At 35.2% G+C, this 288358-nt stretch overlaps 2 protein-coding genes, 1 long non-coding RNA gene, 1 other non-coding gene and 2 pseudogenes across 10 annotated transcripts in view; 3 read left to right on the top strand and 3 right to left on the bottom strand.

Annotated features, from left to right (window-relative positions):
• LIN28B (lin-28 homolog B) overlaps positions 1–96668 on the bottom strand; it is a 97420-nt gene extending 752 nt beyond the window's left edge. The window contains exons 1-3 of the mRNA XM_033103182.1: positions 96659–96668; positions 95626–95813; positions 48771–48955 (exon numbers count right to left, since the gene is read on the bottom strand). Of these exons, the coding sequence (XP_032959073.1) occupies positions 48771–48955; positions 95626–95813; positions 96659–96668 (383 nt within the window). The remainder of the gene's footprint in view (positions 1–48770; positions 48956–95625; positions 95814–96658) is intronic.
• Positions 6762–7030, top strand: LOC117020589 (transmembrane protein 230-like; annotated as a pseudogene).
• TRNAS-ACU (transfer RNA serine (anticodon ACU)) lies at positions 59419–59492 on the top strand. Its single transcript has one exon. It is a non-coding gene; the product is annotated as a tRNA-Ser (tRNA).
• A 5683-nt stretch (positions 96669–102351) lies between the features above and the next one.
• Positions 102352–112487, bottom strand: LOC117020759 (uncharacterized). Its single transcript, XR_004422732.1, has 3 exons — positions 112201–112487; positions 103446–103494; positions 102352–102484 (listed from the first exon to the last, which is right to left on the bottom strand). It is a non-coding gene; the product is annotated as an uncharacterized LOC117020759 (long non-coding RNA).
• Positions 112488–157763: 45276 nt separating this feature from the next.
• HACE1 (HECT domain and ankyrin repeat containing E3 ubiquitin protein ligase 1) lies at positions 157764–247196 on the top strand. 7 transcript variants are annotated; one of them, XM_033102860.1, is made up of 24 exons: positions 157764–158053; positions 164261–164315; positions 165138–165227; positions 165806–165910; positions 171210–171285; positions 176518–176649; positions 187452–187534; positions 195872–195968; positions 196813–196914; positions 197524–197630; positions 202503–202749; positions 208387–208721; positions 209848–209916; positions 210168–210255; positions 216337–216448; positions 216547–216644; positions 216834–216921; positions 220444–220593; positions 221109–221305; positions 229773–229904; positions 235329–235427; positions 235701–235771; positions 245750–245863; positions 246407–247194. In XM_033102860.1, the coding sequence occupies exons 1-24, from the start codon at positions 157978–157980 to the stop codon at positions 246507–246509; spliced, it is 2826 nt and encodes a 941-aa protein (XP_032958751.1). In that variant the 5' UTR covers positions 157764–157977; the 3' UTR covers positions 246510–247194. The 7 variants fall into 7 exon arrangements, with proteins under 7 accessions (XP_032958751.1, XP_032958754.1, XP_032958753.1 ...); XM_033102861.1 differs by having other exon boundaries at positions 157794–158053; positions 202503–202653; positions 246407–246545; XM_033102863.1 differs by lacking the exon at positions 229773–229904 and having other exon boundaries at positions 246407–247196.
• Positions 247197–258076: 10880 nt separating this feature from the next.
• Positions 258077–260508, bottom strand: LOC117020674 (piezo-type mechanosensitive ion channel component 1-like; annotated as a pseudogene).
• Positions 260509–288358: the final 27850 nt, after the last annotated feature.

The following is a 288358-nucleotide window of genomic DNA, read 5'->3' as shown; positions in this document are numbered from 1 at the left end:
GAACAGTTGAGTCCACTAGAGGGCAGCCATTGTTCAACAGAAAACAACCGACTAGCTTTAAAAAGGACAGCTAAAAAATACAGCTGTTGGCATAATATGCAATGGCAGTGCGCTCAGTAATTGGGAAAATTATACAGCAAATTAAATTTTATCAGTTTAACATTTCTTTGGGTGTAAATTATTTTGGCTATAGAAACCAGTTGACTTGAAGATTCTTTTTTCCTTTGCACTAATTTAAAAATGTACTGAAATTTGATATATAACAAAATCAGACATCTACACATCTATGGTGAGTGGTATCTAGCAAATGACATAGTAATTTTAGAGCAATACAATAAGTATCTGAATCAGAAAAGAATTTACTTTCTTTTCCTTCTGTAAGAAATTAGTTTTGCTTTAGGGTAAATTCTTCTAAATTGAAATAAACTAAATCCATCCTTAATTAATATTTAAATGCATGTGAGGGGCATGGCTTTGTACTAGATGCTTGAAAATTTGACTTAGCTTCTAAAAGCTGAGCAACTAAATTATTTGGAAGGTATATTTGTTCAATTTCAATCAGATTTTCTTTTGAAATCTTATATTAAAATTGACAAAACAGCATAAATTGGAGAAAAAGATTTACACTTATAAGGGTTTTTAATCTACTTGTTGAGTATAGAATTTGCTTATTGATTTGTCTCCAGATGAAATATTTTAAGGACTTTCTATTTTAAATTTATTTTCAAATACATTTATGATTGCATAATTCTCATTATGAAGCAAACAATAGGTCATAAAGTTTTTTAAAAATAGCAAAATAAATGGTAACTGTTGAGAGTCAGCTTTAAGACTATGACAACAAAATAGATTTGTGTGTGTGTGACAATAGCAAGCTTAATAACTTATATTACCATATATTTCAAAGACAAACTACTAAGCTACTACTAACATACTGAGCAGTATATGTAGGATACTTAGTATTTTCTCTTTTAGGATACATTATAAAGAGTGAATTTTTTTACTTGGCAAAAACTAGGATATTTACGGCCTGCTTCTCCAGTTATCAATATTACCTTACAGATTTTGGAATAATGGATTTATAAGATGGGCTTTTATTCTTTGCAATATTAACAAGTATTTATCTAGAGGGAAAAAGAATGCATCATATTTTCAAAAATTAAAGGGAAAAAACAAGAAATCACTTTTCCTAATTAAATTATTTATTGTACAATTATATCCCTTAACATAATTAATGAAACATTACAATGCAAATTCACTATTGTTTCAGCCTTGTGTTTTAAGATAATGCAAAATTAAAGAAAACTAAAAATCACTGATCAATGCTTGAAATTTGGGTCCTCAAAATAACACTAAAAAAATGGCATCTTTGACAAATATAACCATATTACTTATAATAATGTTTTCCCATATAGTTCTCTTCTATAATAGAGTGAATTCTTCAATTAAATTTACCCATCTATAAAATATCTCCTCTTGAATTAAATTCACTTTTTTCCCCCTTTCTCCCCCCCCCCCCCAACTCTGTTCAAGCCGTTGTTTCTCAGTCCAGTTGTGTAGGACACAGCTCCCTGGCTCCCCGCCAACCTCTGGCTGCTCATGGCAGCCCAGATCCGGGGAGAGCTGTTGTTCACAATCTTAGCTGTAGAGGGCGCAGCTCACTGGCCCATGTGGGAACTGAACCAGCGACCTTAGTGTTAGGAGCACGGTGCTCCAACCACCTGAGTTTAGGCCGGCCACCTGAATTTAGGCCGGCCCCTAAATTCACTTTCTTGTGGATAACATCCACTCAGGAGTTCGTTTTTGAAGAAAGAGAAAAATAGGTTAAAGGCTTCAGTAATAGAGCTGGCTCTCCTGTGGACACATCAATTTTATCAGGCACTGTGGTACGCACTGTTAGCCAACTCAGAGAACCATTTTGCTCACTCATTTACCAAGGGCCTGATGTTAGAATTCCACTTTCACAAATGGGGTCTTCTATTATATTCTATATGTGCATTTACCATTACATTTGGGTTTTAAAAGTTATTTTTAAGGACACGACATAATTTTGGTTTCCTTGTATTTTGATCTGAATAGTTAATTCACCCCCTAACTTACCAGATACATGCTATCATTAGGCCAAACTGCTTTCCATACTGAGATTTGCCTTCAGTGAATATATGCTTAGCCTTTAAAGGGGAGGCGTGGCATTTATTCTCCTCTTCTATGTAATCATTCAATGTCAATCACTCTTAATAAGAGTACAGATCACACCCCATTAGGAAACCCCTTCCTTCCCAAGGGACTGACACCAAAATGGAAATGTTCAGCTACCTTTCAGCTCACAAATGATACCACACCACACACTCCACTCCATACAAGCTCTACATGGCACTACTCTCTTTTGTTCACTCTCCACACCTCTCAAATCAGTTTGCTTTTGTCAGTTTAAATGAATTTTACATTGTGATATGAAGTTAAATGGCATGTATGCACATATATAGCTACACGCTTGAGAAATATAAGGACACAGACTCACAAGCGAAAGACTGTATACAAAGAAACCATACTCTGTAAGTATTCTGATAGCCCAATAATGTTAAGTATTTTACAAAATTATGAACCAGCGGCACAAAGGATATTTCCACACATATTAAACATAAAGATACAATGAATAAAAATATTCAGATTAATCTTAGAACTTTATTAAAATCTTCATAAAATTAATTTAAAATACTTTAAGATATTAAAGTATTAAGATAATACTTTACAATATTAAGATAATCAAATTGGAGTCTTTTTATTTTTTTGTTTTTTTTATTTTTTCTAAATTTCATTGTGATTATTCTTTTTTTTTTTTAGTTAGTTTCAGGTGTACAAAACAACATAGTGATTAGACATTTACACACCTCACAAAGTGATAATTCCAACAAGTCTATTACCCATCTAACACCGTGTATAGCTTTTATAATACCACTGACTATATTCCCTACACTGTACTTTACATATTTTTAAATTATAATTGACATTCAATATTATTTTATATTAGTTTCAAGTATATAGTGTAGCAGTTAGGGATTTACATAATTTATGAAATGGTCCTTTTGATATGTCTAGTACCCATCTGACACTATACATAGTTTTTGTAATATTATTGATTATATTTCCCATACTGTATTTCACATCCCTATGACTGTTTTGTAACTACCAATTTTTACTTCCTAATCCCTTCACCTTTCTCACCCATCCCCTCAACCAAGACTCAAAATTAAGATTAAAATTTTTAAATGAAAGGAGATTACCAACAATAAATACAGAAGAATAAAAACACATAAAATGGCATAATAAGTAAAAAAATCTTTTACATCTTTAGAAATATTTAATAACATTATGAAATAAATAATTATGTGAGTTTTAGTATACTAAGCCCAAATACCTACATTAGTGAATAGGTTAATCAAAATGTATCCAAAGTTTTGGGGATTACATAATAAAAATGGAAACTCTGATTTGGAAATCAGAATTTAGACCTGCTACGATCCTTGAAAAAATTGTAATTTGGGGGGGGGAGTCCAAAGCACTGAATAAGTAAATTATATTTTCAAACATCAACAATAATGGTTAGAACTGAGCTCACTAAAGACTACAAGATTATATCGATGTTATATATAGACATACATTTTTAAGTTATACCTCAATGGCTTAAGTGAAAGGATTCATCACTTGTGTATTTCCCCTGGGTCCCAAAAGTGATTTAAAAAATTAGGCAGAGAGGTGATACTACAGATAGAGAAAGCTACATTTGCCTGTCTAAAAATGTAATGGTTAAAAATGTAACTTAGGGGCTTCTAAGTATTTATAAAGTGCTAGCTTAATAAGAATTTATGTGAAAACTTAAATCCGTATTCTGTGGGGTTTGGTGGGGTCATTAAGAATTAAGGATACAGTGATCTGTAAACTTCTCAAGACGAAGGACATGTTGGAAAAATACTAAATAAAGCAATATAATGGAGAGAGAATAGAGGGGGAAAAATTGCAAGCTATGGGGCAGGAAGGTATATGAATATAGGCAAGGAATACATAAAAGCCCATGAAAAACAAATATGAGAGGAAGGATCAATGAAGTTTCCAAATGGGAGGCCAGAGGGGCTAAAGAAAAGCCACAGGTTAGAAAGAATTTCAGAAACTAACTTGGAGAAAAGATAACTGACTCTTTGAAGAGATTGTTTATCAGTTTTAATCCTGATACAGTCCCACTAAAATTCAGAAATAATACTAATCGCATTCATCAAGTCTATAGTTTTCGATTCTAACATGTCTGAACACGTTATCTACTTCAATTGTGTGTCAATTAACCAAACAAGGGGTGTGCTGGGTCCTAGCCTGGTGGTGGGAGGAAGGTAGATGGGCAGAAATGCCTTCAGAGAACCCAAGAAAGATGAGGAAAGGAAAGGATCCAGAGTGTAGCTTTTGACAGAGACAATTTGCCCAACCTGTATCTCCTGAGGGTAAGAGAGATGGATTCTAAGACCAACCTTCCAGAAGAAGGCCCCGTTTTGTTCTGGTAGCTTCCGAGCAATCTAAATTTACACCTGGGTATAAGTTAGTCACTCTACAGAATCTACTCCAAAATATGAAAAGGAGAATTAGAAAACTGATGAATAACACAGCTGGAAAGGCCTTTCAACAATGTACATGTTTTCTGACCTCTATCAAAGCAACCTATTCTTTGTGTGAATTTCTGTTTTTTTTATTTCCTTTTTTTATATCTGAACTCCTAACACTGTAAGCCAATTAAACAATCAAACATTTTAATGAAGTTAATTTTATATATTCTTCCTAAATACAGTGGTAAAAACACTGAGTTTTCAAAAATATTGGTTAGAGGTGGTTTATATTCTTTTTAAAAGGCTCTTATAGAACAAATACATATTTAACACCAGAAAAAATTTTGTTTGTATCTTCTGAAATACGGAAGCCAGTTATCTCCATCAATTATGTTAATTCATCCTAAAAATAAAATAACCTATACACAGATAGGCAGAATATACTGTTAAAAGAATTAAAATGACAATAGAAATGGTAAGTTTCAATTTATTGAGAGCTTACTATGTTGCAGACACTGTGCAAAAGGTTTTTAATGTGTTATATAATTAGTCCTCCCCCAAACCCTATGAAATATAGGGGTTAGATATACAATATCTACTTGTATTGATGAAAAAATTAAGATTCAGGTTACGTAGAAGGAAATTTTAATTGAAAATAAATTTCACTTATAAAAGTGAAAAACACTATAGCCAACATACTGATGTATATTTTAGTATATGTAAGTCTAAAAATATATAGGATCCTGAATTTAAAATACCAACACACACACACACACACACACACACACACACTTAAAGCAGATTTTCCTTAAGATTTGGGTTACTGCCCTGTCACCATGCTATGACGAAGGGAGCTTCTCTCTTTGAACTATTCCATCTATAAGATGAAAGGTTGGAACCAGTCCAATCCAGACTTTTCACTGTCAATGCCCAGTTTTATTTCTACTCCCTTTACTTTCTATGTTGAAAAATTTTGTCTAAAAAATTAGTAAATAATTTTTCCATTCTTTTACGGTACCACGTTAAAGGCTGTAAATCAGAACTTCAGGTTGACATGCTATAAACAGAGGTATTAAACTGACTCAATGAAATTCCAGTCAAAATAAAGAAGCCTGACATTGTAGTTGGCCCATGAAGTCGCACTGTAATGTGAATGATTTATTTAGGCCTTGAAATAAATACTACAACTAGATTCTATTGGTTGGAGTGAATATCAATTGAAACTGCCTCTCCTGGAGGGCAATTTGACAGAATATTTCAAAATATTAATATGCATATCCTCTGATCCAGCAAATCCACCTCTAGGAATTTGCCGTACAGGAATATTCAGTACTGAATGATTTGAGTACTAAGATATTAACTCGAATGTTGCCCATATTGGTAAAAAATAGAAAGAATAAATGATAATAATAAATGATAATAATAATACTAACAACAAGAATACTTATAATCAAACCCAGGTAGTCTGGCTATAGAGTCCATATTCCTGACCACTGAGCTGTAAATACATGAAAATGAAAGTACATACATACCAAGAAGCACTGCATGTATTAAAAGGAGTGAAGTGAAAAAAAGAACATTTTTTAAAATAAGGTACATCTATTTGTATTGACAAGGAAATATCTCCAAGACAAATTAAGTGGAAAAAAAAAAACCCCACAAAATAATATGTACAGTATAATCTCATTTATGTTTCAAAAACACTATACACTGTTGTAAGTAATGATATTCATTTTTAAATGCATAGAAAACCTACTGGAAGGATAAATAGTAAATTAGCAGTGGTTACATCTGGGAAAGAGAATAGTTAATAGGGTGAAGGAGGAATTTCATTTTTACTACATAAATTTTAATATAGTTTCTTTTTAACTAACAAGAATCTATATATTAGTTGTGCAATTAAAAAAAGAAAAAAGATCAATTATAAAGCTTCTCTTCCATTTTTTAATTTGACCTTCATTATTGTTAGTCATCTGACAATGAACCTGTCTACCAGTAGTTCTAGAATCACCTTAAAAACTTAAAAAAAAATACTAATGCCAGTGAGGTGGGAGGCGTGGGGCGGCAGTTAGGTGAGGCATGCCCTGATGCCCCGAGGGCCAACCGGGATCGAGCTGTCCCTGCGCATGGCCGGCCTGGCGCAGCGCTCTGACTGTAGCTAGTCAGTGTGTTATGATGCCATCTCGTACCAACCTGGCTAGTGGAATCCCCAGTGGTAAAGTGAAATAATCAAGGCTCTTCCTCCCCCAGCACAGATGATGGCTACATTGACCTTCAGTTTAAGAAAAGCCCTCCTACAATCCCACAGAAGGCCATTGCGCTCGCTACAGTGCTATTTTCGATTGGCACCTGCCAGGATTTTACCACCTGTGTATCGCCTACTACGCATCTAAAGGCTACGGGGGTTACTCCTACATCACATTCCAGACTTGGATGACTAGCATCCACCTCAGCCCTGAGAAGAGTCAGATGGGAGTGCGCCCAGCTTTAAGACACTAAAGGCGAAGGAATTCAGCAGTTGGCAGATGTTTTCCAAAACAAGGGCCAGACATAATGGGTCCTTCCGAAAGATGTTAATTGAACTTACAATTAGCTAATTAGAACAGGCTCTAGTTTTCACCTCCTGGCCCTGGCAAAAGCTCCCGACAAGTTTTTCCACAGGAACCTCTATCTTGAAAGCATAGCAATATTAGTTGCAGGGAAAGGAGGGAGGTTATTCTGTCGTGGGAAGGGTTTGCTACCACCGCCCTTTTTAGAGATGAGGGTTTCCTTTATACAGACTTCAATGTCAGTTTGTTCTTGTGGCAAATGGAAGAATGCAGTATGTCAAATTCCTTATTACTAAGTAATCTATTTTGAAAATAAGTATCTTATCCCCTATACTCATCTCTAACTTTGTGTCCTAATGGAACCCCTTGGCAAAATCAAATATCACTGTGGGTGCATCTGTAATAATTTTTACTTGCTTTCTTATTAACAGCAACTGGGAATTTTTCAAACCTCAGAGCAAATTTTCAAAATGTCCTAAGTACTTTCTCTGTTCACCAGTGCTTGGTCAGCTCTGATCTGGTTCACCAGTAGGTTGGCCAGCATATGATTTGGGTCAAGATGTTCTGTATATCTTGCCTTTAAGGATCGGACTTTTGGCTGTTTCCCAAGGAAAAATGTAGTTAAACAGTTGTTATTCAGAATTTATAACCTCGTTGTTAGCACCTTGTATTATGTCATTATGCTGAAGATCTCTGAAGACTTGGCCCGAATTCCTAGAGGACTAGACTGCCTTGATTTGATTCTGTCTCCTAGCTTGCAAAAAGAGGTTTATATTCAAAAGAAATTAACATGTCAAAATCTAAAAACTAATGTCTGGGCCCTACTCCAGACCAATTAAGTCAGAATCTGTGAGGTGGAGCCCCAGGCATCGTCCTTTTTAAATGTTTCCCAGGAGATAGGAGTATGCAGCTTGAGAACCACAGCTGACCCTTAAGCACCGACAACCTTACCAAGAAATTACTCTATAATCTCAACCACAAGCAATGTGATTCAAAACAGAATGAATCTCCCCAAACACTGTTTCAACAGGTCATTCATACTTGAAAGAAAGAAAAGAAGAGGGGACAGAAGGAAGGAAGGAAGAAAATGTATGTTCGTATCTTAGTTCCTTACTGGAAACTAGAAATGACTCCATAAAATTTCTGGTTGTGACAGCACAAAAATCTACAACCTTTTATTGTCACCAATTCCTGCTATTTTTTTTTTTTTTTGGAAGGAAAACATTGCAGAAACCTACTGAGTTTAGCTTCAGAAGTGGTTTTTGTTTTTCTGAGGCCATTATTGAATTCTTATTTTGTTCATCAATCAAGGATGGGTTCATTGTGTAAGTACTCGTGTCATCAGAATAGGTGATAATTTACAGCTCTTGAATCAACTGCTGCTTTCTCTTAAGTTTCAGCCATCATTACCAATCAACATTTATGGAACCCATAACTTGTAATTCTCCATCTTTTGTTGCCTGCATAAAATAATTTGTGAAAGCATATATATATATATATATATATATATATATACTTGTTTAGTATGGATATACTCCTGTAAACATTTCTACTAATTGCCATTCTGTTGGCTCTTAAATAGAAAGTTACTTTCTTATGGATACATATATAAAAACAAGATCTCTGCTTTTCATAAACTCTATTAGCCATGGGATTTTTAAAAACTCTAAAATTTAAACTATGTATCATCTAACAGAGTGCCACATATAAATTAATTACTGCTCAGATTTCAGTACTTAGAGAAATAGAAAATCCATAATAGATGGTCTACAATCCGAAGGATAGGTTTTCAATATTATTTTTGAAAAGCAAAATTAAATCACTGTAACTGCCATTCAGTTCGTTCTGGTGCATGATAAACAGCAAATGTCTAGATGGCTCTATATTGCCTAGTTATGGTCACAGTAAGTAAAGGTCAGTCTGTTCTGGCGTGGAACTAATGTGAATTCAGACTCTAAAACTGCTGGCAGTGGAAATGAATCCTCCACGCTTCCTGCAAACCTGTTTTCAGATCATTTACTAAACTAATATGAGATCTGTACTGGGTTCAAGGGTATTTTTTACTTACCAACTACTGTTCTAACTTCTTTTATTATCTATGATGAGAAATTACTAAATACCTTGCCTGTTAGTGGATTTAACTACTTATAATATCCATGCAATCATTTAATAAATTCAAGCAAAAAAAAACAACAAGAAACACTTAATATCTACTATATGCACAACTTTGTACTGGATCTTAATGAAATGTATGTGAATAGTTAGCTGGATAGTAAGATATATACAGTTATACATTTTTTCTTGTTCGATGTCTTCTGACTGCTTTTCGGACTGTCTTATGTTTACCAGTTTTTGGTCAGTTTCTGATTAATGTCATGGTCCCTCATCTGTATTGTAACTCCAGATCAAAGTGCGCCAAAGGATCTTGAAAACCAGCTAAACTACAGTTAATAGCTTTACTCACAAACCTTTCATCATATTATAAAAACAAGAAGATGGAAAATGTGGGGGACAGATACGTAAATGGCAGGGCAGGTTATCAAGAGAAACACGGATGGAACATGTAGCAGTTTTAAAAAAGAGGACATGGAAAAGGAGAAAAATCATTGGAGAAATGGGGGCAAAGGGAGTGTTTTTCATGTTAAGGACATTTTAATCAGGTATAATTATAAGCCAGACATTTTTGTATTTCATTCAATTATGTTTAAAAGTACTGGGGAGAGGTGGGTGGCCGGTTCGATTCCCACATGGGATGGTGGGCTGCGCCCCCTGCAACTAAAGATTGAAAACGGCTGAGCTGCGCCCTCTAGATTGAAGGACAAAGACTTGGGAGCTGATGGGCTCTGGAGAAACACACTGTTCCCCAATGTTCCCCAATAAAAGTAAAAAAAGAAAAAGTACTTGGGAGATTTTGAGGCAATTCCATGGAACAAAAACCATTTGTTGAGAGTTTGCTAGTTTGTACCATAACTTAAGAAAGAGCATAATAATTAATTACAGGTCATAAGTTAAATCTGTATTTGAAATAGAAATGTTATCTCTCTTTTAGATGACAAACAACATCCCAGACAGGTAATCTGTTCTGCTAATGGAAAAGTTGAAAAAACAAGGACAAAGATGTACTCAAACACAGAGAGCTTAATGCTTCCCAATTTCTTGGGAGTAAAAGAAGTTTGTTATGAAATAGAACCCAATCTCAAGGCAGTGGGCTCTCTGCCAGCACGGCTTTCATGATCCCAAGACTACTAAGAAGAAAGTCCAGGTCAGGGGATACACACACACACACACACACACACACACACACACACACACACAAACACACACAAATAAAAGCCACCCGCATTTTTGCAGTGGCAGTGTTGTAACTAGTAACTATCAAACTGCAGGTTTAAATTCATCCTTGTTGAAGCGAAAGTCAATTTATGTACCATATTTGGTCATACTGACTTTGGGTATAGGGTAGTTTTAGAAGGTTAGGGCTGATATCAAATATGGAAAGACATTTAATATTTAACTTACCATGAAGTGGTCAAAATTAGGTATTTGCTTAGATGGAAGAATCAGATAATAACATGAAATCTGAAAATATTGGTTCATTTATCTATGACAGCAGCCATGCTGAAAACTTAAAACCCCCATGGCTGCTTGCTTTTCACCAGACCATTTCACATTCGCCAGTGTCAGAGGTGTGACATCTGCTGTAAATAAGCATCGGTCTGGCCTGAAGAAATACAATTCCACTACCGCTTTTGTGTCAACTTTTATAAATGTTTTTTTCTTGCTCATCACATGATTTCTTTTAGGCTTTGGCTCTGTAAACCAGCCTTATTTTTATGGTTGGCATTATTTCACAAGTCATTCTAAAGTGATATCTTTTTACTACTAAACATTTGGCTAGAAGCAAAAGATACTTTAAAAGAGCAATTTCATCACGATTATTTGAGAGGCAAAGCACTAATTTGTTATGTAGAGAAATTAATGTAAACATCAAAACAATATATGAATTTAAATACATAATAAAATTATTTTAGGTACACACACACACACACACACACACACAAACATATATATGCAGGTATACAGATAAGGACTGCAAAAAAAAAGTGACTAGCTCATATTTTTGTCACACATACCTCTCTGTTAAAACATAGAAGGAAGAGACAGCATGAGAAATTCTGAAGGAAAGAAAGATGTACACAGTGAAGACTCAAAGTCATTGGAGAGACTGAAGAACTGTACAGAATAAGGTTAGATAACAGTTCCAGAAGTGCACACTGGTTATTTGCAAGCTGAAGGCAAAAGAGGGCTCAATTGAAAGATGCTATCCCAGTTTTAGCCTAGTGGTTGTTGTTATTGTTGCTGTTATTATTATTTAGCAAAATGGATTAGTCAAAGCTTTGAAGTTACCATGACTGAGTTACTTTGGACGCAAATAACAATGTTGGTAGTATTTGAGTTTCTATGAAGATAGTGTTAAAACACTTCCCTATTGTTGTATAGCTAAATTAATATTACTACTGAATTATTACTGTATTACTGAATTAGTAAGAACTATGAATATGCTTTCCATTTTGATAAAGATTATTATGAGTAGCATAAAAAATTTTATAGAGGACCCACTGTCCTAGAGCACACTGTTTGGTGTGATCTATCTAAAATGTACCCTCAGGATTAATTCATGTGCAAGAGGCAAAAGGCAATTGTGTCAAACCATCTCCCATTTCTATAGCTACTCAGGACTCAGAAGCAGTTAAAACTATTCTGCTGAAATCACCAAGGAAAGCCTTCTTATGATCGATAAATTTGATCTCCTATTCCAGCACCAGCTACTGCTGAGGAAAATGATGAAGTACAGATGAGAAGTAAATGACCTCTGTCCACTTTCCCTCTAGCCCAATTGGTCTTCTTGTGACTGACTATATACTTGTACTCGTATATTGCCTTTTGCCAAGAATCAGCAGTTCAATTGTTTGCCATAGGTGGGTAAGTGAAAATTGAACAAGGAAAATTGCTACTGTGTTCGGGTAACCTCCATAAACTGTGATATTATCTTCTCTTTTCTGCATAGGTCTGATTTTGAAAATTAAAGCTTACGGTACAGTAATGTAAGGTAGTCTTGGCTCATGGCTACTTTCCCCCCACGCTTATGGGTTGCAGCTACCCTTCATGTCATCCAGTTTTTTATACGACTAAAGCTTGATGGTCAAACTGCTAAGGGATCCCTGCAGATCTTTTCTCTGATCACTGATCCCTTAAACAATCTTATTTCCCTATTTGAACATCTTAAGGCTGTGATCCTATAAACACATGGCCATTGATATAAAAAGAGACAGCTGTCAAGCCAAGGATAGAAGTAAAACCTGAAAGTGTAGGTATGAGAAGAGCAGATAGGTTCCTGGACAGAGATGGGATTGTTTACACATGACCAAATACTCTTAATAAGTGTTACCCATTAACAAATTTATTCAAGCATATTCTATAAGCCAAAAATTGGCTTATCTTGAAGGTAATTCCTTTAGTATTTGAACGATGGAGTTTTCATTTCCTTTGGTGATCCTTTCAATTTGGCCAGTAGAAATTTACATGAAAAATTTGATTTATTCTCTCAGTGAGGCAAAATAAAGTCACTGAATACTTTGTCTATGTTTTTCTGACCAAAATAGTCTTGAAAAATATCTTGCCACGTGTGGAGAAAGGAGGCAAACTTATTTAGATAATACTTGATTTTTTTACTCTAAAAATGTATGTATTTCGGAAAACTAATAAATATTTGAAATATGATAGCTGCAAATGGCAAAGTGGTATTTATTTATCACACTGACAGTGACGTTGTCTTTATATGCTTTATTTTCATAATTTAATTGAATACAACATATGTATAGGGGAAAAGTTGTGCTTCACTGGAAACTGTGCATTGTCTAGATCTGGCGCTCACACTATGTATGCCCTGATTCTGATTCTATGGGCAGTACTTGACCACTCTTTAAGATGCTGGTAACTGACAGCCATGCCTAGAGAGAGGCCAATTCTGTCCTGTCAGGTGGAGGTTCAACTGACTTCCCTTACCCATCGCCGACAAAGCTACTGTGTTTCCCCGAAAATAAGACCTAGCCAGATCATCAGCTCTAATGCGTCTTTTGGAGCAAAAATTAATATAAGAGCGGGTCTTATTTTACTGTAATGTAAGACCGGGTCTTATATAATAAAATATAAGACCGGGTCTTATATTAATTTTTGCTCCAAAAGACACATTAGAGCTGATGGTCTGCCTATGTCTTATTTTCAGGGAAACACAGTAGCTTTGCCTTCATTTGCATATTAATTTCAATATTCCTGATCTACAAATGTGTTCTTTGGATTCTCCTTTGAACTGGTTATAACATCTGCCTATTTTCCTCATTTAATTGAATTAAATAAAATCTTTAACACTTGCTCATTTTACATCTGTATGACAGTCATGATGTTACCTTTCGTAATAATTATCCTTAATTTCCATACAGTAAATATTCATCATAGAAACCACTAGATGAGATGCAAACATCATTATGACATGGTCCTTGCTTGTCTTTAAGCATAGAGAATCTAGAAAAGAGGAAAGATAAACTGCACAACTAACTTTAACCCTCAGGGTTACTGGACCCAATTTTAGTTTTTGTGTTTGTTCTCAGTGATCTTATTTTTCCTATACCTTGAAACATTTTGTTCTTTAATAATCCTGGGAATTACTTCCAACTGTGCTAAAAAGGAGCTTAAAATAATAAGAAAATGTAAATATTTTCCTAAAAAACATACAAATGCCCAACAGGTACATTAAAAGTTACTCAACATCATTAAAATCAAGGAAATGCAACTCAAAACCATAAATAGATATCATCTCACACCTGTTCGAATGGCTGTCATCAAAAAAGACAAGTGATAACAAGTGTTGGCAAGGATATGGAGAACAGGTTGAAACCCTTGTGTGTTGTTGGTGGGAATTTCAATTGGTGCAGCCACTATGGAAAACAGTATGGAAGTTCCTCAAAAATTAAAACTAGAACTGCCATGTGACCCAGTGTTCCTTCCTTCTAGGTACATATCCAAAGGAAATGAAATCACTATCTTGAAGAGATATCTACACCCCCATGTTCACTGCAGTGTTATTTACAATAGCCAAGACAAACAATATAAGTATATATTGATGGATGAAAGGATAAAGAAAATATGAGATACATATATATAGATAGATGTCATGCGCTACTTAATGACAAGGATACATTCTGAAAAAATGCACCATTAAGCACTTTCGTCATTGTACAAACATCATAGAATGTACTTAACATGAACCTACATGGTATATAGCCTACAATACACCTAGGACCCTGAAGACATTAAGCCTATTGCTCCTAGGCTACAAGCCTGTAGAGCATGTTACTGTTAACATTTTTTTTTTAATCATACCTCGTAGAATTAGAAAGAGTAACGATAAAAAGCATAGTATAGTAAATATATAAACCAGTAATACAGTCATTTATTATCATTATCAAGTACTATGTACTGATGTTACGTGCTATACTTTTACATGACTGACTGAGCAGCAGGTTCGTTTATACCAGCATCACCACCAACACATGAGTAATGAATGTGTTGTGCTACATTATGTCACTAGGCGACAGGAATTTTTCAGCTCCATTATGATCTTATGGGACAACCACAGCATATGATCTATCGTTGACTAAAAAAATCATTGAGGTGCATAACTGTAAACAGTGGAACATTATTCAGCCATACAAAGGAAATCCTGCCATTTATGACAACATGGATGGACCCTGAAGACATTGAGCCAAGTAAAGTAAGTCGGAGAAAGAAAGTACTACATTATCTCCCTTATATGTGGAATTTGAAAACAAAAAAAAAAATCACACTCAAAAAAACAGTAGGTAAGTAGTTGCCAGGCTCGGAGGGGCTGGGGAAAATTAGGGAGAGGTTGGTAAAAGGCTGCAAGATAAACTTTCAGCTATACGATAAATAAAGAAAGAGGATCTAATGTAAAACGTAGTGATAATACAGTTGCTAACACTGTATTGCATTGAAATTTGCTGAGAGAGTAGGACTTAAATGTTCTCACCAAAATATTAAATAAACAAACAAATATGTGAGATATGGATATGTTAATTAACTAGATGGGAGGAATTCTTTCACAACGTACATCAAATTATTATGATGTACAATTTTCACATGTTAAAATTTATGTCAATTATACCTCAAAAATACGGGGGGTCGGGGTGGGGGGAGAATATTTCTTTTATAAGACTTCATGTCACCTTAATGCTTTTTCTCTTCTCTCATATTTCACATAATTTTCCCTTCAGTTTGCCTACTTCTGGACTGGCTGTACTGGAAAACATTGAAACAAGGTCAGGAAACTTTGGGTCTTGTTTTTAGCTCTACTATTAAACTCCCCATCTCATTTTCAAGATGGTGCTAGGACTTGAATTCTCTTGATTCTCTCCCATTTGATCTGTCTATTTTCTTGTTATCTCTCTACCCTCATTATGGGCAACTCAGCCCAGTTTTATGACTTTCTCCAAGAAATATTTGCCAGCCTAGTGATCAATGGGAGGTAGAAGAGACCCAAATGTATCTCGAGTTGGTGTTGGCAAGGTGGATACTGGGTAAGGAGAAGAGGGTGAGGGGGACTACTTTGCTTGTAAAAGCATTATTGAAATGAGTCAGTCCCAGCTGGGAGGAGAGACAAGTGAGATAAGAAGGAACCCAGAGGATGAAAAGGAAGGAGTAGGATTTCAAGTACCTAGACTCAGTAGTCTTCTCTAATTTCGTAACCCTAAATGTCAATATACTACATGATCATCTGGAATCGAGATTATATAAATTACTACTCAACTGCCTCATGCATCTTGGAGTTCAAAACTATTGACAGAGAACTTAAGTTGTTTAATGTTGCTCTGTAGTGTCTCCACAATATTCTATTAATTACACAATTAAATAATTTTCCAATAATTGGGAAATAACCATTTTGAACTTGAGGCTCTCACAAAAAAAAAAAAAAAAAAAAAAAAAACAGAAATAAAATTTAGGAATTATGTGATCACCTAGAACGAAAGATGAAAAAATAATAGAATAAATCACCACTATTTCATTATACTTCAGTTTTCTTATTGTACTACCCAAAGTATTGTTTGATTATTCCAGAAGATACAAAAGATGCCGGGAGGCTTTTTCTTTTTCCTGAGACACATTTTTTTTTGTAGCTTTTTTTCCTTTTCCTTTTTCATTAAACACAGCTGAGAATTCAGAAAATTTCATTTTCTGTCCATAATGGCAAATAGAAGAAAATTGACAGATGTTTCCCAAACATTAGAAAATAAGAACACAAATACAAAAAGACAGATAGCGGCACTCCAGACTCTTAATGATGTAGTGAAATTTATTGTATAAGGTATATCTCTGATTATGAGTCTTTAGTATCCGAGATATATTTTCTCAAACTCAAGAATTGAAGAGTGAACTATATATTTCTAAAGACAAAAAGGAAATGTGTTATGTCCAGTTAGTCACTCTACAGGGAGGATATCATCATACAATATTTTATGACAAGAAATTGTTGCTAAAATGATGTGTAACAGTACTATTTCACCTTTTATCAAGTTTGTGCTAGGAAATTTACTTGATATGACTTAATGAGTGGACAAACTGTCTCAGGTAGAACATACAAAGAAGAAAAAATAATTAAGGAAATAAATTGAACTGCAGTGCCAGTATCAGACTTAACTTCCTCAAAGTCAAACATGCATATTTTAGGAAATAGGTCTACCAAGGTGATTCACTACCTCAGAGATTGCAGGAGACTTTTTCAGAAATGTACACTACATATTTTTTGGAAAATCAGTAGAGTCCAGTAGAAAAACAGACAAAAGCCTTGAACAGGAAATTCACAAAAAGAGAAAGAAAAATGACGTAAATACTTTTAAAATACATTAGCAAAAAAAAACCCTTTAAAAATCAATCATACCAAAAAAAAAATCAATGAATTATATTTTCTTTAAAGTAGCCTGTAAAAATACTGTTACCATACCACTGAAAACAACTACAAATAATGGAGAAAATATTTTAAAAACATCTTTTGAAATGCATTAGTGACCAGGCAAGAAAGTAAGGAATGCTTGGAAGTCAAAAATAAAGCAAAGGCAGATAATTACGTTGGTAAGTGAAGAAGCATTGAAACGTATTCTCATCCTGGAGACATCTACACTTGCTTGTTACATTAAGCTTTGACCTTGTAAGGGGGATGATGGAGCAGAGGATTCAGGGAACAAAACCTAGGACTTGTCTGGAAATTTAGTCTAATAAGACATTCTGCCCCATAGAGCTAGAAGCCCTCTCACAAAACTACTCAAAATATAAAGGTAAATGAAAAAGAAACTCATCTTGAAGAAAGGGACGGCATGAAAACTTTTCTACCCTCAACATGGTGCTAAGAGGAAGAAGAAAACAAGTCTCCCCTGATAACTGATAACAGATAACCACAACCCAGACCGTGTATGGTGCTGCCGCTCAAGTGGGGATATGGCATGAGTTGAGAATTTATTGTAAAATGGTTCTATTTGGAACCTCCAGGCACATGACAAAGTAAACACACACACATAAAAATCCCTGGGAAAAAAGCACCTTTCATGTCAGGAGCCAAAGAATTCCAACAGATAAAATTCCAAAAAATATGAGAGGTTAAAAAAAAAAAATCATAAAACAGATAAGAAAATAGGGCACCATAAACTAAAGCCAGGAGAAAAAGACCCAAAGACTTCAGATATTAGGTAGATCAGATAGACTATAAAATAAATATGTGTTGGTATGTTTAAAGCAATGGTTTTTAACATCAAGCAAATGTCTGCTTTTCATAATAAATATTTTTGTAATGCCCCTATTTCTATTGTGAAATTTTAAATAATCGACACACACACAAACACTACACTACACATACATACACACATATTCTTTAACTATAATACACAGAAGAAAAAGTAATTTACAGTAAAAAAATACATTTTTCAATTAAAAATGCAGTAATGAAACCACACTAGAAGACATAATGAAATTATCACTTGTTTATGATAAATAAATTTGAATTTCAGAGATTCCATTCCATAACAATACAGGAAAACGAAAAAAAAAGAGGTACAGGGGAATACAAGAATAAAAATTGGGGCGGCTGGATGGCTCAGTTGGGTCGAGCATGAGCTCTTAACAACAAGGTTGACGGTTCGATTCCCACATGGGCGACAACTAGATTGAAAACAACAGCTTGAGCTTGGAGCTGAGCTGCGCCCTCCACAACTAGACTGCAAAAACAAAGACTTGACATCCTGGAAAAACACACTGCTCCCCAATATTCCCCAATTAAAAAAAAAAAAAAAAAGAACAAAAATTAGTGTGAATGTACCTATATATAACGAGAAAGGAAAATCGCCTTAACTGAAGCAGCATAACGTATCCAGGCAAATATAAAACACAATCATATAAAAAATAAAAAAATACAACAGTCTTCAACTGAGCTAGACCTACTTTTCAAATGAGCTAGACCTACTTCATAAATGCAGTATCCAATTAATTCCCCATGTTGTAACATGGTAGATGATAGTGATGAAATGTAGCGGAAAACCTGCCATGTATCTTTTAACTCCACCACATGCTGAGACATAAATTCAGTGTCAAGTATATAAATAGACCCTGGAAGCCATATCCTTTAATAGCTGATGGAGAATGGTTGTGGATTGGAAAACAAAAAATTATACAAGAAGTTATAAAGAAATTGTTTCTGGAGACGGTATCACAGTTAGGCTAAAGAATAACTTGTAACCCCCAAATAAATAATTTCTACATGTAATTTTTAAAATATAGATTCTTTATCTTTGTGTTACCAAGAAAATTAAGAATACATAGGTTCAGTGGACTTCTGATGATGACAGACTTACTGTTACTAGACTTATTATTCTTCAGTAAACAACTATAAAACTGGAAAAGATATATGAGGCAACTATTTACAAGCACTGGATGGAACAATAGGCAGTTGAACACTGTAATGCTTTATAGAACGGGACAATTTAAAGTAAGCACCGTGTTTAATCTGGCTTTGTGCCTGAGTAGACTTTTGGGAAATGAGGGTGCAGAAGATGGAACCCAAGCATAGTACAGTGGTGTCAGTGAGCTAAAGAGGTATAGATTGAGCTCAGGGTTCATGAAACAATTCGTGGGACAGACTACAAGAGAAAAGAGATCTGTACAAAAGAGAACCTCCCCACCCCCATACACAGAGACTACAAAACACAGCAGAAAGAGACTGTTGTTGTTTGATGGAGAGATAAGCAGATACCCAAAGGTCACACAGTTCTGGGAAACAGCAGAGTTCTCAGCCAAAGTGGAGAGACCACATTAGACTCTGAGTCCAGCACCTTGGGCATTCAGTTAAGATCCCAGCAAGCTTATACCTTATGAATAAGGAAGGACCATACCTCAGAGGAGGGGCCACACCTTGGTACTAAACACAAAAACAAAATAGAACCACATTAAACTAGAATAAAAACAAGGCTGGCAGAATAAAATCTACCAGTAATTCAACTGCCTGTCAGAACAAGACTCAACACCTTGTGAACAAGATAAAAACCCAGCCTCTCAGACCCTCTACGAGCTATCAGCCACAAAATTATACATACAAAAAAACCCCAAAAAACAAGACTTTTAAAGAAGCAGGGAAAATCAACCCACATTGAGGGAAAAAAATAGTCAATAGAAGAGACATTTAAAAGACCCAAATTTTGGAAACAGAAGAAAAGGACTCAACACAGCCATGATAAGTATGTTCAACAACATAAAGAAGAGCACAATGAATGAACAAATGGGTAATGTTGGCAGAAAAAAAGAAAACCATAAAAAGTAAACCAACTGAAAATTTTAGAACTGAAAATTGGAAAAGTCACTGGTTGGATAAGAACATCTTAGAAATTGCAGGAAAAAAGAGTCAGTGAACTTAAAGAGAGATTACAAAAAAAATACAAACTGAAAAATATGACTGAAAAATATGAACAGTGCCTCTATGACATGTGGGACAATATGAAATAGTGTGATATACCGGGGGTGCCAAAAAGATGTATACAAGTGGACACTTTGGTCAACATTGCTCAAGCAGTAGTTCATCATAATCAGAAGTGTCTGAACGCTGAGGGTAACCACTCTGAGCACCTCTTGTAATTCCAGAAGTCTACCGTGATTTGTATTTATCTTTTGTTATCGGTATATATTGAGTATTACAATTTTAATAGTTTTTTCCTTTCTTGAAATGTGTATACATTTTTTTGGCACCCTTTGTATATGTAATGAGAGTCTCAGAAGAAGAGAAAATAGTGAAGAAAAAATACTATAAAAAATAAAGGCCAAAAATTGTTGAAAGTTTACAAAAAAAATCTTAGTTCAACAGATTGAAAAAGCTTATAGAACCCAAACATGACAAACACAAAGAAAACCCACACTGTGGCACATCATAATTAAACAACTAAAAACCCAAATAAAGGAGAAAGGGGGGGGAAAGGTACACTTTATACTGTGAAACAAATTAATAAATGACATTTAATATCTTCTCAGAAATAATGGAAGTCAGGTGACAATGGAACAACACACCTTCAGAGTAGTAAAATGAAAAATACTTGCTGAGAGAATACATAACCAACAGACTTCTACAAAAAGACATGCTGAAGAAAAAAGGTTCTTCAGGCTCGAGGAAAATGTTACCACATGAAAACTTAGATCTACACAAAGGAAATGAAGAGAACTAGAAATGAGAGATGTATATGTAAACATAAAATGCTACCTATTTTCTACTCTTAGTTCTGACGTAAATATCAATTTAAAGCAAAAGTAGTAACACTTAATTGAAGGTTGTATAAGATAAGATGAAGTAAATACATGACACAATATCACAAAGGATAACATTAGGAGTAAATGAAATTATACTAATTATACTTTTGTATGGTTCTTATAATTTATTGCACATGAAACAATATTAACCAAAAAGACAGAACATGAAGAATAGACAAACAAAAACCAAATGATAAAAATAGAAAACAAATAGCAAAATGATAGATTTGTATCAAACGATATTAATAATTAAATACAAATAGTCTCAGTGTTCCAATTAAAAGGCAGAGATTATCAGGTTTCATAAAAAAATTAAAACCTAATTGTATACTGACTACACGAGACACTTTAAAGTCATAGGCATGTTGAAATTTAAAGGAAACAAAAACATAAACCATACAAACAATAATCATGAAAAGTTGGTATAGTTAATATTAGTACCAGACAAAGGAATACTTCAAAATGAGATATATTACAAAAGAAGTGGGAAATTTCATCAACACAGAGGTTCAATCCATCAGAAAGTATATTATTCCCAAATGTGAATGAAATTAATCTGCTATTAACAGAGTTTCCAAACACAGGAAGCAAATACTGTCAGAACTCAAAGGAAAAATAGAGAAATCCACAACTGTAGTTGGATTTTTAACATCCCTTTCTCAGTAATTAATAAAACAAGCATGCGTGTACACACACACACACACACACACACACACGATATAGAAGATATGAGTCACACTATCAACCATAATTATCTAATAGACATTAGAAAAAAATAAACTCAGTATCCAGATTATGCATTCATTTCAAGAGTACATGGAACACTGTCCAGGACAGAACATATCTGGGGACATAATGTAAGTCGAAATAAATGTCAAAAAGTTGAAATCATATAGAATATGTTTTCTGACCACAATGGAATTAAGTTTAGAGATACATAAGTAAGACATACAGAAAATCTAAAATATTTTAGAAATTACACAATACACTTTAAAAATAACACTTAGGTCAAAGAAGAAATCACAAGAGTAATAAAAATGAAAATAAAATACGTTAAAATTGGTGGGATGCAGCTAAAGAAGTGCTTAGGAGAAACTTAAAGCTTTAAACTCTAAGCCTTAGAAAAGAAAGGCTTAAAATTAATGGGCTAAGTTTTTACCTTAAGAAGCTAGAAAATGAGCAAAATAAACCCAAAGTAAGTAATCTGAATTATATTCAAAAAAGGTTGCGTAATTTCTGGGTTACTGAGGGAAAAAGGTAAAACAAGAAAACAAACAAAACCCTGATGGAGATCCAAGATGGAGGAGTAGATACACACTGTGCTTGCTTCAGCCTATCAAAATTACAACTACATTATAGAAACAAACAACCTGGAGAACCATCTGAAGTCTAGCCAAACAGGAGTTTTATAACTAAGAATATAAAGAAGAAGCTACGCTGAGACTGGTAGGAAGGTTAGAGACGCCAAACAGGTTGGCTCCAAACCTCTGTGTGGCGGCTAAAATCGGGAGAGATATCTCGGCCACAGAGGTTCCCCATGAAGGAGTAAGGGGCCACAGCCCCCCACACCAGGCTCCCCAGCCTGGAGTATTGGCGCAGGGAAGTGGAGCCCCTACACCTTCAGGCTGTGAAAAACAGTGGGGAGTCCAACCCATCTGGGTGGGATGGGAGGCTGCAGGAAACCCAGACATCCTCTTAAAGGGACCCAGCAAGGACTCACCCTCGGCTCCAGCGGAGGGTCGGTGACTCGGGAAGCATCGGAGACATACGGGGAGAGACTAAGTTGTGTAACTTTGGGGTGAGGACTGGAGAGACAATCCCCATTTTCCCTGTGTGGGCAATTCTCCCATGCAGTTGGCAGGCAGGTGCCATCTTTCCTGTGTTAAGCCCGCCCCTACAGGCCAAATCTCAATCTTATTGGTTTGGTGAGCTACGCTACGCTCGCTCCACCCTGCTGACTCACTGAGACCCTGCCTTACCCAACTTTCATACCGCAGGAGGCTTTATCAGCAGCTGAACCTTAGGGGACCCAGCAGATGGCAGCAGGCCTCAGAGTGTCCTGGCTTTTTGCGGAGCTACCCCAGACCCAGTACTGGTGGCAGCTGTCCTCCATTCGCAGTGATTCCAGGTACAGCACAGGCAGCGACCAACTGTGAATTGCTCTGTAGCTCCAACCACTTGGTCACAGGTAGTGGCTGACCTGGGCCTGCACCAGAGCCCTTCCCAAGAGGCCCCAGAACAAACATACTTAGCGGATGGCTTCAGACCACAGCAGAGCACCAACCAATTAGCCCCACAAGTGGCACACCCAAAGGGGTGTCTCAAGAGGCACCAGAGCTTGTTAGGGTGAATCCTGTTCCGTGGGGTAAGCCCACTGCACAGCAGCCCATAAGCTGTGGACGTGGCCAAACACCACAGCCAGTTAGCCTGAGGGTCAATACCACCCACTGAAATGCCAACAGCAATCAAAGCTCAACTATAATAGGAGGGCACACACTACCCACACAAGGGACACTCCTGGGGCACCTGGTTGAGGTGACCAGGGAGACTGTGCCACTGAGCCCCACAGGATCCCTACTACATAAAGCCACCCAGAAAAACTGGGAGACACAGCAGCCCTACCTAATACATATGAGGTCAGACAGTGAAGTTCACGAACTCATCCTAGAAAAAGTGCTACACAACTCATTGCTTAATATCACTATGGTCACCTTTGAAATACTCCCCTTGGGAAGCTATGTACTGATGCCAGCACCTAGTCCATCCTTCAAAGCAAGTTTGGAACTCTTTTTCTGGAATGACCATCAGAGTTATCGCCGTATTACCCTTGATGTCCTGAATGCCATCAAAATGTCTTCCTTTCAATATTTCCTTTATCTTTTGGTAAAGAAAGAAGTCATTGGGGGGCAGATCAGGTCAGTAGGGAGAGTGTTCCAACACAGTTATTTGTTTACTGGCTAAAAACTCCCCCGCAGTGCCGTGTAAGCAGGTGTATTGTTGTTATGCAAGAGCCATGAATTGTTGGAGAAAAGTTCAGGTCATCTAACTTTTTCATGCAGCCTTTTCAGCACTTCCAAATAGTAAACTTGGTTAACTGTTTGTCCAGTTAGTACAAATTCATAATGAATAATCCCTCTGATATCAAAAAAGGTTAGAAACATTGTTGCAACAGGTTCGGGAACTAAATTGTCACAACCTTGTAGAAAGAAACACAGAGAGGCAGCCCAAATAAGGAAACAAAGAAATACATCCCAAATGAAAGAACAGGAGAAAACGCCAGAAAAAGAACTAAACAAAATGGAGGCAAGCAACCTATCAGATACAGAGTTCAAAACAATGGTTTTAAGGATGCTCAAGGAACTTAGTGAGAAATTCAACAAAGAGACAGCAAGCGTAAAAAAGACATAGAAACCATAAAAAAGAACCAGTCAGAAGTGAAGAATACATAACTGAAGAATGCACTAGAAGGAATCACCAGCAGACTAGAGGAAGCAGAGGATTGAATCGGTGATTTAGAAAACAAGATAGCAAAAAACACTTTGTCAGGTGTTAACGACTAAATTGTGTCCCTCCAAATTCATATGTTGAAGCCCTAATTACCAATGTATTCAATGATATGGACTTTAAAGAGGTAATTAAGGTCATAAGGGTGGGGCCCTATTCCAATATGACTGGAGTCACACAAGGGACAAGTGTGCAAGGAGAAACGGCCATGTGAGGACACAGTGAGAAGGCACCGTCTGTAAGTCAAGGAGAGAGGCTGCAGGAGAAACCAAACTTGCTAACACTTTGATCTTAGACTTTAAGCTTCCAGAACTGTGAGAAAATAATTTGTTGTTTAAGCCACCCAGTCTGTGGTATTTGGTTATGGCAGCCCTCGCAGACTAAAACATCAGACAAATATTAACCAAAAGAAAACTGGTTTTAATAATAATATACAGAAAATACACTTTGAGGTAAAAATATATTCTGAAGGATGGAGAAAGATGCTATGTAATGAGAAATGGTTCAATTCATAATTTAAATGTTCATATATATATATATATATATATATATGAAGCAGATCAGGAGAGAGAAATTGACAAATTCACCACTTTTGGATACTGAGTTGAGCAAACCAGCTGTAAAAGACATTTTGGAATTATAGTGACTAAAAAAATAGGTTATAAAGAGCTATATACACTTTAGCAAATACATACATATGTAAATGCACATGTACGCCCCCACACACAGATTGAAAAAAGATCCAGAAAACTATATACTAAAGTTTTCATGTTGGTATTCTGATGAGAGTATAATCCTTTTTTTTTTGGAGGGGGGGGTCTTGTGTGTATTTTTCAGTTTTATATAATATACATTGCCTATATAATAACACAGTTTCATTAAAAAAAAAAAACTGAAAAAGAAGCAAGGGCAAAGGGTATGTTACAATATCCTGTCCTTCACGAAAAAAGAATATACATTTACAATTAATTGTATGGATGTTTTAAAATCTCTACAATAATAAACAAGAAAAGTCATTAACTCTTGGGAAGATGAAAACTTGGAGATGGGAGAAAGGACTTTTAAATAAATAGGAATATATGCTGTCTTAAAGACATGGTTATTGTGAGTATATAAAACAGAGTTACTACGTTTAAATGTTATGTATATTACATATATGATTTCAGAAACTTTAAATATTACACCAAACATCTCAAGGATGGAGGATCTGGAGAAATCATCTAACCCAGTGACCTTTTAAATGATACTACTTTGATTTCAATCTCTCTTTTTCCCCAAATTAAGAACAAAAGACTACCTAACATGTATATAAAAATGATTTCTCTTGCTAGATAAGGAAGTAGTCATCTAATCTAATTCTGTCACCTATAAACACTAGAAACAACCCTTTGTTAAAGTCACCACTGACCTCCATCTTGCCAAACTGAATGGATGCTTCTCATTTTACTTTCTCAGCAGCATTATCAACACAGTCAATAACGCTTTCTTTGAGACGTTAGTCTCTTTGAGACATGGCTAACGAGGAACAACTCTCCTTATTTACCTCCTCTCTGCCCACTCTTAGCAGTAGCTTCTATTAGGTTGGTGCAAAAGTAATTGTGGTTTTCGCAATTATTTTTAACGTTTTAAACTGCAATTACTTTTGAACCAACCTAATTTTTCAAATTCTAAATTTTCTCAATCCTCAAAGTACTCTCAGCCATCCCCATGGCTTTAAATACTATCAGTACACTGATAGCTCCCAAATTTATATTTCCAGCCCCTACCTCTGCCTTGAACTATCTATTTGAGATCTCTGCTCCAGAGGCAGCTCAAACTTAATATATTCAAAACAGTACTTCTGATTCTCCGACTCTGGTTGCCCCCATCCTCATTCTCAGTAAATTGTACCATCCTTCACCCAACCGCTCACACCAGAAATCAGCAGTCAGCCTAATTCCTCTTTTTCCCTCACACTTTGCATCCAGTCTATCAACAATTCTTGCTGCCTCATTCAAGTCATGTCCAGAATCTCATAGCAACCTCTTTCCACGTTCACGTCCATGCCCCTGTCCAGGCCATCATCACCCTCCTCTAGCAGCATTATGGTAACAGCCTCCAAACTGGTCTTTCTGCTTCTATTCTTCCTCATCAAGATCCCTTTTCCACACAGCAGCCAGAGCAACTTTTGCAAAACAAAAACTAGGTCACGTCACTCCTTTCCTCAAAACCCTTCAAGGGCTATCCATGTCACCAAGAATAAAATTAAACTTCCTAAGAACTACGGCCTACATGGTGCTATATAATCAGGCCCTCGCCAATTTCTCGGCCCTCATCTTGCACCTCTTCTATCAGTCACATCACTTTTGTCATGCTGACCAGTCTAGAGACCCTTAAACAGTCCCAATTGATGACTGCCACAATCTTTGCGTAAGTTTTGCCTCTTGAATAGAAATCACTCTCCTCCAGAGCTTCACGAGGCTTGTTCCATCTCTTCATTCAGGTCTCTCTCTACTCAGATGTCATCTCCCCAGGTGTTTCTTGACCACTTGACCTAAAACAATCCTACTGTCACCCTGTCTCCTTACCCTGTATATTTTTCTTCACAGCACTTACTACCACCTGACTTTACATTATGCATTTATTTGTTATTTATTTATTTGCCTCACATTAAAATGTTTGCTCCGGAATGGCAAAACCCTTACATGTCGCATTCTCAGCTACATGCTCACTTCCTAGAAGATGCCTGGCACACAGGAGGTACATAGCAAAGGTTGGTGGGATGAATGATTTTATAGATGAGATAACTGAGGTGCATACAAAGTCAACTATCCAAGGTCACAGGTAGTTTATTCAAGAAATATTTACTGAGGACTTATTATCTACTACACTTGTTGCTTGGAGCTAGATATACAATGACGAATAAGGAAGATCAGATCCTATCCTCAAGGACTGCTCACATCGAAAGAATTCAGATTCTAGGTCTCATGGCCTACTGCTCTTTCTATTACACACCTCTTTGAAACTTTAAAAGTTTTTTGAAATGGGCAGAGGACCTGAACAGACACTTCTCCCAAGAAGACATACAAATGGCCAACAGATGCATGAAAAGATGCTCAACTTCACTAGCTATTAGGGAAATGCAATTCAAAACCTCAAAGAGATACCACCTCACACCTGACAGAATGGCTATTATAAAAAAGACGAGAAATAACAAGTGTTAGAGAGGTTGTAGAAAAAAGAAATCCTCACACACTGCTGCTGGGAATGTAAACTGGTACCACCACTATGGAGAACAGTATGGAGTTTCCCCAAAAAATTAAGAATAGAGCTACCACATGACCTAGCAATCCCTCTTCTGGGTATCTACCCAAAAAAATCTGAAAACATTTATCTGTAAAGATATATGTACCCCTATGTTCATTGTAGCACTATTCAGTGGCCAAGATATGGAAACAACTTAGGTGTCCTTCGATGGATGATTGGATAAAGATGTGGTACATATCTACAATGGAATACTGTATGGTGGTCACCAGAGGGGAAGGGGGTTAGGAGGAGAATGAAGAGGGTGAAGGGGATCAAATATATAATGATGGAAGGAGACTAGGTATTTTTAAAATTGAGGTGTAATCTATTACTTTCAGGTGTACAAGATATCGTTTTCAGTGTACACGATAATGATTTAATATTTGTATATACTGTGAAATGTTCACCACAGTAAGTCTAGTTAACATGTCACCATACATAGTTACAGTTTTTTTCCCTTATAATGAGAACTTTTGAGACCTATTCTCTTACCACATCCCTATATGACCGCATTTAAAATTTTTTAGATACATTTAGTTAGCCTAGGTGAGCCCTATATACTTTTTACAACATCATTTATAAGTCTTACATTTTATACCATGTCTTGAACTTCCAAATAAAACAAAGTAAAAGTACTACATTTCTCAGATATTTTGGAGATCTCTGACTCACACAAGAAAAAAATTTTAAGAAAGTTAATGAGGTATATAATTGACCTAATAATATAAAAACAAAGTGATTTAAAAAAAATTTTAAATCATTTAGTATTAATTAAAATTACTAACTATAAGAAAAGGGCATTTCAGAAAATTTAATAAAAATAATACATGGATGAAAGAATATCTAATGTTTAAATATTTTTTTTAAAACACAGTATTAGATAGTACATCATATATTGATCATTTGGAGAAAGATACAGTCAAGTTTACAATTCTAAATTACGATTTTCCTTATAATCTCGTCAACTGGACTTTGAAGTAATTTTATTAGCATTGTCCAAGTATATGCAGACATTATAGCTTTTTAAAATTTTAAGAAAGTTTAATTTAAAACGTGTGGATTTAGGGTCACCCAGAATGTAATTAACAGGCCTACCTATATAAATATACATAAAAATAGAATAGACATACAGTGCCTTCAAGTACTCCTATAATTTTTCTCAGCCTATCATGGGATTATGTATCTGCTTTTTCTATTACTACTCTTAACAGCTTAAGTGTTAGATTATTCATAAATACATATGTCTGTAGCATTACTTTCCCCTTCTACTCATATCTTTGACAATATCTTTCTTATACATCATAAATCTAAATTTTGCTTATTACACAGTTGTAGATATTAAATGTCAGAAGTAAATTTTAAAATAAATATGAACAGAAATTAAACTGTTACTTTTAAAATAACTTCCAATGGAAAGTTCCAAAATAACTTTCATTCTTAGAGCATGAAAAAAATTAAATCAAGCTATATGAATAGTTTATAGCTATTATTAGATTTATAGAATCCTTATGGAAATTAAAGTTTCTATTAATAGTATTGTACCTCAGAATAATCAACTGCAAAACTAAGATTCTGTACCACAGGAACTTAATGAATACAATAACTTATGTTCCTAGCAAAATATCAATGGGAGTCTCCTGGTAGTGATGGGAAGACTTGACAAAGTGATTTTAAAATTCATCCAGAAAAATAAATGAAAATAGCTACAAGAGTATTTTAGAACAATGATAAAGGGAGATTTGCTTTCTAGGTATAAGGTATTACAAACATGTGCAAAATAAAACAATTGCTAGAAGAAATGGCAGAACAAACAATGCAAAATTAGAACACCCTGAAACATAAATACTAGAAGTGATATAAAAAACTAATCATTATATAACAAGAGGCTTCACAAATCAATGGAAAAAATTCAAACAAGAGATGCTGTGTATAGGGAAATTCAGAATAAAACTTCATTATTATATAAAGTTATAATTAAATTTTAGATAGATTTAAGAGTTTAAAGAAACCAGAAAAAAATGATTACTATTTATCTGATCATCAGATGGGTAAGAAGCATAGGAGGAAACAAAATGGAACTCACCATAAATAAAAGAGCAATAAAATTGGATATGCCAAAAATTATCATAGATGAGGCAAAATTATTATTTGTAGGTGAAAATATTTTATACCTTGAAAACCATAAATGCACTGAAAATTTATTAAAATCAATAAAAGAAGTTAATAAGGTGGCTGATTACAAAATTATACAAAATCAACGCTCTTGAGAAAATAAAAGAAGAAATCCCATTTTCAGTCTCACACACACACACACACACACACACACACACACACACCAAGACAGACTTTATACATGTGTTTAGATTTACTCAACTTTTATGTTAACAATGGATAGTTTTCATTTTTACCATTTAGGTTCGGCATATCTCTTATTAAGCTTTATTCTAAAGTGTTTTCTCTTTTTTTCCTTTTAGTAAATGAAATATACTCTTCAGTGAGCAAAGAAAGATACAGAGAGGTTCTTTCCTTCGCCATCCATCCTCTTCCTATCTCCCTTAGCAGAAGGTCATGGTTTGATAGTTTGTTTACCGCCAGCTCAGAAGAACAGAAATTATACCTTCCACACCTCAGAGATTTGTCTCTGCTCAAGAAATTCTAAAAGCCAGCTCTGTTCTCTTGTTCAGGGAAGAAAAATCACAATTGGAGATTAAAAAAACAAAAAACAAAAACCCAGTATAACTCATAGGGACAATGTAACCTGAGTAAGAAAGATGCACTTTTAGAAAATGTGGCTTCCATTGAAATTTTCTGAAGAGAATTTTAACATAAACTAATTAGTTTAGAAAAGGAAAAAAGGCTCTCTGGAACCAAAAACATGAGTTCAAATTTAAAAATTGAATAGCCACACCTGAAAACTCTATAGTGTAGAAGTTCAAGAAAAACAATCTTATAACTAAAAGCAAGACAGGAGATGGAAACACTGAGGGAAAAGATATGAAACTTTAAGAACCAATTTAAGGAGCACTAATAGTTGACTAACAGGAGCTCCAGAAGAAGAAAAGGAAACAAGCTAAAGCAAACCAAAAAAAAGTAAACAAATAATATTTCTAAACACACGAAGAAATGAATATTTAGAACAGGTGACATTTTTTTATAGCAAGACTTTCTCAATGGAGGAAGTAGCATGTTGATTTACATTATTGGAACAAGCTCCTTGTGTTGGAAAATGAAAACAGTTTGCAGACTGGCTACTTTGAATAGTACTGTTTTATGAACATCAGTTGTTTTTGCCTAACTTCATCCAGTATCTATATTCATAACAGCACCTTTATTTTCTTTTGGAGAGTCCTCTTTCCCCTACTTTTAAATCCTGTGGTTTGGATGGGACTCACTTCACTCCTCAGCTTAAGGGATGGGCAAATTTTTCTAGAAAATCAGAATGTCACATTACAGGTTCGATCAGTAAAATCAATCCTAAGCTTTTGTTAGAATCGCTGGTAATTCTATCCATCTTGGTACTTGAATTGAGCACTCAAATCTAGATGTATCTGAAAACTATTCTAATTCCTGGAATTATAAATTACGTGAGTCAATAAATTTCCTTTTTCCTCCTTTAGCAGGTGGTTCTCAAACGCCAGAGTGCATCAAAATTACCTGCAGGGTTTGTTTAAAAAAAAAAAAGAAAACACAACAAAAACAGTTGCTGGGATCCATACTCTGGGATAAGTCTGTATGAGACCTGACAATTTTTATTTCTAACAAGATCCTATGTGACATTAATGTTAGTCTAGGGACCACACTTGAGAAGAACTACCCTGAGCCATTATGAACTGGATCATTATTATTTACACCTGAAACAGCAGTGACCACTATGTCTCCCTTCAGATGAAAAACAAATAACCCTTGAAGCAAAGTGAAAATTAAAATTAAAATTTTAAATTATCTAGAAAATGATTAGAAAGCTGTGCAATACAATTGAACTTTCCTTAAAGGAATATCTATGGCCTGAAATCCTTATTATTTACAAAAATAAAGACTGAAAATAACCTAGGTATTCATTTAAGAAAATAGAAAAATATAATAAAATTAACAAAAGATAGAAAACTTTATACAGGAAAGATATGAAAGTAAAAAAAATACAAAATCAACAAAACCACCAGAAAATGTGGTTAACAATTAATTATTTGAAAAGATAAACCCATGAAAAGCCTAAACAGGAAGAGAGAAAATAAAAATGTAAAATGCTAGGGATTATTATAATCCAACTGCATATATGAGACTAAAAGAATAAAAAAATCTTATTACTACAAATTAAAAAATCTAAAGGAAATAAATAATTTCCCAGCAAGATATACCAAATTTGACCTAATGGGAAGCAAAAAAACCTAATATATGAGAGAAGGATCTCGAAATATAATTTTTTAAACTACAACAAAAGGCAAAGAAAGGGTTTAGGATTTATTTCAGCTTAGTTTTATCACCTATTAAAGATGTGGGTGTATTTTGACCATGCACACTTATCAGTAAAATATTTTGAACACCCATCACAATATATATTTATTTGTTTGTATTTATAAATTAGATACATACTAATATATTCATACATTATAAAACTGAAAGTATAAAGTATATAAAATATAAATGCAAACTATGATATATTTTTCCATGTATGCAGAAAATAAATCTATTGTCTATCTCCTGGAGTGTAGACTTTCTACTTGGGAAACCACTACTTTAATTCTCATTCTATATTAAATTATTCTACAACATAGTAAGAGACAGAAAATTCCCTAATACATGAAGCTAGACCAACCTTGATAATAAATGATGAGTAAAACACCTAAAAAAGTCAGTTTGTGTATGACCAATAAATATAAAACTGAACACATCAGCATATCACGACTACGGTTTTCCCCCCCAAAAAACATAAGAATGGTTCAACCTCAGAAAATCTATACCTGTAATCCATCTTATTAATAAACTGAAGTAGAAAATTACATAATTATTTTAACAGATGCTGAAAAGACATCTGATATAATCCAGCAGTCATCCACAATAAAAACAGCAAAAGAAAAGAAAAAGGAAGCAATTAAACATGATAGTTTATAGAAAAACAATAGCAAACAGATTAAATTTGAAATATTAAAGCCATTTTAATTAAATCAGAAGACAAGATGCTTGCTGTACCAGCATTATTCAACACTTTTTAGGAAATTTGAGTCCATTCCATAAGAAAAGAGAATTAAATAAGAAGTGTAACTATTTAAGAGACAAAACTGTCTCCCAAACCCACAGCTTTTCTTTATAATAGCAATAACCAGGTAAAACAAACAGAAAAGAATCATTCACAAAAGCATCAAAAATTAGACCACCTAGGAATAAACATTATCAGACAGGTATGGAGCTATATAAATATCTTATTGAAGTACACAAAGTAACTTTAAAAAAATGGGTCAGCGTAGCTCATATGCTTCTCCAATCCCCTTCTCTGACTCTCCAAAGTAAGCACTATAACGAACTCAGGGTTTATCATGTTTTTGTAATTTCACCGTACATGTAAGTCTCCATAGATAATACACAATATCACTTGATGGATTTTAAAAATTAATAAAGATGGAATAATATCGCATGGATTATTCTGCAACTTGCTTTTTCAACACTACAGTGGGCTTTTAAAAAGTTATCCAAATTGATTTAAGTAGCTATAATTTGTTAATTTTAACTCTATATCATCTTGAGAATACACTCTAATTTAACCATTGTCTTGTTAATAGACATTTAGGTTGTTTCCAGTATTTTGCTATTAAAAAATGGTGCAATAAATGTTTTTTGCACAGATGCCTTTGTGTACATGTGCCCATGACCCATGCTGAGAAGACATTTTGAATCATAATTCAGTACTCACACATGCAAACACACACACACAGCACAACCCAAAAGTTTATGAAACAATAGTCACTCTTACTACATACAGTGCACTGATGACTTCTATTCTAGTTAATTAAAAAAAAAAAAAAAAACACCAAAAACAATAATACTTGACATAACTCACCACTTAATATTAAAAGCCATTAGTGGGTCCCAACCCACAATTTGAAAAACAGTGCTCTGGGAAATACACCTAGAAGTAGAATCAGAGGTTTATGAAAAATTTTGATTCTACCAGACATTGCCAGATTGCTCTCTAAAGTGGTCATATCAGTTTAGAATCACATTAGAACTGTGTGACATTCTTAACAATTCTTGGTTACGGTAAAGCTTTGAAATTTCTGCTACTTTGATGGGAGTGAAATAACATCTCATTTAAATAAGTAATGCTGAACATCTTTGCATTTGTTTATTGCATATTTTTCTCTTTTATAAATTACTGCTTATTTGCTCATTTTTCTATTGGGGTTTTATATTTTGGATATTAATTCCTTATCAACTATATGCACTGCAAATATCTTTTCCCACTCTGCATCTTATTTTCTAACTTGGTTTATATATTATTAGTACTGGACTGTTTTATGTCAATTTGGTTATGGCTGGTAACTATGTTTTCCGGAATCCCTTTCTCTGGATGGTTTTGGGTTACCGTCAGCCAAAAGAGAAACCTGTACATGATCTGGAAGGCAAAAATGAAGCAGAAGCCATTATTCTTGGAGGGTCATGGTGGTCAGACACAGTAACAGACACAGATCTGCCCAGAAGGTTCCAGCTTGTCTCTCTGGTGCTCTGAGCACAGCTTGTCTTCATGATGTTGACCTTGCTGACCAGCAGCAACCTGCCACCGGCCCTTGTGTGCAAACCCAGAGAGGCTGTAGTTACACCGAGGTAGTAGTTTCCATTGACCTCCCCTTCCCACTTTCCCTGCAAGAGCCACATGCACTTGGCTTTTTAGAATTCCCAAAAAGCTCTGATTTGTCTACGTAGCCCAGGGATTCTGAAGACTGGCTAGTGACTATTTCTCTAATCCACTGTCTCTTCCCTTCCCCAACAAAGTTGTATAATAAATATTGATATCTGGCCACACTTTAGTTTTCAGCTACAAAATTGTGGGATTATTATTGGCCCTATGAACTTCCAAATCAATTTTAGAATCAACCCTGAGAATTCTGAATGGAATTACATTGAAATAGCATACTAATTTATGGGGAATTATCTTTTTAAAAATATTGAGTCTTGCCATTCATTAACAGAATACCTTTCTCCACGTATTGTTTGGTCTGTTTTTATATCTCTCAGTATAAGTTTATCATTTTCCCCATAAAAGGTTTTCATAGTTTGTCAGCTATATTCCTGGGTATAATGTATGATGTTTTTTTATGTTCCAATTGTAAAATAAAACCTCTTTTAAAATTATAGTTTCTAATTGTGAGTTCCTGGGGTATAGGATTGCCTTTACATTCCTGGTATTCAGTTGTTCTCAGTTCGATTTCTGTGTATTGAACTTACACCTAGCAATCTTGCTATTTTCTTCTATTTATTCAAATTATTTCAATAATTTATTTGTAGATAACCATGGATATAAAAATCATCTTGCTGCAAATACCAAAGCATTTGGTTTTTTCTTTTCCAGTCCTTCGATGTTTTATTTTGTTTTCTTCTTTTATTGCATTGGTAGTACCTCCAGTACTATCAGTAATAAACCCAAGAGGGGACTCTAAATGGACTACTAAAACTGAGGGGACTAAAAGCAAATGCCTATATCACAAAACAGAATCTGGAGTCAGCAGAGTAGTAAAAATCAGAAACTGACTTAATAGCAGTTCCATACAATGGTCCTGTAAAAACATTGCTACCCCTTAGAGGCTTTTATTTGTGAATGTTCCCAAAATAGTGTAGAATGTAGAATAACTAGTGAGGAGGCAGACTAGGTATAAAGAGTCTTTGGTTTAAATTTAGCACAAGCAATTAAGTTCTTCTAACTGTGTTCATATCCTGCTTTCCCAATTAATGAGGAGAGCTATGAAATTCAGTTGTCCTTAGTACAAGATTTGTGAAAAATTGAGTTTTAAAAATGATCACAAAAAGTATAGATAATATTTTTAGCCTTCATGGAAGGGCATAAGTACATTTTTAGCATGTATAGAGATTCTGAACATTTTTCTATAGCCACTAAGAGTCAACCAATAATTCTCCCTCCCAAAAGGAAGGGAAACACTTGATTTTGTTCCTTATTAATCTCTGTACTTAAAATAATTTGCAACAAGCAAGACTAAACTTAAAGCAAATTTTTAGAGGCCAAAATTCTTGAATTCTTGATTGACTTGTTTAGATTTTCTTTACAGAAAAGATAATCACAAGAGCAGTTTTCCCTTTCCAAAACATTTTCTAAATTTAAAATCTGTTCTCAGCTTATATCCAAAGGTCCTACACTTTAAAAACAACTCTTCATTATGTGAAAATGCATGTTGACACTAATACTTTATAGGGAAACTTATCATGAATCTGATTTTACAAAAATGAAACCAGCTTTACCAAATTACTACTTCTTATTGATAAGTGCAAGCAGATCATAATTTATATATTATATATTATAATATAAACAAGGCAATCCTATTTACACCAACAAGAAGAAAAATCTCTTTATAATCTGAGACTAGTTCAAGTTGTCACTCTTAATTTATTTTCACCAAATTTCAAAAAATTAAAACTTCCAGTGTAAACTTACAAGAATCTCTACACAGGCTCTTCAACTTCATGAAAACAGAATTGACTTGCACTTCTTCATTAATGGAGAATAAAGAAAGGTGGCTAGTGGCTGCTAATAACTTTGTAATTCCCTGGATTATTACTTGGGCTTAGGGCATAGGATGCTTATTTCAGTGGAGGGATTTAGCAGTATAAATATGGAAAATTTCTGTTGATTAGTCTTTATTTTGACCAGCCCTTATTCTATTCACACAGGAACAGATTGGACTTTGCATCAGATATAAACATGAGAATTTACATTTCTAGAGTTTAAAAGTGACACTCTATGTCACATGTTCATTAAAAAAACACATTCTTATATCAAAGGCTAAATTAATGTCCTTTTTTGAAATAATCTCAAAGTTTAGAAACATTACCCAATTCTCATAAACCCTTGTATGCAAATCATACAAGAAATATTTGATCTCATTTTCACCAAGACCGCAGGCTAAAGGACGAAAGCTATATAAAATTACTTTGTAAACCCACAATTTCTACTTGAAATATTGTTAGAGTTTCTTTTGGAACATTTTTTTTCTACAGGCATTATTTTACTATTTATTAGGCTTAGACTAAAACAGCAATCAGAAAATCAACCTAAAATTGTGATTATTTGCCACTTGGCTTTTGACCGTTCCCATCAGGCATCTTGGGAGACCTATGCAGCGCCAAATGAAGCACAGCCCCACACAATGTCTAGTGGAGGGTGATGAGAATGGCACATTGTTTGCTGGGTCTGCACAGAGGTCACAGCAGGGAGAGCATCTGCTAAGATAATGTGAATGAAGGAAACAACTATAATTGCCTCATTAAGAGATCTCTGGCCAAATAATCACAAGAAGAAAAGTCTTGGAAAACCACCCTAAAATTAAGTCTATCATAAGGTAAATTTGAGAATAAAAAAAAATGCAGAAGAATTAAGGAGACTTGGGTATTCTATATTGGTTTTACTTATTTAAGTCACTGGATGGATGAATGGAAACTTGGATGCAACAGTTCAGTTATTCAACTCCAGCCCTTGCCAGTCATTAGTAGGAAGCAGAAGATGCAAATCCACAGCTGTCCAAGATACAAACAAATGTATAATAAAGGATGCTGGGGAATTGCTTACAAGGGACCAAAAACAGGAACTAAGAAGGGATGTCTACTGGTCTACATTGTGGAATCACAATGAGAAGCATATACTTAAAGGCATAAAAAAACATTTTAAGAGTAAAAGAGGTAAAATTTTAAAGAGCAAAGTCTCAAAGGAAAAGGAGAAAAAAAAAGAACAAATTGTTCTTGTCTGATCAATTTACTTTCTTCTGTTTTCTACCTTTACCTTTCACAAACAGATTTTTCTTAAAAGTACAGAATGACAACTAAATCCTCAGTCACTTCAAATATAAGTCAATCTAGGTGTTATGTATTTTATTGAGGTCCATGTTTTCCCAATTTCAATTTAAATTAAGTATCCAAACTGGACACAAGACTAAAAACGTATTGACACTGTGACAAATTATTTTTGCATATCCTGATGTTTTGAACTTAAGCTTTATGAACTTAACTCATATTATACAGTTAAAATTTATTATTGCATAAATACAACCTTGAAGTAAATTATAGTTACTAAATTTTTCTGATTCTAACAAACAGTAAAATTAGCTTGTTACACCCATAGCCAGGTTTAAAATAAGCAAACTATTTGATGACTTTGATGTTTTGCACCCAAAATGTGCTGGCTAATTTTTCCATTCCATTTACCATTCCGGTCTTTAAACTGCCTTAATCTCCTGCCCTCAGATGTTGACCTTGTAAGAATAGGGGTCATAGGTCAGAACAGACAGACCTCAAAGGATCTGGACTATCAATTCATGCCTGAGAGATTTCTCTTCCACAATAGGAACCTACTAAACAGCAAATTCCTAAATCTAATCACACAAGTATCAGGGTGAAACAATTATTTATTGGAATTTGTTGATTTACATTTTCAAACATCTCTAGCACTGAAAGAGCATTTTCCTTTTTCTTTAGGGGGCACGTTCTGACATATAATAAATACGAAAATAAAATAATTGAAAGAAGTTTTCATGTAAAACAGATATCCTTAATACAGTGACATCATAAACCTAAGTATAAATTTATTATTTTAAGGAACGCTATGTAGGTTTAAAAATAGATAGATAGATAGATAGATAGATAGATAGATAGATAGATAGATAGAGCTCACTAGAATTCCTAACTATAAAGTACCTGGAAAACTTCAAAATTATACCACAGAGATAATGAGTGGAAGAGGTTATACCGCTGTAGAGGTTGTGTGGGGGAGGGGTAGAGGAGGATTACCACAAGTTAGTTTTGAGCTCACTTACTCTAAAGGTAAATGAGGGCAATAAATAATTATTTTAAAATAAATAAATGAAAATATACAGTCCTTCAATAAGGAAATCATAAACAAATTAAAAACAGTATCTCATGGCTTCCAAAACCTTTTTGCAAATTTAAAGAAATTGAAACCACAATATTATTGTCCTGTAAAAATAGTTTTACTATCACACATCTTCACTTTTATTTTTTAAAAAGTCAATTTAAAATTAGTTTTCCTAAGCTGAAAATAAATTAGACATATATAGGGAGTAGATATGTTCACCTTGGTCTTTCTGACTATAAACAGTAAACATATCATAATGTACCATTATGATACCATTGTTAATACTAGACTATAGGAATGTTCAATTTCATAATTAGTTTTTAATTAATCTAAAAGAAGAGCATCTGAAAAATGATAAATTAATAAGTCTTTCTCATACGATCAAGTGAAAGGAATTTCCTACACTTCCACACCGAAAGCACTAATACTGAACCACATAACAATTACCTTTCTTTCTAAACAAATACTTAAAACTTCAACTCATGTAGAAAATCAAAAAGCTTACTCATGTGCTAATGCAGTGATGCAAATAAAGTAGTGCCTGAAACAGAATGAAAGCCGCAGAACGGTGGCATTATTTTCTAAGTTATTTTAAAAATCTCAAGTCAACATTGTTGAAAGGGAACTTGCATTATTATGAATAGCACTACTTGGACTGTGGTTGGGTCAAAAGATGTGGAAGGTTAAGGAGAACAATGAAGACAGTCACTACCCAAGAAAAAAATTAGAATGAAAAAGGAGGTAAAAAAAGAAACCATAAACAATAAAAAATGAAGCTATATGTATACATTCAATATATACATCTCCCATGTATACATGTACTTCAAATGTTTTTAAAAATTATATGTATTTCTATTCCTTAATTAGTATGATTAAAGTAATTTAACCTACACAAAAACATTTCCAAACCTGTTGTTCCAGTCCACATTCTTTTTATAAATATAACGTACTTGTTAATCAAAATTAAATTTTTATATAAAATATTAAATTCTACATTATTAGCTGACATGATTATTTCATAAAAATACTAAAAAATCAACAGTGGCAAACAAATAATCATTCTACTATCTTCCCCCACAATTTCCTTATGTAAAAAGTTACTTGTTTTTCCTCATAGTAAATTGTGGTTTATTAAAGAATGAAAATGTAACAAGTGTAGGCCAGTTTTTGACATGAAATATAAAGTTTTAAAATTTTGAATTAACAAAAAACTTCATTTTACCATAAAGAGAGCTTTATAGGAGTCATTTCAATCTCTTTACTCTTTGATAACGAACACAAGAAAACTAAACAGCAAAAATAAGTCTAAAATTATTTCATTTGAAATTTTAAGAAAACATTTTGAATGTGAACAATTTAAAATAAAACAAGATAACACTGCTACTGGGTAATTGGACACTAGTGCTGGAACGCTAAATGCAGTACAATTTTAAGACAGAATGAAACAATTATCCCACTTTCTTTTGTAAATAGTTTACTCAAAATTAAGGTAGAATCTTTAAAATTATTTTATATTTCTTGCCACAAAGACATAAATCTTCACAAAATGTGTTTCTATAACATATATGAAAATTAGAATTGAACAAACAAGTTCTCTTGGGTGATGGAACCACATTTTGAATGTTAAATATTTTAATTGCATGTAATAAAAACTTTAAAGTTCTAATTTTTTAACGGCAAACTACAAATTAGATTAAACTTTTTAATTTAAAAATATTTCAAGAGAAAAGATTTTCTTTTCAAGAGATGATATTTGAACAATTCACATTATTCATATGCAAAAAAAAATAAACCTCAACTAAAACCTCAAACCTTCCATACAAAAGAAAACTCTAAACAGGTTGTAGATATAAATGTAAAATGTAAAACTATAAGAAGAAAACATGGGAGGAAAAATCTTTGTGATCTTGTATTAAGCAAAGATTTCTTTAAAAAGACATCACATAAACGTAACACAAAATAAAAGATAAATGCCTTTATCAAAATTTAAAACTTTTTCCCTGTGAGAGATATTTATGAGATTGGAAATACAAGCCACAAATTCAGAAAAAAACATTTGCAAATCATTTATCCACAATTTATATTAAGAGCTCTCAAAATGCAACAATAACAAAACAAAAAAAAATCCAGAAAAAAAGAGGCAAAAGGTATGAACGGACATGTTACCAAAGAGGATAAAAGGATGGCACAAAAACATAAAAAGCAGCTTAATAGCAGTAGCCTCTAGGGAAATGAAAATTAAAACCATGATGAACTATCACTATACACCTATTAAAATGGTTAAAATAAAAAATACTGTCAATACCAAATGCTGGCAAAGATGCAGAACAATTGGAACTCTCATATGTTGTTGGTAAGAATTCAAAATAGTACAATTACTCTGGAAAATTCTGGCAGCTTCTTATAAAGTTAAACATATACCTATGGCCACATTATCAATCCCATTCTGAGATAAATGACATGTTCACATGAAAACTAGTACACAAATGTTTGTAGCTGCTCTACTCATAACTCTCAAACTGGAAATACCCAAATGCCCTTCAACGAATAAATGGATAAACACCGTTATATCCATATAATGGAATATTACTAAGCAATCAAAAGGAATAAACTACTGATACACTCAAAAGGTTACATGAATTTCAAAGCCATTATGCTGAGTGAAAAAAAGCAATTTTCAAAAAGTTACAAACAAACAGCCCAAAGTTAGGAGGGAAATACCAAAGATCAGTGAGGAAAGAAATGAAATAGAGACTAAAAAGACAATAGAAAAGATCACAGAAACTAAAAACTGGTATTGTGAAAAGGGAAACAAAATAGACAAAACTTTAATTAGACTTACCAAGAAAAAAAGAGATAGGGTTGAAATTAATAATATTAGAAATAAAAGAAGAGACATTACAACTGATACCGCAGAAATACTAAGAATCATAACAACTACTATGAACATTTACACACCAAATTGGATAACCTACAACAAATGGATAAATTCATAAAACATACAATCTACCAATCTATCATGAAAAATGAAAATCTGAACACATCAATTACTAATAAGGAGACTGAATCGGTAATCAAAAACCTCTCGACAAAGAAAAGTTCAGCACCAATGACTTCATTGGTGAATTCTACCAAAAACTTAAAGAATTAATATCAATCCTTCTCAAACTTATTTTAGGAGGCCAGATTTGGTATTTTGATACCAAAACCAGCAAGGATATGACAAGAAAAGAAAATTACAGGTTAATATCCCTAATGAACATAGGTGTAAAATCCTCAACAAAATATTAGCAAACCAAATACAACAATACAGTAAAAGGATCACACACCGTGATTAAGTGGGATTTACTTCAGGGATATAAGATGGTTCAAGAGCCACAAACAATCAATATGATATATCACAATAACAAAATGAAGGATAAAATCATTTGATGATCTTAACAGATGCAGAAAAAGCTTTTGACAAAAATTAACATCCATTTATGATAAGAACTCTCAATAAAGTGGGTATAGAGGGAACATACCTCAACATTATAAGGACCATGTATGACTAGCCCACAGCTATCATCATACAAAAGCTTTCAGCTTTTTCTCTAAGATCAGGAACAAGACAAAGATGCCCACTCTCCCCACTTTTATTCAACATAGTCCTAGCCAGAACAGTTATGCAAGAAAAAGAAATAAAAGGCATCCAAATTGGAAAGGAAGAAGTAAAACTGTCCCTATTTGCAAATGACATAATATTATATATAGAAACCTCCAAAGACTCAACCAAAACATTGTTAGAATAAATAAATTCAGTCATGTTGCAGGATACAAAATCAATACACAAAAACAATTTGGTTTCTACATACTAACAACAAACTATCAGAAAGAAATTAAGAAAATGATCCCATTTACAACTGAATCAAAAAGAGTAAAATATCTAGGAATAAATTTAACAAAGAGGTAAAAGATCCATACATTGAAAACTATAAGACATTGATGAGCGAAATGGAAGAAAACACAAAAAAAGGGAAAGATATTCCATGCTCATGGACTGGGAGAATATTGTTAAACGCCCAGGCCACCAAAAGTGATTTACAGATTCAATGCAATTCCTAACAAAATTCCAATGACATTTTTCACAGAAATAGTACAAATGATCCTAAAGTTTTTATGGAACCACAAAAGACCACAAATATCCAAAGCAATCTTGAGAAAGAACAAAGCTGGAGGCATCACACACACTCCTTTATTTCAAACTGTATTACAAAACAAGAGTAATCAAAACAGAGGGTACTGGCATAAAAACAGACACATAGATCAGTAGACCAGACTACAGAGCTCAGAAATAAACCCACACATATACAGTCAATTAACTTAGGACAAAGGAGCCAAAAATATACAATGGGGAAAGGACAGTCTCTTCAATAAATGGTGTTGGAAAATTGTACAGCCACATGCAAAAGAATTAAACTGTACCATTATCTTACACCATATACAAAAACCAACTCAAAATGGATTAAAGACTTGAATGTCAGACCTGAAACCATAAAACTCCTATAAGAAAGCATAAGGAGCAAGCTCCTTGACATTGGTTTGGCAATGGTTTTTTTGGATTTGACATCAAAAGCAAAGACAACACAAGCGAAAATAAACAAATGAAACTGTATCAAATTGAAAAGCTTCTGCATAGCAAAGTAAACCATTAACAAAATGAAAAGGCAACCTACAGAATGTGAGAAAATATTTACAAATCATATATCTGATGAGTTAGTATTCAGTATATATAAGGAATTCATACAACTCACTAACAACAAAAATCTGATTAGGAAAGGAGAAGACATTTTTCCAAAGACATACAAATGGCCAACGTGGACATGAAAAGGTGGTCAACAGCACGAATTGTCAGGGAAATGCAAATCAAAACCACAGTGAGGTATCACCTCACACCTGTCAGAATGGCCATTAGCAAAAAGACAAGAGATAGCAAGTGTTGCTGAGGATGTGGAGAAAAGGGAACACTTGCATGCATGCTATTGGCAGAAGGCAAGGGAGGCCACATCTACAAAACAGCCTCTCTTGTCACTGCTGCTTCTTATTTTCACTTGTCTTGAGTTTCCTGTATTTATCACAGTTTTTGTTGAACAGCTTTCTAAGTATATGTGGAGTTTATCTTGTCATCCTCCCCCTCCTGTTTCTCTGCATCCACCTGTCCCAACTGTTGGTGGGAACGTACATTGGTGCAGCCTCTATGGAAAACAATATGGAGGTTCCTCAAAAAATTAAAAATAGAACTACCACATGATCCATCAATTCTACTTCTGGGTACATATCCAAAGGAAAGGAAATCATTATCTCAAAGAGATATCTGCACCACTCTGTTCACTGTAGCATTATTTACAAAAGCCAAGATGGAAACAACCTAAGTGTCCATTGATGAATGACTTGATTTGAAAAACACAGCCACAGAGATAAGTTTTGGACAGCTGGGGAAATTTAATATGGATTGGGTATTAGATGCTATTAAGGAAGTATTGTTTATTTTGAGAGGAATTATAAGGCATGATATTACAGTGCTATGCCATCTGTAATATATTTTAAAACTTTAAAGTTTCCATAAAAATGTTCATAATTATTGAAATATATGAAGTGGGTATATACGAGTGTTGACTATCATTTTCTCTACTTTTTGTATTCTGAAAATTTTCATAATAAAAAGTAAAAATAAAATGAAATGGAGATAAAATTAATCACAAAATATTAGGGCAAAATAGTATAACTGAAATTAATTCAAGACTTGGTTCTTTGAAATGCAATAAAATACCTAATCAAGGGGGAAAAGGCACTGGGAAATAACTAGAAAATCCATATTTTAAGATATTTTGAGGGTACTTTATCTAATTATGTTAATAAACATGAAAATTTAGATCAAAGCACAATTTTATTCTCATTGTTAGAACTCTTAGAAAGTAGACATGGTTAATTACCATGGAAGAAATCAAGAAGTTATCAAAAGATCTTTCTGAAGCATTTAGGAAGCAAATCATTGTCTTGGCAACTGTTCCAGACATCAGTTGTCATTGTCACATCTTGTTTTCTCATTGTTTCAGTTTCTATACAGGAGTCTCTATGCTTATTTGAATATTTTATTGGTTTGTCTGTCATTTTATAAAAGTAAGTGGAACATGGAAAACTGGAATAGCTAATCCTATTGACAAAATTTATGGGCATCCCGAACTTAATAGAAAGTTGTAATTCATTAGATACCAAATGTGTCGAAGCTTTAATCACAGTAAGACACATAACAAATGTAAGCAGAGGGAGCAGTTATTCACCCTCTAACCACCACCACCTTCTACTTTCTCAGATCATTCCTTCTAGTACCCACAGCTATAAGAATTATTATCATGAACCTGTCACTTTTTCAGTGTTTTTAGTCCTTACCCAGTTTATACTCTACGATCCATCATTACAATGGTTCCCTTGTACATACCCTCAGTGCCTTTGCTTCTCTCTCCTTGTTGTTCTCAACTAAAAGAGTCCTGACCCCACTTAAATTCATCTTTCTGCCTATTTCACAGCTATAGCCATGAAGTCAACAATGCCTGGAATACAACACAATCATCTGACTTGACCTGACTTTAAATTCATGTCCACTAACCTTACATTGGTTGTGGAATTCTACCTTTTCTCCACAATGTGTTTGTCCACTCTTTTATTTTCCTATTTTATACTTTCTGCTTCCTTCTTAACTCCAAACCTCCTCTTCTACCATCATTCTCAGTTGATGACTTTGCTTCAAATTTCACTACGAAAACTGCATAAAAAGATGAGAAGTCTCACTTTATCCCCTCTGCATGTGTACCTGTGTGCTGTGCCTTATCTCCAGTTTTTAGGACTGTACTATCTGTACCCACATGGCTAGCGCTCCTAGTTGTGCTTTAAATCCCACTCCTCTTTCCGACTCAAGGAAATCACTCCATCAATTGTCCTCCTCTCTCCTGCATGTTCAATCTTTCCTCTTCTCCTACACCACTCCCATTGACACAAAAACATGCTATATTTCTTCTTCTTAGCTCCTGCTTCATTTTTCTACTCCCATTTATAGGAAAACTTCTCAAAACATTGTCTATACTTGCTGTCTCTACTTCTTTCCTTCTCTGTTGAACACAACCCGCTCAGGCATTCATCCCCTCCAGTCCTCCATCTGATCTTGTCAACTTCACTAACGACTTCCGGTGTTGCTGAAATTGTCAAGTCTGGGTGCACATCTTATTTAATCATCTCACCATCATCACCAGAGTATCATCATCATACCCGATACTCTCTCATTCTTGACATACTTCTTTTCTTGACTTCTGAGTCAAAACTCTTCCTTGATTCTCCTCCTGACTTAGTGACCTTTGCTATTCCTCCTACTCTTACTGATCCCTCCACGCTGGAATGCCTCAGGGCTCAGGCTTCTTCCCTTTACTGCGTATACTCACTCTGACGATAATCTCACTCAGTCTCATGGCTGTTAAGTATCATCTTTTTGCTGAAAACTGCCAACTTTTTTTTTTAAATCTGTAGCTCTGGAACTCCGTACTCACACATCTATCTGCCTAATCTACATCTCCACTTGGATGTCTATTAAGTGTCTCCAGTTGAATATGTCTGAAACCATACTTCTGATTTCCTGCTCCTTCCCTACTCTTCTCCATCTCAGTAAATGGTCCCTCCTTTTTTCTGGTTGCTCAGGCCAAACAAACCTCACAGTCATCCTGAGCACTTCACTTTCCTCACGATCCACATCTGTATCCATCTGGAAATCCTGCTGTCTCTATGCTCAAAACATCTCAGGACTTTTACTCACCACCTCTACTGGTACCATCCCTCCCAATTTGAACCACCGTTATATTTTCCTGTATTACTAGAACTGCCTCCTTAGTGGTCTTTTAACTTCAGTCCTCACCTCTCCACTTTGTGTTGTCATCACATCTGCCAGAACGATACTTTAAAGAGGAAATCAGATCACGATACATTTCAAAGTCAAATCTTCCAGTGACTTCCCATTTTCCCCCAAATCAAAATCTTACAATGGCTGACAAATTCCTACATAAAAGAATGCCCTGCTGTCTTATTTCTCTACTCTTGATATCCATGACTCTCCCTCTCTTAATGCTTCCAATCCAGCACATAGTTTTTGAGCCAGAACTATATTGTTAGATATTTTATGTAAAAGACATGGAAAATAATTTTTTAATTTTTACTTATTTTGTTTTATTTTACTTTGCTTTACTTATATGTATACATGTACACACTATCTCTCTTTCTGGGAGCAGACAAATCACTTCAACAGATAAGTGTAACATTTCACTTTCACACAGTTCCATGGTCTTCATTTTATATAAAATGAGCTCCACAAATGTAGATGTAAACATTTATTCTCTTACTGATGGCTTTTCAAACCAGTGTGAACATGGACTAGGCAATAAATGCTGCAGGGATAACTGCTAACAATTTGGATAAAAAAGAAAAGCTTGATCCTTATAGCCCTCTCTTCAAAAAACAAATTACATACAAAGAGATAGTTAAAGGTGAAAAGTAAGTTAATGAAAATTATATAAGAAAATATAGGTGGATATAGTATATTTTTAATTTGGTAGTTTAGAAAACCAGATATCTATCAAGTCAGATAGCATTAAGGAAACAGTGATAGCCTTGTCTGAATAAAAATTCAAAACTTCAACATTATTTTTAAAGTCACTGTAACTAAAGCTAAAATATAGTTTACAAATTGAAAAAACGATTTCTTATCTATTTCAGCCAAGGCTAACATTGTAAACATATAATAAAAAACTTGCAAATCAATAACAGTAAATGGACATCTCAATAGAAAACTGAGCAAAGGATAAGAAATATACAATTCATAGGAGAAAAAATAAAGATATATTTAACTTCTAATCAAAGGATGCAGAGAAAAAAATTAGCTGCATCTCTAAACCTATGTAATTAGAAAGCTTAAAAACATGACATCATTCAATGAACAGTCTCTCTTCTGGAGGGATAGCATATGTTGGCCTTAATCATTTCTGGAAAGCAGTTTGGAAATAGGTATCAAAATCTTTAAATTGCATAGCTTTTGATCCAGATTTTTCATTATTAGGTATTGATTGTAAGGTTATAATCAGACAATTTTTCAAAATTGTACACATAAGGATTCCACTGTGCTATTATTGATAGATTTAAAATACTGGAAATAGCCTAAATATCCATCAACATAGCAATGTTGAATTAAATTTTGGTAGTCACACTGTGGGAACTTATGCAGGTGTTAATGACTGACATGAAATATTACATGATGTACTACTGTTCAGTGAAAGAGAAATGCAAGTTTCAAAAAAAATTACACAGATATTATGATTCCTACTTCTTGTTAGGATTTTAAGTGATATTTTTCCATGACTTCTTTATATTTTTTATATTATTTAAATTTTTTCTATGTGAGTTATCTTTTAAAAACAGGAAAAACAGTAAGTTTTATTTGAAAAAACAGGTGCAGTGTTTGGATGCACAGACAGGCAGTTTTGTCTGTTAGAAACTCCAACCACATTTGTGGTGTCAGAAAAGTCTGGTGAAAATGGTGGTCAGGGCACTGTTGAGTGCTCACTGCTGAGTGCTCAGTTCAGTGTATTCTGCAGATAGCTCAAATTGCAAGAGAACCGATATTCCTGATAAATTTTATTCAATGACACAGTAGCAGCATTTTATTTTATTTTGGCTAGACTATATAAAGTCTGGTAACATAATAAAAATGTAAATAAATTTAAGTCTTCCAAATACAATAAACTCATCAACTAACAAAGCAAAATGATAACCTACCTATCTCCCTTTGGTTTTCTTTTTTGTAGTGTCTTCCCTTTGGGTCTTCTTTCACTTCCTAAACAGGGGCTCCCACCAGGTCCTGTTACCCGTATTGATTCAAGGCCTTTGGAAGATTTTTTAAATGTGAATTCCACTGGTTCTCCTTCTTTTAGGCTTCTAAATCCTTCCATGAATAATTTGCTCTGTAAAGAGCATGGGAGGGAGGGGGAGAGAGAGAGAGATCATGATTATCAATGCTTTATAAATTATCTCTATAATTTTAAGATTAACACAGCAAGATATTCTGTTATCCATTACAAAGTATAAAGTTTTTTTTAAGTAGAATTTATACCATTTTAAAGTTTCCTGTTACAATGTTGGAAGTGATAGAATAAACTAATACCATTTTAAAAGGCAATTTGGCAGTAGTTACAAAAATTTAAATGTGCATATTCTTAGACCCAGCGATTCTACTTCAAAGATTCTTCTACAGACATACTCACACAAAGGTTAAAAAGAAAAAAAGAAAAAAGACTATATCAAAATTTACCACTAGTAAAAAATTACAACTACCCTAATGTCCAATGGGAAACTGATTAAATTATAGTACAGCTATTGAATGTAACATTATTGAGCCATTCAAAGGAGATCTGTATGTATTAACATGGGAAGATAAACATGTAATATTGTTGATTTAAAAAATTAAGGTTAAAGAAGAGTGTGTTTACCGTAATGCCATCTATGTAAAGAAGTTTTTAAAAGATACATGTTTATCTATGTAGAGATGGGGTCTGGAACAACAGACAAGTTGTAAACAGTTATTTTCTCTAGTCCTTTTCTGGGAAAGTGAGGAAACTTTTTGATATACACATAATTGTACTGTGTTGACATTCTATAATTTGAAAGCAAATAGATTTTTATAATTTGAAAGATAGTTGATTTTTGCAACCAAAAAAAAATAGTTTCCTGACTATATAAGTGTAAAAGTGTAACCTTGGTTACAAATATGAATTGGCTCTTTCGATCTTACTTTTGTCAAAGTCAATGTGCCAATTCAAAATCTACTAAAAATAACTGCCATTAATTTTATTTTTCTTCAAACCCCCTTGTGTATATTTTACAGATCTAATTTGGAATACCATGTAGTTTTTAAAGACCTTTCTGAATTTAAAAAGGGCAAAAGGAAGCAAAACTAAGTAAATATGGCCGAAGACCTTGGTTCAAGTCCAGTTCTTTAAGCAAATAGCTACGCAGCTTTGAGTGAGCCATTTTATCTCTTTTCTGTTTATCTGTAAATTCAAGGGATTTGAGCTTCCCTACATACATTCTGAGGAACAGTGGTTCCAAAAATAGGCTCCACAAAGAATGATTTTGTGGTCAAATAAGTTTGTGAAACACTGTTCAGTATATTGTTTCTTCTTAGTGCTCCTATTAACATATTAAAGTTTCTGAGATGTCCTACCCACCACCATTCGCCACTGAAATAAAAATCTTGTTTAACTGTGTTTAATCTAGCAATTTCCCAACATAATTGATGCCAGAGCCCTTTCTTTATAAGCACAGGTGATTAGTATACTTAGGAAAATACTAAACCAGAAAAATCTTCATCCCTCCCAATTCCATTATTCAAAAGGCAGTTAAATAATTACATATAACCAAATAATTACATGGAACAAATAAAAACAACACTTCAGAATTCAATGCAAAAGTAGACTATTCATTGTGAGAGTAATATGATACGTGAAAACAGGGTTTTTAACCTGTTTCTAGTGCAGGTCATCTGACACTGCTAAACCCTTCATGTGGAAGTCTGCAACTGGCTCGCATTGTCTGCTGTCTGATGCTATGGAGAAATCAGAAGGAAAAACAAAACCAAACCAAAAAAACACAGCTGCCTACTCTGTTAAAAAAAAAAATATATATATATGTATGTGTATATATATATATATGTATATATATATATACACTCTTTATAAAGCTTTTTTTTTTATTCCAAATCTTCCACTTTTTTCCTCCTGAGCTTTCTCCTCATTAATTATAATAGTTCTTTTGCTTTCATTTTTCTCACTTCCCACTCAAGAAAGTGCAGATTATCAAATGAGATGAAGTGGAGCGTAAGTCAACTACTGCAATTAATTAGAACTGTCATATGTTCCTGTTTTGTTACTGTAGTAAAAACTCCAAAAAAAAAAAAAAAAAACTCCATCACTTATTTATTTCCTCTTAGTTCTTAGTGTCTTCCTGCATTTTCACCAACTTAATTTGATTTCATTTTCCATTGTTACAATTTACGATAGGTATCATTTATAAGTTAACTTATGATTGATAATTTGGATTTGGACATTTCAAACCTAAAGTAAATTTCCAGATATTATGGACCACTAAGTTCTGTATATTCTTCATGATATTTTGAAAGAATATTTTTTAAAAATTCTGTCATATACTCATCCTTCTCCAAATTAGTATATAAGGCAATGTAGGTTCATAATACTTCATAAAAATAATAATATTCCTAAGAAACTACAGTGGCATTGCAATAAAAAGACAATTCACATAGAATATTTTATCTTTGCTATTATATCAAAAACTGCTACTATACAGGTGGGAAAGATTTGTTGAAAGATGGGGAATTAGCTCATTATGTTTCTTCACAAAAATCCCCTTCTCTTCTTGACTTGACAATATTTATTAAAGGTGCCTCCATTTTTCTAGTCAAGCTGGTTCTAATCCTTAGTTTTACCCAAACCCACTTGTTGAATCTGCGCATTTTATCTCCCTAATTTCTTTCATCTGCCCCAACCATTCCACTGGATAACTACTGCCCTACTTCAGGTCCTAACTATCTCCTACTTGGATAAGTATAATAGTTTCTTCATTGATATTTTGGCATCAAGTCTCCTCCCTACGCCATAGTGTCTTCCACACCTGCATATTCTCACTTACTTAACCTCAGCCTGTTAGTCTCCTGCCTCAAAGATCTACAATACCTCTCTTAGGTTGTAGGTGAAAACATTCATATTTTAAGGCAAATGATGTGAGGCCCTTCTGTAAAGAGACTGAAGAGAATATCTGGGCAACTGGTAAAATATTGGATCAGACACACAAACCCCTCTTCATTCTAACAATTAGGGGTCCCTGGTACAAGAGCTGGCTTCCTACCCACTCAACCTTAAATCATTCCATCTCTCATTCTTACTCCTCATTCATACATCTGAAAGGTCAACCAAGAATCACAAAATATGCAGCATAATGAAGAAAGGCCAAAATAAATGAAGGAACAAAAGAAATTTTATATATCATCCAATTAGTATCTCCAGAGATATTTGAGACGGTATGACATCAATAAAACAAGAACAAAAACAACCGGAGAATTTAAAAAACACTCTAGGAAAGTTAAAAATGATTGTTGAAATTAAATGGGTTGGAAGTAAAAGGTTAGAAAATATCTCAGGACATAGAAAAAAACAGACCCCCCAAAATGAAATATATGAGAGAAAATATGAGTACAGAGGATGAATCCAAAAGAACAAATATTCAACTAGAACTAGTGTTCCTGCGAGAGAGACTACAGAAGATAGAGGAAGAGAAATTATGAAATGAATACTATAAGAATATTTCCCAGAGCTAAAAGGGAATACCAAGGAGAGGCCTATATTTGGAAGCAGTATTGAAGCTTTTAGACATGAGGTAGGCAAGCTTTTTTTGAGTGCATGAAAAGAGAGTGTGAGATTTTAATGGAGACTGAAGGTAGTCATCCAAACTGAGCTAATGGTATGACCATATGCTGATGTAACAGGATAGTTAATGCATGTCTAGGGATGGCAAGTAGCTTAGTTAAACATATTATCGTGAAGGGGATAACCAAAAATGAGGCTGGAAAATACAAGTGACAGCTAGACCATGGAAATTGTTAACACCGTAATTTTACTGTCTAAAATAAAGATCTAATGATACTTTTTTTGCTTTTAGAAGTAGCAAGATCAAATTTGTGTTTTGAAAGATACAGCTTCTTTGGCAGTGTGTATGTATGGAGACAGGAGAACTGTATGTAGGAATACCTTTTACAAGGTAAATGCCATTGTCTTAGCAAGAGATTGTTAAACTACACTAAAAAAAAGAAAGGAGAAATTGGAAAACACATTCTCCTTTGCAAAATACATCAGGAGTTATAGTAGGTTGGTACAAAAATAACTGCGGTTTTTGCAATTATTTTTAACCTTTTAAATAGCAATTAGTTTTGCACCAACCTAATACATATCACCTGCTATAAATCATTACTTGCCCCATGTAACAATGTATTGTTAAAATGGATGGTGATGTTATAAGAGTAACACAAACATCTTTGTAAGAGTCATCCAAGTGCTTCATCACAGAAAGGGTCACTTATTAGTCATCTGGGAGACAACAACTCTAAAAATCAAAATCTGGCTTTTTTTCGTTTACCACCACTTCTTGAACAAGTCAATCTTGAGTTGATTTCCTCTAACTATAACAATAAATGTAAGTGATTCTCTCAATTACTAGGCAGTATAATGAAAATCAAAAATTAAATTGTAGAAAAATTTCAGGCCAATAAAGCTTGGTATTACATGTATGTTACAAATAAACATATTTCCGGAATAATGTAATACTAATAGGCTGAAAAAATTTAATGCAAATCCAAATACATTCCATTTCTTTTTAATGTTTTTATAAGGCAAAGCCTAATTTTTCCTAAGGTATCAGTGAAAACTCCACAATTAACGAAGGGCGATTCATTATTACACAATATGCAGTGGTAGCGATATCACACAATATGCATGAGAAATGGCCAAGATTCTTAAGGACTATATGCTTTTGCCCTACGTGCCAAGATCCTACAGAAATCATTAAGCCTCAGGCACACGAAACACAATACAAAAATCACTGGAGTAAGTGCCAGGAGATCTGGTATTTACCTTGATTCCACAACTAATGTGTTATACAACCATGAACAAATTGTTTACCATTGAGCGGGTCACTTTCTTTTCTTTTTGCTATAGAACACAGACTCTATCTTTTGTTATAAAACTTTTTTTTTTAAATTCTATGACTTTACTCTGTTTACGTGGACATAGATGGAAATAAATGGGTACCTATTTTTTTTGTCAATGCTGAAGTGTGAAGGTATTTCCCTTTACACATTCTTAATATTACCCCATTTACTGAAGAGAAGTAAGATTTTAGTTCCTAATTCAAATCCCCTAAGAAAACAGAAGCTAAAAGAAATATGGCGGCATTACAGAAGTCAATGTTTACTGAGTTTTATTTAAATAGATAAGATTCAGTGAAGCCCAGTCAAATCATTAAATTTCACATAATTAGGATCAAAAACTGAGGTTTTTCTATGTTTCTTGAAATTTCTTCCTTGAAGTTGAAGAAAGGCTTAGGTAAGCCCCTTCATCTGGGCTGTACTTCAAAACTGGGACGGACACACTAAAATGGACAACATGACTGGAATGGCATTTAAAAATGCACAATGGAAAGCATGCAGGGATTAAAACTGGATTTGAATCCTGATCCCACTACTTAAAATTTCAAGTTGCATGCATGACTACAGACATGTTAAAAAAAACCTCAAGCCCCAGTTTCTTTATCTATCAACTGAGGACAATAATATCTTCTAGGAGTAAAAAATATCAAGGTCCAGTAACTGTTAGATTCCAAATAATTAGTGTAAAATGCCAAGAACCATGTAGCACACTGAATAGCAGCTCAGTAGTTTATATTATTTTTACAAGTATCCAGTGTGCTCCTCTATCTGCTGACACAAGCCCAGCAGAGGTAGTAGAAAAGAAACAGATATCAAGAACCTACTCATCAGTAGACACTGTGTGGAAGGAATGCTTTCACTGTTGTCTCATTTGATCCAACCTATCCTTATTCACTACTTGCATTTGGCAAATGTCCACACATTACTGAGTTTCAGTTTAAACATTATTGCATCTTTAAAGTCTTTCATGATAAGCAAATACAGGTACTCCTTTTCCAGTGTTCCAATTATACCTGACATATATCACAATTATAACACTTATACTGCATTATAATGTATCTGCTTTCTTATAAGGCTACAAACTTCCTGAAAGGAAATACCACAATTTTTCGTATACATCCTTATATCTGAAACCATCCTTGAAAGATAGCAGGATGTTCAATATAAATTTGAGGCAGAAGGGGAGAATCAGGATGGCGGGGATCAAGGGATAGTAGTTGTGACTTACTCTCTTTTAGATGAGAACATTGAAAGACCCAAAGTCATATCTGATCACTGGTGGAGTCAGGACTCAAAGCCTGAACTCTAATTCCAAAAGCTCTTATATGCCATGATGCCTAGTGTAATATTCTAGATTATTTCAATTGTCCCAACACCATAATCACAGTATTAAGCTTTAGAATCTTCAAGCAATAGGCCTCTGACAGGCCTTCCTACTCACCTCACACTCATCTTTTATCCCTTAACTATTAAAACTTTTTAAAATTTTCTGTAAAATTTTTGGTTGATACATTGCATTGTAAGAAATTAATCCTTTTATGGTACGACATTATTTTATTGCCTATTTTAAAAATTAGCACTTAATAGATAAGGGCTAAGTAAAAAAATTAAACCCTACCAAATCTAAACTATGATATTCAAGTTTCATCAAACTGAAAGATACTTCAAGTAGATTGTACTTATAAAATACATCTCTACAAATGTATTGTAATAACTGGATATCATATGCCAAAACAAAACAAAACAGTAAAACATCAAAATTACAACTAAACTACAAAACAACCATCATTGAGAACCAGCTGCAGTCTAGCTGAACAGAAGTCCTATAACTAAGGATATACAGAAGAAGTCACATTGAATTGATAGGAAGGGCGGAGATATGGAAAGGGTTGGTCCCACACCAACTGTGGAGGATAAAATTTGGGAGGGATATCTCCGCTGTGGAGGTCCCCCAGAGGAGTGAGGAGTCCCAGTACCACTCCCCAGAAAAGGATTCAAGTGCTGGGGAGAGAAGTCCCCATAACTTCTGGCTGTGAAAACCAGCAGAGATTGTAGCTGAGTGAGGCAGAGGGAGTCCCAGGCACTCCTCTTAAAGGGCACACACACAGCTTTATTCACTGATGGACTCACTCGCTCTGAGCTCCAACTCTGGGTCAGCAACTCAAAAGGCTCCAAGGACATATGAGGAGGAATTGAATTGTATGGTTTCAGAGTGAGGGCTGGAGGGGCAGCCTTCTCCTCTAAAGAACAGCTTTGTTAAGCCCTTCCTGATCCAGGTGTGCAGATGCAGGCAGTTGCCATATCTGAGTCTCCACCAGCCTAGCCAACACTGTTCACCCTGTCCTGATGATTCCCTGAGACCCTGCCCCACCCAACTTGTAGGCCCACCAGAACCACTTTCAGTGGCTTTTCCATACAAATGGCCTGTCGTGGCGCAAGCTGCAGACTTCCCTAAAATCTCTCATATGTTCACAAAATACAGACAAGCTGCATCTGGCCTTGGCATGCCCTGTATGCCTTGCTAAGCAGACCCAAGCCCAGCACTAAATGCAGCTGGACTCAGTTTGCTGAGCTTCTTCCATGCACCTCCAAGCCCAGCACAAGTGGCAACCATTTGCAGATCACTTTGTAGCTCATACAAAGTGGCCCTGGACAAGGCTGCCTTTGTCCTGCACCAGAGCCCCTCCCAAGAAGCCCCAGAACTAACACACACAGTGGCCAGTTTCAGACAACACCAGAGCACCCCATCCAACCACCTCCACAAATCATACACAGGAAGGGCAAACATGGCAGGCACCAGAATCCCGCTAAAGCAAATCCTACTCTGTAGGGTCAACCCACACACAACGGTTCCTTCACTGTAGTCCAAACCAGTCCTCACAACCAATCAGACTGAGGGTCAATCCCCTGTTGATGAGTCAATAGCTATCAAGGCTCAACTACAAGAGGAGGGCACACACATCCCACACAAGGGACACATCTGAAGCACCTGGATCAGATGGCCAGAGAGACTGTCCAACTTGGCCCCACAAAACACTTACCATATAAGGCCACTCTACCAAGATTGGGAGATATAGCAGCCCTACCTAATACACAGAAACAAACAGAGAGAGACAGCCAAAATGAGGAGACAAAGGAAAATGTCCCAAATGAAAGAAAAGAACAAGGTTCCAGAAAAAGAACAAAAAAAATGGAGACAAGCAACCTCCCAGATGCAGAGTTAGAAACACTGGTTATAAGGATGCTCAGTGATCTCAGGGAAAACTTCAACAAAGATAGGAAACATAAAAATGGAGACAGAAAACATAAAAAAGAACAAGTCAGAAATAAAAAATACAATAACTGAAATGAAGAATACATTAGAAACAATCAATAATAGATTAGACGAAGCAGAGAACTGAATCAGTGATCTGGAAGATAAGGTAGCAGAAAACACCTACTAATCAGAACAGTGAAAGGAAAAAAGAATCCAAAAAAACTAATGACAATTTAAGGGGCTTCTGGGACAACATCAAGCGTAACAACATGAATATCATAGGCGTATCTGAAGGAGAAGAGAGACAGCAAGGAATTAAAAACCTATTTGAAGAAATAATGACAGAAAAATTGCCTAACCCGGCAAAGGAAAGAGACACACAAATCCAGGAAGTGCAGAGTACCAAACAAGATGCAACCAAAGAGGCCCACACCAAGGCACATCATAATTAAAATTGCAAAGTTTAAAGACAAAAAGAGAACCTTAAAAGCAGCACAAGAAAAGCAGTTAGTTATATACAAGGGAGCTCCCATAAGACTGTCAGCTGATTTCTCAGCAAAAGCTTTGCCCACCAGAAGGGACTGGCATGAAATATTCAAAGTTATGAAAAGCAAAGACCTACAACAAACATTACTCTACCCAACAAAGCTATTACTTAGAATCAAAGGATAAAGCGCTGCCCAGACAAGAAACAGCTAAAGGAGTTCATCATCACCAAAACAGTATGATAAGAAATGTTAAAGGGAATTCTTTAAGATGAAGAAGAAAAAAAGTCTAAAAAAAATATGAATGATAAAACAACAATAACTATATCAATATCAAAATTACTTAAGTGTAAAAAATATAGGGTTGCTGGGCGGCTGGATGGCTCAGTTGGTTACAGCACGAGCTCTGAGCAACAGGGTTGCTGGTTCCATTCCCACATGGGCCAGTGAGCTGCGCCCTTCACAACTGGAGTGAAGACAATGAGCTGCTGCTGAGCTCCTGGGCAGCTGGATGGCTCAGTTGGTTAAGAGCAGCATGCTCTTAACAACATGGTTGCCGTTGACTCCCACATGGGATGCTGCACCTCCCGCAACTAGATTGAAAACGGCAACTGGACTTGGAGCTCAGCTGCGCCCTCCACAACAAAGATTGAAAGGACAACAACTTGACATGGAGCTGACAGGTCCTGGGAAAAAACAGGACCCAATAAAGTCCTGGAAAAACTGTTTCTCAACAAAGTCCTGTTCCCTTTCCCCAATAAAATCTTAAAAAAAAAAAAAAAAAAAAAAAAATATAGGGTTGCTGAATGGTTAACAAAACAAGACCCTGAAATATGGTGCCTACAAGAGACTCACTTCAGATACAAAGACACACACAGACTGACGGCAAGGTGATGGAAAAAGATATTTCATGAAAATGAAAACAAACAAAAAAGCTGGGCTAGTAATATTCACACCAGACAAAAATAGACTTTAAAACAAAGGCTATAACAAGAGACAAAGAAGGACCCAGTAATCCCACTTCTGGTATTTATCCCAAGAAACCCAAAACACCAATTCAAAAAGATATATGCAACTATATGTTCATTGCAGCATTATTTACAATAGCCAAGATATGAAAGCAACCGATGTATCCATCAATGGATGAATGGATAAAGAAGTGGTACAGATATACAATGGAATATTACTTGGCCACAAAAAGAGAATAAAATCTTGCTATCTGCAAAAACACTGATGGAACTAGACAGTATTATGCCAAGTGAAGTAAATCAGACAGAGAAAGATAAATAACATATGATTTCACTTATAAACAAAATAAATAAACACACAAAACAGAAACAAACTCATAGATACAGAGAACATTTTGATGTTTGCCAGATGGGAAAGGGGTTAGGGGGTGAGGGAAAAAGGGGAAGAGATTAAGAAGTACAAATTGGTAGTTACAAAATTATCATGGGGATGTAAAGTACAGCATAGGGAATATAGTCAGTAACATTGTAATAACTATGTATGGTTTCAGATGGTTAGTATATTTATCAGGGTGATCACTTTGTAAGTTATATAAATGTCTAATCTGTGCTAATCACCTGAAACTAATGTAACATTGTATGTCAACTATAATTGAAAAATAAAAATTTTAAAAAGTGAATGTAGACATAGTCCTTACACCTTTCACAAAATCTACCTTAAAATGAATCATAGAGCTAATTTTACTATAAAACTCCTAGAAGATAACAATGGAGAAAATCTAGATGACCTTGGGTGTGGCAAAAATTCAAAAAAATCAAAAAGCCAGTGGATGAATTAAAATAGAATTTAAAAAATATTAACACAGAAGAAGACAGAAATGGAAGAAAAGAGGTCCAAAAAAAAAAGAAATACTAGGTTGGATAAACAAAATAACAAAGTGGGGGTGACCGGTTAGCTCAGTTGGTTAGAGCGTGGTGCTACTAATACCAAGGTTGCCGGTTCGATCCCTGCATGGGCCACTTTGAGCTGTGCCCTCCTTAAAAAATAAGGGAGAGGGGAAGGAAAATTTTCAGGGTGGCCGGTTTGCTCGGTTGGTTAGAGCGTGATGCTAATAACACCAAGGCTGCTGGTTCAATCCTCGTATGTGCCACTGTGAGCTGCACCCTCCTTTAAAAAAAAATGGCATGTAACTAAATACATTAAGTGTAATGGACTTAATATTCCAAGTAAAATGCAAAGATTGATAGAATGGATAAAAAAAGCAAGATATGACTATGTGCTGTTTATAAGACAGCCACTTTATGAAGATACAGAAAGACTGAAAATAAGATGATGGAAAAGACATACCATTAAAACAATAAGCAATAAGAAGGCTACAGCTATGCTAATAACAGTAAAACTAGACTTCAAGACAAAGAGTATTGCTAGAAATAAAAGACATTTAATTATAAAATAAAACTCATTCAGACATAATAATCGTAAGTGTGTATGTGCCTAATACCATAGCCTTGAGATGAATAAATCAAGAATTGACAGAATTGTAACGATAAGGAGACAAATCCCAATCATAGTTTTAATAGTTGGGAGTTTTTAAATACACCACTCTCACCAGTTTATAATACTAGAACAAAAAAGTCACAAAGGACACAAATCTTAAAAAACACTATCAACCACTGTGTTCTAAATGCCACGCATATATGAAATGCCCAACAACTACAAACTACAATTTTTCACAATTCCACACGATCCATTCACCAAAATAAACCATATTTTGGGCTATAGTAAAAGTCTAATAGATTTCAGAAGGTCTTCTTACAGAATATGGTATCTTATCAAAATAATTAAAATACAAACCAATACCAATAGGATAAATAGAAAGGTAAATTATTACAAATGTTTTTTATTTAAATAATGTAGTTTTGATTAACATGATAAATCAAAGAAGAAATTTAAAAATTTTTGAATTGAATGATAGTGAAAAATACAGCGTATCAAAATTTGTGGTATGCAGCTGAAACCACAGGTGAAAATTTGCGATGTAAATGTTTATATTTTTTTAAAAGAGGGCTTAAATAAATACGTTAGAGTTTCACCTTAAGAAGCTAGAATGAAAAGAAGAGCAAAGCAAGCCTAAAGTTAGTAAATGGCAGAAAATAATAAGAATAAGAGCATAAATCAATAAATGGCAAAAAAATACAGAAAACTAGAAAGCAAAAAGTCAGTGTTTTCAACAAAATTGATAAACCCCTAGGTAGCCAAAGAAGAAGAAAAAAAGAACACAAATTACCAAAATCAGGAATCAAATAGGACCTATTACTATAAATCCTACAGACATTAGAAGAACAATAAAAAAATATTATAAATAGATGGTTACCAATAAAAGTGACAACTTAGAAGAAATGGACAATTCTTTGAAAAATAAGACTTATCAAAATTGACACAAGATGAAACAAAATAATAACTGAAAATACAATAAAATAAAATTCACCTAAAACTCTTAGCAAACTAGGAACAGAAAGAAACATTCTCAGTCCACTAAATGGCATCTGTGAAAAACCTAAAGCTAAATAATACTTGATGAAATATTGAACATTTTCCTCCTCAGATTGGAAATAATGCAAGGATGCTCACTCTCATCACCGCTGGAGCTCGTAGACACAGCAATAAGATGAGGGGAGCAGAAATATTGGAAAAGAAGTAAGCCTGTCTCTATTTATAGATAACATGAATAGTTTTGTAGAATACCTTAAAGAAACTTCAAAGCAACCATTAGAACTTTAAGTGATTTCACAAAGTTTCATGATACAAGCTTGAAATACAAAAATCTAAAATGTATTTTTATGTACTAACAGAAAACAATGGGAAAATGAACATTTAAAAACATACCACTTCCAAAATATGAAAAGTTATTAAAGATGTTTAAGAGCTCTACAGTGAAAACTACAAAACACCGCTGAGAGAAATTTCAAGTTAAGTAATAGGATAATATACCATGTTAATGGATTGGTTGATGTAATATTATGGATTCTCTCCAGTTTGATTTATAATTTTAACAAAATCCCAACCATAATTCCATTAGGCTTTTGTACAAAATGAGAAGCTCATTCTAGAATTTATATAGAAATTAAAAGGATATATAGTATACAAAGCAACACTGTAAAGGAAGAACTGAGCTGTAGGCCTTACACTATCTCACAAGATTAAGTATATAGCTATTGTAATAAAGAAAAGTTCTATATGGATCAACAAATATATCAAAGTAACAGAAAAGAGCCCAGAAGTTCACTCATGCATGTATAGTCATCTAACCTCTGAAAAAGGTTCCAAAGCAAGCCAATGAAAAAAAATGCCTTTTCAATAAAATGGTGATGAAATAATTTGATATCCTTATGCAAAAAGTGAATATTAATCCCTATCCCACCATGAAAATATAAATTAATTTTACATGGATCACAGACCTAGTAAAAAAACTAAAACCATAAAGCTTTCAGAGGAAAATGTAGGAGAATATTTTTGAGACTTGGGGATAAGGCAAAGGTTTGAGGACACAGAAATCAATAATCATAATCAAACTTCATCAAAATTAAAAACTTCACATCAAAAGACACGGTTATGAAAATAAGTAGGAAAGACAGACAGATTAAAAGTAAGCATGCTTGCCTTTTATCCTTAAAGGAAAGACAATCTCTACAGTGTGCAACAATGGAGTTAGTACCTTGCTCTCAGGACGTGTAGCAACCTGAGTGAGAGACCCAACAATTGTCTCTCAACAATATCAAGTGATAGCAGCTTTACACAAAAAGAGTACATACTGTGTGATTCCATTTGTTTGAATTTTTAAAGTAATAGTTGATATTGAAAGTATTATCAGTGTATTTATGAAGTATTTGGTAAGACCAGCAGACACGTATATGGCACTATATTGGACATTACCAGCCAATTTTAGAAAATTATATATTCTGTGGCTTACAATCTGACATTTACATTACCTGTACAATTGGAAAAAGGGAGAAGGTGGATGGGGGATGGGAGGGTGGAGAGGTGTATGTGAACAAGAAGTAATACAATGGAATATTGCTCAGACATTAAAAAGGATGAAATATTGCCATTTGCGACAACATGGATGGACTTAGAGGGTTTTATGATAAGGGAAATAAGTCAGACAGAGAAAGACAAATATCATATGATTTCTGGAATCTAAAGAACAAAATAAACAAACAAAAGAGAAACAGACTCATAGATATACAGAACAAACTGATGGCTGCCAGGTGGGAGGGCGGTTAGGGGGGATGGGTGAAAAAGGTGAAAGGAATTAAGAAATACAAACTACCAGTTGTACAAATAATGTATGGTGTCAGATGGGTACTAGGAACTCTATAGATAATATCTGAGGAGAAAAAGAAATAGTTGTATGAAACACAGCAGTAAAGACCAGAAGAAACAGTTGAACAATTTTAATTTGGTTTTCTATATTAAAAAAAGGAAGGAGGGAGGGGCATAAGATTGCTTTTCCTTTTTTTTTCCTTCTAAGTCAACTATTTGATTTTTTAACTATTACTTTGATACAACTAAATTAAAAAAAAAAATTAGAAAGAGATCTATACTCACAATTTCCACTGCCTCCTCATTCATTTACTCCTGTTCTTGGTGAACTGACCTCTGTCCACTAAGGTCTCACTAAGGTCATCCTGTGATCTCTTTGTTGCAGATGCAGTGGACTACTCAGTTTTTATCATATTTGTCAGCTTTACAGCATTTAAAATTAACCATTCCCTCACTGCCCTTGGTATCTGGGACCCTCAGGTTAATTTTCTTCCCTGTATCTCTGGTTACTCCCTCTCAGTTACACCCATAAACTCATGTTCCTTGACTTTTTTTTTTTTAAAGTTTATTGTTAGTAAAGACAATTGTTAGTAAAGTTACATAGGTTTCAGGTGCACAATTCTGTAATACATCATCTATATAACACATTGTGTGTTCACCACCCAGAGTCAGTTCTCCTTCCATCACCATATATTTGATCCCCTTTATGTTCCTTGACTTTTAATTATCGTTCTTCCCTAAGGGTTCCAGCTTGGACTTCTCACTATAGCTTCTTTCTCTGGGATACTTTATGTACTCCCTTAGTTTCAACTACTACTTATATAATAACTCCCATCATAGTATCTCCAGCTCAGACTTCTCTACTACGTACCAGGCTCATCTAACTCCTTGCTACATATATCCACCTGTCTCTCCCTAAAACTTAACTTACATACCTTGTTTCCCCGAAAACAAGACCTCGCCGGACAATCAGCTCTAATGCATCTTTCGGAGCAAAAATTAATATAAGACCTGGTATAATATTATATTATACCTGGTATTATATATTATCTTATCTAAGACCCAGTCTTATATTATATTAAAATAAGACCGGGTCTTATATTAATTTTTGCTCCAAAAGACGCATTAGAGCTGATTGTCCAGCTAGGTTTTATTTTCGGGGAAACATGGTACTCTACTAATAGTAATTAACACATATGGGGCTTACTTGTCAGGAACCATTCTAAGCATTTTACACACATTAACTCATGTGTAAATGAAGGTAATGAAAGAAATTGAGGCACGAAGAGACTATGTAACATGCCCAGGGTCACAAAGCCAATAAATGGATGGCAAAGCCAGGATTTTAAACCAGATGGTCTGGCTTCAAAGGATAGCCTCTTACACATGCACTCTGTAACCTACCTCACTAGTCACTTAACGTATTCCTTACCCAATGAAAAGTCACCATCATCCACTCTGTTGCTTCAGACAAAAACTTCCATACCTCTCAACTTCACGTCAGTTATCAAGTTCAAATAATATTGATTTTACTTCCTTAACACATGTAGAATCTACTTCCTTCCTTCCATTTTCCTAAAACAAGTCTTCATCATTTCTCACTTAAACTGAAACCATAGCTTCCTACTGGTCTCTTTGCTTTCCACCCATTCTCCATACTGCTGCGACAGTGAACACACTGAAGTACGGATTTGCTCCTTTTCCCATAGTGTCACGTTCCCCTGCTCACATATACAGGCTTAAAAGTTTTCAGTGTGTCCACAGAGTGCAGCATGAAGGTTAAACTTCTTAGCCCTTTACTTCCTAATCTCTGTTTATACGCCCAGACTTACCTCTTACCATACCCGTCTACTCCTTCTCTGTGCTTTAGCTAGATGCCTCCCCTGTCAATGTGTGCACATGCTACTCCCTCTGCATGGAATACCACTACTCTCTTCTCCTCTACCTTGACTGGTCTCAGTTTTTATAATACCTAGTGCACCTCTATAACAGACCATCCTACCTATTATTTTATAATGTGTCTTTCTGAAGTGACTGCAAGCTCCAGGAAATGATCAGATCACTTCACTTCATTTTTTCAACAGGAAACTGAGGCAAGAAAGGTCATGTAACTTGCTCAAGGTTACACAACTAGTGATCACAGGAAATGCTATCTCATTTAAATCTGCATGACTCCAAAACTAATAAAGGTTTTTATGTAGAAGCAATAAACATAATGAAAGCAATATTTATGATAAGCTGCTATAACTTAAGACTGACAGTAGTTTAGTGGCTTCTACAGCTAATTGCTCTGTCTTATAATATTTGTGAATAAGGGCAAGGTTCTCTTAGCTGCTTCATCAACACCTCTTTCTCTTTGGATTACCTCTTCCATTCAAAACCATATAGCTCTTTTATAAAAGTTGTATCTAAGGGAACAAGAGTACCCAGAATTAACTATTAGAACCAAAGAGACTTCTAAAAAATATATTATTAAACCTAAAATTTAGAGATGAAGAAATTAAGCCCCAAATTAACTTTGGAAAATTAAATGCCTACGTCTTTGGCCATTAGCTAATGGCAAAGCCAGGACAAGACCACGTTTCCTGTCTTCGAAGTTTGTGTTCTTTTTCAGTACCTACACAATGCTGTTTCCCACAAGTCCGATTTTCTAGTATGTTACAGCCTAACACAGTAAACCTCTATTACTGGTTAACTTGAATGAAACTTTCCTCAAAAAATAGTAAAGTTAGCTAACCGGCAAATCTACTGTCATCGTAATATACTCTCAAAATACAAGAATAGCACCTGTTCAATTTGAAAAAAAATGATTTCTCTTCAATAAACTTACACTTTAAAAGCCATGGATTAGGCAACATCAGTGACCTCCTCAAAAGATACGTCCTTTACAGGAGTGTTTACCAATAGAATGTGATTCAATGACAAAAATATTCTGCATTTGCACTGTCCAAGAGGGTAGCTACTAACTAGCCATATGTGCTTACTGAGAACTTGAAATACTGTTTCAACCGAAGAATCAAATATTTTATTAATTCAAATTTAAATAACCACAAGGGTTAAGGACTGCCATTTTGGACAGCAGTCTTAGTTATGTCATAGAGATCTGAGAGGTACTTTGCAAAGGAGGTTTGAAAACAGATCACATTTCTATACTGTTCAGTCCTATTAATGTTAAGAGGATTAACATAGGTAATGACTATGAGATAAATTATTTTGAAATGCTTTTTTTATTAACTACATGACTACCTGGTACCGTCACCTTCCAATCTATGTATCAGAGAGCAGGATATTATATGCCATGAGGAGAAATCTTTATGGCTGGTGCAAGGCTGGGCAAAGAATGAACAAACCCTCCTCCTAAAAAATCAGAGGATCTCTTCAAGTGCCCAGCCTGCTCCAATGATCACAGAAGGGTCACAAAGCCCCAGGGGATCTTTCCAGGCATGAAACGAGTTCCACAACTCTGCTCTAACTCTTTCACTGGATAAGTCACTGGATACATGTAAGGCAATGTCCCAGCTATGCCACATCAAAATTTTTATATTACTACAAAGTGTTCCAAATAACCAGACAGAAGAAAGAAATACGTAATACTAAGCAAGGGCTTCATTAACTTATGACTGTGCTATGTATTTTATCCTTCCTCTCCTTTCTCAAATATTTAAATACTTGCTAAAAAAAATAACTTCCAGCTAAGGATATGTATTTTTTTTAAATATCAAGAAACACTTGGAGAAGGGTTCATTTTGTTCATCGGAATATCATAATATTTCCTTATGAGCTCATCATCTTTCAGTAATACTGTGTCAAATTCTGTATTTTCATTAATACAATTCCCCTACCCTTATTTTCTCTGGTCTTCTGTATCCATTAGCTCAACACACTTCATTACCCTTGTTAATAATTCTTCCTTTTTCTTACACATGTGCCTTTTCCCTTAGAATCCTGACAATGTTTTGTTTTTGATACTCATCAACCATAAAGAGTATTTTGAAAATGAAGTATCTTCTGTTGAAAAAAGCACATACATAGTGATTATTGATCTCTAAATGCACTAAGACCTCTCCTAGCTTTTTCATTTAGCTCAGTGGAGGCTCAGAGTCACAGACAAGAGAACACGAGAATGTCTCAACACAATTTCTTACTACTATAAGTAAGCATAAATCGTGTTGACAGTAGGAAGTCTGGATCAGGAAACAATATCAAAAGAAATGCCATCGTAACATATAAAAAAAACTGTGATTCGTGTATGTTTCGAGGCAAACTATTTACATGTGTTCCAGAGGCATAGAGTGTAGACACTGTACATATCCAGGTAAGTGTGGTGCTCAGCTTGCTTAAAAACTAACATAGCAACTCAGGGCCAGCGCTACCACAGGCAGGCTTCTAAAATATTTTAATAAGAATGGGCATCCGATTTGACCTAGAAGATCCTCTTATTTCCTATCAGCATATGACAGCGACAATGAGTAAAGCAACAGCAGCAGTTTCTATCTAACAGGATGAGACAATGTATCGAAAATACAAACAAATTATATAAAAACATGTCAACAACTTATATATGTTTTCACATCTACCATCTGTAAACTATTTCTGAAATTTAAGAGAATTAATAATATGAGTTGGGGTTCAAGGAGATGGAATTCTTTGGAAAGAAGAAGCAATGTATCAAGGTAGTTTCGATCAACAGTATGACCTTGGTCATATTAAGCCCTTTGAATATAATACAGGTGACCCTTGAACAACTTGGGGATTAGAGACACTAATCCCCTGCACAGTCAAACCTCCACATAAAACTTTTGACTCCCCCAAAACTTAACTACTAATAGCTTACTGTTGACCAGAAGCCTTACTGAAATCATAAACATTTGACTAACACATATTTTGTATATGTATTTTATACTGTATTTTTACAATAAAGTAATCTAGAGGAAAGAAAATTAAAAAAAGAGAAAATACATGTTTAGTACTTATTGAAAAAAATCCACATATAAGTAGATCCACACAGTTCGAACCTCTTGTTCAAGGGTCAACTGTAATACTAACTATTTAGGGTTGTTATAAAAATTAGGTGAGTTACTATATGTCAACCAACTACTTAGAACAGTACCTGACGTGCAGTAAAATCTGTACTTAGATCACACAAACATTACAAGGGCACTTTGCATGTAAACATGACAACATTTTTAAAGTATCTATAAGTGATTGCTGTTGCTTTTTTCCCTCATCACAAATACCTGCTAATGTTATAAAATATAGGTTAAAAAAGGGGGATGAGGGAATCACGTGAAATCCCATCATACCACTGTTACCTTTTTTTTTTTACCATAAACATTCATCATTCATTATTACCATAAACATTCATTTTTCATATGCATATAGATGGAGATAGAATGTTTTCTAAATATCTATTTAAACAGAGATCCACCAATGTTTTATACTCCACTATTTTTCATTTTGCAAGGTAACATGAGTATAAGGTGTGATCAAACAATATGGTGAATGTTTAAATTAAAAAAAAATTATTACAGTAAAAGACACATTGCCATTAATCCTCCTCAAAACACTCCCCCTCACTTCGAACACACTTATCACATCGTTCTTGCCACTTTCTGAAGCAGTTCTGGAAGTCCTGTTTTGTGAGTGTCTTTCGATTTGTGCTGTCGTGGCTGCCTCAATGTCCTGAATCATTTTGACTTTGGGGAAGAGCCAGAAGTCACACGGTGCCAGATCCAGTGAACAAGGTGGATGAGGACACACTGTAATGTTTTTATTTGACAGAAATTGCCATATATCAGAAGCAATGTGTGAATCAGAGCGCTGCCATGATGGAGGATGATTTATGGCACACTTTAAAACACACCTTCTCTCAACCGTAACTCACACCCGACTGACTGCACCAAACAAGTTGAAATTTGTCAAACACTGTTACTAAGGTTCCACGTGAGGCTTCCCGTATTGAAGATCCCCGCCTTTCCACTGGGTGGCACTTGGCAGCAGCATTCACTGTATTTGGTGATCATAACCTAAAGGCTCCGTGTCACACATTGTTTCTGGTACTGTAATTTCTGTCAAATAAAAACATTACGGTGTGTCCTCATCCACCTTATTCACTGGATCTGACACCGCGCAACTTCTGGCTCTTCCCCAAAGTCAAAATTACCATGAAAGGGAAACATTTTTAATCGATTTGGGACATTGAGACAGCCATGACAGCGCAACTAAGGGCATCCACAAAAGAGCACTTCCAGAACTGCTTCAGAAAGTGGCAAGAATGATGGTATGTGTGTTTGAAGTAAGGGAAAGTATTCTGCGGGGGATTAATGGCAATATGTCTTTTACTGTAATAAATTTTTTTGAATTTAAACATTCAATCATATTTTTATCTCACCTCATATCTTTCCATTGTATTGAAGACTCTAGGGCCATGTTTTCAGCTTCCAAATGTATCCCCTCTCCCATCCTTTTCCCAGGCAAATTCATATTTGAAACTTCTGTATAAAAGATAAATACAGCAGGTCCTTGAATGACACTGTTTCCTTATAACGTCGATGAGAGGGAAAAAAATCTATTTCTGACTGGGGCCACTGTCTGCGTGTAGTTTGCAAGTTTCCCCATGTGTGCATGGGTATTCTCCCAGGACTCCGGTTTCATACCACATCCCAAAGATATGGACATTAGATGAACTGGTGTGTGTACACTGTCCCAGTCTGAGTGAGTGTGGGTGTGTGTGTGTGAGTGGCCCTGTGATGGAAGGGCGTCCTGTTCAGGGTTGGGTCTCACCTTGCACCCTGAGCTTCCAGGATAGGCTCTGGCCACCCACAACCCTATTACTGATAATTATACCAGTTAAGGAATAAGCAGGTTGCAAAATAATCATCTTACTTGTTTTTATTAGTCTTTCTTCAATGTACATGTAGCTCTCACATTTATTTCAATGTTTAACATTAAAAGTGTTTTGGGTCTTTATTTAGAAGTTTGGTGATGTTTTTGTGACCAGAAAATGCCATAGGAACGTAACACTTATTTATATCAATTGGCCTGTGGTAAAACTGGTGTCATTATACACTGTTTCACCTAAAGTCACAGTTTCCAAGAACCTGTCCACGACAAGGTTAAGTTAGGACCTACTGTAGAGATAAAGCTTCTTTGATTGAAGTAGAATGAAGTTGTGCCCAGCTGCCTCCTCTCCCAGTGGTTCTCAAAGTACTTATAAGGAAATCAAGGTCACTTCTGAATACAGTTTATCAATCTAAGTTTGAAAATACTGTTTAAAAAACTTGGCTTCACAGTATTACATTATATGGATGTTCATAATTTAACTAACATAATGATGAACGTTTACTTTTTTCAATACATCATTATTATAAAAGGTGCTATGACAAAAATCTTTGTGTACATCCATCTCATTTACAGGCTTTTCACATATACTGCCAAATTATACTCTAGAAAGTTGTACCAGTATATATCTCTGCCAGAGATTTATAAGATTGTCCATTTCTCTGCAACTTCACCAACATCAGGTTTTATTAAAATAATAACTTCACCAAACTTTCATCTGTTAAATGCTGTTTTAAACTTACATTTAATTTCTATATTTATACTTTTGTGAATTTCTATGTTCCTGCCCTTTGTACGTTTTCTACAAGGATGCTTGTGTTTTTCTTACCAATTCACAAGATTTCTTTTACACTGCAAAGATATTAACGTTTATGTATGTGTTGTAAATAATTTTCTTTGCATTTTGCCTTTCAATTCCTAACAAGTTTGTACAAGTTATTTAAGTCTAATAATAAAAATACAATTAATATGAAAAAGATCCATGGTCATGCACTAACTACAAAAAAGAAATCTGTTTTACTTTGTTCTTCAGATACATACATATTTAATTTATACATAATTAACTCACTTTACTTAAATGTGTAAGTCACCAGTGTATAAAGTAAATTGTACTCTATGAAATTAAAATACATCTGGAATAAAAGATTTCGCTCATTAAACAACATCCATCTTTACTTTTATAAATAGGTTATCTAAATATAAACTTGACTTTAAGTGTCAATATCGGTGAATGATTAATGACATTGGATTCTAAGAGGAAATGCATGGGCAAGAAGAAATTAATTTTTTATACATGCAGTTGTAACATGACACAGCTAGTAAATTTGGAGAGAATACAAGCACTTGAATATAAATAGTGAAGGTCAAAAAATTTTGAATCACAAATAATAACCTGATTATTATTGTCTTTATCTGAGCCAATAAATTAAACTACTATACTAAGAGTAAATTCACATGAAGTAAATCATGTAATCCTGAACTATTTTGGGGTATGTTAATTGTTAAACATGTTTCCTGTTAATGTTTAACACTGAAAAATCTAAATAAAATGGTAATAATATATTAATAAATTTTATATCTCTTTTAGTTGAACTTTATGCTTTATGAATGAATTCTAGTCTCAGGACTTCAATTATATGGCAGGTTAAATTCTACTGCAATGAACTTCAACCATTTCTAGCTCTTCCTTATGGAGTTTAACAACATTCAGCACTTAAAATTATGGGCCAGAAATCAGATATGTTAATTTTAAAATTCTGCTATAGTATGATTTGATTTGTATAACATATTGTATCTACAACTATTCTATATAAAAAAAAACGAATTATATAGCTAACAAATGTACTTACATTTTATAGTATAAAAAGGTTTAAAACCATCTTTCAACAATCATTCTTCTCCAATAATGAAACCTTTCTCTTCTCAGTTTATTACCGTGTATAAATACGACAGTTTTTTTCAAAGGCATCTAAAGACAACCTTAACAAAAAGGCAATAAATTAAGGATGAAAGGCTAGTGCTTCTTCCAATGAGTACCACCAACACAGCCTTCACTAATGTTCTCAGATTAATTTTTATGGGTTGTGAACCCAGCCACATGCAGATTACAAATTCTGATTTCAATATGAGTATGGACTTCTTATCACTAGCAAATTCTACCCTCATCATTATTTTCTATTATTGTCACCAAATGTCAAAGCTTTCAACCTAAAAACACTTCATCATTTTAACAAAGTTTTAACAAACTTTATCATTTTAACAAGTTTGCAACTTTCAGAATATCTTGTAAAAGTCTTGGTGAGTGTTACATACTTCTGTTGATACTGTATTATAACACTGTCCAACTGAGAAATTAGGTATATAGATATAATTCAATTTTCAATCACTGTCAAGGTTTCAGAATTTTTAATTCTTCTCTTCCTTTACACCATCTTATCAGAAATCGAGACTTGTTAATTTTTTCTACCCCAATTTCCCATTTCCTTTATGTTACTGCTTTTATTGCCTTTCCCTTTTTGATAAAACTGATAGCGTCATAGACAACTATTAGGATGATCGTCTTCATACAGGTAAAAACAGAACCAAGTGTACGAAGGCACAGTAAGCAAATTTTTTTAAAAGTTCAGAATATAAAAAAAAATGTAAAAAAATGTATGGATAAATACTTTAAGAAAAATAATAAGTTATTCTGAGTTACAGGCAAGGTAATTTTCATTAAATTTTTAGATTTCAATAATTTTAAAAGTCAGTTGCATTGTCCATAAACACTAATTTCATCATACCATAACCTTGTCCAGGAATCTACCTGAACTATATTCAAAGTTGATCATTTAAAAACATTCACCATCTGGTCTCTACAGCTTTCCACCTCTCCAAACCTCCCTTAAATATTACCTCTATTGTATTGTAACTATTGACTTACTAGAGCACTTCCTAACGACACCGAACATTTGTCTCTCCCACCAAGCCTTTGCCGAACCCTTTTTCTTACCACTGTTTTAGACTGAGGCAACAAAAGTAGCCTGTACGGCCTGTCGCTATCTGTCAGGCCTTGTGTTATTAGGAGTTGGTTTGACACTTACAGCCATGTCAGGGTGGTATTCATAACAAAACATTTTATTTTGAGCATAAACAATTTTAGAGAATACCACAATCAGACAAAGCCACTCTGTGACTTTATCTGAACAGCAACAAAAACAAGAACATTGTCCAAACAAAAAAATGGCCAAACACTCCCCTTTTTTGGCTCACAGGTCTGCTTCCTTACCAATCCCAGTTTTGGCACCACAATGTTCTTCCTGCCTTCTTGATCAGAATTCCAGTCACAGAATTACTTCTACTTTTTGACAGCATCCAACCAGGGCAAACCCCTTGATTTCCCTCCAAATCACCTAACATAAACCGGAATCCTGTGTGTCCTTCCTACCCCTTTTTACTGAGACGCTCCAAGGTTCCAAGGTTCTACATGATGTGCCATGTCCCTCACTGCCACAGGTAAATCCAATTTTGTTTGATTCAGGTGTGTTCCTGATGGCATTTATATATGTATTCTATATATGTATGTGTATATATGTGCATATATATATATATGCACACATACATACATGTTTTTAATATTTATTTCAATCTTTTTCAAAACATATCTAAAAAGTCTTATCTAAAACTAAGCTATTTTTAGTTTCAGTATACACATTTGCAGTTCATATTACATTTCATGCATTTACTTATATGTTAAGCAGTTTCTTCCACTATAAGTACATATAATTTGCTCCTTAATTCCATAAAAAGAGATAAGCTCCTTTTGAATTCAAATATGTACATCTTTAAATCACTACAAAGAAAGCCACAGATATGTCATTGATCCCTTTTACTTATTGGTACTTTCCAAAATTCTGTTCCTGGATCCTTTCCTTCCCACTCTTCATTTTCTTCTTCCTCTCCCTCCCTCTTCTTCTTCTTCTTCTTTTTAGAGATTTTTTACAGGAGCTTAGTTGAGCCATACTAATGACAAACGCCAGGGAGCAAGATCTCAAATGCTCCCTACATTTTCTTCTTTTACGATGCTCTCCATCTTACTTTCTCTACCACCTAAATTTACAATTACAATCCATGAAATAGTTGTCAAATACAGCTATTATTAAAAGTTAAATTATAAACATAATGAAATAAATTATATGAAAAATGGTAAAAATACTCAAAACTCATTACTTCACATTTTACTATTATCTATGTTCTTGAGGTTAATTACAAGTTGTGATCAAACAACACAGTGAATGTTCAAATAAATAAAAAATTTATTACAGTGAAAGACACATTGTCATTAATCCCCCTCAAAATATTCCCCCTCACTTCGAACACATTTATCCCATCGTTCTTGCCAGTTTCTGAAGCAGTTCTATAAGTTATCTTTGTGAGTGTCTTCAGTTTTACTGTCATGGCTGCCTCAACCATTTTGACTTTGAGGAAAAGCCAGAAGTTGCATGGTGCCAGATCCAGTGAATAAGGTGGATGAGTGAATATGGTGAATATTATCCACACCATAATATTTTTAGTTGAAAGAAATTGCCATATATCAGAAGCAACGTGTGAATCAGAGCGCTGCCATGATGGAGGATGATTTACGGCACACTTTAAAACACACCTTCTCTCAACCGTAGCTCACACCCGACTGATTGCACCGAACAAGTTGAAACTTGTCACACAGTGTTACTAAGGTTCAATGCACCACTTCCCGTATTGAAGATCCCTGCCTGTCCGTTGAATGGCAGTCAGCAGCAGCATTCACCATATTTTGTGATCACAATGGAAAGGCTCTGTGTCACACATTGCTTCTGGTACGGCAATTTCTACCAAATATAAACATTATGGTGTGTCCTCATCCACCTTATTCACTGGTTTTGGCACCGTGAGACTTCTGGCTCTTCCCCAAAGTCAAAATGACCATGAAAGGTAAATGTTTTGAATCGATTCAGGATTCAAAGCAAACTCTACTGCTACTCAAAAAAAAGCCAGGCAGGTGCTACAGGCCAGAGGCCATTCCCAGAAGCTGCTAGTGAACGACAAATGTGTATCACTTATTGTTTTTCCTTTTTTTCCACCTGACACAGAACTTACCCTGGCCAAATTTCAGCTTCCCTATACCACCACCGCCACCATTTACCAATCTTCAGTTATCTTCACTCTCCTTTTAAGATAGCTCACCTGTTCGGCTATTTTTATATGATGAACCCACCCACCACACCCCACCCACCCCCAGCTTTCCTGGATGTCTTGAATATTATTTATGACTCTGGTTTTGTAAAATAAAATTCTATCACTAAAAAATGTTTAGAAGATGTTTAAAAGACTTAATTTCCTAACAATGATAAATTATGAGCTAAGGAGTAAAGATGTTAATATTAATTAGTACACGGATTACTGGCCATCAGCCAAAAATTTCTCAGTGCCTGCCCACATGGAACCCTGTCCCATGAGACCATTCTTTAAAAAAAAAAAAAAATGAGGTGCCAGTGTTCAAGTATGAAAAATGCTACATACTATATCCTTATCTTGGAGACTGAAAGCATACAATAGTATAATAAGGCATTGAGCAGTCATATACTAAATGAAGAAACAGACTGAATTTTACATAACCAAGAATTTCCCAAACTTACTGAAAAGGGACTTTTTCCCTTTCAGGAAACACTTACTAACACACCATAGAACTACTTGTCTGCAAAACATACTTTGAAGCGTTAGCCATCATTCCATCTCACCACTAAGCCTAAGGCCATTCAAATTAACTCCTTCCTATGAAAATCCTGCCTGTATCTAATATCACTATGTGCAAACACCTTTATGTAACGCCTAAGGGATATTCCAAATACACTTTGGCCATTTTGTAAATTTTCTCATCAGATCTTACAACCTTATTTTGAGGCTAAGTTGGCTGCTCAAACTTGTCCAAGACCTAAAGACAAATTCTTTTATCTTTGTATCTAAATATAACAGTACTTGACATGTTAAAAGAAATATCCCTATGAAAAGAGCAATATAGTAATTCTCCCTGGTTTTTCTGGATCTCATTGCATTAGTTTCTATGACAGCATGATTTGCTTCTAAGTGCTTTGGAATTGCTTTGCCTTGGTTTTTGTAGAAAAGTCAACAAGAATGAGGAAAAGAAAGAAATACACTCATTTTGATTTGCAGTCCTTGCCCTCTGTGTAGGAAACAGCTTTATAAATTAAATTATGCAAGTACTAGAATTAGCTGGAATCACTGAGGAGATATAAATTCTTGAAATTGGCTTTTCACTCTCTAGTCAGTACAAATGAAGTAACTGAAAATCAAGAATTAAAAGTTTATAATAAAAAGATAAAGCGAGAGAAAAACAAGAACAGATATGAGCTATGCAGCAATGAGTGAAATTTCAAGCGAGTTTTCTTTTGTTAAAAGCAGCTTCTCCAGTAAAGAAAAATTGATTAATCAGAGAAACTGACAAGGATCACAGGAACCTGGTCAATTTCTCTTAGCAGCCAGCTCCATGTGTTAAAGACTTTGAAGCAGAAAGACACCGATTATCAATTTCCTACAGAAGCTCTTTACACCAGGAAGAGGGAGTGGGGGTGGAAGTTGAGAAAGAGGAGAAAAACACACATACACACACAAAGTGGTGAGAGGAGCAAAATGAGTGAAAGATTTAAAAATAGCAGTGTTTTAGAAAAGATGGGAAATAATAGCACAAAGGAAACAAAGGCTAAGATGACTTTATAGTGTGGAAGGATATGTCCTGCATCCTTTGTGATGCTAGATTTCTGCCAGCTAAAATAAGATGTTCCAGAATCTATTGTGGTGTCCATCCTCAGTTTTGATTAGCATTACATTAAGAATGGACCAAGCACCCAGGAGACATGCGAAAATTTATAACATGAAACATATAGCAGAAAATGATAGCAATAGGCATACCTTTTAATATGTGCTAGGAATAAAATTAATAGTAGTAGGTTAGGGATGGACTGTTCCTAGTGGCTGTATTGAGAAAATGAGTAGGATGGCCAACAATGTAAGCAGACAAGAAATAAAAAGGTTAATTTAGTTTTTATGTGGAGGGGGAATCTCACTAAATAGCGAAGATACATGGCGACAACTAATACATATGTGGATGAGCAGATAATGAATCAATCACTGTTGAGAAAGGGACATTTGAAGAGGGTATATAGGCTGTTTCCTTTCATAGTTAATGAAAATTGTTCCATTAACATAGGTTTTTAATTTCTATAATTCAAGACAGAACCTGAAGTATATTTGCCACTTAAATTTAGGTCAGCATATACCTTCTGGGCATGAAAAGGAACATATATACACTTTGCAACTCTGAAACCAATTTGGGAATTTAGTTGAGAGGGGCTCCTGGAAACACCCGATGTCACATAAAATTTTCAAATACAAAGGACTATTTTTACCTTTTAACACCTGCATCATTTTCCCTGCCCAGAATGCTTTTCCTCCTTGCTCTACGGCCAAACATCTTCTTTTCTCAAAGAAATAAAAATTCACCATCTCTCAACTGGAAATGACAATGACAAAGTACTTAACATGCTTTGGTTATATATATAAATTTTATCAAACTTCTGTAAACCTATAAATTTTAATATTTCATGGCATTTTATTAAATTTAAGACAACTACAATGCAGAATTTTAAATAACATATTTTAGAAGTAAAGGTCATCTCTAATATAGTAAGAATTGAATTCTGTGTCAGCTAAGGGAAAGAAAAATTAACTTGCCCATAAAACTGAAAAACTAGATGAATACTTAATGATGACCTTCAAATTTTTATGTAAAATAATATATATATACCAATCCTTTCTATGTTTTGCATGTGAAAATAAAGACTTATACATATATTTGTTTTTTTCCCAAGTTTTCCCAGATGACAAAATTTCCCAAAGGATTTAAATTAAAAGAAAATAAATGTTTCACATATTCAGACTTGTGAAATTATTAAATGATAAACATAAGATATAATATAGGATGTAAGTTTACTCTTATTTCAAAAAATTGTACACTTCATCAACAAATATTGGATTCTATCATCAAATGGATAGTATATGTTTCTCTATATTTTCTTTGCTCAACTTCCAAAATAATTTATAAATCTCTTATTTTTCCTATTATAATTTGATTAATTTTAAACTCCTCTAATTTATAATTGGCAATGATTTGACAAAGGGAATTGAAAGTTATTTTCCCCACTTGTAAAAAACTTTTAGGCAAATATCATAAAAAAAAAGATTCAAAGAATAGCATTTGTATTTAAACTATAAAGAGAAAAAGTAAAAGAAAATATACTGAAAGGTAAGCAGTAATTATCTCTGGATGGTTGGATAAATGGGTGATTTTTATTATCACCTTTATATTCTTCTTCATCTCAATTTCCTATAATCTACACAAACCACATCTATAATCAGAACAATACATATCATTCTATAAATAAAAATGTTAAAATGTTTCATATTTAGCTTTCAGTCCATATAGTTACTTAAATATGAACCTATTGGTAATTTCTTATAGCAAATGTTCAGGCTTTCTAAAATCATTTTAGACTATATTTCTGTCTACACACGATTATAGATGTTAATTATGAAGCATTATAGGTTTGGTAATGCACTTACCAGAGTCATTATATCAGAGGTTCTCAAATGGGGGCATTTTGCTCTCCAGGAGACATTTAGCAATGTTGGGAGACAGTTCTAATGATCACAAATGGGGAGGGTGCTGCTGGTATCTAACAGGTACAGGGTCAGGGGTATCGCTACACATTCTATGAAGCACAGGATAACCCTTAACAACAAAGAGTTATCTGGCCCCAAAGTCCACCCTGACCAAATGTTGAGGTTTAGAAATTCTGTTGTGGATCACTAACTTCTACTTCTCTTTATTAACAATACTACTATACGTACCTAAAAGTATAATTTTCAGAATGCTCTAGAATGCAGACTTTGAGTCATCATCTCATAAATGTTATTTTTTACACCTTCTCAACACCTTAAAGGTTTTACACCTTCTTCTTTTATGCTCCTTATGTTCAAATTTTCCTGCGATTGATTTCCAGAGTTCAAATATTACTATGAGATTTTTTTTTTTTAATTAAAGATGATGTATTTTGCAGTGAATATTGTTAGTCATTGTTCCTATTTTTTTATAGTGGAGATAGAAGAGAATACAAAAAAGATGAGAGGAGTGGGAGTTGGTGCAGGAATTTTCATTTATTTTGTTTTGTTCATTGTTGTATCTTACATATTAGGTGTTCGATAATTATTTATTGAATAAACGGATAGAGTTAAGTCTTGACGGAGATTGCCTGCCACCAGATTCCATTTAGAAAGTGATCCACCTGCAGAAGCTCAGCCCTGGAATATCCTAACATCAAATCATAGCATATGCCTGCCTTTCATTCCAAAGCTTCTTTATCTAATTGCCTAAAATCAGGTCCTTGTTCTTCTAGGTGTGGACCCTAGGGCAGCCAATCAAGATTCTGCTCTGATCATTAAGATCTCAAGTACAGATGATAAGAAGTTATGTGGCATTTTGATACATGTATATATTTTATTTATTGATTGGACATAAGGGATAAAGAAAAGTCGTGAATCAGAAATCACACTAAATTTTCATATCCAAGTAATCCAATTTGATGGACCGCCTGAGATGGGAAAGGTAAGAGGCATGTCCTCCAGACTGGAATTCAGTACATCCAAAAGGAATTGTTACTGGTACAAGTTCTACCCAAGGAAATAGAATAAGGGCGGAGAGAAGCTAAGGACCACAGAAGTAAAAGAACAGTGAGTCTGTTAAGAGTAAAACATAGGTAACTGTTCCCTCAAGACTGAATAAGCCAATTTACAATAGTTGCCAGGAGAATGCCATGTGATTAGACTGATAGGAACTACCCCTTATGTTAGAGATGGAGTTACCTCTTCCAGGGATATAGGGGACAGCTGGATACACAAACAAAAGAACTGGCATTTTGATCAAAAGGAAGAAATGGGGCCGGCCCGGTGGCTCAGGTGGTTAGAGCTCCATGTTCCTAACTCCGAAGGCTGCCGGTTCAATTCCCACGTGGGCCAGTGGGCTCTCAACCACAAGGCTGCCGGTTCAACTCCTTGAGTCCCGTAAGGGACGGTGGGCTCCGCTCCCTGCAACTAAGATCGAACATGGCACCTTGAGCTGAGCTGCTGCTGAGCTCCCGGATGGCTCAGTTGGTTGGTTGGAGAGCGTCCTCCAACCACAAGGTTGCCGGTTCAATTCCCACAAGGGATGGTGGGCTGCGCCCCTGCAACTAGAAACGGTAACTGGACCTGAAGCTGAGCTGTGCCCTCCACAACTAAGACTGAAAGGACAACAACTTGACTTGGAAAAAAGGCCTGGAAATACACAGTGTTCCCCAATAAAGTCCTGTTCCTCTTCCCCAATAAAATCTTAAAAAAAAAAAAAAGGAAGAAGGGAAGAAATGAATGCTGGGTATGCAAGCAACAGTATCCACTATCAAAACCTTAGACCTTTTTCACAAAAGTAGATATCAAGACACACTAGTCCCATCTTATACCTGTAGAACTGATTTGCATCTATTATGCTCTTTATTTTTGTTATTAACTAAGATGCCGATATCTACACTTTTCTCCATTAAGTTTCATATTGTGTAGTTAGTTCCATTTATCTGCTAAGTCTTGGCCGTGTCATCCATGATACCAGATATCCGTCTCTGAATTATACTAATTGTAGGACACCCACATTTTAAAAAAATTTAAAAAACAAAGGAAAAAAAAGAGGACAGCCAGGGAACCCTTTATTCTTCTTTCATGCACTAGGCTAGACACTTAAAATACTTTAACTCAAATCTTCACAACCCTACACAATTAGTATTGCTACCTAATTTCTATAGATAGGAAATCTGAGGTAAGGCGATGTGGCAAAATTCAAACACCTAGTAAGCAGTGGATCTGGGATTCAAACCCAGGACTATTTCATTCCAAGATCTCCACTATTTACATTTAATACAATCTCATCTCCCTAATGACATTGCTACTTAAAACATTTATTGAACATCCATGTCAGTGTTCTCTGGATTTATAAAGAAAATTAGAAAGATAAGACCTTCCCCTCCAATAAACTGCAGACACTTTAGACTTAGCAGTAACCCGTGGTAATATACACAGCACAAAAACCCCCTCTTTGTGGGGGAGGTGGTGGAGAGGAAGCGGGAGGTAGAAGCCAAAAAGTGTGCTGGACCCACAAATGCAGAGTTTATTATATATAACTCAATGAACATATAAGATTGATAGTAAAGGGAATTGAATGTAAGTTGAACACTAGGTTTTTTTAAACAAGAGTTCGTGTAAAATCTCTTGAACAATATGAATCCAGCTAGTTCCCTACAATCTGTATTTTTAATCTAATGAAAAATAGGGAGTAAATGTTCCTGTGTTATACTTTATTTCATTGAGGTTTTGTTTTAGTAGAAATTATACGAAAAGCATACACCTATATAGTGTAGGGAATACAAACTTTGGTAAAACAATTCCATTTAGAGTTTACAATTTAGTAGAAGAAACAAGAAAACAACATAACAGAAGACAATCTATGACAAGTAACCCACTATATAAAGAGTTTTGGCATATGTAAGAATGAAGTAAGCAATTCTAGCTAGAATGATGAGGAAAGGCTTTATGGAAAGAAGGGTCTGAATTGGGGGCTGGATTCTGAAAGATAACAAAGATTTCCAAAAGCGAATTTAGGGGAAAGACACATTACTGTCTGTGCAGAGCAGAAGCGTTGGTAGAGGAAAGTTACACCAGAGTCTTTTGGATGATAGGGAGATAGGATCAAATGCTGACAAACTGGGGTCTATCCCCAAGGAACGGTAGTAGTGGCAACTTCATATTAGCAAACAGCTAATTGATCTGGTGAAGAGATGGACCAATAGAAAGGAATATAGGATTACAGTCTAACTATATTTTTAAAACTATTCTACCGAAAGATTACTTGGCAATTACTATTTTTATTTACCTTAAATATACTTGCTGTTACATTTTTATACTGGCCCTTTGAGTGAACATTAAAAAACTTCAAATATCTTTCGTTCATTCCACAAAATATAAGTATTATGTAGTATTCACTTTTATTATCTTTCAGATATAAATTATGACTTCTAAAATCCCCTTTAAGCTAACTGTGAGACTGTATGACCATTCTGTTTAACTTTTTCAAACTAGAGTCAGCAAGTATAAGAGATTTGAACAAATGCACATGGAGCTAAGTAACAGGATTGCCCTTTAAGTTGAAGAAATGCTATAGAAATATCTATAACACAATGGAAGAAACTTAAGCTCTTCAATAATCCTACACTAGATTTATATATTGTTTACCCCCACTGAATCTGTATTTTCTTACTCATCCTGAAACAACAAAAATGAGATTTCATGACAATCTCTCTAAGAAAGTAAATAATTAAAACATTTTTAGATTTATCAATATCAATTTATTTTCATTGTTAGCCTATTTTATGAGTTAGTTTGTAGTTTAAAAAGCCTCCTAGGCAAACATATGCTAAACACAAAAGCATTATCTTTAGATGACAAATGATGTAGAGTAAAATATTTCCTATATACTTTCTTTGGAAATTTAGGTAAATACTGCAATATCACTAAGTGTTTACAAATGTTAAAATTACTTAACTGTATTGCTTTTGTTCAGAACTCACTCTGCTCTTCAATGTTAGAAAAATTCACTGGCAACAGCCTTTAGAAAAAGTATTAAAAAATTAACTAAAGCTAAGTAAAGAGAGAAAAGAGGTGAAGGACTAGATTTGATTTTGCTAATGTCTAACAAAGTACACATTTTTTCATAATAACAGCCATATCCAACTATTTCAAAAATAAATTCTAAATTAATTAAGAATAAATTTGAAAAACTCTAATATGTTATTAACCTCTTCTCAACTACACTCTTCTGCAAGCGATGATACTTCTGCTAAAGACAGACACTTTCTGCTGAGTGATGGCCTTTTCCTGGTATCTCTAGAGCTCAGGCCTCAGGCTTCCTTCCCGAATGGGAGTGGGGGAGGGGGAAAAAAGGGAGGAGGAGATTAAAAGAGAGAGAGACTACTTAAGGCTGTAATAATTCCTGGTAGCAGATGAAATGATAATATTAGGTCAGCGGATAACTTGGGGACAGCATAATGCTTTAATAATTTGGGTAACTTATTTTTTCAAGTTAAAAATTTAAAAATATAAATCGAAATAATGAACTCTATTTAAATCTCTCTGACAGTATTATCCCATGTCTTAGGAGATTCTCCAAAAATTGTTTGGATCTTGTAAATTTGGGTAATTGAATATATGTTGAACATTGCATCTCATAGGAAATTCTGGATTACCTTCTGGAACATTAATGATTTATTAGAGACCAGATATTTTTAAAAGTAAAAGCAGAGAAGATGGCATAGTGGTGAATACCTAGTAAGACAATTTCCCAAACATTATTGGTTAAGATTTTTTTTATATCAAGATATCTTTAAAAAAATAAATACCCAACCCTAAACTAAAGAGTATGTACTGAAACAAATGTCCTTATTTACTAGTCCCTTCATATATTTCAACAATTTCAAAAATTATTTCCCATTTATTATAAAGTTTATTTTAGAAGAAAATCCAGAAAACAAATCCTTCAACAACCGTATATTTACAAAAACTACACAAAAACAAGTAGCAATATCCCAAATGGTGTTACGCCCGCAACTAAGCCTTGTACTTTTAATTAAACATGAAGACATTTAAAGCCATATAAATTCATTTTAAAAACTACTTTTGTCCACACAAGTTAACTTTTGCCGGAAGAAAAGAATTACAAAGGAAAAAACATTCCTTTTCACTTTTTAATATCAAATTTTATTAGGAAAAATAAATCACGTGGTACACAAAAAACCTGGCAGCAATTTTTAAAAATTGGGCTTTTTTTTGTTTCTTAATCTTTTTATTTTAAACTTACAGTAACACTAAGTAAGATACTAAATGAATTATTTCAACAGTAAATGTCAGTACTAGATTCAAATACAATACTTAGTAATAGATTGTTGGTGTTTTACGAATGCTTTGCTATCCAAATGGAGTATCACAGATTTCAAAGATTTAGCATCCTAAACCTTTCCCCAAAGCAAAATTTTAGTGACAAGTTAAACATTAAATAAAATATCAGTAAATATTTAAGTTAATTAATTAATTAAACTGAAGCTGAAATGTTCGATTGTAAAGCACATGCAAAATAAATCACTATACATTTTAATGTCAATGAAAGCATGGACCAGTACATTACAGACTTCATTACCAGATCTTTGTTATTGCAAAGCTGATCACCCAATTGAAACTTAAGTAGCTTTTCTATGTATCTCAACAAATTAATTGAAACTTAAGTAGCTTTTCTATATATCTCAACAAATTTTTCATAATTATAAATCTATTAACCAAATCATCTTGGATTGATAGCAAAATCATAGGAATAAATATCACTGCCCTTTAAGATCTATAAGACTATGAAAATGTATGAAACAATGCTGTTTCATGTAACAATAGTCTGGAACATTATATTGAAACACAGTATTGTAAATAAAAATGAATAGTAGATTTAAAAACAGTATTCTTCTTAAAAGTCTTTTAAAAGTACTTACTTGCATGGAAACATTCCAAAGAACGTTGTACTTTAAAAATAATTGATTGACAGATACTTCTTTTAATACTACTGTTGTTTCAAATATTTTACTTATTATATGAGAACAGTTATACTATTTACTAAAATAGAATTTAAATGTTTGGAAAAATAGCTTAAGAACAAATTAAGATAATTTTAAAGGTTAAATATTTAATAGTAAATTATAACACATCTACGTGACCAACTTAGGACTAAACATTATTTATCTTTATGTTATCTAACTTCATAATGAAATATTAGCCTGATATAAATATTCCAAGAGTTGGATACCATTTACTCCCTAACATCTAACTACATTGCTTACTGTAAAGAGATGACACAGAACAGGAGCGAAAAAGAAATATATTTAACTAATTCCTTCCTTATTTGCATGCAGTCCCATAAAATATTTCTCTTTTTTGCCAACCAGCAATTTGTCCTTGCTAAAACCATCCCAACCACCACCACTAGTTTCTTTACACTGTGAGTTCTAAGAAATAAGCTACAGTTCCGAAACCTCAAGTAATGCTAAAAGATAATTGATTAAAAAATAATTACACTAAGAAACTACCATGATGTACATAAAAAGATCACAATTATTTAAAAAATCTATTTGGTAACCTTTTTCAGCTTCTTTAAAAAAACAGCATGGATGTAAAATAAGGTATAGTGACTCAAAACACTTTAATGCATAAAACACATGAATTAAGAGGCAGATTTCAGTAAATACTCCATATAGTAAACATAAAACTTTGATAGCTTATTTATTTTGAGATTCACTTCAGCACTATCTGTAACTAAAAGGGAAGTCACATGACTTACACAATGAAAGAGAAAGAAGTTTTCTTTCCTTTCCTTTCCTTTCTACAGGAAGAAACAAAAGCTCAGTATTAGCTATCCAAGGCCAATGGGTGGGGCCTGCAAGCCAAAAAGCTGTAATGGATTGAGCTTAATCTTAATGGGGGCCCACTTTAACCTTCTAAAAGCATTAAAAACGTGAAAACTGCAACCAGCGCTTACATAAAATAACAAGCATTCAAGTTAGGTTTTAGAACTAGAAAATTCTAATTCAGTTTATAAACAATGTTGCTGCTTTTGTTGGGGTAAAATCACCTATGATTTCCTACACAGATACACCATCCCCCACTGGCACACAGATACTTCACAAGCTTCTTGAATAAATAGGAGTATCCAATGTCCAGAGTGATGGGTGGTCCTGAGGTCCTGAACCAGAGCTGTATACTTTTAAGGGATGCTGAGATAAGAACAAAGTGTTTTGTGTTTGTTTAAACCTAGGTTTATATTTAAACTCCTTACACCATTATTGATACAGTTCATAAACTTGTGCTATAATTGATTCAGGCAAGTTTTAAGTGTCAGCAGTTGGAAATTAACCACATCAAAACAAAAAGTTTGGGGCTTTTTATAGATCTGATTGAAATTAACTAATTCAATTTACGTAAAAGTAATCATTACATCTCAAAGGTGTAAATCTCAAACTGAGAAAGAATATCGTATCACCACACTTTCACTACCAAGAGGATGCTTTTATATTATCTTATGAAATTATATGTATTTAAATAAAATTATATACATCAAATAAGCTGCAATGCAATAAAAACTTCTAAAAATAGTGAAATTAACCCATGCGGAGTCACAATCAATCATCAACCATTTTTTATACTCTAGCCTTTACCATAAATCTAATATAAAGAGGGTTTTTTTTGTTGTTGTTGTTGTGTTTTTTTGTAGAGCAGAAAGGCAGGATTTACAAGTGGCCCAAGGAAAAGATAAGCGATGAATAGTTCTGACCCCAGCTTCTCTCTGGCTTGATCAAGTGGGTCTGCAACCTGAGCCAAAGGGCGCAAATTCCTCACCATTCAAAATTCTTCAATGGCATGGGGGAGGAAACAGTGAAAGGGGCAAACATGCAAATCCAACTGTCCTTAGATTCAGTATTCAACTAAAAATTTTAATTAGAGAGCTAAAGAAATGAGGTCAATAATGTGATTAAATATCTGGCTCACAGTTTAACCATTACTAAAAAGAGAAGCCTTTTCTTGCTAAAATTAAAAAAGATTCATTCATTTATCTTTTTAAATATAATGCACTGAACTGCATTAGTTAGGTTTCTCTAGTATCATTTAATCTATTTAAAGGAGTTGCTAAAAAGTGGAATTAGTTTCCAAGTACCAGTTTTTCCATTATTATAAGCAAAATGATGCATTATTAAAATCATACTTTGGGGAAAAAAGTTGATAGAATTCATTGCAAGCTTTAAAATACAGAGGGTGCCAAAACCAAAAAAACATATACACATTTTAAGAAAGGACAAAACTGTATTAAAATTGTAATAATATATACTGATAACAAAAGATGACTACAAGTCACGTTTGACTTCTGCAATTACAAGAGGTGCTCAAAGTGGTTACCTCTTTGGTGTAATTTTAATATAATTTTTTCCTTTCTTAAAATGTGTGTATATTTTTTGGCACCCTTTGTATATCAATAATCTACCAAGCATTTAAGGTGATAAATATAATCAGTGTTGTCAGCCTTCAACTAAGGATAAAGATAATTCATATGAATGAACAAATGTTAAGATAAAAGAATTTTGGCATTATAGTATCTGGGAACATATCAGCAATGGCCTAAGGAATTGCTTAAGGAAAAAAAAAGGTCATAAATGAACCACGGCCAAAGTAAAATTAATTTTAAATTTACAGTCTTTACATAATATAGTACAATAAAACTGAACAAAAATCTTAGTTATTATCAAATTAAGCTTACAAGATTTTGAAAAAGAGGGCAACTTTAAGATTAACAAAAAGTAATAAATTTAAGTGGAGTTTGATTTTAAAAAGTGGACTGTTACAACAAAAGGTTAAAGTAGCTGGTAAAAATTAAGTATGTTATTAATAGCACAATAAAATAATATGGTTCCAAGCATTGGTAAAGACACTTTGCATGAAATCTGAAAACTGTATTTTAAGACTGATGAGAAATGATTGCATTTAGCTCAATATTTAAAGACAAACTTTTTTTATTATAGTTATCCCCAAATTGAATGGGTAGAGGCTATATAATTAGACTTTGTAAAAAGAAAGTGAATAGTACATGGGAAAAACGATTCTTTGCTTTTATACACCTTGTACAAAAAGAATGAGAATTGGAAAAGTTGTATGTAAAAGTTTGCTAAGAGGAAGAAAACAGGAAATACATAGCAAGCTTCAGAGCAGAACTCTTAAATCATAGAACTGTTTACACTTAGTATGTGATCAATAAAAAATAGATGAGTAGATAAATTATTGAAAAGAAAACTTTTTCTAGAGTAACCATTTTCTTGAAAGGTAATACTTTTATACAACAATAAACCACCTTGTCCATTTACATCTCTAAAAATGTTTATACAAAAACTCAGTTGAGACAAAAATTCACTAAATTTCCCACAAGAAATATAAATATCAATAAACCTAAATCCCCCCATTAGGTAAGCAGAGTTTATATTGTATGAAAAGTACCATAAGGATAAATGAAATTAATGCTAAAGATTAGTGAAATGCATATTAACTAATCTCACTTTTATAAGCACAGAAACTACTGGCTGGTGTAAAGATAATTTCCAAGCAGAAGTAACTAAAGAGAAACAAAAAAAACATGAAAATAAATGTGAATTGTATTTGATAAAGAATACTGGATTGTAGCTGATGTCTAACAAGACAAAGTTAAAAGGAACCAGGTCAGTTAACCAGTAATATAACATATCAATTATCATAGAGGACAATTGAGCTTTCTCTTCAAGGGTGACTACAAATGGACACAAAGAAACTTTTTGAGGTGATTTAATGTTCTAAATCATGGTTGTGGTGGTAGTAGTTATGTAACTTGTCAAAACTCATCTAATCATATACTTAAATTTGGTGAATTTTATTGTATATAAATTGTACCTCAATAAAATTGACAAGGCCAAAAAATAAAATAAATGATATGGGCTTACTATCTTTTAAAAATTCTGATGCTTTATATGGTGGGAATATTAACAAAAATATAGTGCTCAAATAAGGATTAAAACTAAAACCTGGGATTGTTACAGGTTTTAAATTATTTTCACGTATATTACGTCAATTGACCCTTACACTATTCCTCAAAAATAGAGAGGAAAAATATTCTTGACCACATTTTAGCCATAAGAATACTGCAATTCCATAGATGTGGCTAGCTAATAGTAAGGAAACCAAGTGTCAGAGCCAAACCCAATCCTTCATTTCCAATGTTTTCTTCCTCACTCTACCACACCACTTCTCTCCTTTGTAATAACTATATACAATATTGTTGTGTCTTACTACTTCCCAAGCTCTGTGTTAAAGCTTTACATGTATAATAACATTTAATCCCCACGATAACCTGCTAGGAGGTAGATACATTTTTGTCCCTTCATTTATAGGACCCTGAGACACTGACAACGTAACTTACTTCCCCTCTAGACATAATATAAACTAGAATTTGAGTAATGATCTATTTGAGCAGATTCTATACCATTATGTAGTATCTCAAAAGGATTAAATAATTATCAATAAAGCAACAGATATTAAATTATCACAGCAAGTCTATTTAAAACAATATTTTTTCCTTATCTTATGCGAAAGAATACACAAACTGGATATGTACATCTGAATGTGTAGGTCAAATTTCATGGTACAATAAACTATTAAAAATATCTAGAGACGGCCGGTTAGCTCAGTTGGTTAGAGGATGATGCTTGCAACACCAGGGTTGCCAGTTCGATCCCGGCATGGGCCAGTGTGAACTGTGCCCTCCACAACTAGACTGAAAGAACTACTTGACTTGGAGCTAATGGGTCCTGAAAATACACACTTAAAATAAATTTTAAAAGTTAAAAAAAATTAAAAAAATATGTATCTATATAACAAAATTGCTTCCAAGCCTCAGTTTATATCCTGATACTTTAAATATAATAAAATTATAATAAAAAGCCTTGTAGTTCATTGCAATGGAAATTAAGCTATTAATGTTATATAACACATTTTGTCCAATTTTAAAGAGAGCACACAAAAGAAAACACCAATTTAACTTTCCACCATGAATATACGCCACTGAAAATAACGGTGTTTTTACTGTGGCAAGACTAGTTTACATTTTAGTTTATTTATTCAATCCATACTTGCTAGTCAGTTTATGTAACATTTCTGCTCTTCACAACAAACTGAAAAATTAGGTATTATTACTCCAATTTACAGCTGATTATAGAAAGATATATAACACTAAATCTATCAATTATCTATAAATCTTATTTTAGATGGCATGTTCAAATTGGCAATTACTTGGGTACTGAGGGAAAAGGGAGTAATCATCAGATTATCTTCCAAGTTGTTACTAGATAGGAGATAAAATTAATCCTGATGTTATCAAAATGCAACAACACTAGTTACTCATTTGATAGAATACTCACTAAAAGATCATTTTTAAATGTACTCCACTGATCTGTAATGTGTTTTCTTGAATATGTTACTGTTATCAATTTTTCTGATATTAGAAGGTGTTACAATCAAATTACTTGAGAGAAATATGAATAATTTAAGTTTCTTATGAACTGTACATGTTACAATGCCATAACCTACAGCAACTATATACTGAACAAGCTGAACTTCCTGTTACTTAAAATTCAGTAAGCATTATCTCAAAGTAGGAAGAACTGGTAATAATAAAATAAGTATTGTATTTATTTCATATTTAACTCCAAATCAAGTTTACAGCATATCACATTTAAAGTAATAAATTTCCAGTTTAATTATAATAATTAGAAATATCACTTTAAGTTTTTAGGTTATATTTGGTTTAGGAATAAAAATACAATGCACCGTAGTTTTAACTAGTAATTTTTAAGTTAGTTAGTCACAATACTAAAAGAACTACTCAGTAAAGATATACAAAACTATCCTCAATATTTACGTAATTTCTGAACAGGAAGAATCCAACCAAATTCAAATAAGAATGGTTCCCTGCCGTCTTAAAGTAATGTAAGTTACAATGAAAGACACACTTTTTAATCTACCATTTTGAGTGCAGGTAACAAACTTTTTAACTTATGAAACCTAGAAACTCTGAGATGAGTCAAAGATAAGTTAAAGATGCTATGCTGAATATTTACTTGTAAGTGGTTTGTCACTTAAACATTTGCATAAAAAATAATTCTTTAATATGCTGCCCTCATTTATTGTGAATTTTTAAAAATAGAATCAAAATTAAGAAAGAGGAAAATACTTGAGTTACATCAATAATCTTTGAAATGAAGAAAGATGATGTCTTAAATATGTACCCAATTCATAGTTCATGTTTAAATTGAACGAGAATAAGAACATTGTTTTAGAAGTATACAAAAAAAGTCTTGAAAATAGACCAACATTTGAAAATCAGAAGGAAAGTATCCAATATCTTTTATAAGACAATTAAAGTCTTATAAAACTTTGATTTAAATGCCTTTAAATGTAATTAAGCAGCTTTAAAGCATTTTGTTTGGGATTCTTCCAAATTAGTCAACTGGGCAAATAGCCATGAAAATTTGGTAGGTTTAGGAACTATTTTTAAAATACTAAAATGCATCACTCACTAACAGACTGTTATATGATCACGTTTAAAAATTTCCAAGATTTCTCTAGCTTTTTTGAAATTGCAATTTTCAACAGCCCTTAGAATAATAATCACATCTGTTCTGCATATGAAAAATGTTTTCATGCTAAACTATGAAGAAAGTAGCATGGCTAATAAATTGGTGATGACATACTATGAATAGCCCTTAAACATGAACATATTGGAATCAATTTGTTTACATAAATTGTATAATTAATACTGAAAACATTGAGATATGAACTCTATGCTACATCAATTGAATTGTATATAATACTTAAATTTTTCATATATGTTAGTCATTCCCAAAGGTTTTTATATCTTGTATTACTAACCAAATACTTTAAATTTACCAGTTACAATAATTATTCTTATTTCCTCTATTCCCATTACTCTGAGATGTTTTCTAAGCAAAGTAATAAAAAGAACATAAAATACATGAATTCTTTGTAATATGGACATCATATTCTCCATAAAAATCATTAAAAAAAAATAAAAAATAAATCAACTATTAGTCAGAAATAAAGAGCATAGAAAACATCAGTACTTGAAAGGTAAATGAAGAATTCAAAACCAAATTATTAAAACAATACTTAAGCCTACTGAGAAAAGGTCGCTAAATTGCAGTCATTTTGAATTACTTTCTCTTTGAAAAAAATTCTTACATAAATTGTAAAATAGATGAAATAGATTCATGTTAAAAATTCTTTGCATCATATTTGATAGCCAAGAATTCCAAATATAAGCCCAAAGTAAAGAAATATTATGCAAATGAGCTGGAGAAAGGGCAATAAGGAGGATGGATTCTATCCTTCCTCTAAACAAAACAAATTTCAAATGATCATTTTATCTTATTAGGTGAGATAATGTCTTTGAAAATAAATGTCAAAATCTATGTTTAAAAAATCTTACAGGATAACAAATTTCAACAGGTAGTTATTGGAGGACATTGCCTTTCTCCAGAAAAGAACATTTAATTACTGTGTAATTCATCTGAAGTACCATCAAATATTTAGGTCCTATTAAAAGCTTATAGAATTTGAAAAAGTTCCCAGAGACCTTTCCAGGCAATTTAAACATGTTAGCCCACAATCTAACTGTGGATGCAAATTTTTAAAATTTATCAACACTAAACTGATAGGAGTATTAATTATTAGCACTTACAAAATGATTGTATCCTAATTGATGAAATCACCTTAGTAGAAACCTAGACTTACAAATTGGCATAACCATGTAACTCTTCCTTCAATTGAGAGACAAATCTGTGTTTTGCATTGGATTCTTAAGTAAGAAATTCTTACAAATTTATCCTATTTACAAACTCAATCATCATCAAAGTTTCCAAATTTTAAATATTAATATTTTAAGAAACACTTTAAAAATAGTGCCATGACAAAATTCAAATACAATAAATAAAAGTCATTACTGAATGCTATCAATGTTTTAGTATTAATATGTGTCAGAATACATATACATATATTCATTACCAGTCCACAAAAATAAGATCATTTAAATCAGAGGCTCACATCAGCAAGTCAAATGAAGACTGTCATTTTAAACCACCAATGGTCACACACCATCCTCAAACAGCAGAATCTCACTACATTTATCAACAAGTCTAAAGATAGGGAAAGTACAGCACCTAATTTAATGTGTTTCTTTTTGAGGAGTTGGTGACATTATAGAAACCAAACGTTTAATTGAATATTGCCAACAAATTTTAAATAGAATTATTTAAATAGATCTGTAACAATATACAGATCTATTTAAAAACTACACATATATGTGTATATATATATATTCTGTTCATTTTGTGGCACAGTTCTTTGCAGTCAATATTTTCAAAAGAGAAAAATAAATACTGGGTTACTTGGCATAAATTTTTAAATATTATTTTAAATAAACTAAAATTATTTTTTTATTTTGCCAGGTATATACTATTAAAAACATGCTTACAAATTATTTTTAAAAATCCAATGACACAGATGAACACTGAACACTCATGTCATATGTTTAAAATACTAAGTATATATTGGTCCAGAAGAACATTTAAATTTCCTAATTATCCACAGTGCCCATTCTTTCATAAAAAAAGAGTATAGAGATATAATGGGGAAAAATCTAATTTATAATTATACATAAAATCTAGTATGCTTTCAAAAATGATGCCAAAATTGGCAGCAAAAATAACTGAAAACATTTTAGAAAACTTTTACAAAATGGTCCTGAATTGCAACCCGATTGTATAAGCAATGCTCACATGATACCCACACATATCATTTATGACCATCTAATTGTTACTTGTAGTTGCTTGGCTAAAATCAGTAGAATTTCTGTTGTCGTCAAAGCAATTATTCATATGATTTATATGCAATTTATGTTAAGTCCCAGTATAAGACAGAAACCTAGGTATCAAAATGAAGCAAAAAAAAAAAAAAAAAAGCAAATGATACCCAAATTTTTCCCTAGGAAAAAACTGAGATGTATTTTTGAAAAAACAAATGCTGTAACCATAAAAAGAATCCCCTAAAATGTCACTTTCTAATTTTAAATTGAAAGATTATCATGCCTGGTTTTTTACATCACAAAAACGCTAATACTTAAGTTGTATTGACTTTTTACATACTTGTTCCTAAGAGTGTATCTAGATATATTCTTTTGAAGAACACGAAAATACATAAAGAGCATATTTATTACGTCATTTTAATATTGTTCTTTTAGCAAACACATGATGTGTAACAAGATTAAAGCAAGTCTTAAATAATCAATTATTGTACTCTAGAAACTGTTTGCTATCTATAAAACTTTTCCAGCAATATAGCATTTCTTAATTCAGTGAATATAGGAATGTTTAGCAACATAAAACCATTAAACAGCTTAAATTTGGATGTCTCATGATTCTAAACATCAATATTGATTAATAAAATATCTAATATTTGAATATATTAGAAGGTAAACATAGAAAACAAAATTATAACAAGGTGTGATCAGACAAAGAAGAAAAGGGCTATTTTTTTCATTTATCTATAAAACAAATTTATGAGATCGTAAAGAACAATTTAACAACCTAAAGAAGGTTCAAAGGGGGGAAAGCCAGAGCCTGACAGAAATGGATCTGTCAATGATTTCAGTCATTCAGTCTAGGGAGAAAAAAAAGCAGAAAATGTGGCTTCATTTTGCAATATAAAGTAGGAGGCATAAAATTCAGTAGCCTGTCTGTAGACTTCTATTTATGTATTTAAACCCTGTTTCAATTCACAGATTATGCTGATCCTTCCACATGTAAACAGCCAATAATGATGACCAGGCCTTTAGGAAAGGAAAACACACACCACACAGCAAGGTCAGGAAGCTACCAAGCACCACAGGACAACAGATCAAAACAGAATGGTTTCATGTGTTTCTACTGTTTATATACTTAATTTGAAGATGATATTCCTTAGGGGGAAAGGACGTTGTAAATATTACCAGGGACATGCAACACAGTATCAAATAAAATACATACTTTTCACGTAAATAGATTATTTCCTGCATGTCAGTCAACCTGTAGTATTGATAGCCATTCAATTTTTAACATAAATGTCAAGCCAAACTAAACCTCGTTAGTCTTAACTCTTTGCTCCTAAGAATTATTAAAGAGAATTTATAGTTCTTTAACTTCTTCCGATGAAATATTCAAGCTTGCAAACTGTAGACATTTTTTTTTTTTTTACTACAAAGAGATTAAGCAGAGGAATGGAGTGAAAGGAGATGAGGTATTAATTTGCTTGATTCTGGGTAAAATTTTGATAATGAGAAGCAATGACATTCTGTTTGGTATTAAGCATCTTTAAAAATTACAACACACTATAAGCAATGGTAGAAATTTATCCAAGTAGCAGACTAGCACATTTTAAACACAGAAGCTAGAGCCGCCTCTGGCCACATGTTTTTTTGAGTTCAGACTCTTAAAGAGACAGTATCCTTGGACCTATGCCCTATACTGAGCACATTTCTAAAATGTTTAATTACCAAGCATCCTCTTACATTACTTCAAATCCATAAGGGGCCAACCGTGTTCTACTTTATTTTACTGTGAAATCCAATTATTTTGACTTAAATCTACAAATGATTACAGGGCAGGCAGAGATTAAATAACACGCAAAGATACTAACTAGAGATGTCTAACATACGTGGACCTATAGATTTCTTGTAACAGTAAATTGTTGTTGGTTTGTGTGTGTGTGTGTTTTGTTTTGTTTTACTTAAAACAATCACTGTTTCTTCATTCATTTACCCACTCATTCAGCAGGCATAGGCGACAGAGTAACATTGTAACCCGTAACACCGGAAGCTACATCACCGCAATTTCGCTGTAGAATGAAGACGGGGAACTTGCTAATAAAGTCAACCAGCTCCCAAGCAGTAAAATTTCAAAGATTTCATTTTCTGTTGAGGAAAAAATACCCAGGAAGGAGCCCACCCACACATCCTAAAAACTGTATTAACTCATGACTGTAAGGAAGATTTATTTTTGTCTTTCAATATACCTAAGGGCACATTATTACATAGCCATTGACAAAACTACTGATCAACTCTTCCACATGGAAAAAGGTGAAGAGGGGGGAAAAACTTTGGCTTACTTGGTGTACGAATACATCGACTGGAATATCCAAGGGACTTCCCTCTCGGTTTATCATGGAGATGAATCCAAATCCCATTCGCACGTTGAACCACTTACAGTGGCCAGTTCCGTGCAAAACCTGGGATTCCTCCTCTGCCTGCTCCGGCAGCTTCCCGGGCTCTTCTCCACCACCTTTGCTTGCCCCGCCTGAGTAGAACAGGACAAAAAGTCAGTTAGTCTGTACTGCCATACAGTTCATTGAAAGAGGGGGGAAAAAAACAACAACAAAAAAACTGCTTGGGAGCTGGGGGTGGGGGGGAGAGGAAATAGGAAAAAAAACTCGATGAAGTGGTTGATTCCTTCTTTTCTTCTACAAAAAATATTTAAAATGAAAAGGGTTAAAAGGGGAAGCGGGGGGTGGGGGAGAGGCACACTGTGCTATCGATCACATCCACTTCCACGTTTCTGTACATACATGTACTTTTTCATTTAACTCCGTTTTTCAGCCACATATTACAGTACAGCAAGAGATACTTTACTTGCATATTGCTGATTTAACACTGATCCCATTTACAAAGAGAAATTTTCAGCGAAACTCCTCTCCGGCGGGCACGAGGAAAGAGAAATCGCGAAGAAGGTTAGAACTATTTTAACGCACATGCGGCGGCAGCGAATCCGGGGTTATCTGCAATGTGCATTCCCCTCCCCCAGATAACTTTCAATTAAAGTTGGGGTGGAATGGGGGAGGGGGCAGGTGTATAAAAGTTTTCTTGGCTCACTAACTGAAACTGCGCTTAATCACACTCAAACAATTCAAACAATAGCCCCCTGAAAGCTTTTCAAGTTGTGAATCAGTGTGGGCGGTACAAAACATTTTTGGAGATCTGTAACAATAGGTTGCAGAAAGCCCCATTGCGCGATGGGGGGTGGGAGTAATGCCCAGTATTGGGGTAAAATGGGGAAGGGGGGGACGGGCAAAGAAGGGTGGGAGAGGGGGAGGGGGGAGAGAAAGGAGGAGAGAAAAATCACAGTAAAACAATAGAAAAATTAACCTTCGGCCATGTTGCCCCACGGGCCCTCTGCTCCAAACTCGAGAGATGAAAACTTTCCCTTTGGAACGGAGTGATCTTCTGCCTCAATCTAACATCTTGATTTTGTGCGATCACAAATTTAGCTCGCATGGTCTAATGTGCTTTCCCTCTTTTGATTTTTTTCTCTTCTCTCTCCAGTTTCTGGCCCCCTGAGCACACGTGACTTTGTCAATTACATGCTTTCTTGCTACTAATTTCACCTCGGATCCTTAAGGGGCAGGCAAGAGGAAGAGATAACCAATCGCCATTTCATCTATGCTGACATCAAAATAATTTATGAATGAACACGAAAAACTCAAACATGTTATCTTAAAGACAATTTGGAACGCTTCTTTACGATAAATTAGAATGCTGATTTCGTGCTTTTACTTAAAACACAATGGAAGGTTCTTGTGAATCGTCGATTTAGAAAAACAGCAGTCATAATATGTGGACACACGTGCCTTACACACAAGCCTGTCCAAATAATCTCATTTAGGAGGAAAAAAGCCAATTAAATAACGCAACCAATGCTATGCTTTTTCTCGCCTTAGAATTTCAGCTGCTCGATAGCAGTAAACCTGCCTGGGACGCAGATTTCATATTTAATTCAATTCTTACAGGAAAATACATAATTTACAAAAGATCTAATTAAACCTAATTACATCCTCATGAAAGTTTGGATGATAGCACACACCTACCATAAGACAAAAGCACACAATTACCTGACTGTGCCCCGAAATTTTTTCAAATTTAAAATAAAATCCTACCGGAAAAATCACTATCACCTTCATGTAGTCAAATTGTGTTTAAGTTTCACCAATTCGGACATTTGAGGGGGTTGGTAAGAAATTGTACTTCACAGGTTTGTCCGCCATTTCTTTCCGGGGGAGGGGATGTGATTAATGACTTCCTAAATAACAGCCCAGTTTTCCAGCCTAACATAGAGTGAACCTCAATCAGTGGCGATTGTTCCCCAAGAGCAAGACGACGTACGGCAGGGAGGGGGATGGGTGCGCCTGGCAGGGGAGGTGAAGAGGAGCCGCCAGCAAAGGCGGCTACAGAGCCAGAGAAAGAGGTGGGGGAGAAAAAAAGCGGGCGCCGGTGGGGGGAGGGGTGAAGAAAGAGACGCAAATGGGAGAAAAAAGGTAAATTCATGTAATATTATCTGGGCCCTGACATTTTAGAAGTCAACTACCAGTGGACAGAAGAGTCGAATAAACGAAAATTTAATAACGGATTAGGCTCCTACCGTCTCGTCCCCGGCCCGCCCCGTTTCAAAATGCTTTCCCCATACCTTTCAAATTGGTTCAAATGATTGTAGATTACTAGATGTTGACACCAATATTACCGCCCTCATCGAATACTACAATGAATATCATTGATCAACGAGAAATGCTTTATTTCCTTTAAAAATAGAAAACATCACCCGTTTTTGAAACATTAAAACGCACCACCACTCTTTTCCCCCACCCCACCCCCATTTTCTTAAACAAGCAGTTTACGGAGAAACTGTACAGATACCACTTCCCTTAGGCAAAGCTACTGAGTTGACCCTCCCCCACCAAACCCGCAATCCCCTCCTGGTCTCTTCAAACGTCCACACTGCTAACTCCTAACACACCTAACTCTAATACTTCGACGTATACTAAAATGTAGGTATTTTGAATCTAAAAGCTTTTGAAAATCCACATACAGCACCTATGTTACACCTCCTCATATTAAACAACAAAATATAAATTTATGCTAATTGGTTCAGATCTAAAATAAATGTATATAAATATATGCTATTTTCAGCTGTGATTAAAGGCGTCAATCAAGACTGATGGATTTGTAAAAATTTTTCATCTTATTATTTCTTTTGTTGTTTCTCAGGAAATGAGGGAAAGTTTTTTCATTTTATTTACTTTGGGGGGAATAACCATGTGCCAGCTGGTAGGGAGGGGAAAGAGAAGTGTGAAAATTCAAATGATTTTGAAATAGTAACAAAAGCTGGAAGCTCTCAAAAAATTATTTGCTAACACAATATTTTACTAGGCATTATTTTAATAATGCCTGATTACGTTGACCTATAATGATGTAACTTTAACGATGGCATTCCAGGTTAAACATTTCACATAATACAAAACAGAAAAGACTAAAATAAGTTATGTGGGGTTTTTTATACTTTAAATGAAAGAATTACTTTTAAAAATCAATATGTGGTTAAGAGAAAAATAATCTGGAGAAGTATTCATGTAAACTGAGGTGAAAAGCTATTATTTATGTAAAAGTTAATGGTCATAAAATTCACAGGCCAGTATAATTTAGTCACTGACACACATTTATAGTAAACGATATTTTATCTGTATGTATGCTTTACTTACAAAATCGTTTAATCATCATAAAATCAGAAATAAGTGGATTCTGAATCCTTGTTTATTGCTAAATTTGATGAAATTCAAACTTATCAATACATACATGAAAAGTGTGAAATAGCATAACTGAACCACATAGGATGGTAAGGTTATGAGATTCACAGTCTTGCCTGATTGGGGGCCTCCAGTATTAGTGGAATTAAGGTAGGGTTCACTGGACTGGTCACTGGTGTCAGAGGTTATCGACTCATTCATTTCCTGAGAGGGACATCAGCCTTTCAAGTTGTGTAGAAGGCTTTTTCGAACTGGGAACTCTGAGAAATCCTCTAACATTCATTCACAAAGAATTTAAGGCAAATGCATTTACATACCTGGGCAGGGGGGCAGTAAGAGAAAGGGGGAGAGAAGGGAAGAGCAAAGGGTAGAGGGAAGAGGAGGGAAGGAAATTGGGAAGGGAGCAGGGAAGGAAATTGGGAAGGGAGAAGTGAAGGAGTCACAGTGAGAAACATTGAATGTTACCACTTCAGGGATACGGCACTGTCTTTTACATAGATTCGTCTTTTGTGCCCCCTTCTCACTTTTGAGCCTAAGATCCTTTTATAAAACTGAACATAATCTCTTTAAGCTCATAGAATACTTCTTTCGTATAAAAAGGTCCTATGAATCTCCTAGAGTGCCTTCCAATTTGTCACCTTCCTGAAGTCTTCTGGTTTTAATTTTTTTCTCATTTCCTACTTGTTTTTAGTGCCAGAAAGACCTGTGCTTGACTCAAAACGCATGTTTTATACTTGTGAAAGCCAAATGTTTTAGTAGGTTGATTTATCATAGTTCTTTCAAAATGTGTTTAAAATGAATTCAAGTAGCTACAAAGAATCGTCAATACACTGGGGGTAAAAATCAAGGAAGCAACCTATCACATGCCCATAGGTTATCACAATCTAAGGTTTCTCCGTTTAAAAAGCGAAGTACACATGTTCTTGGCCGTTGAGGTTTTTTTTTGTTTTTGTTTTTGTTTTATTCCAACAGTACAATGCAAGGAACCGAAAGAGATGCCAGAGCCCACCGTCGTCGTGGTTTTCCTATAAGCAAGGAGTGACTTCTATCAAAGCAGAAACAAAGCTTCGGTTCTTCTTAAAACTAGGAGGAGGGGCTGTGGCACCGCGGCGAACGACTCCACCGGTGCTCTCCTCCCGGCAAATAAGGCCGGGGTGTGCAGCCCCCGCGCTGCCTTCGCAGCCGAGTACCTTCCCGCGCAGCTTGCGCCCCAGGGTCGCCTAGACCCCCAGGCCAACGGATCTGCCTTCCCCACCACCACCACCCCCCCACACTTCCTCTCCCCTTTCTCCCTCCAGTCACCTTTCCCTTATTCAGCACATCACCACCTCCTCTCTACAAGTGTAGACTTTCCGAGGAAGGCTAATGATTTCTCACTAATTAAGGGATTTATACATTTGTCATTTTGTCTCCAAGAATACAAAACAAAGGAAAACCTTGCCTTCACCACTGTGGAAGACAACAATTGGCAGAATCAACTACTTTTACTGCATTTCCAGAGATATATCATTTATAAGTTGATCCCTTTATTTGTGAGATGTCAGAGTCTCGGAAATCTAAGATAAGTGAAGTCAAGGCGGAAGGGGATCAGGAGAAACCGAGAAAAGGACCACTACCACCACTCCCCACCAGGCCGTGCCTAAAATGGAGCGTTCTCCAGACAGACTCAAGGCGCCCTTCTTTAGGGCAGCCACGAAAACGTCGCGGTACGCCTCTGGCTGCTCGGGAGAAGCCGCCGGCGGGGAAGGGGTGGGGGTCGGTCGGGGGTGATTTTAGGGAACCCGCTGTCTGGCCGCGGGTGAGGTTTCTAGCCCAAAAGCTTCAACCCGCACGTCGGGCAAACTGTTCACGATCCCTCCCACTTCGTTTCAGCAAACTACTTGGCAAATAACTTTCTTGAAATTCTCACAATACGGAGTCAAATGAAAGGTGTACTAGGCTGAGTGCCTTGGTCTTATAGTAAAGGCACTTCAGAATATGGGGGCTTTTTGTTTTTGTTTTCAAAAAGCAAAATTCCGTTCTCATTTAATTTTCTTTTCTGGAAGCAAAATGCTCTGGCTTAAAACAACTGTTCCAATTTGAGACGTTTTACATAGTTGTAAAAAAATCTCTTCAAATTTTTTTCTTTAAATATCTTCTTAACACATTTCCCCAGGTATAAATAAAATTATGGAAATAGAGAAACCAATTAATATACATTTAAAATTTGCCAAATTGCTCTCATATTTCAAAATACAATCATTTGCAAATATTTCCTTCTTTTTGGTCAGTTATGTTTCAGTAACGTATTTAGAGCAATAAAATTAATTCAGAAGAGGGGTATTATTTTAAGACCACCATTTTGTAGAAAGTTCCCTTTTAAAAAACCGAAATAGCAAAAAAATCCTGTTCTATTAACATACTCCCCCAATGAAAAAGGAAAAATAAGAATGTTATTAACTCCTCCCAAATACCTTTTGAACTGTGCTTAACAAATACTTTTTAAAATAATCTTAATATGGACAGAAATAGGTTAAAATCATTTTGTAAAAAGCATTACATTATTTTGCCCAGAAAAGCACAAAAGCTTCATGTTTTGTAAAGGAACTTTCATGCAAAATGAGTATTTTTCACCTATACTACTTGAACATGTATGCTTCATAAATTAAAGATCTTTTGCAGTAAATATTTAGTCTATAGAAATGACACTAAATAATGCAAACATGTAATTCTTTCCCCTCCCCCAAGGCAATGAATTAAAGTTGATTCTGTATATCTAATCAACTGAAATAAGAGCATGGACTGTTTCCCAGATATTTACCTTAGTATTTTCACTTTGGGTTTATTTTGGAGAAGGGGACAGGTGGATGGGAAAAAGGAAGGAAAAGAGCAGTGGGGGAGTAAAAGATGAGGCAAGTGAGAAGAAATCTTCAGGCTTTAAAGATGCCTGTGTGGAGAAGCAAATCTGTGGAGAAAAAGCATTCAGCTAGAAAATGGACTGGCCCCATTTACTGACCTTGTGACCTTACTAATCACTAAGCTTCTCTAGGCCTCAGTTTACTCATCTGCAAAGTGAAGAGCCTGAACCAGTTGATGTTCAAGTCTTTCAGCTTAAATGTAATCTCTGGAAATAACCTTTCTTTTGGTGGAAAAAACCTTTCCCGGACAACCCCTTTTTAATCACAAGGAAACACAGACATGAAACTTTATTGCAGTCACTTAACACATTGGTGTTAACATTATTTCCCAACAGAAAAGAAAAAAGGTCTCTGGACTGCCTCCAGTTTGCCCCCACAGAAAAAACACAATCTATAGTAATCAGAAACTAGTTGGTAAATTAAAATATTGTAGCAACTTTTCAGAATCTTCTTTTTCATGATACTTATTAGAGCATCATCTCCATGTCAAAGGATTCACTCTAGAAAAAAGGAAAGTGTTTGTCAAATGGCAATGCCTACCAGTGGTTCCCTCATTAAACCTTTTGATCCCTACGATTTTCCTCTTGCTATCTACAGTCTTAAATTTGATAAGCTTAATAACAGAATAACATCTTCTTACTTGTACTTATTAACGCTGTCATATCACAGCTCTTAAGTGTGTTTTCTAAGTAGTATCAGTCAATAGTAGAGCTAAGATATTAAATTCGTCAGAATATAAACCGGAGTATATTACATTATTATTAAAATTGTTACTGAAAAAATAGTGTTAAGTTTTAAGTTAATTTCAATATAAGAAAATATTTATGTATCAAAAATCTAGGTTTTACAGTACACCTACATAAATGAAAGGATAAAAACAAAAAAAGTCATTTAAAATGTTAAAAGTTCACATGACTCATTTTTGTAGTATGAGGAACAAATATGATACGAGTTCATGAAAATCAAAATAAATGGAGCTTCCCTAGATTAGGAAAATTCCCTAATTCCCTGAAAAATGTCTAATATGTTGTGCTATTTATGTTACGGTAAATTATTTGAAAACAGCACTAAATCTGTATATTTAAATTAATTCAACATGTATTTGAGAATGTCTATTTTGCTATGGGCGTTTCAAAAATGAACAAGTTATACTTTTCATTCAGTTCCATAGGCATGTAAATAATCTATTACCTATCTTGTCTGAGTTATGGAAAAGGGAATCACAAAATCCAATACTGCTAAAACCAGGAGGAAAAGGAGTTAGAGGATTTCATCCATGCATTCTGGTCAGAGTATCAGTTTATAGATGGAATGACCTGGAGTACAGTAGGATATAGTACCCATCTTGCCAAAGTGAATTCCTGAAGGTTGTCAAGTTTTCTCAGATGCCTCTAGCGATCTTTTTAAACAAAAAACCAAACGTAAAATATTTAGTTAAAAAAAAAAAAAAAAAAGACTAACCTGGGGCTGATGAAACCTGGTTGAATGACCTCATCATCTTCTGAAGAACCTAAAATCAGAAAGCTCAAGTCAGTACTAATTTAATTGCCTATTTAGTTGCCTCTTCTTCAGCTTAATGACTCATTAGAAAGCAATAAAATGCCTAGGTTTTGACTCTGTGAAGTTAAATTTAAGACTCACCTAGCAAAATTAGATAACCAATTGGCATAAACTTTCCTTTCATTCCTATTAAAGGATACTGGTTTAAAAAAAAAAAACATTTTAAACAAGATCATTAAGATGACCCCAATTTCATGAATTATACAGTTAAAATTTACAAAAATATTTATTCCACTGTAATTGAAGAATCCCACTGTTTTTTTCTTTACCAGTTAAAAATCAACCCAACCCACAATATTGTGTTTCTTGATAAACTTATTTGACTATTCTCTTCAAATAAGGTATTTTAGAAGAAAATCATGAGAATCTAATTGTGGTGCTATACACTGATATTAGGTTTTTCTGTTACATTTAAATACTCTTTGAGAAAAAATTATTTTAATGTTAATACATTTAATCATTAAATATATTTAAGGTATCTCACATGCATTATCCCAGACTTTAAAAAGCAATGTTATTTTTTTAATAAAGAGTAAGTACTGATGTTTCTAATATATCCGCTGGCAGGTGTCATAACACAATAAAACTTGCAATAAGGAGGTCCTCCAGTAATGAAGTATAGCAACTGGAAGAGAAATTCCTGAAGGCCACTGAATATTCATTTTTATCCTTAGGTTAGAGTTAAGATTTGGAAAATAGATTGGTCTGAACATGCATCTACTCACCTGCTACCACCCAGGGTTTTCTTTGTTCCCCTAACTAAGTTTTATATGCTATATCTACTATGTGAACCCACAAAAAGCCATTACGTGTAAATTCTTTAAGTTGCAATCTAATTTTCTCCTCAAAACTAAATGGAGACTTTTCCAAGTGCAGAGTTCTACTGAATGTTGACCCAAGATTCTTCTTACAAAGGATAACAATCCCACTAAGATTTGAAAAGAATAGAGGAAGAATGTGAACAAAAGGAACGTGAAACTCTGTACATAAAATCCTTCAGTTATCCTGTGTTTACAAGCTAAAGACATAAGATAATGACAGATCCATCCTAATGTTAACAAAATTCATTATTAAAACTTACTGAGATAGAGCTTTCCTTTACATTGTTTTATTTTACACATTTGGTTTATGTGGGAGTGTATTTAAATATATACATTTCAGGAAAACCCTAGCTCATCTTTTTTTTTCCTATTCTAATAGCCCACAGCCCATGCTTAATCTTCTCTACCTACCTATAGTTAAAGTTCAAACCAACATATTCTAAAGAAGTATAAAAACAATCGATAGGGTTTGTTAAAAAACAAAAATTTTCAAATAATTCAGATGACAAATTATTATAAATGTTAGATTTAATAGAAGAAACCAAAGGGGATAATGTTATTTAAGAGCTCCAACTACTAGGAGCTTTCTGGGTTTAAAGAGTATCAGTGAAGTTGAATGACAAAGATGTCCAGATTTCTCAATATCCAAACTTACATGATAGTTTTTTGTTATTGATAGGTTTAATATTCTCATCCCTTTTAAATTATTTCACAGACATTGATATATTTCACTGATGTTAAGTAATGATACAAAATTTACAAAAACAATAGTAAAGAGAATTAAGCTTAAGCATGAATATTACAATCCATTGTTTACTGAACAACTATGATAGGAGACAGATAAATGTTACGTAAAATATTTACAATATTAAATGTTCATAGTTTGTTTTTGAAATAAACAATTAAAGTAATTCTTTGAATGCATGAATACTCAAAAAAACAGCTATATGCAATTTTATACACAGGTCTACTTATTTAATACTATAATTTTGGGTAAATATTAAAAAACAAAAATTTAATTGAAATTGTGATATGCCAGAATACATTTCTCTGACCCTTCAATAGAAAATCTCTGTTCATCATTTAAATCTCCACATAGATCTCTTTTATTGTTACATACTGACAGTGCTTCAACCATGTAATACTGTACTATAATAGCCCATGTAGATATTCTCTCTTCCAACTTGACTCTACGCTTTATGGTGACAAGATTGTCTATATTTAGCTCGTCACTGTAATCCTGGCATATTTCAGTGTTCAATATATATTTTTTAAATGAATCAATGACTTAATGAATTTTTGAACCTGGGTTGACTATCTCTAGGATGGCTTTTACGAAATAAATTTGTACACAAAATTTTTTTTAAAACCATCTTTTCTTAAAGAGAATGATACACAATTAATAATTTGACTATTGTAAATATAAACTCTGTACATATAATTTCATATATTTTATTTAAAATATACTTACTGCTATAAAATTGCCTAACTCATAAACACTACCATTACACTCTTAAATTTCATACTTCCTATTAAAATATATTAACAATATTTTTCGCAAGTACTTTACATATTGTTGTTAATTCACTATTGTAACTACTCAATGTAAAGGAAAATGAGTACTACTATACATTATGTACTAGTTTATTAAAAAATTCCCAATTAAGCCATTAAGCCCAGAGAACTGAGTTAATAAATAAAAATACTGCTATATTACTCAGAATTTTATTTCAACTCAATTTACATCATGTTAGCTTTTCCTTTGACTGTTAATAAAATGCAAAAGTTACTTTAAGTTGGCAAAAAATGATTTGGCAATCAAGAATATTTACCATAATATTGTGAGGGGTGAAATGTCTAACTACTACACTGTTTTGTACACCTGAAACTAATAAAATAGTAAAAAAAAAAAAAAAAATTACCATAATAAAAGGAAAATTATTTCATTATTCTCATCACTACAATTTCTCAACATTTTAAAAAATATTCAAGAAAACAAATTTTTTCTATTATTGGTATTTTCTATAATAATGTAAGTGTAAAGTACATTACAGTTTACACTATGACTTATAACAACAAATATAATCTATTTACAGTATGACTCAACTGTCATTGAAGTAAATACAGTCTTTGAAAGTCAAAGTAGTCAACAATGTGACTTCTTTCTTAGAAAAATAGTTGGGGGAAATATTTTCAAATGACTATTTAAAATCATATAGCAAACATACTACATAAACACCAGACTAAAACTTAAAGCACAATACCTATTTATATCTACTATAACAAATATAACATATAAACATATCAAAATATTAAATGCTGAAGTTCAACACTGAAGTTTGTTTTCTTAGTGTCCTCTAAAGGAATATTTTTTGCAAATGAGTCAATAGACTAAATTCAAATGCTGTATATGCAAAATCAAGATGAATTATTTTGTAATTTAACTGAACATCCTACTTTAACTTTAGATATAACTGAAAATATTGTACCCTCAATTATATATAAGTACAGACAAGTTTTTAATAACGATGTACTTTAATGTAAGAAAAATATTTACATGTGACTATACAGTTGAAAAATCACAGGTATTGGGGTGTTAAAACAGGAAACTTCACATTTGGTGAAACATTTTGAACATTACCTTGGGAGAATGAAATAATTTTTCTTACTTAAGAAAAATATTTCAAAATTGTAATTTTTATATTTATGAAGTAAATTATAATACATTATTTGTTTTCATTATTTATATCAAAACTTAACCTTAAATTAGTGGCTAATATTTGTAATACTGCTAAATCAGAGATAAATTTAACTTATTCAACCATTTTGAAGTTGAAATGTTATTCATTTCACATAAGATATGGGCAGCTCTAGTATTTTCAAATAATGTAGTGAAAAACACTTTATTCTACAAAATAAAAAAACTTCAATGAATAATAGTTAAGTCAATTGACATACTGTCAAGATTGTTTAAAGGTGCTTACTATGGCATAACTGTTAAGTGGTAAACACAAGCCTTTAACTTAAATTGTGAAAGTTATAACACAATTCAGCCACAGCACAGTTGGATTTGCTAATGCAAATAGTTTGTATTTTCCACAGTATTAAACAATAGTTTTATATAATAAACCTCATAGCTGAATCATTGTTGAGGTCACATTGAATTAAAGAAAAAAACATTTAAAAATAGTGGTTTTATATTAAAGAGTGAAAATGGCAAAATTCCTGTTTAAAAAAGCTAATCACATGTATTTTGAAAACCCACCATAACATTAAGATAAAAACTTTAAAATACCTTCTTGATATGTTAAAAAAACAAGATTGTAAGTAAACTTGAACACCTCTATTTAATTACAATGTTAACAAGTAAATTTTACTTGACATACATTTTAAGTTTTAACATACAATGTTAATAGTTAAGAACTTAGATCAAAAACTAAGTAAGAACTTTTAGTGCATTTGAAATAGTTTCAATAAACATTTTAATATAATAAAGATCAAGAGATGTTTTAGAAGCTGCTCATCTTCATGTCACACTACCAGTGATCTACTAGTGTAATAAACATAAAATTAAATGTAACCAATAGGATTTTAACTAGCAGAGAAGATTATACCAAGAGACTAATGCAAAAAGATAAAACAGAATTTACACTTTTTCTAAAATGTTTAACGTACAAAATAAGGTAAAGTCTGTTTTTAACCTATACAACATAGAGTATTTTAGTTGAAATGTTTTTGTAGGGTCTGAAAAATATGTTACTTAAAAGAAATGTTTGAAAAAAATAAAAGTAGCATTTTGGCTCTTGAATTTCCAAATAAGTCTAAAAGAAATACTAATTTGAAAGCATCTAGAAAATTTAAAACATGTTTTTCCACCATTACAACTGGTCATACAACACTATGTCCTTTTTTCTATATAATTAAGCTTTTGTTCATCCATGAAAAAACTAGAAACTGATTGCTTGAAAATGAGCTGCATGCCCTTTGTCCTGGTTGGTCACCTTTGACCCTTAATTTGATGATCCTGCATATCAACCCATTCTATTTTTAGGAAAATAATGTCAAAGTTCTATGCCTAACATAGTGCTTTTACTGAAATATTAAATATATTAAAGCATTCCTTTTCAGGTAATTTCTGCAATGATTTCATATATCAGTGTCATTTCACACAGTGTAGAACACAATATTGCAAGCAGTGACTGCCTGGTGGTGTCCTGCTTCAAACAATAGAAAATTTCCCCAAAGTACTAAGTCAAGATCATTATAATTTCAAAATTTATTATCTTTTTATTTAGAAAATTGCTCGTTTTTAAGTATTTCATTAGTGAATTCTAATTTGATTAATTTTGATAATCACATGTTTTGATGGTTTGGATGGTGCCAGACTGTAAAATTCAATCAAAAATTGCAAAGATCAAATTAATACTCAAACTTACATTGCTGTCAACTAAAATTGTAGTTTTTGAGAGAACTCATTAGTTGCTTAAATTGATTTTAAAATCTTGTCTTCATCTGCAAGTGGCAGCTTTCAAAAAGAAAATCTCTCGCATTGATCTCATTGATTATACTGACATTATTAAAAATCAATGTTATACAGTAAATTAATATACTTCAGGGATAAAATATCTCTATCACAATTTGATTGATTCCAATGCAGGTTGGTAAAAAATACATTAAAAAGTATATGTGAAATATATGTATATATTACCTACAGTGATGATGCTACTTGAACCTTTACACAATTTCTGTGTAGTTTTCAGTCAGATTTAGCAGTGACCAATATGGCTGTCTGGGTTCAGCACTATGGTCAGCGACTTCATAGAGAGTCACTGCGTCTGAGAAATCCAACTCAGTACATATGTATATTAGGGGCAAGTTTCTTAAAACAATGTGATTCTATATTTCATATATTCCTAGATATATTCATATAAATCAATCTTAACTTTTTAATGTAAAGAATTTTCATTGTTCTGCTTGACAAGCTAGAAATTCTTCTTTACCTTGTGGTTCATCAAAAACAGTACTTATTTGTAAAGAAAATATTGTCCCTTTAAAAGGCAAGAAAATCAGGTACAAGTTTTAATGCATTTAAATCTAAAAACTTTCGGTATTTATGGGCTATAGAATTTTAAGAGAAAATAAGATTCTACTAAAAATTGCCAAATAAGAAAATTCTTTAACTGACCAAATAATTTGTAATGTCCCTTTTATGATCTACAGTTTTAATTTATTCTAAATTGATTCATCTATGAATCTCCACTTTCCTTTTTTTTAATCAACTCATCTATGGATTAAGATAAATTTTTATAGATCATTTACTGACCTGAGCTTTCTAATAATCTATAAATTTGGTAGTTATGAGCAACATTTCAATTATTTCAGAGACATCAGTCCTATACCTTAAGACTTTTATGCACGTTTTATTTAATAACTTGTTTTTCCCTTGATTATGGTTTGTAAATTATGATAGCAGTGTTACAAATACCCAAAAAAGTGACATAATCAGATACCAAACATTATCAAACTATCAGACAGGTAAGATGCTTAATCTTCTCTTTCTTCAGAGTAAACAGGAAAAAAAAACAAACCCTAAATCCACTACATTTACTAAAATTCTGGTATTTTATTTTTGGAATATATATGCAACACGCTTTAAAATAAATCATTCTGAAGACTAACTTTGAGCACTACCATATTAAAACTCAATCTGCTTCCCTTACAAAGTACACTTGACTGTATTTTCCCCCATAACCCCGATTTATTTAAATCATGATTAATTGCAAAATAAATTTTTCATTGTTTCTGAAAGAAGTTTGGCACAGACATATAATAAGACTCTACAATTTGACAAGGATTAACGAGAATTGATCTTTGAATCATTTGGTTCCAGATCTATTCATTGAAAAGCATATATAAACAGTTCTAATAAGTATACATTACAAATTGATTCAGATCCATAAATTCTTATGACATTTTATTATCAAGCAATGATTAATTTATCCTATTTGTAAAATTGAAAAATCAAATAAAGCATTTTATTCTTTGTAGTATGGTCACCTCCCTACCAAGTACTAGAAAGAGGCCTGTGTCAGTTTAATTTGTAAGTCTGGAAATTTAGGCACACTGGATTGTCCTATTTCTACAGAGATGAAGATGTGGGAAGAATTTTCCCCAAATGGACAAGGGTCGAAATTATTAATCTAAATGGAATGCTGATTATTACATGTTCTGTTATTAATTTATAGTGTGACTCCTCTATCAAATCTGTGCACATCCACAGCAGAAAAAAACATGGCGTAAACTTCATAACAATCAAATTTATATTTTCAAAATCACATAAACTGGCATAAATTTTTAAGAATTCAATTTTAAATTTTAAGGTTTTCCTGACGTATTTTTTTATAAAATTGTGATGCTTTATAACTTATTCTTGAACTTAAAGTTTTGCAACAAATGCATTTTTAAGTGTTTTTTGCATTACCACAGAGCTAAATATGTAATAGTCTGCACACAAACATGACATGAGGATTTTTAAAAATCAGCGTAAAAATTACTTTAAGTCATTCTTTGCCAACAATGTTGCAAAGTATTTTAAATTCATTGCAATACTAGTTGTTATGAGTAATTTTAACCTGCATAGTATTTGTGACCAAGAAATAAAAACAATAAACACGAGCATAATTTATTTTTCCCTTGCATTGACAATTGTAGGTATAAAAATCCTCAATGGAGAATTTAGTTCCATGAACAGCAATAATAGCTGTTAACCTTAAAAACCTATGGATAAAAACAAATTCACAGAAAGAACAGAAAGGAACTCAAGGAAACACAAGAACCTAAGATTTCAGTCTGGGTTACACGAAACAATTCAAAATGGCGGACTTACTATTACTTACATTTAAGAAATTTCCGCAATGAGGACACAAAATACATACTGTAAGATGTTACTCAAAAACATTCAATATTTACCAAAGTGCAATTTAAAAAAAAGTTTTTGGAATACAAATCCTCGTAATGCACCCGCATCCAGTGTTCCCAGTCAGTAGTTAATGCTCCTGAAAATGTACCGTTTCTTCTTTGGTTTTGTTTCCAAAAGCAGCCTAAATCCAAGTGCGTTTCTTTTCTCCGTTCTCCTCAAATCCTTAATTTTAATTCATGAATTTACATCACCGACACCGAAGCAAAAAGGATCCCCGACGCCTGCCGGCTACAAAGCAGCTCGGTTTGCGGAATACTTGAAGGGCAGATGCGGACGCCCCCTGGCGACGCGGCCCCGCGTGTGCGAAGCGCCCGCACCGGCCGGGCGGACCCGCCGCGGGGACCCCAGCCCGCGCCGCACCAGAGCGCCGCACCAGAGCGCCCCGCGTCGCCTGCGCCCCCTCAAACCCCCCAGAGCAGCCTACTGCTCACAGCCCGCTACGGCCGCTCAGCAGCGACCGCGGCGGCGACACTGGGCAACCGCGCTAGCGACGCCTCGCCCGCAACTAGCGCCGACCCGGCGGCGCGGAGCGGGTTGAAAAAAAAGGTGTGAACCCGGAAGTACATCGACCGCCCGCATCTCAGTGGCAACACGGGGGCAATAAATCAGGGCCGGCGAAGGAAGGACGCAGCTCCGGCTCCCGAACGGCAACTTGCGGCGAAACATGTCACTTCCCCACCTTTCCCTGTCCTTCCCCCTCCCTGGCGCTCGCGCCTCCTCTTTTCTTCCTGCTCCGCGGCACCGAGCTCCCCTCGACGTTGCTCACGTGCCAGATTCCGGGCCGCGAGCGGCGTCCGCACAGGCGCGCACACCCGGCCACACTCGCACTCGCACGGCCGTAGGGCGCGCTGCTTACCTCCGGGGCTTCATGGTCGCGTTGCTAGCCCTGGTGTGAGAGGGGGAGAGGGTGTGAATACGCGTGTGGCGTTCAGTCCGGGGGGACGGGGCGGAGGAAGGGGCCTGGAGTCTGTCACTTCCTGAGGGAGCGCGGCGGGGCCGGGAGGGTCAACACATTGTGAGCCGGCAAGGGAACGCGGAGCTGAGGGGCTGGGGAGCGAGAGCGGCGCTCGGGTGCCGAACGCGGAATCTGCTGTCGCCGCCGCAGCCCGGCGGGTGGCGGGCGTGGGGAGGAGGGTCCGGGCTGGGGGCGGGGGGCCGCGCGGTGCGGCGGCGGCACCAGGCTGCTCGACTCAAGCCCTGCGTCAGGCGGCGGCACGCGCACACCTGCCCGCCGCCGCTCCCGGGTGCGTCATTGGCTGCCCGCGCTGAGCGCGCGAGATTGAACTTTCCATTCATTCTTGGGCCGGGCGGGCGCGCACGGTGGTGGCGGAGCTTTCCCTGCGGGCTCTCGGGAACGCGCGCGGGCTCTCGGGAACGCGTGCTGCCTCCCTCCTACCCGAAGGCGCGTTCTGGCGCGGGATGTGGGCGCGCACGGTTGTCGCCGCCGCTGGCTGTTTTTGTGGAGGCTGTGAGTGTCGGGGCCTGTCATTTCGGTCCTGCTGCGCGTAGCGCGGGATCCTAGAGGAATATCAGCTGGCGGTCCCCGGGGTGCTCCTTGAGGGAAGCGGGAGCGAAACTGTGAGAAGGTACCGGGTCGTTTTTTCCTTAACTAACAAACGCTGTGGAAGTACTAAGAGTTATTAAATTCCTAATTGTGTAATTCAAAGTTTTAATTAGCAATTTATGTCAGAATCCAGTGAGCATCGTAGATAGTGTCAGAAGTTTGGGGAACCTACTATCAGCTGTATTCTGCGTTGTACTTTTCCTAAACAATAAAATACTCAACCTCAAATTGAATACAAACATTATTATCACACAAAGTGGCAAAAGATCTGTGGCCAAAAACGCCGTGATATGTGTATGCCTAACCCTGGTATTTTGATATATTTTCCCCAAATATCACTGCCTTCTATTATTTTCTACCTAATGACTTCCAGTTCTTTCTTGTCACTCAGACAAGAAAGTTCTTTATACTCAGAACCAAATAGTCCCGGTCAACTATTGTCTGACCAGCTACAGAACCAAAGATAGCTTTTTGATCTGTGATCTGCTCTGATCAAATATAGACTGGTGGAACTGTTTAAAAGGATTAAATATTTCAGCAAACTAAAGACCAGATATGTTCAAAAATAATATGTCTTTATATATTTATATACACTATGGTATAAAAACAAAAGTGGAAAACTTTGAACATGACTAATAAAGGCCAGTTAGCTGGATAATTTATGACTAAAAGGTAAGTCTCTAAACCATTGCTGTGTAATGACCACATTCTCCCTTAAATTCCTGGATTAGATTAGGAAACCAGTTCATCTTTCAAGGATAACCACGGTCTAGAAAAAACACTTCTGGCCTGAGGGTAAAATGAATGCAGACAAAGTGATTAAAAGCAAAATCCCATTGTGATCCCCCTAAGAATTTTCCAGATTGGCTACCTTCAACAAATTCCCTAGATGGCTGCCCAGCTTTCCACTGAGCCTGTGTAGAATGTGTCTGACTTTAAAGATGTCTTTTCATTGGCACACACATAAAGTATTTCTTATATTACTCATTGAGTAGTACAGAGAATTATTTTAGATGCACTGCTTAGTTATAACCATTGTATCAGTAAATTGCAATTGATTTGTTATAATGCTAGATACTTTAAAGTATGATTGCACATATAATTTAGTGGAAAAGGATGCAGGCATTGATCACTAGAAACGAAAAACAGCAATTAATTATATATCACCATCTGAAATATGATACGCTTTGACTTAAAAGCATTATAGTAATTTTTTATTTATGAGTGGAGCTTATAAATGATGCACATACAGAATGGTTTTTTCAGTAACTATGTCTTTCAGGTGCTTTATAAGACTTTAGATATATTGATATAATACCTCTTTAAAGACCTGAGAATTGTAAACAGAAAATAAACATTAAAACATGAAAACATAACCTAGAGTTGGTATCCCAAATAATCAAGAGGTCATCTTTCTTTTTGATTCCAAAGTAATTATCGTCATGGCATCACACTGCTGTCACAAAAAATGAAAAACGTGGTACTATAATACTGGTGCTGGGAAGGGGGAGATAATGAACTATGATAGACTAAGCACTTACTAAGGAATATCTTAGCATGATTAGAAGTGTATGAAAAGCAACAAGAGAAAGTTAAAGGCAAATGTATTTATCATTTGTGTATGGCTCTTGGCAATTTCTTTCTAAAAATATGTACTTCTACCGGGGGCCATGGAGCTAATTTGCTTTACTCTTAAAATCGTGTCTGATAATTACTTCCTGAAAGAACAGGCCCCATCTAATTCCTGTTGGGAACTCCGATGCCTACAACAGTGCTGACACATAGTGGGTGTGAAAGAGATTTTGTTTTTTAATTGGTGTATGAGAATGCATCCTGATTACATTTTCAAGCAAATAATAAGACATTTGGAAAATATACAGTGCAGTGTGTTGTATCTCACTCCCCCCTTTTTACGACTAGATCATATGAAAGTAAATCCAGACATGTTATTTTACTTATGAATGACAAGTGTTCAGTGTTATAATACTGAAAAATTAGGCTCTTTACATATTATATTTATCCTCATTCTCAAACCATTTTAAAAATAGAGTTTAAGAATAAGGAAATAATAGTACTTGTTTTTTAGAGCCTACCCTTAATGACCTCATCTTAACTTGATCATCTGTAAAGACCCTATTTCCAAATAAAGGTCACATTCTCAGGTACTGGGGGTTAGGATTTCAACATCTTTTGGAGGGGGCACAATTCAACCCATAATGTATCAATTAGAGAACTAGGTGATTTTTCTTCACTGAAAAATAAACATCTTTCTGCAGAGAACTTACTAGATCCACATAAGTGGGGTTTTCCTCCCATTTATTATAGTAAAAGAATTAACTCCAGTCCCAAATGCTTGTTTTAGATTTCTGTATGCCTATCACAAATATAATTTATCTCATTTTCAAAATTTAAAGTTTATGAAGCAAGCACTATCACCCAAATTATAAGGTATCTACTGAACTCTCCCTTACATGTAGAGAAGAATGTAAAATAGGCAGAAAGTTTAACATTCGTAAAAATTATCATAAAGTTGTGCTCTTCTGTTGAACTTGCAACAGTCCTAGAGTTTGACAGCACAGTCGGTTGGCAAGGCTGTGAGTAAACCACTCCTTTCATACACTGCTGTGGGGGAGCAAAATGGGCACAAAGTTTAGGGAGGGCAATTTGGTGAAATCTATTAAAATTATAAATATACTATGACCTTTTGATCCCTCTTCTGTGATAGTATGCTACAGGTATAAGTGCACACATAGCAAATGATGTGTGTACCTGGACTGACCATGCTTATTATAGCAAAAGAATAGAAATAGCCTGTGTCCATCAATGGGCTGGATAAATAATGTAAAATCTCTCTGTGTACTTATATGGAAAGAACTCCACAATACATTTTTAAATGTAGGAAGCTGCATGCCAAACACCACATATGCAGCCTTTTGTGGGAGAAAGGGAAGATATAATAAGAGTATGTACATATATTTGTTGTTATTTGCATATGAAAACATTAAAAGGATGCACAAATGAAACAGTTACCTATTAGGGACAGATAGGGAGATCAGAGTGAGTGAAAATAGGGGTGGGAGCAAGACTTAATATATGCTTGTTAAAGAGTATATTTGAATCGTGAGCATTACTTATTAAAAAATATTTTAATAAAAACATTGAAATATGGCAAATCACTAGTCCTACTTCTATGGAAAGCACTCATAAAAGCCTTTCCATATTTGGAAAACTCAATTGTTAAAAAGGATGATCTCAAAAAATTGAAAGAGAACAATCAGTGAAGCACATGAGGCAAAATCTTAACGTTGAATCGCAGTAATAGTTACTGCACTTCATTGTACTGGTCTCTAATTTTATCTATTTGAACGTATGTTTTTAATGTTCTCTGAATCATAAGAAATTATAAAATCTCTAAAGAGTTATCTAAAAATTAGATAAATTTCTTAAAAAATTAGGAAGATTAGATGTCACTTAAAAATTGTTAATGTTTAAAGTGTATGGTTTGGGGGGAGTCCACCTAATTCAGGGCTTTAAGATAGCTGGAAATAACCAGTAAAGCATCTTTTGAATGGGTTGTCTGGCCACAGAAGCAGACCAGGAGAAAAGGAATCATTGTCAGAAAGGCTGTGTATTATTACATTCAAAGTAATACATATAGGCCCCAACTTTTAAAAATTAAACTTTCTCCTCTAGCAACAACTTCTGAAAGAATTGTTCATTTTTAATTTTTTTAAATTTTAATTGTATTTTAAATTACTGGAGCCATGTTGTAAAAATTTTTGCACCCCATCAATAAAAAACATTTGGAGCATACACCTCTAATATTTATTTATAGATTGTATGCACTTGCATACCAGCACATAATGTACTTTGTAAAACAGGTACAAAGTAGAAATTTAAAATAATTAGATAAGCAATCAAACTAATTATGTATTCCCATTGGAATACAATCCCATTCCTCACTGGATTATCTTCTGTGTTTACCCCACTTGGAGAACAATGGATTTGAGTATCCAGGCTGGATGCCGGGGACAGTGCAATCCTAATTCTGCCTCACTGTTGTTTAAGGGCACAGTGAAAACAGAAAAAGTACAGATTAATAGGAAATGTATCCCTACTTCCTTACTTCTGGAAAACTAAGATCCAAGACTTAATGATGGTTTTATTTTCTTATGTTACAATGTAATAATAATTTAGTTCTGTGAGGACAGATGTTTTTGCTTCCTTTTATTCTTTGCAATAGATACATAATAAATAGTTGTAGAATAGATTGAATAAACACATAGTTATACTCCTTTTATCCAATTCTCCCAAGTATTTGAGGTAGAAAAGGATTTATTAGCAGTAGACACAAGAGGGTCAGAAATCCAGAATCTTGTAATATTTAAAAAGGCAACTACATTTTCACTTCATACAGTAAAACATAAGAATTTGAAACACTTTGGCTAATTAAAAATTGGTCTTGAAGCAGAAGCCAAATTTTTAAAAAGCTTCTAAAGAGATTAGGATATATCAGGGCAAAGATCAAATCAAGGATGTGGCACCCATAAATCTTTTTATTACCATGAGATGTCTCAAGAAAAAGAGGCTTAGGTGTGGCTCTTTCAAACCTCCATTAGGGAAAGAGGTAGGGGAACTAATTCAAATCACAATAAAATATGGATATTGTTAATGGCACATGGAGCCAATAACTGGCTTGTTATCATATAGAAAAGAAACCTACATTTTGGGAGGGTAACACTGCCAGGTTATTACCAACCTAGTGGGTCTAAAATTGTATGAAACTGTTGTAGGCTTTCAGCTGGTACTCTTAAGTTCATAAGAATCTGTGGCAGGGAAAGGGTTGAGAAACATGCGCAGCCCCCAAGGAAGGCATGTTCTCCAACAACCACTTCAGATGTGGCCAAAGAGGTAACAGAAAAGGAAGACTTTTCCATGGGGGAGGCGGGGTGTAGAGGTGGGGAGAGGGGAGCAGAGGCCACAGAAAGCAACAAACAAGTGAGCTCCTGTTAAGGAGCAAAATCAGGACCTAATCAAGGAAGATTTCCCCACATCTTGGGTGGGTGGGGGTGCTCACAACATCCACCCGCAGGATTCCCAGTTTGCTTTAGACCAGTGTCTACTATGTGCCTTTCATTCTTCTCCCATTCAGAATGAGGGTGTTGATTGCAGTGCCAGTTCTGCAGTTATATATTGGGTGTTTTCAGGGAGTGGGAGGCGTGTTGAACCAACCATTTTTTGGTTCATGCATACATTAGAATCAAGGGGATTCACATACACATATGGGCCCAATGAGGAGGACCTGTGAATTACTCAAAGATCCAGAATTTTTGAGTTCCATGCTGTAACTGGATCAGATTTTTGGATTGTCCTCCTTGGGAAGGAGGTTACTGATTCTTTGTCACACATGGGTATGTGGTGACAAGAAGGGTGGACAAGAAGATGCTTATGGTGCTTCCCCACATCCACAAAGCCTCTTCTGGCTACTCAGAAATCTCACCTGGAGTTGGGCAGAGCCATATGACTAGATCTAGCCATGAGTTAGAGATGGAAGTGACATGTGTCTCTTCTGGGCCTGACATTGAATTGCCAGTGTTAAGAACCCTCATTGCTCCCTGCTGCTGTGACCTGTGACTTTCCAGATGGTGGAGCCTGAGTCCTGAACTGAGGACTACACGGAGTTCCCTATCAACATAAAATTGACATGTAGCAAGAATAAGATTTAAAACTTGTTTACGCTTCTTATATATAGGAGTTCTCGTTATTACCACAGCCTAACCTGGTTTACAGTGACTGATACAATATTCAATATGGTAATTGATAGTGTATGTTCATTAGTGACTTCTACCTGAAATATTTGTAGCCGATATTAATAAATCTTAGATTTACAAAAAATGGTAAGATTTCTGTTTCTGACATTCACGGAAATATCAAAAATTGAAATATTTTCTTCCTAGAGAAGACCAGCTTTTTAGTAATCTTAGGTGGAACTTTAATAGAAGTTGAAGTTTGAAGAAATAGAGTACAAGAAATGGCAAACCTGATGAGTAGGGCCTAAATAAAAGTGTAAAGAAGGCAAATATATCTTTGAATTCTGCAGTGGATTCTATGCAAAATTGGCTGCAATAATTCACCCACCCCTACCGCCATTTCTAGCCTCAAGACCAACTAGCCTCAAGTCAAGCCAGTCAATACGATTCTCGAGACAAACCAAAGATATGTGAGAGAAGTGTTTGAGGTTTTAAGCCACTATATTTTGAGGTGGTTTTTTACACAGCAAAAGTTAATTGATATAAATCTAACTCCCAGACTCTGCCAGCTTCTATCATATGATTCCTCCAGGTTGTGGGAACCAGCTTAATGTTCTAGACAATGCGTCAAAGGCATTTTTCCATGGCCTCTTTGATACCCTTCCATTTTCATCTCTCTGATGAAAACTAACCTGGTAAATCATATGCTAGTATTTTTTTTTTATGTGGCTTCTCACACTTTTTCCTATCTTTGCTTTCTAACCAGGAGTCTTGGGGGGAAATTTCCAGGACAGGCAAATTTGTTCTGAGTCACTTGCAGGGTTGGGGTGTAGGAAATGGTATTTTGGGGAGCATAGGTGGAGAACACTGCTAATCTTAAAATCATGCCAAACTTCTTCACCTAAAATTATTACAGACTCACTGGTCACTGAATAAAAAGGTTAAAGATTGGCATACAAATAAAAATAAAGTCAGGAATTTCTATCTTTAACAATTTTCAATAATGTTACTCAACTCTTTCTAAATACAAATTATAAGAGGTACAGAGGCATTATAGATCAAGGTTCTGTTGTATGATCATTGTTTTATTTGGAAAAGGAATGCCTGGAGTCCATCCACTTTTAGTATTGTCAGAAATACAACATGTGAGACAATATATTTTAAATAATTTTTTAAACTAGAAAAACACTTTAGGGTTGTAAGTGGTGGTAGGCATGAAGAAAATGTCTCTGATAACTTTTAGAGCCCATTTTCAAATTTTTAGATATTAGAATCTCTCCCAACGAAAATTCTCAGACGGTTCAAGCATTGTCCATAAAATACATCTTTTGCGAAGACATTGGATTTATTTAATTGAAACGTATTTTGAAATGTTAGAGAAGGAATAGGGAGGGTGCCTCGTAATTTTGCAGATTCACACACAGTTTTTCTTGTTATATAGCTTTGAAATAGATTTTATTTAACACTTGATTTTTTTTGTTTGTTTTTAAATCATTATAGGGTTGATCGGTGAAGAATTCGCAACTGATGACCTACCCATGGTCATTTCCTCCATTAGTCTTACCTTAGTAACTAAAATGACTTTGCTTTCAGCCCTACAGATCAAGTGTTAAAATAGAAGTGGTATTTGATATTTAAGATAATATGAACAAGTTAGCTCAAATTATGGGACAGAATTAAAATATTGTGATACCATATTGATTTCCATTTATTAGACACAATACAACGGATGTTAGCCTGGGGCAAATGGTAGACAAGACTTAAGTAGTCGATAAAGCTATTCACAAGTAAATCTAGCTGAATACCATAATGTATTTATTGTGATATGATTGATTTTGGAGAAATTATATTGTAATTCAGCACTTTTCTATTTTGAATGGTGGAAGTCACTTCTAAAATTAAAGGAAGAATTAACATGTATTGCATCCTTACTGAATGCCAGAATCTGTTCTAAGCATTTATGTATATTGTCTCATTTTTATCTTGTAATAAACCTATGAAGTGAGAACATTTTCATTTACAGATGAGGATTCTAAGGCTTCATGTTTCTCAAAGTGTGTTACATAGATTACCTACCCCAAAATCACTTAGCTTAGTAGAAATTTAAATTTCAGAACCTCAATTCAGATTCTCCTGAGTTATTATTTCTGGGATACTTTCAAGAGAACCAATGAACTAAATTATACAAAAGTTACAAAATACATGAAAGTTTTCTTTTGGTGGATGGGTGTTAAAGTCATTAGTTAATTCACCTCTGTTCATGACAAAGTTCCTTAGTGATCAGTATCTATCTATAATTACATTTTCGTGTTATAAATAGTCAATTACCAGTTTTTTAATCTGCAACTAAAGGCAACATAATAAAGAGGAAAGAGATCAATATTCCAGACTTTAGTATCTACCTAATTTTTTCCTCAATTAACTGTTAGGAATAGAACCAAAAGCAATTGTTAAAACTATTCTTATTACTTGTAGTTATTTTAAAAATATATCCTTTTTTAAAATTTTGCTTTCCTTATTACAGTCTTTACTTTCTTTTTATACACTATCTTTCTTTGCTATGCCTTGGGGTTGTCACTCATTTCTGGTGACTTGATGAGGCATTACATAATATTCCCTTTCCTTTTTCCAGGTCTGAACCAATTAAGATATATACAGAGATGCAAAACAGATGGAAATGAAAACAAAAAAGCTAAACTGAAAACTAGGGATTAGATTAAAAAACAGTCAAATTTCCTAATACTTCTCACCAAGTCTAGACCTGGAATGACCCATTTACCTGGAATCACTGTGAGTTTTAGGGAAGGAGTCACATTTTGTGATTTGCATCCATGTGCTTCTCTGTTATTCTCCTGGTCTGAAGGGAGACAGGAACAAGAGGCTTTAGCAGTCAAGCTTCAAGCCAGAGGGAAGCCAAATCTGACAAGTGAGAGAAGTGCCAAGAATTCAGGTCCTAGAGATTATGGTGGATTCAGACATATGTAGATAGCTAGAGCAATTAGAATATGCAAGTAATTAGCCAAAGCTAATTAGTTAACAACAGACATCCAGTCTACGCTCTGAAAACATAAATTTTCGAAGCAGCTGAAAGAGCTAAAAGTAAGGCTTTAGACCTGAAAACTGTTCCCAAAGTAGAACATACAAATTAAAGCAGCAAACATAATTTTGAACAGGTTTAGAATACCAGAAGTGGAAGATTTCTATTTTTAAAAGTAGCAAAAAAAACCAAAGATTAAGGAGTTATTGATAAAATTTAAGATTTACTCTGAAAGGAATGTGACTTATACCTAAAAATATGTTATATATATATTTTTTTCACTATGTGTGATGAATAGCTAAGTAATTTACATAATAGTATTATCTTACTAAAGGGTTATATATTCAGACTTAAATATTTCTCAAATTTACAGAACTAACTTCTGGAACTCAAAGGATTCTTATAGATTCCAGCAGGAGACACGTTTTTGAGTCCTGATGGGGCTGCCCAACACTATTTTATATGATGAACCATAAAAAAATAATCTGATGGATGGGAGATGAAAGGATGCAGACAGTGACATAGATGAGTAATCTACCCAACATGAAGCTCAAAGCAGGTTACTCAATTTCCTTTTTGCTTAGAGTCCCAGAGCCCTTGAAGAAAGCTTTGGGGACTGACAGCTATGACCCTGTGATACTGATATTAGGACAAAAAGGGGAGATGGAATCCAGCCAACCTCTGTGGAAGATAGGGGTGGGGATTAATGCCTTAGGAAGGGAAACAGCTCACTGCATAGCAAAAGAGCAGTTCTTATTGATCACCAGGGAAAAGGATATTTTCTTTTTTTTTCTGTTGTTCACATTTAATAAATTTTATTTATCTGTTCTCAAGTTCACTTCTATCCTGTCATCTCCACTCTATGATTGAGCATATTCAGTGTTTTGTGTTTTTTTTTTTGGTTGTTTGATTTTTCAGTTTTCTATTTTCCATTTGGTTCTTTTTTTAACTTCTATTTACCATATTTACTCGAAAATAAGACCTAACTGGAAAATAAGTCCTAGCATGATTTTTCAGGATGCTTGTAATATAAGCCCTACCCCAAAAATAAGCCCCAGTTAAGATCATCAGCCAGTTGGACGCATTTAGTACATCCATTGCAACACACAACGAATGTATTGAATTATAAAATAATAATATTGATATATAATTAAATACAAATAAATAATACTATTTACATTAATACTTAAAATAAATTATAATATAAATTATAATTAAATATTTGTAAATACCCAAGCGGACGCCTTTGGACAAGAGGTAAACACCTATGTAAACAGATGAACTCGAGACTTATTGCCGAATGACCAATCGGAGTACAGACACAACACATGAATAACGTGCGCACTTGATAACAAACGGACATGGTTGTGTCTAATATGAATGTTCATAATTCAATATGTCGTGTGTTGTAACGGATGTACTTAATGCACTCCTGTGAAATAAAGAAACGTTTTCTGAATTTTGGTGCCTGCAATTTTTCATCGCTTTTGTGTGGGCCATCATTCTTAACTGTCATCATTTTTGTTGCCACTCCTGTCTCCTAAAGTCTTCAGTTAACACTTGATTTAATGGTAGATTTAAAGAAAATAATATTTTGACCCCCAGACAAGATGAGTGCAAAAAGAAAGAGCTATTCCATCGAGTACAAGAAAGGAATCATGGAGGACTCCCGGGGCAAGAATCTTACGGCTTTCTGCAAAGAGAAGAAGTTGGATCTCCGAATGGTCCGAAAATGGTGAGCAGAGTATGATAACCTCAGTCAACAGGTGGAGGAGGGAAATGCTCAGAAGCGCAAGTGTGGACCAGGTTGGCAACCATTATTTTCTGATCTGGAAGACATCACCTGTGAATGGATTGCTGACAGGAGAGCAAAGGCTTTGGTTGTGCGCAAGGCTGACATTCAGGCATTTGCCCTTGCAATGGCACCAAAGTTAGAAATATCCCCAGAAGAATTCAAAGCATCACAACACTGGCTGGATGGCTTCCTTCAGCCATATGAACTGTCTCTAAGATCGACAACACTGTTCAAGTTGGAAGATGCTGAAGTTAAGCGTGCACTTGCATTCAATCCTTTGTTGATGGCATCAACTTTTCTACATACCAACTCCAACATGATTGCTATGGATGAAACTGCAGTGTTTATGGGCCAAGGATCTCAAATGACAATTCATCAGAGGGGTGCCTCGTCAATCTACATTCCCTCCACTGGTTATGAAAGTGCACGTGTTACCTGCATTTTGGCAATTCGTCTGGATGGAAAGAAAGCCCCACTGCTAATCATCACTAAGGGCAAGAAAGATAAGGTTGAACGTATTTCAGGCATTTATGTTCTTGAAACCAAAAAAGCCTGGTGCACACAAGCAGTTACAAGGAAGTGGGTCAATTTAATGCTGCCACTTGTTTTGCGAGGTGGCCAAAGAGGTCTGCTAGTCTGGGGTTCAGCCAGCACTCACCACACTAAAGACAAGAAGAACTTCCTTGCAGAGAGAAGAATAGATCAAATAATGATTCCTGCAGGAATGACTGCCTGCCTCCAGACTCTTGATATTGCAATAAACTAGCCATTCAAGGACCATTTGTGCATGGAAATCAATGACTACACTGAAAATAGAATGGAGAGAAATCAGCCTGGATACTTTGTGAAGCCCAGCCTGCAAGGGGTCCTGACTTGGGTGAAGAATTCATGGATAAAATCACTGACAGCTGTGTTGCCAATGCACTATGAGCAGGCTACATGGACAAGAAGTGCTCATTTAAGGAGAGCTCTATTGCTGGACATGAGAGATTGGGGCCAATGGTTTTACAGGAAATGGAGTCACAAGAAATTCAAGCCAGAATTTGGGGTTTGGAGAGTTATGAAGATGTTCCAGAAGAAGATGACATGCCAGTATTTGAATAAATGTGGATTTTTGTACATGAATAAGTGAATACATGTAGATTATTGTACATGAATAAATGTAGATTGTTGTACATGAAAAAATAAGACATCCCCAGAAAATAAGCCCTAATGCATCTTTTGGAGCAAAAATTAATATAAGACTGGTCTTCTTTTCAGGGAAATATGGTATTTGCTGAGTTTTTCTGTATTTTCTTTTGTTTCAAGAGAATTTATAATGGCTTGTTGAAGCATTTTTATGGTAGCTGCTCTACAATCCATGTCAAATAATTCCAACATCTAATTCATCTCAATGTTGGTGTCATTTCATTGTCTTTTCTTGTTCAAATTGTAAATTTCTTGGCTCTTAGTATGATTCTCAGAGCATGCAAACAAAAATTTGAATTTGGGGAAAATGGAAAGCATTGTTAGTGTCTTATTTTACTTCTCTGTTATAAGGCACACTCAATAGAAATGTTAATTCTGTGATGTGATTTTGCCGTATTTTTATTTTAAAATGAGAATAAACACCGTTTTTGTTTTCTTAAAACGAAGTTCAAGTGGTGTAAAGAAAAAGCGCTGTTTAATTAGCCTCCTGGTATTATGGAACCTCAGATATAGAAGTGATCTCTGAGGCTACCTATGAAACTACCTATCTAATGGACTAACAAATTCTATTGTTTTATTTCGGACTCTGATCAAAATGATGTCAGTCAGCTGAGTCAAATATATACATTCTTCCCAAAACCCCAAACAGCTTAATAATGGTTCATTAGCAGCCAATTAGATTTGCATTACTCTCAGCTACAGGCTTACAGGGCACACCTTTGGTGCGCTCCTTGTTTTTGGTGCATCTTACTTTGTTTTGTTAATTCAGAAGCAGCCCAAGAGGGATTTTTGTGTTCTAGAAAGAAAAAGAATAACTTTTGTATTTTAAGCAGCCTGTCAGTGCACTGATTTTGATTTGTTGAATATACTTCAAAAGAGGAGCACTAGGGAATTTAGTGACTCCATGGCTTAAATCTAAGGAGAAATTGAATAAAGTTGTTGGCAGGTGGCAAGAAGCTATGTTGGAAGGCACATGTGCAGGACAACAGCATGTAAAGAACATCTTTTGTAAAGAACATCTTGCTCACATTGACCTGAAGAAAATCCCATGCACATAGATTCAAAGTTCATTTATTCGGTTCTTGAGATGGTAGGGTATTGCCTATGGAGAATCCTTGCATGTAGACTTTTGTCCTGGTCCTGATTTGGCAAAGTGCCAGGTCAAAGACCGCCAAGACTTGCAAAATGGTCACTTAAAATGAGATTTTTACTGTTGTTATAAAATTTGTCACCATGATTGCGTTTATTATTTTCTAAATATATTGTTTTACATATTTCAAGGAAACATTTCATATGTTTTCCAGTTACCTTTTATCCTAAGTTATAACCTTAAAAATAAAACCAACATCAGAGCTATTGGCAGGACTACAGTTCATAAGTGCTGACATCTGGTGGTTGTTGCTGTTCTTTGGTGAAGTCTTATACAGGTAGTCTGTGGGCTCTATCACAAGTGGATTAAAAAGTACCGACTTTATAATTGAAAACAAAGAAGGGAGGAGATGATACCATTCTTAAGAAAAGATGTAGTTACCAGACCAGCCAGAATTCGATTTTGGTGGCCAATAGCTGACAGGATGTCATCTTGCCCCCTCAGGTGAACTTTAATTAATTGTAATGAATTATAACATTATTAACATTACAGGGATGTGTTGCCATGACAGTCCCAACGGGAAGGAATGGTCAGCAAAGACCTGCCTGGGAACGCCTATAATACTACCTCTAAGTCTTGATTATTTCACACCCTCATTTTGAAAATAATAAATTCCCAAGACCAACCCTCTAGCTCATTGGCTATTCTTCCAGCCTGCCCACTCCCACCTCTCTGGGAGTGCACCGTCCTATCCTCTTTCTTGCAGTAAATTCACCACTTATTCAGCTTATTCAGTGGGGGAAGAAAAAAAAAATACTGACTTCAAAACTTAAGCTAATTTTATTTCTCCTCATAAAACTCTGCATTTCAAATACTTTGGTTAAAAAAAATCATTCTGAAACCTTGAAATTAAACACAGGAATTTCAAACTTCTTTTCCCTTGCAAATTTGCCTTTCATGAGTATAGCGCTTTCCCATCATAAATCCTGCGATATGCAATGATTTCAAGAGATGCATGGAAAAGAGGTTGGGAAGTCATGGGGTACAGAGGTAAGGAGTTTCTCAAACCCCTTGAAATTTACTAGTTTAAAGTTTTTCTTCAGTGTCTGTGTATGAATGTAGATAGAATCACTGGATGGGATGATGCTTGAAGTTCCTGGGAGTTCCTGGAAGCTTAGGTCTGGTACAATTTTGGTGATCACAAAGAATGCTTAGAATGAAAACATACACTTTTGTGTCCCCTAGGGACACAAAATAAATTATTGTGAACCTTAACATTGAGAAATTTTAAGATAAGAAAAACAAATGTTTAATGAAATAATTGTAATTTAGTATGAAAGGTACAGTGTTTGAACTATGGTAAAGATTGAAAAGCACAAAGCAGGAAATTATTGGAAAGATGGAGAAAAACTTCACATAGGAGTGATCTCTAAACCAGGTTTTGAAGATTATTTATGAATTATCCAGGTGACAAAAGAGAGGCATTCTAGACAGTCATTTGTTCATTAACCATTCAATAAATATTTATTGGATGTCTACCATATGCCTAGTGCAGTATAGCATGTGCAAAGACTAGAGATATAAATGGTATTTTAGAGTATTATGTTATTGCTAAAGCAAAAACTAGAAGAAATTGGGGGAGCAGTAGGAAATGCAGGTGTATAGTGGGGAAAGACAAATCTGAATTCAAATCCTATACACACCATACTTACTAGTATGTAAACTTAAGCATCTTACATAAGCTCACTAAATATCATTTCCCCCATCCATACAATGCAAATAAGACTGTTTGATAGGTTATTGTAAAAGTTAAATGAGCTAAGAGATGTGAAAGTTCCTGGCATGGAATAAGGACTAAAAGGTTAGTTATTGTATTCATCAGCTTTTGCTGCATAATAAACAACCATAAAAATATCTGTGGCCTATAGTTAGCTTTTATTTTCATGCTCATCAGTCGGCAAGTCAATTGTCGATGGGCTGATCTAGGCTGGACTTGGCTGAGGAGCTCTGCTTCAGGCCGTGGGTCCCGCCCACATAGCTCATTCTGAGCTCAGGCTGTAGGTACAAAGGCTACCAGGATATGTTCTTACAGTGATGGCAGAAGCACAAGCCCAACCATGCAAGCTACTTTCAAGCCTCCATTCATGTCACATTCCTAACATCCCATTGGTCAGAACAACCACATAACCCAGTCGAAAGTCAAAGGGCAGGAAAACATCTTGTGCCTCCATGAGCCATGACATGGGTGTGGACGTATCATACCACCGAGGAAATTAGATGTGGTAGTAATTTGTTTTGTTATATTTCTTTTATTGCAAGGCCTTATACATTATCCTAAGGAGCTTGGACCTCATCCTGGTGGTAATGGAAAAAAACCCGTGGTTTTAGAAAGATGTTTTTCCTGATGCACGGAGGGTAGAATTGAAGAAGAACCAAACGAAAAGCAGAAATACCAGTTGCAGTAATGTATTAGTCTAGAGATGACAAAGGCCTGAACTTTAAATGTGCCTTAACTTGCATAGAGGCAGGAAACTATTCCATACAGAGGAGAGAGTAGTACAGCAGGTTAAATTCTGAGTCTGAGCCTGAATCCTGATGGATTATTTCACGTTATTTGCTTCATTTAAAAAATTTATTGAATACATCTGACCAGAGCAGTTCTTTCTAAAGCCATGGAATTTAGACTTGCTAAACTAGAAGAAATGTTAAATTGCATTAAACAGTCTCTTTGTCTGATGGATGTTGAAAGAGAAGCTCATGTAGAGGTGTGTTACAGGCAGCTTGTACTGGTTGTGTGAGCCAATTGTTAAATTTTCAGGAATTTAGTGAGCCAGTTGATTTACACAGCTAGCTCAAAAATGAAATTGTGTAAACTTATGATTAAATAAATTATACTAAAAATGAAGTTAATCACTTCTACTTCTAGTCAAGATAAAGTAACGGACTAGATTTACTTGTCCACCTGAAAACAATTTTAAAAATTAGACAAAATATACTAAATAACAGTTTTCCAGATGCTGGCATTTGGTAACAAAAGAGTGATCCCTGAGAGATGAGGAATAAATGAGGGGAATTCTACCCCCACTTTACTGCATAATAAAGCTTCGTGGCCATGGAACAGAGTGGGAGAACACAGGCAGAGCTCAGAACTCCCTGAGATGTGGAGACAGAGCTGAGAGTCCAGGGGAAACCAAAGCATCTAGCATCCTTGGGACAAAGTACCACAGAGGAGAGAACTGTGCAGAGAAAGCATCTCAGAGCTCTGTATAGGATGTCTCTAGAGTATTCTGCAGATTGCTGATAAGCACATGCATATAAGGAAGTCACTTGACACCTGCAAAATAACTATCTGAAAGGATTAGAGGAAATTGTACTCTGTAGTCACACATGATCTGAAATAGTGCCTGTCCCCACCAGCTAGAAAAGCTTATAACTTGGGTAAAATACCCAATAAATTATACTAAAAATAAAGGTAATCACTCCTGCTTGCCTCAATAGTGGGAAATAATTAACCCAGATGAAATATTGCTCTGGCCCCTCCTTAAAGATCTTAAAATTGAGAGCCAAAAAGAACAAACTGTTTTCAAGTAACTTAACTATATCTCAGAAAAGGCTGAAGAAAATTTATAGGAGTACAAAAATATGCAGTATCAACAAAATAAAATTCACAATATCCAATTCAAGATAAGAAGAATGCAAAGAAGCAGGAAAATAGGAAATATAAGAAGAAAAATCAATAAATTAAAACCAAAGTCAAAACAGATACAGAGGATAGAATTAGCAGAAAAAGATAGTGAAAAACGGGTATGTTAACTATATTCCATATGTTCAACATTTAAGTAGAAACATGGAAGACATAAAAAAAATCCATATAGAATTTCTAGAGATGAGACCTGCAATGTCTGAAATGAAAAATACCTACATACTTGATAGGATTAACAGCTGATTAGACATTGCAGAAGAAAAGATTGGTGAACTTGAATACGTAGCAATAGAAACTATCCACAATGACACCTAAAGAGCACAAATAATTTTTTTTTAAATAAAGAGCATCGTTAAACTTTGAGAAACTACCGAAATATACATCCATAGGTGAGTAGGTAAACAAATTATGGTATACGAGGGTCCAACAATTAAGTTCGGGAACTTGCTACCATGCACTTCCATTGTCAGCACTGGACAAACAGCTTGGTGGGGTTTCATAACCTTGGTATATCAGTGTCTCACAGCTGTGTTCCTGTCAACGTGTGGCCGTGTCTTGCTGAATGGCATTCATTATTGTTGCATGTTTTTGTGTGCCGTTGAAAGAATGTCTGAGCTTGAATTCGAGCAATGAACAAACATTAAGTTTCTTGCTAAACTTGGCAAGTGTGGAAGTGAAATCCAGGACATGTTAGTCCCAGTTTATGGGGATAATGTCATGAAGAAAACTGCAATGTGCAAATGGATTAAATGTTTTTCTGAGGGGAGAGAACGCGTCACTAAAGAGAGGTCAGGGCGGCCAGTAACAAGCAGAACTGACGAAAACATTGCAAAAATTCGTCGAATTGTGCGTCAAAATCATCAGCTGACTGAGAAGCATAGCAGACCAAGTAAACATCCATAGAGAAACAATTAGGAAAATCTTAACTGAAAATCTTGACGTGAGAAAAGTGTGTGCAAAAATGGTCCTGAAGGAGCTTTTGCATCACGACAATGCACCAGCTCACACAGCACTGTCTGTGAGGGAGTTTTTAGCCAGTAAACCAATAACTGTATTGGAACACCCTCCCTACTCACCTGATCTGGCCTCCCATGACTTCTTTCTTTACCCGAAGATAAAGGAAATATTGAAAGAAAGACATTTTGATGACATTCAGGACATCAAGGGTAATATGACAGCTCTGATGGCCATTCCAGACAAAGAGTTTCAAAATTGCTTTGAAGGGTGGACTAGGCGCTGGCATTAGTGCATAGCTTCCCAAGGGGAGTACTTCGAAGGTGACCATAGTGGTATTTAGCAATGAGGTATCTTTTTCTAGGATGAGTTCACAAACTTCATTGACAGTAGAATTTATACAATGGTATTTATAAATACTGAGTAGTATTTATATACTACTCAGCAATAAAAAGGAATAAACTACTGATATATACAACAACATGGATGGATCTAAAAAGTAACAGGCTTTTGAAGAAGTGAGATAACAAAAGGGTACATATTGTATGATTTTACTTATACAAAGTTCTAGAATATCCAAATTAATCTATAGTGACAGAAAGCAGATCAATGATTGCCTGGAAGATAAAAATGAGATTGGGGATGGTCAAGAGGGGGAATTACAAAAGGGTACAAGGAAACTTTTTGGGGTGATGGATATGCTCAGCTTTGTGATTTTTATTGATGGTTTGATGGGTGTATACATATGTCAAAGATTATCAAGTTGTACACTGTAAATATATGCTGTTTATTTTGTCAATTATACCTCAATTAGAAAAAACAAACTGATCCTCAATGGTATAATAATTCAATAAAATTTAGCTATTAAGAACACACACGGAGGTAAAAAGTACTCAGAACTCGTGTCCTAATTGTTTGACTACATTTTATTATAACCTACATATAGATTAGAACTCCTTGAGGTTGTTTGTATCTATTGTATCTGTATGGTGCCAATATTATATATGATAGTGTGCCACTTCGAATCTCTTCACAACTCCACATTCACTGATGTCATGCTGGTGGCTTGAAATAAGTCATGGTGGGAATATTTACATCACAGAAATTGGCAAATACAATGAATCATGGCCACTCCCCTCTCGCCCTTCTCTGCTCCCCCAGCCTTCATTACCTAGTTGGACAGGTCTAAAACCAGGTGTCCATTCCTAAGTGTAGTGATCCTCTCATCAAATCCTGCTATCCATCCACCAGCATAACTAGAAACCGCTCAGAGACACACTGGGGAGGGGGCACTGAAAGGACCCTTTCCTCCTGCCTTCTAGCCAGAGGAACAACATTAGCTCAGATTGTGAGGCATGAGACATTTTCCTCATTGTTTCCTTCTTCACTACCCTCTCAACTTCCTTTCCAGTTCTTTTTCACCTGATAAAAGAACAGCTCTGCTCTCAAAAAGCAGTGCTTAACAAAAAGGAATACATTATGGTGCAATTTCAACAATCAATAGAAATGATTTTTTCTTTTTAGTGACACGTTTCTCATTATAACATATAATAATTGTAACTATATTTCCGTTCCAATTTAGGCATGTAGTGTGAAGATCAAATTTAGGCATTTCAGTGGTTTATGAACACCATGCAAAAAATATTTGAAATCTGGATTTTTCCCAGAAAATCCACGTGAGCTGAATTTGTCGGTCTTCACCAGTCTGTGGGTACAAATGGAGTTAAATAAGTGATCGATCAAATTTGAACATCGTTGCCCATATCTACTATCACAGGACCTCCAAGCTACCTCTAAATTCCCGAGGTATGTCTTGCATCAGCTTTGGAAGCCCTCTCATGCTCTGAAATTCTGGTCACCTGGTTAACATGCCCACTGACAAGAGAAGTGAACTGATTTGTCTAATATTAGAACTGAAAAGAAGTCCCTGTAAGTGGTGCCTGCCTTTGCTGCCTTCATCAGATATAATATTGAATCTGTTGAAGATGTCATGTTTCGTTGCTTTCAGAGCTGCCAAATCTGGAGGTGCTGAAGCAGCACTGCATTTTCTGAAGCTATTGTTGGTGATGCCAAATCATGCTGTGCTGTGAAAAGACATGTAGAGAATGTCCCCATCTTTCACTTATATCAAGCTGTGTCACCTTGCTTCCCAGAATGCCATATAAAGTTTTCCTTGGAATTCATTTTGTAACTTCTCTTACTAGAGGGTTCCAATGGGAATTAATGGAGCTGAGCTAGGAGACAAGTATCCAAGACAGAAGAGTATGTTTATTCTTCTCCATCTTTGGCTTCAGGTGAGTGGTTGGGGGCAGAGTGTAGATCTGGGAGATGGCAGGGGAGAAAAGAAAAGAAGAAAGTTAAAAGTCAGCCTAGACATGTCTAAATGCTGATGTTGACTCAATAGGGGCCCATTACATCCAGTCATATGAGTAACCTTCAATTTTTCCTATGATGGTAAAAACTGGTGTTATTTAAACTCTCTGACCTAATTCTCACCACAGAGATGAGATGTCTGGGCAGAACATATACAGATCTTTTTTTTTTTTTTTTTTTTTTTTGGTGCCTAAGGAAATTTTAAAAAGTGTTAAATCAGATCACATTGCCCAATAGCTTAGCTTAGCTTTCTTTCCTTTCTTTTTTTCTTTCTTTATTTCTTTCTTTCTTTCTTTCTTTCTTTCTTTCTTTCTTTCTTTCTTTCTTTCTTTCTTTCTTTCTTTCTTTCACCAATGATCCTTCTCATTATGTAACTGAATCTAATATTTTTATTTTTGTGGGACAAGAACTGAGAAGTGTGCATTTAAAAGGTAGAGAGAAGTTCCTTCTTTTAGATAACTTTAGCGTTAATTCTGGTATAAATGCTAGTATGTGAAATCAATTTTATAAAAAGAGAAAAATGAGGCAGTGAGAGGTTAAATGTCTTCACAAAGCCCCTAAAGGCAGACATGAACTGAGGGTCTCTGTACCTTTACTCCTAGATCAGCAAATCCTCTGTGTTGGCTTCTTATCACCTTACATTATCTACCAAAATCATAAGGTCCGATCTGCTGGTAAATGTTATGGAGGAATATCTTTCTGTTACATTTTGGTATTTGTTCATAAGTGCAGTGGCTGAGGACCTTCACATTCAGAGCCTTAATGTGACAGGTATGAGAGAAATTATGAAAGCATTGCAGGATGGTAGAGATTCTTAACAAATCATTAACCCCTAGGAATGTGGTTTTGTTAGTGCTTTTATATCTCATAATTTTCCAGAGACAGAAAACTGGCAAATGCATGAAAATTTAAAACTGTAAAGGTTTAAAACCATACTTTAAATTCTAAAGCTACAGAAGCAGTTAAATGATTTAGTTCATGCAGGGGTTTGTAGGGCTTAGTTCTAATATTAGACAAATCAGTTCACTCATCTCTAGCTGACCTATTTGTTCATCCATCCAAGTCATTACCCTAATCTCTCTATAGCTTCTGTGTTCTGTAAGGTAATTTGCACATATGGGATCCATTTGTAGCAGACAGTATCACATCCTTGATGATAAGCTTAATCAAAATACATATATTTATAAAAAGCTTCTTCCCCTAAGAGGAGAAACTGATTGATTAAATGAAAATGGGTAAGGAGTATCTTGGCAATGGTTGTCATGCAAGCAGAGAACCCTCTTCACTTCAGACATGAGTACTGCTCTATAAAGTGACACTGGAGACCTCTTTGCTACATAAATGGGTAAATCCATTACCTTATGGGGGTGGCAGCAATGATTGAACAAAACTAGTTAACGGGATGGCTGTACAATGACCATTCCTACTCATCCAATCATACTCTATTTGCTCCCTTATATAAAAATATGTATTTTTATATATTCATTGTCACATATGTAAACACATGTATTTTATCATTTCCTATGTATAAATACACACATACATGTACACATACAGATTTTCTCCACATAATATAGAAGGAAAGTTTTCTCTCAAATTGTTGCTTAAATAGCTCTGATATCAGGAAGAAAATCAAGGAGGGTAGTGAATACTTCACTTGAGTTTGTCAGCCATCTTTCTCATCAATTTTACTTGTGTAAACATCACTGTTCATATGGAATAGACAAATCGTATCCTTTACCAAGGGACAAATTAATTATAGTTATCAAAACAAAACACAGATTGCATGTCCATACTATTCCTTTGGGGGGGGAGGAGTTATTTATATTTCCCTGATTTCACTGACATGCCCTCATCTCATCACTTTCTTTAGGCCAAGCAAATCTAATCTTCTTCCAATCTTTTGCCTTGTAGGAGTTGGCACACTATGTCTTATGGGTCAAATCTGGCTTGTGGCCTGGTTAAGAATGATTTTTTATGTTTTTAAATTGTCGTTTAAAAAATTGCAAAAACAATATGTGATGGAGAAGACTATGTGGCCCACAAGGCCTAAAATTATTTATCTGGCCCTTTACAGAAAAAAACTTACCAACCCCTATTCTAGGAATTGGCTCACAGCACCTAATCATAGCATCTGCAGAAGAAAAATCTTTATGGTCCAGGGTTGGCTCTTGATATTCCTAGATATTAGGCAAGACCTGAATATGGTTTTAGAAGAAGTGTAGTTTCCAGTATATCTTTGAACAGAGAATGAGTCTATTGTTTAGGAAGGTATCCTATAATCAACAAAACAGAAATCAGGAAAAAGTACACATGCAGCATTGAAGAAGTTTGAGGACATCCATGTAGTCAGCCACATAATACCAAGTCCATTGTAAAGGTCAATGAAGAGACTTATGTGAGTGCCAGACATTTGCATCCAATAATTATGCTAGTGATGCAGCAAAATGAGGTGGGTATATGGGCTTCTGCTTGCTCATTTGCCAAACTCTTGAACTTCTATTCACAATTTCTTCCCGCTATGTTGGCAACATTGTCAATCTCTGAGAAAGGAGTTTCTGATGTTAAGACTCTTACCCACTGTATTCGTGGGTTGTTTCTAATCAGACTGTCCTTTATTTAAAATATTTAAAAGGAAAGTGTAAGGATTCTCTTCTTACCCTTAAGCAAGAGGCAATTTTCTTCTTGAATCAAAAAAACTTTTCTCTATATACTATGCCTACTTGTCTATTTCTCCTAATTGTGTTAGCACACCTTTATCTATTTTGGATAAAATCAAGACAAAAGTTCTTTTCAACTTATGTGCAAATGTACACACACATACACACGTGCACACGCAGTTTTCTTCCTAAAGGAGGTCTCTATAAAGTAGTTTTTGTTTTTTTTTGTCTTGGGAGATTTTTTAAAAATGTTAAAATGAAATACCTAAAATGAGGTTGGGAATTATCATGCCATTACTCATCAGTTTTCCCTTCCCCAACCTCACTTCTCTTTTCATTCTGTTTTCTCTGAGTGAGTGCAAAATAATTGATAGTGAATTAAGGTATCTGCTTCCAAATGTCACGACCATGAGGGCTCCAGCGGCCCTAGGTCACAGGTATAATCAATGGCGTCTGTTCATCTTGTTCAGAGCTGTGAGGAGGGCAAATCTGTTAGCTCTCATCTGTCCACACCAGGATTACTGCTTAAAACATTATCTCACTATTGGCATGCTTTGAGTTCTTGTGGATTTGAATAGAATAGAATTGAATTCAAATCAAAGGGCAGGAAGACCTTACACTAGTTGTACTGTTGTGTGGACCTGCTTACCTGCTTCTGTACTTGAAAGTGATGTTCCTAGTCCTCAAGTTTGAATGTCTTCCCTTGTCTATTTTGTCTTAGTTTGTACCCCAATCCTTCCCTTTGTCCTCAGATTTTCCCTGAGAGAACTGTCAATCTCTGAGAAAGGAGTTTCTGATGTTAAGACTCTTACCCACTGTATTCTTGGTTTGTTTCTAATCAGACTGTCTTTTATTTAAAATATTTAAAAGCAGATTGTAAGGATTCTCTTCTTACCCTTTAAGCAAGAGGCAATTTTCTTCTTGAATCGGTCTTTAGATTTGTCTTTAGATTTTTTTGTCTTTAGATTTGAAGACATTTACCTGGATATTTGTCTTTAGATTTGAAGACATTTACCATGCCTCTGCCTGGGCTGCATGGATGCTAGATTGGCTTCTGCACTTGGCTTCTGAATCACATCTGTGCCTTTGCTGTAGCCATTCCTGATATGCAGTAGCAGATGCCTTTCCGTCGCGTATCGCTGTCCATGGTCCTGAACCACCAATGTGCTGAAATACCAAGTGGTTCCATTCCATTCACCTTGCTCTACAGACTAATTCATGGTCTTGGTCACTCTGCCATGCGTTGGACAAGAACACTATTTTAAGTTTCAAGCGCGTCCAGGAGGATGCTATATGGAAGAACTGAAATAGTGAACTGGTCTTGCATATGCCACCTGAGTTTATTTTCATTTGACCAAAAAGTGCTTAAAACCAAAGACCATGGCTTGAAAGAAAATGGTAAGTGTGAATACAACCTTTAGATCTTTCTTCCAAATATTTTTCCTTTCTGATTCCCTCTGTTTTATTCAACTCCTTAACTTTCCATCAATGCTCACTGATAGCTTTGTATACATAATTATTGTAGTTCTTCACACAAGATTTTTATATTTTTGAATTGTCACAAGGGCAGAGAAAATCTTAGGGGATTTAGATTTTAAATAAATTTGCCCCAGATAGCTGTGAAACTCTGACAAATAATCCTGTAGTTAATGGAAGATGATTTTAAAGGTTAATTAAAGTCGTTGAGAATGGCGAATAGATTGGAATCCGGATATTCATAAAATCTCTTCATCTTTAGATAAAGATGATTACAAAGATAAGTAAGTTATATGAGTAGTTTTCATTTTAGGCAAACAGATTTGGCCTAAGTTGATAATCATTGAAGCTGGGTTATTAATGAGTACTTGGAGTTTCATACGTATATTCCCTCTACTTTTGTTTGTGTTTGGAAAACTCCATAACAAAAAGTTTTAAAAGCTGTTTTAAATAGTTGGAAACAAAACAAAACATTTATGAATAAAATTTCACTACATCTATGTAACAAAATACCAGATACTTATTAAAATTACTTCTAGATTGTTTCATGTAAGTGTGTTTATAAAATAATTGTGTCATAGTAACGGAGCTGTTAAGGACATGGGAAATTCTATCTAGCTTGAGTCAAATCCTGCTCTACCAATTCATGAGTTTTTTGTTTGTGTGTTTGTTTACTAGCAAGATTAATTTTTAATTCAACTTTGCTTTTTTTTTTTGCTAAAACCTTTTAAAAATACAGAGACATATAAAGTATAAATTGCTGCATGTAACTTTAACTTTTCTTTTCTAATGTCTTTCATCAGAGGTGACACCATTATCAGGTTCTTCATGGGTATTATCCCTGTAGATGCTTAAAAACCGAATTAATATTGATGTGTAAATTTATAAAGATATAGTTTTATTATACATATATAATGTTTTTCTGCCAATTTTAAATTTAATTGTATTTGAGAGGTAAGAATAGTCATTCAATATAAATTTACTCCTTTATTTAAAATACCCATTTCATCTTAGGACTAAGTTTGTTGTCTCATTATTCTAATGAGAAGCTTCTGAGCCTTCCTGGTGTAGAAAAGAAAACAAAGGATGAAATTTCAAAGATAAATTCTATTTCAAAGATAAGACAAAAAACCAAAACCATGACCTACTATTACCAAAGTCCAGGTAGGTATGATAATTTGTTAACTTGAGGCTATAAAACATCTAGCAGCAATGATTTGGAGGTACTTCTCTAATTTTCCTGGACTCCTGGTATGGAGCCACAATTAGACAGACTTTCAGTCATGGTGTATTCTGCTCTGGTCCCATAATTACAGCCTCATATGCAGAGTATGACAACTTTGTTCTAGGTCATCTGTGTGCTCATGGCTGCCTATTAGTTGTTCTCTGTTAACATTAATTGAGCAGACAATTACTCCAATTACAGCATCTAACCACTGGCAGGAATATAAACAATCATCCGATTTGCTTAATAAGGGTGATAGCACAAAGCCACCCCCATATTATTGACATGTCAATGTTTTAAAACATTACCTGCTTCCTTAAAACCCAGATTCGCCCCCTTGAATTAGCTGTTTTCTTTATTTTTCCCAGTTTTATTGAGATGTAATTGATACATAACATTACCTAAGTTTAAGGTGTACAATGTGTTGATTTGATGTATTTATAAATTGCAAAATGATTACCACCGTAGTATCAGCTACCACCTCCCTCCCATTACATAGTTACCATTTCTTTTTGTGGTGAGAACATGTAACATTTATTCTCTTAGCAACATATAAGTATGTGATACAGTATTATTAGCTATAATTACCATGCTGTACATGAGATCCCCAAACTTGTTAATCATATAACTGATCAATATCTCCCCATTTACCCCATCCTGTAACCCCTGGTAACCAGCATTCTACTCTCTACTTCTCTGTGTTTGTCTTTTTTTGGATTCCACATATAAGTGATGTCACAGTATTTGTCTTTTTAAAAACCCATATTTTTGCCTTCATGTAAGTACCATCACCTCAACCATCACTGAGGCAGATCAGCTGACTATAAGACACTGATTTTTAAATACTTTATGATACAAAGAATTTCTATGTATATGAACTGATAAAATCTGGATAACTTTTCCTAAGGTACTACTGGGTTGCTACGGAGGCAATATCTTTGAAAATTTTCTACTTAAAACATATGTGGCCCTTCCATATGTAAGAGCAAATTTCCAGAATTGAATTTGCAGTGAGATTTTCATAAGAGGCAACATGCTTTGTAGAAGAGGAGTTATATTAGAGGGAAGAGAGTAGTGAGGTAGGTAATAAGAATTCTAGCTTTAGTGCTATAATTAGCTGTATAACTTGGGACAACTCATCCAATCTGCTTAGGTCTCAATTTCTTCTGTCCAATGGAAATTCTTTTCTAATTCCAGTGCTTTTTATTCCATCACCAAATGTGTATTGAATACTCAAGGCATTGAAGAGATAGACAGAGCAAGACTCTACCTCAAAGAAATCACTCAGTGAGGGAGACAGACAATAAAGTAACCTAACATATGGTGATTAACCTGTAATATATGTGTGTAGAGTAAGCTATGAGATCACAGAGGGTGAGCCCCTATCTCATCTAGGGTGGCATGAGCTGAAGAAAAAGTAGGAGTTAAGCAAGTAAACGAGGGTGGAAGGACATTCCAGGGAGAAGCAACAGCATATGCATAGTTGTGGTGTGTGAGAAAGCACTATATATTTGGAAAACAAGTATTTTGTCTCAATTGGAGTAAAAGGCTCATATAAAAGAATATTAAAAAGTTGGTTAGAGCACAAGCTCTGAACAAGAGGGTGGCCAGTTTGATTCCCACATGGGATGGTGGCCTGCGCCCCCTGCAGTGAAAGATTGAAAATGGTGACTGGACTTGGAGCTGAGCTGCGCCCTCTACAACTAGATTGAAGGATAGTGACTTGGAGATAATGGGCCTTGGAGAAACATACTGTTCCCCAATATTCCCAATTAAAAAAAAAAAAGTTGAAAGAAAATGAGGCTGAAAATGGAGCCTTAGAAGGGCCTTGTGTGCCATTTCAATAGTCTGAACTTAATTCTGAGTGTGATAAGGACCACTTGACAGACTTTAAGTAGGAGAATGATATGGTCAAATGTTAGAAAGACATTGGTATAAAGCAGTGTGGAAGATTGATTGCAGGGGACGAGGCCTGGCTCAGGGGAACCAAGGAGGATACGATAGCAAATATCCAAGAGGAAATGATGAAAGCCCAATTGTGGCTATGGTACTGGGGATAGAGATAAAAGGATAGATACAAGAAATGCTAAAGAGGCGTAGAGTGGGTGAAGATGGTCAAAAGGTACAGACTTCCAGGTATAAGATAAATAAGCTTTGGGGATGTAATGTACAGCATGGTGACTAGACCATACTGTACATGGTTAACGATACCATACCGTATACTTGAAAGTTGCTAAGAGAGTAGATCTTACAAATTCTCATCACAAGAAAAAAAAATTTTTTATAACTATATGAGGTGATGGATGCTAACTAAATTTGTTGTGCGAATCATTTTGCTATATATACACATATTAAATCATTATGTTATACACCTTAAACTAATACAATGTTATATATCAATTATATCTCAATAAACCTGGAGAGAAGAAATGCTTAAGGGGGAACAACAAAACTGTGAGACCTATTGGGTGTAGGGTGAACAATTCAAAGATGAGGCTATGATTTCTGGCTTATGCATTTGGATGGAAGCAGATAAAGACTGCGATAAAGAATACAGATAGAGTAGCAAGACAGGGGACATTCGTTGTTTTTGTGGCTGCCCAGGATCAGAATTCCTTTTTTTGGGGGGAAGGGAAACTCTCCATAATTTAAGTCTTAGCAATAGTCAGAACCCACCTCCCACCATAGAAGGTAGAAAGGCAGACTCACTTTCCTATCTTCCTTTGCAGCTATGGCAGAAGTACATGCCCTAGGCTCATCCAATCAGGTACTCCAGCCCCAGGGTTTAAACTGGAGATCAATGATATAAAGAATGGATTCTCTAATCCATTTTTGTGGTGGCAGTAGCAATAGAAGTTCTGCTGAGGCATCCAGTGTTTGCTGTCTGCAGCTAACAGCTGATAGCAGCTGTGTGGCTGTGGTGCCTGGCATTCATCAGCAGTCACATCAGACTTTCTGTGGAGTGATCCTGGTTATAATCCTGGCTGCTGTCCAGATCCCTTTGGACTTGCCTGGTTTCCAAGCCTGGCTGTATGCTTCCAAGTGACTCCTCTTCGGCTTAAATCAGAGTAAGTTTCTGATAATTTGTGATTAAGGTTTTTGATGAATGCTAGCAAACTTGGAGGGTAAGATGGTGTGGGGCTGTAGAGAAAATATGTTTTTGTTTCTGCACATCTCGGGCTTTCTGAACAAATGCTACTGAAATTTGGTTCCAACAAGCCCTGAAAGGTAACTTATGACTAATTAGATAATGAGAGACTTCTAGAATGATTTACTTCAGACATGTGTTTACAGTTGGGGAATGGAGGCAGCAAAAGTCAAGACCTTGGAGGCAACCCTGGGTGTAAAACTGAAAACATTGGTCTTATCTTTCCCCTGACAGATTTAGTTACAGGAGAATCCAGGATCCTCTCCATCTGATCCCCAAGGAGACTTTCAGTAGGGAAGGAGAGAGCTGCCTCTCTCTTTTGCATAAAGGCCCAGATTCTTTCTGGGGAGGGCATTTCTCTCTTATAATACAAGCCCTGTATTTGTAGACTAGTATCTGGTTTTTGTTATATCACCCCACGGGAAAGAATTGGGGCATGGGGAATCATAGGGTGGTTATTTGCTTTTAAGTGAATAATGATCTCTCTCTACTCCAGAAACTTTGTGTGTGTGTTTGGGATAATATTAATAAACATGGAGAGAGGAGAAGAAATAGTCGATATGTTCATGTGTTTCAGGGACGTCAGTGGACTGGAGGTAGCAATTCTCAGGAGGTCAGAGAGGAAGGACAAGGGGACTAAAAATTTGAAGTAGAGGCAAAGATAAGAAATTGGATCAAAATTCCATTAAGAAAAAAGTTGTGTTGATAAAGAACTGATAGTTGGGGAGAAACAGCAGTAAAGAACTAAGGCTCAACACTTGGAGAATGCACATCCTCAGGGACACGATCTAATCCAATCAGGAAATTACAACAGGAGTACTTTTCCACCTGAGCCTCATTCATGCCAACAAATATTTGTGCTCCTACACTTGTCAAGTACTATGCTAAGTTCTAAGGCTAAAGCAGTGAACAAAAATAAAGTCCCTTCCATCGGGGTGGAGAGACAGATAACTGTGTCAGGTGGAAATAAATATAAGAAGAAAAAATAAAACTGGATGAAGGATCTAGAAAATGATAGGAGGAGTTGGATCAGTATTGTTTAAAGATAAACTGAGGCATATTAAATTTCCTTTTTTTTTTAGTTAAAGTTTATTGGGGTGACAATTGTTAATAAAGTTACATAGATTTCAGGTGTGCAATTCTGTAATACATCATCTATAAATCCCATTGTGTGTTCACCACCCAGAGTCAGTTCTCCTTCCATCACCATATATTTGATCCCCTTTACCCTCATCTCCCAGCCCCCACCCCTGTTACCCTCTGGTAACCACTAAACTATTGTCTGTGTCTATGAGTTTTTGTTTCTCATTTGTTTGTCTTGTTCTTTTGTTGTTTTTGGTTTATATACCACATATCAGTGAAATCATATGGTTCTCTGCTTTTTCTGTCTGACTTATTTTGCTTAGCAAATTTCTTAAGAGTTTATTTGGCAAAAATCTATTTGAATTGGGCAGCATCCAATCGGAAGTGGTTAGAAGTCTGGCACTAACAGGAGCTACGGTCAAGCCTTATAGAGAAGACATGGAAGCAAAGCAAGGAAATGATTGGATTGGCTGGAGCTTAAGTGGTTGCCTTATTTGGGAAAGCCTAGTTAGTAGCTGTTTGTGATTGGTTGTCCTTAGTTTTTGATTCCTTAACTTTAAAGCATTTACAGGCTTACTATTTGGTTTGTTTATGTGGGCTGCTAAGGCATTAGAACCACCTCAGTCTAGTAGCCTTCTTGTTTAATTAATTTAACAGTGTTAATTTATATAAGACAGTGGCTAAGAAAAACAACACTTGTCTGTCATAAAGACAGAAAGTAGAACAGCATTTGCCAGGGGTTGGAAGGAGGGGAGAATGGGGAATTACTGTTTAACAGGTACAGAATTTCAGTTTTGTAAGATGGAAAATGTTCTGGAGGTGGATGATGGTGATGGTTGCACAACAATGTGAATGTGCTTAATTCCACTGAACTGCACACTTCAACATTGTCAAGGTGGTAAAATTTTATGTTAGGCAAATTTTACCACAATTTTTAAAAATTACCTTTACACATGTTATTTTGCACATATTCAAGGATACCTACAGGATAAATTCCAAGTTGAATCGCTATGTCAAAGATTGTCTGTGTCTATGAGTTTGAATTTGAATTTGAATTTTACATTTTGAATTTCTACATTTGAATTTTGACAGATATTGTGAAACTGTCCTCTAAGTGAGTTATACCAGTTAACGCTATCTTCCGCAATGTAAGAAAGCTGTTCCATTTCCCATTAAACCTATTTCAATCAGGTTTTATCCTCATCATTCCACTGAAACTGCACTTATCAAGGCCTCCGTACTGCCAAATTCAAGAGTCAGTTTCAGTCTTCCTAACTCTAATTCTCAGGAACACTTTAAACACTATTTTCTCTTGGCTTCTGATCTACCAATTCTCACTGCTTTGCTAGATCCATCTATACTTGCCTATCTGTAAATCTTGGATGGTTTATGACCTCAAATTTCTTTATTTACAGTTATTCCCTAAGGGGCTGTCATCCAGTTCTATGGTTTTAATACTATCCAGTGCTAATGAGCTATGTAACGTAATATGCTGAGAAATGTAATACATATCTAGCCCTGACCTCTTTCCTCAATGCTAGACTTAAAGATCCAGCATTCTTACTGGACACTTCCTCTTAGATGTCTAATAATTATCTCAAACTTAAAGGACTCTTGATTCCTCCCTGCCCCAACCAGCTCTTCCTCCTGTGACCTCAGTATCAGTAAATGGCAACTCTAGCCACCCAGTAAATCAGGCCAAAATCCTGAGGCTCCAAATCCTAGACTCTTGTATTCTCTCTTTCTTTTAAATTCCTCATCCTACCCACCAGCAAATTCTCAAAAACCATTATATCTCACCATCTTTACTAAAACTATCCTAGTTCAAGCCATCCCTCTGTTGCTATAACCTCCTAACTGACCTCTTATCTTGCACGTTTTCATCTCCTATAGTTTGCTCTCTATTCAGTAGCTAGGGAAATATTTTTCTAAAATACACACATCACTCCACTGATTCAAACCTTTTGGTAGCTCATCATACTACAGTCTACGTACCCCAATACTTCTTTGACTTTATTTCTTAACACTTCCCCCAAGCTCACTGTACTCTAAATCCACTGGGCTTTGTGCTATTCCTCAAATACTCCAGACTCTTTTCCACTTTATGACTTTTGTACTTGTGAATCCTTCTGCCCTCCACCCCCAGCACTTTTAAATAGCTAATACTATATTATTTATTTTCACTTTCATATTTTAAGTTTTCTCTACTTGCACATAAAGCCATAAGGGCAAGGATATTGTCTGCTTTGTTTAGTGTTACATCCCCAGTACCTAGAACAGCTCCTGGAACGGAGTAGATGACACAATAAATATATGTTCAGTGAATTAAAATGTGCATGTCTTAATCTATTTTCCACCATGTATTTTGCTCCTCCCCCATCTCCACCACCAGCTCTCACTTGTTTTTTTCTTCTAGACAAGGACAGCACCTTATATTTATCAGTATCTCTTTCAGTGTGAAACGTAAGTTTCTGTACTTGTTCCATCTGTTGAACACATGATGAAATAGGGATTTGGAGAAATAAAGAGGTGTCAGAAGGATGAAAGGCTATTTCTTTTAGCCTTGCAGTCTGATAATGTCTTGCAAAGATGTTTAAAGTCATATTCAACTCAATGATAAAAAGCTGTTCAGAATAGAATAGCTGTGCTGCTGCCCTCAGCCCAAGTGCCAGCCTAGTGGCACTTTTCTGAGCCTCATTGTAAGCAGTGCATGGCCATGTGTGTCTCAGTGAGAACCAAGCCCCTTCCCACCCTCAATGCTCCCGGGAACAATTTCTTCCAGAAATGAGGTTGTCAGGGCCATATAATCCTCTAACAGGAAGCTCTTCCCGGCATCACTGGGTGTGAACACACGCGTGCAGATGATCTCCCCCAACCCCCACTATTTCTCAGTCATCCAGCCTAGAGCACCCGCTTCCCCTTCCATCTGCCTTCTGCTCCCATCTCCACCAAACCTTTCTCCACAATGACTCAGGAAGTATAACTGGATCTATTGTGTTGAGATTCAGAAAGGGAGAAAAACTAAATATTCTGTATAGATTTTTTAGGAACATGAAAAGAAATCACCCTTCTCCAATCAAGTTAGTGTTCAGCTAAGAAAGTACTGTTATGCATCAAAGATTTGCTACATTCAGCTTCTAAACCTAAATGTATCCACATTTTAAGCAATTGTGAAGAAAAGAGAGATCCAACCATCTTTATTGTTTTTCTGCCTGAATTTCCATATGAAGTCAAGCCTGCCTTTGTGACTGCTGTAGATATACTCAGTCATAGATTTAATTTGAAGAAACAGTGCCCAAAGTGTTGAAATGGAGGGGTTAAACTGAAACTGGGGGGTTAGGTAGAAAATAGGTTAGGGCACAGAAGTCAACGGTTAATTAGATAAAGCTGAAGTTAAATAAGGACTTTGAAACTGTGATATATATCCAGGTACAATAAAGCTGTAAGGAAACTGCTCCTCCCATGATAGCATGAAATCTACTACCTCCAAGGTGGAGAGTGGGAAGGCTGACCAAGTATTCTTGACCCTGTCTTAAATGCCAGTTTGCATCAAGGGAATGGTGAGGAGGCACAGTCTTCAATGGGAGGGTAGAGGGGACAGCAACTTCTGTTAGATCAGCTCAGTTTGCCTTTTTCCGAAAAGTAACAAGTGCTAACATACTGAATTCATCGAGAATTCCTAGGCGTGTGGTAGTGCTAACCATGAAGAGTGATTCAGGAGATAAATGCAAATCTGGAAGTACAAACAAAAGTAGCAAAACGTTTCACAGACCATTTTGGAAGTAAGATGTGAAGGATGTGCCAAATAAAGATGTTATTCCCCAGACACAGACTTTTAATGGTGAATAAATAAGTCCACATCCTCTGTATTGGCCAAATTATTTTGCCTCTCTTTGCTCCTACATTTTGGGGGACTGCATCTCACATGCATATGGTTCCTAAGAAAGCAGCCTATTTAGGTCGATCGACCGTACACACTGGTCCAAGAATGGGCCATCAAGAAAAGCTGCGGATGTGAGACCATGTTTCCCACCATGAAATACAGAATGAAATAATACTTATTTGTTGATACTGCAATTTCCCCTTTTTTGCAAATGATGTAAATGGAGGCTTCCAGAGGTTAAGGAAGTTTTTTCAAGGTACACGTTTAGTAGGGGTAGACCCAGGAATTCTAATGCTGGTTTGTTTCCCTGTAAGACAAATCCTTGTTTCAGTAAAAGCTCAATAAATGCAGATAGTTATTAAAATAAGACTGAAAAGGTTGTTTGAGGACAGACTGTGTCAAGCTTTAAAATAGGATGCTTAAGAGTTTAGACTTTTAATTATGGAGAATGGAGACAGCTGCATAGATTCTGAGGTGAGAAGTGAAATATCTCAAGTTCTTTAGGAAGATAACTCTGACAGAAACCAGTGAGTATTCTCGGGGTGGCTCCTCCTCTTGGGGGTCCAGGAACCATCCTATTGTATTCATAAATTCTTTATTTAACATAAGCTAGCTGAAGTCCTATTTCTGTCACTTGGCAACTGAAAAAGTCCTGATTAATAAATCTCAGTTTGCAGATGAGGAAACTTGAAACCCGACAGGTTGAGTGACTCAAACTTATGGTATCGGTTTTGACACTAGAATGCCCACGTCTTCAATTCCTACTCCTAAACCACTCTACCCTGGGAAATCAGACCTTTTACTTTTTCACTGCACTATTTGTCTTGAAGAAAAGGTGAACAAATCAAGTCTTTATGGGTGATTGAAAGTTATTTTATGTAAATTAAGCCCACACTGATATAGATGTGGAAAACCATTACTCAGATGACAGATGCGTTTATTAAATGTATTTAGCATAAGATCAACCCATACTCCAGACTCAGCCTTCATAAGGCTCTGCAAACTCTGTAATCTGATGATTGGGGGTAGAAACACAGCAGGTGCACATAAATAGTGAAAAACTTGATAACGTGTTCATCAGAAGTCCACTGCACCAAAGTGGAGGAAAGCCTGATTTAAACATACACAATACTAAATTCGGGTGCCTCAGACTTAGCTTCATGAGAAATGGATGACTTGGATTTAAAATAATTTTCTTCCTCCACGAAAATCTGTTAAAAAGTTTTAAGAACTGTTGAACAAGCTGTTCTCCCTCAAAAGAACTTACTCCTGACACCACTCGCTTTAGAGTCATTTTTAACTCTTACCCATCTAGAACCCAGGTTTTGCATCCTGTCAATCCACAGCGCTCACATCCATTTTTTCCCTTCACTTCCACCTTAATACAGTGTTTTGTTTCCACTCCCCTGTATAACTGTAGTGGCCTAGTAACTCATCTAGCTATTGTTACTCTCTTGTACTGCCATCTAATTATGTTGCTTCTCACTGCTTGCAGGATTGGCTTCAAGCTCTTAAGCATGGCATTCAAGGCTAGCTGAAATGTGACTAACACATGTTAGCTTTAATTATCCAATTGCTTATAAGACTCAGATAAATCAGCATTTAATGCTCAATAAGTATGAACTGTTATTATTTGTCGTTAATCAGATTGTCCTGCTGTTTCTATTCCTCGTGTGTTAACTTGACCTCGTTTCGGACATGAAATCTTCCTTGATGTTACTCCCTCCCTACAATGAAGTGATGTTTCTCTCCCCCACATCCCCAGGGTTTTGGGCACAACTTGCAGGACTCTCCACAGTTTGCTATATATTATTGTCATTTTTATACATGTCTTAACATTCTTTCCAAAAGTTGAACACCTTGCAAGTAAAACAAAAAGGTCTTATTCTTTATTGTACTTCTACCTTGCACCTTACAGATACGTATTTGTTTGCATTGAATTTGGGACTAAGTTACTGAGGATGGAATGAACTCACCAACATCTTTTATCTAAACCGAACTGAATATTTAAAAAAGGCAGAATTTTATTGAAATGGGGGGGGGGGAAACAAAAAACCTCAATACAAATAAAGATTTGTTTAAACCTTTATATTTGTTATACAGTTTTCAAATATACACAAGTTCAACGATACTAGTTTTCTTGACACTTATTTTTTGGTAGGAAACATGATCTTTCATGCTATCTCATGATCACTAAGGCCATTAAACTGAATTTTACTACAAAATTCAGAAAACTCTTTCATAGGACTAATCACTGATTTCATTTAATGGTTTTAAAATTCTCCATATGAGTCTCGTTTTGGATATTGTCTATCTCTGTCTTCTCATTGCTCATTTCAGAAGACGTAGCACTATTTTTAATGTTAGCATAAACTATGAAATTTTTGCAACGGGTATAGGAAAGTTTGAAACATCAAAATTATTTTAGTCATGGCCAAAAGCTCCCACTTTACACAATCACAATTTGTATGATTTATGGAAATCTTGTAATTTACATATCTCCCAAGAGCTAATTCATTTTTAATCCTGAACTTTATGTAGGCTTGAGAAAGTTCTGGTGGCTTGCAATTTATGTCCACAAGGAACAGCTGCAGCTGGCTTGTACTTCCCATGGTTAATATACAAGAGAGAATTGATATCTATAGTGCTTTGAACTCATAGAGTTACCTATGGATTTTTAATGTATATGTCTTCAATGTTGGTAGGGTGTTATCGCAGACTCAAGGAAATAGAAAAAAATATTTTACTGCAGTTAGATTTTTCCAGGACTAATTCTGTCCCATATATTAAACTTAAAATGTTGTCAGGAAAGGAGAACATCTTCCACCCTATCCCCATATTATTTCATCTTAGTCTTAGAGAAGAAACCTCTTGCTTTGATGGAATAAACACTTATTAACTTTGTGTCATAAGAGATGTTAGAATGTCTTTCTATTCCAGGGCCATATCATGTTTCCTGAGAGTACTGTAGCACAAACATCTTCCGTTTACTGAGTTGTTTGTCTTTTTACGTGACAGGAGTTTGTCATATACAAATTCTTTATGAGACATGTGCATTGTGAATATTTTTTCCCATGGAGAATTTGCCTATTCATGTTCATAATGGTATCTTTTGATGAGCATAAGTTTTCATTTGGAAAGCTAACGTCAATTTTTGTTTTTGTTTTTATGCTTTTTTTTTGCTTTCTGTGTCCTGTATAAGAAGTCTTTGCCTTCTCCTAGGTCACAAAAATAGTCTCCTATATTTTCTTCTAGAAGCTTTGTAGTTTTAGCTCTTATGTTCAGATTTATGATTTTTCCCAAATTAATTTGTGTGTGATGTAATGTAGGGGTTGTGGTTCTTTTTTTCTCCAAGTGAATATTAATGATACCAGTACTATTTTCACTGATTAAGACATACTATAATGTTGAAGAGAAGTGATGCAAACAAACATTCCTGCCTTATTTCTGATCTTAGCAGGAAAATAATAGATATTTTGCCATAAATATAATATTAGAAAGAGAGGGAGACAGAGAGTGCTTGAGTTCTGGAGGCTTCCTCAGAAGAGTGAGGAAGCTTCTTTCCTGCAGATTCTCAGTAACTTCTCGTTTTTCATTGGTCTAAATTCTGAACTATCAACTATAAATAGTGGCCTGGGATGAGATTACACCTGAGCTACGTGCCCTTAGGGTCAGGGGTAGAGTCAGTACATGGGCTGTGCAGAAGTATGGACACTGGAATGAAATTAGGAGTTATAATGATAAGTGTTAAGGAAAGAGAAAAAGATGATAGGGATCCTGTAGAATAAGAGAGGCTTTAGAAACATATCAACAAAATATGATATGTGAGCGTTTTTGGATTCTGATTCAGATAAACTAATTGTTATAATTTTCTAAGACAATTGAGAAAAATTTGAACATTCTCTGGATCTTTGACAATATCAGTGTATTTTTGCAAATACTTTATGTATAATAATACTATCATAATGATTTTTTGGAGTCCTTATCTTATAGAGATACATAAGTAATGTTTACAAGTAAAATGCTATGATGTCTGAGTTTACATTAGAGTAATCCAGTGTGAGGGTAGGGGAGTAACTGGGAATATTGACAAAACAAGATTGGTTGGATGATGAATATTTCGGGCTTTCATTTGCTATTTTCCATACACTTATGTAGAAAATTTCCTTCATAAAATTAAAAAAAAAATCCTCCACCTGAAAAAAAAGGAATAGGGATTGTTATCAAAAATAGGAATACTGTTTAGGATCAATCACAAGCCCACTCTACTAATACTTTTCATATATATCATTGTTTCTGATTGTTTAAAATTATTTATTTTGTTTATTTTCACAGTTTTCAATAAGGAGTGAATTCATAGAGGTGAAAATTAGAAAGATCTAAAATGGTGTACGGTGCTAAGTCTCCATCTCATGGCTGGTGCTTGTCACGTAGTTTTCCATCCTCAAAGATCCCCTCCCACCTTACACAGGAATCAATGGTTTCCTTTTCTCATATGTATCATTTGTAGTGGCTGCAAAATATTGCTCTATGTAAACATAGCACAATTTATGGAACAATTTTCTTATTTTTGGACATTTAAGCAGTTCTCATTTATTTATTTGCAAAGCTTCCTGTGCGTCAAATCTTACATAATCGATTATTTCTTAATATGGACCAAATGTTTGTGTCCCTCCCAAATGCGTATGTTGAAATCCTAACTCCCAATGTGATGGTATTAGGAGGTGGGGGTATTTTGGGGGCAATTAAGTCATAAGGGTAGAGCCCTCATAAATGGGATTAGTGTCCTTATAAAAGAGACCCCAGAGAACTCTCTAGCTCTCTTTCTGTCATGTGAGGATACAGCAAGAAGACAGCTGTCTACAACCTGAAAGAGAGTCCTCACCAGAACCCGACCATACTGGTACCCTGATATTGGACTTCCAGTCTCCAGAACTGTGAGAAATAAGTGTTTGTTATTTAAATCATCCAGTCTATGGTATTTTGGTTATAGCAACCCAAATGGACTAAGCTATTCCTCTTTCTCTAGAATATTAGTTTCAACCAGGGCCTTTAAAACATCCTCCATTATCTGATTACTTAAAAAAACAAAACAAAAAACCTTCTTTGGACCCCACATTCCACTTACCAGTTACCTCTCTATTAGTGTTCTCTCCTGCACAGCCTGATCCAACACGTAAATATTCTACTGGGACAGACTACCTTTATCACTCAGATTTATCCAGTTTCCATTGAGCTTTCTAGTTCCCTCTCTGGGAGGTTAACCTGCAGGGACCAATCTTGGGCAAGTTAACTCTCCTTTTCCACTTTATAATCTCAACTTAGACTTTAAACACCGTCTATACACTGATATCTCCAAGAATATATCTTTAGCCCAGAATAGCCAAATATGTCAAATTATCTACCTGATATCTCCACTTCAGTAACTCAAAGGTACTCCAAACTCTCCATGACATCATCTTCTTCAACCTTGTTCTATTCCAGTGTTTTCTATTCCTGGGAATGAGACCATCATACATGAGACACCTTTCTCTTTCTCATTTCCCACACTAATCCATCATCAGGTATTACTGATTTTATCACTAAAACATTTCTCAATCCATCCAATTCTCACTACTTAAAGAGTCACCATGCTCATACAAAAGAAAATCACCTCTCACCTTGAATAACTAGTAGCCCACTAATTGAAGTAGGAATATTTTTCTGTGAGTCCCCAAATGATGTAAATGATGTTGGATCTGCTGGCAGTTTCTGGGTGTGGGCTGGGATCGTATCTCGTGAGACCGAAGAATGGACATACGGACCAGGGAGAGGCAAAAAGTTTTAAAAAGAGGATAGTTTATTAGAGACAGGAGAAGAGGTTGCAGCTCCCAAGGGGGAGGGGTTCCCGAGTAAGGGTGCCCAGTGACTGAGGCAAAAGCTCTCAGTTCATACCTTCCCTTGCCTGCTTGGGGAAGGGGGCTGGAGCCTTCTAATGGAATTCATCTATTAGGTTTGTCCTGTTTGCTCATCCTGAAGGGATTAACAACCAACCCATTCCTACCTATCAGATCCGCTCCTTTGTCCGGCCAGAAGGGATTTGAGATTATCTATTAACCTCGAGACATATTCTCATGTCCCTGTCCTGGAGTGAAGAGAAGTTCCAGGACCTGGAGTTTCAGGATTTGGCTGTTTTTTTGTTTATTCCACCAGAGACCTTCCTGTCTGCCTAGCAACATGCTAACTATCCTGTCTCATAATTAGTCTCTCCTTATCGACTCTACCATCAATCTAATTCATTCTTCATACTTTAGGTGGAGAGAATTTTTTCCCTTCCGAAGACATAGCTGATTACATCACTCCCACCAGTTCAACATTCGTTAGGGCCTCTCCACTCTTACGCTGAAGGCACTGCCATGGTCTTCAGAGCTCTGCATGGCTGCTTCCTCTCGTCTCATCTTACAGTGTACTCCGGTTCACTCCTTGGCTTTCAGTGACAAAGCCGAAAGACCACTTTCTTTAGATTCCTTTAGCATTCTGTGCACCACAGGATCTTTGCAAATTCCATTTTCTCCATTCAGAACATTCCTCACCACTCCCTCTCCTTTACCTAGAGAGCCCTGTTCACCTTTCAATTCTTAAACTAAATGTCTGTTTCTTGGGAAAGCCTTTCTAGATGTCCTTAGTCTTTCACACAATGTTTTGTTTTTCCTCTTTCTTTCAGAGCACTCATCTCTTTTTGTTATTATATTATTCATGAATAATTATTTGAAAACTATTATTTAAGAAATATCTCTGTCCTCCCACAGACAGTATGCTGGTAGTTTTTTTTTTTTTTTTTTAAGATTTTATTGGGGAAGGGGAATAGGACTTTATTGGGGAACCATGTGTACTTCCTGGTCTTTTTCCAAGTCAAGTTGTTGTCCTTTCAGTCTTAGTTGTGGAGGTGCAGCTCAGCTCCAGGTCCAGTTGCCAGTTGTTAGTTGCAGGGGGGAGCAGCCCACCATCCCTTGTGGGAGTTGAGGAATCGAATTGGCAACCTTGTGGTTGAGAGCCCACTGGCCCATGTGGGAATTGAACCAGCAGACTTTGGAGTTAGGAACATAGAGCTCCAACTACCTGAGCCACCGGATTGGCCCTGGTACTTTTGTTTATTGCTATAATGTCTGGATCATGGAAGGTATTTAATACACACATCTGAAAGACTAAATTAATATATATTATTTATCAGTCTTTGTCTTTATTTCAGATTATTTCTTTGGGCTATATTCCCAGTGATGAAATGAATGGATCAAAAGGTGCTAAACTAGTTTTAAATGGCTTTCAATACATAGGCAATTAGATGTATTAATACGTGATGAAACATTCTCCCCAAAAGAGTTCATTAACCAATCAAAAATAATCTGGGAAAAGTTTTAAGTGGTAATTTTAATGACTTTTTTCTTTGGCCCTCTCTTGTTTCAGCACTTTTATATGTGACTTAAATCTCTAAAGAGGGGGAGTTCATCAAATCTGCACATGATATACATTACAGAAGGAGACCAAGAACCTAATTAGTAGATGCAGGATCCAAAAAAGATCTTTGCAGGTTTATAACAACGTCTTCAGTATTAGAAGATGAAATCCAACGGGGTAAATACAGAATCCCACACTGTAATTTTAAAAATTCTGTAGTTTGGGTACTGAATGAGAGAGTGTGGTTTGGTGAGATCCGTGGCTGTCTCCCTTAGCTCAGCTCCAGAATTCCTTTCACTGCCCCCCTGTGTCCCCTGCCTTTCTTGACCCACAGCCTTCTTTGTTTTTCTTTGGTAGCTGCCTCTGTCTGCTGCCTTCCTTGAGATTCTCACCCAACTCCAGCCTGGCTTCAGTCATGGTATCCTTAGTTGCCTTCTGACTGACACTGTTCTGAAGGCTAGCACTACAGCCATTTATGTTTTGGTGAATGTAACCTATGTGCTTTTAAAAGAATGTGTATTCCCTCTTTGTTAGGTGGAGTGAAATGTTGCGTGTACAACATTGCACATGCCCTTGCTGAGGCTTATAGTTGAAATTTTTGAATTTTCTACCTCCTTAACTATCTTTTTCTGCTAGCTCTGTCAGTGTCAGAGAGAAGGGTATTAAAAATCTACCACTGTTGGTGGTGGAATTTATTCCTGTAATTCTGTCAAGTGTAGATCTATTTTAGTCTATGTTGTTAGGTATAGACTCAGGATTATTATAAACTTCTTGTTGATTGGCTTTGATTCGAGTAATATTTTTTGCTTTAAAGTTTACTTTGCTGATATTAATGTTGTTTGTGATGGTTAATTTTGTGTGTCCACTTGGGGGATGTTTTTGGATAAGATTAACATTTAGATCAGTGAAATCTGAATAAAGCAGGTTGCCCTCCATAAGTGGGTCGGCTTCATTCAATCATTTGAAGGCCTGGATAGAACAGAAAGACCGGCAAGATGGATTTCTTCGGCAGATTGCCTACAGACTTCATCTGCACCATCTGGTCTCCTGAGTGTCCAGCCTGCCAGCCCACACTGGACAGCCTCCATAATCGCATGAGTCAATTGTTTGTAATAAATCTGTTTCTATATAGGTATACATCCTATTGGCCGTTTCTCTGGAGAACCCTGAATAATACACAATAATACCAGATTTTTTTGGTTAATATTTATTAGGTAGATCTTTTTTCCCATTTCCTCTTGGAAATGGTGGTCTCCTGGAAATGGTGGTCTCTTGGAAATAGAAAATAGCTCTTTTGTTTTACATTTTCATACAACCTAAGACCTCTGTCTTTTAATCATTGCATTTACTCTGTTTATACTTTCTGTGACTATGACCTGGGATATATTTAGACTTATTACTGCCATCTTATATTTGTGTTTTGTTTTTACAATGATTGGTCTTTGTTCTTGGCTTTTTATTTTTCCTGCTCTTTTCCTGCCTTTTGTTGAAGTGATTGTTTTCTTCTTTTAAATGGAGAAGCTTAAGCTTGGGTATTTCCAACAAAACCAATTTCCGGGGAAGAAAAAAAATTCCAGAATTAGAAAAAAGAAAATTGAAACTACAGAAAAATCTGGAATCTTGTAAGTGAAAAACTTAGTGCTTTTGATAGTAGAACTTATGATACGAAATGACCTTTCAAAACTTTCGTTTGATATTCTTGGTGATGGCTTCCACAAGACAAGTGAGAAAAATCTTCAATTCTTTCAGAATTATTTAAGAAATATTTCAAAATTCTTTAGCTAATAACCTATGAGGAACTGTGGCTTTTTTGTTGTCGTCCTGGGCAGCTTCCCTCTTGGTATGATAAGCTGCCCTATCCAATATGGTAGCCACTAGGTACATGTGGCTATTTGATTTAATTACATTTAAATACGTATTTAAAACCCATTTTCATTGGCCACATTTCAAGTACCCAGTGGCTCCATTTGGTTAGTGACTATTATTTTGGGCCGTGCAGATTACAGAACATTTATACCATTGCAAAAAGTCCCATTCGGCACTGCACTGTACACCTGAAGCTGAACAATAATGAATGCCAACTATAATTTTATATAAATACATATGTATATATATGTATGTATATACTTCCAAGAAGTGGAGTACAGCATTAGGAATAGAGACAGTGGAAATGTAATGGCTCTGTGCGATGTCGGAGGGATAGTGGATGGGGGGAGGGGGACTCACACAGTGTGAGGGATATAAATGATAAACGTCTAAGTATTACTTTGTCTTGTGCTCCTGAAACTAATAAAAAAAAAAAAAGTCCTATTCGGCAGTCCTTGATAAACCTATAGTAATACTGCAGCTTTGTGCACCTTGAAACAGAGCTATTTGAGAGACTGCATCATACTACAGAATTTATCATTGACAATCTACAGCAGCATTCTGTATCATTCTTCCAGCATCTCCTGCTTCTGTGGCAAACAGTGGCAAGCACGGGGAGCAATGCCCACCATGGAGGCTATCGGGGGCTCTTGCCCCTACACGCTCACTCCAGGCCTGGAGCCCAAAGGACATTAGAAGTGATTTATATAGAGCAACAGCTTAAGGAGTGGTGGTGATAACAGGGAATGATGTGCTAACTTTTGTACAGCAGTGAAGATCTTGACTTTGTGAATGGAATGGGGAGGCCAAGAAAGGCTGGAGCATTTCCACTTGAAGCCAGGTTGCAAAGGGTTGGGCATGGCCCAGATCGTCTCATAGCATTTGGCATTCCTTTGAAGCTTTGACCTCTCCACCTTGTTGCCAGACTGGTTAGGTCTCATCTGAACCAACTGGTTAGGAGGTCTACCCTGAGCCTGTTGCACCACTGGCACAAGTGACTGATAACTGCAGGTTGGAACTAATTTAGGACGGTACTGGCAAGGCACACCCATGCCTGCCACTGTCTGCCCCTGCACAGACTGGGTTGGCAGGTGAGACTTGCTTTCTTCCTCTGGGCTAGCCAACGTTATCAACAAACCTATGCCCATTCATTCCTGGAGCAACTTTGCCTCTGAGGAAGGAGAAGCTGGGAAAGTCCAAGCTCTTTGCTTCTCTCTTACTCTGGCATCATCTTGGTACTGGTTATAGCCAAGAAGAGAAAATTCCCGCCTTAACTTTTCATTGTCAGTGGTGTTAGCCAAGCTCATATTCACCTGCGTGGATTAATTCTTTCATGTCTCAGCTGCATGTCAGCTGCTCAAATTTCTGTTTTTACTTTGCCTTGTGTTCAGCTTCTGTGTAGCTGGTAAGTATGATTCTGACCCCCCCCTCCAACTGATTTTTTTATAATTCATTTCTTCTATACTTTGTTGGCATCCTCAAGTTTTTTTGCAACTTACAAGTCAGAGTTTTTGGATTTCCCACTGGGATCTGTCATCACCTTGACACTTCAGCATTGTACCAAATAAACTAAAATATTCATCATCCATAGCTTCCCCAACGTTTAACTTTGTGTCAGGTGCTGTGATAAGTGCACAAGATAGAGTGGTGTTCTTGCCCTTATGAAGTCACCCAGCAGGGGAGACAAATGATTAAGCTATGGTTAAATTACTGGCACCGAAGAAAAATGTGTGTTCTGCTTTTGCTTGACTTTATTATTCCTTAAATTTTACACATGAAAATAGTATATTTCAACAGTTTATGTATGTGAAAAACAAATATATCAAAACTGGGATGGTGGATTTCTTTTAAGAACACTTGTGCAAATCCCCAATCTGCTATACAGGGCAGTGAATTAATGGCAGCTGAAGGAAGCGGCTCCCGTACAACTTTGGAGGACAAGAGGACGGGGCGTGGAGACACCCAGGAAGTTTCTCCAGAACTTCGGAGTATGCCCAGGCTTGGCATTGCTTCCCGCACGCACGGTCCTTCCCAGGCTTAAGCGTGGCGGGAGCGCCGAGTCCCCGGCGCACCCAGCGTGGCTCCGCCCCGATTGCCCCCATCCGCAGGCTCAGAACTACTGTTCCCAGAAGGCCGTGCGAGTCCAGCAGGGAAGCGGCGGCGGCGGCGGCAGGAAGGGCTCGAGCGGCGGTGGCGGCGGTGGCGGCGGGTGTCCCCCTCGGTGGTCGGTCCGGCAGCCCCCGAGACCCGGACGGAAGACGCGGCCCCGAGCTGTCCCTGCAACCCTGGGCGGTGGCCCGGGCGAGCCGGCGCCTCCGCCCGCAAGACGGGCCGGGGCGGGATGTAGGGCGCTGGGCTCAGAGGCCGCCGGCGCGGCTGGGGGAGAACGGAGGGCGCGCCAAGGATGGAGAGAGCGATGGAGCAGCTCAACCGCCTGACGCGCTCGCTGCGCCGCGCTCGTACCGTGGAGCTGCCCGACGGTGAGCAGGATAGCGGGGCTGGGGACCCGGGGCGGGGCTCGGGCCGTGGCGAGGTCGGGTTGGAAAACTGACTGAAAGCTGAGAAAACGCCCCGCATTTACTTTCCTGGGATGGAAGGTGTCGGACTGGGACCCCCCCACCACCACTTTTCGCCTGCTGCTCCGGCCCAGGCAGGTGGGAATTTGCGGGAGGGGCCCGGACAGTGCGGGTGCTGTTGGTGGAAGAAGCAGAACACACAGAAGTTTTTCCCGACTGTCAATTAGGGGTTTTGGCGAAGGGGCAGAAATACCAGCCGAATGACGGAGACCCGGATTCAGGAAACATTACAGTTGTGGGCCATTTTACAGTCGCTGCTTGCTTGGGGATAGAGATGCGCCCAGAATAGTACTATTTACTTTAAATTGCAGAGGGGAGTGGGCATTAAGCAGTCTTTTTTTTTTTAAAAAAAGGTAGCACACTATTGTATTGACAATAAACATAAATAAGAGAGTGTCAGATATCAAACTTGTACTCTTAAAATTGTGTGTACCTATTTACACTTTTTAAAAATATGCAAGCGTGCCTTCATTATTTATTCGTCAGACATCGGGGGGGGCTCGGTAGCTTCTACAAAGAGGAAAAAGGCGCGATCCCTGTAGTTCCGGAATTTTTAGTTCAGTGTGCTAGGTAGGGTTCTTTCAGGACAGGTAAAACACTAGTAATAAAAGAGGTGAAGGAAGAAAGCCGTTTTGTTTGCACCCTCATGAATTCAGACGTTTTAGTGGCAGTGGGAGATGGCAGTCTGTCTCTAAGAGGCTTTTGTTTATGTATGCCCAAATGAGAGAAAGGTTAAGGGGTTATAGCTGGTAATTTTTTAAAATGAATTTATTAGTCTGTCTAATTTTATTTTTTTCAGAACTTTCCTTGAATTGCTGCTGGAGAGGTGATTTGTAGGTTAGGGAAGGAGACCTTGGAAGAGAGTCATCAAAGAAATGTGGGATTGGGGACTTTAGGGATAACTTTCGTGAAAAATTTTCCCTGGTCTCTACTTATGATTCAGAACAAGGATGATTTGTGGTGACAGTTTATCAAAAATAATTTTATATTTGATACTTTGCTAGTTTGAAGTAGTTGACTGAAAAATAACCTAAGTATATATATATATATATATATATATGTATATATAAATTTTAGCGATTATGTATCCAGCTTCAACTTTTTCTTTCTGTTTTCACCTTCCACCTTTGAGTCCATTTCTTTATTTTTTTATTTTTTATTTTTTTGGGGGGGAATATTGGGGAACAGTGTGTTTTTCCAGGGTGTCAAGTTGTTGTTTTTTCAATCTAATTGTGGGCGGGGGGAGCAGCTCAGCTCCAAGTCACCTTGTTGTTTTCACTCTAGTTGTGGAGGGTGCAGCTCACTGGCACATCTGGTACTTGAACTGGTGACCTTGGTGTTAGGAGCACTGCGCTCTAACCAACTGAGCCAACTGGCCGCCCAACCAGCAGCTGAGCTCCAATCTCAAGCCGTTGTGGGAATCAAACTGGCAACCTTGGTGTTATGAACACCGCACTCTAACCACTGTCACCCACTGGTGGCTCAGCTCCACGCTCAAGCCATTGTTTTCAGTCTAGTTGTGGAGGGTGCAGTTCACTGGCCCATGTGGGAATCGAACCAGCAACCTTGTTAAGAGCTCTCACGCTAACCAACTGAGCCATCCAGCCACCCCGAGTCCATTTCTTAAATACTGCGCTCACTCATCTTCCATTGTCAAATTATTTGTATAGGTTGATGGAGAAGACTGCATATGTAGGTTCATTGACAGCAATTTGTATCGCTTAGTTTAATTCCTAATAGTTTTTACATAAATGTGATTTTAGAAGACTGATAATGCTTCCTGGTTTTAAAAGTAGTAATATATTTTCACTGTAGAAAATTTTGAAAAGAAAGTAAAAAAAAAATCTGTTATTCTACCACCCAGTAATAAACAATGTTAATATTTTCTTTATTTCCTTCCATTATTTCTTTGTTTACCAAAGTAAGATCATATTGCATATAGTATTTTATTTTGCTTTTAGAAAACATCACTTTTTTTGTATCTTTAAATATGCTTTATGACTTTGTAGGTTTTTATAGGATATATGTAACATATATTGAATCTTTAATTTTTGTTTTTATAATAGATTTTATGAGGAGCAGCTTAGTAGTTTTTAAAGTCTTAGTCTGCCTCTATAAATATTTCCTTAGAATTTAATATGTAAAAGAACAAAAAAGGTCTAATTATATCAACTTTTTTAAGGTTTTGAGTATCCACCTCTCAACTTACTCTTTGGAAGTTTCTACCACTAGTCTGAGATTCCCTGGAAAGTAGAGAAACTGAAATAAAACATTTTCCCATGTTGCTAGGCAAAAGTGACATCTTGCTTACATTTTTTTCTTTGATTATAATGAGTTTGCTCATCTTGTTCCTTTATCTTTGTCCCTAAGTTCTGATGAATCTTTTTGAATTCTTTGAGGTTGGCTTTTTCAAGTGTTGTGTGTGTGTGTGTGTGTGTGTGTGTGTGTGTGTATGTATGTATGTATATAACATTCTAATTATAAAAATCCAGATTGTTGTGCTTGCATTTTAAAGGCTGATCAGAAGTTAGCAGATCTCTCTAAATTTAGGAAATAATCAGATACTTATTTTGCTTTGTTAGAATTCAGTGATTAAGCATCTAATTGGAACAAATTATTAAGGTTGGAAAATTTTAATCAGCCTTTATTCTAAAATTAACTTTGTTGTGTAGAATTAAACTGCGAATACTTGATTTACTGAGTTGAATACTGGGGAGGACATGTTTATATTTCCTTGGGATGATGAAGGAACATTGCCTGAGCATTGCTATTAACTTCCAGGGGCCAGGTTGTTGAGTCATCCTAGGCAGGGCTGACATAGGAATCTTCCTTATGAGAGAGGAAGTGAGGGGAAATTACTTTAGGATGTGGATTCTCAGTGGACTTTAAAAAGTTGGCTTACAAGTATACTGTTCACTTATGTGGAAAAAGTCTTAACCTGCATTACAGTGAACGTAGTTTGTTTAATAAAATAGAACTTGAGCTTATTTTAGTACATATTTGAATAGTGATTAGGATAATTATAATTTTTTTTAAAAAATTACTCCCATTTGATGGTTTGAGGAGAAATTGTATAAAATATAATAAATGTGAGCTTACTGTTTTTTTAAGGTTTTCCTTTTAGTTGTTGAGTTCTGAAACTTCATCAATAAAAATTGGCAATATATCTGATAAAGTGAAAGATTAAACTTTTCTTATCACTCTGAAAACTTTAATTATATACCTAATTCTCTAGGTGTCTTCATGAGAGTAGAGAAGGAAGCACCTGAAAACAAATTTTATTCTGTTCTTAGTATAGTATTTCCTGGACAGTCTCCTTCTAGCACCACAGTTGTGGTGACATTTGTTTCTTCATATGTTTTAGTGTATGTGAGCTCTATTTTCATAAGGTTAGATGTGACTTAAAAAATAAGATCTACATCTAAATTTTATCTAAGTAAACACCCTGTAAATCAAACCCACGTGAACTTTATGATGCTCACGCATGCTCACTTAAAATTATGTGCCATCTTGATATGTAAGTTTTAACTCACAAATAAAGGTATTTCTTGTTCATGACTTTATTTATTATGGAGTGACTTAATTGAAATTGTCATGGTTTAGAGGTTCAGATTTTTATTGGGACCTGTATTATATGAGACATAAAGAATGTCGCCATGCCCAGGAGCCTTAGTGTTGTTCAACTCCTGATGGTGATTCACTGGTAGTGAATGAGAACAATTTAGTAGTTGCAGTTACCACTTTTAGAAAATTAAATAGAATAAAAAAATTAGAATGTATTGCATATTTGAAGAATGAGTGTTTGTATTTTAGACCTTTGGTTAAAACTATATACAGTGTATACTGGGTGCACTGTAAGATTTTTATTGTGAGGCCTTTGAAATCATCCAGGTTTGGATTCCAGCCACTTAATGCCACCATCACCCAGCTTGTTACTTAATGCTTCAGTTTTCTCATTTGTAAAATGGAGATGGATAATAATAGTGCCTACATCATAAGGTAGTTCTAGGGTAAAAGAAGTGATGCATGTATAGTGTTTAGAATAGTGCCTTTAAGATAATAGCTTAAAACATGGTGGCTGTTAATTAATAGGATTCTTTGGTATTTTATTTTTATACTGAAAGAGTTATTGGGTCTGCACACTGACCTTGTGAATGTGGATTAGGGCTATATTGCTCTTCATGTATATACTCCCAAATAGTAAAATAACAGCGACAACAAAAATGTGAAGAAATGGCAATAACTTTTTTCCTTCTCTCCTCTAAATACTTCAGTATATATATCTAAATATATGTTTTTTCAAACATAATTGCAATACCATTATTAGAACTAACACAATTAACAATAATGTTTTTATTATCAAATACCCACTCCATATTCAGTTTCCCTTCTCAAAAATACTTCTTAACCATTGGTTTGTTTGAGTCAGTATCCAAAGTACATACATTGTATTTGGTTGATTCATTTCTTAAGACTCTTTTAATGATAACAATTCCCCCTCCTTTTTCTTTTTCTTTTTTTTTAGCTTTTTATTTTTAAGTAATTTTAGACTTAACATACAAACTACATAAATAGTGCAGAGTTCCCATACACCCTTCACCTGTCTTCCCCTAATGTTCACATCTTGTACAACCATAGTACAGTTATCAAAACTAAGGAATTAACATTGGTATAATACTATTAACTACATTACAGACTTTATTAGAATTTCACAAGTTTTCCCATTAATATCATTTTTCTTTTTTAGGATCCAAACCAGGGTACCGCATTGCATTTAGTTGGCAGGTTTCATATCCATAGCCTCCCCCCAAACTGGTAATTCTTCAGTTATTCCTTGTCTTTAATGGCCTTGAGACTTTTTAAGAGTACTAATCAGATGTTGTGTGGGATTCCCCTTAATTTGAGTTTGTCTGATGTTTTCTCATGGTTAGATTCAAGTTACGCATTTTTGGCAAGAAGATTACAAAAGTGATGTGCCCTTCTCACTGCGTCATATCAGGAGCTACATGATACCAATACGTATACTGTGTTTTCCCGAAAAGAAGACCTAACCAGAAAATAAGCCCTAGCATGATTTTTCAGGATGACGTCCCCTGAACATAAGCCCCAATGTGTCTTTTGGAGCAAAAATTAATATAAGACCTAGTCTTATTTTCAGGGAACAGTGTTAGTTTTGGTGAAGTTACCACTTATCACTTAATTAAGGTGGTATCTGTTAGGTTCTCCACTATAAATTTACTGTTTTTCCTTTGTAATTAATATTTTGGGGAGGTACTTGGATATTATACAACTAGTATCTTTCTCTTCAAACTTTAATTTTAGCTTCAGTAATAACTTTTTAAGGAATAAATGGGACTTATCAGGGTTACTTCTCTGTAAATAACTTATTAAAAAACATGAACATCTAAAATGCATTGAATTGAGAAATGACCATTACTAATGAATAAAAATAAATTCAAACACTAGCTGAAATTTATGTAAGTATAATATGGCATCATGGATGTTGTTGACTTTTAACCTTTTCTTTGGGATCATATTTCTGTGACTTTATAAAAGATATAAATGAAAATGTAAATAGTTTAAACCAATAAGTAAAAGTAAGACTTTATTGTTGTCAGTAAGACTAAAAGCTTCAAAAATAATTTCTTTTGTTATAATATTGGCAAAAAGCAAGTACTATGTATGTTTAATGTTTTAAAAATTATTTAGCATATATATCTTTAATATCCACATATATTTAAAATTCCCGCAAAGTACGTGTAAGTGATAGAATATGAAGTCAATGAACACCTCATTGGAAGTAAAAGAAATTTTATTTGTTAAAGCTGCAGAAAATATTAGGTTTCTAATATTTTTCCCTTAAATCCAGAAGCTAAGCACTTTTGCGGTGATGGAGAGGGGACAAGAATTACAGGGGATCAGAAATTCTGCATTATTGCAAGTTTTGCAATATCTCTGGTATTCTGCACTATCCTTAACCTTTTTTCACCTCTTCTTCTCATTTTTTATGTGGAGTTATGATAACTCTAAAATAGTCTTAAGTTTTATCCTTTGGAAAAAGTACGAGATAAATTCTTTTTCTGTTTTTTTTTTCTTTGTTTTTTTACTCAGATAATGAAACTGCTGTTTATACATTAATGCCAATGGTTATGGCTGATCAACACAGGTAAGTGGCTATTTCACGAATTTGAACTTTTTTGAGAAGTATAAATTTACCAAAAATTTTAGGTAAACACACACACGCACACATACAGGCTTTGGACACACATGTTGTCCTGAGGCAAGTTATTGAACCTCCATTATAATTTTCTGCCTGTGAATTAAGAAACAAGATTTTCCAAGATCTTGTAAAATCTATGTAAAATTCTATGGTAAGAGGTTTCCTAAATGAATAGGCAGATATTAAGTCAAGTACTTGTTTGGTCATGTAAGATACCGTTATTTGACGGTGAGATGAGGTGTTTACACTAATAGCAGACGGTTCTGCTGTGGTTAGCATTGGGTAGTTTAGTGTAATGAGAAGAAAGGGAAGACAAACTATATTTTGAAACAAGTTTAAAGTATAAATGATTTTTTTGCTTTAAACTTCCTATCTGATATAATTAAAATATGTTTTTGTCTCTGATTTTTTCTTATTTTGCCAAAATTAATATAGATGGGCCAAGCTTTCTGCAAGTGGAGAGGCCAGCCGTATTCTCGTTGTTTCTCAAGAATCTAGGGGAAGCTGAAGGCAACTTAGGTGTCCTCAGAGCAGGTGACATAGAGCACAGACAAGGAAACCTTCAGCACTAATTATAGGACAGGGCAGTTGGTTTCTGGATGATACTATGCTGGCTGGCATGCTACACTTAGAGAATAGTGCCTGTTTGTTTGGTTTATGTGGGACAGAATCTTTTGAATAATTAGTAAGAGTAATTAAAGAATAACTGTAGCTATTATGTTTTAAAAATTTTTTTTAAATGCCAACTTTTAATTTTCTTTGATATAGGTCTGTTTCTGAACTACTATCAAATTCAAAGTTTGATGTTAATTATGCGTTTGGACGTGTGAAAAGAAGCTTGCTTCACATTGCGGCAAAGTAAGACTAAAGATATTTTGGATTAAACTCTGGTCCAGGGTAATAATGATCAGTAAGCTTTGAATCAGTGTTGGTCCACAGTAGTTATGAAGAGCGATGAGGACACAGAGCTGAGTGGTTCTTTATTCTCTTTAAGGTGTAGTGTGCTATACTTGCGTTCTTTCTCTAAAGAAATTGTTAACCTTGGGATTAGACTCAAGTCTCGTATCTACTGTCTTGTTCTAGATCTAGCTTGTTCCAGATCCAGCTTGTTCTAGATCAGATCAGAGTAGGTTAGGCAAGAGAATTGTCTTTCCTGGATGTACTTAAGAGGGTACATTCACTGAAATTTTTCTTTTATCCAACCAATATGAGAATTTATATGCTAACTGCACATGAAGTCATTAGCTTTATATTTTAAAATAGAGGATATATATTATTTGTGACAGGATATGTATTTGTGACGGAGTTAAGTCAAATTTTAGGTTAATGTGGACCTCAAAAATAATGTGTTTAATAGAGCTTTTTGTTTTTTAATTAAGCTGTATCACCTTAGGCTTTTGTTGAATGTGTCTGAACTGTTTTTAATATTATTTTAGTTGTGGATCAGTGGAATGCTTGGTTCTGCTATTAAAGAAAGGAGCAAATCCTAACTATCAAGATATTTCAGGCTGTACGCCCCTTCATTTGGCAGCTAGAAATGGGTAAGTATTATGTTTTCTTAAGTAGATTAAGTTGTATTATCAGTATTCAAGGTACTCTATGTAGATGTGGTGATATTTTTTTTTTGCCCAGTATTGACCTTGAGAAGAGTGTCTTGGGTCATTATATTCAATTTTTATAATTATATTTAATAATTTATTAAATTGTTAACTGATATTTTTCTTTCTAAAAATGTATTTGTCAAAGTTCATTTTTACTTGTAATATTTTATTTTCTGAAAAGTATAATTTTCACCTTTTTGTTTTAGTGCCCTTTTTCCTGCTAGTCTTTTGCCACATCTAACTCCATGTCTTATTTTCCAAATTGCTTGTTTAGTTAATTTTATTAATGGAATTAAAGACAGAAAAAATATATTATACCCAGTTTATTTGTAGTGATTATTTGAGGATGAGCTATATTAGAGTAAGCTTTCTAGGTAAGGGTAGCTTACTATTTTCAGTGCCAAAACTAGTTTTCGTTTTAATTATGACAGTTTTCTCAATAAATAATGTGCTTACTAGCCCTCCTTTTATTTTTTTATTAAATAAAGTTTTTCCCATATGAAAGTATTTCTAATATGTGAATATATTTTTGCCTTTCCCTGGTAACCCTGGTCGTCATCATGAACATCCTAATGTTATTGTATGCTGTTTTAAATCCTACTAGATTTTTTTTATAGGGTTTTTTTTTTTATCCTTTTTTAAAAGAATTTCAGGGGTGACCGGTTATTGCAGTTGCTTAGAGCATGGTGCTGATAACACCAAGGTTGTCGGTTCGATCCCCGCATGGGCCACTGTGAGCTGCGCTCTGCTTAAAAAAAAAAAGGGGAACTTCAGATGTCACATTTCTGTCTGCGTCTACCACTGTTTTTCGCTTAACATTCTGTTGGATTGACAGACAAAAATGGTTGGAATATGTTTAAAATGAAAATAAATAGTTTTTGATTCAGGACTTGAGGAACTTATAAACATTTTAGAATGCTATAAAACTTCCTTATGAAGGTATATCTCTGTGTCTCTTCTTTTGATTACTCTTAAAAAGATTTTAGTTTCCTATTTTCAACAGGGATTCTAAGTAGTTGACATGGCTACCTAAGTGAGATGGGTATGGGACTAAAATTGTCTAAAATTGTCAATCTCAGGCCACATTTTTGCATACAAGGATTACAGTGAAATCAAAAAGACAAGAACCATAGTGATGTATGTGTTGGACAAGGAAAGGCATAGTGTTGACCCTATCTGCTCTGTCCCATTTCCTGATTTAGCACAGGAAACAGTTTAATTGTCCATTGTTCTAATAGGTAATAGTGTGCTGATTAAATAATTGTTTTTAATATTAATAATAATTGGCCACATCAGCTACGTTGTAGGGTATCACACCCAAGGTCATAGAGTAAATCACTCATTAACTTGGTGAATTAATCTCAGACCTAGATATATCATCCCAGGTGTTGGTAGGATAGTGACAAAGGTCTGAAAAAGTTACATATCGAAAAATATCTCAGTACTCTTCCTTAACAACTGGAAATGACAGGACAGATTGGTACACAGCAGGAATAAAATGTCTACTGCCTTTGTAGTAGGAAGACTTAGTCATTTAGGAGACTATTCTTTTTCCTCAGTTTTGTTGAGGTTTAATTGACAAAATAGTAAGATTTTAAAGTGTACATTGTAATGATTTGATATACCTATATATTGTGAAAGGATTCCTCCCATTTAGTTAATGAGCACATCCATCACCATCACCTCACATGTTTTTCTTTTTTTTTCTGGTGATAACATTTAAGTTGGAGACTTAACATTTTAAAGATGAAGAAATATGAGAGGTTTTGCATGATTCACATGGCAAGTCAGTGAAGAGAAAAGGAATAAGAGGAGTTCATAATACTAACATAACATCAGTTTGGATGCCTTTCAATACTTAACTGCTTTAGTTTTGATTATTTATTGAACGGGTGCCTTGTATAGCTTAGAGGTACTCAATAAATGTTTGCTTCTCATGTTTTCCGAAATAGCTGTTTACTTTAATTTCTTCATGAGTTCATATTTGTGTAGACTAAAGTATAAGTCATAGGGGAATTTTGCCACGTTTGCTGGTCCGTCTGTTTTTTGGGGGTTAGTTTTTTGTTTTGTTCCCTCAGCTATCATTGTCAGATGGCCTGTTTTAACATCTCTCTTTTTACCCATTAGTGCTGGGTGCATTAGTACTAAATTGCCGTCCTTTCCAGTAGAAGATCCATTAAGCTGCCACAGAGCACTTGGCTGACTGGTCCCTGTGTCATTTGGGTTACCATAAGCTTCCTAAAATTGTTGCAGAATCAGGGCAGGAAAATAGTTGCTTTCTGTCTAGGAAGATTCTGCATTGTTCACGATTGTATGAGAATGTTAAAGGGAAGATTTCAAAATTATTGTGTATCCTTAGGTTTCATATTGGTCAGATTTGAAACATGATTTTTTCTTAATTTTTTGGACTAGATAGTGAGCTCATAAAGGGCAGAGCCCGTTTGTTAGTTAATATTTTAACTCCAATTTTTAGCAAAATAGGTGCTCACTTAGTGGGTTGTTTTGACTTACTCAGGTTCCGGAAAAATAGCAATCATAATTGTTAAGAAAAAGAGGATATAGTTCTCTCTTATTGCCTTGTACCTTTTGCTGTTCATTTTTGGGAGGGGGAACATTATGGATTGTTGCTTTTCTTCACCAACCCTTACCCTTAACATTTCTTTGGGACTATGTTACTGACCCATTTCCACCTATGTGCTTATTTTGGCATCAGGCTAATGGTCCACAACAGGCTTCTGAGGAGGTTTTAGAAATCCAGCAATATGGATACAGGCACACATAGGCACACTTTAAACCGTATATTTATTTTAATAGGACTAGTCTGTTGTCTCATGATTATTGAAGACTTATTTTCTAAGATTTTCATAACAGTGTGTTAGATGAAAGAACTTCGTAAATGTTCGAACTTGCATGTTTACTCAGAGCTTTATTTTCTTTCATTACTTTGATTATAATGCTGATTTTAAATGACGTTTAACTTCATTTCAGATACAAAAGTCAAAGCAAGAAAAGTAGTTTGTTTTCTTATAAAAGATTTATTCAGTCAATAAAAATTTTAGCTATTGACTTATAGATAATTAATAATTAATAAAGTTTTATTGAAAGTACCTATGCTTAATATTGAGTTTATTAAAGAAATATATAATCCATGACATGAAAAACTTATGGTCTAATTGAGTAAATAGTAATATATAAGTATACACATACGTATTAATACTATATGTACTAAATATTCTCTATATACCATGTAGTATATATGTAGATACTGTCCTTGTATATTTTATATAAATGCTATATATACATAATACATATATATGTACAGTACTATATTATGTTAATAAACATACCGTGTTTCCCTGAAAATAAGACCTAGCCAGACAGTCAGCTCTAATGCATCTTTTGGAGCAAAAATTAATATAAGACCCGGTATTATATTATATTATACTATATTATATTATACCTGGTCTTATAGTAAAATGAGACCGTGTCTTACGTTAATTTTTGCTCCAAAAGACACATTAGAGCTGATTGTCCTGCTAGGTCTTATTTTTGGGGAAAACATGGTAGTATACATAATATACTATTACATATACACTCTATGTTATATATATATAACTATTTACTCAACTAGAGCACCAACTTTCATGCCATGGATGATATCATAGTTTCTTAATCAAAGCATATATGTGTAAAATGGATATTACGTACATGTATGTATACATACACACATATGTATTGTGCATGTCACTTTGTTTCCACATGAATTTTCATTTCATTATTTAATGAAGGGGAAATTGAGATGAATACTGAATAGTGACTAGTAATGGATCAGGCAAAGAGGATACATTTGAGCAGAATGAAATGGGTAGGCAATTCAAAAGGGGGTAAAGGACTTGAATAGACATTTCTCCAAAGAAAATATACAAATGGCCACTAAGAACATGAGAAGGTGCTCAATATTACTAATCATTAGGAAAATGCAAATCAAAACTATAATGAGATACCCACTCACTAAAAAAATAGAAAATAACAAGTGTTGGCAAGGATGTAGAGAAATTAGAACCCTGTGCACTGTTGGTGGGAATGTAAAATGGTACAGATGCTCTGCAAAGCGGTTTGGTGGTTCCTCAAAAAATTAAAAATAGAATTACCATATACTCCAACTATCCCACTTCTGGGAATGTGCTCAGTAAAATTGAGAGCAGGGTTTCGAAGAAATGTTTGTATATCTATATTCATAGCAGCATTATTCACAGTAACTAAAATGAAAGCAATCTAAGTATCCATTGATGGATGGACGGATAAGAAAAATGTGGTGTACACACACACACAGACACACACACACACACACACACACACACACACACACACAGTGGAATATTGCTCAGTTTTAAAAAGGAAGAAAATTCTGACATATGCTACAACCATGGATAAACCTTGAGGACATCATGCTAAGTGAAATAAGCCAGTCACAAAACGACAAACAACTGTTTGATTCTACCTTTATGAAGTACTTAGATAAGCCCAAATTATAGAAACAGAAAGTAGCATGGTATTTCCAAGGGTTGTGGGGGGCAGAGAGAAGGGGGAATTACTGATCAATGGGCTTCAGTTTTGCAAGATGAAGAGATCTCGAGGTGGATGGTGGTGATGGTTGCATAAGAATATGAATATACTTAATGCCACTGAACTGTATACTTAAAAATAGTTAAGATGATAAATTTTATATTATGTGTATTTTACCACAGTAAAGATAATTTAAAAAAAGTGAAGTGGGTAGAGGGATGCATATATATGCATTTTATTAATTTTGTGGTTATGTTTTTATAATTTAGTATTAACTTTTAAATATTTCACAATCAAGAATGTATAACATTCAGACATTCTTTTGCTATATCTATTCCCCTTTTGTTAGACTTATATTTTTTGTCTTGAGGATTTGTAATGAGGATTACTATTCCAAATATTCAGTCAATACTAGAAATTTCAGCATTTTGAGTGACGAATTTGTCCCATTGACATGAAAATCTCATTGTGCTTTTTCATTATCTTATCTTTGAGTCATAGAAACAATTTGTATTTTATTTCAAATGTTATAGGGTTTATTTAAATATTGCAGGAATGGATTGATACTTAACCATCAACTAATGTTGAATGTAGTTAATACTTCATTAAAATAATTGTCATTTGTTTATTTTTCTAGCATCAGTTATTTGTGACTGTCTCTTTCTCTTTTCAGGCAGAAGAAATGCATGAGTAAATTATTAGAATACAGTGCTGATGTCAACATTTGTAATAATGAAGGCCTTACAGCAGTAAGTGCTAAGTATTTTATGTGAGATTTTTAAAATACTTTTTAGAAAATAATATTGAAGGTGATAGTAATGCAAAATGTAGTACAAGTGTTTTTACAGGTTAGTTCTTTGTGGTAATTAAGAAGATGTGGAATGATTTGAGATACAGTCCTTAGGTATATTTATTAAGAGAAGTTTTGGTTTACCATGTTTCTCCTTTTCCCCTTTTTAAGTTTCTGACCTTTCTTTGTTTTGAAGTCTAATTCCCCTAGCTTTTGTCACTGACTTTCAAGGGATTTCTTAGGAACATCTCTGCTAATGTGTCATTATAGGAGAGCTGTTTTTCATTCTGTCCTTTTGAATTCTTTTAATATGTACATTGTGGGAAAATTGGATGGGTAGGCATAAAGGAAAAAAAAAGGTAACAAGGGAATGATCAGTCACCTGTATTCCTTGCACTCAGAGTTAATTACTGTTAATATTTTGGCTTATAACCTTTCAGACTTGTTAGGTCTTACTTAACTTAGTATTTTTATTCATTTTGCCATGTCACTTACTTTTAAAAGACAAGTTACTATATTTTTGATCCACATAGATATTATAGAGAGGTATGTGATATTTCTGAAGAGATTGAAGTCCAAAAATTTTAATCAAGTTGTTATTATTCAATGGTGCATTATTTGTTTTAGAAGTAGGGATAAAATAGAATTATGTGATTATTAGAAATTGTTTTGAAGTCGTGACAGAAGATACTAAGTTTTATTTATTAAAGTTTACTTATCTATATATGAGGTGATGGATGTATTATTAATACTTAACTGGATGGTGGGAATCCTTTCACAGTGTATAATCACATCATCATGTTATATACTTCAAATATTTTATAATTTTATTTGTCAGTTATACTCAGTAAAAAAAATTTTTTTTACCTCCCTTTGGTAGTATTTGTAGGTTTTAAATCTTTTAATTTATGAATGAAGAAGAACATTGAGTATTTTCATACCATGACAGTTTTTAGGACCTTTCTGATTAAAAATTTTTGTTTGGGGGGCTGGAGGGTGGAGCATAAAAAAAAAAGTTTCCCTAAGATTTGAATTATTCTGAGAATGACTTAATAAAGAAGAAGCTCAATCATGATTATATGGAATCCAAAATTCCTGTGATATTCCAGATGTTGTTACAGATTAACAATATAACACCATCTCTGTAAAGAAAAACTGTATTTTGAATATCTACAGGATGCTTAGTGATATGATAGGTACCACAGAGGTTTATAAAACGATGGAATTGACATGGATCTATCCTTAGGGCACTATCTAGTATAAGCAAGGTAAGATATCCAAAATTCACATAATCTGTTTAATCACATAAGTTTTTATCTGCTAATTTCTTCTCAATTCTGAACTTTAATGGAAGTGGAGAGAAATTTTTTTAAAATCAAATTTTTATTTAAAAAATTACTCAGGCATATATTTAAAGAATCATTTGATTCCATAAGGCTTTTTATAGCAAAACAGCGTCTGCTCTGTTTCTGCCTGGAATAGACCTCGGTGTTCTCTCGTGTGGCCCTTATTGGTGTGGTGTACCTCCTCTTGGAAACCATCCTGGCCGCCACGCGTGTTCCTGCCTAGTCCCAGACCACCACGGTGGAATGAACTCTAAAGTACAGCTCATTGACCCCCTCAGCTGAAGGAAGCTGGGATGGCAAAAATATGCTGCTGCAGAATTGAATAGTTGCCACAAACATGGGGGAGGAAAGGCCAAGGGCTCCTGAGAAGGAATAAACCTTCAGCTGGGAGCCAAGAGCCCCAGGATTTTTTGTACATAAGGAGAGAATTGTTGACGGCATGCTTTCTGGGCTTGTCTCCCTCACAAGGGACCCCTCATGTTTCTTCATTTGTTCTTTCAACAGGAATTTCTTAAATACCTACTATGTGCTTGATCCTGAAGATTTTCTCCTTGTTTCAGAAAGTTTCATAATTTGATGCTTGGAACAAATGACACATCTATGATCTATTTTGAGCTAATATTTGTATAAGATGTGACACTTAAATCGAGGTTCATTTTTTTTTTTTTTGCCTGTGAAGTCCAGTTGCTCTAGCATTGTTTGTTGAAAAGGCTATTCATCCTGCGTGAAATTGGGTTTGCATCTTTCTCAAAAAATCTGTTGGGCATATTTGTATGGGTTTATTTCAGGGTCCTCAGTTCTGTTCTATTGATCTATGTGTCTGTCCCTTTGCCAGTACCACATTGTCTTGATTATTGTAGCTGTATATCAGGCAGAATAATTTCTCCCACTTTATTTTTCTTTGTAAAGATTGTGTTAGCTATTGTGGTTCCTTTGCCTTTCCATATAAATTTTAGAATAAACTTGTCTATGGCAAAAAACCTTGCTGGGGTTTTTATTGGAACTGCATTAAACCTATAGGTCAATTTGGGGAGAATTGACATCTTTACTGTGTTTATTAGTCTTCCAATCTATTAGCACAGTATGTTTCTCCATTTATTTAGGTCTTAGATTTCTTTCATTAGCATTCTGTACTGTTCAGCATACATACTTTGTGCATATGTTAAATGTATAAGCTAAGTATTTCATTTTCTTTGGAGCAGTTGTAAATGGTTGTGTTTTTAATTTTGATTTCTGCATGGTCACTGATGGTATGTAGAAATGCAGTTGCTTTTTATGCATTGATTATGTATCTTGTGACTTTGCTGAACTCACTTATTGGTTCTAGGAGTTTTTTGTAGATTCCTTGGGATTTTTTGTAATCTGCAAATAGAAGATAGTTTTATCTTTTCCTTTCTAATCTGTATGTCTTTTATTTCTGTTTCTTGCCTTATTGCAGCTTAAATTTTTTTTCAAGTTTTCTAAGTACTTAATTATTAATCCATACCAAACTTTCCCTGAGCTTGTAAATATCCTCATAATACATATTCAGTACCTTTCATCTTGATTCATTTTAAAGGAGTCTCTCATGAAGACCTATGTCTTTCTAAGCCAGATTGGTTGATTTTTAGGCCGCTTCACAGTTGTTTGGGATGTCTTTTCACCATCATTCTGGAGGTTCCTTTGGCCTTTCTCTTGTTTTGGGTTCTTTGTTATATAGGTTCTGTTTTTCACAGCTATTCTGTCTGTTTGGGGGAGCACATTTTCAAGTAGTTAATTGGGAAAGGATGCATGGGAGGTAAATTTGACGCTTTGCATGATTGAATATTACTTGAGTCTTTCAGTCTGTCTGATTATGTAATTGATAATTTAGCTGACAGTAAATTCTAGGCTAGATGTTGTTTTCCCTTAGGATTTTAAAAGCATTGCTTCTGGCTTTCAGTTTTGAAGTTTGGTGCCATTTTGATTCTGATTCTTTTTAGGAAACTTGTTTTGTTTTTTTCTCTCTAGAAACGTATAGAATTTATTTTGTCCTTAGAGTTCTAAATTTCATGATTATATGTCTTGTTTTGGATTAATTTTATCCCTTTGGCTGGGTAATACTGAGGTTCTGTCAACCTGGAAACTCATGCAATGGGAGCTCATGAGAAATTTTCATAAATTACTTCTTTAGTGATTTCCATTCCTCTGTTTTGGATTCTGTTATTTGAATGTTGGACCTCTTTGGGCTAGCCTTTTGATTTTCTTACCTTTTCTCTTGTTTCTCCATTTCTTTGTCTTTTCTGTGCTTTCTGGGAGACCTCAATATTCTAAATCTTCTTCTGAGTTTACATGTCTCTAAACACAGTATTAATTTCTGAGAGTTTTTTTTTTCTTGTTTCTTTTTTTGGAACTATTTTGTTATTGTTGTTTCAATAGTATCCTGTTCTTGTTTCAAGGATGCAGTCAGTATGTTTTCTCTCTCAGAGTATTAAATACAGTTTTTTTGGAAATTTTCTTCTTGAATATTCATGGTTCCTTTTTTGCTCTACTTTTTGCTTTTTTTATTTTTTACTTATTTTTTTTATTTTGTCTCAAATTAGATGCATTTGTCAAATGTTTGGTAGAACAACAGGAAAAAGCTCTTAGAAAGAGTGAGGTTTGTTCACTGTTGGCTTCAGTATAGGGGGATCTTCTTGGGTATTTGCCTTTAGGATCCTTCCAGATGTCAGTTTCTTTGGCATTTACTCTTGAGCTGGTGAGATTCCTCAGAGAAAGCTCTTCTATCAGGAGGATGCTGGTGTTCTTGATGCTGGGTAGAGGAGAATGCTTTGGAATTTCAATATTCAGTGTGTAAACTTGCACTTTATCTGTTTTTTCAGTGTGATACTCTTGCATCAGTGTGCCTGGTGTCTCTTATCTAGACATCTCTATTTTCAAGCCTCTTTTGTGTTCTGTCAGACTGGGGAGGGGCATTTATTGGCCATGCAGAGTTGGGAAGGGATGGGGATCTATGGGTCTAAATCTTATGAAATAAACTTTCAACTGATGTAGTTTTAGTCCCGCATTTGCCCCTGCTTCAAGAGATGCAGGGTGCTTACTACTGATTTTTTAGCTTTTTGGGAGTTCTGTGATCTGAATCACCTTCCTACTTGGCTTTTTCTGCTTCTGGTTTAGGATTTAGCTTTTGTTTCTGACAAGTCAAAAGCTTCCAGCTTCCAAAATTCGTTGTTATTGTATTCTTTTCTTTATCTTAGTGGGTCTGTCCTTTAAGAAAAAGTGCTCTTTACTCTTATTTCAGTGGTGTTTGGGGAAGTTCCATGACATATTTTTTAATGGAAAAAAGTAAAATGAAAATGCATGGATAGCATAGTCCAAAGTTTTAACATTGACTGTCTTTGAGCAGTAGATTTATATGTGCTTTATATTTTTATCCTTCCTATATATTTTATTGTTTAGATATGATGCATATGTTACTTGTAAAATACAGGATACATGCATCATTTGTAAAGATTAAGACATCTACTATGTTACTTACTTTTTAACTGATGTTTACTTCTGGGGAAGGGAAAATATCCATTGCCTTTTCTCTAGAGAGAAGCTATGCATAGAGTCCAGAGTCATCTAAAAAGCAGAATATTTGATGATTCTAAGTCTATACTTTAACTACTTTTAACCATGAAGTGCTTGATTTTGGTGTAATCTACATCTTGATGCGTACTTTTCCCCATATAAAAATATAGGGAAAAAGTATAAAGGTTTAAATATTAATTTTAGTCTTTACTGTGCGTATCATACCCACAGTTGAGAAATAATCACATTATTTATCTGCTGTTTTTATATGAAACACTCTTGCATAAATGCTAAGTAACTGAATGGCTGCACAGATACACTGGCTGGCTGTGAATGGGCGGACGGAATTGCTCCACGATCTTGTGCAGCACGTCAGTGACGTCGACGTGGAGGACGCCATGGGGCAGACGGCGCTTCACGTGGCCTGCCAGAACGGTCACAAGACGGTAAGCTTCACGTGGAGAGCTCCCAGTTGCATGTCTTTATTGAAAACTTTGAATCCATGAAACGTTTTTCACTGTGAATAACTGGGAACTTGAAGTGTCATAGCAAATTCTTACATTTTCTATATCATACAGACTTCTGATTACTGTATTTTATGTGGATAAAAGGAATAGATAAACAGTGCTTTTAAATCTGTTCAAAATATTTATAATTTGGATTTCAATTTTATTTCTGATTCATAGATTGTAATAGCTGAATGTACTAAAATTTTAAATGTACGTTCTCAGTTTTATCAAATAAATTTTTCATATTTTATTGTTTACTGTTAAGCTTCTATTGGGATTAGATAGTAAAAAAAATGAGCACTGACATGGCTAAAATAGTTCAACTTGGGTTATCGTATTTGTCTACTGTCTTGGAATATGATACAAGGACTAAAGTGACAGTTGTTTTCTTTCTGATGTTTGATTTCTAAAATCATGCATCTGTTTTATAGCAATACTTTCCTGTTATTCCTGTGTAGAAACGTTTGGCTTTTCAAATTGTTAGTAGTTTTCTTTTTCATTAGGAGACTTTGCTGCCTTATATGGTTATTAGCTTAAGATTTTAGATGAATTTGTGCTTTGCTATAATTTGCTATCCTGGTTACTTTCAGGGTGTATTTTTCCCCCCACATTTAATGTTATTGATAATAGAATGTTACTTATTTACTTTCTAATAGTAACAAAATACAACCAAAAACAAAAAATCACCACCAACAACTACAAAGATACAAGTCTGTTTATTTTTTATTTTTTTAAAAATTTTATTGGGGAACAATGTGTTTTTCCAGGGCCCATCAACTCCAAGTAGTTATCCTTCAATCTAGTTGTGGAGGGCGCAGCTCACTGGCCTATGTGGGAATCGAACCACCAACCCTGTTAAGAGCTCATGCTCTAACCAACTGAGCCATCTGGCCGCCCCATATATTTTTTTGTACACTGTTTTACCTTTTTTGTTGGGAGAGTTCCCAGTGGAATTCTGAATTTCCATCTCTGCAAACACATTTCTCCCAACTTGGGTTCAGGATGTGGGATCCTGCATGTGTAGACACTTTATTATGACCTCAGTTCACAGAATATTTCACTTCTTTAAGATAGTGAAGCCATGGTTGACAGTCTTATATGTGTATTAAGAGTTCGATAAAAGGAGGATATAGGACTCTTTTTTTCTCCTGGAATTTCTTCTGAACATCAGTATTCATTTTTATTTTTTTGTCTTTTACCATCTGAAAACTAACGTAGTATTTTGAAGGAGTGTTCTTTCCCATTAGTTTTCGCTTTCTCAGAATTAACATTATTAAATTTAAAAAATGTTCTATGTGGAAAAAAATTATGTGAAATGTGCTACTCTTGAATGGCCCAGGTTTTTAAGCAACTCTTACATATTACAGAATGAATTGTGCTTGAAGCTCTCATAGGACCAGAAAAGCATCTACTTTAATATAAACATTGTCTGCTATTAGCAGATAAGTGGAGTGTCATTTACTAAGATTGCAAATCCTACTTGTTGCCCAGGAGCTTGTGCAGGAAAAAACTGGAGTTCAGATTAGAAATGAGGTACAAAAGCTAATTTTAGCTGCCTTGAATCAATGAAGAAGCAAGAATTACTAAGAAGACCTTCGCTGAAAACATGAGCATTGCAGGCTGCACTAGAAATTTAGAATTGCCTTCTGAAATTATTGAAGAGTAGTTCGTGGTAAGTATAATATATTCCATATGGTGTGCAACCTAAAGCAGGTGTGGTAAAGTAAGGGAGAATTCCTCATAGTTAAATGCCTTTGAAGAATTGTATTCTCAGAAGATTTAAAGGGAGCCTGACTTCACTGTGATGATGAATTTCACAGGGTGAGGTTTTGCAGATATAGTAAAAGAGGAAGTGTACAAAAAGCCATGTTAACTTGTGGTTTATGGTATTGGTGAGTGAATTCCATTTTGTCATAGTTGATCAGTTATAGTTATCTGCAAGGATCATATACAGATAATGTTGAAAACTATTTTATGAATAACTGTTTTCATCTTTAATCCTCTTTCAATTAGGGCAAGAAGGAATCTTGAAAAATTAGTCTATCTCCTAACCTCCAAGATGCATTATACCTCTAAAAAATCTGTGGATAGTTATGCTGATATTACCTATATCTCATAATTACTCGTATATTTTTGGGATGTGCTCAAATCTCAGTAGGCGAATATATCTTTTTGTCTTGAGTTTGATGTGATTTACTGGGCTATGGGATACGGAAAGTTATTACACGATAGGGATTATTGATTTTTTTTAACACTTTGTGTATCTTTCCATAAGTTGAATACTGAGTCTAAAATGTGTTGTCAGGTTTCATAGTGACTTATTTTAGTGGCAAGTGAAAATAGCCTTTTCATTAATGTCTCAAAGTAGTCAGTTCTTGCATAAATTTATTAAAAGGTATTCAATACTTGTATCCATGAAGACATAGGTTTTGAGATTGTTTTATTTTTAAGCTTAAAAGTTTGCATGTTATGTCTTATAAAATGAAATACAAAACTTTAAAGGGGAAAGAAACTTCATTTAAAAACACTTTTAAAGCATATCATTTCTTTGCAAATTGAAGGGGCAGATGTGATTAAAAAAATCTTCTGAAATTTACCTTCTAATCTCATTTTAGGGTAAATCTCAGGAGTACATGAAAAGATTTTGAGTAATTGGCAGAGTTCTAAAGCTTTATAGAATTTATAATTGAATACTATATTCTTGCTTTAATGACAAGAAATGCTTTTCAGATTTACATTACTTTTTTAAAGATAAAAAAATTTAGAAGATTCATTCATTTTTGTCATACCCAAGAAATCAAGTAATCTTTGCCATGACTTCATATAGGTGCATCTGTTTCATTAGAGGTAAACCGAGATAAAGGTCTCATCATCCTCTTGTTGGAAGGAAGCAGTGTGGGCAATTGAAGAGTGCATTCTGACCTTTTTTTGTCCTTGCAACTTAATAGCATTATGATTTTAAACAACTTGTATTACTATTTATAAATGATCAGATGAAAGAAACAATCGTAACAACTCCTTAATAATGTAATTCTTCATAATTTTCCTTAGGTTAGCTGTTATTAGCTATACAATACCAGAATTATGGTTAGTCTTTGGATATTGATTTTAACAAATCACTTCAGAGTTTGACTATTCAGCTAGCTTATTATATAGTTTCTGGCAACTTTTCTTTCCCTGCTCTTATTGACCTCCTAAGGTATATTGTGTCTATTGATGACATAATTAAGGAAAGTATTGTGGACTCTTTGGAAAACACTTAAGAGCAACAATAGTATTGGTACTATTACTACCATTATTAACGTGATGATGCGATTCTGCAAGAAAAGCATAGAGAGCAGTATTTGGATCCTTAATTCATTTACTCTTGTGCGGTAAGCTAGGTCTCGTGTGTTGTTTGAGTTTTAATCTTGTTTTTAGAAAGAGTAGTAAAACTTAATATTATTCTACGTAGGTATATGTTTTTGGCCATAAATTGAACTTACTTTATGGTTAACTTTTTTCTTTGTCATCAGTTAGGATTTATTAATGTGTTGAATTACCACAAACAGTTGCTTACTGTTTTTCTGGAATAACTTGAATTTAGAAACCCTAGAGAGCTGTCAAATGGTTCAATCTCAATTATATAGAGTACATAGCAGGATTAGTTTATGGACGAATTTCAATTCATTTATAAAAGAAATTCTATTTTTATCAGAATAAACTTTATATTGCTAAATTTACATAGCTGAATATGAAGCTTCACAACCACATAAAATGATAGTTGAGCCCTGTTTAGAACAAATTTAAGCTCCTGAATCTTAAAAGCAGTTGTTTGATAGAACCAAACTGCATTTTTTACTGAAATTGTAAACTTATTAAGGAACAGTGCTCCCCTATGTTCAGCTTCCAAGTATTGATTGTTGGTACCTTTAGCCATTTTCCAACTTTGATCCAGAGATTATAGGACAACCATGGTTAATGGAAAGCTTTTGCAAAAACATTATTTGGATTCAGCTCTGAGACACACAGGTAGATAGACTAACATTTCATAATGTATTTTCAGGTTCAGAGTAATTTTATGTATTCTAATGTTCAAATCTCTTTTATCACTCCTGGGAAATATAAGCAAATAGTAGAAAGTTGTCTTGTTCTCTGATTTTTGTAGCACACCTGGACAATATTGACTTTTTGCTAGATACTACCTAAGAGTTTAAAGTTTCTATATCTTTAGGTGGACAAATTTCTAGAGAAGAGCTATGAAAACCAGTCACTGAGTAGTGACTTGGCCATTTTTTTTTTAGTGCATAAGTTACTTACGCATTTCTGTTAAGTCATGTCATCAGAATTTTTTTTTAATGTTCAGGTTTTTTTATTTAATTAAATTTATTGGGATAACATTGGTTAATAACCAGAATTATTTTTAAATAAAAGATAAAACAAATATGCTTGCTTTTTTTGTTGTTTGGTCTTTTAGCAAATAATACCACAGTCAAATTTTTACTTGTAGTTTTAATATTGAATATCTATTCCTTTTTACTTTGCTCAGTGTTGTTTAGAGACTTGACATTGATAAAATAGAGCTGCCTTGGATTTCTTACCTTGTAATTTATCAGTGTATTGGACACAGGTGGTCTTTGTTAGTCATTGCCTTCAATTAAATGACTTTTGTGATTCACCCGAACATTAGTTTTGCACATTAGTGTTCTACTCAGGATATTGTTTTATCACTTGAAAGGTTAAGAAGTCTGTTGAAAATGTGTTGTTTCTTCTTAAGTATTTTTTGAAGGCCATATGAAAATCCCCTTTCAATGCTTTTCCTTCAAGGTTCCTTCCCAGCAGTTTCTTAGTGTGTATGGTGAAAGACACCCATTGTTGATTATCTAGGAATAGGAGAATAGTTTTCTATTTTTTTTTTTTAAAGGGGAGAGGATTGGACAGGGAATTTGAAGTTCTGAATTATTTTAAAAGCATATTTTGGTGATCTAAATTAGGCATATAAAATGATTTCAGTTCAGTGTAGTTGTTAAAATTGTATGTTAAACCATAACTTGAAAAATATAGTAGTCAGCTATCAGTCACAAGTATATATGTTGGTATATTTTTACATGTTTACATTAAATTGTAAACTGCTGAGCTTAATATTTGCAAATGAGACATCATAACAGTTTGAAAACAGAAGAGCTTAGGACCACTGTAAATCACAATTGTGTTTTTTTAGACTTTGTGGCTTATAGTCTGTTAAGCAGACACGGTGCAGTTTTCACAGAAGTATTTGTATGTAGGGATTTAGGGGTGAGAAATTTGCTAAAACAAATTGAATTCAAATCTGTCTTAGAGAATGCTATCAGTTTTTCTGGATAGGTTTAATTACCATTTACATAATTTAATTCTTTTGTCTCTTGGTCTTCCTTTTCCACTAGAATGTAAGCTTCATGAAGGCTGATATTTTTTGTCTATTTTGTTTATTGATGTAACTCCAGCATTTAGAGTAGTCCCTAGCACATAACAGACGTTGAAATTTTTGTTGAAAGGTGGAATGGACTAGTCAAATGCAGTATCATTTCGGCCAGTTTTTTCCTGCTATTTTGTTTCCATTTCTGAGTGTCACTTTTTTCTTTTGTACCTTTAATTTTAGTGTATATTGATAGTGCTGATTCTTATAAAAGGTCATAGCTGATTTGTTTGTATCTATTGTCGGAAATCTTTGCTTTGGGGATTCCTTAGGGACTTTAGTAGTTGCATCCAGAATTTATTCTCTTAAGTTATGTTGTTGCCTTATGCTTCTATATAGTTTAAAATCTTCAAGCAGTATTGTTTCTTCAAGAGCGTTTACGTATTTATTTCAATTTAATAAATACTCAATTTCATCCACCTGAGTTTTACTGGTTTCAAAGTTATTTTGTATATATATATATAAGTAATTACACATAGACTAGAAAATTTTTTTAAATAACTGTGATTAAGGTTCTCTGTGACTTTCTTGTTCTTTCTCCCATTATGCCATTTCATTGATAATTGAATTCTGTATTTCTCGTCCTGTTTCAGAGCTTTTACAAAAAGAAATCTGCAAAAATTTTTTTAATCATCAAGATTGATGATGACTTTTCACTCATTTCAGTGTTGCAAGGCAATTTTTTATTCTTCACAGTCAAATCCCTTTATGTATTTTTTATCTTTCCTCTGAGGGAAATGGGTTTTTCCTCCCTGTTTGTCTTCAGGCAACATTGAAAACTTTTTTTTTTTTTCAGTAGCGTATTTTGAGGGCCTTACTTGGGATAATTCTGTTAAAACAGGAAAGCAGAAAGATTTATAATGGAAAAGAAGATGCTGGAATGAGCTATATCCACTTTCTTAAGTGTTTTTCTCTCTTAAGAACAGAAACTATTTCTACTGTCTTTGTAGAATATTTCCTATAGACAAGGATATGATGACAGTTCATATTGTAAATCATGCTTTCTTGCTGTTATTTGTTCCAAGTTTGTCTCACAACTTTGTTGAAGAGAACAGTAGAGGAATATGTTAGTCTAAGGGCTAAATTGTTTATATACTGTAAGCTCTACAGTATAAATAAAAATGGAGAAGTACTGTAAAAAGTATAGAAATGACATTATTTAAAAACTAAACACAAATAGATGTCGAAGCGCTTGAGCTTGACTCTCAAATAATTATTTAATAGGAATTATTAAATCATTTATGATTAATGCAGCTTATGAAGACTATATGCCAAATTAGCCATAATACATTTAGTAAACTAAATTCAGAAAAATTAGAATTCCTACTTTTTGGTAAATATCATAGTGCTTATAAACATGGGCTTAGGTTTTAGTCTCTGCTTCTCTGTTTATTTGTGTTGGAGTGCACATTACTCTTTGAGACTGGGTTTCCTGCTTGTAAAAAATGGAGAGAATATCGACTTCCTCATAGGATGTATTAAATAAAATGATAAATGCTTATTAGTACAGTGTCCAGGCATATGTTAAGGTTATTCATATTATTATGTCATTATATAGTTTTAACAATTTTTTGCGTATAGTTTTATATAGTATTTACATAGTATTTATATAGTATTACAGTTTTAATAACTTTAATGAATGCATAGTATGTTAATAATTATTTTGTTTCAGCTTCTGTCTCTAGATTGCTGGGTTTTAATTGCATATTAATATATGTTTTTGATAATTTGCTTTCATCTCTCCTGAGCCTTTTGAAAGATAGTTTATTGACTATAATTTCTATAAGTTAGTGAACATTATTGCTGCTGTCCATCTATTTGGTGCCATACAGACATAGTTTCTAAATCAAAAATCAAAAAGGGGAAAGTCATGATTAAAAGGCTCAAATAGGCCTTATGTTATAGTGACCTAAATGCTTATTTTTCTTATATTTGAAAGCTGTACTTGACCACTTGTGCTCAGTTTAAATGAATTATATAGCTGATAATAAACTTTTATGTAACAATATATACTTTGTTATAAATTATATAGCGTTACTTATGTAGATTTTAGAATTTCTCTTGAGATAGAAGTAAATTCAAATACAAAACATTAATACTATATCTTAAAATTTTCGTTTTTATGAAAATGTTTGTAATAAAAAATGATAGTCCCTTAAACTCTCATTTTTCTTTGTCAAGTGATGATCACCAGGCAGCAGTTTTCAACATTTTTAGCTTTCCTTTTGGTATGTATTTCCAAATAATATGTTTCTACTGCTCTTTCTCAATTCATGACTTTTAGATATCACCAAATCATTTTTCATTATGGTGAGTGAGGATTTAAGTTAAGTCCTCTTCCCGGGCCCTCTCCTTCAATTTCTAAAATTATATCACAAACTTTGGTTAGACAATATCAGTTACATATATATGTATTATGTATATTATGTGTATATGTGTGTGTATATATATATATATATATATTTAGGTAAATATTGTTTACTGCTGAGTCAAGTAGTGAACTATAATAACATTTCCTATCTAGGGTGACTTTTTCTTAAAATTAATAATTGGCTTTGCTCAGTTTTCTTTTTATGAATCAATAATTCTTATATGTTCTTACAAAATAAGATCTGAGAAATATCTCAGTATTGTTTTCTACAAGGACAAATTCATTAGATAATGTCAGTTTCATTCTTTTTCTCTAAACCTGGGAATTTTTTAGTCTTTCCTATGTTCGAGCTCCAACATTCTGCATTCCACATCTTCTATTTTATTGTATTCCCTTGTTTTAGAGGAGGATATCCTCCACTAGCTTCTTGAGAAAAGGTACATTGGAGGTAATTATTTTTTGAAATCTCACATAGCTAAGCACGTTTTTTTGTTTAAAACCATGTTTAAATGATAATATGGCTAGGTATAGAATTCTACATTGGAAGCCATATACCTTACAATTCTAAAGGCATTTTATCTTTTAGATTCCAGTGTTGCTGTTGAGAAGTTTAATACCAGTCCTATTTCTATTTATCTCTGCAATCTTATATCCCCAGTATTGTAAAATTTCACTTTGATGTCCCTTGTTGAAGATCTTTTAATTTATTAGACTGGGTAGGTGTTAAGCCTTTTCAATCTGGCAACTCATGTCCTTCAGTACTGGGGAATTTTTTGGTATTATTTCTTGATTATTTCCCTTGGGTCTCCCAGCTTTTTTTCCTTGATTCTCAATTTCTACAGTATGTCTTCATGGATTGATCTATTAATTTTCACATTTTTTTTCTATTTTATTTTTGTTTTACTTCTTTTGTAGTTCTTCAACATTGCCTTTCTAAACTTCAATTGAATTTTTATTTCTTTCACATTTAAAATTTTTTCTTTTTTCTCTGAGAGTATCTTACTTTTCTAATTTTTGTTACTGTATTTTTTGGTTCCCTTTTTTGTCTTTATTATTCTGACTTCCTTTTTCTATTATTTTATTTTTTTATTTTTGCTTTTCATGTTAGAGGCCTGCTTCAAGTTGTCTCTTAAATATTGTCTGTCCATTCGTGCATAGTGGTGAGGCACTACAATGTTAGCTGAAAGCATTGTGTGCATGGACAGAGTTTTTTGACTGGCCTTACAGTATACCAGTGTTTCTCAATCTTGGCACTATTGATATTTTGGGCCTGAAAATTCTTTGTTGTGCAGGCTGTCTGTAGATTGTAGGATGTTTAGACTTATCCCTGACATCTACCCACTAGCTGCCAATTGCACTCCACCTTCCCCTGTCATGAAAATCAAAAAAATCTCTTAGTATTACCAAATGCCTCTTAGGGGACAATTGTGCAATTTCACTGGTGACTCTGTAACACCAGTATCTGTAGAATTCTTTGGTGCCAGTCTTGGGAGGAAACTTAGTCTCCTTCTGCTTGAGGTTTTAAGCCTGGCTACTGTATTTCTGTGAGTCCAGTGGAATATGGAGGCTGGAGGTTTTCACTTAATTAGTTATTTCCAGCATGGCTCCTTATCCCTGCTCTTACCTGTATTTCTTGTTGCCAGTCCAAAGCCTCCCTATTCATTTTGTCCAAAGAATAAACCTCTCTACTTCGGAGACACTATAGGGAGGAATAGTAGCTAACAGTATGGGATGGGAAGGGAGGGTCCTGGGGGACTGTCTAATTGTTTCTTTTATAGGCTTTCGACTACTACTCCTGTTTTTAACTTTATGTAACTATTCCCATCTTCCATGGTAGTTGGTACTTCCAGCTCCTGTATTTTGTGTACGTGTCCTATAGTGAGAATTGATGGTTTATTGTTGGAATCCCCATTTGCAGGAACTTAACTTTAGGTTTCTTTGATCTGCTAAGTCAGTTACTGTTCCTCTGCTTGCTTGCCATTTTCCCAAAACTTGACTTATTTAGTATGCTGTTGTATTCCTTTTTGTTCTTCCTTGTGGGTTTTTATACTCTTATTATTTTATTTACATTGCATTAGGTTTTTAGAGCAGCAACAAGGATGAACACGTGTCCAATCCAGAAGTAATATTAAACTGTCTAATTCCAAAAGCTTTTAAGTTTTTATGCATCTTCTTCCTTTTTGCAGAAGAAACTCAAATGAGGATTGTAGGAATAAAAACAGAGAAGATTCTCTTTTTTAAGGTTTTCAGGCGAGTCTTGCCCAATCCCTAATCATCAGATATGTATTTTTAAGATATTATGATTTACATTAGATTACTTTTCATTAGTATTAGTCAGATGATTGCAGAACTAAAGCTTAGAGGACAGAATATATATGAATGACTATCAGAAAAACAGAGTCAGGATTGGCTACTGTTAATAGCAAAATGACTCTTAGCTTGTTAACATTTTTGTACTTTAAATATTGTGCTCTTTGACTTTGCGAGAGTTACAGCTTTGGTAGCTATTTTTTCTTTTAAGAGGCAAAAATTTCTTGTTTATAAATTCAGGCATTTAGAGCAGCACTGTCCAATTTACTAGCCACATGAGGCTGTTTAACTTAAGTTAATTATAAAATAAAGTTAAAAATTCACTGTCTCAGTTTTACTAGACAAATTTGAAGTCCTTGGTAGCATGTGTCACCTTTCTGGAGCCTTCCCAGGTTAATACAATTTATATTCCATTGATAATACCGCATATATCGTGTAGTGTCTGTGAGGCTCAGAGAGCTTACCAAAAGTTGGATTTGTTCAGCCCTCATAATTGTCATGTTCCTACTTGTTCTTCTTTAAAGCTTCAAGGTGTGGCAAGAACTTTCCTTACATGAATTAAAATGATGATAATTGTGTCTTTGACTTTTCTGGCTTTACGTTTAATTGTTCTCTCCCCCCCAGACAGTGCAGTGCTTGCTGGACAGTGGTGCTGATATTAACAGGCCAAACGTATCAGGAGCCACTCCATTGTACTTTGCTTGCAGGTATGACACTTTGTATTTCCAGATGCTTTCATTAAAGAATGCTGTATCGTCTGCTGTATTTCCAAACACAAACACTTCTGTGTATTTTCCCACAAATACTATGCTCTCTTTTAAGATGAAGTATAACACTATGGTTCTGTTACTTAACTGCATGAGGAAAGTATTTTCTTGTCAGTGTTTTTATATGGTATACGTGGGAGTTTTTTATTTATTCCATTACTGAATTTTAGACTAATTATTTAGTAATAAGAGAAGACATAATCGTTACTTCCTGTATTCTTTATTAAGTACCAGGTCAGTTCCAGTGGGATAAGCTGTTAAAGTATGTGTTAGTCCAGAGGCATGTCTTTGCTTTCTCTGGATGTAACTTTAAAAAAAAAATTCTTGAATCATTCTTGTTAAATATTAAGTTATGCATTAAGTTATTTTTGTACTCTGTCTTGGTTCATTTTCTTGAAGCATACATTTTGTTCATTGATTCATTTATGTAGTAAGCAAACGTTTAGTTAGTACTCACTGTGTGCCATGCATTGTTATAGACATTAGTGATACTGGAATGTATATACCCTAGTCCTTAAGGAGGTAGCAATATTATAATTATACACATATACCCCCTCCTCCCATATACACACTATATGTATATAAAAAATAAAGTGTATATGTATATATATATATACGTATATATGTGTGTGTGTGTGTGCGTGCGCGCGTGCGCGCGCGTGTGTGTATATGTATATAATGTAAATGTAGTTTGCAGTTAGGAGTAGTTCATAATACACTAGCAGTTATTTTCTTTGGTTTAGAATATATGAATTGAAATGAATTGTTATGTTTATAATGAAATTTATTAGGTGACAATGGTTAGTAAAATTACATAGGTTTCAAGTGTACATTTCTGTACTACATCATCTATATATCACATTGTGTACTCAACACCCAGAGTCCGTTCTCCTTTAATTATATGTTTGACCCCCTTTATCCTCTTGTACAATCCCCTCTCCCCCCTTCCCCTCTGGTAACCATTAAACTGTTGTCTGTGTCTATGAGTTTTTGTTTATTTGTTTGTCTTGTTCCTTTGTTGCTTTCAGCTTAATATCCCACATATTAGTGAGGTCATATGGTTCTCCACTTTTTCTGTCTGACTTATTTCACATAGCACAATAATCTCAAGATCCGTCCATGTTGTCACAAATGGCACTATTTCTTCTTTTCTTATGGCAGAGTAGTATTCCATTGTGTATATATACCACATCTTCTGTATCCAGTCATCAAATGAAGGACACTTTGGTTGTTTCCATGTCTTCGCCACTATAAATAAAGCTGCAGTGAACATCGGAGCACATATATCTTTACTGATAAATGTTTTCAGATTCTTTGGGTAGATACCCAGGAGAGGGATTGTTGGGTCATATGGTAATTCTATTCGTAATTTTTTGAGGAACCACTACACTGCCTTCCATAGAGGCTGCACTAGTCTACATTTTCACCAACAGTGTATGGGGCTTCCTTTTTCTCCACTGCTTCTCCAATACTTGTTATTATTTGTGTTGTTGATGATAGCCATTCTAACAGGTGTGAGGTGATATCTCGTGATTTTGATTTGCATTTCCCTAATAGCTAGTGAAGTTAAGCATTTTTTTCATACATCTGTTGACCGTTTGTATGTCTCCTTGGGAGAAGTTTCTGTTCATGTCCTCTGCCCATTTTTAAATTGAATTGTTTGTCTTTTTGTTGTTGAGTTGTATTTTGTAATATTTATTTAGGCCCTTAAATTCAAATATAGAGCTCTCCAGTAAGCTGTTCTTTTCTTATCCTTTTTCCTGTTTTATAACATTTTATTAGAGATTTGTTTTAGACTGAAAGACCTGCTTTTCTTCTTGTTTAGATTCTCTTTAGGGTCTGTGATGTTACTTTGATAAGACTGATTCAAATCATTATTGAACAACTTTGAGTTAGAATATAAGGACTTTGGATCTCTGGACTTTAGATCTTATCTGAATCCAGACATTTTCTAAACTTATGATTCTGTTGCTTGGTAGAAAACCAATTCCTTCCATAGTATTCTGAATTTATGAATAAGATTACTGTTTGATTCTCTGATATCATATCCTATCTTGCGGGGTTATCTCTAGATCAGAGCTTTCTTTGAAGCTTCAAATTTGAATGTCCACCTGACTGATTTACATCATCACTTGCAAGTCTCAGAATCTCAGATGTTATCATGTCCAGAATAGAGCTGAGTTTCCTTTTGAAACTTCCTCTAGTTTTTCTCATTTCAGTCGTTGGAATCCTTATATTTCCAGTTGATTAAAGCAGGAACTACCGTATTGTGCTGTGTATAATGAGCTCCTGTGTGTAGTGTGCACCTACGTTTTTGGCCCAGACTTTCAGGGGAAAAAAAATCTTTTAATTTTTAATTCAAATTTTTATTTGTTTACATTTAGGTACTTGTTTTTTGTGTTATAGGGGATTTTAGCTTTTTTTTTTTTTAACATATTGTGATACAAGAAATTTTATGTAACAAATAATTACAGAAGACAAGAACAGATACAAGGTACAAGAAATTTTATGTTCCGGTAATAAATTTACAATATTTATGCATCATAGAAGGCCAAGAACTCATCGTAAGTTCAACAAAACTGATTATCGTATTTAAGGGTACTATTTTGCATACGGATATTGTTATTGATTTCTAGAGGTATACTTTTAACTCATAAGCGTAAATAAAAAAATTAAAAACATTTATATAGATACAGAATTAGTACTACCCCATGCATAATGCACATCCTTATTTTTCCCTCACAGATTTGGGCAAAAAAGTGCACATTATGTACAGCAAAATATGGTAGATTATTGATTTTTATTTCTTTCTCTATTTCTTTCTCTCTCTTTCTCTGACCCTCAATTTGGAATTTAGTAGTAAGTTCTATAAATTCCACCTTTAGAATATATTCTGAATCTCTTCTCTGCAGGTCACTGAAACCACCTTGGTTAGTTAAAGTTGTTACCCCTTGTCTAGAATACTGCAGTAGTCTCTTAACTAGTCTTCTGATTCCTCTGTTTTCCTCCCATCTGTTTTTTTCCTCAGCAGCCAGAGTGATCTTTTAACTTCTGTTACTTTGTGTTTAAACCCCATATTTAAAACTTTTCAGTGCCTCTTTGCTGCATTTCAAATAATATATAAACTCTACCATGATGTGTGAGACCAGCGTGGTCTGACCCCTGCTTGGTTCACTGTGCTTCACCCACGTTGGTTCTCTTTGAGTTCCTAAATGCAGCGACTCTTTCCAGCAGGCTTTCCCTATGTGCTGTTCTTTTTGCCTGAAATGTTCTTCCCTAGGCTTTTTATGTGACTGACTCCTTCTTCACATCACTGCTTAACTGTTCCTTTTTAGAAGGCAGTTCCTGACTAGCCTAGGTAGGCCGCTCCCCAAATTTTCCATCACAGCATTTATGATCATTTCCTTCATAGTACTTTGTATTTTGTAATTGTTTATTTACTTGTTTACAGCGTGTCTCCAGTACTAGACCGAAAGCTCACTGAAAGCAAGAATTTTTGTTTATTTTATTCACCACTTTATATTCAATGTGTAGTACAGTGCTTTGTGCTTACTTACTAAATGTTTTTTTATTGAATCACTGTAATTACATCTTTGAAAAGTATGTAAAACAATGCCATATATAATAGTAAAATATAAGTATATTAGTATTGTACGGAACTGGGATATTTATATAATTAGTCTGACCATAGGGATATGGTACAATAATTTTTTTAGAAGTACTTACTGCTAGTATTGTATTGCCATCATTAAGTTTTAATCTAACAAACATTGGATCTCTTTGAACAAAGATGGTTAAGCAAATCTGGTTAAAATACAAACTGGAAAATAAATTGCATTATTGTGGCAGGATGATAGATATGAAACATGGTTAATTTGTAGGCAAACTTTTAATTGCACTTGTGTTATCTAGATATAGGTATATATTAAAAATATAAATTATTCCCTATGTAAGGTCTGTGACAAGCGAAAGGGAAAGGAATATGGGAAATAGGACAGATTGAACCTGCAGACAAATTATAGGGCTCTGAGATTAAAAAGCTAAGCTTAATGTAAGTTTTTATTTGTTGAGAGATATTGCTAGATATATTATCATATATCTTAAGTAAAGATCAACTATCAGAACTATTTTTTTAAATTTTGAATTAAACTCAAAAGGTATTGAGATATATAGGAGAAAGAGCCTAGCAAGATTTTGGAGGCAGAGTTCAAATCCCAGCCCCAAAGCCATACAACTTTAGTCAAGTTTCTTGAATTCTGAAGCATTGTTTCCTTCTTTGTGAAATGGAAGTGCTGATATCTGCCTTGTAGGACTATAGTGAGAATTAAATGAGATGGCTTGTATAAAACATCCTGCAGAGTATTTTGCCTCTAGTACTTGGTAAGTGCTCACTAGCACACTTTTCCACTGCCCAGTGAGCACAAAGTTGTCCTCATTCAGTTTCATTTCATGCTATACAGAGTTGTCTTTCTAAGAAATACGAATTTTCTCCCACTATGCATACCTTTTTTTGTTTTTCTTTGTATTACTTCTATTCTAATTCTGAGCACTATTTAATAATGTAGTATTTCTGTGAGTGAGTCATTTTTAGACTGATTTTGACCTAAAATTACAGGAATTTGTTCTGAGCCACTTTTTTTCTCTAAGTATTTTGCATAAAATACTATAACTAACTTTCTTTCGTGTGTACTATAGGCGCACATTGATTTCCCCCTATCTTTAGGCACTTTGTTTTCAGGACTTTTATATGGTATCTACAGATGTTTGAAGTCCTTAAATTATTAGATTGGTTTTCTATTCAGTCATAATGCTTTCCATTCCCTTAACTGGGTTCTTCAAATAAAGTTTTGGATGTAATGATTTTCAAGTATTTTCTGTATCTGTAGATTCTATTAGGAAAAGCAAAGTTTAGCTGGGATTATGTAGATAGAGTAAATTAATAAGATGTTTATGGAATTTTAGAGATTTGTGATAAAGCGAGAAATAGATAAGATTCTACACATAGACTTGTAGCTACCATCAAGCAACTCCTTTCAATTAGTGAACTAAAAAAGTAGCCACGTAAAGCAGTCCATAGACTCAAAATTGTAAACTTTTAGAACAGGAAAGAACCATTAGAAAATACGGTCTCTGTTTCATAATCAGTTCCAAGAAATATGGCAATATATGTATTACATGCACTTTGGCCAAGTTTTCAAATCATATTGCTGAAAGAGCCTAAAAAGTTAAGAGACTGAAAGAAAGTGCTTAAGAAATCAGTACTATTAAGCGCTTTAGAAGGTTTCTTACTAGTTAAATCTTTGCCAATTTCTTAGTTTCCAGAAAATACATTGGCACTTCATTGAAGGGAGTATTATCTTAATTAATATTTAAAAATAAGTTGAATTGTAAAGAAAAATTATTCATTGAGCAAATTTTTGCAATTATCTGAACTGAAAAATCTTTTATGCAACACTGAGCAGTCTGTTGTGGAGTAGTCTAATCTCTTGCCGTGTTACAATGTGGTACTTGAGGCTTTAATTGGGTTATGCAGATTCTGTATATTTATTAGCTATTGTTTCGTGCTTTTAATGTATTTTTGAAATGAAGTGTCACCTGATCATAGATGATATTTTAATGTAGTTTTAGAAATTACCCCGTCTTTCTAAAAATGTCATAGTGGTATTTTTTTTCTTCATGCTAATTATCTTCTTTGCTATATATGGTACAAAATTATTTTGAGACTTTTAAAAACCGTATTTATTGAACAACATCCCATTTCTACATGGTGATCTTGTCTGTTCATACTTTGTGATCCCCATCATATTGTTCTCATAGTATATATACATCCCCTTGTATATTATATCATACTTTCTTGAGTAATAAATTGTTTACTGTTTGAGGGTAAACTCTGTAAATTCATCTTGGTTGGAATAGAATGATACGGATAAAGGATTTTGGAATCAGACTGATCTAGATTTAGATTCAGCTCCACCTTGTAACTGTTGACCTCGAGCTACTCCATTATATGCTTGAGATACTGTTTTCTCAACTGAAAAATGGAGTGAATGCTTTTTTTAAATAGCAATGTCAGGATTAAATCAGACTTTATACAAAGACCTGAACATTATGCTTATTATCTAATAGATTCTAAATAAATTACGATTCAGATCTCCGTTATTTTTTCTGTGGTGCAGCACTTTCTTAAATGCTTGTCAAGTGAATGGTATCTAATGCTAAAACCTGTAATATAATTCAATAATTGTATTGAATACATATTATAAGCCATTACCAGTGCTATGAAATAAGTTCTGTTGTCAAGAAGTTTACGATTTGGGCTGGCCAGATGGCTTAGACGGTAAGAGCTCCATGCTCCTAACTCCAAAGGCTACCGGTTCGATTCCCACATGGGCCAGTGGGCTCTCAACCACAAGGTTGCCAGTTCATTTCCTTGAGTCCCGCAAGGGATGGTGGGCTCCGCCCCCTGCAACTAAGATTGAACACGGCACCTTGAGCTGAGCTGCCGCTGAGCTCCCGGATGGCTCAGTTGGTGGAAGCGTGTCCTCTCAACCACAAGGTTGCCAGTTCAATTCCTTGAGTCCCGCAAGGGATGGTGGGCTGCGTCTCCTGCAACTAGCAACGGCAACTGGACCTGGAGCTGAACTGCGCCCTCCACAACTAAGACTGAAAGGACAACAACTTGAAGCTGAACGGCACCCTCCACAACTAAGATTGAAAGGACAACAACTTGACTTGGAAAAAAAAGTCCTGGAAGTACACACTGTTCCCCAATAAAGTCCTGTCCCTTCCCCAATAAAATCTTTAAAAAAAAAAAAAAAGATGTTTACGTTTTAATTGGAAAAATTGGATACATAGATATTAAATACCTTGTTTCTTGATTTTTCTCCTTTTTCTGGAGTAAATTAGATATTTTTCTTAAGTTAGTTTCGGCCTATTGATATTTGTATTAAGGAAGATAATCAGTATTACAATAAAGTATCAAGAGAGTGATGTAACATTATATGCCATTAGATGTATAGTAGGATCCTTTTTTTTTTTTTGATTTTTTTTTTTTAACTTTTGTTTATTTTAAGTGTGTTTTCCAGGACCCATCAGCTCCAAGTCAAGTAGTTGTTTCAATCTAGTTGTGGAGGGCACAGCTGGCAGTGGCCCATGTGGGGATCGAACTGGCAACTTTGTTGTTAAGAGCACCACGCTCTAACCAACTGAGCTAACCAGCTGCCCCAGGATCCTATATTTTAAGTTTAATTCCAATTGGTTATAAGTTCCATATGCTTCATTTTATGGAAAATAATAGGTTTTTTTTTTTAAGTTTCAGGGAAATCTGTGTAGTCTTTCTCTTTGTGAAATGACATACCTTTTTAGGTAATGGTATTATGGAAAGAGTATTGGTCTACAAGACCAGAGTTCTGAGTTCGAGTTTCACGTGTGCTTGAGGTAGTAGCTTTTCTCATATACAAAATAAAATTTTTGATCAGATAGTCTTCCAAACTATATGACTTCTTTACCTGTTTTGTAAAATTAGCTTTAAACTTTAATGCCCTGGATTGTAAATTTATTTTTTATTGCCTGTATCTAGGATCAGATTAGTTCATTGAGTAACAAGACCCAGGGTCTAGTGATCGCTACCCCCAAAGTAACTTCCTTTAGCTGAAAGAATGGTAGTTAACTAATTTTACTTATACTAGACAGAGTAATTGAAGAGAACGGGGCATGTGGATAAAAGAGTTGTCCATTCTAGCTCAGATTGAATAGTTATCAGCAGAAGCCAAACTGAGTTGACAAAACAAAGAGTGGAAACTAGAGAGTATTTTTGGCTAGTTAACTCTTTCCTTCCCCCCATTCTCTCAACTTTTGATGTTTCTTTTCTCCTTCCTTTTTATTTTTTCACCAAGTATAAAAATGCCATAAAATGTACCCTTGTGTATTGAGATTCTTTTAGATGTGTGTGATAGGAAGGTCAGGTTAGAGTTGAGAAGAAGTGATTGGAAGAAAAAAATAAAGCATAAACTTGAGTAGCAGCTACTTATCCCCAAATATTATGATTTATTGTAGATAATGTGTCCTATGTTAAATTCTAATAATTAATAGGACATAGTGAAAGTATGACTTAACATTGGGAGAAGTTTTCCTGATTGTTGAGGATATAGTTCAGATCTTCCTCTCAATTTTTTGAAATTGTTAATTCTCTGTTTATTCATATTAACTGTCCCTAATTCATAGAGAAAGACTAATTTAAAAGGAATATATTTTTAACTTGGTTCTATTTCTATACAGTCATGGTCAGAGAGACACAGCACAGATTCTTCTATTACGAGGAGCCAAATATCTGCCAGATAAAAATGGAGTAACCCCTCTGGATTTATGTGTACAGGTATGTTGTTAATATATATTCTTAGCTCCTTGCTTTATAATAGAAACTGAGGCTGGTAAACTCACTTTTTTTCTCAAATTAGAGGGTGGTACAAAATTTTTTTTTGTGAAGAATATGATCTTTATAAAGAACTGTGATATAAAAAATGTATGTTGGTCTTCATCCCAGTTTCTGACACAAGACCTTCTCAGACTCTTGGAATCTCCAGAGTGATAATATCTTTTTGTGTATTAATGAGATGACTAGTGGCTGAACGGCTCTAGATAGCTGCAGCATGGTGGCTGGTTGCCGGAGGAGTCAACCATGTGATTAGAGGGCAGCCTCTTCGACTTCACTTCCAGGTAGCTGGCACTGGAGCATCAGTACAATCACCAGTGACCAATAATTTACTCAATCATGGCTATATTATGGAACTTCCCTAAAAACACTGAACAGGGGTTCTTGGAGAAATTCTGGGTTGGTGAACACATCAAAGTGCTGGGAAGGCGGCATGCCCAGAAAGAGTATGGAAGCTCAGTGCCCCTTCCCACATACCTTGCCCTATGAATCTGCCATTTGGCTGTTCCCAAGTTGTCTCCTGTATAATGAACAGATAATAGTAAAGTGTTTCTCTGAGTTCTGTGAGCTCTTCTAGCAAATTATTAAACTCGAGGAGGTGTGGGAACTCCTGAATTACAGCTGGTTCGTCAGAAGTTTGGGTGGCGTGAACTTTGTAATTGGCTTCTGAAGTGGGGGCACTCTCGCGGGAGTAACCTAACCTGTGGGGTCTACAAGTTTTCCTTTAGAAACTTTGTTTTTAAATCTAGATAATTTTAAATATATATATGTATATGTGTATTTTTAGGGTGGATATGGAGAGACCTGTGAAGTATTAATTCAGTATCATCCTAGGCTTTTCCAGACGATTATTCAAATGACACAGAATGAAGATCTCCGAGAAAACATGGTAATGTAATTGTGTAAATGTAATCTTGTAAATGAACAAGCTTTATTCATGCTTAGTGTGTATATGGCAGTTTACAAATGTGCTTTGTAATTTTATTATAAATATTTTAATATGTGAATTTGCTTGTCTGCATTGTAGGATAAGTATGAATTATATAACATTTCATAAACCTTGTGCTAATATTTGTGCCCTATGAATCTTCTGTCCTCTGAGTCTTTGCTATCTCCTTAAGATAATTAGAATATTCCCCATAGGTAGAGGAAAAGAATCTAAGGAGGAATATTATATTATTGTTGGTAATTACTAGTTTACTGAGCTTTGTATTTAGGTTTACTCTTTGAAAAATTGCAGAATTTAATTTTCTCTTAAACTGTAGAATTAAATTTCTGTAAATTTGGTGATTTCTGTTCTATTTTTTTATTGCTTTTTTACTGGGTGATTTGAACAAAGATTTTATGTCATCTCTACGTATATGCAAGGCAAAATGTAAAGGACTTGATTGCAGCTAATTGGCTGTGGGATACTTGTTAAACTAATAGGTACTTAATTTCTTGATAAAGTTTAATGGATTATTATATAATCACATTTTTTTATTTGTGAAAATTTTAGTTACGGCAAGTTCTGGAACATTTGTCTCAGCAAAGTGAAAGCCAGTACCTAAAGATTTTAACAAGCCTTGCTGAAGTTGCCACAACAAATGGTCATAAACTGCTTAGGTAAGTGTTTCAAAATATAAACAGATCAATAGGTAGCAGTGTCTGTCAGCTTTGTCTCCTTTTAAGCTTTTCTGGGAACAGTTTATTTTGTTGGATGCCTTTTGTCAGTGGTAAGATGTTCTCAGAATTTGCTGACACATCGTTTGTTTTTTAAAGGACCAGGCAGTCAACTTTTACTGAGGAGACTTTAGTTTCTAAAGAGACTGAAACTAGAGACTTATTTAAATGGATTTGGGCATGTGTGTCTAGAATTTTATAAAATGATTATAAGTCATGTAAGTAAAATGTGCATAAAGAAGAATCACGAAAGTAGTTTAGGAATCTTGATCACTAATTATAAAACTGGGTGTAAGCTACTTTTCAACCCCTCAGTATACCTCATGATTCCTTACAAAGTTTTCTCCCTGAACTGTCCCCCTAATTGCAGTTCTTTATTCTTTCCAAAAGATTCTGTGGTTTTAATGGCTCATCACTAAGCCCATGGAGTTAATGCCTTTATAATACTTGCGTTTATATATATGTATTACATTTTCCTGCAACTACACTTCTTTGTATATGATAAGCTACCTCAATTAGGAGTAAAGAGCCATTTAGAAGTGGTTAATGTGTATTTCGTCGCTGACACATTTGGCCCAGTTCTAATTTTGATGCTTTCCCCTTTGTAGTTTTTCTTTTCACCTATATTCTTAATACACTGGCAGTCTTAAGAATAGGTCATGTTCTCTTATCTCTGTTAGTTCCAACTGGACTTTCTTCCTCCCATCTCCATGCTGCTTCTATAAATCAACTACATTATCAAATCCATCATGTTAGCCCTTTATTTCTGTCTTCCTTCAGACTTGTCATATACTTTAGACCAGAATCACGTTTTATACTATTTACTTAGAAGAATCTTTGCTAGACCCCTTATATATCATGGTACTGAGGTCACCTTCTCGTGTTCTTTTAGCCATTAAGTCTTTCTTCAGCAGTTTCACTCAATACCATTTGCTAATTTTTTAAATTATTCTCTTTCTGCCTTTGAAATACTTTAGACTCTGTCTCTAAGAGTCATTGAATTCCAGCTTTATGTAATGCCCCTTTTTTATTTAGTCATTTCCATTAATCCATTTATTTAATGAAGACTTTCTAAGATTTAGACACACTACTAAGTAAAAGCATGGTCTCTGGAGTCAGCCAGACTCAGGTGTAAATCCAGACATCACCATTTACTGGGTGACCTCAGCAAGTAACTTTGTAGAGTTTCCCTTCATCATCCACCCATCCATCTAATTCTTATTTCTGAGTGCTTACTATCCACCAGGCCACCTGCTAGGTGATCATGATTAATACAGACAAAATCTCTCCCTGTGTTTAATTTACAGTCTAGTCAGGATTTTATTTCCTTGTTGGAAATTAGCAGTAAATATCTTAATAAATTGGTGTAAGAATGAAATAAAGCTTGGTGCTTTAAAGTGCCAAGCATAGTGTCTGGCACGTAGCAAAGGAGATGATGATAATGATACAAATGAAAAATGCTACAGATAATGATGATTATTATTTTAAATATCGCCTAATACCTTTAACCTGTTTTTCTACTTTGGAAGACTTACTTGCTTTTTCTACTTAAACTTTGTAATCTTTTAATTTTTCACAGTTACCAGAAAGCATTTATGTTTTTATGCATGTGCGTTTTAATTTTAAGTTCACCTTTAACACTTATTAAGCAGGCACTAGCTAAGGAACATTCAAATACATTATTTCATTTAAGCCTCATATAAGTTTGTGATTTAGATATTATCTCCATTTTATGAATAAGAAAATTGAAGTTCAATGATTTGCCAAGCTAATACATAGAAGAACCAGGATTCATTTCCTCACTTAAAAAAAAAAAATTGTATGTCCTGGGTTCCAGATTACCTCTTAAAAATTACAGGGAGATTAGTGGAACAGGTGAAACAGTAAGAAAAAGGGATCCATGGCCAGCACAAGTTTTAAAGCTACTTTGCTAAACTATACTGCCTCACCACTTACAATGCTGCTTTTCAGATGCTTTATAGAAGCTTTTATTTTGGTCATTTTGGGCCTGTAAATACCTCTGTGTTGGGATCAGTAGTGAGTATTGGTTATTGTGTTAGAATTTATTGTATTGCTGTTAGGGGAAAACCCGGTCCTCCTCCTGTGTTTCTCCTTTACTTACACTACTACCACACTCACAACACTTCTGACACCAGATGTGTGTGCTTTTATTCCCTACACCAAGCAATTCTGCGACACCAACTAGGTGTCCTACAATTTTAACCAATTCTTACACTATCGTATCTAGTACCTAGAGATAGCGTCAGATCCTATAGGTTAAGGGTTCAGTCCCACAGGACTGTACCTCCACTTCAGATCGCAAGTAGTAGGTTCCCAGGTTACCCACAACTTCTGTGTGACTTGACTGCAGATTGGAAGTTCTGATGACCTCCACCCCCTTGAATTCGATTATTTACTAGAACAGCTCACAGAACTCAGAGCTACCAAGGTAGATTTTTAAGAGGATCTCAAATACAAATCATTCTCCTCGCCAATATATGTTCAATAGTATTTTTGCAGATTGTTTTTCTTTTGTTCATTTATTTGTGAATCATTTTATGTTTCTTAAACCACAATATGATCTAATTTGGGCCATTTTAATAGAAATTTTAATTAAGAAAATGATTCAAATATGTATTAATTAGTGACAATTGAGATGTTATTTAGCATACTTTTGGAAAAATGAATGCCTTTTGTCTGATTCTGGAAATATTTGTTAAATAATATATTTACTTTTGAGGGCCCTTTTGCACATAATATGTTTCATTAAGTGAGTTATCTTGCTTTTTATATATTTATGATTGAAGGTAAAGTTAGCTATCAGTGTACAAATGAGCATACAGATCACAGCTATTTGCTAAGTAAGAAACTGAATGAAAGTATACTGTCATATAAAACCACAAGTGGTAGGTACATTGTTAGGGCTTTGAATTAGGAACCTCGTTTTTAAACTTTTATATTGAGAACCTGGTGGCTTGGGTGAAATTATTTTATGATCAACTGGGAAAGTACATGATCAAGTTTGGATTTCATAATTTTTTTGTTTAATACAAAAGAGATATTTCACTGGTTGGAAAGTGAAAAATGACATTTTTAGACCAACCAGTGAACTTGGAAGAAGTTTAAATTGCATAAAGTTATAAAATTATTAGACTATATTAATAGAGAGATTATTATTAGACAGATTACATTGTGTAAGACAATACTTCTTAAGATATCACTTGATCAGGTACTTAAATACATATGGTACTTTTGCAGAGGAAAATCAAATCACACCTTTCTCATGGGGAAGAATTTGAGCCTCATTGTAGTTAACTTTTCCAAGAGCTGCAACATAATAAAAGAAGGAAATAGAAACCAGACTACCTTTCTATTTTGTCAATTTCAACAATCTTATAATACAAAATTAGAAACACTTCGTAAATACAAGTATGTAAAACTCAGTGCAAGCCAAACTAATGATTCTGTAAAATTTGACTCAAAGTTACTAAGAGTTTTGTTATTATGTGGTAGCTGTCCCAGTCAATGGCTATTATGTTTTGCTAATACCTGTAACTGATATATCGATAGTTCATTTTTATTGACTATTTTTAACAATTTAATCATTCTTAGAATGAGGAAACAACATGAATATTGAAGTGAAAATGTCATGAAATTTTGGTTCACGTGTCATCAGGCACTTATCAAACTGAAATGCTTAGAAGTAGGCATTTTCTATTTCCACATTACTAATCCTTATTTTTTCAATGTTAGAAAAGATACTTAAAAATATCATAGTGGAAGATTTTAATGAACTTGGTTTTAATACACTTAAGGGAAGATAGGGTAAGTTTTGATAATTAAATTTATGCAAAGACAATCATATCATTCTGCCCAAAAGTTTATTCAGCTCTTTACTCTGCTTTTATGCCGCTGTTGTCATACAGTCTAACTGATGTTAGAGTTTTTGAAATAAAGTTACCCCTTAAACAGCAATTTTTTTAAAAAAAGATGTAACATTAGAGTCAATATAAATTTAGGCTGTCTCCTACAGTTTCTCTACAGTTTTTCTACAGTTACAGTCGAAGAGTAATGATTGATATTCATGATGATGAACAATCCCCAGGCACTATGGGATTCTGTAGGGTGTTGTGATTTGTCAAAGAAAGTTTATATTGTATTTAGTATGGTTTAGTGTTAACTGGATTTGAGTCTTCTTTTTTTGTAATGGGGTATTTCCTATATTTATGTAGAGGCATAAGGCAACCCGTTCTATAGAGAACCACCCTGATACAGATAGTAACTTTAAGGTTACTCAGTTTTTGAATGTTCTATATGAGACAATTGGTGGTTATTCTGGGGTGGGGTGGGGAAGTGGGGTTATGGATAGAACAGTACAGAGTTCAACCTCTGCAGTTGAGTTGAGGGTTGACCTAAAAACATAAGGCCAACATTTCCACCATTGCTTCGCTGTGAAGTGTTCCCAGAGTTCTAAAGACTCAACTTAATTTAGTACTGTACTTTTGGAAGTGAAAATTTGAGATTGCTTTGAAGTTGGTATCTCAAGAAACCAACTGTTCTACAGTGGTGCTTTTCTTCATGTTTTATGCTTTGATCATTGATTATAGTCTGGTGACTTAAAAATTAATCATTTATTCATATGCAATCAAGTAATATATATATTTGGTAACTTCCTATTAAAATATTCCATCCTCTATCATAATAGGAAAGGAATTTTACTCATGAAACTGGTGGTCAGTTGATGAAAATGTTTTAAAGTATTTTAAGATGTAATTTGTTTTATTTCATCTAATCTGTTCATATTTTTATTTTTAGCCTATCTAGTAATTATGATGCTCAAATGAAGAGCCTTTTAAGGATTGTGAGGATATTTTGTCATGTCTTTCGAATTGGTCCATCCTCTCCCAGTAATGGAATCGATATGGGCTACAACGGGAATAAAACTCCAAGAAGCCAGGTGTTCAAGGTCAGAAAAGTAATTGACGTTGTTAGGAAGATAGACGTAAAAGAGATGAATTTGACAAAGCATGCATTCATTAATCAGAAACCTCATACACAGAACGTAAGTTTGGTTCATACCTGTAACACTTTTTAAGTTAGGCACACCTTTCTCCTTTCATCTCTGTCTAATCAACAGCAAGTTTTAATTGGTGAGCCTTTATATTTTTATTACAAGTAAAGTTTTAATTCCATTAGTCTTTTTCTAAGGATAAAGATATTCAGTGTTTAAATCTAATTAAATTTACTTTTTCATTGGATTCTAGATTTTTTAATGTGGCATATACAGCCATGATGCTTTTCTAGAAAAAAAAATATTTCTTGATTCGAAGGAAAGAATTCAGTTGTTTTAAATTTAGATTTTGTTATCATGTATTTATTATGTGTGTGTCCACATATATGTTTTTAAAAATATGATTACTTTCAGTTACTGGTTTTACCATCAGTTAATTTCTGGGATCATTTCAAAGAAAATCATTGAGATACATATTTTCTTAAAATATTTTATATTGCTTCAGTTGCATCTCCTATACAAGCATGTTTGTGGATAGAGCCCTTGGAAGAATGATTCCATACAAAACCCAAGGCAGTGTTGCTACCCATGGTAAATTATAATTTAATGAAGTCAACAAAGTGAACATGGCTGTAATTGCTATTGTTAATGCTTTTTCATGGCATTATATTTTCAGATAACTCAGTTTTTGGACAAATGTGTAATTTAATAACTTTTTCCATGCTATTTTTTTAAAAAGTAATTTATCTTAGGAGATTTTCCTAGCATAAAATTTGCTTTGGGGTTCATGAAGACGCATAGTTCTTTAAACAGTTTTTTTAGTATAAATATGGATTATCTGTCCAAAAAGTGACAAAACCCCTTTTATGTGCCACTTCCTATAAAACTCGTTAGGTTTGATAACTTTACTGTCTGTAAAAATTTGAAGTTAAATTAATGAACTATGCTAAATGGTTCTTACATGGAAAATTTTTGGCAGACACAAATAAATGGTTTGCAAGCATTTTGACACTAGTAGATTCTTTAATACCTAGAGTAGTTATGATAGCTTTTTAGGAAGGTATGTATAAGTATCTGTGTATCTGTTCTGCTTCACTCTCTTCTTTTTTTAATCAGTGTAGGAAAGAAAGAGTTTTCAGCTGTGTCTTTTTTCTTTTTTTCTTTTTTCTTCCCCTATTGTGCCACCTCCTGGAAGAAGGAAGTTATGCATCTTCTTGTAATTCAGATGGTGGCTTTTCACATACTTCTTCCTTGAACACTAGTTAGGAATGATAACTATCTTTGTAAAATTCTAATCTAAATTATTGATCCAGTGTTTTGTCAGTGCTGTTTTAAGTGAGTTTTACTGCTCAAGCATTCACATTACATGAAGTTGTTCTTAATGTGTTCTGCTGTAGCTCACGCTATTACGTAGTTACTGAATCTACCCGATTTGATTTTCTACTCATTCTTTCTATTCATCTGTAATGATGAATAGAAAAATATAATCAGGTAGACATATGGTCACCATTATCTATATTCACTATTGTCTGATTTTTTTTTTTTTAATTAAAATTTGAATCGGCCACTTTTTGCTGATAGCAGAAAATAAGTATGTGCTAAATAGCCTCTATAGGCATTTAATGCTTGATTAAATGTTAGTTTTCTTCCTACCCAGTCAATACAGATATAACTGAGTAAAAAAAAAAAAATCACTCTTTTTTTTTTTAGCTATGTTATGGAATCCAGATTCTGTGTTTTGATTGTCATGTATCAACTATAAATGTACAAAATTATTTCTACTTTATTTCATTTATTAATGTCTTTATTTCTTTTTTTAAGGTATTAGTTTTTGCATCAGTGACAACTGGTTTTGCCTCTGACCATTTACTTTCTCTTAAATTTTGATTTGTCATATTGTTAAAACATTTTATAAAATTCAGCTAAAATTTTTTTTAAGTGACAGTGTTACTCTTTAGGAATTTATTAGTCTCTTTCCATCTAATTTTATGAATTAGGTGTGGATTCTTTGGAGGATGACAAAATTTTCTACCTTTCTACTTTTAAGGATAAAAATAGAAATTACATTGTCATGTATGTATATAAGGTTTTCAGTTCATTGTGGGGTGATTCAAGTTGTAAAAACCTTAAGCATTTGCTGAGTTGCTATAATGTTAGACTGGAAATACCATTTTAATTTTTACCACATTTTTTTCCAAGGTAGCAATTGATCCCCACTTTCCATTTCATTAACAAGATACTCTAACATGTCACTTTATTAAGATTAACTAATGAGTTTTCCATTAATATGAGTGGGTTTATAGGTCATGTGTTTTAGTCGGTGAAATTATTTAACATCCTGTTAATAGTTTTCTGATTTATCTTAGAAGTCCTTTAAATTAATCTTAACACTTAGTCATTTTTTTCCATGTTAAGAGATTTTTATCTAGTGCCTTTGGAGCATTTGAAAGAGGAGGTAGTTCTGGTTATTGAAGCAGGGTGAGCCTGGCGAAGACAGTTTCAGCTTCCTGAACCTGGATATGCTCTTTTTTGTGAATAATAAGGTGTGACTGTTAAGAGTTTTATAGAGGTATCAATGGGAAAATTTGAAAGCCAAGGAAGATTGAGAAACTTTTAACTTTAATATTTTATCTTTTTGGTTGTGGCATTTGACATTATCAAGTTGAGAATAGACTAACAGGATTTCAAGATACTACTAATGAATTTAAGTTAGTAACGCTTTCCTGTTAAACTTGTATCTCACTTTGGCCCATGGATGTTGAAAAACTTAACTGTTCGATAAATTTTGGATTATGTATTATAGCTTTGAAATACAGCTTGAAATATTTTGAAAATTATATATGAAGGAGAATGTAATTCTGTGGTGAAGATCACTCAGTAATATGTGTGTAAATTTTCACAGCCGGCAAAGAAGCCAGCTAATATTTTCCATAGTCATTGACTCATTTTTCAGCAACAATTGATGTATACAGTGTTTTGTATCTTATCTATTGTTGTTATCATTATTTAAATGTAGGAAGCATGATTTATTTTTAATTTTAAAAGTGTATTATAATCCTTTTTGTTTGTGGCTGCTACCACAGTTAGAAATTAAAGGTATGTTCATAGTATTCTTTTTGCTGTTGAGGAATGAATGTTTTGAACAAATCTTCCAAGGGACAACTTCCTAGGTAAAAAAATACCTCCAGGATGGGATTTAGTTTTAGTACATGTGTGAATGAAGAAAAGGTGGGAAAAAGAGAAGGGTCTAAGATGACTTAACCATTTCTCTTTTTTTCTTCTAATTCTTTGCTGTGTTCCTTTATTGAAAACTCTTTGTAGGTTTTCAGTATTTTTATTATCACTATAATTTTTACACAGATCTGTTTTTTAATATTGTTTCTGGATTATTAAAAATTCGCCTTTAATTTTTGCACATTGTCAGTATTTGAAAATAGTATTGCTGTAGGTTCAGGCTCAGCGCTGTCATCTGTAGGAGTAGCAGGTGTCATTTTGTACCTTAAGCTCATCTCCATCCAGTGTGTTGATTTTCTAGGTGTTAGCCCTACTATATTAGTAGGTCCTCTAAATTTAGAGGCCATTTACTCTTTGTTTCAAGCACTTTTACATCACCACCACCCATTCTTTCTATCTTGGAAGTTCATTTTCTATGTAAAACTAAATAGTTTTGCTGACATAAAAAGTTATTTTTCATCTCTGACAGTAGGTTTAATGTATTGCTCATAAAGAGAAACTATAGACTCAGACTTGGATCATGATTAGAATTAACACATTTTCAGTGAAGATACCATGTCAGTGTTTATGGCAGCCAGTTCTGTTACCCTTCCTTTGAGCAGCTCATGGACCCTGCATCTTCCAGCTGCTATCTTTGTCTAATCATGAAAAAGCCCTCTTGTGGGAGAGAGGGGTGCTAAATTTAACCTGAGAAAGGGTATAATTAGTTTTTCCCTTTGCTTACCTGTTTACCTAATACTTACTAACTAAATATTTGTTGAATGAGTGAATTAGGTTTTGTTGATGATAGTAGGGTTTTTTCTTTCTTTCCACTTTTCTGCTTTTTGGTTTAATGTTTAAATGAAGACTTAGGGGTGATTTAATTGTTTTCAAATTCAGTTAAGTCAAATATTCTCAAAAAGAATGTTCTGGAAACCTGAAGAAGGCTGAAGATATAGCAGAGGGATTTGTTAGATAACAATTGGAAACAATTTTCTGGCAGAACAAGTTATTTAAACATTTTCTAAGGTTCCAAATATGGTTGTGGAATCTACATAGTGGTCTTTGAAAGTAAGTGTATTTCTTTTATTTGAAGTATTTTAAGGGTGGGTCTCTCCAAAGAACACGTCCTCGGTTGTAGCATTTTGTGATCATATAAGAATCAAAAAGTAAGATTAACTTTTACATTCATATATAGGAAATTTTATCATTCTCAATATTGGAATATTTAAAGTAGCGTAGGAAAGAAGGACCATTTAACCTTAGTTCCCATTATTAACCTTTATGTGGGATTAAAAATGTTCTAACGGGTTCTTTTCCCCCCAGCTTTATTGAGATGTAATTGACATATAACATTGTGTAAATTTAAGGTACACAATGTTTGTTGAATACACATATATATTGCTAAATGTTTACCACGATAAGGTTAGTTAATGCATCCTTCACCTCACATAATTACCATTTTGTTATTGTTATGGTGAGAATGTTAAAGCTTTACACTCCTAGCAACTTTCAATTATGATATAGTATTGAGAACTATAGTAACTATAGTCACGTTGCTGTACATTAGATTCCAGGTAGCAGGTCTTTTAATAGTAGTTATTTTCTACTTGTATTAAAAACCACTAATTATTAGAGACAATGTATATTTTTCATCTTCTCTCGTACTTAGTCCTGTTGTAGCATTTGTGATCACATAATATTTAAAAAATAAAATTTTATTTGCTGTTAATTTACAAAAGATATTTTACTATTCTCCAAGGGAATATTTTAAATAGTGTAGAAATAAGAAATAATTTACTTTGTCCCCACATTTTTTTTCTTAAGCTATTACTCTTATTTGGATTCAAGAACTTGCTAGTCAGTATTTGGTAGTTACTGTTTATTAGAGATGGATTGGTGTGTGTGTGTGTGTGTGTGTGTGTGTGTGTGTAAGTATATGTATGTGTATGTATGTGTGTATATAAATACGTCATTTTAAAATTTGTCATACATTTTTGAAATTCTAGGAATTAGATGTAAAGAAAAGAGCACAGTAAACTAAACTGTTTATTAGGCTGTTAAGGGATTCTCATTTTTTTTTAATTGAAAAAAATTTATAATTGAAACTTGTTGACACATGAATACAGTAAAGGTTAAGGTACGTATATATAAAAGTAATGTGTGCTCTTAAAACTAAGTATTTGAAAATGTTTAAAGAAGAAAGATTGTTTATACCTTTTTTGTTAGGTTTTAGTTTTCCCTTTTTAGTCCAAGAAATAAATAAATGCAAATTAAATTTTTTCTATAAATGAAGAAATTGTCATTTATAGGACATTCATGTTTTTATTACTTAACCTATAGGCATTGCTGTCACATAAACTTGGGAAAATAGAAGTATCCATAGTAAATTTTCTTTTATAATATTTGGCTGTGTGGATTTTTATCCTGGAGTTTCAGAATGATACTTAAAAAACACTTTTCTTTTTCTCTTAGCCTCTTGAATTGCTTTGGCACTCATTAGATGAATGGCTAGTTTTAATAGCTACAGAACTGATGAAAAACAAAAAGGACTCAACGGATATCACTTCTATTTTACTAAAACAAAAAGGCCAAGATCAAGATGGTACTTCCATTCCTCCATTTGAACCTCCAGGACCTGGGAGCTATGAAAATCTATCCACTGGCACCAGGGAATCTAAACCAGATGCTCTAGGAGGGAAACAGGAAGCCAGTGCAGACTGTCAGGATGTTATTTCTATGACAGCTAATCGGCTAAGTGCTGTCATTCAAGCTTTTTACATGTGCTGTTCTTGTCAGATGCCTCCAGGGTAAGAGGGTTTCTGCTTTGTTTTGTGTGCAGGTCTCAGCCTATCAATAACCAATCTTGCGGCTGGACTAGCCCTTGTGGTTCTTATTATAATTCCAAGGCGCCCTTCAGCAATAACCATCAGGAAACTTTGAAAAAAAAAAAAAAGGTTTATTACTTACAAGGTCTGGAAATTACATGGCACACCTGGGGCCACACAGCGAGGTCGCAGGGAGAGAGCAAGAGAGAGAGAAAGAGCGCGGGCCCACTAGAGAGCTAGCGCACAACGGGTGTGCGTATGGGCCTGGAGTTATGCTTTTTGGGGGGTTGAGAATGTGGGGGGCCTAGGGTTTCTGGGGCTCACTCTTTGATGGTGAATTTAAAACATAAGAGCGGGAATTTAAAGCATGGGAAGAGAAAAATCAAGTGGGCCAAGTTGTCAGTTATTGAAATCAACCAAGATCTCTCAAACAAAGGAGCCTCAGTGGGGAGAGGTGGCCTGGCTCTTTATCTAGTTGTGTGGCTGGCAATGTGTTTATTAAAAATAGCCATCTTTGAAGTGTATGCCTCTTTGAAGTGGAACCCTTGGCAACCAAAACTTAAGTCAGGCGCTTGCATTACAAAAAAGAGAAAACCTAACTGTCAAGGCTTACACTATATGCTTATTATTTCCCTGATAGATGAAGAAATGCTGTGATTGTTTTGTAATTTCTGTAACAACAAATAGTGATTTGTTTATTTTAGGTTCTTTTCTGATCTTTTTATGGATACTCATTGGACTGATCTAGAATTAGTCCAAAATATTTAAGTTTTAAGCATTATGTAAGTTATTAACATGTAGAATGGTGAATGCCGTGTCATATAGGGTCCCTTCATTATGTATTCAGAATGTATAGAGTAGCGATGCTTAACATTTCAAGGTTTTTAAAGTCACTTGTTTATATGTCATCTGTTAATGAAAACATACATATTTTTTCATCTTACAGATTGGCTAGGCAAGCCTCAATTTCTCGAGTTTATAAAGACGCTCCAAACCCTCCCCTTTTTTTTGTCTAGAAGCCAGTCCAGTTCAATATGTAGTTATCAAAGTTGCTGTGTCACCAACTTTTGTTTATGTGTTCTGATTGTTTTTTTACCTCCCCCCGTAGAATGACTTCACCGCGTTTCATTGAATTTGTCTGCAAACATGATGAAGTTTTAAAATGCTTTGTTAACAGGTAAGGCTCTTTCAGATTCATGGACTGCCCTTACAGCCTTTTCTCTCTTATAGTTTTCATCTCAAGACAAAAAAAAAAATGTTACTTCCATTAAACTCTGAAAAAAATGTGCAGTGACAAGTGAAAGTATAGTAGGTGTAGATTACTATATGTTACTCTTCTGTTTCAGTATTCATGTATGTGAATCTGCATTTCACTTAATTCTACTCATCCTTCCTGTCCATGTAAACAAAATATATATTTTTTTTTAGAAATCCCAAAATTATATTTGACCACTTTCACTTCCTCCTTGAATGTCCGGAGTTGATGTCAAGATTCATGCATATCATAAAAGCACAGGTAGAAATTTCTCTTAATCTTGTTTTTAGTTTGTCTCATGAAAATTAATTTTTTAAAATTTGAGTACTGTGTAATGAAGTAATTATTGTACTTGAGACCTCCTGCTATAAGAGGAGTGAAAGTACCTTATTCTTTAGTATGTGGGGTTACATTAGTATGTTATTTTAGTGTGAGGAGTAATTTTTTTCTTCAAGAAATGTGTATTGAGGGCCTACCATGTGCAAAGATTTGTTCAAAGACAATAGAAGATGTTGCCACATTTCCTGAAATGAGTTTCATGGAACACTAGTCCTATAAGGCTCATAGTCCTTGAGAAAAGGATTTTATCCCCAAATACATTTGGGAAATATAACATATGCCCTTTTGGAGATTTATAAAGTTTATCAGCAGCTTGTTAAAGGCTTTGAGAAGCCCTTTGGTAAAAATAGTGATTTAACTTTGTTAATCCTCAAAACTTATTTGACCTGAGAACCTCTCCCCTGCCAGGTTTCATTCTACATACCGTGTTTTGTGAAACATGTTAGGCAAAGCTTGTTTTGGTACTTAACAACTATGTGACTTTGGGCACATTTCCAACATCCTTGAGCCTTGGTTTCTTCATCTGTAAAATAGATAATGACACCAACTTCATAAAATTATTTTGAAGCGTAAGTTTTAAATACTGACATATACATACATACATATACCAATAAATGGTATTTGTTTTGGAGATAGAAGACATATATCCTTTCTCAAAGAGAATCTTACTTAATCTGACTTATCTGTCTAGCAAGGGGGATAATGCATGCACCAATAAAGTAGTAATTACAGTATTACCTGGTTCTTCAGGAGTTTAAGGGATTAAGAGCTTGTTTCTGGCTGCTATAATCAAGGGAAATTTCAAAGAGAAAGTGGATTTTAAACTGGACCTTGGAAAACATGCAAAATTTTGATGGGAGTAAATGGGGAAGATGACCATTCTAACCCAAGATATGGACCAGGGCATGTAGGTGGAAAAGTGTATAAAACTACAGTGGTTGAAGCAGAAATTTTGTATAAGTGAAGAATGAGATATAATTCTGGAAAGGTAGATTGAGGTCATACTGTGTTGAGCGTTGATTGCCAGATTAAAGGATCTTTGTTTGCTAGGCTGTCAAGAGTCACTCAGAACTGCTTCAGGAGAATGACATGATCCTGGCAAATTTTTAGGAAATAATTTGTCCGAAAAATAGGATAGACCAGAGGCTATGGTTTGGTTAGTAGTCATAAGATAAATACTATAGGTGTTTTTAAATGTCTTTAGGGACATTGACCTTTCAGAAGTTAAAGAACGCTAAGAACTAATTCTTATAAAACTATACACATATATATAGGTATCCTTAGACATCTGTTTAATGATGATAACGTAAAGGAGAAGGTAGTAATAACTTACATTTATTCAGTGCTAACTTTAGGTGAGGTACTATTCATTTGCTTTACATGGATTATTTTCATAACAATCATGTGAGATGGGTACTCTTAACTGAAGCTGAAGAGGTCAAGTAAGTTGTTGAAGTCGTACAGCGACTAAGTGGAAGAACCAGAATTTAAAAGTCTATCTGGTTCTTAGGTTCATTTTCTTACTCTATACTAAGTGACTCCATTCTAGGGAAATGAGATTATAGGTGAAAGAGACTTAATTTTTGAAAGAGGTAGTTTGCTATTTTGTAATACTATCTTTGCTTTTTACTTCCTTCTCCCCCTTCTCTTCCTGAACAATTCAGTCTGCATTAGCTATCTACCTTTTTGACCCACAGAGGGGATTTTGTTGCCTGACCAGGGTGAGGAAGGTGTCCACATGTATCGTGGTGTTGCAGTGTGGAGTTTTGGAGCTTGAGTGTCATAAGGAGGTATCTGTGTAGAAGGGCTCAGCATGGACTATGTGGGTTGGAGTGACATATGGAGGATGTCCAATGGAGGGGGTGGTGCAGTCGCTCAGAGTAGTTTGACAGAGCCCAAGTGTGATGGAGGGTATCTATGCAGAGTAGGCTTCATGTTCGTGATAGGATGTTGGTTATATACAGGTTGCTCAAATAAGGAAGTATAGTAAAGATTATGGGAGCTTAGTTTCTCGCTGTTGGAGAAAGGAGTTACAAAATGGAGGAAAATAGAATGAACCATGTGCCACTGGATTGGAATTGGAGATAGCAGTGTTTGCTAACTATATAGCAAACTTACAGTTTTTAATGTGGCAAGATAGATGTAACAAACCTGGCACCCAGTTCTTGGCCTCTAAATACCATTATCAATGAAGCATGACTCATTGGAGAAATGGCTAATTCCAGGGTTGGGTCAGGGAAAGTACAGATGAGCCTCGAACTTCTTATTGTGCAAGAAAGTTGTTTAAAGAATGATGGGTTGTGTTAAAGATGACTCAGTACCAGCTTTAATGGATTCCATGGGCTAAATCTGGAACAATTTGAGCATCAAAATAAATGATGGCAAAATATTATAAATAAAGTCAGAACCCATGCGTCTGTATTGAAAAAAGTTAATGAATAAATGGAAAGTTTGATGATGTGTGGGATATTTTTACTATCTCAAAGTATCTCCCCATGGAATACTTACTAATTACAAAGATTAAAAAGGAACATTACTGTGGACAAGTTTGGTAGTGATCAAAGCAGACATGTAAGTGTGCCAGCTGATAGGATGCCCTGAGAAGAACATGGTATAACTTCTTTGACATTCTTGCCTAAGATGCACACCTGAATTTAATCATAAGAAACTGTCAGGCTAATTCCGATTGGGACATTCTACAAAATAACTGACCTGCATTCTTGAAAAGTATTGAGGTAATGCAAATTAAGAAAACACTGAAGAACTCTACCAGAATGAAAGAGACAGGACAACTAAATGCAATTCATGAGTTACTGCTCTATAAAGGACATTATTAGGAAACTGGCAAAAGTTAAAATCAGATTTAAGGATTAGATATATAGTAATGTGTCTGTTAATTTTCTGATTTTGATGGTTGTTACTTGGTTGTGTAGGAGAATTCTCTTGTTTGTGGGAAATAAACACTGAAGTATTTAGGGGTGACTGACCATGATACTGGCAATGTACATCAGGAAAAAAATTACTTTGTATTCTGTTTTACTTAGAAATTTTCTGTAACTTGGAGGCTGTTCCAAAAAAGTGAAAATAAAAACTGTTTCTGCTAAGGGGTTGAATTCTTGTTCTGTTGGTAGTTTTTAGGTGCCTGTAGTTAGAGGGAGAAACATTTTGTATTTATAGCATCTATACAGATGCTATTAAGAGGAGCTTCTGTAAATCAATTCTGGTTTGTGAATTATTTTATGGAAATGCAGGTACTCAAAGTTTATATACAAAAATGTGCCCTTTGTCTTTGTACTTTTGTGTATTTATGTGTGGATGTTTTGATCTTACAAATATACCTTATTAGCTTTTGAAGGTAGCATTTTGTACCTTCTAATGTTTCATTTGAATTACTTTAAAAAAATTGCAATTTGCTTTTATTTTTTGGTTCCCATTTTGTAGATAGAGTTTAATATTTAATCTTATAATGGCAAGTAAGTTTACTGTCATTTTAAATACGTACAATAATTTTAACATTGTTACGAGTGATAATAAGAACAGCACCTCTTCATTGAGTATTGGGTGCTGAGTATTTACACTAGTTAACCTCTTGGTGTTGCATTTTTCTCTTCTGTGAAATGGTAGTAAGAGTCCCTTTTCCTCATAGTATTGTGGGGATTACATGTCAAAATGCATCTAAAGTGCTTAAAACAGTAGCTGGCTTAGAGGTGCTTTAATAAGTGTTAGCTAATTTATGATTATCATTATTATGTTCTATATTTGCATGTTTCATTTAATCCTCACAATTAGCCCTTGAAGGGAGGTATCATTTTCCCAAACCTAGCAGTGACAAAGCCAGGATTTTAAACTATGTTTATCGAACTTCAAAGCCCATACTTAAATAATTACTTCTGTATAATATTTTTTCCTCCTCTTTTACCAAAGTTTCAGAAATAATAAGCATTAATATTTCAAGCATTTTACATTCTAGTCTGTTTACTTAAAATGAAATACTCAATTTATATGCCCAGTAGTGAATATAATAATGGCAGTGCTTTATTGAAAATATGGAAGACTGTTAGAAGTATGGACAAAATTATACATTTAACTTTTTAAAAGGGAACATTTACTGAAAGCATATATTAAAAGGCAGAAGTTAATCTCTCACCAGTTATCTTTATAATAATAATGTTTTTATTGAGAATTAATAAAAAGTAATGTTTATGTCTGTTGAAGTAAAACTAATATTTAGTTTAGTTCAGATGAAGGAGTTTACTAGTGTCCTAAAAATTGCCTGAAAGATCACCTCTTTGTGGTGTTGGATATTGATCATATTTATCTCCTGAAACTTGGCTTTTGTGATAATTGCACCACCCTGGTTCTCCTTTGACTTTTCTAGCTGTGTGTATCATTTGCTAAGCAAATGCTCAGTCCTGACCTGTGATTATAAACTGCTCCATTCTTCGTGTTTGTTACCTATATCTTTAATCTCTTCAACAAGGGACCTTACCTTGTCTTCAGCTTCATCTTTGTTCATGACTCTATTTCCAGTGTCTCAGCTGCAGCACAATCCAGTATTTATTTCTAAGTCCTTAGTAGTTACATCCCAAATAACGTCTAATTCGGAATATATAAAACCTCATTCATTGTCTTCCCACCAGTATCTCCTAGGAGTGTGGGATAGATTGTGAGGGGAGGGTTTTCCCCTGCTAAGCTATGTCTTTTATTAAGGTCTATCCCTAGAAATCTTATATTTCATCTTTATTCAAAGGAGTAATGTTTTTCAGATTTACTTTGTTATTCCTCTTTCCTACCATGACCAGGACCTTATCACTCAATACTTAGTATTTCAACTGCTGCCTAGATGGGCTCCCTTTATACTGTGCTACTTCATTTTAATGATTGCATTTACCAGGTTATTCCTCTGACCAAATATCCCCAATGGCCCCTTTATCTCTTACTTGATTTTCAGGGTCCATAATTATGTCCTCGATTTACTTGCGCAAACTTACTTCCTTCAGCATGTGAAAGGGAAAACTCTGGTTATGCCAGAGCCTTCACTACATTTTCCAGGGAGACACAGTTTCTCCTTCTGTGCCTTTTTCTTTGTCTCCCTTAGCCTGCTGTGCTCTTATTCCTCCTTGAGCAAGTCCTTCCCAGCTTTGGGTCCTAGTTCAAACCATGACCTCATGAAGCCTTCGTACTCCATTAATCTGCATAATCTCTAAATTCTTAATGCACTTCACTGTTTGTACCTGTTTAGAACTTAATATTATATACATATTGTGTTGTTCTAACGTTAGTATCATCTCTTTAAGTGTATGAAATGGTTTTTAGCAATGAAATTGAGATTTTTACAGCTCTTATGTTACCTTCAGTGTTGGCACAAATGAGGTACTTAATAATACTTCTTGATTAGTCATAAAAAATTGCAACTTGTAGTTGCATGTCTGGCAAATGAACAAAAGGTAGAGAGACCTTCTCTACTGTTTAAGAGATCTTACTCTTTTTACTTTTAGGGTAGAGGAAGGGAAAGAGGAAGGAAGGAAAAAAGGATGACAAATTCTTTTCTAGTTGCTGCATATAGTCAAAAGATAGATAGAAAAATAAAGTTAGGTATAAAAGATTTTCATGAAAAATTAAATGAAATATGCAACATAATTTTTCTGGGTTTGGAAATTCATTTTTATAAGCCTTATTGGGTTTAAAAGAAATCAAAAGTAAATGTGTTCAGTTACATATCTGATATCTGATGGTAAGTTCTTAGGTATAACCTAATTTATCAAGTCTGTTGAAAATATAGGGAATTTTTAAAAATACACTTTAGATAATCAAACTATTTCAGCTAAACTCTGCCTTTTTGTGAAGTTGTTGAAATGTCAGGACGTTATCTAGAACTACTTAAAAATAAAGGTCTAAGAATGATTATTTGTAGAAAGGGCATTTAGCATGCTAGTTAAGTAAATTTAATTGGTAGGTGACTGACATAGTGTTAACATATTTTACTGTTATTTGTTGGGGTAGCCGTTTAAAGATCGCTGTGAATGGTTCTATGAACATTTGCATTCAGGACAACCAGATTCAGACATGGTGCACAGGCCAGTGAATGAAAATGATATCCTGCTGGTTCACAGAGGTATGTTTAATGGAGAAACGGATGTGTATGTGAGGCACAAAAAAATACCAATTATTGTAAATTTTAATATGCAAAATTAACCAATGCTACATATTTAGATTCTATTTTTAGGAGTAGCTGTGAAGTTGTGTCAAAAGCAAATTGTGCAAAACTAAAGCAAGGAATTGCTGTACGGTTCCATGGAGAAGAAGGCATGGTGGGTGTAAAAATAAGTGCTGTGACGATCACTGTATATAACATAACAGATTGAAATGCACTTGAATAAAATAGAATACTTAATTGATAATGGAAGAAAGTTAATATGATTTTAATTTTATTATTTAGAAAAAAATTTTCCCGTATTATATATTTCTGTTGATACTTAATTTTATTTTCTTGAACTCAGGGTCAAGGTGTTGTGCGTGAGTGGTTTGATATTCTGTCTAATGAGATAGTCAATCCTGATTATGCGTTGTTTACCCAGTCAGCCGATGGTAAGTTGTACAGTCTAGACGACTTTTTCTGTGACTTGTCACATTTTCAGACTATTTCAGTGCATTTTATTCTTTGATTCCCATAGTAGCCTGTGAGATAGGTAGGGATATTCTTATTCCATAGAAGAGAAAATCGAAATTCCGAGTTTTTGTCTGTGTTGACATAGTTAATGAGTGGTGGGCTCATGCATGCAACCTGACTCAGTCTAGCATTCTTTCCTCTAAACAGTTGGTTCTCAGATGCTTGTCCCAGGTACTAGTGCTGACCTCAAGGACGTTTTCATCAGTCCTTTGTAAACTAAAACTAAATTTATTCCCTTTAAGGATTGTCCTATAGTTGACTTTTTTGAGTTAAAATTTCCTGTTGTGAAATAGTGATCATAGATGGACTTAAAAAAAAAAAAAATTCAAGTCCTCATTTGGAAAAATTAAAATTTGGTAACACTTTTTTGAGTTTCCAAGTCTTAAAATGTATTGGTCATAAAAAACAAAATCTAGAAATCGTGGTGTTAAATCTTATCATCTATGTATAGTAACTTAGTTTTCAGTCCTTTTAAGAGATCAAGACCTGACAACTAGAAAGCTCTTATTTAACCATATAATACAGATTTAAAAATCTCTCTTTGTTGAAATGGTGTTTCTGACCTAAAGAATTATAGTTTGATACTGTAGGCTAAATGGAAATGGCTTAATACTGCCTTAATGGCATAATACAAGGCTTAATACTGCCTTGTTTGTGTGAGGTATACGTGAGAGTTCTGTAACTTAATAAAGACATACCCAAGTGAAGGTGGGATTTCAATTTTCATATGCTTTGCACAGTTGTTTTATTTCCTGAAAAATTTTTTTCGAAGTATTTCAATTCTGTTGTAAGCATATAGTGCCTCATTAATTGTAGTTCCTGATTGCATCCAACTAAAGGAGCAGCAAATCTCCATTGAATAAGAAGGATGACTCTAAGAGAGGCAAGGGAGGTGGGCTGGGCTCCTCAGGTATACCTGGTGTATTCAAAATTATTTAGAGATATGGTTTAACTCTGTAACCTTTGATTGTTTGCTCTGAGGTGAATTTGTTGAATTTGAAAAGATTGATGAGGCACTAAGTTTAGTTATTTAGTCCTAATCTTTGATGTAAGATTTGATGTAAGCATTAAAACATTGCATTTTAGATTTATTTATTTTCTTTATGGCCCCTTCTTCTGAGTCTATTTAGTTGCATACCTGAAAAACAGACTTGGTGTGGAATCATTAGTTGAGGTACTTCCTCATACTACAAATTTATAGCAGAACATATATTGAAGAACATAGTCTATAACGATTATGATTTGTCCTTTTCTTTAGCCATATGAGTGTTCTCTTTGGGATCATAGTATTTATTGATAAATTAAAATCTAGATGAAATTCTTTTTTTATTTAGTTGATATGAAGAGAATTACATTTAAGAATTAAAAAATTCCTAAATGTGGGAAATGTTTGAATAGATCTAATGTCTATAATAATTTCTTTAAAACTTCTAATTAAATTAAAAGGCGCTTACTCTAGAGAAGTAATGTAGTATATAGTGGGTGAGTTTGGCCTTTGGTGTTACACTGGATGTGAATCCTGCCTCTGCCCCTGTTTTTGCTCTGATCTTGGGCCAGTAAATGTAACTTTCTGCACCTCAGTTTCCTTATTTGAAATGGTGATCACCTATTTTTTTGTAATATAGTGAGAAATCATTTAGTCGTATAAAAATGGTTAGTCCAGTACCTGGCACATAGAAAGCAGAAATAACTATTGGATGGTATTATTCTGTGAAAATGACATTTTCTTGTGCAATAGGATTTTTCTGAAGTGTTGAAAATACCCGTGACTGTCATGGTTACATTTATTTTGGACTTGAAACATAAACTTTATATTTTGTTTTAACTAGTCTTCAAATTAAAAACTATTATTTGTTTCCTGAAGATTTTCCCCCATTTGTTTCCCATTTTTTTTCTTTTGATTTCTCTTTATCTATTCTTTTAATAACCCAGACTGCCCAGAAAGTACTTAGAGAAGGAATTATACACACACCTAGGGGAGGAAAGTTGAGTCATCAAAAATCTTTGCTGGTTCATCAATAACCCTAAATATCGCTAATTTAATAGGTAAAAAATATTTGTGATTATTCTCAGAACATTATATTTTTTTGAAATTATGGTTATATTTGTCTTTGAAGTCTTTCTTTATCTCACAGAACTTTGCTTTGACTCTTACATTATGACTGGGAATGATTCTCAAAGGTGTACTTAGCAGTGAATGACTAGCTGGCTTCATTTGTGTCTTCTAAGTCATTCAGCCACAAGCTTCCAAATTTATATCTTATATCTAAGTAAACTGGCCACAACAATTTAGTCTAGTGTCAACTCTGATAAATCAAAGACAAATGAAGCATAAAGTGAATTATTGTGAAAATATGTATACTAAATGACCAAACATTTCACTTTTCAATACTTTTCCATTTTTTTCTTTATTTTTCTTTCATGCTCTTTCATTAGGTGTATCAGTTCTTCTTTCTTTTAGCCCAAGTGTGTAGTAGAGTAGTAAATAGCATGAGCTCAGTAAATATTTGTTGAATTATGAGAGAATTTATAATCTGAGTTAGGGATCATCACAGAAAAACAAGGAAGGAGAGTTATTTAAAGTTGAGCTCTTGGTATTAGGATTTTCCATTGCACTAGATTTTTTCTTTTGCGACTTTTTCTTTTTACCATTTCAAGCATTGTAGAGTATATAATTCAGTGGCACTAAGTACATTCACAGTCTTGTGTAACCATCACCGCTATCTATTTCCAGACCTTTTTCATATAAGTGGAATCATAATCCATTGCTGTACATTTTGACAGTGATCGGTAACTATTTCCCTTGCCATTTTTACTTTTATACCTCAGTGGTACTTATTTAACCTTCATTATTTGTCATGAGGATGAAATGGCTGACTTGTGGTCTTTGGTAATTTTCTGATAATTGTTAAAAGGCAGCAAATTCACTGATTAAGTCTATCACTTAAAAACAGTTTAAAAAGTTTAGTTATTCTCTTGTAGTACTCTATTCATTACAGAGCAAAAAGTAGTGACTATCTACTGCTTTGGGCCTATATACGTGAATGAGACAATGTCTGCCCTAATTCACAGCCTAGTGGTTATTCCCCTAGGAAAACTGTGTGTGTGTGTGTGTGTGTGTGTGTGTGTGTGTTGTGTGAGTGATCTTTTAATACATTATTTTCAGGATCTCTGTGACACATCTTCCAACTACTTTTAGTTAAAAGTATTCTAAAATCTCTCTGCTTAGAGACTTACTGTGATATGTGTGTGAATTAATGATTATTTTGTATTTCCAATTCCACTGTCTATTATATATTCAACAAAGAGCATTCCTGTGGAAGTTTATATATAATGTAAACTTAGCTAAAGTTTTATTGAACTGATTTATCTGCTTTGAAATGATATTTCTTCTGCATATAGATTCTTAAAAATAAATTATTTTGTATTTATTTTAATAGGAACAACTTTTCAGCCTAATAGCAACTCCTATGTAAATCCTGATCACTTGAACTATTTCCGATTTGCTGGACAGATCTTGGGATTGGCTTTGAACCATAGGCAACTGGTCAACATTTATTTCACAAGATCATTCTACAAGCACATTCTTGGTATGGTTCTGTTGTTCTTTCCATATGCATTTATTTAAAGTGTTTTTCCTATAGTCTTTAGGGAAAACTAAGTAGATAGGTAAGGGGGGGCAGTGTGGATGAGAGAGTTTTTATTTCTGTTGGGGACTGTCTGTGTATGTAAGGCATTTGGAGACCTGAGGGAAAGGAAAAACAACCTACTTTTTCCTTAAAAAAAAAAAATTTGTTTTTTCATCTTAGTGTGTATATGTTTATGTTAAGAATGCATTTTAATATGAATATACTTAAGAGAATTGGAATTTTTGAAGTTTATAATTATTCCCTGAATAGCTACTTCAAAGAAAAATGTGGAAGAAACATAAGCTTCAGTTAACAGACCTTTAAATTCAGGAATTAGCATCCATTTAAATTATGCTGTGGATTGGGCTATATTTTGCAGTTTTGCAGAATATCTGCAGAGGGCAGTATTTTACCATTAAACAGAGAAGGAAAGCAGAAATATTTAGAATATAACTGCTATATGTTTGCATTTTTAGGTATTCCTGTAAATTACCAAGATGTGGCATCCATTGATCCCGAATATGCCAAAAATTTGCAGTGGATTTTAGATAATGATATTAGTGATCTGGGTCTAGAACTAACTTTTTCTGTTGAGACTGATGTGTTTGGAGCAATGGAAGAGGTGCCTCTGAAACCTGGGGGCGGAAGTATTCTTGTGACACAAAATAACAAAGTGAGTATCTGAATTTTTACCTTAGCCATTGTTTGTAACTTGGCCCTGCTAGTTTGCTAATTACTCTGAAGTCTCCTGGCACTAGCTAAAAAAATCTTTTACTGTTAGAGTTTGATAACATTTTGTAAAAGAAAATATTTAAGTTAACTAAACCATCAAACATCAAACTTTGAAATTAGAATGGATCATTTCAATATTGTGTTAGATATGCTGAGGCAGTTCCTGAAGCAAACAATTCAGTTGATTGTATAAATTGGGCATCTGCTTATTAAACAGTTTGATTAGAAATAAAGCTTACATCAAGATGATGTTTGCACTGATCACTGTTTCATGTTTTAAAAGTAAGATATTAAAGAGTTTCAATAGAGAAAAGAAGAAGTCCCGGTGTTTATAAACTTTGCACATGCTTTTAGGATACAATAAATCTGTCACTGAACTTGGTATTTTTTTAACTTTATAACTTATTTTTATATATCATTATAGCTTCTGTTTGTGCATATTATTTTTAAATCTTGGCGTATGTTTTAAATTACACTGTTGAAAATCATGTTAGTCTAACATGTAATACAGTTTTATTTTATATTTTGATATGTAGGAAGTTGGGAGTCAGAATATCTGGATTCCAGTTCTGTCTCTTACCAGTAGCAGCATATGGTTAAACAAGACTAAAACCTTTTTCTTTCCTGTAGTTATTTATACTTCCAAGATAGCTTCAGAATCAACTATAAAAAATAAAGTTCATTGAACCATTTTGTATACTAGAGACTTAGTAAAATGTAGATTTTTTTTTTTTTTAAGGCCAAAAGACTTGGCCAAGTTTTAACTATAGTCTTTGAGTCTCAGTTTTCTTTTCTGTAAAATTGGGATAATGTCTCCCATACAGAATTGTTACTGGCATTTTGTAAACTGAAGAGCACAATACAAGTTAGTTAATTGGATGGTTTTCTATAAAAATAGGCTTTTAGTTTCAGATACACAGAGGATGCCAAAAAAATGTATACACATTTTAAGATAACATTTCTTAAAATGTGTATACATTTTTTTGTGGCACCCCTGGTATACAAGGAATTGGAGACCTATATTAAGCTACAGAATTTTACTTTTTGAAACTTAGCTACTACATATAAAAAAACATGAAGTTTAATTTTTGAAAATAAAATCAGGAGCTAGTAATTTTGCACATTTATGCTTAGAAATTTTTTAGTCTACTCACTCATTTTACACATGAAGACACTGAAGCCTAAAGCTGGGGCCAAAACCCAGGTCTCCTACTTTCATGTCTAATGTTCTTCATACTGCTTGCAAAATTAATCATGTTGAGGAAGCACTTACTTGACTTGTAATACAATGAGTCAGGTGAAGCTCTAGAAAATTAAAATAGTAAAATGCTTAAATTTTTAAAATCTATATGAGTTTGCTAGTGAATGAAAATATTTTTTTAAATCTTCTAATTATTACATTGTCCACCTTGTAGTGCATTTGTTACTTTATTTTACACTGGAGACCCACTCTCAAGGATAATGAAGTCATAGATAGAATCTTTATTATAAATAAGTGATTGCTTCTCATGAGAGAACTTCAAACATGATTCCTGTCTGTGAATACTGTATCTGATGAGTGAATTTGTCACTCTTCTCATATACATTTTATATGAGAAAGTGGTCTTTTCCCATTAACAGTGGGTCTTTACTGATTAACAATTACATGATATATAGCTGTGTTTATACTTCTTTCACCTAAACCTCCCCTCCCTCTATGACATATTTGTTTAGATTTTTTTAATTCATATTTTATTACTTCTTTTGCATTTGTGTCCTTTATTGAAATCCAGAAAGAAGGAAGATAATTGAAAAAATAATAACAAATAATATATTCACATTGAGGGTATACCCCTCATCTTGAGTCTAGTCTGAGGCTGGAATACTATTGCAGTATTAAAGAACTTGAAACTTTTGTTTGTAAGTTTAATACATTTTTATTTAACTATATTAATTCCCTGGTTGATTGATTACAGGCGTCTTTTTTAATGATTATTTTTGGTAATAGAGGTAAAAGCAGGATGTCAATCATTAATATGTTAATTCTTCTCAGCCTTCATTTTTCCCGTATAAACATTTCTCACAATGATTGAGCCTCTTCATTTTCTAATATTACCAGTAAGAGTCAAGTATAATTTTATGTCTAATTGTTGATGCTTAAATGTTTAATACTTATTCAATAAGCTACCTGATTTTTAAATATTAAAAGTCTTAAGAAAACATACCTACATCTCACTTTAAAATTATTAAAAAGTATTCAATTTACAAATAAAATTTTCAAACCATGTTCTTTAGAGGTATTGTTTTTTAACATACATTTCTGTCATGAACTTTTCTGTTACTTTAGGGTCTTTATAGGTATAAAGTTATAATTGTCACGTTTGGAGTTCAACTTCAAAATTTATAAGCACATTGAAGCTTAAATGCCTTTCCAAGCTTGTTAGTGAGAGAAGGTCTATGTAAGCTGATCTCCACATGGGGGAGTCATTTATTCCCAAATTTTGTTGAAAGGCTTTGATAATTATAGAGTGAAACCAAATAGGTGAAAATAACTTTGTTTAAAAAGCAGTACATTAAAAAATACAAATAATGTATGGCAGAAGACTATCAGTTCCACATTTAAACTATAATGCTGTTTTAATTTTGTATCTGTCAATGATTTATTTTAAAATCTAAAGGGGGAAAAAACCCCTTTTTTCACTTTTGAAAATGGCTGAATTACCAGGAGCTGACGATTTACATTTAAATGTATTTTCATCTTTTGTTTTTTAAGTTTTGCTTTCACATTTTTACTTTCAGTTTTAAATTCTTAATCAAAAGCTGAAATCATAGAACAATAAAATCTTGAGTTAAAAGTGACACCTGTTCTAACTGTTAGAACTAGTTCTACCTGTTAGAATTAAAGAGTAAGCTACATGGATTTTAAATGTTAACAACACTTTTACAATACTAGTCATAAAGTTCATTCAGGCTGGGAGGGGGAAAAAGTAGGGTATGGTAGGACAGGATATCAGAATGGAGGAGCTGGCATGGAAGTTGAATTATTGAATTACAGAGGAGAAACTTTCAGACAGGAGTAAGGAAGGGGAGAAGGAAGTGTCCTGGGCTTACAGGAACGTGCCGAGTTGACCAAGCATGTTTGGGGAACCACAGATAGGTGAGAGTTGTAGATCTTAGCTTTGCAAAGTGAGTGGAAAAAGAAGTCAGGGCGATAGACGGGGGCCAAATTCTGAAAGGCTTTGCCTTCACAGTTAGGAATTTGAAAATTATTCTGAAGGCTATGGGGATGATTGTAGATGCTATAGAGGAGAGTGACATGATCAAACTTCTGTTTTTTAAGAAAAACAAACTAACTTGGAGTGTGAAGAATGGATTGAAATGGGGCAGTACTGGAGTCAGGGTAACGGACAGGTGGTTGTGGCATTGGTCTGTGGAGTGTGCATGAGAGATTTTATAAGACAGTGGCAGTGTGGATAGAGAAAGTGAGATAGCTTTCAAGGATATAGAATTTATAGAACTCGGTAATTAATTGTTTGGGAAGGTGAAAAATAACTATTCAAGGATGACTGCCACTTACATGGATTGGCCCCAAGAATGACTAGTGGTGTTGCCATCCTCCTTTTTATCAACCTCATGACTATCAGTTCTAGTTTCTAGTGATAATAAAAGCTATTGCCTATTGAGTAATTTGTATATATTTCATGTATTTGAGATGTGTTCTTTGTGCATTTCTCATTTACTATAACAGCCTTTTGAGATAGTTATTTCCATTTATTGAATGTGGAAACAGCTTTAATATTAAAAGCATCTGACATTTATTAGGTGCTTATAATGTGTTAGGCACTGCTCAAAGTGCTTTATATATATTAACTTATATTTAAACAATCCTATGAAGTGTAGATACCCTTTTCTATGGGTCAGAAAACTGAAGCATAAAGGGTTTAAGTACCTTTCTTCCAGATCACATGGTTAATATGTATTGAAGCTAGCATTTGAACCCAGGCAGACTATAAATTCTAAGCCTGAGCTTGTAACTATGACACTGTATTTCTTTAGAAGTTAACTGTCTAAGGGTTCAGAATTAGTAAGTGGTATACTCTCAGTTTAAATCAAGGTCTTTATGATTGTATAACTGATAGGCCTCTCATTTACTAAGTCAGTGAATATGAACAAGGTAGCGAATACAAATTTATCATGTTTTCTTCTACTTAGTTTTTATATGGTTAATACCTTTATATTTTATTGCTAGTTTCACTTGATTTATTTCATACACAAACACATTTGATGCACATATAAGCACAAAATAGAGGCTTGTGTGTGTATATATTATTGACTTAAAGTGAATTCATTATTTCTGTCTTCATAAAAGTATATTGTGAGAGATTTTTTTTATTACTCTGAAAACTTTTAAAACAGTTCAGGTCTGAGATTCTCCATGTTGAATATATGTGTGTATTGTTAAATTGGGTTTTAAATGATCTTTAATAGCTTCCTGTCAACAAGGAGAACATACTTTGCCTTGCATTTTAGTTAGTATTTAGTTAGTATCTAAAAATTCACACAATCTATGAAATGGTAACCTGAAGCATCTCCGTTTTCAATGACTAAATTTTTTTTCAAGATAGCTGAAGTAATAGGATTTTTACCAGACTATCAGTCTTTGTATTAGGTTAGTACAAAAGTAATTGTGGTTTAAAAGGTTAAAAATAATTGCAAAAACTGCAATTACTTTTGCACCAACCTAATAACTAATTAATTTGTGACCTTAAAAATAAGAATATACTGGTAAAGAAAAAATGATTGAAAAACATTACATTGTAAGAATATGCCTCTCCTTTTTCTTATATCTACTTATTCCTACAAAAGAAACCAGATATTCTTTTGAGTTCTAGGTGGAGAAATTTTCAGTGTGAACTCTTATATACCAGAGCAACAATAATCAAGTAGATAAACCCAGGAAAGAGCTTATATTACCAGAGGATTTCTATTCAGTGAATTGAATTATGCCAATAATAATGCCAATTTAAACTGTTAATTGCTAAAAAAAAAAAAAATAACTGGCAGACAGTTTTACAAATGTGGCCAAGCTTATCAGTCTGTTTAGAGGGGAGGAAGAGGAACATCTTGTTTTCACTATTAAAACTTGACTATTATTTAAATAAATATGAGTTATTTAGATATTTTTTCTAGAAATAAAAAGATATTCAAGAAGGAAAATAGCTTCAAAAACTACATAAAGTTTCAACATCACCACTACCCCTAACAAGCAGACGTAATGTAAGTCCAAAGCCTGAAAATAAGTTAGAAGTTTAAGGAACATTTCTGAGGGGTGATGTCATTCATTCCACACATTCAGAAACTAGGAGACCATTAAACAGAATGTTTCTGTAACTAGATATGTAATTTACCTAGAATATAATGTCCGAAAGTTACATCTTAATCTTAGTGTTATTTTTCCCATTGCAGTTATTTTTTGCTTACCTAAGTTATATCAGTTATCAGACTCAGAGGCTGAACTAGAAAAAAATTGCTAGGGCTTTTTGTAGTTCTTATCTCCATGCTGAGGCTGTCTAAGTTAAAACTTTCTGTATGGTAACACAAGTACTTACTCAGATTCTTCTGTGTGCTTAACTCTCCAGTTTAAGTCTGTGGCATCTGGTATTATTTTATGCCCTCAAAGAATTAATAACAAAATTCAGGTGGAGCAAGTATGCCATCTGTTGGGGATAAAAGGTCCCCCCGCCCCCAAGTTATATCATCTCTTTTAATACCTGAGAACAAAATGAGATTTTAGGTTTGGTTTATATTTAATGTTTAATTGTGCAACTCTTTATGCCAGTGTTTTGTAGACTGATTGTTTCTACATGTTCACTGTTTTCCTTAAGACATAAGATATTTGATGTTGTGATGAGAGGGCATGAAGTGAGGAGATGAGTCATGTGGCTGCCATCATAGGAAGTGGGAATGCAGCCAGTGTTTCTATAGCGTGGGATGAACAGTCAAAATGTTAGTGTATAATAACAGTGGATATTCATAGTAATAATTGTATCATCGTGAAAATGTTAATGTGTGTTATTCTGTTTTAAGGATGTGCTGTTTAAGGAGGCAGAGTGTCATATTTTAGAAGCAGTTAGATGTAGATTTTTTTCTGTAGATTTTAACTGTTAAACAGTTATCTTTCAACTATCTGGAAAATTTATTTTACTACACTCAGGAGTATTTGTAATGGCTAGGATGTTATTATTTTACTGAGAAATAATTTAGAACAAGATCTGTTCACATTTAAATTAACTTAGTATGGAGTCTGGTATCTGAAGGACCTGATTTTCACAAAAATTGATATCCAATAACTACGGACCAGAGTTGCAGAAGCAAATGTAGAATATAACTAATATTAGTTGGAATATAAGGGAACATGTGAGGAAAGTTTAGTATACTTCTGAAAATTAATTTCTAAAAATAGAGTGTATGCAGAAATAATAGGAGTTGATAAAAAAGAATGTACTATTTTTATAAATATGGAATGTAATGGCAAATTAAAATAGTTCAAGTGTACTTGAGCAATTCACAAATCTTTTACTTTCAGTATTCATACTTTATTAAGGTCTTGAGCAATGACTATTGAATGGTACCTTGAGATGATAAAAGTAAAACCTCTTGGGAAAAAGCTATTCTTGTTAAGTGGGAAGATGGGGTCTCGTACAGCACCTTAAACATATGATTGATGAATGAATGAATGGAGCAGAAAAATTGTCGTATGTTTAGTAAGCAATTTTAGAGCGGACAGAAAAGATAATTAGGTGTTAATGCTGAAATCATTGGTGGTTATCATTTAGAAGTGTGTTGTTCTTTATTATTTCTTGATTGGACCCTGAAAATTTAGTTTTATATTTCTGTTTGATTGTTTGGCATACATTTCTGTCTCCTCTCTAGTAACTACCTGTATGTAACTTGTGGTAACTGATTAATTCCTATATAGAGGGGAAAAACCTTTGGGTGATAGGGAGTGGGATTTGGGTAAGAATAGATTAAATAGCAGAGATGGCAGCTTTCCCTGTTCCAGATTGTACAAGGAGCCACATGGGGTTTGGGGAAAGCTGTAAAGAATTCACCGTGACACTTCTGTAGCTTGAGATATATGGAGAATTCATAACCAGTAATCATAAACAGTCATATATAACTTGCTGGTTCAGTGCCTGTGGGTTTTTTTTTTTTTGGGGGGGGGGGATGCTGAGGAACAGAGCATCAGATTAGTGCCAAAATAATAATAATAAATAAAGGATAAAGGAAAGGTCTTAAAACAGGCTTTCTCCCCTTTGTGTTTAGAACATTTGTTCCTGGCACGTGAGAACTATCATTGCTTTTAACTCACAAAGTTTTACTTAAATGTCATTTAAAATATATAAATGATAACAATTGACAGAGTTTATCTATCTATCTATCTATAGATATGATAATTCATTCTGGTCTGAGCCAAAATACATTTTTTATTACCAGTGAAATTTTAAGTGACACTATGTTTTATGATGACAATGATGTATTTTTAAGTAAAATGTGTGAAAATAGCTTACCTTAACTCAGAATCAAATTGGCTGTGTTTAAATGAGCTATTTCATCAAATTCTAAGTGTGTATTAAATGAATTTGTTGAATGTATGTATTTATCACATATTTGTTGAACACTTACAAAGTGACCGCCACCGTTTTAGGAGCTGAGAATATATGCTGGTAAACCAGACAGAACCCCAGCCTGCAGAGATTACCTCCTAATGCGACATTTTGGTCAGAGACACCAGGAAGTATAAAGACACTGAGACAAGCTTGTGTTGAGGGAATAGAGTGAGTGAACAAAGGGGAGAGTGGAAGGAAATGAGAGAGAGAACAAGGCAGAGGCTAGGTCATTTAGGACTTTATAGACTAGGAAAAGAATATGGATTTTACTTTAAGTGTCATGGAAAGTCATTGTAGGGATTTGAGCAGGAGAGCTCTGCGATCTGAATTATATATAAAATTATATATAAAACATATATTAAAACAAATCACTCTGTGACGTGGAGAAGAAGCAGTCCAGAGGCAAGATAGAAACAGGGACACCAGATGTTGCCATAATCTAGGTGAGAGATGATGATGGTTTGGACAAGGGTGCTGAAAGTGGAGGTGGTGAGACAAGGCCAGATTGAGAATATTTTTTGGAAGTAGAGCTGATAGCACTTGCTGCTACAGCGTTTGAGAGAAATCATGGGTGATTGATTCCTAGGATTTTGGCCCAAACAGTTTAGTGAAGGATAGAGTACTAGTTTGCTGAGATGTCTGAATATTGGTGCTAAATTAATTCTAAACCTTTACCTCTTAAATGGGAAATAATTGTATCAATATTATCTTAAGTATGTGGAATTTTAAAAAGTCATCAGAAATTTTTTTTTTTAATAGGCGGAGTATGTCCAGCTTGTTACTGAACTTCGAATGACAAGAGCCATACAGCCTCAGATCAATGCTTTTTTACAGGGCTTTCATATGTTCATTCCACCTTCCCTCATACAACTTTTTGATGAATATGAATTGGTAAGGGAAAACATCAGTTCTTGTTATGCAACAATATAAAACTCCAATTGATGTAATTCAGAAATAATTTTGGAGTACTATGATGAATGGAATAATGTATAATAAGACACGTGGTTTAATGTTCATGCTTAGAGATTTGTTAAAAGGTTTGTGATTGGGTTTCACTTAAGCTCAGTAAGCAGATCAGCAATTCCTTAATGTGAAATGGAGTGTGGTGATGATAAACAAAAATGGAATATTATTTCCAAAGTGTTATACGTGGGAGATATTGAAGGCCAGTCTTCCCAGAAGCAATATTCATATTATTCTGAATTTTTTATTTGGCCATATGAGGTAAAGGATCCTGATACTTGTACTTCCAAAAAGAAGAATTAAGAGTATTTTTCTTGTATTTGTGTTATCTTCTCCAGCTTCTTATTTCATTATATATATAATTTTATAATTTTCCATTTTAAACCTCTGTAGAGTCTACTCTCCTTGCTGATCCCTAGTCTCTAATGAATGTTTTGTTATGCTCCTTTAATTTGCCTGCCTTTTACTGTTACCTAATGAAATTTTTAATTCTATATTATTTGTGTCTGCATTTTCCCCCATTTTCTTTTTCTCTTTTATTTTTGGTAATAAATTATATTCAAAGTCTTTGAGTTTCTAACTCCTTAATAAAACACAGTGTTTTAAATAGAGTACAGCTATTTCCTTCTTTTAAAAAGTATAATTTGCAATAATTTTAGATCAATGGAGAAGTATGTTTTGGTTTTCATTCTCATAAAATTAGTTTTACCCTATGCCTTTCATTTTAATATATGAATAAGTACGTTGGTATGTACCTTTGATTTTGCACGTATACTGGTATTTCAATATAGCATTTATAGTGTATCTTAGTACAGTATTGGACAGAATTTGCTAATTAATTTTGAAGTACTTGGTGACTTAGTTTCATTAAATATCAGTTTTGAATTTTTTTGGTTGTGCTTTTAGGTTTATGAATAATGGTTTTGTTTAGCATAGACTTGTCTAATTTTTACACAACCATAAAAGTTATTTTTAGTATTTAAAAATGGAAGAATACTTATGAACTGTTAACAGAGAACTACATTATTTCTTGGAGCTATGGTGTAATAAACAAAAAGCAACAACATAAATAATTGACAAAATCTTTGCCACATAATTTGCTGAAACTGGTAAGCTCTAGGAAACTTTTTATTGACTTACAATATACATAGAGAAAAAGTACATGAATCATAAATGTATAGCTTGATGAATTTTCACAAGCTGACTACGCCCATGAAACCAGCACCCAGATCAGGAAATTATCCTAGATGTCCCTCTCATGCCCTTGTCCACTCACTGTCCCTCCTCATGGGTAACCACTCTCCTGACTTCTAATATCATAGGTTAGATTGCATGGTTTTGAACTTGATGTAAATGGAATAATCACCTAGAATATATCTGATACCTTTAGCTCAGCTTTTTTGTGAGAATCATACATGTTGCATGCAGTTGCAGCTTGTTCATTTTCATTACTGAATAGTATTTCATTGTGTCAATATACTTTTTTGTCTTTTCTATTCTTGAACATTTGGTGGGTACTTTTTAGTTTTAGGCCGTTTGAAGTAGTACTGCTACAAACACTCTAGGACATGTATTTAGGAGAACATACATAGGCATTCTGTAGGTCCTATACCTTGGAGTAGAATTGCTGGCATATATGGTGTACATTTATTCCATTAGAGTAGATACTACCAAATAGTTTTCTAAAGTGGTGTGTCAGGTTATATTCTCACCAACAAGTAGTATGCGAGTCCTGGGTGTTCCCATTCCCCATAAGCATTTGATATTTTCTGTCTTTTCATTTTTGTCATTCTGGTGGATCAGTAGGTGGTATTTCATTGTGATTTTAATTTGCATTTCCCTGGTGATTAATGAAGTTGAGTGTGTTTTATATGTGTATTAGCCATTTGTGTACTGTTTTTTAAGTGTTTAAATAATATGTCATTTTTTCTATTGTGTTTTCTGGGTTTTTTGTTAACTGATTTGTAGGATTCTTTATTCTTTATGGGAGTCTTTGTTAAATATATGTATTGTGAACATCTACTCTGGTGTCTTTTAGTGAATTTAGTTTTTTTAACACAGTTCAGTTTGTTACTTGTTTTTTTCTTTTGTTTTTTATTGGATGGAGCTCTTTGTGTTCTGTTTAAGAAACTATTTCTTACTCCATGGTCATAAAGATATTTTTCTATATTTTATTCTAAAAGCATTATTCCTTTGTCTTTCACATTCAGGTCTGCTACTGGTACGTTTTTAATTGTGGTTCTTATATTAGAAGTTAGGTCAGGATTCCTAGACTGTCTTAGACTCCGACTTTATTTTACTTAGTTGAGCTGGTTCAGATGGTGGGATTATTTGCGAGGAGCAGTGTTGTAGATATGACCCTGATTTATGCAGTGATGATAATTTTATTATTAAACACTTAGTAGTTGCCAAATGCTTTATGTGTATTAACTTTTAAAATCTTCACAACGAACCTCTGAAGTATTATTATTCCCATTTTATACTTGAGGAACATTAGGTCAAGGAAGGTATGGAACTTGTCCACGTTCCTGGAGACTGTCTTGCAGCCAATCTGTAAACCCATGTTCTCTGACCCAGAACCAGTGTCTCTGCATCAGTGTCGCCAAATTGCCTTTCAGTGGCATGACTTCTAAGTGGGACTTGGTTTTAGAACTTTTTGTGTGACTTTGTGTCTTTCATGGGAAAACTGGGTGCTACACTGGGATAGGAAGTTTCTTTTAAAAAGTTGGTGCAAACATCTAAGCTTTGATATGCATCTGAGGTAAAGGATGCAGGTTAGATTCTAGAGTTTTAGTGAGAAGAGAGTATCTAGTAGCGTTAGTGTCCTGAACTGGAGGTGTATTCATCCACTGGACAGATGCAGTCCCAAGTCAAGAGATGATTATCAGATCAAAAATGGTGACAACGTTGTTATAATACATCTATAATAATATTGCAGTTGAGGGGTTCCTACCATGTGTCTGAGGGGCTGTCCTTCTTTTATACCATGTTGTTTATGAATGTATCTTTGGTACCAAAGTATTAAAACATTGAGCCATGTGACTACTAGGTCAGCATGACTCAGTTTCTACCCATGAGTATGGGTTACATAGTGTGTTGCACCCAGTTCCAACAGAGTAATTCAGTTATTTTCTTATATTTTAAAAATAATAAAGTATTAATTAGAACTTAAAACCTTTTTAGCATATGTACTTGCTATTGTGGAATTCCCCTCTCATCTATTTGCTTTCAGTTAATTGAATAACTTTTTTTTTTGCCCAGGTGTTAAATAGGATAATAAAGATCTTTCATCCTCTTCATAAAAAGTTATTGATATTCATGAAATAGTTCAAATTTCTTGAGAGAATATAGCCTCAGTCATTTTTATTCATAATTATTAACAAAGCATTCTTAACACTGAAAGCATCCATTATTATTAACAATAATATTTTAAGGTTATTAAAAGCTTATCTTCAGTTTAGCAGGGAAGAAGATTAAACTCATAGATTAAGAAACGTGTAAAATTCATTCTCACTCAGATCCATACCAGGGTCCTGCCACAAAACAGAGTTTCCCCAGATGGTTCAAATAAAAAAGCTTTTTAACAATGGGATTATTCCAGAGGTGTGGACAGTGTTAAGAATAACAAGATTTGGTGAGGCATCCAGAGACTAGCAACAGTGGAAAGCCTTTATCACCCCTAGAATTGAAAAGGCAGGTGGAAGAATTATTGTAAGGAGCCCTGTGATGAGGAGACATGGCTACTGAAAAGATGTGCTGAAGCAGGGAGGGAGCAGAAAATACTCTCATCTCCACACTTTCGCCTGTTCTCAGTGACGGGCCCAACCTGAAGCCAACAGGCAAGAGCGCCATTGTGCTAGAAGCAGCCTCTGAGGGCACAGAACAGTGTAAAGAAAGGTGGAGAATGTGGTAAATGGACACCAACCAGAACACCTTTATCTAGTACAAGTATTTTACAAGTATTATGACAAGGAGAGCCAAAGCACTAGCCATTCTCAAACTTTATGGTTTTAGGACACCCTTAAAAAAAAGGCTTTTTGTTTATGTGAGTTATATTAATTGATATTTAGTGTGTTTGAAATGAAAACAGAAAATGTAAAGTATCTTATTAATTCATATAAAAGTAATTCATTACATATTAACCTAAATAACATTTTTTGAATGGAAACTGCATTTTCCAGAATAAAACAAAAATAGTGAGGAGTTGCTTTATTATCTGGCTTAGAAGTCAACTGGATTCTCATATCTGCTCTGCACATTATCTGCTTTGGTATTTTTTTTTTTTTTGGTTGAACTATGTGGAGAAAATACAGTCTCAGATAAGTTGGAAAAGGGAGAATCTTGCAGATCCTTGAGTAGATCTCAAAAACCCCCAAAAGTTCTCAGACACTGCCTTATATTAACCTTCATTAATCTTCGAACACACTTCATGTTAGTCAGATATGTTATTACAAATAGTTGCTGTAGGAAACATGATTTTGAACTGCATTATATCTGTATTTCTGTAATAACAAACCCTGCAATTCTGGCTTGTCAGTGTTTCAGTTAAGTGTAGGCTAGTTAGGGCCTCACCTGACTGTGTAAACACATCCAGCTGTGAGAAATGGACTGATTTAGAGATGTGGACAAGCTCTTTTTCATATTCTCTTTCCTCTTGGAAAACAATGGTAAATACTTTTGCCATTTTTAATTATTTGATTGCTGTTTTGTTTGTTTGATGATCTCACTGGAAAAAAGAAGGCTACCAAAAGTTACTAGGGAAATTGCATTTTTTTCTTACTCGGGGGAATGTTGACTTTAAAGGATCCATATTATTCCAGAATAGAGTTCTTCAAAGACCTGAATCTGTTTGTTTTTTGTTTTGTTTTGTTTTTAATATTTTTATTACCTTCCCTCCCTGCCCCCCCAATGATTAGGGTTTCTTGATGATCTTTTCTTTTGCTTAAACCAGGATTTATTCAGGTCTTTGTTATCACTTTCATATTGAAAGTATGGTCTCTACAGAATTTAACAAATTTATAAAATAAAAATAAGCAAAGATAATGTTCATAAAATTGTTGCACATATAAACTGTTGTTGCATGTGCATTTATATATAAACATAATTATTGTCTCTTATGTTTTAATTGTATCAATGTAGAGACATCTCCACATCTGTCAGTATTTGAGATTATCAGTGTGAAGGGTTCTCTCCCATGCAGCACTTATTATTGATGACATGCAGAAGCTGTCAGAAAAATAAATCAGTTTTACATGGAATTAGTTTCTAATTATGGCAAATTTACTATTTAAATGTAATAGGTTTCTTTTCCCCCAAAGAAGATTAATGAAATATTTTTCTTCTTCCCCAAAGGAGTTACTGCTTTCTGGCATGCCAGAAATTGATGTGAGTGATTGGATAAAAAATACAGAATACACAAGTGGCTATGAAAGAGAAGATCCAGTTATTCAGGTAAAATTTCTCTAGAGCTTAGAATGAAGTTAAGTTTTGCCATTTAATTTTGTAAGCTTTTCAGCACTATTGGATGAAAACCTACATTAATTAACAAAGTAAAGTTTTACCCTAAATTCTCCTCATGGGAATTGCATATGAAAGCTTTGTACAAAATCGTTTTTGATAAATGAGTTTCTTATAATAAAATATGCTTTATGAATGCTGCATATTTTTCTGGTATTAAGTCTACAATTACCCTGAAATATGAACTAAGTTTTTTTTTTTTGTTAGTGGTTCTGGGAAGTTGTGGAAGATATTACACCAGAGGAGAGAGTTCTTCTCCTGCAATTTGTTACTGGCAGGTAAAAAATGTTTTTATGATAATGTGGAAAGAATTCAATGAATGTCATTTCTAATGGCTTAGAGATAAACAACCAAAATGAATTATTATTCTGAATTGGCAGTTTCTCACCTCGTTTTCCACTTTTTTGGTATTAAAGATTTATTCAAGCATTTAAGATAAAACATCCCAGTATATAGTAGTTCTCAATAAATGTTTATTTAGTGTATAAAAAAATAAATTCTGTTCCAACGAGGACTATCAGCATATATATTGTATTTTATAATTTGGTAATCTTTTTATTCTGTGAATAAGGCAATGATAGTAGCCAAATTTTTAATATTTGTATGTTGCTGGACAAAATACATGCACATGAATGCACATACAACATTTGTGTAATACCCAAACACAGCAATTTTTCTCTAATTCTTACCAGACTTTATTTTAAATTCTCAAGATTCAAATGGCCTAAAAAATAATTCGTGATACCAAACTTCTTTGAGAAGTCTACTTTTGCAACCAATTAAATATCATCATTAGAAAACTGGATGATTTTAACCTCTTTTAAGTTATATTTCTGAAAGATGTAAAAAAAAGTTAAGATTTTCATTCTTGATAACTTAGAATTTCATCTGTGTCCTTCTGTTTATGAAAATACAGCTCAATTGTTTCATTATAAATTTACATGGTTCTCCTGGGAAAGTTGGAACACATAAAGAAGAATAAAACTACCCCTGCCAGCAATAACTACTATAAACAATTTGATGTTATTTACTTCTGTTTTTACTTCTGTATAGATATAATTACATATATTTATACAAAATATATGTAATTATATATATACACACACATATATATAAAGTCCACTATTGTCTTATTTTAAAAGTAGTATTAATATATAACGATTATAGAAAATTTGGAAAATGGATAATACAGATAGAACAAAATGAAAATTTTATTAAGTAACTCTACTATACAGAGATAACACTTCTAACATTTTGCTTTATTTTCTTAGTTTTTTAACTATAGAATTAGAAAAATATTTGGAGTCACACTATACATCTCATTTTAAAGAATAAATAAAACATTACTCTTCACAGATTGTAGATTAAAGATATGAAAGAAAACGTTAAGTTTTTGAGGTTTGGGGTTTTTTTTTTTCCTTCTTTGTGGCAAGAAATACGAGTAATTTAATAAAAATAATTTGAGTACTTTAATAAAAATAATTGAAAATTCTGTTTTCTATGTAGGAAAGTTAGACAATTCAGATTTTTTAAAAAATCACTGTTAATCTCAGTCACTGAAGATAATCACAGTTAACACCTTGGTTATTCTTCTAGAATATTTCTTATATATAAATTTTTACTTTTTAAAAACATTCCTGTTTTATTAAAAGTTGTTGTATTTATAGATCTAATTTTTTAAGTCACTGCCTATTCTTTAATTTATGGACCTCCTTTAATTTATATTGTCCTTTATTGCAAAATTTTACTGTTTATGAATAATGCTGAACAAATAAGGAATTCTTGTGCTTGCATGTTTGCAGGCCAATATCCTATATTACTTATATAGGATAAATTGTTAGAAGGGAAATTTTGGATACAAAAGTATATACATTTTACAACCATGGTACATATTGTTCATTTACCCTTCAGAAAAATATCAGCAGGAAATAGGAGGGCCTATTCCTTTTATTCTGTTAATACAAATGTAATCATTTTTATTTTCATATAACTTCTCTTATGTGTGGTGTGAATTGCCAGTCTTTATTGTTTTATGCATTCTGTCAGTTTCAAAAATTCAATTTTAAGTGTGTTTTTAATAAATTTTTTTGTTTTTCAACTATAGTTGACATACCATATTATATTAGTTTCAGGTGTACAACATAGTGATTAGCCATTTATATAACTAAGAAAGTGATCACCTCGATAAGTCTAGTACCCATATGACATACATAGTAGTTATTACAATATTATTGACAATATTCCCTATGCTGTACCTTACATCCCCATGACTGTATTCATAACTGGCAATTTGCACATCTTAATCCCTTCCCCTTTTTCACCTACCTCCCCAACCCACCTTCCATTCTGAAAATCATTAAAATAGTCTCTGTATCTATGAGGTTTTTCTTTTGTGGTTTGTTTATTTTGTTTAGATTCTAGGTATCAGTGAAATGATAATGGCATTTGTCTTTGTCTGACTTACTCCATTCAGCACAATGCCATCTAGGTCCATCTGTTTTGTTGCAGATGGCAAGATTTCATTCTTTTTTTTATGGCCGAGTAATATTCCATTGTAAATATGTACCACCTCTTCTTTTACCCATTCATCCATTGATGGACACTCAGGTTGCCCCATATTTTGGCTCTAGTAAATAATGCTGCAGTGAACATACAGACGCACATGTGTACCTTCGAAGAAGTGTTTTGGGTTTCTTTGGATAAATACCCAGAAGTAGGATTACTGGGTCCTTCTTTGTCTCATTATATCATTTGTTTTAAAATCTATTTTGTCTGGTATAAGTATTGCTACTTCAGGTTTTTCTGTTGTTTCCATTTTCATGAAATATCTTTCTCCATCCCTTCACTTGCAGTCTGTGTGTGTGTGTTTCACTCTGAAGTGAGTCTCTTGCAGGCAGCATATATAAAGGTCTTGTTTTATCCATTTACCCACTCTGTCTTTTATTGGAGCATTTAATCCATTTACATTTAAAGTAATTATTGATAGATATCTAGTTATTGCCATTTTATGACTCATATATATACATGTATATACATATACATACATACATACATATATATATATATATATACACACACATACACATACATACATACATATATTTTATTTTTTTTTCCCATAAAGTAGTCCCTTTAACATTTCTTGTAATACTAGTTTTGTGTTGTTGAACTCCTGTAGCATTTTCTTGTCTGGGAAGCTCTTTATCTGTCCTTCAATTCTAAATGATAGCTTTGCTGGGTAGAGTAATCTTGGTTGTAGGTCCTTTCCATCACTTTGAATATTTTGTGTCAGTGCCTTCTGGCCTGCAAAGTTTCTGTTGAGAAATCAGCTGACAGTCTTATGGGAGCTTCCTTGTGGGTAACTAACTGCTTTTCAGATTCTCTCTTTGTCTTTAACCTTTGCATTTTAATTATGATGTATCTTGGTATAGGCCTCTTTGGGTTCTTCTTGTTTGGTACTCTCTGTGCTTCCTGGGCTTGTATGTCTATTTCCTTCACCAGGTTAGGGAACTTTTCTGTCATTATTTCTTCAAGTACATTTTCAATTCCTTGCTCTTTTTTCCTTTTGGTATCCCTATGATGCAAATATTGGTATGCTTGATGTTGTCCCAGAGGCCCCTTAAACTATCTTCATATTTTTTAAATTATTTTTTCTTTTTGCCGTTCTCATTGGGTGTTTTGTGCTACTTTATCTTCTAAACTGCTGATTTGATCCTCTGCTTCATCCAATGTGTTGATTCCCTTTAATGTAGTCTTCATTTCAGTTATTGTATTCTTGATTTCTGCCTGATTCTTTTTTATGTTTTCTGTCTCCATTTTTATGTTTTCTGTCTCCTTGTTAAAGCTCTCTCTGAGATCATTGAGCAGCCTTATAACTAGTGTTCTGAATCTGTGTCTAGTAGATTGTTTGTCTCTATTTTGTTTAGTTTTTTTTCTGGAGTTTTGTTCTTTTCCTTCATTTGGGACATGTTTCTTTGTCTCTTCATGTTGGCTTCCTCTCTGTGTTTGTTTCTGTGTATTAAGTAGGCTGCTATGTTTGCTGGTCTTACTAGAGTGGCCTTATGTAGTAGGTAATCTGTGGGGCCTAATGGCACCGTCTCACTGGTCACCTGAACCTTGTGCTCTAGATGTGTCCATTGTGTGGGTTGTGTGTGCCCTCCTGCTGTAATTGAGCCTTCATTGCTGTTTGCATATCAATGGAGGGAATCCCCCCTCTGGCTGATTGGTTGTGAGAACTGACTGACTACATTGGAGGAGCTGTGGCTCAGGAGCTGACCCTATGGAGCAGGATTCACTTTATCAGGTCTCTGGTGCCTGTCCAGTCTGCCCTTTGGTTGTGTCATTTTCAGCTGTGACCAGGTGATGTTCCTGTTCGGTCTGAAGTTGCTACTGGGCTTGCTAGCTCCAGGACCTCCTGGGGAGTGGCCCTGCCACAGGCCAAGTTCAGCTTCATCCTGTGCCCTGCACAGGGCCCCCTAGCATGAGCCACAAAGCAATCTGCAGATGGCTGCCACCCACGCTGTGCTTGGAGGTGCCTCAAGAGGCAAAGCCATGAACCGTGGCCTGTTGCCATTAGTGCTGGGCTTGGGGCTGCTCAGCAAGAGGCGTGGGGCATGCCAAGGCCATATGTTGCTTATTTGGATTTTGTGAACCGTTGAGAGAGTTTAGGAAAGTCTGACCATGAGCCAAGACAGTCCGTTTGTATGGAAAAGCCACTGGAAGCAACTTGGGTGTCCCTGGAAGTTGGCTGGGGCTGGATCTCGGAATCACCAGGGTGGGGTAAAGAGTGTTAACCAGGTTAATGGAGATTTAGATATGGTGCCTGTGTCTGCACACTTTGGGGAGGGAGAGCTCATCAAAGAAGCAATGGATTCTGCCAGCATTTCTTTCTGGGAGAAAGCTGCGCTTCCAGCCTGCGCCCTGATGCCAGACAATTCAGTTTCTCCCCATACGGCCCTTGCACCTTTGTAGTTGCTGCCCCAGTACTGGAGCGCAGAACAAGTAAGTCCATCAGTGGGTAAATCCATGTGCAGGCCCTTTAAGAGAAACATCTTGGACTCCATCTGCTCTCTGTCTTGTTCAGCCACAATCTCCACTGTTTTTCGTAGCAAGAAGTTATGAGGATTTCTGTCTCTGGCACTGAAACACTGGGCTGGGAAATCTGGTGTGGGGCTGGGACTCCTTGCTCCTCGAGGAGGCTTTCCACAGCTGAGATGTCCCTCCTGATTTTTAACCGCAACACGGGTGTGGGACCAGCTCTGTCCTCACCTCTGCTTCTCCTACCATTCTTGAGGTGGGTTCTTTTGTATATCCTTAGTTATAGAACTTCTGTACAGTTAGACTTTAGACGATTCTCAATGACGGTTCTGTAGTTTAGTTGTAATTTTGGTGTAGTTGTGAGAGAGGAGGCAAGCACAGCGTTTACCTACGTTGCCATCTTGACCAGAAATGGGTCCTAAGTGCTCTTTATATTAGGTACATTAAATAGTTTCCCCAGTTTATCACTTGCCTTTTAACTTTATTAAGTTAAATGTGGAGATTTTCATGTAGTTTAAATTATAAATTTAATTAATAAAATTTATAAAAGTTTTAAATTATGTTGCAAGTTGATTATCAGTACTTTCCTTTATAGTTTTTACCAATCTTTTCTTATATTCAGATTTTAAATATATGTTTATCGACATTTTTTTGTAATTTTTTTATAGGGTCCTTTTTTACATTCCAGTTTTCAACCAACTGGAGTTTATTTTGGTTTATGTTGTGAAGTAGGTAGGACTCTTATTATTATTCTAAGTGGTTTATATCTAAACACCATTTATTGAATTATTATACCCCCACTCCACAATTTGGTCAGTGTCTTTACAATGCAAAAAACAATTACTCAGGTTCTTTGGTGCTAAAAATGTCTGTTAAATTGCACTCATAGGATGAAAAATCGCTTGGATTAGTAATATACAGTGCCCCTCATGTGTCAGTAGTAGAATCATTGTTAGCAGTGCTGAAAAGAACTGCTCTGCTTATTATTTAACTGGTCATGAAGTATAGCATGTGAATCTGTTTAAGCTGAAGTGAAGGATGTGGGTAAAGAGTATAAGCCAAGGAATCTGAGGGGAACAGCACAGCTAAGCTTTACCTTCATATTGAAGAATTCACCTTTCAACACTTAGTCTACATAGAGTCCTTGTTTTGAATTCAAACAGTAAGTCTTAATTTCTTTTAAACCTTAACTTTCCTTAGACCTGCAGTCAGTATACGTATAGCATATGCCATTCTAAACCTAAAGTATGTATTTTTTTCCTTTAGTCCTTATTTCATAATTCTAATTATCCATTTGTTTATATTTATACTAAAATGTCTTCCTCCATATCCATAGTATAACTTAGTGCAAACTTAACTGAAAAGTTAAATGTGTTCAATTGTAGAATAAATATAAAGAGTAGTTGTTAAATATTTTTATGGTAGTGACACTGTTTTCTTGGTCTTTAAGACTGTCTTAAATGTCTTACTCTTTTGTTTCATTGTCCTGTAAGAAAAATGAAATCATCAGACTTGATGATTTCCCTGTGTATAAAATAGATGTAGCTTTACGTATCCACACATTCAACCAACCGTGGATTGAAAATACAAACGTTAACGTTGTTGCTGATGTATTCTATGTAGTTAAGCCTATGATGGTTGGCTGGTTGTGTCTGTACTGTATGTGTATAGACTTTTTTCCTTGTCATTATTCCCTAAACAATACAGTAGAACAACTATTTATGTAGTATTTACATTGTATTAGGTATTATGAGTAATCCAGAGGTGGTTTAAAATATACCAGAGGACGTGCATAGGTTATATGCAAATAATACACCAATTTAAATAAGGGACTTGAGCATCAATGGGTTTTGGTATCCTCAGGTGTCCTGGAACCAATCTCCTGCAGATACCAAGGGACAGTCATTTTTATTCACTGTAATTTTACATTGTATAACCCAGGTGTCATAATATTCAGCCAAACTATTTTATTTTTCTCATACATGCTTAAGTTTGATGAGCCATGATCTTAGCATAAGATCCTCTGATTATTCAAGTATGCAACCCAGTTATGTTTGCTTTTAGTTTAGAAGAAGAGGAGTAAGTTTTTAGGGATTGCTTGTGAATATCAGTTTACAGAATAATTTCAATTTAGATGTTAAAATTGGGAAGTCTTTGATTTTTTTAAGCTTATTTATAAAATTATTTATATGAAAGACATTAAATTGATCATCCTAATATTGAAATACTGTGCAATAATATGTGTAGGAATCAGTGTCAAGGCTCATTTTCTCTTCTTGTCCTGATAAAATGGTATGTACACTTGTTTTAAAATTCTGCCTCTATAGGAAATTGAGAACAACTTGGCCTTTTATCTCTTTTCATTTTTGGTTGCCTTAGTCAATACTTTAGGCAAAGGTTAATATGCACAGATTAACTAAAGTTGAATTTTATTTCAGTTTACAGACATATTCAGGCCTTCTTCAGGTATTCTTTTGCCCTAAATAGGAATTGCTGATGCATTAGTGTTTTATTAGCAAAATTCAGGCATACTGCTAAGAACATGGATATACAAATATCTCTTTGTCTCTCTGCTTTCAGATCTTTTGCATAGTACTTTCCAATACTTGTTATTCTCTGTTTTGGGGGGATTTTGGTGTTTTTATGTTTGGTTTTTAAATTTAATAATAATCATGCTAATGTATATAAAGTGGTTATCTCATCGTGGTTTTGATTTGCATTTCACTAGTGATGCCGACTAAGCATCTTTTCAAAAATGCTTTTGGGTCATTTGTGTATCTGGAGAAATGTCTGTTCAAGTCCTTTATTATTTTTTAATTGGGTTTTTGTTGCTGTTGTTGAGTTGTAGGAGTTCTGTATAATTTTTGGATATCAATTCCGTATAAGATTTATGATTTGAAAATATTTGCACCCATTTTGTGTTACCTATTTTGCTCTGTTCCTGGTATCCTTTGTCATATAAGTTTTTAATTTTGATGAAGCCCAATTTATCTTCTTTTGTTGCCTGTGCTTTTAGTGTCATACCTAAGAAATCATTGCCAAATCCAGTATCATAAAGCATTTCCCCCATATTTTCTTGTAAGAATTTTGTAGTTTTTAGCTCTGAAGTTTAGGTCTTTGATTCATTTGAAGTTAATTTTTGTAATTGGTCTTAGGAAAGGGTCCAACTTCAACACAATTTGTTGAAAAGACTGTCTTTTCCCCACTGAATGTTGTTAGCACTCTTGTCAAAAATCATTTGGCCATATATGTGAGGGTTTATTTTGGGGTTCTCTGTTCTATTCTAGTCCATTGGTTTGTATGTCTATCTTTAATACAGTGCCACACTGTTTTGATTGCTGTTGCTTTGTAGTTTAAGTTTTGAAATCAGAAACTATGAGACCTCTGATCTTTTTCTTTTTTTATTTATTTATTTATTTTTTTTAATTTAAAAAAATTTTTTTTAAATTTTATTATTTTTCTTTTTAAATGAAGTTTAGAGGACTTTTTATTTTATTTTATTTTATTAGGGAAGGGGAACAGGACTTTATTGGGGAACAGTGTGTACTTCCAGGCCTGTTTTTTTTTTTTTCCTTTCAATCTTAGTTGTGGAGGGTGCCGTTCAGCTTCAAGTTGTGGTCCTTTCAGTCTTAGTTGTGTCGGGCGCAGCTCAGCTCCAGGTCCAGTTGTCGATGCTAGTTGCAGGGGGCACAGCCCACCATCCCTTGCGGGAGTTGAACTGGCCACCTTGTGGTTGAGAGGACATGCTCCAACCAACTAAGCCATCCGGGAGCTCAGCGGCAGCTCAGCTCAAGGTGCTGTGTTCAATCTTAGTTGCAGGGGGCAGAGCCCACCATCCCTTGCGGGACTTGAGGAATTGAATTGGCAACCTTGTGGTTGAGAGCCCACTGGCCCATGTGGGAATCGAACCAGCAGCCTTCGGAGTTAGGAGCATGGAGCTCTAACCGCCTGAGCCACCGGGCTGGCCCTTTTTCTTCTTTTTTAAGATTGTTTTGGTTATTAAAGTTTCAATAGTTTTTTTGTTTTGTTTTAATTTTTTATTTGGAGTATTGTGGAACAGTGTGTTTTTCCAGAGCCCATCAGCTCCAAGTCGTTGTCCTTCAATCTAGTTGTGGAGGGCGCAGCTCAGCTCCAAGTCCAGTGGCCATTTTCAATCTTAGTTGCAGGGGGCGCAGCCCACCATCCCACGTGGGAATTGAACCGCCAACTTGTGTTGTTGAGAGCTTGCGCTCTAACTGACAGTCATCCGGTCACCCCTCAATAGTTTTTTAAGTGAACTGAGTGATGCTTTGTACTATGAATCATGTTAGAAACCATTTTAAATATTAGATTGTCTACTGCCTTTGAGTATGCATTTAATACCTGTACATTAAATATTTGTCATCATTGTAATTTACCCCAGAAGCACTATAGCATCTCATTTAAAAAACAACATAATTCATTCCAGGATCAGTTTATTTAATCATGATATATATGCAAAGGCTAATTTGAAATATTAATTTTCTTTCAAATGTAAACAATAGAATTTCAGAAGTTGTGATTACATTCTCTATAGTTGTATACCCAAGATTAATTTTTCTATTGGTATTTATGTATTAAGTGTTAGCCTTCCTGTGGTCTCATTATGTTAGGTGACATTTAAGAAAAAAATACATTTGATACTGTGAATATCTGGAAAGAAAAATGTAAAGAATTTTCTAGTTTTTCCACTCTGAGAAACAAAACAAAACAAAACACCTCTAGAGACTTTAATTATTTGGATTACGTGTAAAAGCCTCTGTTGCTATAATTAAGCAAACATTCATTTATTCAGCAAATATTTAATGAACTCTACTTGATGCCATTTTGCTAACCCCAGGAAGGACGCAAATACAAATATGACGTATTTGGGCCCTCAAATCAGTCCCAGTTTAGTAGGGAGACACATGACAGAAAATAATTATACATGCAGTATGTTAAATGCAATAGTAGAGGTATGTGCTGTGGCCATTTAAAAGCTTAGTATAGCTTATAGAAATGTGGATGGAAGTCTATGGAAGCTTGCTAACTGGCCACAGAGTAACTTTTAGTAACCAGTTAAGAGTTTTGCAGATTCAAAAATGTTATCTTGTCAGTAACCTAGAATTGAATATATCCTTACCCTAACTTAGAATTTGAAATATATCTATCACAAAGATTTTCCTTTCATGATTACAACTTACTAAGATATGAACTATTAGTTCCAGGGTACCACATGGTGGATTTGCTAATATCATGGGTGGAAGTGGATTGCAAAACTTTACAATTGCTGCTGTGCCATATACTCCAAATCTGCTACCAACTTCAAGCACATGGTATGTTAAATTGTTTTACATAAATGCATTTTGAATTGTTTTGATTAATTTTGAATGATCAGAAGTCTAACTACTGTATTGCTACATTGAAAGGGAAACCTCAATAGAGATCTCTGTCAGCGTTTTGGAATCACTGGTAAATAAGTACCTACGTAGTTCCTTACCTCCCCCTTTTTTGTTAGGGAACATGTTTGAGGAAACTATAATTTAATTGAATATAGTTTAACTATCACTAAAGTTAAACTGTCATAGTATCACTGAGTTATACCATCATTTCAAACTAAATCGCCCTATTGCTTATTTATTTTTGGCTGAAAGGAACCTATTTTCTTCCACTACATTTGCATGCTAAAGGAAACTGCAATACAGCAGTTTTTGTTTTGTTTTTTTACTTTTTAAATACTACTTCAGGGTTTTCCAATTTGAATGCAAATTTCAGAGGGTGGTCTTATGTTAATTTTGTGTAGTGTTTTCACTGCTAGACAAAACAATCAGAAACTTCATAGAGTTCCTATTTAATAGTGGTGCATTTTTCTTTTAAAGCATCAACATGCTCAAGTTACCTGAATACCCAAGTAAAGAAATACTCAAGGACAGACTTCTAGTGGCACTACATTGTGGCAGCTATGGTTACACAATGGCATAATGAAGTCTGGAGAACTCATCTGACTACTGATGCACAAATCAGAGTGGCAGAAGTAATTTAGGAAACTGTCAACAGAAAAGCAGCCTAAATGCCGCCGATAGGCAGGGCAGATGTTTAAAATTCATAAAGGATCAGGTTTTCTTTTCCCACCCCTTTTTCTTTTTTGTGTTTTCTCAGTTTGTGATACAATTAGAAAATATAAAATCACAGTAGTCTTCATTTTAAAAAATGCTAATTGAAAGTATTAGAAAATGACTTTATTGATATTTCTTTAATCTTATCCAAGATTGTGTTAAGGTAAAATTTTATTAATACATTCCTCCTCTACTATGTAACTGTTTTGTTGAAAGAATGTTTTCTCTTTATTTTACTATATATTAAAATATATTAGAACATCCAGCCTGGTATGTTCTATTGCATGTAAAGTGCCATTTATATTTTGGAAAACTATTGTATAGAATGGATTAGTTGAGATTGTGTATAAAACCACAAATATGTATTTTCTCATTTGAATGTATATTGCAATGATGTTTTTTAGCTTTTTAATATTTTAATATGTAATGTAAAATTTAGACTGATGTGACTAACATCTAAATTTGTATACTAAAGCTTATACTATATTGTATGATTTATTTGCATCTTTCAGTGGTCAGTTTTCCATACATATAGGGTCTCAAACTTTTTCTTATGCCTAATTTTAATTTATATTTTAGGTAAAATTAAAATATAATATTTTACCATATTTTTAAATTACGTTTGTTTTATCTGTGAGTTCTGATGACACATATAAAGAAGTAATCCGATGTGTAGATTACAATTTAAATAATGTAGTTTCTCTTAAATTTGTTTTTTAGGATTAAAATGTTTAGTTCCAGTGACATACACTAACACAGAGTGTTGGTTTTAAATTTTAGGGTGATCTAAATCAGTTTTTATTTTGAAAAGACATACATGAGTAGTTACAGCATGCCTTTTAAAGGTAAGTAGGAACATGTACATATTGAGAAATGCTAATGGAGGAATTTGTAATGTTTAGATCCTTGTATCTGGAAACTAAAAGTAGACTATCCAGTAGCATATCCATGGATATGCATCTCCATGCATATTTTCTACTATGAGCAGCTGGTATATTTGTCACTGACAAATGTAGACAATATATATGTCGTATAGACAAATACATACTGTGTATACATGTACCGTGTTTCACCAAAAATAAGGCCTAGCCAGGCAATCAGCTCTAATGCGTCTTTTGGAGCAAAAATTAATATAATACCCAGTCTTATTTTACTGTAATATAAGACCGGATTTTACATAATATAATATAACATAAGACCAGGTCTTATATTAATTTTTGCTCCAAAAGACTCATTAGAGCGGATTGTCTGGTCTTATTTTCGGGAAAACGTGGTAGTATGTATATGGGTATACAAATTGTTATAAAGCTTTTCTATTACATGTTTTTAGGTCCTCTTTTGTTACTGTTTTCTTCCTTTTTTTTTCTTCTTTTTTTTTGGGGGGGGGGAAGGACTTTATTGGGGAACAGTGTGTACTTCCAGGCCTGTTTTCCAAGTCAAGTTGTTGTCCTTTCAATCTTAGTTGTGGAGGGTGCCGTTCAGCTTTAAGTTGTTGTCCTTTCAGTCTTAGTTGTGTCAGGCGCAGCTCAGCTCCGGGTCCAGTTGCCGTTGCCGTTGCTAGTTGCAGGGGCACAGCCCACCATCCCTTGCGGGAGTTGAACCGGCAACCTTGTGGTTGAGAGGATGCACTCCAACCAAGTGAGCCATCTGGGAGCTCAGCGGCAGCTCAGCTCAAGGTGCCGTGTTCAATCTTAGTTGCAGGGGGCGGAGCCCACCATCCCTTGCGAGAGTCGAGGAATCGAACTGGCAACCTTGTGGTTGAGAGCCCGTGCTCCAACCAACTGAGCCATCCGTGAGGCAGCTCAGCTCAAGGTGCCATGTTCAATCTTAGTTGCAGGGGGCGGAGCCCACCATCCCTTGCGGGAGTCGAGGAATCGAACTGGCAACCTTGTGGTTGAGAGCTCACTGGCCCATGTGGGAATCGAACCGGCAGCCTTCGGAGTTAGGAGCATGGAGCTCTAACTGCCTGAGCCACCGGGCTGGCCCCCTGTTTTCTTTTTTTAATATTAAGAAAACATCTCTCCACAGATTACATTAAAAACTAGGAATTCTTTAAAAATTACTATTAGCTCTTACAAGATTAATATGCTTTTTTTATAGTAAATGAAGTTAATGATTTTTTAAATTTTGGTTTTCAAAATTTAATTGTAGAAGAGGTCATTTGCCTTCTGTCTTTTCAAATAATTAACTGACTTCTTTAATACCACATTGCTTATAATTTTAGTGTTTATACAAACATTAATTTCTGTTTATAATTATACATTGTTTTTGTCAGATTGGTCCTTTTGCAAATATTTATGTAGAAGAGACAATAAAACATTAAAAATGTCATGGTATTTTATCCATGAATTTGAATATTTTTTTATATAGATCTAGCAGTTTTAGGATTTATTCTTTTACATTGTTTTTAGTTTTTAAACTATAAAAATATAGTTAATATAAAAAGATGTTATGTGGATTAAAGCAATATTTAAACTAGAGGCAGTAAGTCTTTTAAATTTACTTCCACAATTTCTTCTGTAAATAGATGGATATATTGAATGGAAGGTAGTATAAAAAAATGACTAAAGATTTTCTTTCCATTTGGGTAAAAGAAGATTGCACTAATAGGAAAATAACTCAAGTCTTAAAATGTGTGGTAGTTCCATATAAGGAAGAAAACAGAAACACAGCACTCTAAAGGAATAAAAATGTAAGTCAAGGAAGCATACTGTAGGAAACTGATTAATGAAAACATCTGGCAAGAGTTGTTATTCAAATAGTTTGAGTGGTTAGTGACTGTGTAGTCAATAAAACCTATCTTCTAGTACATCCAAAAACAAAATATAGTGTATTCTAAGGAAATCCCAGCTTTAAAACAATATGTTGAATACAGCCTATTGCCATGAGTCTTTATAAGATGTGGGGTGGGGAAGAATGAAAGTTGTAAAGCATAGGTCACAAGTTGGAGGTCCAGTGACGATTCCCTGTTGGAGGAGGTAATCGAGAAGAACTCGCCACCAGCTGGCCTGAGAAGTGGACCTGGGCAATCAGAAGCTCCTCTCCCCTTCCCCTTTCCTTGGAATGTACATTTTGCCCACCTTTGCCACAGTGGGAGCCATTGTCAAGGACATAATCTTGAGAGAATGTGTTAAGACCATCTGTAAGGTATATGTGACTGAGCCCTGGTAAGGCTGCTATATAAACTTCAAGGATTTGGCAGGTGGGTATGAAGATCTACTCATCTTGCAGCCGCCCAAGACAAGCTAGTAAGTAAATTCACTTGCTTGTTAATGCTGGCACCTACCAATCTGGAGTGGTCTGCTCTTCCTTGGGTCTCTCCTTGCCCTCTGTGTGTAGAGTCTTGTTTCAGATTTCACCGGGGAAGCTCCCCAGGTTTCATACTAATATTCCCACTCAGACATGTGTTTTGTTAAGTTACACCAATTTTAAAATTCTAATGAGTTATCAACATTAAAAAAAATCTGGAGATTTCATGCAGATATCCAGATTTTGGGCTTTTAGACAATCTAACAACATTGAGCACAGATTCCTAAAAGGCATTATTAGGAGGCTGGACTTGAGTAGAAGCTGCTGCTTTCAGTGACCTAATGTGCTCTCCAGTTTGACATTTTCTTACCCCAGCCTGCTTCACTAATTTACCTTCTTGGCCATTGACAGCATTGGAGTTTGATTTAAAAAAAAATCTATGTTGATTAGAAATGTTTCCCTTGAGTATTAATTGGTGCAAATTCTTTAGAAGGCAATTTGGCAATACCAGATATTTTAAAATGTACACATACTACTTGACTCAACAGTTCTAAGAATTTATCTTAAGGATATACTTGTTCATGTACATAAAGATATTTGTACAAGAATGTCACTGAAGCCTTGTTTGTTATAGAGAAAATTGGAAATAAGTTAAATGTCTCTCAGTGAGGGGTTACTAACAAATTGTGTTACATCCATACAATAGAATATTAATTAGTATTTATAAAGAATGAAGGATCTATACATACTGATATGTAAATATTTCTAAGTTGATAAGTAAAATAAGGTGTACAGAACAGCAACTTGTGTGTAAATACAATATACATAGGGTTACATTCAAGAAAAGTTTTGGGGCCAGAGACTATGACTGTATCTGGGATAAAGATTTGAAACCATTGTAAAATGGGATAAAGACCTTTTCAGTATATAACCTTTTGTTTCTGTTTGTCTAAATCTCAATCCTGTGTTATTTTCTGTTAATATATGATAGATACATTAAAAGAAACATTATCTTTAATCAAGGGAAACAAGTATCAGTAATAGGTTTTCTTGAATCTATAAAATGCAGTAACCATGGTGATAAGTAGTATTTTCATAATCACAACTTATTTTATAATGTGTTTTTTTAAAATAAGTCTTACAATTAAACTCTTTTGCAAACAAAGTGAAAAAGAAAGGAATGCTCCCTTGCCTGTAAAGCTCTATTTCCACATTGCCTGATAATTAGCACTGTTTATAGCTCTCTAAAATTCTACTTATAGAGATTTATTTGAATTTACACTTTCCCCCCAATTTTTTTTTTTTAAATAACAGAAGTGGTATTTATTTAATATGGGAAAATCTGGTAAGCATGGATTTGTGTACTAGGTAGAAAAAAGCAATAAATTATAATTCTACCCAACAATGGTGTTTTCTTCTAGTCTTTTTCAATGCCTTTTTTCCATGGTTGATTTCATAAAGAACATAGCATTTAGTATCTTCTTTATTCAGCATTATCTTTCAAACATTTTCCATGTCATTACAGCTTATTTGTGAACTTTTTTTTTAAATTGTGGCATAGTATTCTATTGTATGAATGTATCATAATTTCCTTGACCATGTCTCTAAAATTTTTAACACTTAGATCTCTAATACTTTTGCTTTTATAAATAACGTGTGGTTTCTTTCAGCACTACAGTCTAGGAGTGGCCACATTTTCTGGGTTGTCAAAATGTTTATCAGTTGCTCCATTGTTGCGGAATTACTGTTGGAAGCCTCAAGAAAGGGCTGTTGCAACACAGAACCTTTGGTAGGTAGGACCAGATAGGATTGTTCCAGCAGCAAATTAGGGCTGTGTGCACTCTCAGAGTGTAAAAGGATAAGAAAGTTAGATAGAAACGTGTAACAAAACTAAATTAGTTTTAATAATTGCTTACTTTCAGTCTTTTTTCCCCGAGAACAGGAGGAAAACTCATCTTTTATATGACATAAGCCCCATTTTCAGGACCCCAAACTCAAGCATTTGTTACTGTTGTATTATAGTTTAGCTATATCAAGGGTCATTTATGCTCTTATGGGTTAAATTAGAAACCCCTAGCCTCCATTTATAAAGTTTCCCTATTTACAAGCTTTTGAAGTGCAATCTTTTTGTCCATTGGAGAATGTATTTATAATACCTGTCTCTTATGAGTGGGTATTCAGCTAATATTAAAAAAAAATTTTTTTTGGTTATTTTTACTGCAGTTTAGGCGTATCAATGTATATTAGTAGTCTTTTTTTTTTCATGTGAAATATCATGCTTCTCTGTTCCTGTGTACTTCCACAGTTGTTAGTCAACAAAATTTACTTAAGGTTAACAATAGTAACAGAAATCCCAATTTTATAGTTTTGTTTAAGCTATTTTAATGTGGATAGATTTCTGTTAGAAGGTCCTTTGTGAAATTTCTAGGTCCTGGTTACCTGCTTGTTGGTCTGGTGCAATTTGGCACAAATTTATTTATAATCAGTCCTTTCATTTTGCAGATCAGAAAATTGGAGACTGTTGAGGGTGGTAACTGCTTGAGGTTTCAGGGCTACTTAACCAAACTAGAATTTAGAACCTAGGTTTTCTGATTCTTACTCCACTAGGTTTTCTTTTACTCCATGCTGTCTTTATGACATAACTGCATTATAAAAAGACTCTTTTAGAAAAACACCTGCAGCCTATTAACAGTCATGTAGGATAAGCCTTTTGGGAAACTATAACTTAATAAGCTGATAGTTAAGAGTGATTAATAGGACTATATTTCTTCTTACCCACTGTGCGACAATAAGCTAGGGCGGGTATTTTACCATCTCAAGATGAAAAAGAACAGATGTATTGTCAGATCATAGATCATGGGTAGTCATTAACTTTTATTATCTTTATAAAAATGTTCAATTTTAAGCATACTTGGTGCTTGGAAATACGTTGTTCATGTAATGTTGCAAAACCATTAAAACCACAAACTGAAAACACAATGACTATTACTGTATACATGTGTGAGGGAGTCACGGTTCCTTGAATGCAATAGAAGGAAGTAGTCCTAGGTGGGTGCTGGGTGTACAATTAGTAGAGAAAACTTCAATTCAACAAATTCCTCTTAAATGCCTCTTATGTATTCAATACTGGTTTAGGGACTGTGACCCATCCCTACTCTCAAAGGAAATAAAATTCATTTGGTCAGAGGGAAGACATATTTGAAATAGGTTTTAAGATTGTGCAGTGTAGCATATGATTAAGTGTAAAAACCTACAGAAAAGCTACAGAAATGTATTAGTGTAAGGGAAGAAGCATTTAATATAAACTGAGTGTCCAAGACAGCTTCAAATATTTGGCCTAACTGGATTATTAAATTGCTCTCTAGAATGGAGACTAATACATTGATCAGCCTGATTGAACAAATAAGTGAAATGGTTTAAAAAAAGCTTACAGTTAAATAAGGCTAATGTGTGGCAGTCATTGAGTTCTCAAATTTTTAATTAGTGAATTATTAGCTTGTTTAGTTCTAGGTCCTTGTGAACTCTGATCTGGTAGTTTCCATGATTTGGAGACTGTTGTGTTCATATGCCAATCATATTGGAAGGTGGCTCTCTATTTTTCTTAGAAGAGTGTCAATATCTGATTCTTTCTGAAAAGCTTATTGTAGGAGTGGGGAGGGTGCTTAAATTGGTGTCTGTACAGTATTCTCTTTTCCTACTATCTAGGAATAGAGAAAAAAAAGTAAAATGGATATTTGCATTCAAATTCCAAAATTCTATATGCAGTGGTCTATGTGACATCTTCACTTGGATGTTTATTAAAAATCTCAAACCACAAATATGTCCAGAGAGGATTTCTTGTTTACCCATTGTCCCCCTGCCACCTGTCACCCTATCCTAATCTTTCCTATTTCAGTAGATGGGCACTACAGTCTAGCTACAAATCAAGAAGTCATCCTTTATTCCTTTTCAGCTTCTACATTCAAGCCATCACCAACTCTTGCTGAGTTTACCTTTCTAATATATCTTAGTCAACTCCTGTTTCCCTGTCCAAGTTGCCATCTTCAGTTCGTTGGACTACAGTGGTTTAACACAAAAGAACGAAATAAAGCATAATGGTTGGAGTACAGACTTAGACGGCCTGTGTTTGAATTCCAGCTTTTCCAGTATTGCCTGTTGCCAGGAGCTCAGTTGGGCTGGAACAGAGAGAGTTGAGCTGTCAGGTATGTTAGGTGTTGGAGTACCTGATTAACATGACAAGCCAAAAATGAAAGAGTTCACCGTTTAATCATCTATGGCAGTGGTACAAGGGGGAGTCTCAAATGAGAAAGCTTCCCCCCACCCTTTCCCTTTGCCCATGGAAGGGTGCACTTATCCCAAGTCAGGTGTAGCAGCACAGACATGGGGATTGTCTGTGTTGAGGAAGCCCTAAAAGCTCCAGCAGTTCTATGTACCCTATGGTTGAAGAGTGAAAGGGGAGTGGAAAAGTCTGAGTGGGAAAGTTTTCAAGAGTTCCTTCTCTCCTTATAAAGAAGAAGCCTACGCACTTGAAGAAGATCTCTGCTCAAGGCCTTAGATAAAAAGACTAAGGAATGAAAGTGTCAGGGCTAGAAATATGCGAAGAGCGTGACTGGTGAGGAGCGTGACTGGTGAGGGGAGCTTGGGTTGTTGACTGCAACTGCCTTCAGAGACCGCAGTGCTTCACTTGTGCACCAAGTCTGGTGTGTGTCTGTGGCGGGAGCGTGGGCAGCCTTCCCCCTGGAGGCCGCGAGGTACAGCTTTTATAATTGCTTCTGGAGATATCTGAAAAATCACACTTGGGTTTTTAACCAGGAGCTGGACTCCAGCTGTATGACCTTGGGTACATCTCTTAACCCCTTGCATGCTACAATTTATAAACAAGATGTAAAATTGTAAGAATTACATATTGCGTCTCCTATTGCTGCTGTAACAAATTATCACAAACTTAATGGCTTAAAACCACACATTTATTATCTTAACAGTTCTGGATGTCAGCAGTATTGGAATAAGAGAAAAATCATATGGTTACATCAATAAGCTCATAAAATTCAAAATTTTAAAGAACTACTTTGATAAAGACAATATACCAAAAATTCTACAGCAAGTAACCATATTTGTGGGAATTTTGCTCTTCAAGATATGCCCCAAGACAAGAATACTCACTATCACTAGTAATGTTTGATACAACACTGAAAGTTTGGCCAGTGCTATGATGTAAGGAAAAGAAGAAATCAGCACTGGAAAGAAAAACAAAATTGCAAGTATTTGCAGATACTCTGATTACATACATAAGAAATAAGTGGATTGAACAAAACAACTATTAGAGCTAATGGGAGATAAGAATGATAGCATTAGTCTTTATTGGCATTAACCAATCAGAAAATTTATTTGGAAATTAGATACTACCTCACTAGCTGCTAAAACTATCAGCTTAGGTCTCTAGATCCACACTTTCATGTAATTTTAGGCACTTCTGTTTTTCTTCCTTGCCAGCTTATTAGCATTTAAAAAAACTTTTTTTTCTTTTAATTTTATGCATCAATTTTGGGTGTTCTCAATGGGAGGGTCAGTCAGATTATCTAGGCTGCAATACTGCCTGAAATGGAAATACTCAAATTGCTTTTAAGTCAGAAATGCTAGTAAAATTGCTAATAATTCAGGAAGTCTCCAAATTCATCATTACTGCCACACAATAATCACACACAAGTTGGAGAATCATTTTGCCTAGATTGGAATCTTGGTTCTAACATTTACTAGCTGTGTGGTCACAGGTAAGTTTATCAACCTCCCATTGCCACGGTTTTCTCTCAGAACAACAGTACCTATTTCATTGTGTTGTGATGAGAATTTAATAAATACATATAAGCACTTAGAATGGTGGACAATACTGTGTTCAGTATACATTAGCTATTATTAATACTGTTCTTGAAAGCTTACCTTCTAGCCAATCTAGTCTTTTTATTGCCCTTTGATTAATATGAGTGGGTGCTATTATTTCTCGTAAAGCTCTCCTCCAATTCGTAATAAGAGGTCTTTCTCCAAGAACTCTTGTTCCATCTCTGAGGGAGAATTTTTCAGCCGTGCCCTCCACCAGACCCACTCATTATTGCTGCCTCCCATCTGCTCTCTGTTTCCCTATCTAAAGTGTGTAGAGTTCTCTGTGAGGTGTTCTCTGACACTGCTGCCCTACTCAGGGACGGGATTCTGAATACTGCTACCTCACCCTACCCCACCTACCCTCGGAATCCTAACACTAGAACAAAAGTTTCAATAACAACATTTACAGCATTGGGAAGATCCCAAAAACTGAAGCCATTAAATCTGGGTTTGAGTTCTGTAATTTACTAATGATGTAAATGATGCTACCATCTCAGTGTTGTTGCGATAATTAAATAAGAGAAAGTACTGAAAAATTTGGGTTATTGAGCCCTAAATTGGTATGGGCATTATTAAGAGGTTGGGTAGGAACCCTTGTTTAAAAGATAAGAGGTGATTAAAAAATAACAAACCTTTATTTACATTTGTAGGAATCAAGCACACTGTTGATAAATGCTTGTGAGGACAGTGGGTTTATGCAACATGAAGTGTAGTTGATGTGACATCATTAAACATGAATTGACATCACCACACACAACAGTGTGCTCCTCCACCAGACCAAATGCGGTGATTATTAACTTATGCACCAGAGGCTAGAGTGTGTGTGTCAACACAGAGTTCAGCTGTATGTACTTATTCCTCTAAGCACTTGTGACACACTATGTCAAGAGTTCAGCGGCTGAATTTCATATAGGGCAGTGTGATTCATCAGGATTATTAGGATCCTCCTGGAATAACTTCCCTGAGTTGATTGCCTTTGACAGATCAGTTTGCTTAGATTAAAAAGCAATTGCTGCTGTCTAGTCAAATTTAAACACTTTGGCTAGAAGAAGCTGAACTCTAACTCTGTCCAGTCTATAGACACACTTGATGTGAAAATTACATCGCATGTCGTGAAAACGGAGTTAGCAATACTGGGAGGTATGGGTTTGTAATAACATGAAGGAGTGTATATGCCAAACAAAAGTGACCCCAGGCATATGTGAGAAAGGGAAGAGTATGCTGCTTTTAACTGCAAGTTTATCTGTGCCCAGTGTACTGCTAAGTCTATAACAGTGTTTGTGGTATCAGTCTGCTCCACCTTCATACAGCATTGACCACCATTAGAACTGGAATAGAAAGGATCGCCTTCTGGGCTGAACAATGCACAGTGTTTTGGGATATAGGTATCTCAGTCTTCCCCCTTTCTGAATGGGCCCAGGAAAGAAGAAACAAAAGCATCAAGGGGACTGAAACAGAAGTGCGCTAAAATTGAAATCACCTTTTAAAAAACATGAATATCTGATTTAAGTGCAATTTAAGTCTAATGCGTAATATTACATTCCTAGCCGGCATGAGCTAAAATGGAGGCTGAGATGACATTAAGCAGACACACAACCTATCTCTTGTGGATCAGCAAATACATAGAGTGTTGAACCTAGTGTGAGTAAGAGGAAATTCTCATGCCTACCTCCCGTTCTTCACAGTGTCCTTTGATATTTGGGCTCCTTGATTTCTTTGACCATGGAGGCTGACTGGAATGTTTCAAGTGGAGGAGGTGAGAAGCCTGGCTAATGTCTTCTCTCTTCCTTCTTTGGAGTATAAGTCCTCTGAGAGTATAATCTTTACATGGACATAGACTACAGAAAGCATTGGTTATACAGTTTTCATTTTAGTGAATTTTTCTCAAAAAACATTGTTACCATGTCCACCTATTAGTGTATTTGTTGAGTTTTGCAACCATGATGATCTAAGTTTGGATCATTTTCATCACCCAAAAGAAGCCCAGGTATCCATTAGCAGTCTGTCAAGCAGAATGCTGTACCAGTAATCAGTGCCTGGGGAGGACTCCAAATACATGGAAGACAGCAAAGACCATCACAATGCCAGCCATCTGGAAGAGAAGTCCAAACACTTCTGCCTACCACATCTTGGTATCAGCGTCTCCAAGGAAAACACAACACAGTCAAGCACTGGATGGAGCCACGCTTTTACAGAACAGAAGAGACAGAACAAGATTAGCATTAACAGTATCGTCAGTCACTCACGGGCAGCGGGTGTCCCTGGCAGCTGACACAGGGTAGTTGGCCTACACACACACCTCTGGTGTCACAGCAGAAAGACTCGGTCCCTCCCCCTGTGCAGTCTGAAATACTGAAGGCTGGGGGCAAAGAGAAGCAGGTAGAAGCAGGCCAGCAGGTAGCCCAGCCTGAAGATGCTGACGTGGGGGGCTCCCTTGATGCACACCACCCCCCAGCACGTGTGAGAAGAGGTACCAAAAGATGGCCACCTTCAGCATGTCAAGGGAGGACCTGCAGTGAATGAAGTTAGGCACCGGGTTGGGCTCCCCGCCCCCCATGCTCCAGGTGGTCAGTGTTGATAACCTGCCACACACTGCCATTCAGTGCGCTTGGTGAACAGCTGCCATGGCTGAGAGGCTCAGAACAGCAGGAGGAAGTCACTGATGAAGCTGGTGGATTTGGGGGCCTTGAAGAAGTCAGGCAGGTACAACCACTTGATGAGTGTGGAGTTTATGGGATGGTCTGACTCGAGTGCTAAGGGTAGTCCGTGCACAGAGCAGGGGAGATACCCAGGCACACCAGGTACTGGGGCAGCAGGAAGAGTGCTAGGAAGAGGCAGTAGTTGGGCCACGGGAGGGATGGGCACAGTGCCGGTGGGTGAGGACGGCCACCAGCCAGCAGCTGTGCAGGATGACTGTTAAGTTCATGAGCTGCCCGATCATGTTCACAGCCATCAGAAAGCAGACCTCCAACCCCGAATTGTGGAAGAACTTGATGAAGTACTTGAAGTACCTGAGCAGGTTCCCGGTCCAGCTGCTGGCAGTGTTGTCAGCCCAGACAGCCTAGGTGGGCAGTGAGACCAGAGGTGCTGTGGGCAGTGGTGCTCTGGGCACTGGTACACCATCATGGAACACCAGCAGCAACAGGATCTGTAGATGGTTCTGGATGTAGCCTAGGTTCAGGAAGCCCTTCTGCACCACAAACCAGTTTGTGGGGTCGATGGGACACCAGTACAGCAAGGACTGGGTTGATCGCCATCTTCTGTAGGTTGGTGCTGTTGGGGGACTCATTGCAGTTGCTGGAGTCCTCATGGGGCTGAGGATCCTGAGCTAGTAGAGCATCTTACACACGATGATGATGCAGGTCCATAGGGTGGACAGGCAGGGGGCCATGGGCCAGAGGTGAGGGGAGGGCAGCAGGAAGGCCCAGAGCAGGACCAGCAGGAGGGACGTCACCAACACCACCTTTGGGGCCACTTAGATTGTATACAGGGCCACCAACATGAAGATGTGCAGCTCCAAAAGGTGCTGCATAAACACCTGCATGCACAGGTAAGGATGTCATAGAAGCCAGTGGCCTGGTCTAGCAGCCACTTGGCCAGCAGGCCCCACTTGTGGTGGTGGTTTCCAGGGCCTGCATGGCCTGACAGAGGCCAACTATGCTCAGCCTGTCATCTCTGGGGGCCTCCTCCTGCTGCTAGAGCAGTGTGGTCTTACAGCGAGTAGTACCGCCTGTGAGCCCAGTGGGGGAGGTAGCACTGGGCAGGGGCAGGGGTGGGACACATGCATCAGGTCGGTGAACTGCATGAAGGGCTGGTGGGAGTAGTGCAGCTGCAGGATGTGGGTGTGCCAGAAGAAGCCAGGATGAGAATGCTGGAGAGGATGCTTGGACACGCTGAACTGCTCCAGGCCGTTTCCCCATCTGCTTACCAGCAAAGCACATCAGAGTGTGCCAGCACAGGGGGATGTCCTGGAAGCTGCAGACAGCAGTGAGCACCAGCATGACCAACACCAGCCACCAGAACACCTTGAACGGCTTCCGCCACAGGTGGTAGGAGGCACAGCAGGAAGAGGAATGTGGACAGTTTGGTAGACCATGAGGCTGCCAGTGAAGCTGACCACCATGAACATGCTAGCATACGTATAGACCCAGTATTTGGCATGGACCCATAACCGGAGCAGCATCTGTGTCCACCAGGGCTCTGTGTGTGTGTTCCACGTGACCTCCATCAGTGCAGTGGGGGCCTTCGCCTTTTTCAGCAGCTTCTCCTTGACAAACTGGCATAGCAGAAAGGAACATGGCACTGAGGTCTAGGCAGGGGGAGTGGGTTTGCTCCAGCCCCAGCTAGCGCAGGCTGATGAGACCCACTGTGGTGGGCAGCTGGGGACGCAGGTCCACGGCCCACATGTAGCGCCAGCCTGCAGAGCAGGATGAAGGACCAGCAGAGCATGCCAGTGGGTGGCGGCTGTGCAGAGCGAGGGTCAGAACAACAGCACAGAAGTCAGCCAGCTATGGCAGGTGATGCTCCACACCATCATGGCGACGTGGGCACACACATAGCCCCAGCCCATGATGAGGTGGCCCAGGCCGTGCAGTGGACATGTCTCTCTAGGCTTAGCCAGCCTGGGGTGCAGGGGCCACTGCCGGACAAGACTGTGGCCAGTCAGGTCGTGCACTTGTCGGCCTCTGTGTCAGCACCGTGGCTGTTGGAACAGGTAGCCTTGGGGCCACTTGGTCCATCTTGGTCAGCACAACTTCCTACACCTCCTAGCTCCCGCTGCCTCTTTTCTCTGTTTTGAAGGAGTGGTGTGTGTGGAGCTTTAGGAGTAATGCTCAGAAGCTGGACCATAAGAGGACTTCAAGAGGCTGAAGTTCAAGGTCATAAATCTTGAGCCGATGAACCCGGAGGAAGGAGATGGTACCTCAGCCCTGTTCGACATGATGGAGTACTAAGAATTGCCACCCCCTCCCCCCACATTATCTCCTTCAACAAAAACATTGGCACTGCTGGCCAGCAGGCCGCTGTCCAAGACTGGGAGGGTACACCTATCAAATGATAATGCAGTTATCTTAAAGCAAGCTCAGGGAGGACAGAAACCTCCCACCCGGCAGAAGGGCTCACTTGGTCTTGATTTTCAGTATGAATACAGGCAGTGAAAGTGGGGCCTCAGATTCTTCTGACCTTTTTGGTTTTAAACAGGAGGTATCAGAAAAGTTACCACAGGGATAACTGGCTTGTGACTGCAAAACGTTCATGGTGAGTTTGTTTTTTGATCCTTCTGTGTTGGTTCTTACTATCATTTTGAAGCAAAATTCACCAGCCATTGGACAGTTCACCCAATATTAGGGAACATGAGTTGGGATTAGACCGTGGTGAGATAGGTTACTTTTACCCTATTGATGTGTCGTAGCCATGGTAATCCTGTTCGGTATAAGAAGAACTGCCCTGTCGTCCTAAATAATCACAATTCTGGAATTCACGTTAACTTCAGAGAAATGTTCTCAGTGTCCACTTATGAATTCTGTTTTGTTAATTCTATGTGAATACAAAGTTTAATACCAAACTTACTGCAGTTATATTTTAATATTCAGAATTTTGTTTCTGGAAGGATTTTGGAGATTATGTGGTGCAGGGATTAAGCAGCGGCCACTCAGTGCCAATCAATTATTGCCAGGCTACAATAAGGACCCAGTCACGCTGGATCTTCCAACTTTTAAAAAAAGCCAGAACTCTGGATATTTATGGGAAATCTTCAAAATTTTATTCTACATGGCAGCAGTGAATTCAAAACTCTTAATTCTCTCATAAAGTCCGGGGCCCTGCTCTTTTAGTTTATTTGCATCTTCCTTTGTCCTCAGCATATTGTGAATTGGTAATAGGTGTCGTTGAAGAGTATAGTTAAAGGGATTCTAGGAGATTGTAGGTCTTGCTAGATTTTAAGACTGATGCAGACAAGAAAAATGATTAGCTTCAGCCTTTTAATATAAATATTGGTTATTTGGAACCAGATGGCTATTAAGAAGTCATGTCAGTGAACTTTCTTCTCTCCTTAAGCTTTCACACTTGATTAACTAGTCATTTATAAAGTTGGATCTTCAAAGACACTTTATGGTAGCCCTGGGAGTTGTCCCTTCTACTCAGCTAGAACTTGATGAAATGCTTTAAAATCAAGCATCTATTCTACTCAGCTAAAGTTTTAAGGATTGGTACCTTTTGGAAGTAAGTCTCTCATAAGAAGCATCCCGGACAATTTGACATTCAAAGAGAATGGCTTGGGAAACTTGCCCATGGAGAATTTCCCCAGCACCATCACTCAAAGCAAAGCTCTCAATGTATTTAAAGCCATACTTGGAAGTGCCTAAAGATACTGATGTTTTAAAAATTGATAATGGGTGCCATTTTGGGGGAGAGATAGGGATAGAGTATTTCTTGTGATCTTTTTCTCCTTGTCTGATTTAGGAATTTAATTTCTCCATTCAGAAAAAGAGCTTGGTTGAACACTCTGCTCTCTGAAGGATTTTGAGCTCTTCCCAGGTGATTGCCATAGTCCTTAGTTTCCTGATACCTTTTTTACTTAACATGTCCTTCCTGAGGAAACTGTGTCTCATGGCAGAAGAAGGAAGCCTCTGGCCACATCCTGATGTTCTAGTGTGTGGTTGGTCAGTCTTTTTTCAGCTTTCAGAAAAAGGCAAGGTGAAGTAGGCACCTAACACTTCTCTTTTCTACCTGTAAACAGAATTAGAAGCCTTTCAACCAACACAACTGGATATCTAAATATGTTTTGCCAAGTAAGGCAATCCTTTTAAAATGGAACCATTTAATGGTGAAAATGGAAATCTTGAACATTCAGCCCAGGAGAATGCCTGAAGCTGGAGAACACTAATAAATGCAGTGTAAGAATCTCTACTGAAAGATAGAAGTGCGTTTACACTCTTGTTTGTGACTTCTGTTTTGTACTCTGTTTAGGTAATACAGATTTTTTCGCCATTAATGAATACCAATTGAAGTGTACACATTTTATATGCCAATAGGTGGCTACGAGATACTTCTGAAAACCAGCCACTAGCAAGTACATGTGTGAAGCAACATTTTGGCAGAGGAACTTAGCATAAAATTGCAACTGTCCCAAACTGGCGTTCAGGATCACCAATTAATTCCACGTGGAACCCCACCAAACCTTTCGTCATTAAACAGAGCATGGTGTAAATGTTTGAAATGTACATCATACTTCAGAAATGGCTGACCTTTCTGATTAAAAAGTGAGTCCAGAGGCTATACATATGGTGGTGTTTATGCAAAACACATTGTCAAATTGCAGCATATAGAAAAATAATGACTGCCATTCTCTTTTGCCCCCATTCCTCCCAGGAGCATATTATTGTCTGCTCTCCTGTCAAAATTCAGTTAAATAATAATAATAATAATAATAATAATAATAATAATAATAATAATAAAAATAAAATGCAAGCTTCATAGCTTTCCAAACATGCCATTCTCAGCTGGTTGCTCTTAAGGAATGTGACCTGTAGCTTCTACCCTGGGATGCTGCAGTTTCTTTCTCACGCATAGAGATATATCTGCTCAATGTGTAAAGGAGGAATTTTTTTTCAAATGCTGACTTCCCTTTTATCACTTGCTTTTATTTATAAAAAAGAACATGTTGTATTTCTCCCTCTTCTGAAAGTAATTTATTCCATTTCAGCTTGCTTTCCAGTTTTGACTAATATTTATTATTTATTTTATTTATTATTTTGAAGGTATTCTCCATGATTATCATCATACTCTTAATTTTAGTTTTGTAAAATTTAAGGTCTGTGACTTAAAATTATTATTGTTCCTTTATCCATTATAAATATCTTTTATGTGTTTAATCTATTGGAGCTTCAACATACTTAGAACAGTGGTTTAAGTCTACCATGATCATTCTGTTTGAAATATTCTGAATGTGAAGTTGAAGAGGGTATAGTGATTTGATGCACACATCTCTTCAGGCCAAGATCTATAGGTTAGAGTGGGAAAGAGGTGCTGGTATCTATCCATTCATCTCTCTATTGTCTGGAAAATTTTTCCCCCATTCCTTTGTATACAGAAGGTCCCAAGGGTGCCAAGGGCACCCCTCATCAGTATTTATCAAATCCTACTTATCCTTTAAGCTTCTTGATACAGGCGGCACTAATTGCATGTTTTACAAACTCCTTACATTGATGCACAATGAAAAGCTGCTTTCATGCAATGTTTCTTTAAATATGGGAAGTTTTAAATGGACTGCCTTGGGACGACGCTTTCAACAACATGTTAGAGACTTTCCCCAAATTGCTACTGTCAGAGAACCTAGACCTGCATTAAAGGAGGCAGTACAAAGCAATTTTTATCAATGGAAAAGAAATGTAAACTTTATTGAAATCACTGTATTGTTCACTGAAAAGGAGACTAATTTTGAAGGCATCTTCCAGTCACTGAACTGCCATTTGGCTGAATTGTCCTGGCCTGGTATGAGTGAATCTCTGCCCATAAAATGAAATCTCTTTGTTGCTTGTAGTTATAAGTTTTTGTTCTTTCATAATAAATCTAGCCCAAAGACATTTCTTTACTGTAAATTTGTCTCCACTGAAGTGCTCGTAAATAGTATCTGCGTCCATTACCGGTGGTAGACCAAGTTCAGGCGCCCTATAGAGTAAGCATATGCACTAAGAATCAATATGTGTTTTATTAGCACTAAGAGACTCATTGGATTGATTTTTTTTCTTTTTACCTTTATGGGCACTTGCTATAAAAAGGTAAATTAAAAAGTTAACCATCTGCTACCTAACTTTTCATTTAAAATCTTTTATTTGATTACTCTTTTCAGGTAATGAATGCTTTCTATTTTTCTATTATGGTGGCTAGAGAATGTAGGTGGTTTTAATTTATAGCTTTTATTTATCTAACGGTATTGTCAGAGTCACCATCTTTATGCATCCTATTAGTAGTCTGGAAAATATTTCTTACTACATCGAAACAGAACAAAATTCAATTTAGAAATATAATTTCCTGCCATGGAGACACTTGATAACAGGGGGGAGATTAATGGAGCCCAGTGACAGAAACTTGATTTAAAGCAGGAGATTAATACTGCTTTATCAGCCTACACTGCAAGTGAATTGGCTCTGAAAGAAAAAAAATCTGTTTGAAGTTGCTGAGTTGTCGGCTTATTGGTTGGAAAAAGCTCTCTGGACATTTATTTTGTTATTGCTGAGTATTTGCTGCATGCTTGTCTACTTGACAACATAGGAACAAACCTGCACACAACACCAGACTTGCTTATTTTACAGTAGTAACATGTTTCTTATTATTCCTTTTGATCCCACAGGAAGCTTGAATGCTGTTGAGGTCAGCTTCTGACTTAAGGGGATTACACTCAGTAAATCATGTCAAAATTAACGAATAGAATTGCGCTGACACTCCAGTTTGGTTGGATTTAAGTAGAATGTTTAAATGGTATTTTTAATTGCAAAGCTCCTGCCCTACATTCCATTATAAATACTTCCTTTCTATCCTTTACAGAAGTTATTAATTTCCTTTCCCAACGATAAAAGTATGAATCTTCCAGAAGAATTTAAAGCAAATCTGAAGATTACCTCAATGGGTTGAAATGCCCACTAGATCTGTTCTGAAACAAAATACAGACCTTGGTGAACCGTTAGAATAAGTACCAAAGGTCCCAATTTTGATTTTTTTTTAAAATTTATTCTCAGGAAATGAAAGTATTCATATTGCTGGAATTAAATTTTTTGAACTGGTGCTTGAATTATATGAATGTTTAAACTTGGTATTTGTCTAATAAATCCCTCCTGGGAAATAAAAAAAAGAAATAGAATAAGTTCCTCACCCAGCAACTTCACAAAAATGGCTACATATTTTTCAAAAGCTTGAATTTTTAAATTAATAGCTTACAGATGAATTGCTTACTTACCTTATTACTGAGAGAGATGTTTACCAATTTTTATTTGTCTTTACTAACTTTGAAATCTTGTAGACGTTAACTGAAAAAAGTATTAATTCTATTAAGTTCTATAATAGAAGGTATTTTGCTAGAAGTCAGAATATCTGGGTTGTAGTTTAAGGTTGTTTAACAACTTTCTGTGTTCCTATGGACATTTTTAAACCACTTTTTTGTTTCCAAGAGAGCTGAAAAGTAATAATAATATCTGCCTTACTATATCACAGGGTTATTGAAAGTGTCAGACGAAATGATTTATGCAAAATGTTTAGGCGTATAAAGGATTATAGGAGTATAAGCAATTTTACTTAAAACAATATTAGTATGTATAGACTAAATATATTGCACTTAGGATTTGATTAGAGAAAGATGTATCATTTCACATCTACCTTAATTTTATGTTGATGTAACTAAAATTATCAGTATTTCTTGGATTAATGCACTGAAGGTTGTTTAAATGTTTTTAAATATATGGAGAGTAGTGACCGATAATGCACTTCTTTTTGTAACTAAACACATAGAATAAAGGAAGCAAAAGAAATTTAGAGCCAATTTGATTTGCTCATGGTGGGCTTTCAATACATTTATAAAAAGAATGATAACGAATGAATGATAGTGAAGATGGCCAGCCTCGTGGGTGTGAGTTCCAAGGGCTCTGAGCCAAGTGCTTTGTGGGATATTCTGTCACCTATGTGGTCTCTTTAGGCTTTATTAGGCTTCATGGATTCTTTTTGTTTGTTTGGTGCTTGAAAAAAAATGTATGCCTGCAAGGAATATTAAACCCTGTTAAAACTTTTCCTGGCTTAAGGCACATACCAAACTCCCAGGTAAAGCATCTTAAATGTCTAAACATTCACTCAGAGGGGCAAGAGTTGCTTTAGGAATTTAAAATCATGTTCAAGCCATAAGAATTTAGCAGAGAGGACAACCTAAAAGGGTTTTTAATTTCAATGAACATGCATATACTTTTATTCCCTCTTGTTTCACCAATCCAGTGGGACCTTCAGTGAATATGCCCCTTTGACCTTTTCCTAGTCGTCAAATTACCCTCATCCTGCTTTTTCTCTTTTGCACTTCCTTTCCCAAATGGCCTTTCTTTGGTGCTGCAGTTTAAATTGTGCAGTGCTTACTTACTTCAGACATTGCCACTTGGATACATTTTAATCCCTTCCATTCTGATTTTGCTGGGACTTGACCATTAAGGATGTTGACCGTTTGGGAGCCGGTTTGGGTTTTGCATGGGATTCATGGTATCCCAAATTTACAATTTATTTTCCATCCTTGGGAACAAAGTATTGAAGATTTTTCTTCTTTTGTTTTTCTTTTTAAAATCCCTTTTCTCTGTGCTGCGAGTGACATTTGGGAGTAGGAAAGCCAAGTGTGAAGATTACTGACTGCCATACCTCAGCTGCTGTTATGAGTCAGAGTTGGCAAATCACACTCGGGAGACATAGACAGATAGGCTTTCATCTAATAACTACTCTTACTAAGCTTTCTGGAAGGAAATAGTGGAAGATAGGAAGGAGGTATAGCATGTCAACTGATGAGAAGGCACAGCAGCTACCCTAGTATAGTTTTTTTCATTTTTGTTGTTGTTGTTTTTTGTTCCTCACCTAGTCAGGGCCAAGGTGTGAGAGCCAAGGTGTGTGGGGTCACCTGTCACAGCGAGGCCACAGTCCCCTTCCCCCACCAATCTCGTATATGGTTTTCATCAAGCCTAAAGTCTGCATGCCAGTTCACAGATCCCCCAAAGCAGGTTTTTGTTTCATACAATACAGAGGGAGAGACAACTGTTCCCCATTTATCTTAACTCTGCTGTTTCCAAGGAAACAGGGCAATGGGAGACTGAGGTCATTCTCAGGCAGGCCTGCCTCCATCAGGCCTGATATTAACCCTTTATTCACATTCACATATGCTGCTGTAGAAATGGTAGCATCACTATGTGTAATGCTATGCTAAGCTTCATTGTGTTAGTAGGGTGTCTTTAATTTCAACATTTACCACTGTACATTTTCTAGGGCAATAATTAGAAAGTGAAAGCCTTTAGACATCCATCTATCTATTCATCCATCCATCCATCCATCTATCGATCCATCCATCCATCCAATACTCCGTAGTTATTGAGTGTACACTGCATGACTCACCTGATTTTAGGTATTGTGGATGTAAAGGACACAGATCCGGCCACTGAACAGAATCTGGGGGCAGTCTATATTTGGGGTATGCAACACAAATCTCCAAATTCTATACAGAACAGAGTGCTACGGCAGCACAGAGAAAAGAGTAACTCACTCTTTTGCCAATATTTTATGTCTTATAGATCTTACTCAGTCTTTCTTGACAAGTAGGTTCATATAGAATTGTAACTGATGTTCATAATGATTCCTCTGAGATGTTGTAATATCATAAAGTGCCCTCTGAATCACTGAAAAAAAGACTTTGGAGTAATCTGTGTTATATTTTCAACCACAAATATTAGGATCATTTTTGTATTCTTCCCAGCACATTACCACAGTATTGTATATCTACAAAATGAATGACAAGGGTTTGTTGAATTAAGAGTATATAAAACCACTAGGGGCATTTCATGATATTCAAGACATTAAGTCAGGGAAAAATAAATGAGTACTTCAAATCCCAACTTTTATGTCTTCTAAGAGTTCATATGTGATGAAAAAAGAATTACTTAAAACACATTAGCTAAGTCCATTAATTGTAGTTCTGTAATAGGTTAGGGGAAGATAGTGTTGAGGCATGTTACATCCCTACCGTTGAAATAGAAGTCCAAAGGCATAACTCTGCCATACATAATATGGTTGGTATGTCACCATGAGATTTAATTCTAAACGGAGAAGCCATGGATCTGACACAGTCATTCTGCTGTCATTACCTAGGATACTTGTTTGTAACATTTGCATTTTTCTTTTTTTTTCCTCACCTGAGTAGAAAACTAATTCATGAGTCTTTTGGCAGTTTGGGGGAGAATTCAAGTTTAATGTTAGCTGGTAATGTATTCAATATTCAGATTTAGTTTCAACAATTTCTGTGTATGAACTATACTCCAGGCACTTCCATGTGAATTATCTAATTTAGTTCTCACTATAAGCCTTTTGTAATTTTTCACTTTTCAACTGAGGACATTAAATTCTGAGAAGTGGAATAACTTGGCTGAGTCACATGCTGGAAAATGGCAGAGTTGGCATTTGAACCCTTGTGTTCTCAGTCAAAGCGTAATGTTCTATTCATTATAACACTACCACGTATAAGTTGAGAAAGAAAAAAAGGAAATTTTATAGAACTATTTAGAAATCAGAAAGTAAGAAGTTGTAAAGCTGGGAAGTTGTAAAGTCATTGGAGTCTTTTTAGTGCCTCAAACAAAGCAAGTTTAGCACACGCACCTTGCTTCTCTGCAATGTTACCGCTTCAAAGAGGCTTTCTCTTATCTCTTTGTTGTCCATTCCAGCGTGATGTTTGTTTTCTTTAGCTCATGTTTCTTAATTTTTACATTTATTTCTTAATTATTTATTATCTGTTTCTGCCTCTGGGCTATGAGGTTGATAAAGCCATTATCTCTAGTGCCTGTCACAATGATGGCCGTATAGCAAACACCTAATATATACTTATAAAATGAATAAATGAGCAAATGAAAGATGACCAGTGAAAGACCAAAAGCAGATGCCTCCGTATCACCTTTAATCCTGATTAAAAGTCAGAATTGGTGAAATGAGAATTGTTGAAAATTGGCTGAGCACATATATTTAACCACCACTCCCTCCCCAAATACCTCCGCACTAAAATAAGAGTGAAAGGTTTTCTTTAACAAGGAATAAATCTCCAAGGAAAAGGAGAAAGAAGACAACAGCCATGAAATTCTGGAATCTGGAGAGCAGATGGATTAGTTGCAAATGGCAAAGCAGATTTGAGAAATCTGAACTCTGACCCAGAGTTGGGAAAGTTAAAAAAGCAATCTGATTAGCACTGCAACATCCCAAGAAAGCCACAGAATTGGTGTCACAGATTCTTCTAGAAGGGGAAGTGTAGTGGTGGGGCCAAGACTGCTTGAAAATCTGTTTGAGCAGCTGTGAAAGAGAAAGCTACTATCCCCAAATCCAGTCTCCCTTCTTCCTTTTAGAACAGAATCCCTTCATCACGGTTTAGCTGAGCACATTTGCCCAGCTGGCAAGTACATTCCCAGTCTTGTAGCGAGAGATGAATAAATTCTAGCTAACGGGATGTGATAGGTTAGGCCCTTAGAAAAGAAGCTAATCGCCCTTCAGTATCTCTCCTCTCCTCCGGTGGACTGGAGTGTAGATGTCATGTGATGAGTTAGTTTTGACCATGTAGAGGAAGAGGACTTCCTAGGACACGAGGAGCAACAAATAGAATATACTAGGATCTTTGGATTATCTCATGGAGCAAAGTGTACGTATCCAGGACCACCTGCCTACTTCGGAACTATTTTTTGAGAAAGGAATAAACTATCTTCCTAATGAACAGAGAAACAGATCTTAGCATCGTTTCTCCTACTCTGTACAAGCTTGGCAGGAGAGGGGAGGTTGATTTATGCAGGACCATAACTAAAAACGGGGCGATTAAGGGAATGCTTACACACTGACAGTTGTGACTCTTCTCTCCCTCTATTTCTCCCAGGGGTTCCCAGAATTAGAGTCCGGCCACACCTACATGCAGGAACCTGGAAGAGTCTTGTCTGAAAAATTTGACCAGCCCAGGAGAAAACACCTTTATCTTCTGACATTGAGTTTGCCAGAGAAACAGCCTAGACTGATGACTACACAAAAGAACGAACTTGCCAAGCCCTACCCATGCACACGGAGTTTAATAAACTTGTTAATACAACACTTTTAAATAGAGGCAGATAACCAGGGATCTTCAGAGATTTTAGGAAAGCATCAAATAAGGCAGAGAGACAGAAACAACCTAAAGAAGCCTCTTGGAGAGAGTAAGCACTGGAAAGGCAACAGGAAGAAGAAAATATGACCAAAGAAAGTTATTAATATAGTCAGAGGGATGAAAGAAGATATTGCAGCCATAGACAAAAAATAGTGGCTATAAAAATGTAACATTCAGAAAACAAGAAGAGATCTAGACAAATAAAACTGTGAGAGAAGGAATAAAAATTCAGTGGAAGATCGGAAATACAAAGTTGAAGAAATCAGCCAGAATGTAGATCAAAAAATAATTTAAAAAATATCCCAGTATTGAAGGACAGGATCAATTCTAGAATCAAAGAGCCCATGGAGTGTGGGAGTGTAAACAGATCCAATCAACTTGGAAAATAGTTTGGTATTGCCTGTGCATAGAAAGTAGGCATACAGAAGGGGTAGTGTTTTTATAATAAGACTGATAGCCCCATCTGACCATTAAAAAATGTGCATGTGTAACTTTGTTAAAAATATAACTAACATTTTAAAGAAAGGTGTTATACCGGTTTCTTTTACTAACAATAACAGCTACTGTTTACTGAGTACCTTCTATCTGTTAAGCATGAAAATACGTTTTTTCAGACATTATTTCCAATTTTTACATGAACCCTGAAAGTGAGCTATTACCATCCCCATTTACAGAGAAGAAAACTACCCATCAAAAGAAATTAAATGACTTTGTCAACATGTCTCTCTGGCTCCAAAGTCCCCCCTCTGTGCTCTAAACCTGCCTTTACTTCTCTGAGGTAATTCCCCAGGACCGACTTGGGAATAAGCATATTCCTGACTTTATATGGGAGTCCTGGGCACTGAAGCTCACATGGCTTTGCTGTGTGACATACACTCATGATGGTGGCAGCAATAACAAGAAGTTCTGAATTTGATCATAAGATGACAACTTTGTTTTCTTCTAGCAGCGGGAGGCATTTAGAGGGCCTGTCTGCTGGCCACTGAAGGAGAGAGAACCCTCAGATGCCAGGGGCCTTTCCTGTAGAAACAAATTGAGTACAATTGGGAAGGTGGACGGCAAGTGTCAAGATGTGGGTGAAATATGGCTTTTGATTCTCTTTTTTGTGAGCTAGTTTTAGACTGCGAGGTTCTGTAGAGGCAACTTCTAAGTAAACTAGAACTGACAGATAATAAACAATAGCTAGGGCTGTAGCAACAGAAATCGATGCATTTCAAGTTCCACATAGGAGAAAGTAGTCAAGATGTTTCAAGTCCTGTTAGAGTGATAAATGCAATTTACACAATAAGCAAGAAGCCATGATTGAGAATAGATGGTGTTAGATCCCATCTAGGACATGGAGAAGAGGTGTCTAATGGGGGGTGGTGGTGATGTCTCTAACCTTAGGAACTGACAGCATAATCAGCCCTGAAAGTTATAAAAAACTTCTGAATATAAGCCGAAGAGACAGGTAAAGTTAGCGTCTGTGTCGATCCACATTACCCTTGTAATGGCGACAGGGCGCAGCCTGGACAGGACAGCTGACTGCATTTGTTTTCAGAGGTGCTGCCTTGCTCTTCTGAGAGAAGTGGAACCAAACAATGTTCAGGTCTGTAACCACACAAAGACATTTCACATAGGTAGAGGTAGGATGAACTTGTGTGTTTCCAGAGAGCCTTTTCCAGGCCGCTGCCAAATCTTACACTGTTAACTACAGAAGAGTCTAAATGGCAGACTCTGCTGATGAGAGCCCTTGTAGGGCACAAAATGAACTCACTGAAGTTTTATGATGGTATCTGTTATAAAATCGGCTTCATGCATCCCCCAACCTGTGACGTCCATGCATTTCAACAATTTCGTAACAGGGCCTAGGGAGTTGAGGGAGGTATATCCCCTTCCCCTCTCCAAAGACCATATGCTTGATGTTGAGGTCACTGCCTCCCTCTCCTGAAGAAGGAGCTTTACGTGCCCTGTGGGCCAAGCCTGGCCTTTGGAGTTGCCATTGCAGAGAGGCTCTGAGCAGGGTGTGGAACCAGCGTCTCTGCTCTCTCAAGGCCACTCTGTGACCCTCGGTAAGTTACCAAGCATCTCTGAAACTAGGTGCATCTGTTGTAAAACGGGGATGACGTTATTCCCTTTTTAGAGCTCAGCTGTGAGCGTTCAGTGGGATAATGCTCACGGAGCTCTCAGCGGAGCCTGCACATAATCAGCACTCCATAGATGCCAGCTTTATAAAGTTACTTCATTACTCTAAGCTTCCTTTCCTAACTCCCAGAATGGGGGCAGTAAAACCTTCCCCATGGAGTTGCTTGTGGAATTAGAACTAGCGTAGGTCGAGAGTCTGGCTCAGGATGAGTCCTTGATGAATAGTGGCCTTTATCGCTTAGCCCTGCAGACCGCATCAGAGGATGGAGTTGTGCACGGGTTCTGCAGTGTGCGGGTTGATCCCAGGAGACACACAAACCAAATGGAGATTAGTTAGGTTAATAAGATATGGTCCCTTTTCACTCTCTTTACCTCATTCAATTAGGCTCTTGGAGTTGATGCATCCCTGGCTCACCAGGCTCCAGGTGGAAGCTTCATCACAAGCAGTGACTTGTCAGGATGTGCCTTGTTTCCTGAATTCCAGGCCAGTCTCTCCCCTAAAGTACCTCCCTTTCTTGTTTTAATGTCTAATATTAGAGAAAAAAGATCTAAAGAAAATCTCTTTCTTACCTACTCCTCTGTACCCCAAAGATTAAGAATTTATGGCATAATCCAATGTTCCAGTCAACTGCTGTTTTGGGAAAAAAATAGGCAGCCTAAAATTTAAAGACTTAGCACATTGATAACCATTTTATTATCTTTCACAGTTTCTGATCAGGAATTTGGGAAGGGCTCAGCCGGGCAGTTCTGGCTCTGGGTCTCTCTTGTTCTTGCAATCAGATGGTGGCTAGAACTGGAGCAGTTGGGGGCTGGCTGGGCGTCTCTCTCTTCATGCAGTCTGACAACCTGTGGTCTCCTTGGGTGGGATAGTTTGATTTCCTCCCATCATGGTGACCTCAGGGTAATTCAGAGTACTCCTGTGGTGGCGTAGGGCTAGAGCACCAGTGTTCCAGAGAACCAAGCAGGAGCCACATTGGCTTTTTTGACCCAGGTTCAGAAGCAGGACTAGCTGCATAATTTATGGGACCCAATGTAAAATGAAAGCATGGGTTCCTTGTTCAGAAATTATTAAGAATTTCAAGATTGAAACAGAAGAACATTAAACCTTTCTGAGCCCTCTATGAACTTCATAGTTCCCACAACGATGGAAGTCACATAGTGTCACTGTCACCAGATTTTATTGGTGAACCAGTCACTACAGTCAACCCAGACTCAAGGGGAGGAAACATAGAACCCACCTTTTGATGACAAGAGTGTCAGAGAATTTGCAGACATGTATTAAGATCCTCACATCCAGATTCCTTTGGTTCCTTCTTTCTTTGACTTGTCTGTGTTCTGCTGATCATTCTCTTCATTCTTGCTTCCTGTGTATTATTATCTTTTCCTTATATTAGGCTCCTTAGTACTCTTCGCACATTTTTATTCCCAGTTTTTATTTGAGGTTAGTCAAATTTAGATTTTAAATAACATGTCTTTAACAATTGTATGGAAATATGAGTTTAAGATGTTCTTGACGATATGCTCTGGCCCACCTGGAAATGGCTTGTCAGTTTTCTGCCTTTCGGTGAGCTCTCTGCTCTCTGGCCAGCTGCCTCCGAGTTGTATCTTTTTGTGTCAACATCTGCCAGGGCAGATGGATTCCTTGACGAGTAAGAATAATGTCTTGGTTGGAGTTCAAGCTAAGGAGAGAAAAAAAAAAATGTATGTCCCACTCCCACCCCTTTGGACAAATGTGTGAATGGCACTCTGTATTTGGGTACATTGAACATCTTTGACTGCTGCAGCTGTGGATTTTCTATTTATCCTCATTGCCACGTGGACTTCATCAAGATTTTCCAGATTATTGTCTTTTCCTCAGGCCACTGAGTCTCTTAATTCTTAAAATTTAATCATATGTTAGCTTAGCTTGCTTATGTCACTTTAAGTTCATAGGACACTAAATTCTCAGCTATTATTTACTTATTTCCCAGTTTTGTTGAAAAATAATTGACATACAGCACTGTACAAGTTTAAGGCATACAGCATGATGGTTTGACTTACAGTTATTGTGAAATGAGTACCATAGTAGGTTCAGCTAACATGCATCTTCTCATATAGATACAATAAAAAGAAAAGAAAAGGGAAAAATTCAGATATTTATTAATTAGTTATTAACTAGCATGTTTATGTCACTTGAGGTTTACACGACACTTTCAATTTTATCACCACCCAATTGGAACCTCACAAGAAACCCCGATAGCATTTGTCCCTATTGATAGTTGAGAAAGCTGCAGTTCAAAATGTATGTGCCTTTTCCCAGATCACACAGCTTTTAAGACATGGAGCTGGGAACTGAACACAGGTCTTCTAACTCCAAATGCTTACTATGCATTTGCATTGCATTATACTATCTCCTATTGAATTTCAGACTTCACTGAATTCAATGCTCAATAAACGAAAAAGGATTATATACAGTCAGTTCCTCATTATCTATGTCAACAACAAAGCTCAGTGTGCCAGCAATAGTACATCACAGGTAATTGCCCAAATGTTTCAATGCCTTGCTTGAACATTTCTTTCTCAATTTCTTGAATAGATAATACATGAACATATAAAAAAAATTCAAGTTTTTATCCATCCTTGATCCTATAAAGTATACATGTAATTGTATACATATATCCCTTAAAACGTAAATGGTAGCATACCATATCTCACTCCTATTGACAACTGCAAAATATTTCATTTTATGAATGTGTTATCACTTATTTAACCAGTCCTCAACTGAAGGGTATTTGATTTTTATCTCATTGTTTTCTATTACAAAAAAAAGTTACATTTTCATTTTCCTTTACATACTAACTTGTATATATGTGAGTATTTTTATAGGATGTATTAGGATTAGACTATGTACATGTTTGTTTTCTTCGTTTGTTACTTTCAGTTTTATATTCCACATATGAGTGAAATTATATGGTTTTCGACTTTTTTTGTCTTACCTATTTCTCTAAGCATAATAAAACTCACAGACACAGACAACAGTTTATGATTACCAGAAAACAGTAAAGTGGAAATAAATATATGATGACAGAAGGAGATTTGACTTTGGTGAACACACAATGCAATATATACATGATGCATTAGAGAATTGTACACTTGAAACCTGTATAATTTAATGACTAATGTCACCCCAATATATTTAATAAAAAGAATATGTACATGTAAATTTTCACAGATATTTAATTTTGATATAAGTGTAATCTGTGTGTCAAAAATTTGTAGATTTACATATATTTTTGATAGATACTCCCAAATTTCTCTATAAAGAGGTTGTTCTACTTATATTCCCACCAACATTGTATGAAAGTAATTTCATATTACTCCAATATAATATACAATCAAAGTTTTGTTTTTCTCCAGTCTGATAGTTAAAAACTGGAATCATAGTGTTTTTGGAGTTTCACTTATTTTGAGTAAGCTTGACTATTTTCTAATATTTTGGAAAACCGTTTGTGTTTCATTTTCTATGACTTACTGTTTCTGCTCAATTTTTCCTTTGAGTTGTGGATATTTTCTTATTGATTTGTTGGAATCTTTATATGTATTGAAAATATTTTCTCCTGTTTGTTATTTGCACACTGGAGAAAGAGCATTTTCACGCAGAAAGAACAGCAAGTGAAAAATGCCCTGAGGGTCTGGAAGAAGAATAGAAAGAACAATGGCTACTTTTCTCCACTTTGTTATTTCTTTTCAAGTAGAAAGTAAAAATTGTTAGACAGTAGAATCCTTATTTTTTATATTACATGGGAAAGTATTAAGTTTTGAGGTAGTTTTAAGACTATCTTAATCTGTGATTGTAAAAGTTTTTTCCCGTTTGCTTTGAGCAATTATAATGGTTTTATTTTGTATGTTGAAATTATTTATCCATCCATAATTTATTTTTGTGTAAGGTCAGAAGTAGATATATATTTTCCCCCAGATGGCTACTCAGTTGTTCTGACACAACATTATTGGACAACTCATCTTTTACCTACTGATTTAGATAGACATTTTTATCATATTTTAAATTCCTGTTTGTATTTTAGTCCATTTCAGGACTCTCTGCTCTGTTCTATTGTCTTATACTTACAGGCATCATACCTTACTGCTTTAGTTAGTGTACCTTTATATTTTCCTCTCTGGTTTCTCATTACTCTCGTTTCTCGGAATATTCTTGACTACTCTTGCTCGTTTATTTTTCCATATTAATTTTACAATTAGCTTGCTTCCCTCCAAATATTCCTGCTGATGTCTTTATTGGGATAGAATGAAATAGACATCTTTAACTTAATACTGAGTCTTATTGCTATGTATCTGAATTTTAAGGTGAGTTTTCTTGAAGTCAACAAATCTAGGAGGACAAGTATTAATAATATTCTCATTTTATAGAGGAAGCAGAGGTCTTCTGAGAGGCTCCAAACATTCTTATTCTTCAAATATGACAAGTCTTGAAAATGGCCTAGATCGGAGGTTCTCTCTTATATTCTTGATCTTTCTGTCATAGTACACTCTCTGCACATCCAGTCAGTCAATCTATCCCTTCATGACAGGGAGAGGCAGGGTCTGGAGACGAAGGGAGCCCCTGCCGTGGCATGCAACCATGCTAAGAAACATGGTGTAGTAAAAGCAGATTTAGGATGGGGAAGACTCCAGTTCTCCCTTGACTTCGCTATTTCTTATCTGTGAGATCTCAGGAAAATTATTCAACTTTTGTAGAACCTTAGCTTCTTCTTCAACAAATGGATGGTACTTAAAATACAGAGGATAGTGAGCATGCACCTATCCTATTTTGCATGTTGGAGGCACTCAATAAATGTTTGTTTTTTTTCCATCCTCGAGAAATGTTAATCCTGTCCCATGTGACATTGTAATTTTTATGAACACTTTGTACTGTGAAGTTTAACAGACTAGTGATTTTTACCACCCCCACAGCTAAAGTTTCAGGCGATAGCAAGGGGAAATTTTTGGCCCAGATAGAGAAAAGGGCTGTGTTTAAGGTGGCACGTGGTCCTGCTCTCCATTGCTTTCCCTATTCAGCTGCTTTATGGCTTCAGGCCTCTTGCCTGCCTTTGTGGAGTCCATTTTGTCTTCATTGGAAGCTAAGGCCAATTTTTACTAGCAAATACCTATTTAAAATGAATCTGCTTAGACTAGGGGCCAAAACTTTATAGTAAATAGTGAAAAAGTTTTAAATTGGTTATTTTTCTTGGAAAATAAAACTAAACACTATGAAAATAAGTCTTATTGAAATAAAATCAACATGATAATTACAATTGTAAAAGATTGAACAAGAAATTAATCAGGATTGATTCATTTTGGTAAAAATTTTTGCTAAGACAGTTCTATCATTAAATATCATTTATTTCACATTTTTGCATCATAAGCAAAAATTTGAGGGATTCATCGGTTTTCCCAAGATTCTTTCTTAATCAGGTGTTATTTAAATAATTTTTCTTTGCTGTAGCCAGCTGTTATCATCCCTACTGATTTTCTGTTTTTTCAATTGTAAAGGGTTCTGTCTCTGCTGAATCATCATTTGTTAACGATTTCCTCATAATTCTATCAGTCTCACCCATAACTTTCGTTGACTTTATGAATTCATTCATCTTTTGCAAGTCTGGCAGTTTCACTTTGCAAGTGTCTTACATTGAATTTGTACAGATTTTTATAAAGTTTGTGACATCTAATATTGTGAATAATCCCCCTCCCCCCTGAGGCTCAGGATTTACTTATAGTTTGAAAAGGGCCTAGATTGGATGCTTTCCTTACATTCCTGATCTTTCTATTGCAGTACACTGTCTACACATTGAGTCAGTCTATCAATCCCTTTATGACAGAGAGACAGCATCCTATTCTGTAGAATTTGTGAATGTTCCCTCATATGGCAAAAGGGACTTTGCCGATCTGATTAAGTTCAGGCTCTTGAGATCTTATCCTGGATTATTCAGGTGAGTATATTGTAACCACAAAGGTCCATGTAAGAGGACAGTGGGAGATCAGAGTGAGTCGTAAAGGTGATGATAGAAGCAAGAGACTGGAATGATGCAGCCAGCAGCCAAGGAAAGCCTGCCTGCCATCTATAGAAGTGAGAAGAGGCAAGGAATGGATTCTCCCTTGGAACCTCCAGAAGGAACAAGCCTTGTCAACACCTTAATATTACTCCCTTGAGACTCATTTCTGACTCTGACCTCCAGAGCTGTAAGAGAGTACATTTGTGGTGTTTTAAGGCACTTAGTGTGTAGTCAGATGAAATGAATACAGCCAGATGCTAACCAAAACGCTGACCTCAGAAAGCCCGGGAGTAGCTAGATGAGGTTGTAAGGAGCGTGAGTTAAACAGAGTCAGATCATCACTGAATATTTTAATGACTTTAGTTTCTCCATATAGCCTATAACTGTGGTATATCGGCAGTGTGTACCAGTGTGTGTGTGTTTGTGTGTGTGTGTGTATGTGTATAATGAAAAAATTGAATATTCAAAGAGCAGTTTATACCTATAAACATTTTCCCTCTTCTCTCTTGTCAGGAGCTGGGATTCTTCCTTGCAGAGCTACTGGATCTATTTGAGGAAATGATTGGAGATAAAGACTGAAGAAGCCGACAGAGGATTGACGACTGATCATAAGAAAGAGCCTGAAACTCTAAGTAATAAAGGAGAGACACTGACAGGTTAGTGAGAAGTTGAGCTTACTAATGCTGGAATATGTTAAGAGACAGAGAATGAGAATGGGGCAGCTGTGCCAAGAAATAGGACTTGGGGGACAGAGATGAGTAGAGAGGATTTTTAGAAGCTGTTGCTGTGTGGTGTGTAATGTAATTTATACCTCTGTTTCTTCCCAGCCAGCCGCCTTAATGAAAATCTTCAGTGATGATCCAGAGTTAGGCTTTTGTTTGTTTTTTAAAATAGATCTGTAGTGAGGCTAGTCCTAAAGCAGGAGGAGGCACAACTCTATTTGGATTGCATGTTCTCAAAGTAAACTACTATCACTTCTTACCAGAGGCTTATAAGCCAGGTCTGTCTGATTTATGATGTTATAAGATGGGACCAAGTCACCTGCAGTTTTCTGATTTTTAGCACTTAGGGGAAAGCCTTCTTGTTGATTATCGTCTTAGAGGTGCCTTTATGGCAACTTGTGCTTTCTGAGCAACTGCTTTTGTGGTCTAGGCCTTTAGGAGAGAAGGCTTTCTAACCTCAGCTTCATGCTTCTGTTTCTCATTTTCTTTGCTTTTCAGAACTTCTAACAGTCAAACATCTGTCATGCTGGAATTCCTTTCTCTGGCTGCAGTCTCCCTGGCCTATCTTGTAACTGACTGTTTGGGATGGATATTCCTCTCTGGGGCAGCTCCTATACCACTTTGATGAGCACAGTGTGGGAACTTGAGAGTCAAGTCAATGAAGTGTGTACATTTGCACGCAAGAGCCCACATCCTTATACCACTTCATACATCATCAACCAAAGTCCAGTTCTGATCATTAACAACCATGATTGCAACCAGATTCCCAGGATGTGGCCCAAAGGAAATGCAGACTATCCAGCCAATTTCCACATCGTGCTTGGTAACTTTCAGCCTGAAGCACTTGAAGCCTTCTGGGGAGTTTCTATCAGATATCTCCTTTACTGTGTCCACTGTCCTAGCCCCAGAGGGACTCAAAGGCAGTTTTCAACTTTGAAATACCCTATCTACATTATTTGGCGTATGGGTGCTGTAGGATATTCTCCTAAAAGGTGCTATGAGAGTTGAGTGTTTTAGTTTCATTATGGTTATTCTCAACCCCACTCCCCCACCCCCTCCCCCATTTAAGTTTAGCTGAGTGATTAACAGTTGGTCAGAAAGATCATTCCGGGGCATCCCAGCTTACTGAGAATGCCACTGCAGAGCCACATGTGTTCCTGCTTACCATTCCTGGCAGTGACTCCCTCATGGGAAAGAGGGGCTCTGTCCAAGTATTTATGACCTGAACTGATAAATTCAGAGAGAACATGATAGGATTTATTTTCCTTTAGGCTCTGCAAGTCCTGCGTGGCAGTGCCCACATGGACTATCTTGTCTGGCCAGTGCTTCATGAAACATGGCTGAGTCCAAAGCACCAGGGCCTCCACTTGGCCCGTGTCACTAACAGGCAGGCACATGGCTGTGCCTAGTTGATGGTGTTTTCTGGCTCTGAGGGGGTAAGTAAGCCCTGAGTGATTATGGAAGAGAACTAATAGCTCTGGAAGTACATAAGGAGGAAAGGAGCTCTTAGTACAAATGTGAAGCAAGCACTTGGGTCAGCAAATTTTTATCTAAGGTGAAATAAATGGACAAACCTGACTTTTCGTTTTTGTTTTTTTCTATGTGGATTTGGTGAGCAGAAGAAACCTGTTACAGACAGAATCATTTACTAAACAAAGATGAAAATTCTTAGATAAAAATCTATGTTTTTGCCTCGTGGCTGGTGTGCTAGGATTATTTTGACAGAAAATAAATAGCAAGGCGATATGTGAGATGTGAGAGAAAAAAATTGGATCAACCCATGTGTTAGTCCGTGAACAGATCCAATCAATTTTACTCCTATTGCCAGACGAAGAAGTTATGTAGCCATGTTAGGTAAGGCTCACATACTGCTCTCCAATCAAGGAGTAAATAATATCTAAACCCTACAAATTGAATTTTTATTAAGAAATTCATCTCTGGTTACCCTGGGGTTTATGAAATCTTTCAGAACTTGTGGAGGAAGGCAATATATCTCAATGTACAAAACCAGATTGATTGGGGTGAGAAATTTTAATTTTTAAGGTCAGGAATATACCTCACCTTTTAAAACAGGCTTAATGAGAACAGAGCACAGAAATGTTGCTTTAAAAGCCATTCTAATTCTTCTTGTGTTGTTCTTTATCTATGTTACCACTTCTGTTGCTAGTTTCATGTACTTTACAAATTGGGATTAATGGCGTTTTTTGATAAGAGTTTCAAGGTCACAATTTCATAAATTGAGTAAATAAATAAGTCCTTTTCTATCATGACTTTCTGTGTACTTAACATCTATATATTCATTATTTTATGCATTCGTAAGATGCCACTACTGCTATTAATAAAATTTATATTTCCTGTACAGGGCTTACTTAACTAGAAAATATGAATGGCAGTGCTTAACAACATTTTTCAAAGATGAACAAGCGGAAATGTTTATCCTGTTCTTGCACTGCCCATTTTCTGATTCTTTTTTATAAGAACAAGTGATAATAATAGCAGCTATTATTAATCTATGTTGAAAATTTACTATGTGACAGGTATTTTGCATGTAGGTTCTCATTTAAGAAAGGTATTCTTACCCTTATTTTATGGCAGAGGAAACCGAGGCTCAGATAATTTAAGAACATGTCTGTGTAATCAACGGCAGTAAGTATCAGATTTAGAATTTGAACTTGGACTGTCTCGATTTTAAAAGCCTAGCTCTTCCTCCAGTTCCCTACCATTTTTTGAGAATGAAAAACTCTACAGTTATGCCTGGTGGTGACACTTTTCCTGACCTCCGCCAGGTACAGAGGTCTGTATCCTGTGCATTACTGAGGTTAAAATTTTCTGATACGGTATCAGGGATATTTCTGGGATATAAACAACCCCCAAATCTCAGTGGCTTAAAACAGCAAAGATTTATTGTCTATCAGTCCTTGGCACCATGTGTCCATTTTGGCTCTGAGGGTCCCTTTATTCATGATTTCCTCTTCAGAGCCTGGACACTATCACCAGGCAAGGGAATGGGCCAGTCAGACACTGGCTGTTATATAGCATTCTGCCAGGAAGTGACATGTGCATTTCCTCGCTCATTTCATTGGCCAAAGCAATTCATTTCGCCTTGCCTAATTTCACAGGGGAAAGGAAGTGTGTTCCTACCACGTTCCAGGAAGGCAGGCAACAGGCAGTGTCAGTAAATAGCATTATAGTATGTATTTAAAAGAAAACTATGTTGATTTAAAATATGCTTTTGTTTTAATAAATTAGAATACATAATCGCTGCAATTGAAAAGGTCCCTAGTTCTGTCCTAAGGTTCAAAAAAGATATGACTTAAGGTAAGGTACAAAAAAGATAGAGATTGTTCTAGAGATTGTTCTAATTCAGTTACCTACATTAAGGACTTCCTTATAGAAGAATTCAGTGGTGATATATTTTGTTTCCCTAAAAAGGCAATATCTATAATAATTTGTTTGTTAGCTGGATTTTAAGGAAGAGATAGAGGTAGATTTAAAAGTAACCAGCACAGATATGTTGAGAAAATAATTTAAAGGGTAGGAAAATTTTCCTAGTTTATCTGAGCAGCCCCCTTAAGGGGTCCCATTTATGTAATCTGTGGCAGAGTTTATACTTTTAATTAAAATGGGATAGATCATTTGGTACCTTTGTCTCAGATTGTTTTTGTTAAAATAGGAAGGTGTAAATTAACTCTCAACTGTCAATTTAAACAAGCCCATGAGGCAAATGACAGAAAGATTGGTTAGAGAAATTTCTCCAGCAGAGAGGACAACGTTCGTTGGGACTTAGAGGCAAGAGAATCCTTAGCTGTCCTAAAATAAAAATTTTGTGCAGTGATTGCAATTTATAGCCTGTCACATAGAAATAGCATGAAATCATCTGGAACTCTGTCTTGTAGTTTAGTCCATAATTTGTGATTTTAACTTTGGCATATAAATTTTTGTTCTTTCAACATTAGCTAAGCATAGCAACCCCATAAAGGCATAATATAACTACCAGATCTCTTAGCCTGTTTTGCAGTGCCCAGCAGTGCTCTTGTGTGCTCTGTGAAAGGTGCAATCACACAATCAAAGTAATATTTTCCCTGAGGTATCCTGGGGCGGACTGGTTCTGCAATTTTCCAGTGATTGTTTAGAAAAGACAGCCCTCCATGTGATCTTCCTGTTAAATCTTTCCCCCTCAATTCTCTGCACTGTGACTCCTGGTTTCTCTTTTGCCCGCTTCACTTAAGTACCTGGGATTGGGGCGAAGTGGTTTGTGCCATTAATTGCTGAGCGGGATTTATTACCTCCCTGAATGGACTCCTATTCTAGAAATCCCCTCTATCTCAGCAGGCCAATGCCCAGAATATCTTTTCACAGTTGCAATAAGGTTAAAGAATTCTCAGGCATCAAAACCTGTGGACTGAAGAGCTGAGGTGGCCTTTTCGGGTTAACAAACTTCCTTTGTTTTGAGTTCACAACCTGAGAAATAACTAATGTTTGTGCATACAGATTGTTTCGTTTTACTCCCCAAAGTAAACCTATGCATTTGATAGATGGTTGCTGTTGATTTTATTATTTTCTTTCCCACCATTTCATTGTTAAGAAAATGGACGCTCTGGGTTGTTGGCCAAGTTCAACAGCTAGAAAATGCTGGAATCCGGTGTTTCAGACTCCAAGTCCTGTGCTCTTTTCTTATACAATACTGACATTTCCCTCTTAGTATTCCAGCCATGAGAAATAAGAACATGGAGGCAAGAATAATAGTTCAATGTATTTACTCCCTTGGGCGTCCCCATGGTTACCAGCAGTTACAGACCTGGACTTCCTGTGGGGTCCCTCTTGTAATGGGGTCTGCCGCCCTCTGCTGGCAACATAGCCTACCTTTCTTATTACTTGGTTTCCTCTGGATTTCATCTTGATCTCCCTCGTGCAATATCTTTCAGCAGAAAGTGCCACTCTTTTATGAAGGCGAGCAGCCATTTTGGTTGGCACTTCACTAAAGGAAAAGATCAGAGAAAATCAAAGAAAACCGGAGTTGATGTTTCTTCAACAATATGCTCCTATGTGTGAAAGCTACCTTTTCTCCTGACATCTATTGAGGGGCACTTTCACTTATCCAATTCCCAGGGTGGCCTTTGCCTCACCTCTGTTTTGGCATTCTTCTAGTTCCCTTTAAAAGAGAGTAAACATCCTTCTCCAAATCACACTGGAGGAGGCAGTCAAGAGAGCTGATGCCAGGGATTTATCACACACCTAGAAGCCTGGGGCCCTAAAAGGAGTTGGGCTGGAACTTCTCAGGTCCTCAGGGAGCCAAGATGGAGAGGATCCATGACTAGAGATCAGAAAGGCAGATTGGGTTTGATGGGGTGGCAGTGGGGGTATCGGTTCATGATGGGAAGAGGCAGGTCTTCATGAGTGGGTCCAAGTCCAACAAATTAGCCAAGACTACGAGGTAGGCAATGGGAAATTGAGTGAAAGTGCTTAGGCCAGACAGACTAGCAATCTGGCTAGTTAAGATTTGTTTAACAAATAAAAGGCCAAAGTTCTCCTGTGCTAACTTGAAATGTTTTTTTTGCATGATCGTCTTTGGGAAAATAGAAAACTAATTATGTACGGTAGCCCTGATCACTGTCAAAAGGTGCTGTCAATTTGTATCATCTCTAATATACCTTCTAGGGGTTGTTAATTTGGATTCTTACTTTGATGAGTCTTGGAACAATTTACATAAATCACAACACCTGGCACAATATTATTTGGAGCAAGGTGGCAAATTACCTTATATAAGTGGTTCTCAAAGAGCGGTTCCTGGACTAGAGGCATCAGCCTTAACTTGGTAACTAGTTAGAAATGCACAGTCTCACATCCTATCTCAGGCCCACTGACTCAGAAACTCTGGTGGTGCCCAGAAACCTGTGTTTTAACAAGCCTTCCAGGTGATTGTGATGCACCCTCAAGTTTCAGCAGCACTGCCTTAAATTGTAAGTGACTCACATGAGATTGTTTCCTTTGAGGAAGGACTCGAACATGTTGGTGGAAGAGGAGAAGGATCCAGAAAGGTAAGGCAAAGATTTGCAAGACACATGTCTACTGTGTTCAGAATGGCGCAGATTGCTTGAAGTTTGACTACTGGATAAATTGGGGTAGTAACAAGACTATACAGCTTAAAGGTGGATTGCCGAGGTCACAAAAGGGCAAGGTGGAGAGTCTGAAAGAAATGATGACAGCTAGGATTGATCAGGCCCTCTCTGTGATTGTTCTAGGGCCCTGTGAAACATTGCCCTGTATTCTGACTCTGTGACCTTCTTTGATATAGACACAGTAAAATCATGTTTTCCTGAAAAGAGCAAGACTGAAATTATTTCATAGAAATTAATTTTCTTGGGGGAAATAAGGAATTGGCAATGTCATCTGAAAATTTTATTAAAGATATTTATTCAATTTGGGGAATAATAAATGATAAAGCATCAGAAAGCTTCTTCTTTAATCCTTTAATAAAACTATGATTCATAAGTCTTCAATTAAAAAATGTACAAAAGAGCCAGAAGCACCATTCTAGTATTGCCCACCTGGTTATTTCTTTCCTGAAAAACCAGCATTTTTAAAAACATGATGTTACATAATAAAGTGCTTTTGGAGAATTTAGTCCTTATGGCTGAAATTCCTGAAACTGCAAAATGAATCACTGATTGACATCTTTTGCCAGGGAGATGAAGGGGAACCTGTTCTCAATTACTGGGCAGCTGGTGTGTTTTAATTGTTTGCTTTTTATAAGCAGTAAAATAGGAGTATTCCTTAAGTATCCTTATACACTATTAATGTAGTGCTTTCCACACTTGTCGCGTATCACAATCCCCAGGGAACTTGTTAAAAATGCAGATTGCCCACCCCTGGAGGTTCTGATTTAGTAGGGATATGATTTTTAACAAGCATCCAAATGATTTTGGTGCAGGTAGTTTAAAGACCATACTTTTTAAAAACTGCCCAGGGCCTACTCATAATTTATGTGCTCATTATTGAGCATATCTAAAAGTGACTGACAATTCATAAAAAGTCAGTTTAGTGCAGATAAAGACTTAACTGTGAGCAACACATGCTTATTCCAATAGAGCTTTGTTATTTGGCATTTGGGAAAAATGAGTATTACACAAAAAATAAATTAAAAGAATTAATAGACTATTTTGTAAAGCAGTTTAGGTTTGCAGAAAATTGAGCAGATAGTAGAGTTCCCATATACTCTGTGCCCCCCACCCCGTCCACCCCACCACACAGTTTCCCTTATTAACGTCTTGTATTAGTGTTGTATATTTGTTACAATTGGACCAATATTGATACCATATGGTTAACTAAAGTCCGTAGTTGATATATTATTATTAACTAAAGTCCATACATTACATTAAGTTTCATTCTTTGTGTTACACACTTACATTGGTTTTGACAAATGCATAAAGTTTTGTATTCATCATGATAATATCCTATAGAATAATTTCACTGCCCCAAAACATCCCATGCTCCACCTATTCATCTCTCCCTCATTCTTCTCCCTGAACTCTTGGCAACCACTGATCTTTTTATTGTCAGTATATTTTTGGCTTTTCCAAAAGTGTTATACATATAGTTGTAATCATATAGTAGATAGACTTTTCAGATTGGTTTCTTTTTCTAAGCAATGTGTATTTAAGATTCCTTTGTGTCTTTTGTACTCTCTTATGGCTTGATAGCTCATTTGCTTTTATTGCTGAATAATATCCCATTGTCATGGATGTCCCAAAGTTTGTTCATCCATTCACTTTTTGAAGGATATCTGTTTGCTTCTAGTTTTTTCAGCACTTATGAATAAAGCTGCTATAAACATTTGTGTATAGGTTTTTGTGTGGATTTAAGTTTTTAACTCATTTGGTTAAATACCTAAGAGTGTGATTATTGGATTGTATGGTAAAAACTATGTGTTTTGTACAAAACTGCCAAACTGTCTTCTAAAGTGGCTGTACCATTTTGCATTCACACCAACAATGAATGCAAGTGTCTGTTGTTCCACATCCATACTAACATTTGATGTTAGTTTTTTGTATTTTTGCTATTTTATTAGGTATGTACTGTTTTAATTTGTAGTTCTCTAGTAATATATGACGTTGAACATGTTTTACATGTTTTTATATGCTTGTTTGCCACCTGTATATCTTCTTTAGTGAGGTGTCTGGTTGGATCATTTGTTCATTTTGTAATTGGGTTGTTTGTTTTCTAATTGTTGAGTTTTAAGAGTTCTTTGTATATTTTGGGTATAAGTCCTTCATCAGACATGTTTTACAAATATTTTCTCTTAGTCTGTGGCTTGTCTTTTCATTCTCATAACATTCTCTTTTGCAGAGTAGAAGATTTTGATTTTCTTGAAGTCAACTTATCACTTTTTTCCTTCATGGACTTTGCTTTGGGTGTTCAATATAATAACTTGTCACTTAACCCCAGGTCACTTAGATTTTCTCCTGTGTTATCTTCTAGAAGTCTTATATTTTGTGTTTTACATTTAATCTGTGATCCATCTTGAGTTAGTTTTTGCAAAAGATGTAAGGCCAGTGTCTAGATTTTTTTTTTTAAACACGTGGATGTCCAGTCTTTACACCACCATTTGTTGCAAAGACTGTTCTTTTTCATTGATTGGCTTTTGTTCCTTTGTCAAAGATTGTTTGACTATATTTGTGTATGGGTCTATTTTTAGGGTCTCTATTCTGCTTCGTTGATCTATTTGTCCATTCTTTTACCACACTCTCTTGATAAGTATTATAGCTTTACATTATGTCTTAAAGTCAGGTTGTGTCAGTGCTCAGACTTCATTCTTCTTCAATACTGT

The sequence above is a fragment of the Rhinolophus ferrumequinum genome, chromosome 3 (genome assembly GCF_004115265.2).
Source record: "Rhinolophus ferrumequinum isolate MPI-CBG mRhiFer1 chromosome 3, mRhiFer1_v1.p, whole genome shotgun sequence".
NCBI classification, from domain to species: domain Eukaryota; kingdom Metazoa; phylum Chordata; class Mammalia; order Chiroptera; family Rhinolophidae; genus Rhinolophus; species Rhinolophus ferrumequinum.
This window is presented reverse-complemented; position numbering and strand designations above follow the sequence as displayed.

Bases quoted from the DNA above. Each gene is read 5' to 3' on its own strand.
- HACE1 (XM_033102860.1), top strand. From the start codon at position 157,978: ATGGAGAGAGCGATGGAGCAGCTCAACCGCCTGACGCGCTCGCTGCGC. The intron at 158,054-164,260 runs GTGAGCAGGATA...TTTTTTACTCAG, and splicing joins TACCGTGGAGCTGCCCGACG to ATAATGAAACTGCTGTTTAT. The intron at 216,922-220,443 runs GTAAGTTGTACA...TTATTTTAATAG, and splicing joins GTTTACCCAGTCAGCCGATG to GAACAACTTTTCAGCCTAAT.